The sequence below is a fragment of the Drosophila biarmipes genome, unplaced genomic scaffold (genome assembly GCF_025231255.1).
Source record: "Drosophila biarmipes strain raj3 unplaced genomic scaffold, RU_DBia_V1.1 ptg000017l, whole genome shotgun sequence".
In the NCBI taxonomy this organism is placed as follows: Eukaryota; Metazoa; Arthropoda; class Insecta; order Diptera; family Drosophilidae; genus Drosophila; species Drosophila biarmipes.
Window position 1 is genome coordinate 3,597,955 of NW_026114535.1, and position 288,358 is coordinate 3,886,312.

A 288,358-nucleotide genomic window follows, 5' to 3' on the forward strand; every position below is an offset into this window, starting at 1 on the left:
CAAGCGCCAACGACCTTAATTTAAACTCGAAATAAACAGTCACAAGTTTATTTTCTAGTTATTTGTTATTTTTCATTCTTTTTTCCGGGTTATAGTATATTTTCATAATATTGAGCGCCTCATTTTTGTAATCCGAAATTCGATTGCATACACAAGTATCGATTCCTTCGGTGGCTGCATCACTGCTCCACGCACAGTTGTCTATATGATTTCCATGAATATATGTTTTCATATTATCTCCATTACATTCAAAGAGTTTTGATTTGATTTTTAGAAAGTTATTTATTTTAAGTGAATGCATGATGTCTCTCTAACTTAACAATCTTGACTTGTCCTTTAAAATATTCTTACTTAACTTATAAAGAAAATTGAATATAGGTTCCCGTATTCTTCTTTTACCTCAAGCTGTACATATGTATATCTTTGATTTTCCCAAAGTCAAAATGTTTTTTTTTCAAACTGTCCTTTATTAGGTACCTGAGTATGACGATATTTATAAAAAATGATCTTTCCTTTCCTTCAAGCTAAGTATGCGCGCTCTCTTCTAACCAACCTACTCTTTTGTTCTACAATTTCTCCTTTATCTCCTTGATCGATTGATGGTATACTATTGGTTACACTTGTATCAAACATGTTTCAAAACTTATACTTCTCATCTCTTGTAACCAATGAATAGTCGATGTACCAGTTAGAACTTCCTGTTTTGTTTTCGAATTTACAAAATCTCAATCGAACCTTCTCCTTTGCTCTATGTTTCTCTGTCTGATCTCTGATCGATTCGATGGTGTCCTATTGGTTACACTTGTATCAAATATTTTCAAAATCAACACTTCTTATCTCTTCTAACCAAGGAATAGTCAATGTGCCCTGCTGGAACTATCTATATTGTTTTTAAATTTACAAAATTCTAAATACTCGTATGCACCTCTCATTTTCAATATTATTGTACACGCCCACTTCAAACACTATAAATGACCGAGGACAATAGTTAGTCTTCTAAAAAGAGTATTGAAGTGGGTTAGTCTGCTGCGTCAAGCACAAGTGAAAAAGTGATCGTGAAAAATAATTAAATAAAAGCAAAAAATGAATTCCCAAAATCAGTTTTGTCAATTCTGCAAGTGTGATGTGCAAAAAAATCGCTGGTCAAACCATGTCCGCTCCGAGTTTCATAAGCGAAATGCAAGTCAACCCCTTGATGGAAGAGTCAAGAAAATTTCTGATAGATTCAGGGGAAGAATATTGCATTACATGTATGTAAACGATGGATCAGACTTGATCCTACCTGAACATTTCTTGAGTGAAGCTCAGTATATTATTGGAAAGTTATACTTCAGCAAAAGTAAACTTTGAACTGTTTGCAGAGTATATTCTTTAAAAAGACGAATCTGAACAGATTGAAATGAAAAGCTTTCAAAGTAAAATATCGATCATGAATAAAGATTCTGGCTTAGAATGTATCTTTCATAAGCATACCATGGAAATAATTGCAAGAACTCAATAATTTGTGAGGTGTTGAATAACTCCCCACAAATCCCAGCAGCAGATGGCCGGCCGCTCACCAGGTACGCGGCAAATTTGCGTAGTGGCGGCGCGGCGAAGAGCGAGGACGGAGAACGAGAGAGTTTGGAGATCGAGGACGGAGAACGAGAGAGTTTGGAGATCGAGGACGGAGAACGTGAGAGTTTGGAGAACGTGAGAGTTTGGAGAGGAAGAGAGTTTGGAGAGGAAGAGAGTTTGGAGAGGAAGAGAGTTTGGAGACAAGGGAATTTGGAGAGCGAGAGAGTTTGAAGAGCAATAGGGTTCGGAGACCAAGAGAGTTTGGAGACCAACAATGGAGAAGGAGAGAGCGGAGACTTGGCGGGCGGAGCGAGAGTGCCGTGTGCAAAAAGGAGTAACGAGACGCCACCGGACTTTGGACTTTGGAAAGAAGGTGCCACATCTCAGCAGCGGTGCGGCACACAAACATGCCGCATGCGTCTCCGGGATCAGCGGGACGGCAGCATCAGGCTGGACGGCGGCGGGAGGCAGTGCGTCAAGGACAAGAGGGTCAAACAGAAACCATGGACTTTGAACCCGATGTGGAGAGTTTTGGCGGGCCGTGTGCAAAAGGGAAATAACGGTTCCCAGAGGCCCTATATAAACCCGCAGGGCGCTGGCAGCGGGAGCAATCATTCAGTCGAGAGCATTCAGTCGAAATCAGTCAGTCAAGAGCGAGCAGTCAGTCGAGAGCAAGGAGTCGAACGAAATCCAACCAAGCAAGCTACGAGGGAGCCACACCAGGGCGAGTCGTCGGAAGCAGCGCCGTGGGAGCCTACGAGGAGCAAGATCGTCACGTCGAGACGTTCGGGATTGGGATTACTAGGAATCTCCGAACTGTGACACAGGTGGCTGAGGTCTAAGGCGGCACCACACGGCTAAGTTCTGTTCTGTCCTGCCGACGAAGTCCTGGCGTTACGCCTGGAGGGTCTACTAGACTTAGATTTGAAATCGAGAGTAGCAAGCCAGAAGGGAGAGAAGTCCCGGAGCGGCGTAACAGAACCCCTAGAGTAGCGAGCCAGAAGGGAGAGAAGTCCCGGAGCGGCGCAACGGAACCCCTAGAGTAGCGAGCCAGAAGGGAGAGAAGTCCCGGAACGGCGCAACGGAACCCCTAGAGTAGCGAGCCAGAAGGGAGAGAAGTCCCGGAGCGGCGCAACAGAACCCTGAGAGTCACGAGCCAGAAGAGAGAGAAGTCCCGGATCGGCGTATGCCCTTGAACCCAGCACAGAAGTCAAGACCTACAGCCACCTGTCAGGAGCAGATCGCAGGACATCGCCACCAGCAAGCAGGACACCACACCGCAACGGCCACGCAAGGAGGATCGAGCCCGCAGGAACGGCACGGACAGTACGCGGAAGGGTGAGGCTAGGGTGGAACGTTCGTTTACACGAGGCACAGAAGCGAAGTGAAAAGCGAGGCAGCTTCCTGGCGTTCTGCCTTGACTGTCCGCACGATCTGAGCGGAAGCCCGTGGGACCATCCGGGACAGAGCAAGAAACAGGAGGTCGGGTATCGAGAGAAGTGATCCTGGAGAGCTCGTCAGTCTGTTCACCCTAGTCTGAGAACGGTGACGCTTCCCTAAGCCCGCACGGCTGACCCCATAGCGAGTCTGAATCGTGGCCGAGCAGTCACCGAGCCAGCCACGTCACGAGCAATCAGCGGTCAAGGATCTTCGAGGAGCGACAAGACAACCCACACCGTCGGAGACAGCGAGACGAGCAAGTTATAAAGCCGACTGCAGTTATACCCGCAATAAACCCACTCCGAACCCGAGAATTCAGTGCTTTTTCACTGAACTACTGGGCGGTCACGTTTATATAAATTTGGTGGGACGAACACACACAATCTACTGAGCTAGCCGCACAAATACCGTAGCGAGCAGAAACCAAAGAAATCAGTTCGTTACATCTGGCGCCCAAAACGTGATTGTCCCAGCAGTGAAAGCAAATAAAAACAGAATGGGAAAAAAATGGATTTACCGCCTTAAGAAGGAAGACTTCGCCCATGTCGCACAAAGGCTTAATGTCCTGGACGGCAGATTAGAGGACACGAGGAGGACATTGTCGGAGTATTACTCCGAATCAGAGAACGACCCACAACTTGCCGACATCTGGGCTGAGCTGGAAGCCATGTATTACGACATAACCGGCCCGAGTATCACGCTAACTAACGCTGAAGGGGATAACCTAGTAGCAAGCTTGAGCGTCGACAACATGCAAAGGGAGGCTCACAGGAGAGAGTCAAGCCAGGACAGGAAGACAACGGTGCTGACCTCTAGACACAGCCAGGAGGATTATGCAAGGGTCGCTAAATAAGTCCGCGAGTGGTCATTTAGGTTCGACGGGGCGGAGAAACCGTTCGAGTTCCTGGAACAAGTCGAATGGTCCGCCAACACCTACGGTTTAGACCTAGACATGATCCCCCGAGCAATGCCGGAGTTGCTGAAAGGAAGGGCGTTGAAGTGGTTTATCGCCAACAATAAACAATGGAAAACCTGGGCCGAGTTCATTGAGAGCTTCCATCTCTACTTTCTGCCGAGAGATTTCTTTACAAGGCTGTCGGATCAGGTCAGACAACGAAAGCAGGGTTTCAGTGAGTCATTTAAAGACTACATGATCGACATGCAGACGATGTCGACGCCACTAAACTATTCTGCGAAAGACACCTTAAAGATCATAAAGAAAAACTGCACCCCAAGCCTAAGGATCTTCTTAAGGGCGTACAAAGGGCCGAACCTGGACACGTTGATGCTATTAGCCGATGAATACGAAGAACTGGAAAAGGAGCGGGAAGCGTTCGCCCAAGAAAACAAGTTCTCAAAGGCAAAGTCGTCACCACCAACACAGGTCACGTGCAGAAGATGCGAGGAGACAGATAGCCAGGAGACACGGAGAGATGGCCAATTTTCACCGCCGCAACGAGTCCCACGACAGCAGGCAACAGGAGCACCACGAGGAGGCCAATGGACGCCACCACAGCAGCAACAGATACAACCAGCGAACACGGTGTGGAGACCGCCAAACACAACACAGAGGCCGCGGGGCACGACACACATTGCAGATCCCCACGAGGCCTGCCGAAGGTGCGGCGGCCACGGACACTGGGCACGAGGATGTCGACTCCAACTCCTGCTGTTCTGCTGGGTGTGCGGGAGAGTAGGTGTCAGGAGCGTCGAGTGCTGCCAGCAGGCGGGAAATGCCCAGCGACCTCAGCCGCAGAGAGGCGAGCGGGGGTCGCAAGATGCTACCTCTCCAAACTAACGGGCAAGCTAATCGAGGAGGAGCAGCAGTTGTCCGCAGCGGTGACGATTGGGGGAGGCACGTACATGGCCACGATCGACACCGGGGCAACAGCGAGCTTTATAAGCAAGGAACTGGCGGACAACCTGGCTGCCCTCGGGAGGATTACGAGGACACGGCGGCAAGTTAGGTTGGCAGACGGAAGGTGCGGCGGAATCGATGAACAGCTGGAGGTGGAGATCGCATTCGGGAACAAGCGACTAACCATGAACCTGTTGATACTACCAGGGGTAGTGGATTCATTGGTGTTAGGATGGGACTTTCTAACTCAAGTCGGAACCGAGATAAGGTGCGCTGGTACGAGGTGAGAATACCGGCCAGGAACCGACACAGTGGGTGGTTTGAGGAGAGGCTATCGGTAGCAGTCGTACAGCAGGAAGCAGAGTATGACGACACAGCGAAGTTCCTGGAGGCAGAGCTAGCCAGTTTTAAAACCATGACAGGAACATCGAACATGGCAGAAGGACGACAAGCCAATAAAACAGCGATACTACCCGAAGAATCCGAAAGATCAAGGGGAGATCAATGCGAAGGTGGGCGAGCTACTCCAAATGGGATGCATAGAGCACTCAACCAGCCCATACAGTTCTCCCATCGTGATGGTTAGGAAGAAGACGGGCAAGTGGAGACTGTGCGTCGACTTCAGGCAGATCAACGCCAAATCGATAAAGGACGCCTACCCGATGCCTCGAATAAATTATATCCTTGACCAGCTGAGAGAGGCACGGTACATAAGCAGCTTGGACCTAAAGGATGGCTACTGGCAAATTCCGCTGAAAGAAAGCAGCAGGCAGTACACTGCATTTATTCCAGTGGAGAGTAATGCCATTCGGACTCCATTCGGCATCTGCGACCTTCCAGCGGGTGTTGGATCGGGTAATTGGTCCCGAGATGTCGCCGCACGCATTTGCGTACCAGGACGATATCATAGTGATCGGACGCACACTAGAAGAGCAGAAGGCAAACTTGAAAGAGGTATTCCGGCGACTGAAAGAGGCTAATCTGAGATTAAACCCGGAAAAATGTCAATTTTTCAAGAAGGAGCTGCTGTATTTGGGTCATAGAGTGACTAGCGACGGGATAGGCACGGATCCGGAAAAGGTAGCAGCCATTGCCGAATTAGAGCCGCCGTCAACAGTAAGAGAGCTCCGACAGTACCTGGGAGTATCTTCATGGTATCGGCGATTTGTACCTGACTTCGCAAAAATAGTCAAACCGATCAACGATCTGCTGCGCAAGGGCAACAAGTGGGTGTGAACACAGGAACATCAGTCGGCATTCGAAGAGGTAAAGGCACGGCTGGTGGCAGACCCTGTACTGGCGTGCCCGGATTTTGAAAAACCATTTGTCCTGCAGACGGACGCAAGTGATTACGGTATTGGGGCCATTTTGACCCAGGAAACCGAACGTGGCGAAAAGTTGATCTCTTACTCAAGCCGAACGCTTAACGGGGCTGAGAAAAACTACTCCACGACCGAGAAGGAGTGTTTGGCAATAGTCTGGGCGATACGGAAACTGAAGGAAGGGTACCACTTCAAGGTGGTAACCGACCACATGGCGCTGAAGTGGCTCAACAGCATCGAGAGCCCTTCAGGAAGGATCGCCAGATGGGCCTTGGAGTTGCAGCAGTATGACTTCGAAATAGCGTACAGGAAAGGACAACTCAATGTGGTGGCAGACGCATTATCAAGGCAGCCACAACCAGTAACACTTCGAGGGATTAAGGAGACATCGGCGACGGAAGCCTCCGCAGCATGCAGCTGGATTCAGGACATGCGCGAAAAGATTAGGACGCAGTCACAAAAGTACCCGGACTACGTAATGGAGGGAGACACCTTGTACAGGAACATTCCACACAGACCAGGCAGTGAGGATGTCGCGACGTGGAAGATGTGCGTCCCGAAAGCTCTGCGAGAAGCGGTGCTGAAAAAGAACCACGACTCACCGGCAGCTGGCCATGTAGGAAGCAGAAGGACAATAGCACGTCTGGCAGCCCGGTACTACTGGCCAGGCATGCACCGAGACGCTCGAGCCCACGTAAGAGGATGCGAGACATGTATCAGATTCAAGCCAAATCAGAGTCAGGCAGCTGGGAAAATGCTAACGCAGGTGCCAGAGGGTCGTCGGACCCCTGCCGCGTTCAAAACACGGCAACCAAATGCTGCTGGTGCTGATAGACAGGTTCTCCAAGTGGACTGAATTGGTGCCGCTGCGGAGCACGACAGCCGAGTCCCTAAAGAAAGCGTTCAGGGAGCGCATCATCGCAAGGTTTGGGGTCCCTAAGGTAGTCATAACGGACATCGGAGTACAGTTCAACAGCAAAATCTTCAAGAGTTTCCTGGCCGAGATGGGAGCCAAGCAACAGTTCACGGCTCCATATACCACGCAAGAGAACCGGACAGAAAGAGCAAACAGGACCGTGAAGACGATGATAGCGCAGTTCACAGGGCAGGATCAGAGAAACTGGGACCAGAAATGGCCTGAGATCATGCTGGCAGTAAATACGAGTGTTTTGGAATCCACAGGATACACGCCAGCGTTTATTACTCAAGGCAGAGAACCGAGATTGCCGAGCGCCCTATACGACAGAGAGACCTTGGGAACAGGACGACCCACTGAGACCCCAGGGGAGAAGGCAAACAAACTCGGGGAAATCTTCGAGATTGTAAGGCGGAATCTGGAGAGAGCCTCCCAGGATCAGGCATTACAACCTGAGGAGGAGACAATGGACACCAGCGGTGGGAGACGTCGTGTGGGCCAAGGAACATCATTTGTCGAAGGCGGCCGAGGGGTTCGCAGCAAAGTTGGCCCCAAGATACGACGGACCTTACCAGGTCACGGATTTTGCGTCACCAGTAATCTGCAAAATACGGCACGTGAACACAAAAAAAGAGAGGACCATCCACGTGAGCGAGCTGAAACAACAACAAACACAGAACACCAGCGAGCAGCTACAAGCAGATACGGTAGACAAAAGGCAACAGTAAAGTTTCAAAGAGTCTCGAAGGATACGAGGAAAGGGGTCCAAGGATAGCTCCAAGGATACCCGAAGGACACGAGGGAAGTGGTCCAAGGATAGCTCCAAGGATACCCGGAGGACACAAGGAAAGGGGTCCAAGGATAGCTCCAAGGATACCCGAGGACACAAGGAAAGGGGTCCAAGGATAGCTCCAAGGATACCCGAAGGACATGAGGAAAGGGGTTCAAGGGTAGCTCCAAGGATACCCAAAGGACGCGAGGAAAGGGGTCCAAGGATAGCTCCAAGGATACCCAAAGGACGCGAGGAGAAGGGTCCAAGGATAGCTCCAAGGATGCCCAAAGGATACAAAGAAAAGAGCCCGAGGATAATTCCAAGGATGCTCAGGAATGAGGAGAGACTCCGAGGATCACTCCTAGGATTCTTAAAGGATACTCATCGCGGGCCGGAACATCGCGGCTCGCAAGTGGCAACGCCGCACCTGCGATATCGATACCGTGAGCAGGCCCTCTGGGTATCGATAGCTGATTAATATCGGTGCCCAGTGGGAACAGATGGAGGATCGAGGACGGAGAACGTGAGAGTTTGGAGAGGAAGAGAGTTTGGAGGCAAGGGAATTTGGAGACAATAGGCAATAGGGTTCGGAGAATGGAGAAGGAGAGAGCGGAGACTTGGCGGGCGGAGCGAGAGTGCCGTGTGCAAAAAGGAGTAACGAGACGCCACCGGACTTTGGACTTTGGAAAGAAGGTGCCACATCTCAGCAGCGGTGCGGCACACAAACATGCCGCATGCGTCTCCGGGATAAGCGGGACGGCAGCATCAGGCTGGACGGCGGCTGGAGGCAGTGCGTCAAGGACAAGAGGGTCAAACAGAAACCATGGACTTTGGACCCGCTGTGGAGAGTTTTGGCGGGCCGTGTGCAAAAGGGAAATAACGGTTCCCAGAGGCCCTATATAAACCCGCAGGGCGCTGGCAGCGGGAGCAATCATTCAGTCGAGAGCATTCAGTCGAAATCAGTCAGTCAAGAGCGAGCAGTCAGTCGAGAGCAAGGAGTCGAACGAAATCCAACCAAGCAAGCTACGAGGAAGCCACACCAGGGCGAGTCGTCGGAAGCAGCGCCGTGGGAGCCTACGAGGAGCAAGATCGTCACGTCGAGACGTTCGGGATTGGGATTACTAGGAATCTCCGAACTGTGACACAGGTGGCTGAGGTCTAAGGCGGCACCACACGGCTAAGTTCTGTTCTGTCCTGCCGACGAAGTCCTGGCGTTACGCCTGGAGGATCTACTAGACTTAGATTTGAAATCGAGAGTAGCAAGCCAGAAGGGAGAGAAGTCCCGGAGCGGCGCAACGGAACCCCTAGAGTAGCGAGTCAGAAGGGAGAGAAGTCCCGGAGCGGCGCAACAGAACCCTGAGAGTCACGAGCCAGAAGGGAGAGAAGTCCCGGATCGGCGTATGCCCTTGAACCCAGCACAGAAGTCAAGACCTACAGCCACCTATCAGGAGCAGATCGCAGGACATCGCCACCAGCAAGCAGGACACCACACCGCAACGGCCACGCAAGGAGGATCGAGCCCGCAGGAACGGCACGGACAGTACGCGGAAGGGTGAGGCTAGGGTGGAACGTTCGTTTACACGAGGCACAGAAGCGAAGTGAAAAGCGAGGCAGCTTCCTGGCGTTCTGCCTTGACTGTCCGCACGATCTGAGCGGAAGCCCGTGGGACCATCCGGGACAGAGTAAGAAACAGGAGGTCGGGTATCGAGAGAAGTGATCCTGGAGAGCTCGTCAGTCTGTTCACCCTAGTCTGAGAACGGTGACGCTTCCCTAAGCCCGCACGGCTGACCCCATAGCGAGTCTGAATCGTGGCCGAGCAGTCACCGAGCCAGCCACGTCACGAGCAATCAGCGGTCAAGGATCTTCGAGGAGCGACAAGACAACCCACACTGTCGGAGACAGCGAGACGAGCAAGTTATAAAGCCGACTGCAGTTATACCCGCAATAAACCCACTCCGAACCCGAGAATTCAGTGCTTTTTCACTGAACTACTGGGCGGTCACGTTTATATAAATTTGGTGGGACGAACACACACAATCTACTGAGCTAGCCGCACAAATACCGTAGCGAGCAGAAACCAAAGAAATCAGTTCGTTACATCTGGCGCCCAAAACGTGATTGTCCCAGCAGTGAAAGCAAATAAAAACAGAATGGGAAAAAAATGGATTTACCGCCTTAAGAAGGAAGACTTCGCCCATGTCGCACAAAGGCTTAATGTCGTCCTGGACGGTAGATTGTTAGTTGGAAGGGCGTTGAAAGGAAGGGCGTTGAAGTGGTTTATCGCCAACAATAAACAATGGAAAACCTGGGCCGAGTTCATTGAGAGCTTCCATCTCTACTTTCTGCCGAGAGATTTCTTCACAAGGCTGTCGGATCAGGTCAGACAACGAAAGCAGGGTTTCAGTGAGTCATTTAAAGACTACATTATCGACATGCAGATGATGTCGACGCCACTAATCTATTCTGCGAAAGACACCTTAAAGATCATAATGGAAAACTGCACCCCAAGCCTAAGGATCTTCTTAAGGGCGTACAAAGTGCCGAACCTGGACACGTTGATGCTATTAGCCGATGAATACGAAGAACTGGAAAAGGAGCGGGAAGCGTTCGCCCAAGAAAAATAGTTCTCAAAGGCAAAGTCGTCACCACCAACACAGGTCACGTGCAGAAGATGCGAGGAGACAGATAGCCAGGAGACACGGAGAGATGACCAATTTTCACCGCCGCAACGAGTCCCACGACAGCAGGCAACAGGAGCACCGCGAGGAGGCCAATGGACGCCACCACAGCAGCAACACATACAACCAGCGAACACGGTGTGGAGACCGCCAATCACAACACAGAGGCCGCGGGGCACGACACACATTGCAGATCCCCATGAGGCCTGCCGAAGGTGAGGCGGCCACGGACACTGGGCACGAGGATGTCGACTCCAACTCCTGCTGTTCTGCTGGGTGTGCGGGAGAGTAGGTGTCAGGAGCGTCGAGTGCTGCCAGCAGGCGGGAAATGCCCAGCGACCTCAGCCTCAGCAAGTTAGGTTGGCAGACGGAAGGTGCGGCGGAATCGATGAACAGCTGGAGGTGGAGATCGCATTCGGGAACAAGCGACTAACCATGAACCTGTTGATACTAGCAGGGGTAGTGGATTCATTGGTGTTAGGATGGGACTTTCTAACTCAAGTCGGAACCGAGATAAGGTGCGCTGGACACGAGGTGAGAATACCGGCCAGGAACCGACACAGTGGGTGGTTTGAGGAGAGGCTATCGGTAGCAGTCGTACAGCAGGAAGCAGAGTATAACGACACAGCGAAATTCCTGGAGGCAGAGCTAGCCAGTTTTAAAACCATGACAGGAACATCGAACATGGCAGAGCATCAAATAACGATGAAGGACGACAAGCCAATAAAACAGAGATACTACCCGAAGAATCCGAAAGTTCAAGGGGAGATCAATGCGAAGGTGGGCGAGCTACTACAAATGGGATGCATAGAGCACTCAACCAGCCCATACAGTTCTCCCATCGTGATGGTTAGGAAGAAGACGGGCAAGTGGAGACTGTGCGTCGACTTCAGGCAGATCAACGCCAAATCGATAAAGGACGCCTACCCGATGCCTCGAATAAATGATATCCTCGACCAGCTGAGAGAGGCACGGTACATAAGCAGCTTGGACCTAAAGGATAGCTACTGGCAAATCCCGCTGAAAGAAAGCAGCAGGCAGTACACTGCATTTACATTGCCGGGAAAGGGCTTATTCCAGTGGAGAGTAATGCCATTCGGACTCCATTCGGCATCTGCGACCTTCCAGCGGGTGTTGGATCGGGTAATTGGTCCCGAGATGTCGCCGCACGCATTTGCGTACCAGGACGATATCATAGTGATCGGACGCACACTAGAAGAGCACAAGGCAAACTTGAAAGACGTATTCCGGCGACTGAAAGAGGCTAATCTGAGATGTCAGTTTTTCAAGAAGGAGCTGCTGTATTTGGGTCATAGAGTGACTAGCGACGGGATAGGCACGGATCCGAAAAAGGTAGCAGCCATTGCCGAATTAGAGCCGCCGTCAACAGTAAGAGAGCTTCGACAGTACCTGGGAGTATCTTCATGGTATCGGCGATTTGTACCTGACTTCGCAAAAATAGTCAAACCACTCAACGATCTGCTGCGCAAGGGCAACAAGTGGGTGTGGACACAGGAACATCAGTCGGCATTTGAAGAGGTAAAGGCACGGCTGGTGGCAGACCCTGTACTGGCGTGCCCGGATTTTGAAAAACCATTTGTCCTGCAGACGGACGCAAGTGATTACGGTATTGGGGCCATTTTGACCCAGGAAACCGAACGTGGCGAAAAGGTGATCTCTTACTCAAGCCGAACGCTTAACGGGGCTGAGAAAAACTACTCCACGACCGAGAAGGAGTGTTTGGCAATAGTCTGGGCGATCCGGAAACTGAAGCCGTATTTGGAAGGGTACCACTTCAAGGTGGTAACCGACCACATGGCGCTGAAGTGGCTCAACAGCATCGAGAGCCCTTCAGGAAGGATCGCCAGATGGGCCTTGGAGTTGCAGCAGTATGACTTCGAAATAGCGTACAGGAAAGGACAACTCAATGTGGTGGCAGACGCATTATCAAGGCAGCCACAACCAGTAACACTTCGAGGGATTAAGGAGACATCGGCGACGGAAGCCTCCGCAGCATGCAGCTGGATTCAGGACATGCGCGAAAAGATTAGGACGCAGTCACAAAAGTACCCGGACTACGTAATGGAGGGAGACACCTTGTACAGGAACATTCCACACAGACCAGGCAGTGAGGATGTCGCGACGTGGAAGATGTGCGTCCCGAAAGCTCTGCGAGAAGCGGTGCTGAAAAAGAACCACGACTCACCGGCAGCTGGCCATGTAGGAAGCAGAAGGACAATAGCACGTCTGGCAGCCCGGTACTACTGGCCAGGCATGCACCGAGACGCTCGAGCCCACGTAAGAGGATGCGAGACATGTATCAGATTCAAGCCAAATCAGAGTCAGGCAGCTGGGAAAATGCTAACGCAGGTGCCAGAGGGTCGTCGGACCCCTGCCGCGTTCAAAACACGGCAACCAAATGCTGCTGGTGCTGATAGACAGGTTCTCCAAGTGGACTGAATTGGTGCCGCTGCGGAGCACGACAGCCGAGTCCCTAAAGAAAGCGTTCAGGGAGCGCATCATCGCAAGGTTTGGGGTCCCTAAGGTAGTCATAACGGACATCGGAGTACAGTTCAACAGCAAAATCTTCAAGAGTTTCCTGGCCGAGATGGGAGCCAAGCAACAGTTCACGGCTCCATATACCCCGCAAGAGAACCCGACAGAAAGAGCAAACAGGACCGTGAAGACGATGATAGCGCAGTTCACAGGGCAGGATCAGAGAAACTGGGACGAGAAATGGCCTGAGATCATGCTGGCAGTAAATACGAGTGTTTCGGAATCCACAGGATACACGCCAGCGTTTATTACTCAAGGCAGAGAACCGAGATTGCCGAGCGCCCTATACGACAGAGAGACCTTGGGAACAGGACGACCCACTGAGACCCCAGGGGAGAAGGCAAACAAACTCGGGGAAATCTTCGAGATTGTAAGGCGGAATCTGGAGAGAGCCTCCCAGGATCAGGCTAGGCATTACAACCTGAGGAGGAGACAATGGACACCAGCGGTGGGAGACGTCGTGTGGGCCAAGGAACATCATTTGTCGAAGGCGGCCGAGGGGTTCGCAGCAAAGTTGGCCCCAAGATACGACGGACCTTACCAGGTCACGGATTTTGCGTCACCAGTAATCTGCAAAATACGGCACGTGAACACAAAAAAAGAGAGGACCATCCACGTGAGCGAGCTGAAACAACAACAAACACAGTAAAGTTTCAAAGAGTCTCGAAGGATACGAGGAAAGGGGTCCAAGGATAGCTCCAAGGATACCCGAGGACACAAGGGAAGGGGTCCAAGGATAGCTCCAAGGATACCCGAAGGACACAAGGAAAGGGGTCCAAGGATAGCTCCAAGGATACCCAAAGGACGCGAGGAAAGGGGTCCAAGGATAGCTCCAAGGATACCCAAAGGACGCGAGGAAAGGGGTCCAAGGATAGCTCCAAGGATACCCAAAGGATGCGAGGAAAGGGGTCCAAGGATAGCTCCACGGATACCCAAAGGACGCGAGGAGAAGGGTTCAAGGATAGCTCCAAGGATGCCCAAAGGATACAAAGAAAAGAGCCCGAGGATAATTCCAAGGATGCTCAGGAATGAGGAGAGACTCAGAGGATCACTCCTAGGATTCTTAAAGGATACTCATCGCGGGCCGGATCGGGGTCCAAACCAGGAAGCACAGCTGCTGGAGTCTGAAAGGGCACTCGTGGTCAACAAAGGCAAACTGCCAAAAGAAAAGAAGCTGATGAGCACATACAAAGAGTCGGGTGTGTGATCAGAATACTTACGTAGTGGCAAGGACAAGTGGAAACGCCGGGCTGAGGGGTACGAAAAAACTAAACTTTTGCCGACCGGTGCACGGGCATAAACAATTTGCAAAATCACCATTCAACAGGGAAGGGGGCGCCTCGATAGGCGGTCGATTGGCACTGCACGATAGTGCGATCGATGGGCACAAGAAAAAGGAAATATCGGTGATGATGAACATCGCGGCTCGCAAGTGGCAACGCCGCACCTGCGATATCGATACCGTGAGCAGGCCCTCTGGGTATCGATAGCTGATTAATATCGGTGCCCAGTGGGAACAGATGGAGGATCGGCGCGGGAGATTTGAAATTGTCCATACGGAGGACAACCGGCGCTGTGGAAAGGAACGTCGAGGGAGCAACGAGGGAACACCGACGAAACCGAAACGAGATGCGCCCTGACGCAATGGCTAGGATATACAAGTGAACGCCGGAGAGTGGGAGCGCTGAGTTTTCTTAATCCTTCCCGAAGTAAGGGGGGAATGTGAGGAGTTGAATAACTCCCCACAAATCCCAGCAGCAGATGGACGGCCGCTCACCAGGTACGCGGCAAATTTGCGTAGTGGCGGCGCGGCGAAGAGCGAGGACGGAGAACGAGAGAGTTTGGAGATCGAGGACGGAGAACGAGAGAGTTTGGAGATCGAGGACGGAGAACGAGAGAGTTTGGAGATCGAGGACGGAGAACGAGAGAGTTTGGAGATCGAGGACGGAGAACGTGAGAGTTTGGAGAACGTGAGAGTTTGGAGAGGAAGAGAGTTTGGAGACAAGGGAATTTGGAGAGCGAGAGAGTTTGAAGAGCAATAGGGTTCGGAGACCAAGAGAGTTTGGAGACCAACAATGGAGAAGGAGAGAGCGGAGACTTGGCGGGCGGAGCGAGAGTGCCGTGTGCAAAAAGGAGTAACGAGACGCCACCGGACTTTGGACTTTGGAAAGAAGGTGCCACATCTCAGCAGCGGTGCGGCACACAAACATGCCGCATGCGTCTCCGGGATCAGCGGGACGGCAGCATCAGGCTGGACGGCGGCGGGAGGCAGTGCGTCAAGGACAAGAGGGTCAAACAGAAACCATGGACTTTGAACCCGATGTGGAGAGTTTTGGCGGGCCGTGTGCAAAAGGGAAATAACGGTTCCCAGAGGCCCTATATAAACCCGCAGGGCGCTGGCAGCGGGAGCAATCATTCAGTCGAGAGCATTCAGTCGAAATCAGTCAGTCAAGAGCGAGCAGTCAGTCGAGAGCAAGGAGTCGAACGAAATCCAACCAAGCAAGCTACGAGGGAGCCACACCAGGGCGAGTCGTCGGAGCCTACGAGGAGCAAGATCGTCACGTCGAGACGTTCGGGATTGGGATTACTAGGAATCTCCGAACTGTGACACAGGTGGCTGAGGTCTAAGGCGGCACCACACGGCTAAGTTCTGTTCTGTCCTGCCGACGAAGTCCTGGCGTTACGCCTGGAGGGTCTACTAGACTTAGATTTGAAATCGAGAGTAGCAAGCCAGAAGGGAGAGAAGTCCCGGAGCGGCGTAACAGAACCCCTAGAGTAGCGAGCCAGAAGGGAGAGAAGTCCCGGAGCGGCGCAACGGAACCCCTAGAGTAGCGAGCCAGAAGGGAGAGAAGTCCCGGAACGGCGCAACAGAACCCCTAGAGTAGCAGGTCAGAAGGGAGAGAAGTCCCGGAGCGGCGCAACAGAACCCTGAGAGTCACGAGCCAGAAGGGAGAGAAGTCCCGGATCGGCGTATGCCCTTGAACCCAGCACAGAAGTCAAGACCTACAGCCGCCTGTCAGGAGCAGATCGCAGGACATCGCCACCAGCAAGCAGGACACCACACCGCAACGGCCACGCAAGGAGGATCGAGCCCGCAGGAACGGCACGGACAGTACGCGAAAGGGTGAGGCTAGGGTGGAACGTTCGTTTACACGAGGCACAGAAGCGAAGTGAAAAGCGAGGCAGCTTCCTGGCGTTCTGCCTTGACTGTCCGCACGATCTGAGTGGAAGCCCGTGGGACCATCCGGGACAGAGCAAGGAACAGATGGTCGGGTATCGAGAGGAGTGATCCTGGAGAGCTCGTCAGTCTGTTCACCCTAGTCTGAGAACGGTGACGCTTCCCTAAGCCCGCACGGCTGACCCCATAGCGAGTCTGAATCGTGGCCGAGCAGTCACCGAGCCAGCCACGTCAGGAGCAATCAGCGGTCAAGGATCTTCGAGGAGCGACAAGACAACCCACACCGTCGGAGACAGCGAGACGAGCAAGTTATAAAGCCGACTGCAGTTATACCCGCAATAAACCAACTCCGAACCCGAGAATTCTGTGCTTTTTCACTGAACTACTGGGCACGTTTATATAAATTTCGTGGGACGAACACACACAATCTACTGAGCTAGCCGCACAAATACCGTAGCGAGCAGAAACCAAAGAAATCAGTTCGTTACAAATTTCTCAAGAGAGATAGTGGATGGTCTCTTATAAAATTGATTCGCTTGGAAATGAATGTGAATCATTATACACCGATGGCTGGTTCATCATTCATACCACTACCTCGTTTCCTTTTAACGAAAAAGACGATAGCCAACGTGTGTAATGAAAATGGTCACTATTGTTTTAAATGGGCCTTGATTTCTGCCTTTAAAATTGTAAGAAATATAACATATAACATTGACATATCGCTGGAAATAATTCGTTTAAGTGATGAAATAAGATTAGATTTCACAGGGTTGACTTTTAACCTCAAAATAAAATGTATAAAACATTTTCTAAAAAAGAATACTCAAATGAGCTTAAACGTTTTCGGATATAATGAAGATACGACGGAAATAATTGGACTTTTAATCGGAAGTGGAAAAACCTCTTCACATCAATATGTTGTTTTTGGAAGACGGCGGAAATGGATATTCAAAATATTTCAAGGTAAATCCCTTTATAATTTCTTTGCCTCTTTTAAACTATTAAATAATTGATTCATACTTCGTTTCAAAGCCCAATGACTGCACAAAAAGGAAATCAAAAGAGGGCACATTTTTCTGCAATGTTTGTCTAAATTTCTCCGGAACTGAGGAAGCTGCATTGAAACACAAGACGCTATGCAGTAGGAAGGTCTTAAGATGTCACAGACCCAAAATAATATTCTGGAATTTACACAAGTTCCACATCAGCTTCAAATTCCATTCGTTGTTTACGCGGATTTTGAATGCATTCCAATATCATACGCCTATTATATAAAGTGTACTTTTGATTCTAGACTAGATAAATTTGTTTAAGAAACATGAATAAATTCAGGAACAAGTTTTGTAAATTCATTATTCGAAAATCTTACGAAATTGAGTATGGAATACTTACATAAAATAGTTCTTATTAGAATGACTTTAGACGACCAAAAGATATTTGACAATTCGGTGAACTGTTTTATTTGCCATAAAGTTTTAGGGACTGATAGGGTTAGAGATCATTGTCATTTCACAGGTATCTTTGGGGGTGCAGCTCACTCTAAATGTAACTTGGATTATAAAGTAAACAAAATCATACAAAAAAATACAAAATCATAGAAAAAAATAACAAGTTTTGGTGGAAATAGTTTTGAAATTCGTTTTCTCGGTACCTATAGGTTCATGCCCTCAAGCTTGGTTACCTTAGCATCTAATTTAATTGACGATCAAATGAATACTGTGAAGTCATTTTTCACTAATGATAAAGAATTTCAACTAATGCGCAAGAAGAGTATATTTCCGTATGAATATTAGGATTTCGTTAATAGATTTTAAGAAACTTCCCTTCCACCAAGGGAAGCATTCTCAATTTAACGGAAAGGGAATTCTCTCAGGAAGATTATGATCATGCTCTTAACGTTTGGTCACATTTTCATGTTAAACTTTAAAAGACTACTTGAAATTATATTTGAAAACTGATGTATTCTCTTTAACAGATATTTTTGAAAATTTCCGAAAAATTTGTATGCAAATTTATTCACTTGACCCAGCTCAGTATTTTACGACACCAGGTCTTTCTTGGGAGGCAATGTTGAAAACCACATATATTCAACTTGAATTGCTGACAGATATAGATATGTATAGATTTATTCAAAAAAGCATTCGAGGTGGTTTAGCAATGTTGTCAGAGATACACAAAAGCAAATAATAAATATTTGTCAGATTACGATTCCTCGAAGGAGTCTTAATTTTTAATGTATGTGGATGCGAAAAACTCGTATGGTTGGGCAATGTCACAACCTTTACCATATAAAGACTTTAAGTGGATGTCTACCACAGAGATGGAGGACCCTAAGCGCAGGGTCGATATAAAGCTTGTTAGGACTTGGGATTTTGTAATTTTAAAAATTTAAATTTAATTTACAAAATTATATCTCCATATATATTATATCTTTATATGTTTTGTATAAAATCCTCTGAATCTTCTCCTTTTTGGATAATAAAAAAAAGCAAAATTTTTAATTTTTTAAATAAAAAGAAAATCAATATTGCCTTGCATTCAACTGTTATTATAAAATATGTCTTTATTTGTTTGTTTTTAAGATATTGAATTAATAATTAATTATTGAATTACTTGTGAAAAATAATAGGAAATAATTTGAGTTTCACACGTAATTCACAGGGGACGCGTGAGAAAGCGAACTTCCCATAACCTTTTTTTGTATAGAGTGTCCCTTGTTCTTCACGCGTGCTAGCTGCGTTATTCACGAGTGAAACTTTACTTATGGAACTAAAGAGTATTTGCATCGTTCATATGTTAGTTAAAATATTATCAGTTCGATTCAAATTTCAGTACAAATAATCAGTTTTTGTATAATTTGTATTCCCTTGTAGAGGATATAATGATTTCAGTCAAAATTTTACAACGCAGTGAAGGAGACGTAATATCATAATACAATCTTGATCACTAGATGAGTCGATCTAGCCATGTTCGCCTGTGCGTCCGGGTGTCCGTCAGCCGTCCGTCTGTCCGTCCGTCCTTTTGTCCGTCTGTCTGTCCGTTTCTACGCAAACTAGTCTCTTAGTTTCAAAGTCCAAAGTATTTTTTCCAAAAGTATTTTTTTTTGTTTGCAGGTAGTATATATAAGTCGGAACCAGCTGGATCGGGCAACTATAACTTACAGCTCCCATAGGAAAATTTGAAAAAAATTTTTTTTATATCTTTGGTGTTATTAAGCTTCCTAAGCTTGAAAACAAGTTCTGATTTTTGAATTATATTTTATCAAAATCGGACGTCTGTATTATGTAGCTGCCATAGAAACAATCAGAAAATTGGTGGATAATTAAAAAAAAGTATATCTTGGGTGTTTTTTTTAATAACCTCCAACGCTTGAAAATAACATTTTTTATTTAGCTCTAAATGTCGAATTTAATTTATCAAAATAGGCCGACCATAAAATGCCATAGGAATAATCGCAAAATTGTTGGGAAAATGGTGCTTTTCTTAAATATAACCTCCGTCGCTTGGAAATATCATTTTTTAATTGACAGTAGTCAATTATTTCGACACAGGTTTCGATCTACAAAGACTCATTTGTTCCTCCTTATACAGCTACACAACTTAACAAAATGGGGCATGACAAAATCAGCGAAGCTGGCTTGCAGCTGTGTGTCATGCCACACTTTTGTAGCCCCGCATAAGCAACGGGTCGCCATCGTACTGTGTTAACGTTACCTTGCAGGGCCAGCAGAGAGAAAAATTCAAATTGAAAAAATGGGCAAGCCTAGGAATCGCGTATTCTGGCACAATGCATATGCGGGTTCTGGCACAATTACCATAATCCATAAATTAACTGATTTTAATGGTGGGTTTCGAGGTCAAAAAATTTCACGATCATGTCCATAAAGAGTATACTGATTCCCCCTTCGCCCCCACATCCCCACGTGACAATATTGATCATGTATCCTCCTCCTCATTATAAGCACTTAATAGTCAAGTGAGAAAGGTGCACGTGAAAAAGGTCGCACACCTATAGTATCCGAAGGTCGTTATCACGTACCCTTTTACCTCATTATCCCAGGTGTTGCTATGCACTTGAGAAAGGTCGCAGGCCTATAGTAACCGAAGGTCGTTATCACGTACCCTTTTACCTCATTATCCCAGGTGTTGCTTTGCATTTGAGAAAGGTCGCACACCCAAAGTATCCAAAAGTTGTCATCTCAGAGAAACATGACCGACCATGTTTAGAAATAATGTTTTCTATGATTGCAAGACAAGTTTAGAAATCAAAAGAAGCCCAATAAAATAAATCTCACAAGTTAATGATTTTCAGATGTGGGAAATTTTTTGGAACCCATATTTTCGTTCCGCCCCAGAACGTTTTATTGGTAGATTGTCAAAGATTCTCTCCTTTCCACAAAGGGCCATAAACATATCAGCCAGAGTCAGAGACCCAAACATGGGACCTGACCGCAATAAAAGGGACACACGCACAAGTCCGAGGGGCACGCTCATTAAGAAGATCACTGGGCCGCAATGAAAGGGACACGCGCCAATGACCTTAATTTAAACTCGAAATAAAAAGTCACAAGTTTATTTTCTAGCATAATAATAAATTTATTCAATTATTTTGGTATTGCGAACATGATTTGTTATTTTTCATTCTTTTTTCCGGGTTATAGTATATTTTCATAATATTGAGCGCCTCATTTTTGTAATCCGAAATTCGATTGCATACACAAGTATCGATTCCTTCGGTGGCCGCATCACTGCTTCACGCACAGTTGTCTATATGATTTCCATGAATAGATGTTTTCATATTATCTCCATTACATTCAAAGAGTTTTGATTTGATTTTTAGAAAGTTATTTATTTTAAGTGAATGCATGATGTCTCTCTAACTCAACAATCTTGACTTGCCCTTTAAAATATTCTTACACAACTTATAAATAAAATTGTATATAGGTTCCCGTATTCTTCTTTTACATCAAGCTGTACATATGTATATCTTTGATTTTCCCAAAGTCAAAATGTTTTTTTTTGTCAAACTGTCCTTTGTTAGGTACCTGAGTATGACGGTATGTATAAAAAATGATCTTTCCTTTCCTTCAAGCTAAGTATGCGCGCTCTCTTCTAACCAACCTACTCTTTTGTTCTACAATTTCTCCTTTATCTCCTTGATCGATTGATGGTATACTATTGGTTACACTTGTATCAAACATGTTTCAAAACTTATACTTCTCATCTCTTGTAACCAATGAATAGTCGATGTACCATTTAGAACTTCCTGTTTTGTTTTCGAATTTACAAAATCTCAATCGAACCTTCTCCTTTGCTCTATGTTTCTCTGTCTGATCTCTGATCGATTCGAGGGTGTCCTATTGGTTACACTTGTATCAAATATTTTCAAAATCAATACTTCTTATCTCTTCTAACCAAGGAATAGTCAATGTGCCCTGCTAGAACTATCTATATTGTTTTTAAATTTACAAAATTCTAAATACTCGTATGCACCTCTCATTTTCAATATTATTGTACACGCCCACTTCAAACACTATAAATGACCGAGGACAATAGTTAGTCTTCTAAAAAGAGTATTGAAGTGGGTTAGTCTGCTGCGTCAAGCACAAGTGAAAAAGTGATCGTGAAAAATAATTAAATAAAAGCAAAAAATGAATTCCCAAAATCAGTTTTGTCAATTCTGCAAGTGTGATGTGCAAAAAAATCGCTGATCAAACCATGTCCGCTCCGAGTTCCATAAGCGAAATGCAAGTCAACCCCTTGATGGAAGAGTCAAGAAAATTTCTGATAGATTAAGGGGAAGAATATTGCATTACATGTATGTAAACGATGGATCAGACTTGATCCTACCTGAAAATTTCTTGAGTGAAGCTCAGTATTTTATTGGAAAGTTATACTTCAGCAAAAGTAAACTTTGAACTGTTTGCAGAGTATATTCTTTTTAAAGACGAATCTGAACAGATTGAAATGAAAAGCTTTCAAAGTAAAATATCGATCATGAATAAAAATTCTGATTTAGAATGTATCTTTCATGAACATACCATGGAAATAATTTCAAGAACTCAATAATTTCTCAAGAGAGATAGTGGATGGTCTCTTATAAAATTGATTCGCTTGGAAATGAATGACTTTTGATTCTAGACTAGATAAATTTGTTTAAGAAACATGAATGATGATAATTCAGGAACCAGTTTTGTAAATTCAATATTCGAAAATCTTACGAAATTGAGTATGGAATACTTACATAAAATAGTTCCTATTAGAATGACTTTAGACGACCAAAAGATATTTGACAATTCGGTGAACTGTTTTATTTGCCATAAAGTTTTAGGGACTGATAGGGTTAGAGATCACTGTCATTTCACAGGTAACTTTGGGGGTGCAGCTCACTCTAAATGTAACTTGGATTATAAAGAAAACAAAATCATACCAGCGTTTTTTCATAATAATGAAATTTCCGTAATACCAATTAATAAGGAAAATTATATTTTTGTTTCGCAAAAAATAACAAGTTTTGGTGGAAATAGTTTTGAAATTCGTTTTCTCGATACCTATAGGTTCATGCCCTCAAGCTTGGTTACCTTAGCATCTAATTTAATTGACGATCAAATGAATACTGTGAAGTCATTTTTCACTAATGATAAAGAATTTCAACTAATGCGCAAGAAGAGTATATTTCCGTATGAATATTAGGATTTCGTTAATAGATTTTAAGAAACTTCCCTTCCACCAAGGGAAGCATTCTCAATTTAACGGAAAGGGAATGCTCTCAGGAAGATTATGATCATGCTCTTAACGTTTGGTCACATTTTCATGTTAAACTTTAAAAGACTACTTGAAATTATATTTGAAAACTGATGTATTCTCTTTAACAGATATTTTTGAAAACTTCCGAAAAATTTGTATGCAAATTTATTCACATGACCCAGCTCAGTATTTTACGACACCAGGTCTTTCTTGGGACGCAATGTTGAAAACCACATATATTCAAATTGAATTGTTGACAGATATATTTATGTATAGATTTATTCAAAAAAGCATTCGAGGTGGTTTAGCAATGTTGTCAGAGATACACAAAAGCAAATAATAAATATTTGGCAGATTACGATTCCTCGAAGGAGTCTTAATTTTTAATGTATGTGGATGCGAAAAACTCGTATGGTTGGGCAATGTCACAACCTTTACCATATAAAGACTTTAAGTGGATGTCTACCACAGAGATGGAGGACCCTAAGCGCAGGGTCGATATAAAGCTTGTTAGTACTTGGGATTTTGTAATTTTAAAAATTTAAATTTAATTTACAAAATTATATCTCCATATATATTATATCTTTATATGTTTTGTATAAAATCCTCTGAATCTTCTCCTTTTTGGATAATAAAAAAAAGCAAAATTTTTAATTTTTTAAATAAAAAGAAAATTAATATTGCCTTGCATTCAACTGTTATTATAAAATATGTCTTTATTTGTTTGTTTTTAAGATATTGAATTAATTAATAATTATTGAATTATTTGTGAAAAATAATAGGAAATAATTTGAGTTTCACACGTAATTCACAGGGGACGCGTGAAAAAGCGAACTTCCCATAACCTTTTTTTGTATAGAGTGTCCCTTGTTCTTCACGCGTGCTAGCTGCGTTATTCACGAGTGAAACTTTACTTATGGAACTAAAGAGTATTTGCATCGTTCATATGTTAGTTAAAATATTATCAGTTCGATTCAAATTTCAGTACAAATAATCAGTTTTTGTATAATTTGTATTCCCTTGTAGAGGATATAATGATTTCAGTCAAAATTTTACAACGCAGTGAAGGAGACGTAATATCATAATACAATCTTGATCACTAGATGAGTCGATCTAGCCATGTTCGCCTGTGCGTCCGGGTGTCCGTCAGCCGTCCGTCTGTCCGTCCGTCCTTTTGTCCGTCTCTCTCCGTTTCTACGCAAACTAGTCTCTTAGTTTCAAAGTCCAAAGTATTTTTTCCAAAAGTATTTTTTTTTGTTTGCAGGTAGTTGCATAAGTCGGAACCAGCTGGATCGGGCAACTATAATTTACAGCTCCCATAGGAAAATTTGAAAAAAAATTTTTTTTTTATATCTTTGGTGTTATTAAGCTTCCTAAGCTTGAAAACAAGTTCTGATTTTTGAATTATATTCTATCAAAATCGGACGTCTGTATTATGTAGCTGCCATAGGAACAATCAGAAAATTTGTGGATAATTAAAAAAAGTATATCTTGGGTGTTTTTTTTAAATAACCTCCAACGCTTGAAAATAACATTTTTTAATTAGCTCTAAATGTCGAATTTAATTTATCAAAATAGGACGACCATAAAATGCCATAGGAATAATCGGAAAATTGTTGGGTAAATGGTGCTTTTCTTAAATATAACCTCCGACGCTTGGAAATATCATTTTTTAATTGACAGTAGTCAATTATTTCGACACAGGTTTCGATCTACAAAGACTCATTTGTTCCTCCTTATACAGCTACACAACTTAACAAAATGGAGCATGACAAAATCAGCGAAGCTGGCTTGCAGCTGTGTGTCATGCCACACTTTTGTAGCCCCGCATAAGCAACGGGTCGCCATCGCCCTGTGTTAACGTTACCTTGCAGGGCCAGCAGAGAGAAAAATTCAAATTGAAAAAATTGGCAAGCCTAGGAATCGCGTATTCTGGCATAATGCATATGCGGGTTCTGGCACAATTACCATAATCCATAAATTAACTGATTTTAATAATGGGTTTCGAGGTCAAAAAATTTCACGATCATGTCCATAAAGAGTATACTGATTCCCTCTTCGCCCCCACATCCCCACGTGACAATATTGATCATGTATCCTCCTCCTCATTATAAGCACTTAATAGTCAAGTGAGAAAGGTGCACGTGAAAAAGGTCGCACACCTATAGTATCCGAAGGTCGTTATCACGTACCCTTTTACCTCATTATCCCAGGTGTTGAGAAAGGTCGCACACCCAAAGTATCCAAAAGTTGTCATCTCAGAGAAACATGACCGACCATGTTTAGAAATAATGTTTTCTATGATTGCAAGACAAGTTTAGAAATCAGAAGAAGCCCAATAAAATAAATCTCACAAGTTAATGATTTTCAGATGTGGGAAATATTTTGGAACCCATATTTTCGTTCCGCCCCAGAACGTTTTACTGGTAAATTGTCAAAGATTCTCTCCTTTCCACAAAGGGTCATAAAGATATCAGCCAGAGTCAGAGACCCGAACATGGGCCCTTGTCTATTACCTGACCGCAATAAAAGGGACACACGCACAAGTCCGAGGGGCACGCTCATTAAGAAGATCACTGGGCCGCAATGAAAGGGACACGCGCCAATGACCTTAATTTAAACTCGAAATAAAAAGTCACAAGTTTATTTTCTAGCATAATAATAAATTTATTCAATTATTTTGGTATTGCGAACATGATTTGTTATTTTTCATTCTTTTTTCCGGGTTATAGTATATTTTCATAATATTGAGCGCCTCATTTTTGTAATCCGAAATTCGATTGCATACACAAGTATCGATTCCTTCGGTGGCCGCATCACTGCTTCACGCACAGTTGTCTATATGATTTCCATGAATAGATGTTTTCATATTATCTCCATTACATTCAAAGAGTTTTGATTTGATTTTTAGAAAGTTATTTATTTTAAGTGAATGCATGATGTCTCTCTAACTCAACAATCTTGACTTGCCCTTTAAAATATTCTTACACAACTTATAAATAAAATTGTATATAGGTTCCCGTATTCTTCTTTTACCTCAAGCTGTACATATGTATATCTTTGATTTTCCCAAAGTCGAAATGTTTTTTTTTGTCAAACTGTCCTTTATTAGGTACCTGAGTATGACGGTATGTATAAAAAATGATCTTTCTTTTCCTTCAAGCTAAGTATGCTCGCTCTCTTCTAACCAACCTACTCTTTTGTTCTACAATTTCTCCTTTATCTCCTTGATCGATTGATGGTATACTATTGGTTACACTTGTATCAAACATGTTTCAAAACTTATACTTCTCATCTCTTGTAACCAATGAATAGTCGATGTACCAGTTAGAACTTCCTGTTTTGTTTTCGAATTTACAAAATCTCAATCGAACCTTCTCCTTTGCTCTATGTTTCTCTGTCTGATCTCTGATCGATTCGAGGGTGTCCTATTGGTTACACTTGTATCAAATATTTTCAAAATCAATACTTCTTATGTCTTCTAACCAAGGAATAGTCAATGTGCCCTGCTGGAACTATCTATATTGTTTTTAAATTTACAAAATTCTAAATACTCGTATGCACCTCTCATTTTCAATATTATTGTACACGCCCACTTCAAACACTATAAATGACCGAGGACAATAGTTAGTCTTCTAAAAAGAGTATTGAAGTGGGTTAGTCTGCTGCGTCAAGCACAAGTGAAAAAGTGATCGTGAAAAATAATTAAATAAAAGCAAAAAATGAATTCCCAAAATCAGTTTTGTCAATTCTGCAAGTGTGATGTGCAAAAAAATCGCTGGTCAAACCATGTCCGCTCCGAGTTCCATAAGCGAAATGCAAGTCAACCCCTTGATGGAAGAGTCAAGAAAATTTCTGATAGATTCAGGGGAAGAATATTGCATTACATGTATGTAAACGATGGATCAGACTTGATCCTACCTGAAAATTTCTTGAGTGAAGCTCAGTATTTTATTGGAAAGTTATACTTCAGCAAAAGTAAACTTTGAACTGTTTGCAGAGTATATTCTTTTTAAAGACGAATCTGAACAGATTGAAATGAAAAGCTTTCAAAGTAAAATATCGATCATGAATAAAGATTCTGATTTAGAATGTATCTTTCATGAACATACCATGGAAATAATTTCAAGAACTCAATAATTTTTCAAGAGAGATAGTGGATGGTCTCTTATAAAATTGATTCGCTTGGAAATGAATGACTTTTGATTCTAGACTAGATAAATTTGTTTAAGAAACATGAATGATGATAATTCAGGAACCAGTTTTGTAAATTCAATATTCGAAAATCTTACGAAATTGAGTATGGAATACTTACATAAAATAGTTCCTATTAGAATGACTTTAGACGACCAAAAGATATTTGACAATTCGGTGAACTGTTTTATTTGCCATAAAGTTTTAGGGACTGATAGGGTTAGAGATCACTGTCATTTCACAGGTAACTTTGGGGGTGCAGCTCACTCTAAATGTAACTTGGATTATAAAGAAAACAAAATCATACCAGCGTTTTTTCATAATAATGAAATTTCCGTAATACCAATTAATAAGGAAAATTATATTTTTGTTTCGCAAAAAATAACAAGTTTTGGTGGAAATAGTTTTGAAATTCGTTTTCTCGATACCTATAGGTTCATGCCCTCAAGCTTGGTTACCTTAGCATCTAATTTAATTGACGATCAAATGAATACTGTGAAGTCATTTTTCACTAATGATAAAGAATTTCAACTAATGCGCAAGAAGAGTATATTTCCGTATGAATATTAGGATTTCGTTAATAGATTTTAAGAAACTTCCCTTCCACCAAGGGAAGCATTCTCAATTTAACGGAAAGGGAATGCTCTCAGGAAGATTATGATCATGCTCTTAACGTTTGGTCACATTTTCATGTTAAACTTTAAAAGACTACTTGAAATTATAATTGAAAACTGATGTATTCTCTTTAACAGATATTTTTGAAAATTTCCGAAAAATTTGTATGCAAATTTATTCACTTGACCCAGTTCAAGATTTTACGACACCAGGTCTTTCTTGGGAGGCAATGTTGAAAACCACATATATTCAAATTGAATTGTTGACAGATATAGATATGTATAGATTTATTCAAAAAAGCATTCGAGGTGGTTTAGCAATGTTGTCAGAGATACACAAAAGCAAATAATAAATATTTGTCAGATTACGATTTCTCGAATGAGTCTTCAGTTTTAATGTATGTGGATGCGAATAACTCGTATGGTTGGGCAATGTCACAACCTTTACCATATAAAGACTTTCAGTGGATGTCTACCACAACGATGGAGGACCCTAAGCGCAGGGTCGATACAAAGCTTGTTAGTACTTGGGAATCTCCGGATAGCAATAAGACTGGACGAAAAGCATATTGTGCCAAACTTTAATTTCAAAATCAGATTTTCATAGTGCAATTAAAATTAATGAAAATGAAGATTGCCCGTTCTATTTAATAAGCCCATATATTTAGGATTTGCAGTATTAGACTTATCGAAATGGAAAATGTATGATTTTCATTATAAATATATGAAGCCAAAGATTCAGGAAGAGTTAGTATTGAATTATATGGATACTGATTCATTTATCTATACAATAAAAACTAAGGATTTTTATGATGATATTCGTAATGATCTTGAAGCCAAATTTGATACATCGGACTATTCAGACAAATAGATTCAACTCTATAACTTTAATAAAAAAAGTTTAGGTTCTTTAAAGATGAGCTTAACGGTATCACAAAATAAATACAGTTAAAGTTAATAAGATAACAAAAAAAAAACGTAACTTTAACGAAACACTATTTTTAGAGTTAAGTAATGAAGATAATGGTACGACATCAATAAAACATCAGAAACTAATTGAAAAAGATATTTTAAAAAATGTTGAATGGTTAGAAACTAATTCATTTTGCTTAGGTGAGATGATACATAACAATTATGTTAACGATGGAGAATCACTAGATAATCTTAAGTTGCAAAAAGAACACATTGAAAAGGAAATATTTTATAAATCAATTGAATTGGAGATGTTTTATTATGATCAAGACTTTGGAAAATATAAAAAAAAACATTTTAAGTTTGTAAAAAGTTTTTTAAATATTTTAAATTTTATTCAATTACAAATTGTACAAAAATATTATTAAACTAATTATAAGATAAGCTAAGATAAGATAAGAATATATAAAAAATGAGATTAAATAAATCACTTGTTATACTAAAAATGTCTTCCTTATTTAATCAGCTAGTCTTTGAAAACCCCATATATTAAACTAAAACTTTATTTCCTTTTCGCCTTACAACTAGGTATGAGGGAATCGTGGTTTTTGAGTTCTTTATAGAATCCGCCCTGAATCGGACTACCATCTAAATCTTCAAGTAAGTATGTTTTAGGGTAGGTATTGTTCACTTTTCTAATATTAAAGATTTCAGTTGTATAGTTTGGTGTATACCCTTTCTCAAAAACATGTTTATATTTACTAATACGAACGTGGTCGCCCTTACTTAGAACAAATATTTTCAAGTGATTATAGGACTTTTCTAACATTTATTTTTCATTGGAACAATTGACATTACTTGGACTCATTTTAACTGTTCTGTGCACCCGATTATTATATTTATCAATTAATTGCTTAGAAATATCTATCCACTTATATTTTCCATTGAAACTAAATTTTCGCCACATTAGTTCTTTAAGAGTTCTATTAAAACGTTCAACTATAGATGCCTTTAGAGTACTGAAGGTTGAATAATGATTTATCCTATAACTTTTCATTAATACTTTAAATTTCGAATTAAAGAATTCAGTACTATCATCAGTTTGCAGGGTGTTTGGTGTGCCATGAACCGATTTTAATGTTCTTTCATGGATTGAGAAACATCATTAGCACTCTTTGACTTTATTGCCTCACCCCAACCAAATTTCGAAAATGTGTCTATAACAGTCAACAAGTATCTGTACCTATCATTTGATTTTGAAAAGGCTCCAAATTCAACCAAATTTGCTTGGCACAAATTACTTATACTCCTTGCAATCACTCGCCTTGTTGAAAGTTTTTTCGAGATGGTCCATGCAACTTATTTACAATTTCTCGCTTAATCATATTTTTCTAATAGGCTGAAAACCGACACCGTCTATCTCGATTGTGGTTTTTTTTTGGCAATGATATTAGGTTTGTTACAAATTTAAAAATGTAATCCTCAATGCTTTTAATTTTTTCTAGAATTTTGGCAAAAATTTGGTCAGCGCTGTCTGCCCTCTTATTTTACAATTCAGTTTTATTTTCTAAGCGTGACATTTTTTGTGAGTCGATGTTTAAAAATTTGAGTTATAAATTCTCTTAAATCTTCTCCCACTTTTTCGATGTTCTCATCAGTATATTGTTTCGTGATACGTTTGATACGTTAATTTTGAGCATTTAGGTTACCGTCCTCATCGATGAATAATCCTTCAGTAGACTGAACACGTCTTTTCAAATTTTCTGATCTTTCCTTATCAACAGAAAAATGTCAGAACTTGTCGACAGACATGTTGTTTATAATTGTAAAACATTTGTGCTTTTGCTATTTATACCCATTAAAATATAATCCTTTCCTCACGCAACTCCTGTAGTATGGAAAAAATTTAATTATTGTAACTATTGTTACCCGCTATTTTCGATGCCACCAAAATTTCCAATCTTTCAACTAACTCATTAACATCATTCCAGTATACATAGTTTGGATTTGACTTCTGAAGGGTCATGTAACTAAAACCTGTTTTTGAGCGAAGTAAAGTAGACGTTGTAGGATTGAAAGTATTGTCTATCAACTTATTAATGCCCTTGATTCGGTTCTTAGGATTAAAGCCTACTCTATGTATATTCGTTTCTAATATAATTTTTTTTATACACCTGTGATAATAATCCCGCTCCGCCAATAAAGAAGATAGGTTCATCGTTTTAATTGTTCTCATTCTTTATTTAATTGTTGTTCATTCAAATGTATTGCTGTTTTTGGAGCAGCCGTTGTTGTCGCTCCGAGCTCGAAGGAGGTTCATGTTGATACCCAATTTGCTTAGAAGCTAAAAGGTCTAAGTCTCGTAGAGGTGCAGGCAACAGCGGCAGCGGAGAGACGGCCTATGTATTCTTAAGTATATAGCTATGCTCACTTAGTCTGGAGCGCGGAGGTATATGCACATACATGAGGTCCGCTCGTGTTGCAATTATACTGACACTTGCACTTTCAGCCTGCGGGCCAAGGCACAGCGAGCGGATCGTATTTCGGGCGCTTAGGTTTGACCGAGACTCTGAATTGTACAAACACTGCGACAAAGTGTTACAGTGCGTGCCCATTTTAGTACTCTTGGTACAGTGGGTAGTCGATACATGTATTTTATATGTGTGCGTACTACATCTTCCTCCTTTTGAAAAATAACGTAATATAATGGATACAAAAAATGATATTACTTATAGCAATAATATTTAATTTTTGTTGTTGTTTTTTTTTAAATTTGTTTTTCTATTTTTATACCCTTGCAGAGGGTATAATTATTTCAGTCAGAAGTTTGCAACGCAGTGAAGGAGACGTTTCCGACTCCATAAAGTATATATATTCTTGATCAGCGTCACAAGGCGAGTCGATCTAGCCATGTCCGTCTGTTTCTACGCAAACTAGTTTTAAAGCTATCGGGCTTCCCAAAAGACTTCTTTCTACTGCAGGTAGTATATAAGTCGGAACCAGCCGGATCGGACAACTATATCTTATAGCTCCCATAGGAACAATCGGAAAAGAAATTTAAAAAACATTAAATCTTTCGTGTTTTTTAACATATACCTTTGTTAGCTTGTATATAACATTTTTAAATTAGTTCTGAATTTCGAATTAAATTTTATCAAAATCGGGCGACTATATCATATAGCTGTCATAGGAACGATCGGAAAATTAGTCGGAAAACTTTATCTTTGGTGTTTTGTAACATCCCTGAAAGCATTTTCTATCGCGGATGACACTTCTAAGTGACTTCTAGAAGATGAAAACTATCGTCCGCGATATCGCATTCGGATCGCGTATGTCACACTCCCGTCGGGAAGAAATGTGCCACTTCGGCGGCACTTCTTGGAGTCACTTCGGCGACACTTCGGGAAGTCACTTTGGCGACTCTTCTTAAAGCGTCTTCGGCGTCACTTCCAGGGTGACTTCGGCGATACTTCTGGAAGTGACTTCAAGAAGTGCCGCCGAAGTGGCACATTTCTTCCCGACAGGAGTGACTTCCGCGATCCGAATGCGATATCGCCAAAGTGACTTCTGGAAGTGTCGCCAAGGTAACTTCTGGAAGTGTCGCCGAAGTGACTTCGAGAAGTGCCGCCGAAGTGGCACATTTCTTCCCGACAGGAGTGACTTCCGCGATCCGAATGCGATATCGCCAAAGTGACTTCTGGAAGTGTCGCCAAGGTAACTTCTGAAAGTGTCGCCGAAGTGACTTCGAGAAGTGCCGCCGAAGTGGCACATTTCTTCCCGACAGGAGTGACTTCCGCGATCCGAATGCGATATCGCCAAAGTGACTTCTGGAAGTGTCGCCAAGTTAACTTCTGGAAGTGTCGCCGAAGTGACTCCGAGAAGTGCCGCCGAAGTGGCACACTTCTTCCCGACAGGAGTGACTTCCGCGATCCGAATGCGATATCGCCGAAGTCACTTCTGGAGGTTACTTAGAAGTGACTTAACAGACGCTTGTAGAAGATACCAGAAGGGCCTTTCCCCATTGGAAATCTTAAATAAAAAAACTTGTTTTTACATGTTAGGCAATATTTTGCATTTATTTTTTCCATAAGGTCTTTGAGCGCTTGTAGACACGGTCCTTGGCATATCGGAAACGCTGCTTAATAATACTATTTATGCTCAGCTCCGTTCACATGAGAAATTTAATAATAACCATTTCTTAAATAAACAAAAGCAACATTTTTTTTATATTTAAAATAAAAATAAATTTGGAGGAATTACATTTTATAACTAGGTAAAGAATGTTGGAATGCGTATTTCACTGCAATCGCGCCAGGTAATGTAAAAATATACAGCTACACGCTCTTCCTTGAGTTGGTCATTTTAATGTGTAATACAATTTTAAAAATTCCGATTAACAAAGCAACACACAAATTTTATACAAAACTGAACAGATCACAAGCAAAGTGCGAAATAAACTGACGCTCCGTCGAAAAAGAACAGCGTAGGTAAAAAGGGAGTGGAATTTTCAGAAATAAAGGGTAACGTTTCTTCCTTTTCCCTGTAACTTTGGTTTTTGTATCAGAAGTGTCTCAGAAGATACTTCTTCGAGATCGCGACCTTTATTGTTTTTGTAAAATGTGTGCTATCGTCTAACTATCGTCCAGAAGTGTCTCAGAAGTTACTTCTTCGCGATCGCGACCGTTTTTGTTTTTGTAAAATGTGTGCTATCGTCTAACTATTTATCGTCCAGAAGTGTCTTAGACGTTACCTCTTGCGATCGAAATACGTGCTACCGCCTTTCTATCTCCCAGAAGTGACTTAGAAGTTACTTCTACGCGATATATGTATATTTTGTTTCTGTAAAATGTGTACTATCGTCTTTCTATCTTCCAGACTTAAAAGTGACTTTTGGACGATAGGCGATAGAATTATCGCCTTTTTGCTTGCAGGGATAAAACCTTATAAGCTCGAAAATAACATTTTTTATTTAGATCTGAATTTCGAATTAAATTTTATTAAAATCGGACGACTATAACATAAAGCTGTCATAGGAACGATCGGATAATAGGTCGGAAATAATTTGAAATAAATTATAGCTTTGGGGCTTTTTGACATATTATCTTATAATATTGGGAAAATACATTTTTATATTTTTAAGAATTTCGAATTCAATTCAATAAAATTATTGACTATTTTTTTTAACTGCAAGGGTATACAAACTTCGGTTTGCCTAAGTTAACTTCCTTTCTTGTTTTTCTAAGCTGTTTACTACCGTTAAGCTTTCTAGCTAAAATCCAAATGAGCTAGCTAATTCTAACTACAGCTTCGCGTTCTATAGCCTTCTAGTATGCCCGTAGCTTCGAATTGTTACGCTATTTTTGCGACATTTTATTTAGTTCTGAATTTCGAATTAAATTTTATAAAAATCGGACGACTATAACATAAAGCTGTCATAGGAATGATCGGATAATTGGTCGGAAATAATTTGAAACAAATTATAGCTTTGGGGCTTTTTGACATATTATCTTATAATATTGGGAATATACATTTTTATATTTTTAAGAATTTCGAATTCAATTTAATAAAATTATTGACTATTTTTTTTAACTGCAAGGGTATACAAACTTCGGCTTGCCGAAGTTAACTTTCTTTCTTGTTTTATTTTTTTTTGTTGTTTTTAATTTGTTTTTTTTTTTTGTATATTCTTATTTTAGGTATGGTTATCCTATGTGCTCTTATATTATGTATGGCCATACGTGACATATTTATGAAATAAAAATTGATTATGAAATCTATCTTTATGTGCTACTTGCTTTTATGTTATGTTATCTCTATCTCCAATTTGTTCTACCTTATAAAAACGTGTATATTTAAAATCTAACTTATGTCCTGTTTCATTTTTCAATAAAACATGATCTCCCTTTTTTTTTAATCGAAATCTAAACTAGTTTTGTCGTAACTGATTTTTTGTTTTAGCTTATGAGATTCTAGCATTAGTCTAGCTCTTGAAATTTTACCAAAAACTACATACATCCCAATCAACTGAGATGCATGAACGAATGAACTCATTGAGTGTTCTGTGGCTTCGCTCCACGGTACCTACTGTCTGGTGGTGGTGTGCAGTTGAAGTTATGTTTTCAATATGTAAATATTTACATTATTGAATTCATTTCAGAATTGTATTTTTTGTTTGTATATTTTTTAATCTGTGATGGTTATTCTAGAGAGCGCATTGGCTACATAGTTATCATTACCCTTTAGATACTCTGCCGTAAAATTATATTCCTCCAATTCAAGTCTCATTCGTGTTAGTTTGGAACTGGGATTTACCATTGAAAATAGGTATGTAAGTGCTCTGTGGTCTGTTTTGACAGTGAAGTATCTACCATAAATATATGGTCTGAAGTGTGTTATTGCCCAATGAATAGCTGCTGATTCTTGTTCTGTAGTGCTCTTGTTCCTTTCACCTTTCGTAAAGGATCTTGAAGCGTATGCAACTGGAAGCTGTAGTCGATTTTTGTTTTGAGTTAGCACTGCTCCACAAGCGTATTTGCTAGCATCTGTTACATTGAAAAGGAAATATTTTATAAATCAATTGAATTGGAGATGTTTTATTATGATCAAGACTTTGGAAAATATAAAAAAAAATATTTTAAGTTTGTAAAAAGTTTTTTAAATATTTTAAATTTTATTCAATTACAAATTGTACAAAAATATTATTAAACTAATTATAAGATAAGCTAAGATAAGATAAGAATATATAAAAAATGAGATTAAATAAATCACTTGTTATACTAAAAATGTCTTCCTTATTTAATCAGCTAGTCTTTGAAAACCCCATATATTAAACTAAAACTTTATTTCCTTTTCGCCTTACAACTAGATATGAGGGAATCGTGGTTTTTGAGTTCTTTATAGAATCCGCCCTGAATCGGACTACCATCTAAATCTTCAAGTAAGTATGTTATAGGGTAGGTATTGTTCACTTTTCTAATATTAAAGATTTCAGTTGTATAGTTTGGTGTATACCCTTTCTCAAAAACATGTTTATATTTACTAATACAAACGTGGTCGCCCTTACTTAGAACAAATATTTTCAAGTGATTATAGGACTTTTCTAATATTTATTTTTCATTGGAACAATTGACATTACTTGGACTCATTTTAACTGTTCTGTGCACCCGATTATTATATTTATCAATTAATTGCTTAGAAATATCTATCCACTTATATTTTCCATTGAAACTAAATTTTCGCCACATTAGTTCTTTAAGAGTTCTATTAAAACGTTCAACTATAGATGCCTTTAGAGTACTGGAGGTTGAATAATGATTTATCCTATAACTTTTCATTAATACTTTAAATTTCGAATTAAAGAATTCAGTACTATCATCAGTTTGCAGGGTGTTTGGTGTGCCATGAACCGATTTTAATGTTCTTTCATTGATTGAGAAACATCATTAGCACTCTTTGACTTTATTGCCTCACCCCAACCAAATTTCGAAAATGTGTCTATAACAGTCAACAAGTATCTGTACCTATCGTTTGATTTTGAAAAGGCTCCAAATTCAACCAAATTTGCTTGGCACAAATCATTCATACCCCTTGCAATCACTCGCCTTGTTGAAAGTTTTTTCGAGATGGTCCATGCAACTCATTTACAATTTCTCGCTTAATCATATTTTTCTAATAGGCTGAAAACCGACACCGTCTATCTCGATTGTGGTTTTTTTTTGGCAATGATATTAGGTTTGTTACAAATTTAAAAATGTAATCCTCAATGCTTTTAATTTTTTCTAGAATTTTGGCAAAAATTTGGTCAGCGCTGTCTGCCCTCTTATTTTACAATTCAGTTTTATTTTCTAAGCGTGACATTTTTTGTGAGTCGATGTTTAAAAATTTGAGTTATAAATTCTCTTAAATCTTCTCCCACTTTTTCGATGTTCTCATCAGTATATTGTTTCGTGATACGTTTGATACGTTAATTTTGAGCATTTAGGTTACCGTCCTCATCGATGAATAATCCTTCAGTAGACTGAACACGTCTTTTCAAATTTTCTGATCTTTCCTTATCAACAGAAAAATGTCAGAACTTGTCGACAGACATGTTGTTTATAATTGTAAAACATTTGTGCTTTTGCTATTTATACCCATTAAAATATAATCCTTTCCTCACGCAACTCCTCTAGTATGGAAAAAATTTAATTATTGTAACTATTGTTACCCGCTATTTTCGATGCCACCAAAATTTCCAATCTTTCAACTAACTCATTAACATCATTCCAGTATACATAGTTTGGATTTGACTTCTGAAGGGTCATGTAACTAAAACCTGTTTTTGAGCGAAGTAAAGTAGACGTTGTAGGATTGAAAGTATTGTCTATCAACTTCTTAATGCCCTTGATTCGGTTCTTAGGATTAAAGCCTACTCTATGTATATTCGTTTCTAATATAATTTTTTTTATACACCTGTGATAATAATCCCGCTCCGCCAATGAAGAAGATAGGTTCATCGTTTTAATTGTTCTCATTCTTTATTTAATTGTTGTTCATTCAAATGTATTGCTGTTTTTGGAGCAGCCGTTGTTGTCGCTCCGAGCTCGAAGGAGGTTCTTGTTGTTACCCAATTTGCTTAGAAGCTAAAAGGTCTAAGTCTCGTAGAGGTGCAGGCAACAGCGGCAGCGGAGAGACGGCCTATGTATTCTTAAGTATATAGCTATGCTCACTTAGTCTGGAGCGCGGAGGTATATGCACATACATGAGGTCCGCTCGTGTTGCAATTATACTGACACTTGCACTTTCAGCCTGCGGGCCAAGGCACAGCGAGCGGATCGTATTTCGGGCGCTTAGGTTTGACCGAGACTCTGAATTGTACAAACACTGCGACAAAGTGTTACAGTGCGTGCCCATTTTAGTACTTTTGGTACAGTGGGTAGTCGATACATGTATTCTATATGTGTGCGTACTACATCTTCCTCCTTTTGAAAAATAACGTAATATAATGGATACAAAAAATGATATTACTTATAGCAATAATATTTAATTTTTGTTGTTGTTTTTTTCTAATTTGTTTTTCTATTTTTATACCCTTGCAGAGGGTATAATTATTTCAGTCAGAAGTTTGCAACGCAGTGAAGGAGACGTTTCCGACTCCATAAAGTATATATATTCTTGATCAGCGTCACAAGGCGAGTCGATCTAGCCATGTCCGTCTGTTTCTACGCAAACTAGTTTTAAAGCTATCGGGCTTCCCAAAAGTCTTCTTTCTACTGCAGGTAGTATATAAGTCGGAACCAGCCGGATCGGACAACTATATCTTATAGCTCCCATAGGAACAATCGGAAAAGAAATTTAAAAAACATTAAATCTTTCGTGTTTTTTAACATATACCTTTATAAGCTTGTATATAACATTTTTAAATTAGTTCTGAATTTCGAATTAAATTTTATCAAAATCGGGCGACTATATCATATAGCTGTCATAGGAACGATCGGAAAATTAGTCGGAAAACTTTATCTTTGGTGTTTTGTAACATCCCTGAAAGCATTTTCTATCGCGGATGACACTTCTAAGTGACTTCTAGAAGATGAAAACTATCGTCCGCGATATCGCATTCGGATCGCGTATGTCACACTCCCGTCGGGAAGAAATGTGCCACTTCGGCGGCACTTCTTGGAGTCACTTCGGCGACACTTCGGGAAGTCACTTTGACGACTCTTCTTGAAGCGTCTTCGGCGTCACTTCCAGGGTGACTTCGGCGATACTTCTGGAAGTGACTTCGAGAAGTGCCGCCGAAGTGGCACATTTCTTCCCGACAGGAGTGACTTCCGCGATCCGAATGCGATATCGCCAAAGTGACTTCTGGAAGTGTCGCCAAGGTAACTTCTGGAAGTGTCGCCGAAGTGACTTCGAGAAGTGCCGCCGAAGTGGCACATTTCATCCCGACAGGAGTGACTTCCGCGATCCGAATGCGATATCGCCAAAGTGACTTCTGGAAGTGTCGCCAAGGTAACTTCTGGAAGTGTCGCCGAAGTGACTCCGAGAAGTGCCGCCGAAGTGGCACACTTCTTCCCGACAGGAGTGACTTCCGCGATCCGAATGCGATATCGCCGAAGTCACTTCTGGAGGTTACTTAGAAGTGACTTAACAGACGCTTGTAGAAGATACCAGAAGGGCCTTTCCCCATTGGAAATCTTAAATAAAAAAACTTGTTTTTACATGTTAGGCAATATTTTGCATTTATTTTTTCCATAAGGTCTTTGAGCGCTTGTAGACACGGTCCTTGGCATATCGGAAACGCTGCTTAATAATACTATTTATGCTCAGCTCCGTTCACATGAGAAATTTAATAATAACCATTTCTTAAATAAACAAAAGCAACATTTTTTTTATATTTAAAATAAAAATAAATTTGGAGGAATTACATTTTATAACTAGGTAAAGAATGTTGGAATGCGTATTTCACTGCAATCGCGCCAGGTAATGTAAAAATATACAGCTACACGCTCTTCCTTGAGTTGGTCATTTTAATGTGTAATACAATTTTAAAAATTCCGAAAAACAAAGCAACACACAAATTTTATACAAAACTGAACAGATCACAAGCAAAGTGCGAAATAAACTGACGCTCCGTCGAAAAAGAACAGCGTAGGTAAAAAGGGAGTGGAATTTTCAGAAATAAAGGGTAACGTTTCTTCCTTTTCCCTGTAACTTTGGTTTTTGTATCATCTATCTATCGTCCAGAAGTGTCTCAGAAGATACTTCTTCGAGATCGCGACCTTTATTGTTTTTGTAAAATGTGTGCTATCGTCTAACTATCGTCCAGAAGTGTCTCAGAAGTTACTTCTTCGCGATCGCGACCGTTTTTGTTTTTGTAAAATGTGTGCTATCGTCTAACTATTTATCGTCCAGAAGTGTCTTAGACGTTACCTCTTGCGATCGAAATACGTGCTACCGCCTTTCTATCTCCCAGAAGTGACTTAGAAGTTACTTCTACGCGATATATGTATATTTTGTTTCTGTAAAATGTGTACTATCGTCTTTCTATCTTCCAGACTTAAAAGTGACTTTTGGACGATAGGCGATAGAATTATCGCCTTTTTGCTTGCAGGGATAAAACCTTATAAGCTCGAAAATAACATTTTTTATTTAGATCTGAATTTCGAATTAAATTTTATTAAAATCGGACGACTATAACATAAAGCTGTCATAGGAACGATCGGATAATAGGTCGGAAATAATTTGAAACAAATTATAGCTTTGGGGCTTTTTGACATATTATCTTATAATATTGGGAAAATACATTTTTATATTTTTAAGAATTTCGAATTCAATTCAATAAAATTATTGACTATTTTTTTTAACTGCAAGGGTATACAAACTTCGGTTTGCCTAAGTTAACTTCCTTTCTTGTTTTTCTAAGCTGTTTACTACCGTTAAGCTTTCTAGCTAAAATCCAAATGAGCTAGCTAATTCTAACTACAGCTTCGCGTTCTATAGCCTTCTAGTATGCCCGTAGCTTCGAATTGTTACGCTATTTTTGCGACATTTTATTTAGTTCTGAATTTCGAATTAAATTTTATAAAAATCGGACGACTATAACATAAAGCTGTCATAGGAATGATCGGATAATTGGTCGGAAATAATTTGAAACAAATTATAGCTTTGGGGCTTTTTGACATATTATCTTATAATATTGGGAATATACATTTTTATATTTTTAAGAATTTCGAATTCAATTTAATAAAATTATTGACTATTTTTTTTAACTGCAAGGGTATACAAACTTCGGCTTGCCGAAGTTAACTTTCTTTCTTGTTTTATTTTTTTTTGTTGTTTTTAATTTGTTTTTTTTTTTTGTATATTCTTATTTTAGGTATGGTTATCCTATGTGCTCTTATATTATGTATGGCCATACGTGACATATTTATGAAATAAAAATTGATTATGAAATCTATCTTTATGTGCTACTTGCTTTTATGTTATGTTATCTCTATCTCCAATTTGTTCTACCTTATAAAAACGTGTATATTTAAAATCTAACTTATGTCCTGTTTCATTTTTCAATAAAACATGATCTCCCTTTTTTTTTAATCGAAATCTAAACTAGTTTTGTCGTAACTGATTTTTTGTTTTAGCTTATGAGATTCTAGCATTAGTCTAGCTCTTGAAATTTTACCAAAAACTACATACATCCCAATCAACTGAGATGCATGAACGAATGAACTCATTGAGTGTTCTGTGGCTTCGCTCCACGGTACCTACTGTCTGGTGGTGGTGTGCAGTTGAAGTTATGTTTTCAATATGTAAATATTTACATTATTGAATTCATTTCAGAATTGTATTTTTTGTTTGTATATTTTTTAATCTGTGATGGTTATTCTAGAGAGCGCATTGGCTACATAGTTATCATTACCCTTTAGATACTCTGCCGTAAAATTATATTCCTCCAATTCAAGTCTCATTCGTGTTAGTTTGGAACTGGGATTTACCATTGAAAATAGGTATGTAAGTGCTCTGTGGTCTGTTTTGACAGTGAAGTATCTACCATAAATATATGGTCTGAAGTGTGTTATTGCCCAATGAATAGCTGCTGATTCTTGTTCTGTAGTGCTCTTGTTCCTTTCACCTTTCGTAAAGGATCTTGAAGCGTATGCAACTGGAAGCTGTAGTCGATTTTTGTTTTGAGTTAGCACTGCTCCACAAGCGTATTTGCTAGCATCTGTTACATTGAAAAGGAAATATTTTATAAATCAATTGAATTGGAGATGTTTTATTATGATCAAGACTTTGGAAAATATAAAAAAAAATATTTTAAGTTTGTAAAAAGTTTTTTAAATATTTTAAATTTTATTCAATTACAAATTGTACAAAAATATTATTAAACTAATTATAAGATAAGCTAAGATAAGATAAGAATATATAAAAAATGAGATTAAATAAATCACTTGTTATACTAAAAATGTCTTCCTTATTTAATCAGCTAGTCTTTGAAAACCCCATATATTAAACTAAAACTTTATTTCCTTTTCGCCTTACAACTAGATATGAGGGAATCGTGGTTTTTGAGTTCTTTATAGAATCCGCCCTGAATCGGACTACCATCTAAATCTTCAAGTAAGTATGTTATAGGGTAGGTATTGTTCACTTTTCTAATATTAAAGATTTCAGTTGTATAGTTTGGTGTATACCCTTTCTCAAAAACATGTTTATATTTACTAATACGAACGTGGTCGCCCTTACTTAGAACAAATATTTTCAAGTGATTATAGGACTTTTCTAATATTTATTTTTCATTGGAACAATTGACATTACTTGGACTCATTTTAACTGTTCTGTGCACCCGATTATTATATTTATCAATTAATTGCTTAGAAATATCTATCCACTTATATTTTCCATTGAAACTAAATTTTCGCCACATTAGTTCTTTAAGAGTTCTATTAAAACGTTCAACTATAGATGCCTTTAGAGTACTGGAGGTTGAATAATGATTTATCCTATAACTTTTCATTAATACTTTAAATTTCGAATTAAAGAATTCAGTACTATCATCAGTTTGCAGGGTGTTTGGTGTGCCATGAACCGATTTTAATGTTCTTTCATTGATTGAGAAACATCATTAGCACTCTTTGACTTTATTGCCTCACCCCAACCAAATTTCGAAAATGTGTCTATAACAGTCAACAAGTATCTGTACCTATCGTTTGATTTTGAAAAGGCTCCAAATTCAACCAAATTTGCTTGGCACAAATCATTCATACCCCTTGCAATCACTCGCCTTGTTGAAAGTTTTTTCGAGATGGTCCATGCAACTCATTTACAATTTCTCGCTTAATCATATTTTTCTAATAGGCTGAAAACCGACACCGTCTATCTCGATTGTGGTTTTTTTTTTGGCAATGATATTAGGTTTGTTACAAATTTAAAAATGTAATCCTCAATGCTTTAAATTTTTTCTAGAATTTTGTCAAAAATTTGGTCAGCGCTGTCTGCCCTCTTATTTTACAATTCAGTTTTATTTTCTAAGCGTGACATTTTTTGTGAGTCGATGTTTAAAAATTTGAGTTATAAATTCTCTTAAATCTTCTCCCACTTTTTCGATGTTCTCATCAGTATATTGTTTCGTGATACGTTTGATACGTTAATTTTGAGCATTTAGGTTACCGTCCTCATCGATGAATAATCCTTCAGTAGACTGAACACGTCTTTTCAAATTTTCTGATCTTTCCTTATCAACAGAAAAATGTCAGAACTTGTCGACAGACATGTTGTTTATAATTGTAAAACATTTGTGCTTTTGCTATTTATACCCATTAAAATATAATCCTTTCCTCACGCAACTCCTCTAGTATGGAAAAAATTTAATTATTGTAACTATTGTTACCCGCTATTTTCGATGCCACCAAAATTTCCAATCTTTCAACTAACTCATTAACATCATTCCAGTATACATAGTTTGGATTTGACTTCTGAAGGGTCATGTAACTAAAACCTGTTTTTGAGCGAAGTAAAGTAGACGTTGTAGGATTGAAAGTATTGTCTATCAACTTATTAATGCCCTTGATTCGGTTCTTAGGATTAAAGCCTACTCTATGTATATTCGTTTCTAATATAATTTTTTTTATACACCTGTGATAATAATCCCGCTCCGCCAATGAAGAAGATAGGTTCATCGTTTTAATTGTTCTCATTCTTTATTTAATTGTTGTTCATTCAAATGTATTGCTGTTTTTGGAGCAGCCGTTGTTGTCGCTCCGAGCTCGAAGGAGGTTCTTGTTGATACCCAATTTGCTTAGAAGCTAAAAGGTCTAAGTCTCGTAGAGGTGCAGGCAACAGCGGCAGCGGAGAGACGGCCTATGTATTCTTAAGTATATAGCTATGCTCACTTAGTCTGGAGCGCGGAGGTATATGCACATACATGAGGTCCGCTCGTGTTGCAATTATACTGACACTTGCACTTTCAGCCTGCGGGCCAAGGCACAGCGAGCGGATCGTATTTCGGGCGCTTAGGTTTGACCGAGACTCTGAATTGTACAAACACTGCGACAAAGTGTTACAGTGCGTGCCCATTTTAGTACTTTTGGTACATTGGGTAGTCGATACATGTATTCTATATGTGTGCGTACTACATCTTCCTCCTTTTGAAAAATAACGTAATATAATGGATACAAAAAATGATATTACTTATAGCAATAATATTTAATTTTTGTTGTTGTTTTTTTCTAATTTGTTTTTCTATTTTTATACCCTTGCAGAGGGTATAATTATTTCAGTCAGAAGTTTGCAACGCAGTGAAGGAGACGTTTCCGACTCCATAAAGTATATATATTCTTGATCAGCGTCACAAGGCGAGTCGATCTAGCCATGTCCGTCTGTTTCTACGCAAACTAGTTTTAAAGCTATCGGGCTTCCCAAAAGTCTTCTTTCTACTGCAGGTAGTATATAAGTCGGAACCAGCCGGATCGGACAACTATATCTTATAGCTCCCATAGGAACAATCGGAAAAGAAATTTAAAAAACATTAAATCTTTCGTGTTTTTTAACATATACCTTTATAAGCTTGTATATAACATTTTTAAATTAGTTCTGAATTTCGAATTAAATTTTATCAAAATCGGGCGACTATATCATATAGCTGTCATAGGAACGATCGGAAAATTAGTCGGAAAACTTTATCTTTGGTGTTTTGTAACATCCCTGAAAGCATTTTCTATCGCGGATGACACTTCTAAGTGACTTCTAGAAGATGAAAACTATCGTCCGCGATATCGCATTCGGATCGCGTATGTCACACTCCCGTCGGGAAGAAATGTGCCACTTCGGCGGCACTTCTTGGAGTCACTTCGGCGACACTTCGGGAAGTCACTTTGACGACTCTTCTTGAAGCGTCTTCGGCGTCACTTCCAGGGTGACTTCGGCGATACTTCTGGAAGTGACTTCGAGAAGTGCCGCCGAAGTGGCACATTTCTTCCCGACAGGAGTGACTTCCGCGATCCGAATGCGATATCGCCAAAGTGACTTCTGGAAGTGTCGCCAAGGTAACTTCTGGAAGTGTCGCCGAAGTGACTTCGAGAAGTGCCGCCGAAGTGGCACATTTCATCCCGACAGGAGTGACTTCCGCGATCCGAATGCGATATCGCCAAAGTGACTTCTGGAAGTGTCGCCAAGGTAACTTCTGGAAGTGTCGCCGAAGTGACTCCGAGAAGTGCCGCCGAAGTGGCACACTTCTTCCCGACAGGAGTGACTTCCGCGATCCGAATGCGATATCGCCGAAGTCACTTCTGGAGGTTACTTAAAAGTGACTTAACAGACGCTTGTAGAAGATACCAGAAGGGCCTTTCCCCATTGGAAATCTTAAATAAAAAAACTTGTTTTTACATGTTAGGCAATATTTTGCATTTATTTTTTCCATAAGGTCTTTGAGCGCTTGTAGACACGGTCCTTGGCATATCGGAAACGCTGCTTAATAATACTATTTATGCTCAGCTCCGTTCACATGAGAAATTTAATAATAACCATTTCTTAAATAAACAAAAGCAACATTTTTTTTATATTTAAAATAAAAATAAATTTGGAGGAATTACATTTTATAACTAGGTAAAGAATGTTGGAATGCGTATTTCACTGCAATCGCGCCAGGTAATGTAAAAATATACAGCTACACGCTCTTCCTTGAGTTGGACATTTTAATGTGTAATACAATTTTAAAAATTCCGAAAAACAAAGCAACACACAAATTTTATACAAAACTGAACAGATCACAAGCAAAGTGCGAAATAAACTGACGCTCCGTCGAAAAAGAACAGCGTAGGTAAAAAGGGAGTGGAATTTTCAGAAATAAAGGGTAACGTTTCTTCCTTTTCCCTGTAACTTTGGTTTTTGTATCATCTATCTATCGTCCAGAAGTGTCTCAGAAGATACTTCTTCGAGATCGCGACCTTTATTGTTTTTGTAAAATGTGTGCTATCGTCTAACTATCGTCCAGAAGTGTCTCAGAAGTTACTTCTTCGCGATCGCGACCGTTTTTGTTTTTGTAAAATGTGTGCTATCGTCTAACTATTTATCGTCCAGAAGTGTCTTAGACGTTACCTCTTGCGATCGAAATACGTGCTACCGCCTTTCTATCTCCCAGAAGTGACTTAGAAGTTACTTCTACGCGATATATGTATATTTTGTTTCTGTAAAATGTGTACTATCGTCTTTCTATCTTCCAGACTTAAAAGTGACTTTTGGACGATAGGCGATAGAATTATCGCCTTTTTGCTTGCAGGGATAAAACCTTATAAGCTCGAAAATAACATTTTTTATTTAGATCTGAATTTCGAATTAAATTTTATTAAAATCGGACGACTATAACATAAAGCTGTCATAGGAACGATCGGATAATAGGTCGGAAATAATTTGAAACAAATTATAGCTTTGGGGCTTTTTGACATATTATGTTATAATATTGGGAAAATACATTTTTATATTTTTAAGAATTTCGAATTCAATTCAATAAAATTATTGACTATTTTTTTTAACTGCAAGGGTATATAAACTTCGGTTTGCCCAAGTTAACTTCCTTTCTTGTTTTATTTTTTTATCTGTGATGGTTATTCTAAAGAGCGCATTGGCTACATAGTTATCATTACCCTTTAGATACTCTGCCGTAAAATTATATTCCTCCAATTCAAGTCTCATTCGTGTTAGTTTGGAACTGGGATTTATCTACCAGTAGAAGTATCTACCATAAATATATGGTCTGAAGTGTGTTATTGCCCAATGAATAGCTGTTGATTCTTGTTCTGTAGTGCTCTTGTTCCTTTCACCTTTCGTAAAGGATCTTGAAGCGTATGCAACTGGAAGCTGTAGTCGATTTTTGTTTTGAGTTAGCACTGCTCCACAAGCGTATTTGCTAGCATATGTTATTATGCAAAATTCGATGCTAAAATATCGGTATTGCAACAGAGTAGGGTTTATTAATGGTGATTTAAGATGTTCGAAGGCGTTTTGACGTTGTGTTGTCCATTCGAATTTTACATATTTCTTACATAATCTTGTTATGTGACGGGAGTATTCAGCAAAATTCTTTATAATGCATCTGTAATAATTGAAAAATGCTAATGGTATTTGCGATATAGATACCATGCTGAATTTCTGGATTCGGAATTAATACACTGTCTTCTTCTGAATTTATTTCGATTTTTCGGACGACTTGGGATCTTGCTGGCAGAATTAGGGAGTTGTTGCCAAAACTGTATGCTATTGGATAAAATTGGATATTGGATTAATCGGATATTTGAGGTTATTTGGTCTTAGCCAGTCCTCAGACTGCTTGGAGTCTAATTGACAGTTGTATCTTTTAATAAAATCGATTCCTAGTATTCCATCGCATGGAATATGGAAATCATGTGGAATTATGTACTTAGAAGTTTGAATTTCAATAGAAGTTAAGCATTTTGATTTGGTAATTTCATGACTTATAGCCTGTATGTTTATGAAATGATTATCTTGAATGCTTGAAAATGATGCTTTGATGTTGTTTATTGTCGTGTATCTAAAGGTGTTTGGGAGTTTCCCGAATTTGATTGGGCTACCCTAACGTTGTTATTGTGGTTGTTGTTGTTACTACCATTACCGTTGTTGTGTTCCCCATGGATGTTTCCGCCGTGGCTGTTTCCACCACGGTTGTTGTTTCTGTAATAATCGTTATTTTGGTTATTGTTATTTCTGTTATAACCATTGTTTTGATTAAATCCGTTATTCTGATAATATCTGGTATTGTTATAATTACCTCTATCGCGATAATTGTTTTTAAAATTATTGCCGCGATAATTATTCCCTCGTTGGGTGTACAATATGGAATTGGCATTGCCTGTCATTTCAGTACTACTTTGTATGTACTTGGCGACGGCTTCATTTATGGTTGCAAAATTGCCTGCTTCCAATATTGTTTTGAGCTCACAATGGCCATGCTCACAAAATTGTAAATTTCTGTGGTGAATTTGTCCGCAGTTTTACCTTTTTGGCTTATTTTTGCCATTTTGGCCTTAACTACGTCGTATGTTTCTCCGACTATAGTATCTTGCAGTTTTTTAATTATTGCTTCTATTGTTGTTTCGTTTTGGACTCTATATAATGTCGATCCAATTATTTTGGATTTGATGACTTCTACAGCCAAAACCTCGAATGTACCTTAAGCAACTTCAAAGCTGTTATGAATCTTTGAAGGTGTATCCTTTGCCCGTTAAACTCGGGGATGGCATTCGATATTTATTTAATGTATGCCCTTTGGGCAATTATCTCCTCAGCCATTGTGGTTGGTTTTATTTCTACAATGCTGTTGTTAGAATCCGAGTCGGTCAAGTCTAGGTCTGATAATTCAGATTGAATAAGGACTGCCGCAATAGTTAGGTTGTTTATATCTTTTTCCTCTATATCGGGGTCTGCAGAGATAGGGTCGTCAGCCTCAGCTTGTACTGGTAGATCTGATGATTCTAACTCTTCTCTAGTTTCTATCTTCAACGGTGTGTTTAGGATAGTTGGTACTGAAATTGTTAAGTCGTACCTTTGCTTTATAGCTATTAGGTTATCCCGTAATTTCTTTAAATATTTTGATAATTGAGAGCAATGGGCTTTGTTTAGTCTGTCTCTCTAATCGTGTATTAGTATCCGTCCTGTATTGAAGCGGTTTACTAATATTTCGGCATGCTTGTTTACAGTGTTTTGCTGTGCTGGACGGGGTCTTGATAATGACTTCTAAGATCTGTCAAAAACAATTTTTATATTATTTTATTCTTTATATAATTCGTCCCATTTCATTATTTAATGGAATATTTTCTAGATTCTTGAAACCATCAATGAAAGTTGTCATCCAAGTATCTTGTTATTGTTAATAACTGATTTAATTTTTAGGGTCGGGACGGTGCTCAATACTATCGCCCTCTGGGTACTTGAGCAATGTATCAATGGGGAAAAGCTTAAGTTGCACCTATTCATGTACTCATATTCGATTTCATTGATTAGTAGAAGCTCAGCTCCTTTTTCGATCATTGATAATACCCTGTTCTGAAAGTCCGGTTCCTTATCAAGAGTGATTCTAACACACTCTGTAGTAATCATATTTTATATATATTTTTTTTTATTTATTTATTTTTATTGTACATTGCATAAAATAACATCTATTTTTTCTATTACTATTATTATTTATTACTTTATTTATTTTATTATTTCTTCTTTTATATTGAACATTTTTTTTTATAATTATTGTTTGCGCTTTATATATTTTATTTGTTTGTCCAGATCATCAGTCTGGCTTTTATTTATGGCTCTCTTTGATATAAATTTATTATGAAAGATATATGCGCTCATAATAAAGACAATGATTGATAATGAAATGTTTGTTAGATCTGAATTGTTGTTTTGGACTCGATTTTATTTATAAAGTTTGCTGTGGAGTCCACTTCTTTTACGTCTACTAAACCCATTATTCGTGTTTTTCTATGAGCTGCTATAGGATTTTTTAATTTAAAAGTGTAATTTAATTTTTAATTTATTTGCCATTTAGCTTGGATCATGTAATTAAAAATTTTCCTTATTGGGACGTAGGTATTGTGAGAACATTTTTTTTAACAATGGAAAACCCTGCCTTGTTTTTGTATGGTTTTCAGGCCACACGCCAATTGGGCAACTTTAATTTCGCTCAGTGTTACATTAGTTTTTATATGATAAAAAAACAATATGCATCGCAGTGCAATGAAAAAAATTATGCAACGCAGTGCATGTTGAAAAAATATGCGCTCTATGAAGCTCTGTCGGCTCACTTCTCCTTGGTCTCGCTTGATTGGCAAGACGTGGCCGGTGCTGGCTGCAGAGGTGTACTCGCAATGGGGCGAGCACAGTGGTCCCTCGCAGCCATTTGGGCACTTCTTCATTAACTTGGGTATTCCCTTCTTCTGTGGCGGAGGTAATTTTAGATTAGCTTTAGCGAGACTTTTAATTGCAGGGTAGGTAGATGTGTTTGTGACTGTGGTTTGATTTTTTCTTTCACTTTATAAATTTTTTATACGTTCAAGTTCGGCATGTAGCTTTACCGAATTGTTCCAATCTAATTTACTTCCGCTATTTAGTAGCTTCAGTAATTCAGCCCTTCTGGCTTTTAATCTTTTTACCACACCACAGCGTTTAGCACACATCACACTCTACTCACTGCGATTTTTATTTTTCGTTGTCTGCTGACAATCGACCTCTTCTGTATACATTGGTGTTGCCCCTTCTTCTTCAATCTTTTCCGTCTCCTTTTTCTCTTTTTCAACATCTTCCTCTTTATTCGTCTGTGAAAAGAAATCGTTTTAGATTACTTTCATCGGAAGACCTTCGTGAAATTATATTTCGATTAGATTGGAGGTCTTTCTCATTAGTTGTAAAGTATAAATCGTCCAACCCCTTCTCATCATCATCGTATTTTGAATATTTATTCAATTCATTTTTTTCTTTTATACTGTCTTTTACATTAGATGTCTTTTGTTTTTTATTTTCCTTAACAAGTGCATGTAAGGGCTCGATAATGGTTTTAGAAGTTTCCTCCAATTGTAAATTCGTCTGTTTTCAGACTTGTTTGAGATTATCGAATTTTCGCTTCAATGCGAACCTAGCTTTGGTTAACTGAGACAAAATATTCATCGTAGTATATTTTACAAACTTTATAGTAACTTTAGTTACTAAACAAATACTGTTTGGGAAACGCCATTATCTGTAATATTTATATACCATTTCCCAATAACAAAGATTCGATATATTTTCTTCATAATATTTAAAAAAAGTGCATTTATTGTTTTATTTTTAAAATATCACCTTTTTAATTATTATTGGCTTATTTCTAAATATAAATGGTCATTACTTTTATGAATATTAAATTTTCCATCAACCATCTGATTGATGATATTTTCCTGAAGAGAGGTGTACCTTTCCGTCTTGTAGAGGATGTGTTCCTCCAACTCGAGAGCAATAGATTTTCCAACCTTTGTTGTTTTGCGCTCCGCCTTGAGGATCGGGAATCTTACATTTCCAGGCATCCTTGTCTTTAAAATCAGCGTCCTTTTATTAAATTTATTGAACTCTTTGATTACAATATTCATCTGGTTTTCATGGTTCATGATGGTGATTGAGCTTTTTGAACGTGCTACGGTTGTTACCTTGATGGTTTAGACTTGGTCTTGGATGGTAATTACTTGAGCAGAGGTGTACTGTAGCTGTACTATAGCTGTACTACAGCTGTACTATAGCTGTACTGTAGCTGTATTGTATCTGTACTGTAAAAATACTGTATCTGTTTATTTCTCAACCTTTACCAGCTTTTCTAGTCTATTGTTAAGAATAATCAAAGTTCTTGTTCACTAGATGACGATCGATGTAAAGTAAGGACTTAGACTGTGATTTTCAACGCGTGCGAGTCCACTTTTTATACCATACAAAGCTCACACGTACACGTACCCACACATTGATTTTCAACCCCCCAAATGTAAATCAACTAACCAAAAATACCTGTTATGACTCCACATCTTCTACGAAAGAAAGTAGAAAAGCGAGGCACAGGTGTCCACAGTTGTACGTATCAAAGTCTTGAACTATATCGTAATTGTATTGTATTCTATAACCCAAGTATTTCACAAAGCTTGTTTCTTAGCAAAACATGTAATGTCGATATTTGATAGTGGTCTCTTGGGTAGCAGACAAATTAGTTTTTTCGCTTCTTAACTCCTTTCCCCTTACTAATAGGATTTAAGATATAGTCCTTCCCCTACAGCAACACCTTCAATTTTCCTGTTGTGACGTTTCTTCTCCTTCATATCTTATTTAGCCATTCTTGTATTGTTAATTGTCTTTGCAATTGCGGCACTACCGCTTGCTAAGCTACCAAGAGCGCTGAAGGCCGTCAAGATGGGCATGATTGGTAGTAAACCTTAAATTTTGAGTTCATTAATTACATGAGGTAATTAAACATTTTTTCTTGGAACCCATTGATTGATTAATTGATTTACGTGCTACTTTAATTGCACTCATAATGTCTAATGGTTTTTGTTTTTGTAATGTCATTGTATTTTTCTATATCATTTTCCTCCCCTTCTTTTCCGTCTTATAAAATCCCATTCCAATTTTTTTTTTCGCTTTCATTATATTTTTAACAAAGTAACAAAGTATGCTGCTGCCTTTTCACCAAGAGTGCTGGCTTCATCCAATGGGTTTATTCCTTGATCACCACATTCCAAACGTTTCTGTAACTTTGTACCCGGTCCACAAAAATTATATCCTGGAATATGGGCTTCAAACTTATTGATTAGGCTATCGACAAGACCACCACCGTGTTTACAATTAAAAATTACGACTGAAGCGATTATAAAAACGTTTTCCCATTTATTGATGCTTAATCATCAAAGATTTCTCATTGAATGAAGTACATTAGATTGAAAGATGCGTTTAATAAGCCAACAACAAAGTATTGTAGTTAGAAATATTAACGATGAAAACGAGAAAAATTTACCGCCACGACATAGTATCCTCTTACCGAATGCAATCAGAGCTCTAATTGTCGGTACTTCCTAATAATAATACTAATATTATGCTAAGTTTAATAGAAAGTCCCAATGGACTAAAATTCCAAAAGTTGATATAAACCTAAATATGAGTACTTGGAGAAGTTTATCAAACCGATAAAAGGAATGGGGTATCATACATTCTCCCATAATGACGGTGTACTATACCCCAGTTAAGCCAAAAATAATTCCATTACGGCATATATATCGGAATCATATTAACACTGATATAAATTATGAAACATTTGTAAAAATGTGTCAAAAGTGTTGGGAGGATAACCACGGATTCCTCTTGATTATTAAGGATGATGAAATTGATAATGGAAGGTACAGAAAAGGATTTGATCAATTTATTATGATTTAAGGAGTGATATCAATAAAAGCTAGTTACCAACAGTCCCACAATTTATCAAAAGATTTCAATATGTCTAGATCACTTATATTATCTTTGATTGGAAATAGTTCCATTATAAGTACATAAGTACAAACTTTTTTCCACCTATCGAATTGAATGGGCAATATGAATGCGCTCTTATTGACTTTAATATGTATAATTCGATTCCAAATATTGACGAAAAAATAATTGGTGACAATGTTATTACGATTCCTACTGGATCATACGAATTAAATGACATCACCGATTTCATTTACAATAAACTAAAAGACTATAACCTTGAAATGAGTTTGGCATTAAAGTTCCACCTGGGTATAAAATGACAGTGACACCACATAATCTAATTTATTTACCAATCAACTGTGATGAAATAAGCACACTATCTATACGCATTGTTGACCAAAACGGTGATTTTGTGGTGAAAACGTTTCGATTCGGAAGCACATTCGGCTGATAGAATAATTAATTATAATAAAAGACGTAACCTTAGTCCTCAGCTAAGCATTACTAATTGTAAAGCTATAGAAAGAGGACCATCAGAAAAAAGAAGATCTATCACTTTGAAAAATAAATTATTTTTAAAGTCGTTAGGATTGAAGCTTCGAGTATAATATTAAAAGTTAAAAGGAAAACAATGAACGAAATTTTAAATGCTCGAGAAAAGTTTTACTCAGATGAGAGTATTTCGAAGAGTTTCATACTTATTCATCGTATAATCAAACATATAAGCCAAACGATGAAATTCGAATTACTATCCAAAATCAAAACTTGTACGTGCTTCCTCACGAAAGTTACCTTTATTTTCAAGGAATTTTTTTTTTTTAATAATTGTATGGTTTACTTTTTGGATAAAATTAGGTACGAAATAAATGGATGTGAGATTGATAGAACACGATTTGTTGGCATGACTACCACCCTAACGAAATTTATATCTCTGGATAATCTTCAAAGTCAAATGTAATGAAATGAAATGTATACAAGATTTAAATCTAGAACTTAAATAGAAGGCCCCCATTGTTGTAGTTGATCTTTCATATCAAAACAAATCAGTGAAAACTTTTGATGTGAGAATTTCAATAGAACTCAGGACACCAAGTCATGAAAATACCCAAGCTTATTGTCTCTTTATACATGATCGTTTAGTTGAAGTACAACGAGTTGTATAAAGTTAAGAAAATGAAGAAAGAAACGGTTTCGGTTTATGTTCAAGGATTGTTCGATAATAATAATAAATTTTTTCTAAAGGAAATTGGAATTGTATTCAAAGAAAATCCTAGCTTGAATAATAGTTTTTAATAGAACCACCATATGATTTTACTTTGCTAAATACAAAATCTAGAAAAACTGCAATTTGGTTAACCAATAAACATCACAACATTTTTTGGAACGATGGAGAAAATAGTTTTCCAAAATCTCGAAGATTTTTGAGGACAATTACAAACGGAAAACTGATTATTTGTAAGGGTACTCAAAAGAAGCGATTTCTAGAGAATTTTTTTTGGGAAACGTCAGCTTGTCAATATCGAGGAAGTGGGCTGTACCTCATTAAACAGGTTTAAAGGAACCTGGTTTCCATATTGTAGGCGGGGTTTGTGCTCTAAACAATGCATACAATATTTTTTAAGTGTAGCGTCAAAACAAGAAAATAATTTTATATACATCATTTTTAAGTTGAGGCTAGATGTGTAAAGAACTACAAGAAAACAAGATTGATATAATGAAATTTCATGAAGAAATTTACCAATTTATCGAGCAATTTAAAGGATGAAATGGGTCAGCACATTCAATACCTTCTAAAAACAAAAACTATGTTTATGAATCAAGGTGGGCATGATCTAAAAACTACAAACTATGGTTAACACTTTACATTTTGTAATCCTCATTTAACATCGGCAACGTGCGCATGCGTCTTCTATGCAACTCGCCAGAACGGAGCCAGAAAATTAATATCAATAACAATAACAAATCATGTTCGCAATACCAAAATAATTGAATAAATGTATTTATTATGCTAGAAAATAAACTTGTGACTTTTTATTTCGAGTTTAAATTACAGGTATACTTGTGCATTGCATCCTTTTGGGAACGTGTCAGAGATACATAGGTAGTCGATGACAGTGCCCCTCGCACGCGCGTGTCCCTTTTATTGCGACCCAGTGAGTCCCTTTTATTGCGCTCAGGTAATAGACAAGGGCCCATGTTCGGGTCTATGACTCTGGCTGATATCTTTATGACCCTTTGTGGATAGGAGAGAATCTTTGACAATTTACCAGTAAAACGTTCTGGGGCGGAAACGAAAATATGGGTTCCAAAATATTTTCCACATCTGAAAAAAATTAACTTCTGAGATTTATTTTATTGGGGTTCTTTTGATTTCTAAACTTGTCTTGCAATCATAGAAACATGATCGGTGATGTTTCTCTAAGATAACAACCTTTGGATACTTTTGGTGTGCGACTTTTCTCAAGTGCATAGCAACACCTGGGATAATGAGGGAAAAGGTAATGAGGTACGTGATAACAACCTTCGGATATTATAGGTGTGCGACCTTTTTCACGTGCACCTTTCCCACGTGACTATTAATGCTTATAATGAGGAGGAGGATACATGATCAATATTGTTACGTGGGGATGAGGGGGTAAAGGGGGGATCAGTACACTCTTTATGGACATGATCGTGACATTTTTATGACCTCAAAACCCTTTAAAATCAGTTAATTTATGGATTATGGTAATTGTGCCAGAACCCGCATATGCAAATGAACGTTTATACTGAGATATCCCAGGCGTAAGTTTGGGAACCTATTCAAACAAAACATGTAAGAACGCTATAGTCGAGTGCCTCGACTAAGCTTATGGGACCAAAGGGGAAATGGAGATATATATGCCAAGTCTGACAGTGCTAGGTCTCAGCGTTCATACGGAAAGATGGAAGGAAGGACGGACGGTCAGACAAAAGGAATAACGGACAGACGTAGATGGCTAGATCGACACGGCTAGTGATTCTGATAAAAAATGATCGGTAACGCTTTCTTCTACCTATTACATACTTTGTGACGAATCTAGTATACCATTTTACTCTACGAGTAACGAGTATAAAAATATTTCTGACATTTTTGCTGGCATTTCATCATGGAAAAACATATGCTGGAATGCAGACATTTACGACTGGAATAACCAAACAAATATACATTGCCGAAAAGAGATTGTTTTTGTTTGCTTAAAATACTTGGTCAAAAAGCTAATCTTAAGATTTATTAATAAAATAAAAACGAAGTAACAAAATTAAACGTCAAAAAATCACCTTGAACAGCGGCCTTCGTCTTCAAAATGAAAATGTATATTTTAAACTTGTATCCAAATTATGGGAAATTTTAAAATTCCTTTCGGTTTATAATTTGACCATTTTAAATACAATTTATCAACTTAATCTGCCCCACCCTTTCATACCAGTTCTTTCGCCCATGCTCTCTCGGCCTTTGCTTCTGCAACATAATGCGGCGAACATACTCTCAGAAACCAACAAAAAATTTAAACTGTTTAAAAAAATTGTTAAAAAATAAAAACAATAAAGGAAGTTACCCTTGCCGTTATGTTACTGTCGTAACACTTTATCATAAATTGTTTCCTGTTTCTAAATCAAATTTATCTAGTCTAGAATCAAATTCACCTTTTATATAATATGCATTTGATAATAAATAAAGCTGTGAACCAATTAATTCTACCTAGGAATTGAAGATACAGTAGTTCCTGAACTTACTCGTCGAAACATTCAGTGGCATTTCAATCCTCCAACGTTAAAGCTGTTAAACCCATCTTCATCGATCGTTGAAGGGTAACCCAAGCCGTGAAACCAGACCGCTTATGGCTTTTATAAACAATAATTTCAATCTCTGCATTTGCCTTCGTCTTTGCCTTTGGCCTTGAGGTCCGATCTTGTTTCCCCAGCTAAGTTAAACAAATCAAAATTAAAGTAAACATCAGCTTCCGTTCGAAGCCCAATCAATTGAGCCTTTTGCATCATAAAATATTTGAAAATAAAAAATATATTTTTTTCTTAAAAATTTCCGGAAGAAAATAATTCGGGCAGCGTTATATATATATTATGTATATTAAGAAATAATAAATAACAAAGTTCACCGGGGAACAAGTACAATATAGGTTGTAGGGAAGCTGCAGAAACTTTTATAAGTCTTTATAAAATTCAAAGTGAACACTACTTTATCGCTTTAACAATTTTACGAAATAAAATTATGGGAGCTTCCCATGATGCTCTTACCAATCATGGCACCGTTTTAAACTTTCAAGCAATCTTATCTAGATTGGATTTTATATAGAACTAAGAATTCTCAAGCAGGGACGAATGACAGTTACTGAATACTATAACAAAGTTATACTATACTATAATGAAACACGGAAAGGACAGCGTAATTACCCAGGAAATTCGAATATTTATATCCGGATTAAATTGATCTATCTCAGAAACTCTTTTCTTATTAAATTCCCCAGATTTGCCCAATGCTTTGGCAAAGGTCAGGGAATTAGAATCAATTTCCGTGCTTAATTTGCAAACCGGTTTAATGGATTTTAAAATGAAAATAAGTATCAGGGAAACAACTTACGATTTGTTAAAGTACGACAAATTAATAATAATAAAACGGGCAATCATTGGAGTAATAACCGAAATTATAACTGGCCACAAAAGGGAAATTTTTTGGCAAAACAATAACCAAAATAACATTCAAAAGCAACAAGCTGTCGAGCCAATGGATGTTGATCCATCTATTCAACTCCAGAATAAACCTAATAACAATCGGCAGTCGAATAGTAATTGGCAGGCAAATAATAATCGAGGGAGATATAGAAATATTTATTATCCAAATAATAATTGTTCAAAGCACTATCGCCCAAATTAAAATAGAGATCAAACTCAAGCTCAAAAAAGGGAACCAGATGGAACTGTAAATCAGCCAGGAAATAAAGTATTGGAGTATTGGAATATAATGGAGAAAAATTAAAATATTATAATAATGAGGAAAAAGAGCTTTTAAGTTTAATTGAAGAAAAAATATTCCTCCGTTAAAAGAATTTATTATTAAAAAAAAATTTTGAAGATAAAAGTTGTAACGATACAGATTCATTATTTGTGAATAATAAAAATAAAAATATCTTAGGACTTAAAAATACAAATATATTGGGCATTAAAAATCCTGAGAGTGCCGACGAAGAAAATACCGTAAAAAAATAAAAAACGTTTGAAATGTAAAAATTTTAAGCCCGCCGTCATTGAGTTATCCGACAAACAACAGATAAATAATATAGGTATAGATAAATTAGAAGGACTAAAGGAAAAAATAGTTCACTATATTGAAAAAACCATTCAAAGATTGATTTAGAGTTTCCTAGGCCTTGCGGGCTATTATGGAATATTTGTTTTAAAGTACGCCTTTATAGCCATTCCTCTAACAAAATATATTGGAGGTCATAATGGCAAAATATTAAAAAGAATGTCGACGAAAATGTTAATTCAGCTGGATGACCCAGGTATTAAAGCTTTTAACGATCTGAAAGAAAATCTCATTACTTAAGTAAAACTAGTTCAACCGGACTATAATAAAAAATTTACCCTGACCACCGACGCTTCGGACGTCGCAATTAGTATAGTTTTATCTCAAGAAGGTACACCAATTACTTTTATTTCAAAACTAATAAGAAAGAACTTTGAGCTATAGTATGGGCTCTTAAAAATGTAAGAAATTACTTATACGGAGTGATTGGAATGAAATTCAAACCGATCATCAACCATTATCTTTCGCAGTCTCTGATAAAAAAGAAATGAAACGCTGGTATTTCTTCACAGAAAGTTTCCAAAAGTCATTTATAAACAAGGTACAACTAATGTAGTTGGAGACGCCTTATCAAGGATTCAGATTAACAACCTAACTGACAATAACAAATCGGTCTCAGATCAAAACACTCAGAAATCAGCAGAGAATTGTTTTAAGAATATTATACAAGAAACCCGTAAACCTTTAAACCAGTTTAAGCACCAATTGATATTAGCAACGGGGAGGTATACAATACATGAGTCGATTAATACATTCCAGAATACTAGTTATGTAGTAGAATTTGACACTCCCGAAAATTTGATATCAATCTTAAGAGAATACATTCCCCCTAATATAACAGAATTTATTCATTCCACTGAGAGTACTTTTATAGAATTCAAAAAACTTACTCACAAAATTAAAAGAATATATAAAAAATTGTACAATTTGCAATGAAAGCAAATATAACAGACATCCAATTAAAATTCCAATTGGAGAAGCCCCAACCCCAAGTAAAAAAGAAAAATTTACACATTGACATATATTACGGGCACAGTCTCAATTTCATAACTTGCATTGACGTTTTTTCAAATTTCTAGTAGTAAAAGAATTCCAAAATAAATTAAATAACGAAAACAAAGTAATGGAGTTACTTCAACAACTTCCACAAGCCAAAATAATAGACCCGAGGCACAGTACCTTAAACGGAAAAGTTGAAAGGGCACATTCAACATTAACAGAATTAGCAGAATTATTATGCATTGAGCATTAAAGAAGAATTTAATTTACCCGAATATTCCGAAATAGTAATTAGAGCCGCTCAAGAATATAATCAGAGCATTCATTCATCAACGAACCAAAAACCGTTTGACACACTATTATATATTATATAATAGAGCACGATAATATTCGTCACATTTTGAAAAATACACAAGGGAAAATGTTAGAAATACATAATTACAACAAAAAAGAAAAACAATATCATGTAGGACATGTGGCTTATGAAAAGAAAGACGGGGATATAAACTTAAAACTAGATATAAAAAGCAATTAGTTAAGGGAAATTTACTTAACAAAATAATAATCAACAGTAGAAATATAATTATTCACAAAGATAATATAAAATTCTAAATAATTTTATATAACTTTTTTCCCCTTTTCCAGAAAATGTTTTATCAGGTGCTTATACTACACCTTATTTTAAAAAATAATAGAGAAACTACAGAGAGACAACATACAAGATGGTGCCATTCATATAAATGGTAACAATATTTTTAAGAGTTTCCATTTAAACGGGTCATATTTAATGACATTTAATGGTACAACCAAAATTAATAAAATGTCATATACCAATTTGGAAAACAAAATACATAACTACGAACCACTTAAAAAATTATGAAATATGCATTTTATCAAAAACTCGGAACTCTCTAATAAAAAAATTTAATATCCTTTCATTAAAATAAATAATACCAATATATCACTTACATTGATATAATTTTAGTCATTATATATTGGAGTATTCTACTTATTATAAAATACAAAAATGCTATATTATTTGTAACTAAAAACAAAGTCCAGAACCAGAAATGTATTACATATTGAATCGGAACAATTCATTTTAGAAGGAGGAGAGTTATCCAAGCTGGAATGCAGACATTTACGACTGGAATAACCAAACAAATATACATTGCCGAAAAGAGATTGTTTTGTTTGCTTAAAATACTTGGTCAAAAAGCTAAAATTGAGATTTATTAATAAAATAAAAACGAAGTAACAAAATTAAACGTCAAAAAATCACCTCGAGCATCGGCCTTCGTCTTCAAAATCAAAATGTATATTTTAAACTTGTATCCAAAATTATGGGAAATTTTAAAATTCCTTTCGGTTTATAATTTGACCATTTTAAATACAATTTATCAATTTAATCTTTCCCACCCTTTCATACCAGTTCTTTCGCCCATGCTCTCTCGGCCTTTGCTTCTGCAACATAATGCGGCGAACATACTCTCGGAAACCAACAAAAGATTTAAACTGTTTAAAAAAATTGTTAAAAAATAAAAACAATAAAGGAAGTTAACCCTTGCCGTTATAAAAATTAATGAATGTTAGTAACACTTTGTTAAATTTTTATAAATTTTGCTAGCTTTATTGATATAAAAAATGTTTATTAATTATTTCATTATTTCTCTGACTGTTTCTTTGACACCTATATGTTAGTGAACGGGTGTTTCTGTCGATGTCGGTCAGTACTTATAACTTTCTGACAAATAGAATGTTTTTTATGAATTATCAAATATTATTTGGTCTCCTAGAGTCATACAAATTGTAAATTTGTTGATATTTGTAAATTTATTGAAAGAAAACCCCTAGTTTCCATTTAAATGACTGTCGTAACACTTTATCATAAATTGTTTCCTGTTTCTAAATCAAATTTATCTAGTCTAGAATCAAATGCACCTTTTATATAATATGCATTTGATAATAAATAAAGCTGTGAACCAATTAATTCTACCTAGGAATTGAAGATACAGTAGTTCCTGAACTTACTCGTCGAAACATTCAGTGGCATTTCAATCCTCCACGTAGTCCAAACTTTGGAGAACTCTGGGAATCCAACGTTAAAGCTGTTAAACCCATCTTCATCGATCGTTGAAGGGTAACCCAAGCCGTGAAACCAGACCGCTTATGGCTTTTATAAACAATAATTTCAATCTCTGCATTTGCCTTCGTCTTTGCCTTTGGCCTTGAGGTCCGATCTTGTTTCCCCAGCTAAGTTAAACAAATCAAAATTAAAGTAAACATCAGCTTCCGTTCGAAGCCCAATCAATTGAGCCTTTTGCATCATAAAATATTTGAAAATAAAAAATATATTTTTTTCTTAAAAATTTCCGGAAGAAAATAATTCGGGCAGCGTTATATATATATATTATGTATATTAAGAAATAATAAATAACAAAGTTCACCGGGGAACAAGTACAATATAGGTTGTAGGGAAGCTGCAGAAACTTTTATAAGTCTTTATAAAATTCAAAGTGAACACTACTTTATCGCTTTAACAATTTTACGAAATAAAATTATGGGAGCTTCCCATGATGCTCTTACCAATCATGGCACCGTTTTAAACTTTCAAGCAATCTTATCTAGATTGGATTTTATATAGAACTAAGAATTCTCAAGCAGGGACGAATGACAGTTACTGAATACTATAACAAAGTTATACTATACTATAATGAAACACGGAAAGGACAGCGTAATTACCCAGGAAATTCGAATATTTATATCCGGATTAAATTGATCTATCTCAGAAACTCTTTTCTTATTAAATTCCCCAGATTTGCCCAATGCTTTGGCAAAGGTCAGGGAATTAGAATCAATTTCCGTGCTTAATTTGCAAACCGGTTTAATGGATTTTAAAATGAAAATAAGTATCAGGGAAACAACTTACGATTTGTTAAAGTACGACAAATTAATAATAATAAAACGGGCAATCATTGGAGTAATAACCGAAATTATAACTGGCCACAAAAGGGAAATTTTTTGGCAAAACAATAACCAAAATAACATTCAAAAGCAACAAGCTGTCGAGCCAATGGATGTTGATCCATCTATTCAACTCCAGAATAAACCTAATAACAATCGGCAGTCGAATAGTAATTGGCAGGCAAATAATAATCGAGGGAGATATAGAAATATTTATTATCCAAATAATAATTGTTCAAAGCACTATCGCCCAAATTAAAATAGAGATCAAACTCAAGCTCAAAAAAGGGAACCAGATGGAACTGTAAATCAGCCAGGAAATAAAGTATTGGAGTATTGGAATATAATGGAGAAAAATTAAAATATTATAATAATGAGGAAAAAGAGCTTTTAAGTTTAATTGAAGAAAAAATATTCCTCCGTTAAAAGAATTTATTATTAAAAAAAAATTTTGAAGATAAAAGTTGTAACGATACAGATTCATTATTTGTGAATAATAAAAATAAAAATATCTCAGGACTTAAAAATACAAATATATTGGGCATTAAAAATCCTGAGAGTGCCGACGAAGAAAATACCGTAAAAAAAATAAAAAACGTTTGAAATGTAAAAATTTTAAGCCCGCCGTCATTGAGTTACCCGACAAACAACAGATAAATAGTATAGGTATAGATAAATTAGAAGGACTAAAGGAAAAAATAGTTCACTATATTGAAAAAACCATTCAAAGATTGATTTAGAGTTTCCTAGGCCTTGCGGGCTATTATGGAATATTTGTTTTAAAGTACGCCTTTATAGCCATTCCTCTAACAAAATATATTGGAGGTCATAATGGCAAAATATTAAAAAAAATGTCGACGAAAATGTTAATTCAGCTGGATGACCCAGGTATTAAAGCTTTTAACGATCTGAAAGAAAATCTCATTACTTAAGTAAAACTAGTTCAACCGGACTATAATAAAAAATTTACCCTGACCACCGACGGTTCGGACGTCGCAATTAGTATAGTTTTATCTCAAGAAGGTACACCAATTACTTTTATTTCAAAACTAATAAGAAAGAACTTTGAGCTATAGTATGGGCTCTTAAAAATCTAAGAAATTACTTCTACGGAGTGATTGGAATGAAATTCAAACCGATCATCAACCATTATCTTTCGCAGTCTCTGATAAAAAAGAAATGAAACGCTGGTATTTCTTCACAGAAAGTTTCCAAAAGTCATTTATAAACAAGGTACAAATAATGTAGTTGGAGACGCCTTATCAAGAATTCAGATTAACAACCTAACTGACAATAACGAATCGGTCTCAGATCAAAACACTCAGAATTCAGCAGAGAATTGTTTTAAGAATATTATACAAGAAACCCGTAAACCTTTAAACCAGTTTAAGCACCAATTGATATTAGCAACGGGGAGGTATACAATACATGAGTCGATTAATACATTCCAGAATACTAGTTATGTAGTAGAATTTGACACTCCCGAAAATTTGATATCAATCTTAAGAGAATACATTCCCCCTAATATAACAGAATTTATTCATTCCACTGAGAGTACTTTTATAGAATTCAAAAAACTTACTCACAAAATTAAAAGAATATATAAAAAATTGTACAATTTGCAATGAAAGCAAATATAACAGACATCCAATTAAAATTCCAATTGGAGAAGCCCCAACCCCAAGTAAAAAAGAAAAATTTACACATTGACATATATTACGGGCACAGTCTCAATTTCATAACTTGCATTGACGTTTTTTCAAATTTCTAGTAGTAAAAGAATTCCAAAATAAATTAAATAACGAAAACAAAGTAATGGAGTTACTTCAACAACTTCCACAAGCCAAAATAATAGACCCGAGGCACAGTACCTTAAACGGAAAAGTTGAAAGGGCACATTCAACATTAACAGAATTAGCAGAATTATTATGCATTGAGCATTAAAGAAGAATTTAATTTACCCGAATATTCCGAAATAGTAATTAGAGCCGCTCAAGAATATAATCAGAGCATTCATTCATCAACGAACCAAAAACCGTTTGACACACTATTATATATTATATAATAGAGCACGATAATATTCGTCACATTTTGAAAAATACACAAGGGAAAATGTTAGAAATACATAATTACAACAAAAAAGAAAAACAATATCATGTAGGACATGTGGCTTATGAAAAGAAAGACGGGGATATAAACTTAAAACTAGATATAAAAAGCAATTAGTTAAGGGAAATTTACTTAACAAAATAATAATCAACAGTAGAAATATAATTATTCACAAAGATAATACAAAATTCTAAATAATTTTATATAACTTTTTTCCCCTTTTCCAGAAAATGTTTTATCAGGTGCTTATACTACACCTTATTTAAAAAAATAATAGAGAAACTACAGAGAGACAACATACAAGATGGTGCCATTCATATAAATGGTAACAATATTTTTAAGAGTTTCCATTTAAACGGGTCATATTTAATGCCATTTAATGGTACAACCAAAATTAATAAAATGTCATATACCAATTTGGAAAACAAAATACATAACTACGAACCACTTAAAAAATTATGAAATATGCATTTTATCAAAAACTCGGAACTCTCTAATAAAAAAATTTAATATCCTTTCATTAAAATAAATAATACCAATATATCACTTACATTGATATAATTTTAGTCATTATATATTGGAGTATTCTACTTATTATAAAATACAAAAATGCTATATTATTTGTAACTAAAAACAAAGTCCAGAACCAGAAATGTATTACATATTGAATCGGAACAATTCATTTTAGAAGGAGGAGAGTTATCCAAGCTGGAATGCAGACATTTACGACTGGAATAACCAAACAAATATACATTGCCGAAAAGAGATTGTTTTGTTTGCTTAAAATACTTGGTCAAAAAGCTAAAATTGAGATTTATTAATAAAATAAAAACGAAGTAACAAAATTAAACGTCAAAAAATCACCTCGAGCATCGGCCTTCGTCTTAAAAATCAAAATGTATATTTTAAACTTGTATCCAAAATTATGGGAAATTTTAAAATTCCTTTCGGTTTATAATTTGACCATTTTAAATACAATTTATCAATTTAATCTTTCCCACCCTTTCATACCAGTTCTTTCGCCCATGCTCTCTCGGCCTTTGCTTCTGCAACATAATGCGGCGAACATACTCTCGGAAACCAACAAAAGATTTAAACTGTTTAAAAAAATTGTTAAAAAATAAAAACAATAAAGGAAGTTAACCCTTGCCGTTATAAAAATTAATGAATGTTAGTAACACTTTGTTAAATTTTTATAAATTTTGCTAGCTTTATTGATATAAAAAATGTTTATTAATTATTTCATTATTTCTCTGACTGTTTCTTTGACACCTATATGTTAGTGAACGGGTGTTTCTGTCGATGTCGGTCAGTACTTATAACTTTCTGACAAATAGAATGTTTTTTATGAATTATCAAATATTATTTGGTCTCCTAGAGTCATACAAATTGTAAATTTGTTGATATTTGTAAATTTATTGAAAGAAAACCCCTAGTTTCCATTTAAATGACTGTCGTAACACTTTATCATAAATTGTTTCCTGTTTCTAAATCAAATTTATCTAGTCTAGAATCAAATGCACCTTTTATATAATATGCATTTGATAATAAATAAAGCTGTGAACCAATTAATTCTACCTAGGAATTGAAGATACAGTAGTTCCTGAACTTACTCGTCGAAACATTCAGTGGCATTTCAATCCTCCACGTAGTCCAAACTTTGGAGAACTCTGGGAATCCAACGTTAAAGCTGTTAAACCCATCTTCATCGATCGTTGAAGGGTAACCCAAGCCGTGAAACCAGACCGCTTATGGCTTTTATAAACAATAATTTCAATCTCTGCATTTGCCTTCGTCTTTGCCTTTGGCCTTGAGGTCCGATCTTGTTTCCCCAGCTAAGTTAAACAAATCAAAATTAAAGTAAACATCAGCTTCCGTTCGAAGCCCAATCAATTGAGCCTTTTGCATCATAAAATATTTGAAAATAAAAAATATATTTTTTTCTTAAAAATTTCCGGAAGAAAATAATTCGGGCAGCGTTATATATATATATTATGTATATTAAGAAATAATAAATAACAAAGTTCACCGGGGAACAAGTACAATATAGGTTGTAGGGAAGCTGCAAAAACTTTTATAAGTCTTTATAAAATTCAAAGTGAACACTACTTTATCGCTTTAACAATTTTACGAAATAAAATTATGGGAGCTTCCCATGATGCTCTTACCAATCATGGCACCGTTTTAAACTTTCAAGCAATCTTATCTAGATTGGATTTTATATAGAACTAAGAATTCTCAAGCAGGGACGAATGACAGTTACTGAATACTATAACAAAGTTATACTATACTATAATGAAACACGGAAAGGACAGCGTAATTACCCAGGAAATTCGAATATTTATATCCGGATTAAATTGATCTATCTCAGAAACTCTTTTCTTATTAAATTCCCCAGATTTGCCCAATGCTTTGGCAAAGGTCAGGGAATTAGAATCAATTTCCGTGCTTAATTTGCAAACCGGTTTAATGGATTTTAAAATGAAAATAAGTATCAGGGAAACAACTTACGATTTGTTAAAGTACGACAAATTAATAATAATAAAACGGGCAATCATTGGAGTAATAACCGAAATTATAACTGGCCACAAAAGGGAAATTTTTTGGCAAAACAATAACCAAAATAACATTCAAAAGCAACAAGCTGTCGAGCCAATGGATGTTGATCCATCTATTCAACTCCAGAATAAACCTAATAACAATCGGCAGTCGAATAGTAATTGGCAGGCAAATAATAATCGAGGGAGATATAGAAATATTTATTATCCAAATAATAATTGTTCAAAGCACTATCGCCCAAATTAAAATAGAGATCAAACTCAAGCTCAAAAAAGGGAACCAGATGGAACTGTAAATCAGCCAGGAAATAAAGTATTGGAGTATTGGAATATAATGGAGAAAAATTAAAATATTATAATAATGAGGAAAAAGAGCTTTTAAGTTTAATTGAAGAAAAAATATTCCTCCGTTAAAAGAATTTATTATTAAAAAAAAATTTTGAAGATAAAAGTTGTAACGATACAGATTCATTATTTGTGAATAATAAAAATAAAAATATCTCAGGACTTAAAAATACAAATATATTGGGCATTAAAAATCCTGAGAGTGCCGACGAAGAAAATACCGTAAAAAAAATAAAAAACGTTTGAAATGTAAAAATTTTAAGCCCGCCGTCATTGAGTTACCCGACAAACAACAGATAAATAGTATAGGTATAGATAAATTAGAAGGACTAAAGGAAAAAATAGTTCACTATATTGAAAAAACCATTCAAAGATTGATTTAGAGTTTCCTAGGCCTTGCGGGCTATTATGGAATATTTGTTTTAAAGTACGCCTTTATAGCCATTCCTCTAACAAAATATATTGGAGGTCATAATGGCAAAATATTAAAAAAAATGTCGACGAAAATGTTAATTCAGCTGGATGACCCAGGTATTAAAGCTTTTAACGATCTGAAAGAAAATCTCATTACTTAAGTAAAACTAGTTCAACCGGATTATAATAAAAAATTTACCCTGACCACCGACGGTTCGGACGTCGCAATTAGTATAGTTTTATCTCAAGAAGGTACACCAATTACTTTTATTTCAAAACTAATAAGAAAGAACTTTGAGCTATAGTATGGGCTCTTAAAAATCTAAGAAATTACTTCTACGGAGTGATTGGAATGAAATTCAAACCGATCATCAACCATTATCTTTCGCAGTCTCTGATAAAAAAGAAATGAAACGCTGGTATTTCTTCACAGAAAGTTTCCAAAAGTCATTTATAAACAAGGTACAAATAATGTAGTTGGAGACGCCTTATCAAGAATTCAGATTAACAACCTAACTGACAATAACGAATCGGTCTCAGATCAAAACACTCAGAATTCAGCAGAGAATTGTTTTAAGAATATTATACAAGAAACCCGTAAACCTTTAAACCAGTTTAAGCACCAATTGATATTAGCAACGGGGAGGTATACAATACATGAGTCGATTAATACATTCCAGAATACTAGTTATGTAGTAGAATTTGACACTCCCGAAAATTTGATATCAATCTTAAGAGAATACATTCCCCCTAATATAACAGAATTTATTCATTCCACTGAGAGTACTTTTATAGAATTCAAAAAACTTACTCACAAAATTAAAAGAATATATAAAAAATTGTACAATTTGCAATGAAAGCAAATATAACAGACATCCAATTAAAATTCCAATTGGAGAAGCCCCAACCCCAAGTAAAAAAGAAAAATTTACACATTGACATATATTACGGGCACAGTCTCAATTTCATAACTTGCATTGACGTTTTTTCAAATTTCTAGTAGTAAAAGAATTCCAAAATAAATTAAATAACGAAAACAAAGTAATGGAGTTACTTCAACAACTTCCACAAGCCAAAATAATAGACCCGAGGCACAGTACCTTAAACGGAAAAGTTGAAAGGGCACATTCAACATTAACAGAATTAGCAGAATTATTATGCATTGAGCATTAAAGAAGAATTTAATTTACCCGAATATTCCGAAATAGTAATTAGAGCCGCTCAAGAATATAATCAGAGCATTCATTCATCAACGAACCAAAAACCGTTTGACACACTATTATATATTATATAATAGAGCACGATAATATTCGTCACATTTTGAAAAATACACAAGGGAAAATGTTAGAAATACATAATTACAACAAAAAAGAAAAACAATATCATGTAGGACATGTGGCTTATGAAAAGAAAGACGGGGATATAAACTTAAAACTAGATATAAAAAGCAATTAGTTAAGGGAAATTTACTTAACAAAATAATAATCAACAGTAGAAATATAATTATTCACAAAGATAATACAAAATTCTAAATAATTTTATATAACTTTTTTCCCCTTTTCCAGAAAATGTTTTATCAGGTGCTTATACTACACCTTATTTAAAAAAATAATAGAGAAACTACAGAGAGACAACATACAAGATGGTGCCATTCATATAAATGGTAACAATATTTTTAAGAGTTTCCATTTAAACGGGTCATATTTAATGCCATTTAATGGTACAACCAAAATTAATAAAATCTCATATACCAATTTGGAAAACAAAATACATAACTACGAACCACTTAAAAAATTATGAAATATGCATTTTATCAAAAAACTCGGAACTCTCTAATAAAAAAATGGAATATCCTTTCATTAAAATAAATAATACCAATATATCACTTACATTGATATTATTAATTTTAGTCATTATATATTGGAGTATTCTACTTGTTATAAAATACAAAAATGCTATATTATTTGTAACCAAAAACAAAGTCCAGAACCAGAAAAAAACATTAACCAATACATTTTTTTAACAGAATTAAGAGATTAATTAAATGTATTACATATTGAATCGGAACAATTCATTTTAGAAGGAGGAGAGTTATCCAAGCCGTGGAACCAGGCCCCTTATGGCTTTTGTAAACAATAGTTTCAATCTCTGCATTCGCTTTTGTCTTTGCCTTTGGCTTTGAGGTCCGATCTTGGTTCCCCAACTACTACAGTACTCGTTAAGTAAATGGATATAGTAAATTCGTGGAAAAGTATTTAACAGGTAGAAGGAAGCGTTTTCGACCTCTTCTTGACGTGTTCGTCTTTATGGAAAACTGTATTATGGAAGCTTTAAAGTCTAGACAGGTAAAATTCTACAGACCAAACTATGGCAGCCACATTTTTAAATTGAAATGTTTAAATACATTTAAACGAGAGAGGAAGTTAACTTTGGCAAGCCGAAGTTTGCATACCCTTGCAGTTAAAAGAAATAATCAACTTTAGTAAATAATTTTTTCATATTATGTTCCCACTAGTTTCCCGATTGTTCCTATGACAGCTATTTGATATGGTCGTCTGATTTTAATAAAATTTTATTCGAAGCTTAGTAGGTTATATGTCAAAAACCACCAAAGCTATAATTTGTTATATATTATTTTCCCACCAATTTTCCGATCGATCCTATGACAGCTATATGATATAGTCGTCCGATTTTGATAAAATTTAATTTGAAATTCAGAGTTAATTGAAAAATGTTATTTTCAAGCGTAGAAGGTTATACTCATATGTTAAAAAACACCGAAGATATAATTGTTTTTAAATTTTTTCCGCGATAGTTCCTATGGGAGCTATAAGATATAGTTGTCCGATCCGGCTGGTTCCGACTTATATACTACCTGCAATAGAAAGAAGACTTTTGAGAAAGTTTCAGCCCGATAGCTTCAAATCTGAGAGGCTAGATCGACTCGTATATACTTTATGGGGTCGGAAACGTTTCCTTCACTGCGTTGCAAACTTCTGACTGAAATCATTATACCCTCTGCAAGGGTATAAAAACGCACACAGAACACAACGAGAGTTTAAATTTCTTTTAGTGTTTGGGACGGCGGCTAATAAGCGCTTGTCGTTTTTCACTCCGGAAATCTAATATTTTTCCGGTAATTTTTTAGCTTATTTGATTATTTTATTACTGTACTAGACGCTGGACACCTTCTAGCCTCTCGCTCGCTTTTACAGTTGGTAGTTGGTAGTAGTTTTTCGTCAAAGTGTATACTAGAAATGGTTTCGTTCTTGGATATTGAACAAAGTTTATTCCTATAAATAAAAACCAAAAGCGGTCCAAAATTTAAATTAGCTTTTTATTATGTTTAACAGAAAATTAGCTTTTAATATTGTGTTAAACAGAAAACCGACTATTCATTACATGTTATGGGTAGTTTACTTTCGACTAAAAACTGGAACAGGCCGGAAGCAAATAATATTTTAACTCATACCAAATAAGTTTGCTTTGCTTCGTTCTATTTTTTTAATCAATAAAAAGGTCTGGACAATATATTATACAAATCCAATAACGCTTTTTTTAACAATACAACTACTGCTACTTCGCATAGGAAAGATGTGGTGCTTATTCAATTACTAGGTGTTCCTAAGTATGACTTAAAAGTTTCCACGCTGTCAACTTCCTCCGTTTTTCTGCGATTTATATTAAGAGTACTTTTAAAAATGCTGCAATCCAAGATAGTTGGATATTGTCAACCAGGATACATGCATCCACAGTGTGGACCAGCATGCAAAAATATGCTTTCTCAAATTACATCTAGGCTTGTTGGTATGAAAATAAATCTTAATGATAAGGCATGGACGATAATTTTATTATTATTATAGCCAAGACTGTCATACTAGAGGAGAATATCTTCTTCGCGATAGGAACACGTAACCACTTCACCTGGTTAAGGTAAAAGTTATACAACTAGAAGCTCACTCGCCAATCAGAAAAAGAGAACGCGCATGCAATAAAAGCTGACAATCCGCGTAACCATCTTGACAAAAAAAAATATATATGAAACAAGGGTCCATAATAACTATTATACTATTATACCTACCACACGTAAGCACTGCTGAAGTCGAACAGACACTATAAGATAAAGGTTTTAACCTTAAAACCGTTTCAAGTATACGTAAGCAAACAACCGCAACCTCTCTTTAAAGTAGAACTTGTACCTGACTTTAAGGATAAACGAAGTTATGCGAGTACTGCGTACAATGTCCAATCACCACCTAAAGTCTCTTACCAACCTGTAGAACACACAGAAAATAAAATGGAAACGATGATACTCACATTGCAGCACAGTGTGGATGGATTCATTTCTTTTATGCGAAAGACCATGAAAAATATGTTGACAGATCAGAATATTTTGATTCAGATGCTCCAGACCACCTTATTTAAATAAGCAGTGGCTCCCTGCGCATTGCACTGTAGAGTGCCAACGGCGTTTCACGGCATAAACTAGAGCTAGTACAATTTATGAATGACAATAAAATCGACGAAATGTTTCTCGCAGAAACCCAACGAACCAACAAATACAATTTCCAAGCGAGTATATGTATATGTATATGTATATGTATATATAAAGTAAACACAGCTGTTCACAAGCGACGCTAAATCGTAATACAAATTTTTTTTTTCCACGATATTTCCTATGGGAGCTATAAGGTATAATTGTCCGATTCGGCTGGTTCCGACTTAAATACTAAATACTACTAAAACTGAGAGACTAGTTTGCGTAGAAACGGACGGACAGACAAACATGGCTAGATCGACTCGTCTATCTGACAAAGAATATGCATACTTTATGGAGTCGGAAACGTCTTCTTCTTCTGCGTTGCAAACTTCTGACTGAAATCATAATACCCTCTGCAAGGGTAAAATAAGGTCATGGAACAACAAAAAACATGCAGCTGATGATGGTACTGAATTCGTTAATTCAAAATTTAAAGTATTAGTGAAAAGTTATTGGATAAATATCGGGTGTTTTTTTCTTCAAAACATGATGTCCAGAACGTTACAGTCAATGGTGATTACTAATTTTTTCATTCCTAAATTGAACAGCCATGATGACCAGGAGCTCTGGTTCCAACAAGACGGCGCAACATGTCACCAAATAGTCAAGCGTGCCACAATCGATTTATTGAAAGACACGTTTGGTGACAACCTAATTTCACGTTTTGGACCTGTAAATTGGCATCCAAGATCTTGTGATTTAACACCGCTAGACTACTTTCTGTGGGGCTATGTATGGTCACTGGTGTATGCGGATAAGCCACAAACGCTTGACTATTTGGAGGACAACATTCGCCGTGTTATTGACGACATACGGCCGCAAATGTTGGGAAAAGTCATCGAAAATTGGACGTCCAGATTGGACTGCATCCGGGCCAGCCGTGGCGGTCATATGCCAGAAATCATAAATAAAATGTAATGCCACAAGATTATCTTTCGAATAAAAAAAATGCACGTCAAATCGAATAATCCATCGTTGTTTTATTGCAACTTAAAGATCTATACTTCTAAAAAAAAACAGCCGTTAGTTATTCAACCTTCGGTATTCTAAGTTTTAGTAGAACTCTTAAAGAATTAATGTGAATTAAATTTATTTTCAATGGAAAATATAAGTTGTATAAGTAATTAATTAATTAATTCAACTGAATTATAATTGTATTATGTATTATCTCACCCAAGCAAAATGAATTACATTCTAACCATACAACATTTTCTAAAAAATATTTTCAATTAGTCTTTGATGTTTTATTGATGTCGTGCCATGGTCTTTAGTACCTAACTCTAAAAATTGCGTTTCGTTAACATCTCCTTTTCTTTGTCACAAAGAATTTTTTTGTTAAGAACTGTATTTTTTGTGAGCATTTGATCTAAACATTGTCCTATTCAAGTTGATCTATTCTTTAGCAATAAGCCTTTGAGCACAGACCTACAAAGATTTTTCTTCAATATTATAACAAATACCTATATAAAAATCCTCAATTTTTACTGTGTAGATAAATGAATCACTATCCATATAGTTTTATAGGAACTTTTCCTAAAACTTTAGCTTCATATATTGATAGTGAAAGAACACACTTTCCATTTCGATAAGTTTTGTACAACAAGTCCAAAGTACATCGGCTTATTAAACAGGACGGACAATATTTCCATTTGAATTGCATGGAAATTATCATTGCTTTAAGTTGCAATATGAAAATCCGATTTTGAATGAAAAGTTTTTGCACTATGTGCTTTTCGTCCAGTCTTGGTGCTATCCGGATCTTCACATGTTCTAACAAACTTTATATCGCCTCTGCCTTCGGTGTCCTCCATTCTTTTTTTATAAACTAAATTATTCATTTTGCCTACGTAAAGTATTTAGATCAATGTAATTCTTAAAAAAAGCTTTTGTAAGAATTGAACTCTTTTGTGGATCTTTTTTAGTAATAAGCCATTCTGTAAATTCCGATGTAATATATATATGTATATGTTTTACAATTCCAATCATCCTGATAAAAAGACCCTGGAATCACTGGAATCCGATTAAAAACCGCAACAAGCAACACTTCCACTTCTGATATTCCCACGAGTTAACAACTGACTTTGTCTACGTTTGGCGACGACACCCCGATCCTCATTCAAGTTACATGTCCACAACAAGCTTCATCGCAACTTGCCGCCCATCTAGATGTTTTAGAGAAATGGCTCTCAGACTGGCGTATACAAGTAAATGAGCGAATATGTAAGTAAGACCCCTTCACCATAAATAGACGAAATTGCCCAAAACCTTACACAAACAACACCGTGCTTCCTCAGTCAGATGAAGTAACACATGGAAAATTACTATAGAAAGCTGTCCACCCATCCAAACCACTTTGCTAGAGCATTAACGTTGGTATGTAGACCGCCTTCGTCGTAACGTCCCACAGAACGGCAGTTATTAGGATACTCTAACATAAATACAGTTTAACAGACTGTTAGAATAATCTAGTACTTTAAGATTTTAACACATTTTGTTAGTCTCGTAAGCGAATATTCAAAATAAACAACTAACTCTAACTCAACTCTAACATAAATACAGTTCAACAGACTTTTAGAATAATCTAGTACTTTAAGATTTTAACACATTTTGTTAGTCTCGTAAGCGAATATTCAAAATAAACAACTAAGGTAGAAAAAAAAATATATGCACACAGACAATCAAGCTCTGATCTGAAGATCAAGTGTGAGCGAATCGGGCATCAAGCTGCTGATTGCTTATGAAGCAATCGTTAAAATTTGTGTATATTAAAAAAAATCCTGCATGAATCAACAGCCAGTTTTATGAAAACTGTATATTGCTTTTGAAACCTATCGGCGTATCGATAAGATGAGCTGGGTAAGGCCTGGTCCGATGACGACATATTGCAACAACAAAAGTTCGCACCATATTGGTCGAAACTCTATCAAGCATCTAGATTTCAAATACCACTATGAAAAAGAGAAAGTTGAAAGTAATAAAATTGACTTAAATAGGTTCCCTCTGGGGATGATGTTACCGACGTACCAACCAAAATCTTAAGTAAGCAAAGCCACGAAAATTTTGTAATGATGTAAGGATGATGACCCAAGCGATCTTTTGACATATGTATCTACTGTATCCTCAGCTATCTTGCCTATCTTCAATCGGCAGTCGAGATCGCGGGTTTTTGTCACGTTATCCTCCGTGGTAGCCGGGGCACCTGGGCGTGGCTTTACGTTGAAACGTGATCTAGGTGTGTTACCAGGAACTATGTTGTAATTGGTGTCGAAAATGAGAGCTGCTCTATCGATAAGTTAGGACGATAGTGCTGATGGTTGCAGCTGGAGGAATCTGGATTTGGATTGATACCGTTTCGCTCAGGGATCACCTTAAATGACATTCATGTGTCTAATGACACAATTTCTGGATGATGATAGCTGGAGTTTGCAAAATAAGAAGTTTCGACTAACACTACAAAGAAGTGAGTTGTAAAAAATGTTGCATTTTATGTTTAATAGCATATTCTTTTATTTAAAAATCATCCGTAGGAATTTCGAGCCTGTTAGAGCTTGGACCAGCTAACATCGCCTTTCTCAGACTTCGCCAACAACAATTAACATTCCCCGGAGAGTCCGGTCCGGACTATTATGTCCAATTCACTTTGGAAATATCAGGCCATTAAATCGGTCAGCGTTGAGGGGTACCGGCCTAATTAGAAGTTCTAAAAATATGAATGTTTATAGAGCAATACATTCATATTTTTAGAAGTTCTTATTTATCCGGAATTAGACCCGAGAGCCTTAATGTCCTCATCGTTTGTTTAAAGGAAAGGTATAGATTGTTAGTGGGATTCAGTGGGATAGTTTACTTGTTTTTTAGTGTGCGGTGTTTCCTTGCTTGCTTTATCAATACATGACAGGTAGATCTTTTCGCGGCACCTGATCTCGTAAAATGAAGACGGCGGCCAAGTGTTGGTCTTGAAGGCTGAGGAAAGATCAGTAGATGGGAAGGCAAGATTTAATGCTTATACTTACTGCTATTACAAAATGTTTGAAGAAAAGAGAGGAGTGCGTGTGAGTTCTCAATTCGGGTGAGACGGAGCTCCACCCTGGGGTAAAATGAGTTAACGGCAGTTCTTAACATCTACCATTTCCTTTCCCACAGCATTTTGACTGAAGTATAGTGTAAGCTGAGGCTAACGCCGGTGGAAAAATTGTTCCACCGTTTCTTTTCAACCCTTACAAACGATGGCTTTCGCTTAGCTTCTGAAAACTTCAAAGCATCATCCGGAGTTCCCCGCTACCCTAAAAATGTTGGAAATCAAATTTAAAATATCTGATTACCTCTTTGCTTAACAAAACTCCCAAAGCTAACGCTTTCATTACTTGGAAATAGCTGAATGCATTCACCGGAGACTAGAAGGCGTAGATGTCGTGACATCGTCTCAAAGAATAAATTATTATCTATATACACAAGAAGAAAATAACTTTTGCCCTCGCAATAACAATTGATCCGCCGCGGTCACTTATACACCTGTTATCGCGGCTACCAATGGCTCTGGTTTCACTGAGCAACTTTTTTTTGCGATGTGATCTAAATTTGTCTTGTTGGGTACATCCATATTCAAAATTTCTCAACTTTTATTACTTAAGCCCTTTAAGTGACAGCGTCTTGCTCTAGTTAAAGAACCTACCGCCCGTGGATAAACTTCCTTAAAATGATTAAACCAAAACACCTAACGAGGGCATTAATTCCTTATAATATATCCAAAACTTAGCCTGCGTTACTCCTTTGGCCACAAACACGCAGGCAATATAAATTTACCGGGACGTAACTGAAAATTATCGGACAGCGGACAGCTAGTCCGAATTTTTAGTTAACGGGCAAAACATTTCAAAATTGTAATATTTAAATACATTTTTATTTTGAAAAACAAGGTTTGTGATTGCAGACAATTATGTGCCAATTTTTTCAATGTCATCGGCACTATCCGTATTCAAAATTTCTATTTTTTTTTAAAGTGTTTTTCGATATCCGAGCATACTTTCATAGATTTCTCATCCGTTACAAGATTTATGGCAATACCAGACTTTCCTGAAAGAAAATAAAAATATAAAAAAGGTTAGAATTTTTATTGGATTTAGGGAAGAAGAGGGCAATGGGGCGTATGTTTGGGACGTAGATACGTAGCCGTTTTTTATTGAAACCAAATACTAGCTTATACCGATGTATAAGATTTTTCTTCAATATTATAACAAATACCTATATAAAAATCCTCAATTTTTACTGTGTAGATAAATGAATCACTATCCATATAGTTTTATAGGAACTTTTCCTAAAACTTTAGCTTCATATATTGATAGTGAAAGAACACACTTTCCATTTCGATAAGTTTTGTACAACAAGTCCAAAGTACATCGGCTTATTAAACAGGACGGACAATATTTCCATTTGAATTGCATGGAAATTATCATTGCTTTAAGTTGCAATATGAAAATCCGATTTTGAATGAAAAGTTTTTGCACTATGTGCTTTTCGTCCAGTCTTGGTGCTATCCGGATCTTCACATGTTCTAACAAACTTTATATCGCCTCTGCCTTCGGTGTCCTCCATTCTTTTTTTATAAACTAAATTATTCATTTTGCCTACGTAAAGTATTTAGATCAATGTAATTCTTAAAAAAAGCTTTTGTAAGAATTGAACTCTTTTGTGGATCTTTTTTAGTAATAAGCCATTCTGTAAATTCCGATGTAATATATATATGTATATGTTTTACAATTCCAATCATCCTGATAAAAAGACCCTGGAATCACTGGAATCCGATTAAAAACCGCAACAAGCAACACTTCCACTTCTGATATTCCCACGAGTTAACAACTGACTTTGTCTACGTTTGGCGACGACACCCCGATCCTCATTCAAGTTACATGTCCACAACAAGCTTCATCGCAACTTGCCGCCCATCTAGATGTTTTAGAGAAATGGCTCTCAGACTGGCGTATACAAGTAAATGAGCGAATATGTAAACAAGACCCCTTCACCATAAATAGACGAAATTGCCCAAAACCTTACACAAACAACACCGTGCTTCCTCAGTCAAATGAAGTAACATATCTTGGCGGACATCTCAACAGACGGCTTACCTGGCGCACGCTTATTGAATCACCTAAGGCTGAAGGCAAACAGTCTGCATACAGTATAAACTCCTGATCCCACCTCAGTCTGGACTACAAGGTCCTTTTCTTTAACTCCATTTTGAAGCCAATCTGCACTTATGAGTATATCTCCCAATTGTGGAGGAGCGCAAGCAACAGCAACGTAGAAATCCTACAGAGAGCCCAAGAAAAGATCCTGAGAACTATGACCGGTGAATATTCAGAGAAACTTGAATATACTATGCGTCCGAGATTTAATAGCGCGACACATGGAAAATTACTATAGAAAGCTGTCCACCCATCCAAACCACTTTGCTAGAGCATTAACGTTGGTATGTAGACCGCCTTCGTCGTAACGTCCCACAGAGCGGCAGTTATTAGGATACTCTAACATAAATACAGTTTAACAGACTGTTAGAATAATCTAGTACTTTAAGATTTTAACACATTTTGTTAGTCTCGTAAGCGAATATTCAAAATAAACAACTAACTCTAACTCAACTCTAACATAAATACAGTTCAACAGACTTTTAGAATAATCTAGTACTTTAAGATTTTAACACATTTTGTTAGTCTCGTAAGCGAATATTCAAAATAAACAACTAAGGTAGAAAAAAAAATATATGCACACAGACAATCAAGCTCTGATCTGAAGATCAAGTGTGAGCGAATCGGGCATCAAGCTGCTGATTGCTTATGAAGCAATCGTTAAAATTTGTGTATATTAAAAAAAATCCTGCATGAATCAACAGCCAGTTCTATGAAAACTGTATATTTCTTTCGAAACCTATCGGCGTATCGATAAGATGAGCTGGGTAAGGCCTGGTCCGATGACGACATATTGCAACAACAAAAGTTCGCACCATATTGGTCGAAACTCTATCAAGCATCTAGATTTCAAATACCACTATGAAAAAGAGAAAGTTGAAAGTAATAAAATTGACTTAAATAGGTTCCCTCTGGGGATGATGTTACCGACGTACCAACCAAAATCTTAAGTAAGCAAAGCCACGAAAATTTTGTAATGATGTAAGGATGATGACCCAAGCGATCTTTTGACATATGTATCTACTGTATCCTCAGCTATCTTGCCTATCTTCAATCGGCAGTCGAGATCGCGGGTTTTTGTCACGTTATCCTCCGTGGTAGCCGGGGCACCTGGGCGTGGCTTAACGTTGAAACGTGATCTAGGTGTGTTACCAGGAACTATGTTGTAATTGGTGTCGAAAATGAGAGCTGCTCTATCGATAAGTTAGGACGATAGTGCAATGGTTGCAGCTGGAGGAATCTGGATTTGGATTGATACCGTTTCGCTCAGGGATCACCTTAAATGACATTCATGTGTCTAATGACACAATTTCTGGATGATGATAGCTGGAGTTTACAAAATAAGAAGTTTCGACTAAAACTACAAAGAAGTGAGTTGTAAAAAATGTTGCATTTTATGTTTAATAGCATATTCTTTTATTTAAAAATCATCCGTAGGAATTTCGAGCCTGTTAGAGCTTGGACCAGCTAAAATCGCCTTTCTCAGACTTCGCCAACAACAATTAACATTCCCCGGAGAGTCCGGTCCGGACTATTATGTCCAATTCACTTTGGAAATATCAGGCCATTAAATCGGTCAGCGTTTAGGGGTACCGGCCTAATTAGAAGTTCTAAAAATATGAATGTTTATAAAGCAATACATTCATATTTTTAGAAGTTCTTATTTATCCGGAATTAGACCCGAGAGCCTTAATGTCCTCATCGTTTGTTTAAAGGAAAGGTATAGATTGTTAGTGGGATTCAGTGGGATAGTTTACTTGTTTTTTAGTGTGCGGTGTTTCCTTGCTTGCTTTATCAATACATGACAGGTAGATCTTTTCGCGGCACCTGATCTCGTAAAATGAAGACGGCGGCCAAGTGTTGGTCTTGAAGGCTGAGGAAAGATCAGTAGATGGGAAGGCAAGATTTAATGCTTATACTTACTGCTATTACAAAATGCATCATCCGGAGTTCCCCGCTACGCTAAAAATGTTGGAAATCAAATTTAAAATATCTGATTACCTCTTTGCCTAACAAAACTCCCAAAGCTAACGCTTTCATTACTTGGAAATAGCTGAATGCACCGGAGACTAGAAGGCGTAGATGTCGTGACATCGTCTCAAAGAATAAATTATTATCTATATACACAAGAAGAAAACAACTTTTGCCCTCGCAATAACAATTGATCCGCCGCGGTCACTTATACACCTGTTATCGCGGCTACCAATGGCTCTGGTTTCACTGAGCAACTTTTTTTTGCGATGTGATCTAAATTTGTCTTGTTGGGTACATCCATATTCAAAATTTCTCAACTTTTATTACTTAAGCCCTTTAAGTGACAGCGTCTTGCTCTAGTTAAAGAACCTACCGCCCGTGGATAAACTTCCTTAAAATAATTAAGCCAAAACACCTAACGAGGGCATTAATTCCTTATAATATATCCAAAACTTAGCCTGCGTTACTCCTTTGGCCACAAACACGCAGGCAATATAAATTTACTGAAAATTATCGGACAGCGGAAAGCTAGTCCGAATTTTTAGTTAACGGGCAAAACATTTCAAAATTGTAATATTTAAATACATTTTTATTTTGAAAAACAAGGTTTGTGATTGCAGACAATTATGTGCCAATTTTTTCAATGTCATCGGCACTATCCGTATTCAAAATTTCTATTTTTTTTTTAAAGTGTTTTTCGATATCCGAGCATACTTTCATAGATTTCTCATCCGTTATAAGATTTATGGCAATACCAGACTTTCCTGAAAGAAAATATAAATATAAAAAAGGTTAGAATTTTTATTGGATTTAGGGAAGAAGAGGGCAATGGGGCGTATGTTTGGGACGTTGATACGTAGCCGTTTTTTATTGAAACCAAATACTAGCTACAGAATGAATAAATGGCATAAAGTCTATGTGAAACTTTTTCTTCAAAGGTAAAAATGTTTATTATACTCCTTTATCAAAAATACTAATAAAGGGACATGATAGAATCGACGTAAGCAATGCTCCATATCAATCAGGCCACCCTCATTTTTTATTTTTAAAGTGCCCAGTTACACATTGAGATCAAAGCACATCGTGTTCAAGATTTATCTTCATACCCATTTTGCCAGTATTACGATTCTTTCCACGAGAATACACGTAAGATAATTTATACTTAAATTATAAAATCTGGCGAACGGAAGACATGATTTTTATGAACGCTGAGATGTAGGAAACAATAAAAGCTAGAATATTTAGACTTGGAATGCAGAAATTTTTGTATTTATCTCATAAATACCTATCGATTGACCCAAAAAATTTGCCACGCACACTCTAACGCCCACAAACCGACCAAAACTGTGGTGGCCACAGTTGTCATGCTAGAAAGATTTTTTTTTGATAATATTAATTTGATCTTGATCTTGATCTAAAAAGATGTTTGCCACGCCCACTCTAACCGCCCCAAACGGCTGAAACGCTCAAAACTGTCTGACAACCAAATAAAATATACCGAAATAGCCGGAAGATGGCGCTTTACAATATTTCTTGGCTGCGTGTATATCTCCATTTTCATTTTGCTCCCTCAAGCTGAGTAATGGGTATCTGATAGTCGAGGAACTAGACTTTAGCGTTCTTCCTTGTTTTTATATATTGTCCTAGGCTTCCTAACGCTAGAAAATGTTCATTTCATGTTATATTCTGATTTAAAAAGAACGTCTTATTCGAATTCAAATGATATTCTTTTACTTAGTAGATCTATAGAATTGTAGTTTCACAAAATATGAATGCTAGTGCTGATAACTTTGGCTAAAAATATTATTGTTCTACTATTTTTCAAATACACAAGGTGAAGTTAAATATTATGTAAGCAAAATGAGTTACATGCAAATATCGAAAATGAAATACATATTTGGCGCTACACTATTGTAATCTACTTTTAGTTTATGTTGCTTTAATGCAAGACAATTTGCATAAATTTTCAGTATATAGAAGAGTGTCTTATTAGATTCCTGATGATCCAGCACCGAGTTATAACAACTGTGTTGTCAGGAAAAAAATCTCAATAACATTGAATTGTTCGTATGGTTTGACCTAACGCCCCCATTTGTTTACTAACTGCATTAAAAAAAACTTTTGGCTTAGCTATAAAACTGAGAGACGTATATGGCTAGATGGAATTGCTTAGTAATGGAATTCAATTATATACGGTAAATTCGGAAAAAAATGTGCCACTGAAAGTGGCTTAGCTTCCCATTTCTAGGAAGCGCTTACGGTGTCACTTATTCTCTGGGTGGTTAAGTGTAAGACGTTGGTGTTTATATGGATTCTACGCTTATTTGCTGACCACTTTACTTGAGCTACTACTGCACTTTATTGTGCCAAATATATTAACTCTATTTCACTAGTTGTAAATCAGTATAGGGCTAATTACGCCATGCATGAACCTTTTTATGTTATTTTTAACCTGTCAGTTGCAGCATCATTGATCTATTGTCTATCGTCTATTGTTTCACCTTGTCAACATGGCTTCACTAAATTGAATTTTCGTCTTAATTTAACAGAGGTTTTCTGATTTCTTAAAAGCTTTTGGCTTAGTGAACCATAGGCTTCTTATTTATAAAGTGTCCCTCCTAGGTTTGCTTCCCAACCTACTAGAGTGGATATATCTATTTAGTAGAATTCAAATGGTCTGTATTAATATTAAAATTTCCAAAATAATTAATGTTGCTTCTGGAGTGAACGTAATTTTCCAGTTCAGTATCTTGACTTTTTTTTTATCATAAACTTAGTTTTAAATACCATATACATAGTATATCTAACAGAGCCAGAAGTCTCCTTGAGTTTATGAAGTGTTGGGTCGAGGTTTGATGATACGTTTTCTCTTTTTTTATACGTTTCTCTTGTTTGTCCGTCTATGGAATATTGCTCGTGTATATAGTGTCCTCAAATTAGCTGTTACCAAAATAAGCTAGAGTCCGTTAAAAAACAATTCTTTTTATTTGCTTTGAGAGCATTAAACTAGTTTACAAGAAGTCGATTGCCCTTTTATCAATGCGAGATTGCGCCTGCTGGACTTATCAACCCTGAACCATTGAATAAAGTGTCATGAAGGTATGTTTTTGCATAAACAAATTAATGGGCTGCACTATTGTGGTGTAAGGTCCGAATCCACACCAAGAGTAATATTGGCTGGCGGTACGAACATAACAAGACGGCAACGCTGAACAATAGTGCCAGGGCCAGCACCATCACGAGAATCCAGAAGGGGCCCCAGGGGATGTCAGGTGGAACAAAGCCAGCAGCCAACGTTTCCACTTCGTGGGCGACAAAGCCAGGCATAACTAAGGCGATCGTACCTCCCACCGCCGAATGTGAACTCGCATACCGCGTATGCGAACTGTCAAATAAACTCCAGAAGCTGCATAGACATTTTCAGCTGAATGGCTTAAGGTAAAGTGGGCAAGGTTCGTGTTCCCAAGCTACGACGTAAAGTGATGGTCTGTGATAGTCAGAGACGGGCTGACCTTTGTTAGGTTGTTATTGATATTTTTATTGAAGTTTCAATTATTCGTAAAATAGGTTACAATAATGCGATTCATGTCAGTTTTGTTCGAAGACGTGTTCCCAACGAGATGTCAAGTTCATTAAGTTCACTCTCTGGTGCGCTTCGACACTACATGTACTGCCGTCCACAGTGATTGACTGCATTTGTGGTCTTCCCCTTACAAATTTATATATATATTTTTTGTTTTTAAGATATTAAATTGTTTCTATAAATTCCTTTGATTAGTGCTTCTTGCTCGCTCGGGTGAGATGCGTTAGTGTTGCTGCATCATTTAACATTCTTTCTCGCTCACTTTTTTTAGATGCTTAGCTTGAAGACATTCGGACAACTACAGCTGCAGAATTAGACTTTAAATAAGATAAACTTTTTGAAACTTGGCCATTTTTTTTAATTTAAAAAAAGTATGAGACACAAATATTAAATAATTAAAAAATAAATACTTATATAAAGACATTACAGAACAAAAACCATTTTTTAAGTTACATTATACGATCTACTAAATAAACAAATTTTATTAATTTTTTTACATTCGGTACGCTCAGCCAGTGTTATAGGTTCTAAACTAGTACATGAAACCACTTTTTTAAACAAAAATTTTAAAAGATTTTACTTTAAAACCAATGTGTTGCATGTAAAACATAAGAAAATGTCAATAAATATAACCCATCTAAGGCTAAGCCCTAGAAAACAGTTTTACAAATATTAGAACAAAAAAACTGTTGGTCATGATCTTTAAACGATAGTATTTTGATAAATCATGTTAGGAAATCGAACAAAGTATTTTAAAATACATTTCTAGCTCAAGCCTGTAGCTTTAGTAGTTCACAAGTTAGGGTGTATAAAATTTTGCTATTTTGTTTTCTCACTAAACTATATGGTTTTTCAAAAAGTGGTAGACGTAACGTTTCTCCTATTAAGCTGTTTAACATCATCTTAAATTTTCAGGATCTTCAAATACAGTTTGAATACGCACAAAAAAAGATCAATGCAAGGTTAGATGCCCTGAACTGATAAATGTGGTCATTTTTGTTGCTCATAAACTTTGACACGGATATTTTTACATGAACGTGTCGTATGCCGAAAATTTAGGAATCTCAATGACAATACACAATAAAATTGTATTTTAAATCGTTAGAGCCCTTTTTGAGCAACCAGAAAAAAACCCAAGAAAAATCGAAAAACAGAGAAATCTTTCAACCATATTTTTAAAACGGTGGTACTAAGGCAAATAGCCTTTAAACAGCGTACATAGAAATATTTCAAAATACCATTCTAAAGACGTAAAGCACAAGCCTGTAGCTCGTGTACAAAATGTACCTATTTATAACTGTTTTCTCTCCAAACTAGCTAGTTTTTGGTGCGCTTCGTCACTACATGGACTGCTGTACACAGTGATATCTATCAAGTGATAGTCGAGACACTCAACTATAGCTTTCTTCCTTGTTTTAGCTTAGTTTTATTAAATCTATTATATTTACCAAACCTTCCGGTGCGGCCAATTCTATGTAAGTAAGTTTCACAGTCAGCGTTGCCTCTAACGTCCACTGGCAAATCAAAATTAACGACAATTGTAACTTGCTCAATGTCAATGCCTAAAAAGAAATAGAAATTCTAATATTTACATCTGAGAAATGTCAAACAAATACCTCTTGATAAAACATTTGTAGTTATTAGTACTTTTTCAAGTCCAGAACGAAAACGATCTAAAACAGCAAGTCTCTGCTCAACTGTCAAATCACCAGAAAGTACAGCAACAGAATGCCCGTCCGATGTCATTTTCCCTGCAAGCCATGCTGCAGTTCTACGTGTCTAAAATATATTCGAAAATTGGTTATTGAATTATTAACATTATTAACAAAAAAATTATTAACAAAATTAAAAACTTTACTTAAAATTTTGTTAATAAAAAAGAATAGGATGTTTTCTTAATATGGTCATATTTGACAATCTCAAAAAATAAATACCAATCAATGTCAATGAAAAGGTATTTTCGCACGAAATCAGTTTTATATACTCAAACGAAAAAAATTGTTCTATAACCCAATAAAATGGTTTGTCCAATTGCATTTAGGACAAAAAAACACAGAAAAAACACACAGTCTTGACCAAATTGTTTTTTATATACTAATTTTTTGGCGACATGGCCGTGAATAAAAAATAATCTATGAAAGTTTCTTATCACTCAAAAGTGCCTTATTGTAGATCATTAAAGGTTGAAAAGGAAGAAAAAGGCCTTATAGTGCAAGAAAGACAGGTATATACAAGCAGAGCAGCAACAACTCTCATGATTGCCCCTAAGCTACTTAGAATCGATTTTTATACCCTTGCGGAGGATTTAATGATTTCAATCAGAAGTTTGCAACGCAGTGAGGGAGACGTTTCCGACCCCATAAAGTATATGTATTCTTAATCAGCGTCACTAGACGAGTCGATCTAGCCATGTCCGTCTGTCTGTCCGTTTCTACGCAAACTAGTCTCTCCGTTCTAAAGCTGTCAGGCTGAAACTTTACCAAAAGTCTTCTCTCTATTGCAGGTAGTAACGGGTGTTTTTTTTAAAGCTATAGAACTTTAAGTTTCAATAAAACAACGATGGATTATTCGATTGACATGAATTTTTTTTATTCGAAAGATAATCTTGTGGCATTTCATTTTATATATGATTTCTGGCATATGACTGCCACGGCTGGGTCGGATGTAGTCCAATCTGGACGTCCAATTTTCGATGACTTTTCCCAACATTTGCGGCCGTATGTCGTCAATAACACGGCGAATGTTGTCCTTCAAATAGTCAAGCGTTTGTGGCTAATCCGCATACACCAGTGACCATACATAGCCCCACAGAAAGTAGTCTAGCGGTGTTAAATCACAAGATCTTGGATGCCAATTTACACGTCCAAAACGTGAAATTAGGTTGTCACCAAACATGTTTTTCAATAAATCGATTGTCGCACGAGCTGTGTGACATGTTGCGCCGTCTTGTTGGACCAATATTTCCACCAGACCATAAAGCGCACCAAACAGTCAGTTTTTCTGGATGTAACGGTGTTTCGACATACACAAAATTCGACTATGAAAATCGGGAACAACGGCAATCTCGTTTTGGGCCCATTCGACGAATCTACGCCTTGCTTGATGATCGTTTGGCTTCAATTCTTGCACGAGTTGGATTTTGTAAGCACGCAAGCGAAGATCCTTTCGCAAAATCTTCCATAAAGGGGATGGACACAGATCCAATTCCTGTGCACGATAGCGGATGGACTCATTCGGGTCTTCCTCAATGCTACGCTCTACAGTAGCAATAGCTTCTTCTGTAAACGTGGTGCGAAAACGTTCCATGGTTAATCGAATTAACTGCTCTGATGGACGATTTTGTCGACGATAAAATGGACGTAGTGCGCGATACGTATTCCGCACTGAACCATTACTTTATATTATATTATATTACATTACAAGCGAAGATCCTTTCGCAAAATCTTCCATAAAGGGGATGGACACAGATCCAATTCCTGTGCACGATAGCGGATGGACTCATTCGGGTCTTCCTCAATGCTACGCTCTACAGTAGCAATAGCTTCTTCTGTAAACGTGGTGCGAAAACGTTCCATGGTTAATCGAATTAACTGCTCTGCAATACGTACTCCGCACTGAACCATTACTTTCGAAATAAAATTGCACTATTTGCAAGCGTTGTTCAGACGTGAGTCTATTCATGATGAATTGCCAAACCAAACTGAGAATAAATCACTTGACAGCTGTTAAATCGGTCGCCATCTTGAACAGTGATGCCAACTTAAAGTTCTATACCTCTAAAAAAACATCCGATATATAAGTCGGAACCAGCCGGATCGGACAACTATATCTTATAGCACCCATAGGAACTATCGCGGAAAAAATTGCAAAACAATTATATCTTCGGTTTTTGCTGCTAAGTTTGGAAATAACATTTTTTAATTAGTTCGGAATTTCGAATTAAATTTTATTAAAATCGGACGACTCTATCATAAGCTATCATAGAAACTATCTCACAATTGATCGGCAAACTTGAAAAATTTTTTTAACAACCCCAAAATTAGTCGCAAAATATAAAAAATTATATCTGTTGTTTTTTTCACATATAACCTTCTAAGGTTGGAAATAACATTTTTTAAATTTTTAAGAAAAAAAAAATGGTCTAAAAAAATAATTAAATCATTTTTTTTTTTAATATCACTGCAGTCAGCAAGATGGTGTTACTAAAGTTGATTATTTGGTATAACTGCAAGGGTATAAAAACTTGGGCTTGCCGAAGTTAAATTCCTTTCTTGCTTTCATTAGCTTTTAATTTTTAAATTCATTGTCTGATTTAACATTACATGGATATTACTTTTTCAACATCTTTGAAAATATTGGAAATAGACGGGATTTAGCGTAATTTTCAATATTTTACCTAATTGGCGGGATAAATATGAAAAAAGTATAAAAATCTCTTCTAGTTAAACTTTAAAAAATTTAGAAAGTAGTTAGTAATTGAATTCGAACCTCTTAAAAATATAAAAATTTATATTCCCAATACTATAAGATAATATATTAAAAAGCCCCAAAGCTATAATTTGTTTCATATTATTTCCCATCAATTATCCGATCGTTTCTATGATAGCTATCAGCTATAGTCGATATAGTCGTCCGATTTTAATAAAATTTAATTCGAAAATCAGAACTAATTATAAAATGTTATTTTTAAGCTAATAAAGTTATATGTTGAAAAACACAAAAAATATAATTTTTATTTCATGTTTTCCGAATAGTTTTCCGATCGTTCCTATGGCAACTAAATAATATAGTCATCCGATTTTGATAATATCTGATATCTTTTTTTTTTAATTTGTTCCCCGATAGTTCCTATGGGAGCTATAAGATATAGTTGTCCGATCCGGCTGGTTCCGACTTATACACTACCTGCAATAGAAAGAATACTTTTGGGAAAGTTTCAGCCCGATAGCTTTAAAACTGAGAGACTAGTTTGCGTAGAAACGGACGGACAGACGGAAAGACGGACGGACAGACGGACATGGCTAGATCGACTCGTCTTGTGACGCTGATCAAGAATATATATTTATGGGGTCGGAAACGTCTCCTTCACTGCGTTGCAAACTTCTGAATGAAATTATTATACCCTCTGCAAGGGTATAAAAATATAACTTTTTTTTGTGTTGTTTGTCTCGGATGGAAATTGCGATCTGCCTCTTACCCGCCGCAGGACAAGTGCTCCCTTGGCGAAATGCTTGTACCAGGCATAATACAACTTCATAAATTTCTTCGAAAGTTTCTAATGATTGAACTGCTTCTAAAAGACCACGATCGTTGCGGCGTTGAAGTGCTTTGGGCCGAGCAGGTTTACCTGCGTCTACCCTGTACTGACTTTTAAAAGCCGGCTGTGCTTTCCCAACTTCGGTCGGACGTAACGGTAAGCGCAACTACCGACCAAATCCCTCGTTAAAATGCTTTGCCTTCGATACTGCCCTCAAAATCACGTCAGGATCCACAGGATATGTCGGTACAATATTCTGTCGAGTAACGAGTGTAGTAGTTTGTTGCGTACGTCCTCACCATACAAAAAGGCCGCTAATGACTAACCAGACTCAGACTGATACGGACAGACAAGCAATAAAAATTCGAAAAATCGCGGGTGTCGCATGGCCAGAACAACGGCAACGATCGCTCTACTGGTAAACATACCACGGCAAGTGGCAATGTGCATCAGCCGGAGTCAGTGCCATTGATGGGGAAAATAGTAATAGGTGGGAACACTGTATGGGGGACTAGCAAAAGCTCTAGTTCGGTAAAAAAAAAAGACCTCAGCCAAATAACGCAGATAGACAGACGGCCATTGACTCCTAAGATATGGGAAATAGAGAAATTGATACAAAATGAGAGGCTAGCGAAAGCTCTAGTTCGGTATAAAAGACCCCAGCAAAAACGAGAAGATAGACAGAATTCTTATCTACCTGACACTGGTCTAAAACTGCATCTTCCGCCCTGGAGTAAGTAGTAAGCCACATCGGAGCTTAAACAGAGCAACAAAGTGCCCACAAAAGACAAAAAAAAGGTGAATAAAAACAAAACATTTAAAAACATATTGCTGGTGCACTCATTTCTAAATGCAATTGAACCGACCAGCCGAAGTCGATAATTGAAACTAAAACTCCCGTAAAATGCGTTCAACGTAATTGTTTGTGTTTTTGTGTATATATAAACCAATTGTAAAGTACCCAAAACCCAGAATATTAATCGTATCCGTTATGAAACGTCACTCTTACTCTTAAACAAATTATCATAATAAATACCCAGTTGGAATCGATGCTAACTACCTTGGCTCCCAAGCAGCACACTTGAAACTTTAAACGCGACAAGCTTATAAAGTTATAAAAGTAACTCGTTATGATATGATGGTCAATTTGATGAAATCCAGTAGCAATTCGGCCCTGATATGTCACATATCAATTTGATATGATCGAAATGTTAAAAACGATATTTCGGTAATATCATTTTTACATTAACGGTATCACTTTTTTCTAGAAAAAAGCTTTGACAAAGCATTTTAGTCACTATCAAGCGTTGGCTCAGAGGGCTAGCGCTTCGTTTTTGATACACAAGCCAGAGGGTTAGTGGTTCGAGTCCTCCCCGAGACAAATTTATTTTTATTTTTTTTATTAAAATCTGAAATTATTTAAATGCAACTTTGTTATAACAATAATAAGGCATTTCAGATATTATTCTGAAACACTTAAAGCATACTCTGCCTTGGGGAGTATTTAAACCTGGTACCTTCAGCATCAGAGACAGACACCTTAGCATCTGGTCTATCGCAGGGCGTTAAGTTTAAAAGCCATGAAAACCATGTTAGTGCAAGCGAGACAACATGTTTGAAGTAAACCAAGTCGAATTTCGAATAGGTCTATTTCGCTTCCACTCACGTAATTAACGCCGCCATATTGCTTTATCCCCTCTTTTTCGATGTCAAGAAATTTTCGAAAAGAGAGAATTCGTGAAATTTACATTTTTGGTATCAATTTGACATTATTTAATGGTAAAATTGATATTTGTCTAAAAAACACAAACTTACTATGCGCATATCAAATTGATCTTGACGCATTTTTTCTAGCTCTTAAGTAGTTCCTAAAATTGAAACATTTTAGGTTTACCATGATAATCTAACTCAAAATAAAATATACTTACTTTTTCTTTTTATTTTTTTAGCAAACATTGCCCTTATTTTAAAAAAATTTTAAATATGAGTGCTTTTTTAAATCAAAGTTGACCATAAGTTAATAAACTTAAATTTAATTAGCCAAAAAATGTTCACGCCAAATTACAGTTTAATTTTTTGTGGCAGTGTATAGCAGCAGTTTAAAAACGGGGTTCACTATATTTCAGTTCAGTTCGTTTAGTCAAAGTCTTACAAAATTAATCAAAAATAATTTTTCGAAATTCTAATTTTTTTTAAACAGGTAAGGTAATAAAGGTTTCTAAGTGCGGAAAGCGAGAGTTTTTGAAAATTGTGAAAATATTTTAATGCTCTAGTAATTGTTGGGTTACTTAATTCTACGCCGTGTAATTTAAGAAGGAACACCATATAAGTATGTAGGAGTTAGGTGCCTGGCTGAGAATGACAACTGTGATTCTTTCTAAATATAAATTGCTTACCGTTTGTATTTTTAGGCGATTTTGCTTCACGTGATACATTTGTTCAGTTGAATGGTGTTTTTATGAATTTAATAAAAAATACATTATGAAAGTATCTATGAAAAATTTAGGTAATATAACGAATGAAAAAGGTCACGAAGTATATAAGTATCCCATTACTAACATGATAACGTTTTGACGATGGCATCGACTATTAAATACCCGTTACTTTGCTAAGTCATGTGCAAGGGAGATAGAGACATGCAAGTACCAAATCATCTGTTTCGTAATGAATGCTCAGAATTGAACTATTTTTGTCTTGATAATCAACAAATTATGATAATAAAAAAAATCATTTAACTTTAACATTTTTTTAAACGTGTCTTTGCCTTATGGACGTCTGTGAGCGTGCTGACCTAACCTTGCACTGCGTACTAAATCTTTTTAGCTTTTATAGACTCCGAGATCTCAGCGTTCCTACGGACGGGCATGACTTATCAAAAATATATTACATTTATATTTTCCGACAAATCTATTTTACCCTTTTAATTTAAAACTCTTTCGCGGCCTTGGCAACTCTTTAGTGTAGTAATTTATAATACTTTATATAAGTTTTCCAAGTGTTATACTCCCTATTTTAAGTCAGAAGCAGAAAAAACATACAAATTCTATTGTGGGAGTGGAATCTTGCTTAAATGAACTCGGGCTACTCAAGACAATTCAGATTAGTCCTGCTTAATCATAAAATTCGAAGATATCCGTAGATCTTCATATAATGTTTTCTTCGACTTTTATTTTCTATTTTATTAATTTATATTTTGTCTCTTGGTAATGCGTCAGCTACATCAACGGATACTTAAAGGTACTTATAAGGCTTGGATCCTCATCATTAATTTGGATTGAAGTAGATTGATAGTAGTTGTAGAATTTATTTATTTTACTTCTTTATTTATTCTTTATTTGAATATGGCAATTTATGGCCGTTTTCATTCATTATATTATTTATCGACCCTGCATTCGACGTGGCTTTGACAAGTTTTCCTTTTATCATTACTCTGACATAAGACGTGTGTTAAAAAAGTATGGTGACTTTTCTTGGCTCATCTTGGTTCATCCATTGTAAAGATAGAGCTTTGGTTTTGACATCATAATACAATCTATATATATAATCATATGTATATAATCATACCAGTCACCAGTTACGGCCCTTTTGAGGAAATCTGGATCGACTATTCAACAATTGTTGAGCGGTGCCTATGCGACGGCCCTTTTGGTCAAAATTGAGCAATTTCACAGCGTTGGCATCTTTCGACCATCTTGGAAGAGTGTAACACTGGTACACTTTTTTTTACATAGAAGAGTTTTACCATATGCCACTGTCAACATTTAAAGTATATCGCAGCACTTACTTTCATTTTTACTTTAATTTTATAATTGTAACGCTTCTAACAAGCAAACAAAGAATGATATCCACTTGCAACTTGGTATCGATAATCGAACAAACGTAGACCCCGAAATTAAAAGAGTCACTTTACTTTTGAACACACCTCGTATGGGAATCCTTTTCCGAGTGATTTCTGGCACTTTCTGTGCATTCCGAGAATTGTTAGAGGCTGACACCTGGCACTTTAATCGATTGGGTCCTAACTTGCACTAAAAAATTGTTAATTAATTATAGTTTTACTGATTTTTTTTTTTAATTACGATTTTGATACTTTTAACTCTGAGAAATTACTGAGTTGCTTATATTTAAATTAAAAATTTTATTATGAGGCGGGATCCGGTTTTTATTTCACTTTTGCGTTTTGCATTTTTGTTTTTACGTCCGTCACTATTTGGAAAAGAATGCTTTATCCTTTGACGAAAATGTTTGTTGCTAAGGACTATATTATATTTATGGGTAAAATTTGAAGTAGGGTCAGAAAATATTTAGTTATAAACCAAATATAGCAACAATTGCTTCTGTGATGGTGGCAAATTATTGTTACATTTTTCTTAAGCAACTAAAACCGATTTTAAGTTAAAACAAGGTAGACTAGTCGACTATGATATACCCGTTACTCAGATTTAGATAGCAAATGGGAAATGGAGATATACTATATAGCCAGAAAAGCCATATTTTAGGGCGCCACCTACTGGCTATTTCAGTAGATGTTATGTGGGCGGCAGACAGATTTAAGCGTTTAATCTGTTTGTGGGCGTTAGAGGGGCGTGGCCCATTTTTTTGGGTCAGTCGATAAGTATTGATGAGACAAACGCATTTCAGTTAAAACAGACGGCCATGGCTAAATCGACTCGGCTAGTGATCCTAATCAAGAATATATGTATATATTGTATGGAATCGGAAACGTACGTGTACTAGAGAAAATAGTATAGTTATGTGATTCTATGATTAAAATGATAATTCATTTTATTTTTACATTAGTCAGTAGAGTATCGGGGTAGTCGATTAAATTTTAAATCTTTTTTACTCAAGCATCAAGTTTATTACTACATACATACATGGCAAAATATAATGGCTTGGCCAATGCTTATGCATCCGTAGATATTTTGGATTGCATTATATTTGTTATCCTCATTCTTGCATTTTACATAATATTGTTTTATATTATCCAGGGATTCTTCCTCTCTCATTAACCTGCAAAATACGTAAATATTTAATGGTTAAATTTGTACATAAGTAAATAAATCTAAATATAATTTACTAATATTTCCGACGCGGAAGAACTCTAAATCAGACTCACTTAACCCAGCTAAAAGAAGCAAAAGGGAAACGGAGACATACAAACAGCGATTTCCATATAAGGTTATTTGTGCGAAAAATGAAAAATTATAAAACAATACTTATATACTCGTATATATAAATTAACCGATCGTTTCTATGGCAGCAATTTGATAAGTCGTCAGATTTTACGAAAAAATCTGTGAATAGAAATAGAATTAATACAAACCGCCTTCACAGTCTTACGTTGGTCAAGCGAAACATTCCCCAAATGACCAGTTTCCCTAAGAAACAGCACTTTTAAGTGCTTCTTCCACAAACACAACCCGTCCTCAAAGAATCAAACGGTCAAATGTTCATAATCATAGATCCACAATTTGTCCCCTGTGACGATCTTAAAAATGTCTTTTGAAACACCATTGTTATATATATTATTTAAAATTTATTTGTAACAATCCTTACTAGCCCCCTTTTTTACAGATTGTCAAATTGTGTGGCCAGGTGTTCATGCAATATCAACTGTATGGTGATGAAATGATATATCACAACGAATCTGTAAGGAAGAATTTAACAACCTTCGTCTTCGAGCAAGCGTCGGTTTAGTTATTACCAGTTTTCCATTACTATAGGATGGTGCCAAATCGCCTTATGAATATTTAAGTTCAGTTCGTAACAGTTCACGTCGTTTTTATTAATAAATGTTCAAAATTTTTCGGAAAAAGCAAAAAGGTTTTAATAACTTAAATAGTTTTAATAACTTAACGGCGAAAGAGCGCGTATAGTGATCGAAAGAATAATGGAACCCCCACGCAATCTTGACCCTGGTGAGGTGCCGAAAAAAGAAGAAACTGAGGTCCCAGCGCATAAAGCGGGATCAGTCATCGAAAATCAAAACACGAGTGAAGAACGTCAATCAAATCAAATTAAATATACAGCCGTAAAAGTCAGAAAGGATACTTTGAGTGCGGTATGGAAAGCACATACAGAATATCGCCGAGCAGCGCAGGCAGATTCACAAGGAACAACAGCCCTGAGGGAACACTGTCAATAGGCGTTCGCTTTAGGGACTCCTGCCAAACAGCTTTACCCTAAGCAGCGGGGACCATCAAAAACGGAAGACTGCTGGAGGCAAGAATCGACATCGCAAGAACTTGGCGGGAAAAATTAACTGAAAAATTAGCTAGAAAACATAGAAAAAAAGTTCGTAACAGCTTGAAATATTCTTGCGCAGCGCATGAAGAAAATTTTACACAAGCACATTTAAAAAAAAACAAGAAAGGAATTTAACTTCGGCAAGCCACAAATTTTTAATTTAAAATTTAAATTAATTTAAAATTTTGAAGGATCCTTTTTTGACCATTTTTTTTACTTCTATATGTAAGAGTAGTCCAATTTGTATTAAATTGAATTTGAAACTCTTAAAAATTTAAGAAATGTTATTTCCAAGCTTAGAAGGTTATATGTGAAAAAATACGAAAGATATATTTTTTCTCATATTTTGCGACTAATATTGCGGTTTTTTCAATGGCAGCTATATGATATAGACGTCCGATTTTTATAAAATTTAGTTCGAAATTCAAAACTAATTAAAAAATGTTATTTCCAAGCGTAGGAGGTTATATGTTAAAAAACACCAAAGATATAATTTTTTCATATTTACCGGCTAATTTTCAATCGTTTCTATGCCAGCAATATGATATAGTCATCCTTTTATGATAAAATTTAATTTGAAATTCCGAACTAATTAAAAAATGTTATTTCCAATGTTATATGTTAAAAAACAACGAATATAGTTCCTATGAGAGGTATAAGATATAGTTGTCTGATACAGCTGGTTCCGACTGATAACTAGCTGCAATAGAAAGACGACTTTTGGGAATGTTTTAGTCCGATAGCTTCAAAACTGAGAGGCTAGATCGACTCGCGACTAGTGACGCTGATCAAGAATATACATACTTTATGGGGTCGGAAACGTCTCCTTCACTGCGTTGCAAACTTCTGACTAAAATCAATATACCCTCTGCAAGGCACAACAAAATAAAGCAAAAAAACGTTATTTTAGAATTTATAAATTGAAACACGTAAAAAATCTTTATTTTTCAGTTTATTACAAAATCTTTTCTACGGACCATATCCGCGCACTCACACATTAAAATGATTTTTTGAGTTATGTAGTTTATAACATTCTTTTTGCTGGAATCCTGATAGCCAGGGAAAACTTTTTTTAAAACTAATCGTATAAATTGAAAAAAAATAGTAAGACACGTCCCCGTTATTCCACAAAAGGCTGTGAAAGCGACTGTCCAGAATTTTAAAGGTATTTCTAAATTGTGATCAATTCCTTAAACATACGAGGTGTGTTCAAAAAGTGAGGTGAATATGGTGGCTGAGGCATTATTGTGTTGTTTTTAGCCAAAAAATCTCTCACAAGCAAAGATGAATGGGCAGGGGCATTATCGTTTCTGTATTGCTTCTCGCAAACGGCGCATAACTTCCACATAATACTGGAATACCATATGGTAAGAACTCCTGATGCACCACGCCATGGTAATCGAAGAATACAGTGATCAAAACTTTGACATTTGATCGAACTTGGCGTGCTTTTTTCGGTCTTGGCTCACCTGGGCTCTTTCATTGTGACGATTGGGCTTTGGTTTCGATATCATAACCATATACCCATGATTCGTCACCAGTTATGACCCTTTTGAGTAAATCTGAGTCGTCGTTGACGTTATCCAACAGCTCTTGAGCGATGCTCATGCGACGGTTCTTTTGGCCAAAACTCCGCAATTTTTAAACAAACTTCGCTGACACACGACTCATGCCCAAAACGTTTGAAAAAATTTCATGGCACGAGCCAAGCGATATACCGACATCTTCAGCAACCTCTCTGATAGTGATTCGACGATTTTCCAAAACAATTTTCTTCACTGCTTGAACGTTTTCATCAGTTGTTGAGTGCTTGGGCGTCCAGAGCGAGGCTCGTCATTGGCATCTTCCCGGCCATCTTGGAAGAGTTTATAACACTGGTAAACATTTTTTTACTCAGAACAGTTTCACCGTATGCTACTGTCAACATTTCAAGTGTTTCGGAGCACTTTTATTTTTTACACAAAATTTGATGCAAATCCTTTGATCCATATTTTTCGATAGCAAAAAATCGCTGAGCACGCAAAACAACTTGTTACCTTTACGCCTCTCACAACTAAACAAAAAAGGGGATTCAATTGAAACTTGGTACAGATGTTAGGGAAGAGTGTACCAACATAACAAAACAAAAAAATCGATAATCGAAAATATGTTGCCCGCGAAGTTTGAAAAGTCACCTTACTTTTTGAACACACCTCGTATGAATGCTTTATTGCATTTCATTTTCACATTTGTGCTCCTTGGTTATATCACCGTGTCAACAGGGTTTTGTTCAGCGAAGGTTGACTAGACTAAACTGCTAAAATTGACTAATAGTGACATAAATAAATTTAGCAAACAGACTTTATATATATACCAATATTCTTTAATTCGAATTATATCAGCTTTGGTTTTTATGGTAAAGCTTAGGTACTATACACCATGTCAAAGCCATGGCACATATCGGATATGTTAAACCTTTTATATAATTTAGTTAGTCACAGCGTGCCAAACAACAAGTTGATTGGAACAATTCTCAGCACTCAGATAGGTATTAATCAATAAAATCAATTTCAACTTTTACTTTTATAAATTATCCACATCTGTAGACCCTTTACAGGTTTAAGTGTTAGGGAAGTTGTGGGTGTTAAAGTGGGCGTGTAACTCTTCTGCGAAAGATCTAAAATCTACATGCCCAATCCCAACTCCACATCTCGGACTATTTTTAAACTTATATATTAAAAGGTATGCTTATAGCTGTAAATACAAGTACCCTTTACCTGTACCCTTTACCTGTTTACCCTTTACTCTGTATGTGTTTCTATAATTTCTTTTGTTTGATAACACAGGTACACAGTCGAGATTTTCCAGGAATCAATTCTAGTTTTCCATAATATCTTCATAATTTTTCTGACTAAAAGTTCCGTACAAACTTTTGTTCCATCAGCCAGAGGATCCGTTAAAAACCGATGTTTCCCCACATGTTAAATTATGTTGCCCACGTTAGTGGACTTATCTTTAATATTTTCAATGAAACACACACTCAATACATGATGGCATTGCTAATAACCAGTCCCTGTCTTAAACCATTGTCCTCGTATTTGGTATTTGACGTCGAAGTTGTTATTGTTTTATACAAATATGTTTGTTGTGTGATGAGTTGTAAAACTGCTCTCACAAGACCCATATTAAACATATTTGTAGCGATGTAAGAAACATATTTCTAGCCACGTAAGATAATGAAAATATTAGCCCTATAAACCCCAGCCACGAAGACCAAAGTATTTGAAAAGAAAACGCAGCGCCGCAGCCTGGAAATGATCACCTGCATCCCACGCCCGAGGGCTCTACTGCTGCCAACGTCACCTGAACGCCCGAGAGCATGCCATAGCATCGAACGCCCGAGAGCGAGCCATGCCATCGGACGCAATTGAAACGGGAGGGCCCAGCATAGGGCAACTCCTTTCCCACCGCTGTTAGATTTTCCACCCGAGCAGTGGAGGTAACTATTTTCGCCTTCGGTTTTGGCTGGGATTTCTGGACAGTGGGGTCAGCGTAGTTTGGCAGGGGTCCCGTGTATATATATAGTTTGGAGCCAATAAAATTTAGACTTTATATTTTTGAATCATGTTTTTCTGTGCTTCATGTTGGTCGCCTTCGGTGTGTTGGTCGGGGGTTTTATCTCTCTTTTCTCCTTTTGGCCTAGTACTCTGAATATAAGTATATTTGTGAGTGATCCTGGGAGACTGAGTCCTACCCCAGCCTAGAAAACATCCTTACAGTTGCTATGTCTACAGGTGATCATCGCAAATAAATTATTTTAAATAGTACTAGATTACATAAAAATAGTTAATACCAATGCCATATGGAAGAAGATCTAAAGAGAGTTGGTAACATAGAATAAATCTAATGTTTTCGGGAAGTGGCATATTAACTCCAGCTCCCTAAGCAACCATTGTCGCCCCGAGTGGACCCACTGGTTCAAAGCCGCCATCTAAACTTCGGATTTGCAGATTGTTACAAGTTCGCAAATCACAAACAGTTACATTAATCAATTGTATACGCACGGGACATGGAGTCTTAATATAATTTGTTGTAGATTTTGGACATACAGTTATACATCGCTATACCTCGACCTCCCAAGCATCCCTTATAAATTTATCACCGTCGACTTCTGACAATCAGGTAACCCAACAGTAAACTAGTGCCTCGCTCAGTCAACCTTTATTTCAAAGAATCGATCACGTCTTACTCGCAAGGGCCCTCGTCGAGATTCAGATTTACAGAGCGATGAGTGAACATAAAAATTGAGAACATATAGTGCGAAATGATTCACGTAATTCTAAAATAGTTTTACAAATATTTAGGGCAACACCTATTGTGACAAGTTGAGCTTACAGGGATGAAGAACTGTATTTGACCAAGAAGTTAGATCTAATTTACAAGTCCAGTAATTAGTGTGTTAAGAAACATAACAATGTGGCAGGTCCGACGATCTTTGAGGGAGGGCAGGTTCTGGAGACCCATTCTATCCGCGTAAGATTGTAAGTTACGATTGGTTTCACAGTTTAAACCACGACCGATACGCTTAGGTCCTGATACTTGGCATATCGAGGTAATCAAATACACGAACAGTATTCCAGGATTGAACGAACCAAGGATATGTACGGGTATAACCCATGTTGTTTTACTAAATATAATGTCATTGTGATCCGTGAAGCTTAATTTGTGGTTGAATGAGACTCCGAGGTCTGTAGCAAATTGTTCAGACCGGCTTGCAAAAGGGCATGGAGATCGGGACTCGTTAACGGAAAGTAAAGTTTTACATCGTTAGCGTAAGTCAGAACATGAGAGGAGAGAAGTAAGAATTCATTAATAAAAATACCAAAAAGAAGAGGCCCTAGGTGGCGGAACACCAGAACATTATGTTGAATTTGACCCGCTTCCGTGACAAAAACTAATTTTTTGCGAGTATGCAAAGTGCCGTTTTTTTCAATGTTACAATGTTGAGAAATGATTAAAATACTATGTTACGTACCTAAAATGTTAACCTAACAGTTTAGTTCTAAAATACCATCTGTTGAAGTCAGCTGTTGCAAGCGAACAACACATGCTGCCTTAAAGGTTAACTCTCTGAGAAAAAATTATTAAATAATCAAATTCAAAAATAATATAATTCTTCAGGTTAGTACTATATTAATATTAATATGTTGGGTGTTTCGTTCGTATTTTTCTAATAATTTGTATATTTAGCAAGTAGTGTCCCCTTGACACTTTTGGAATGAAAGTTGAAGTTCCAAAGGGTTTAAAAACCAATTTCAAATTATTTCAGTGAGTGTCTATATACATGTTGTAGAGTTATCAATTCTAAATTCAGAACTAGTAAGCACATTGCGCGCTTTTTGCGCCTTTTTACATTATTCGATTTACTAGGAAGCAACATCTTAATCAGAAATGCAGATCTACCAAAGCTTGGAAATAACATTTTTAAATAGTTCTGAATTTCGAATTAAATTTTATCAAAAAAATATTATGAATCAAATTATAGCTTTGGGGCTTTTTAACATATTATCTTAATATTCCCATATAATTTTTTATATTTTTAGGAACTTCGAATTCAATTTAATAAAAATCGGACAACTCTAACATATAGATGTCAAAAAAATGGTCTAAAAAAATAATGAAATATTTTTTTTTATATCACTGAAGTCAGCAACAATTCTAAAAATTTTACATGTTGTTACTAAAGTTAATTATTTCTTATAACTGCAAACTTCCTTGTTTTTCATAATAATAATGAAATTGATGACATTGATGAAGTTGAAAATGAATACAAAATCTAATACAAACAAAAAACAAAGTTTTATTTTATAACTTCTATTATTTTTTTGCGATCTGTACCAAATTTGCAGGACACATTTGAAATAGGACATTCATCCTGTTTTCCAATGTTTTTTCCGATTTTTTTTGGGCGGACACACCCACATTTCTAAAATGCCTTCCAATAGTCATAACCATCATTATAAAAAAACCTGCATTAAAATAACTTGTTAATTTTAAAAATATTATTTTGGCCACGGAAACGGGTCAAATCCAACATAGTGCAGAGGTCGCATGGACAAGGTTAGAGATTGAGCTTTTAAAAGCTTCTCTCTGATTCCGGTTCGATAAATATGTTGAAAACCGTGATGGGGAATCCAAGCAAGTTTTTTTTATTAATAACCGATGGTTCACGAAATCAAAAGTCTTTCTGAAGTCTGTACTAATTTCATTGGTTTGATAATTATTTTTAAAAGAGTTTCTGATGATTGAAAAAAATTCCAGAAGATTCGTAGTCGTTGACTTTCGTTTCATAAAGCAATGCTGAGACGGGGACATTGTTGAGTTGCGTGGGTGCTGTAACTGAGCGCTAATTAACTGTTCAATCGTTTTTAGTTTTGCATTACTACCGTTGTGGTATTTAATAACCGTTTTGAAAAAGTTTAGCTAACGGTTTTAACAAGGCATCAGCACATTTTTGTATAACACAGATCGGTACAAGATCAGGTGCCGAAGAGAAAGACAACTTGACTGTTTAAAGGGTTTGAAAAACGTCATCCTCACTAATAAATGGGATAAAAATACAATTGGAGTGAGGAAGAGGGTATGGATAGATGAATGAATATCGGAATCATAAGAGGCGGATGAAGTGTCAAAGTGAAAACAAGAAATTCTTGTGATTTTCGTTTCGAACTAACAAAAGCATAGAGCTGTTTGGGGTTATCTTGTAATTCGGTTCTACAATGGTTTAGGTAACTACTGTAGCATTCGGAATTACGGAATGAGAGAAAAGAGAATTGATGAGGGAACCAGGGCGGCTTAGAAAATTCGTATGCAGAAGGAACTGACGGGACAAACATAACGAAACCTGAATATAGTGTTTAAGGTATTCAATATAAAAGGGATCGTCAATGAAATTTCTGAAGGACCAATCGATTTCGGATAAATGCCTATTCATTTCAGTGAACTTAGCTCTACGAAATCAACGAAAGGAAGCTGGTTCTGTTTCGGGACATGGCAGTACTAAAACTGATGCTTCTAAGGTTACCTTAAGTGTAAGATGGTACCCTTCTTTAGTTTTCGAGAAAGGACTAGTTTATTTTAGATTATCAGAAGAGGAAACCGCCGCCAAGGCGAACGAGCGGTCACATCTAAAGATGTGCAAATATTTTGCAATCAGACACACAGGAATTAACACACGTTTCAGTAAAAGCAATTACATTAGCATCAATTGACACCGTTGACGTGCATTTTATTAAATTTTCCCAATAAACTGCATACATTTTGGAAGTGTAGGGAAAAATTATTGCTTATCATGTTTGATTCGTAGGGCCAACTATAAAGCCAAATTTGCCGAAGTAAATAGTGCACATGGAAAATTTCAGTTGACTATATGGCGAGAAAACCCTCAACCCCGACTACAAATTTATCGTCTAACCACAGTCAAAGGTATCAATTCGTCCGTTGGTTTGAAGGCCCTAAGTCTATGTCAATGAATCGACCAATAGTCTATTGAATCACCACTGCAATATTCTTCGAAAGTCAACTAAAAATGATACCGACAGTATGCGCTCAGATGGTTGCAGTGGTTTCTTATCATCCATTCCTACAGCGACTCGTGCCAATCGAGAGTCATGCTTTTTCGATTATAATTTATCAATAAGTGAATTTTCAAAATTGTATATTTATATAACGATTGGCATAGCGAACATGTCGATAAATACACTGCTTTCATGTGCAACGGACGACAACCGGGACATGCCAATAAAACAGAACAAAAACGTTATTGTTGTCTTTCTGAAAGGTAAGCGCCTTTTTTCGTCTTTTTCAATTGAAGGAATTAGACAGAAACTTGCCAAACAAATGTTTTTTAAATTGATGAAACAAAAAAACAAATACAGGTAAGTCTCTCACACCATTTATTAAAAAAGTGGAACTAACATCAAGTTAGTTTATACTAACATTATCAAAAATAAATAAATAAATTATCAAAAAATCAAAAGTTTCTCAAGAAACACAGAACCGGAAAAAAAGCAGTAAAATCTGTGAAAGAATATTCAAAATTTTGTTGACTGCAAATTTGCTAGTGATCAAAAATAAGAAAAGTTTGTTCATAAAATTTTATGACTTTTATATAAAAGTATCAAACCTATTTAATATTCAGTACCTGGGAAGAAGCTAAGGCCCTACCTAAATTTTGTCGCGATCTTACTTAGTATTGTTTTATTGATAAAAAATTAAATTATTTATTATTTGTAAGATTCGTTTTAAAATGACGTATAAGATTTTGTACTAAAATGTCAAAAATTAAATTTCCTTTACTAAAAAATAAAACTTACAAATTTATTCGTGTCTCATTCTATTTAAAAAATTGTTTCCCTAATTATAGGTGCAATCTCTCAGATAGAGCCATCCGAGCGTCCGGAGAAAGCGCTGCATAAGGCAATGAGGTGTATTAAGAACTTGAGCTGCCTTAAGCTGAAGGTACCCAGGACCTCAACGACCCCAAAAGGGAATGGAGATACATAAGCAGCAAAGCGATATTGTATAAACCGTTTGTGGGCGTTAGAGTGAGCGTCGATAGGTATTGATGAGACAAACACATTTCAGTTAAAATTTGGTTTCTATCATAAAAACACACAATTTTTGCGAATTGTGAGCGTTAGAGTGGGCGTGGCACCCCGCTGAAACAAACTTGCGCTAAACAGGAAGCCCAGGAATCTGCATGCCAAGTCTTAATGTTCTAGCTCTTAAAGTTTCTGAGATCTCAGCGTACATACAGACAGACAGACGGACATGGCTAGTGATCCTGATCAAGAGTATATATACTTATTGGGTCGAACACGCTTCCTTCTATCTGTTACACATTTTCCGACGAATCTAGTATACCCATTTACTCTACGAGTATTTCATTTTATGTATCTGCTAAGTGCTCAACCTGTGCTGAATCGGTGATTTTTTTCTGCTTAATTAAGCGCAAAAAAAGGGTGCTTTAAGAAGCACTAAATCTGTGCTCATTTTGACCACTGCACTATGGTCCAAAAGCCCAAATTTTTGGCATAAATGATATTTTTTTTTTGTGAAATAATTTATTTTTGTTTTGGTTTCTATAATACTGAAATGATATAAAAAAATTTTGGAAAGATTTTTTCGGAATGCCCCTAATTTTCTGCGCGCTTTTAAAGTCAGCTGTTCAGTGTCGTTATGTTTTGGCTAAAAAGCGCGGGAAAATTTTCATAACTTGCAGCTAGTGAATCAATTAAAGCGAACATTCAAAGCTAAAAGTTTCTTAATGGAAAATAAAGGTCAAGGTATGTAAATTTATAATTTCTAAACTTTTTACTATATTTATACATGTTTGTGTTGTTTTGTCCAATGTGTTGCAAGTGTGTTGTTCTAGGTTATTCTAACAAAAGTACACGTGTTCTGTTAAAGTTTTTTTTTAAGTGCCTCCAAGTGCCTTGAAAGTAATATATTAATGTTTTTAACAAATTACTATAAAATCAATTTTAAGTAATGGTTTTTGCCCGTTTTTGCCCCTTTTCGAAAAAACAATACATGTTGCAGGTGTTTATGAGTTTTCTCATGCAGCGCTCCTCGAAGTTTGGGAGGAGAGCAACCGGAAAGACGATGCTGTTAGAGGTTTTTTATAAAACGAATAACAGAAAGCGACAGGATTGACCTTTCTGAAGAGCATATGGGGGAAATACTAAATAAAGTTAAGTATTTCATTAACTATGTTAAGAGAAACTTACCGAAATGCAATCGTATGTTAGGGCGTTTTAAATCAGTTCACTCACGATGGCTTGGTTCAAAAATGGTTATACGCATTGACAAGCAACCAGTCACTTTGAAAACTGGGAGAAAAAAGTCGAATTATGAAGATGCAGGACCTCGCCTTAAAAGAAAATTAGCATCTGAGCTGGCTTCAGAAGAAGCTCATTCAACTTCTCTCCTTTTACACGCTGCCTCAGTTTCAGCAGAAAAGTCTAAGGAACCAGAAATCGCCTTTTTATTAAAGAAAGCTAAAAGCAGTGAAGACATAAATGATTTTTAAAAAAAACTTAATATGAATGAGCCGATTCCAATAAGTCCTGATAGTGCACTGGTATTTTTTATTGAAAATGGATTTACAAAGCAGCAATATTTGAATATAAGAGCACTAAATAAGCAACAAGGATGTGATATTTTCCCTTCATGTAATCAAATCGCCGAATCCAAATTGAAATGCAGACCACTGGAAATTAAAAATGTGAAACGAAAGCGGAAGTCTCATTCCAAAATTTGCTAGATCATACAGCTCACCGCATACTTGAAATGCAACAGGAAGTTTTTGATATTTTTTTTTTGTCACCACTGTTATACCGTTAAAGCTAATAGAACAGCATCATCGGGTTATTTGGATTAATAGGACTCCACAGTCAGTGAGATTTTGTCGACCTTTGAAAATTGAGTTCGTGAAGGAAAGTACTGCACTGATTTTAAAAGAGAAAAAAAATCTGGACGTGGAAATAGAAAACCTAAACGTATTATCTTATAGCTACAAAAGCAATATAATAACTGTAAAATACCAAACTCATATGACTTTAATCGATGGTAAGGTCTTAAACATTGTAACCGGAACCAATTCGTGCCAATCATATCCGTTATGTGGAGCAAAGCCTACTCAATTGCTTAAAACAACTGATCTAACTCGCAGATTTTTAATGTGAAATCAGAAATATGGAGTGAGTCCGCTACATGCATGGATACCGTTTATGGAGTTTGCTCTGCGAATTTCCTATAGAATTGAAGTAAAGAAATGGCACGTCAAAGGAGATGGAGAGCTTAAAGTATCCTTGCGTAAAAAAAGTATTCAAAAGAAGTTGTGGGTTGAGCTTGGCCTTAATGTAGATACACCAAAACAAAATGGAAGCGGTAAAGCAATGACGGAAATACCGCAAGACGGGCATTCTCAAATAGTCTAAAATTTTCGGCTATCTTGGATTTGGATTATAAACTCATCTATAATTTTTATATTATTTTAAAAGCTATTTCTTCTGAGCATATTATTGACTCCGAAAAATTTAAATATTTGTATATACTTTTAATTTATATATGAAACTGTATTCTTGGTATCCAATGTCCCCAACCGTACATAAAATATTGGTACATGGACACCAAATTATAACCCATTTTATTGTTCCAGTTGGTGTGCTTGGAGAAAATGCATCTGAAGCGCGAAACAAATTATACAAGAGCGATCGAAAGTCTCATGCCAGAAAATGCAGCCGATTAGCAAATATTGAAGACGTCTTTCATCGAGCACTGGACTCTTCCGACCCATTTCTCTCTACAATTTGTTTGAAAGAAAGGGGAAAAAAAAATCCAAAAAGGTCCTTCCCAAAGAAGTCATTGATCTACTCGATGTTCCTGATCCAGAGCTATATATGACCGGAAAGTCGGATGGAGAAACAGACGAAGATTTTTTTGTTTAGATAATATTATTTTGGATTCAGAAATTGAAAATGAAAATTAGTTTAATAATATAATGATAAAAATATATTTTATAAATGTATTACCGTTTTCATTTGTGTTGATTTTGGGGTTGTATTTATACCAATAAATACGACATATGTGTAATTTTGTTTATATCGGTTGTATGGGGGCGGGGGAAGGCGTGGTCAGAATAACACAAAATTTTTTTCGAAATTCTATTTTATCCTCCCTGATATTCGTGCAAATTTTCAGAATCTTACGATCATTTTTAGAGTTTATGCCATAGTGCACTGCTGAATGTTAGAACATGCCTATGTTAATTTAAGCAGTAAATTTAAAAAAATTGAGCACTGAATGAGTGCTCAGTGATGATTGCGCGACGACGGGACCAATACATTTCCATTACCTTTTTTTGTCTAGCACTTATGTAAATTGTAGAATTCACATTTTGGGTGGTTTGTGGGAGTGGGCCGCGTATATTAATGTTTTTATTCTGGTGCTATTTTTGAAATCCAGAAATCCAGCCATATCGTATATGTCGATAGAAGTAATAATAGTAGTAATTGATGTTAAATAAAACCAATGTAACTGAGAGAAATCTGTCATTTCAAATAAAGAGTTGAGAGAAAGAAGTATGACTTTCTGAGACCGTTTAAGGGTTTTGAGAGCGTGGCTAGGTGGGAACTGACCTTAGCCGAGTCTGGCGCAATTGTTTTGCAATGAGGAGAGTGAGATTAAAGGTATTTGAGAATAAATCAAAAATGATAACTGGCTTCAAAATGACAAGAGCACGATAGAGTTGTGCAAAGTGGTAGACTTTTCAGGATGGATTCTTTCGAAAACCTTCGAACTGGCAACACGAACAATTGCGACTCGCTGCGCTGAAAACCTAAGTGAAAATAAAGTCATGACGGACAAACGGACTCGCGAAGCGGCTAAAATACCCCTATCTCCGACATATACAATTAGAGAAAACAGCAGAAATACTTTGAGAAGTAAGTTTCAACGTCTTGCGCTGGAAAAGCGCACATAAGTTTCGCGAGGATACAGGGATTGACGTCACAAGTGCGAAATGAGTTATGCAATAAGACGGGAATTTGGTGAACAGTATTCCCAAAACATGGAAATCAGAGCAGGTTCAGTTAAAAGCACAGGATGCAGTTGCTCTGGGCCAATTAGAGGTTTTGAAGACGAAAATTCTTCCGGACAAACCGTGATACATTCAAAACAGTTTGTGTTGCTTGCAAATGCGATCTCTCCAACCAATTTGAAAAATGCCGATTAGCACACTCCGCAACAAGTGAACACAGGCAACATGAATTTGTACCGAACTCTTTATCACATGCTAGTCTCAAGGGAAACATCGCAGGTCAGTTTATACCGACAAATATCGCATTGCGCCAAGTACCGCTCTAAAACACTGTCGGATTCATGCCATCAAACAATACACCAATATTTGTAAAGCAAAAAAGAGCGCAGCCGTGTTCGTTTTGTCAGTCCATGACCAGGAGGACATGCTCCACAGTTTGCCAGCACACAGCTCATCGGGACCCACCAGCTCCAAGAACATCGCGATGGGTCAAGATGCCATTCGGGGAAAGCTTATGATCCCAGCCATGGTACCTTTTGCAATTGGAACGTTAAGGATGTTATATGGGCGTTCAGAAATAGTGCACGTCGAGGTTTTCACCGCCTAGAGTAGTTTATATGTAATTAAATGCAAGCCCGCACACCGACGCTGCACGTCTCGGTGCGACGTAACGCTTCACTCTGTGAATACTTGAAAAAGCATTTAAGCGGTACCTTTATAAAAAAAGAAACCACTAAAAACTACTTAGTCTGATGAGCTGAATATTTTTCAAATGTAGAGCTTGCACAGTAGAATGGAATTGACAATTAGTGTTTAACGAATCAAATAAAACACTTAAAACAAAAATTAATTCCAAGAAAAATTCCAGCTGCCTCATAAGCCTCAGCGATATCTAAATGGTCGTTAACCTACACACTAAGATTGGAAACCTACGGAAGTGAGCAGAGCCAGCAGCTTCAGCAGAACAGAGTCAGCCGCCTCAGCAGAAAACGGAGTCAGCAGCCTCAGCAGTAAACGAAGCAAGCTACACAAAATCTGCCGACTATAGAGATTTTCATTCCCCACTCTAATTTGCCAGCAATGCAGTTCCCCCATCCCAATCCATTTCATTCTCTTACATTCCACTTGGTTCCATAAGTAAGATCTTAATTTACATAAGAATAAATGGACATTATAATTTTTTACGTTCAACAAAGAAGTTTTCCTTCTCTTTATTCAAAACGGAAATTATTCACTTTTAATCAAAAACCACATTCTGGACTCTGAGTCTTTTTACTTGGATACTGGAATCGCACATTGGACCCTCCAACAGTATACCCACCTTGATTCTTGAATTGATTCTTCTCTGTTAAATGATTTGGTTACTAAGTTTGAATGGGAACATCACTTAGCAGCTGGTGACGCCTATTTGTCCACCTTTGATGATAATTGATAATTGACTTTTTGGTATAACCATGTGTGGACCAATGGTTACGCCTTATGAATTTCACTCATTAGAGAAAGATGAAATTGGAAGGTATTAAAAAAAACGCTTGCTAGTACACGACATGCTAGGAAACAAGGACATCAGCGAACCGAAGCCACACGCCCCAAAAGACTTCCGACCATATGAAGATATGAATATATTAGCATAGATGATTGTGCTACTCGACAAAGGTGCCTACTGCACGCTTATAGAACGATCATAAGCTAATTACCTAGGACTTGACCGACCTAAAGTGCATCTTTGCCTAAAGTGGTCCAGCGTCGTGACCCAGAGAGAGTCAAAATTGGAAGTCGCATCGATGAACAGACTCCCAAACTCTTTCGGCATGAGCATTCCTATAAAAACTACCTACTACTCCTATAAAACTACATATCCAACGATAGTCGCTGGGAGACTGCGTAGTTATGGATGTACGACAAAGCAAACATTCGCGATTAGTACTCCACGGCTCAAGTCCCTTCAGGCAAAAATGATAAAAGATCCAATGCTAAAAACGTTTTTGAATTATTTCATGCACCACTACGAGGAGGAGAGACACATTCGTAATCAATTTGCCAAAAATCTTTCGTTGATGATTATTTTAAAATTAAAAATTGGCTATGAAACTCCAGGCGCGTTATACACTCTCTGAATGACATTTATGAAACACCACCTAAGTATCTTGTATCAAAGGACGAAATGCAGTAGAAAGTTTTAGGAATGTGGCGTCTCGCTAGTAGGTTGTCACCACCGGTAGTACCATTATCTGCATGTAAAACGAAATACGACAAAACTATTGGATACGAGGCCTACGAGCCCTTATAAAGGAAATTATCAAAAACTGCCCCGTGAAGGGCGCAACTTATGCCACGGACGATGGGAGATTTACCAAAGGATCGTCTGTGCCACATACCCCCATTTACGATTACTGGAGTAGGCTATTTTTAACAATTTAAAGTTGCTGGAGAAAGGCGTTGCGAAAAAAGATGGGATGTTTTATTTACCTGCTGGCTCTTCTACTCCTTACTGCTCGCAGAGGTGTACCTCTTAAGTTTGTAACGAACAGATTTCTTTGGTTTCTGCTCGCTACGGTATTTGTGCGGCTAGCTCAGTAGATTGTGTGTGTTCGTCCCACCAAATTTATATAAACGTGACCGTCCAGTAGTTTAGTGAAAAAGCACAGAATTCTCGGGTTCGGAGTGGGTTTATTGCGGGTATAACTGCAGTCGGCTTTCTAACTTGCTCGTCTCGCTGTCTCCGACGGTGTGGGTTGTCTTGTCGCTCCTCGAAGATCCTTGACCGCTGATTGCTCCTGACGTGGCTGGCTCGGTGACTGCTTGGCCACGATTCAGACTCGCTATGGGGTCAGCCGTGCGGGCTTAAGGAAGCGTCACCGTTCTCAGACTAGGGTGAACAGACTGACGAGCTCTCCAGGATCACTCCTCTCGATACCCGACCTCCTGTTCCTTGCTCTGTTCCGGATGGTCCCACGGGCATCCGCTCAGATCGTGCGGACAGTCAAGGCAGAACGCCAGGAAGCTGCCTCGCTTTTCACTTCGCTTCTGTGCCTCGTGTAAACGAACGTTCCACCCTAGCCTCACCCTTCCGCGTACTGTCCGTGCCGTTCCTGCGGGCTCGATCCTCCTTGCGTGGCCGTTGCGGTGGCGTCCTGCTTGCTGGTGGCGATATCCTGCGAACTACTCCTGACAGGTGGCTGTAGGTCTTGACTTCTGTGCTGGGTTCGAGGGTATACGCCGATCCGGGATTTCTCTCCCTTCTGGCTCGTGACTCTCAGGGTCCTGTTGCGCCGCTCCGGGACTTCTCTCCTTTCTGGCTCGCTACTCTAGGGGTTCTGTTGCGCCGTTCCGGGACTTCTCTCCCTTCCGGCCCGCTACTCTAGGGGTTCTGTTACGCCGCTCCGAGACTTCTCTCCCTTCTGGCTTGCTACTCTCGATTTCAAATCTCAGTCTAGTAGACCCTCCAGGCGTACCGCCAGGACTTCGTCGGCAGGACAGAAACAGAACTTAGCCGTGTGGCGCCTCCTTAGACCTCAGCCACCTGTGTCTCAGTTCGGAGATTCCTAGTAATCCCAATCCCGAACGTCTCGACGTGACGATCTTGCTCCTCGTAGGCTCCCACGGCGCTGCTTCCGACGACTCCTTGCTCTCGACTGACTGCTCGCTCTTGACTGAATGCTCTCCGCTGGATCACTGATCTCAATGCTCTCGACCGAATGACTGATGCTGAATGACTGATCTTGACTGACTCTTCTCAATGACTGATCTCGACTGAAAGCTCTCGACTGAATGCTCTCCACTCGATGACTGATCTCAATGCTCTCGACCGAATGACTGATCTCGACTGATACTGAATGACTGATGCCGAATGACTCCTCTCGCTGCCAGCGCCCTGCGGGTTTATATAGGGCCTCTGGGACCCGTTATTTCCCTTTTGCACACGGCCCGCCAAAACTCTCCACACCGGGTCCAAAGTCCATGGTTTCTGTTTGACCCTCTTGTCCTTGACGCACTGCCTCCCGCCGCCGTCCAGCCTGATGCCGCCGTCCCGCTGATCCCGGAGACGCATGCGACATGTTTGTGTGCCGCACCGCTGCTGAGATGTGGCACCTTCTTTCCAAAGTCCAAAGTCCGGCGGCGTCCCGCTACTCCTTTTTGCACACTCTCGCTCCGCCCGCCAAGTCTCCGCTCTCTCCGTCTCCATTGTTGGTCTCCAAACTCTCTTGGTCTCCGAACCTTCTTGCTCTCCAAACTCTCTCGCTCTCCAAACTCTTGTCTCCAACCTCTCTTCCTCTCCAAACTCTCTCGCTCTCCAAACTCTTGTCCCCAAACTCTCTTCCTCTCCAAACTCTCCCGTTCTCCGTCCTCGATCTCCAAACTCTCTCGTTTTCCGTCCTCGATCTCCAAACTCTCTCGTTCTACGTCCTCGCTCTTCGACGTCAACTGGTCACTCCACAAAATGGTTTCGGCCGAACCCAACTACAATTTCCGTGTATGACGTGGTTCTTATTGTTGATGAAAGAAGCAAGCGAAACTCCTGACTAAAAGAAATCGTTGTGGGCGTCCATCGGTCGGTGTTGTGCGTACACCGGGTGGACACGTTACTAGCAGTGAAACTGGCCAAATTGAACATCATAGGGGTTCGTAATACTCAGCGTAGTCACGCAGAAGAATTACTAGGAATTTTTCATGGCTAATAAGAATGCTTGGGCGCGCGCTAACTGTCCAAATTAAATAGTCAAACTACTGGAATTTAAAAATGTAATGTTGTTCAACACTGTTCGTCAATGTCATCCCTAGTTTATAATATTGAAAACCTTGATAATGTCAGAAAAAGAAAATCCAAAATTATGAGTTAAAAAGCGGCAAACCCAAAGTGTAAGAATTTTTTTTATGTATTCTAATCTATGTAACTCATAAAGATTGCAGCTATCTTTATTTTAAACTGCTCGAAGTGGAAAATATTTTTTGAACATGAATGCCCCAACACTATCATGACTCACCTCTGTTTTTGAGAAAATTGTGTCTGGGCTCGCGTGTGTTGCCAGTGAAGTTATATAAGTTATATCTTATAGCTCCCTTAGGAACTATCGGCGAAAAAATTAAAAAAATTATATCTTTGGTGTTTTTTAACATATTCCTTTCTAAGCTTGGGTATAACATTTTTAAACTAATTCTGAATTTCGAATTAAATTTTATCAAAATCGGAAGACTATATCATATAACTCCCATAGGAACAATCGGAAAATTATTGGTACAATAGTGTTTTTTAACATATAACCTGCTACGCTTGGCAATACCGTTTTTTATTTGGTTTTGAATTTCGAATAAAATTTTGTCAAAATCGGATGACTATATCACATAGTTGCCATAGGAACGATCGGAAAATTAGTCAACATATAGCCTTCTAAGCTTGGAGATAACATTTTTAAATTATTTCTGATTTAAATTTCGAATTAAATTTTATAAAAATCGGACGACTATATCATATTGCTGTCATAGGAACGATTGGATAATTGATGGGAAATAATATAAAAAAAATAATAGCTTTAGGGCTTTTTAACATATTATCTTATAATATTGGGAATATACATTTTTATATTTTTAAGAATATCGAATTCAATTAAATAAAATGATTGATTATTTTGTACAACTGCAAGGGTATATAAGCTTCGGCTTACCGAAGTTAAGTTCTTTTTTTTGTTTTTCAAAGCTGTTTACTACCGTTCTAGCTAAAATCCAAATGAGCTTCTAACTACAGCTTCGCGTTCTATAGCCTTCTAGTATGCACATAGCTTCCAATTGTTACGCTATTCTTGATATAAATATAAAGATCAATTTTAATATTTAATATTTAAATAAGTAAAAACAAAAAAAAACGTAGTGGTGTTTGAAATAGCGATAATATGATCGTCAAAGACGACGAGACAACACACCAATCGACGTGTGGTCTTGGAAAATAAGTGAAATCCAACAAAAGTTTTTTGGATGAAGTTTTTCGAAGAAAATCTCCAGCTGTTTCTTCGTCAAAAGTGGTCATGTGGTGACTTTTTCTCTTGAGCAACAAAGGACTATCAATTATGAGTGGTATACCTAAGAAATAAGAAAAACGAGGCAGAGAACATTATACACATCGGTTAAAGTCCTCGTCTTTTCGAACGGCCATCAATTCAGATGGCACCCTATGACTTTTTTTTGTTCCCGAGTTTCAAGAGAAAAATACGTAGTCAACGACTTTCGTTACCAGAAGCTTCTGTTCAGAAACTATGTTTTAAGGGGACTCAATCAAAGTGAAAAATGATTTGACAATTGGTTTAAGCGCATACAAAATCTACGAAGCTGTCCCTATTGAAATTTTTAAAAGGTGTAAGAATCAAAAGAATTTTAAAAATCGAAAAATGATTTGTATAAAAATTTCCATCGGAGTCCAGCTTTATATAATAAATTAAATTAAATCTGTTTTATCGGATTTATGTTTTTCATTTAAGGATTTACTTTAGTATGCGCCAAAATTAAAGGGTGGCATTATATTTGGAATGGTTTTCACATTCACGCTTTATTCGTTTTACACTAAAACAAGAAAAGAAGTTAAAGAAGTTCGGCAAGTTTGTTTTATACTCTTGCCGTTATAAGAAATAATCAACTTTAGTAAAACATTGTGAAATTTGTAAGGATTGTTGCTGACTTCAGTGATATTAAAAAAAATTATGTCAAAAAGCACCAAAGCTATAATTTGTTTCATATTATTTTTTTCGTTCTTATGACAGCTATATGATATAGTCGTCCGATTTAAAAAAAAAAAAATTAATTTGAAATTCAAAACCAATTAAAAAATGTTATTTCCAAGCTTGGAAGGTAATATGTTAAAAAACACCAAAGATATAATTTTTTCATATTATTTTCCCACCAATTTTTCCTATGGCAGCTGTATTATACAGTCGCCCGATTTTGATAAAATTTAATTCGAAATTCAGAACTAATGAAAAATTGTTATTTCCATGCGAATGAGGTTATTTGTTAAAAAACACCAAAGATATAGTATAATCACATTATTTTCCCATGGCTAGATCGACTCTTCTAGTGACGCTGATCAAGAATACATACACTATATGGGGTCGGAAACGTCTCCTTCACTGCGTTGCAAACTTTCGACTGAAATCATTATACCCTCTGCAAAGGTATAATAATGAATGATTTGGTGTACACAAATCGCATTTTTTTCGTTTTTAAAACTACAAATAATGCATTGTTTTATGAAAAGTTAACGATTTTTTCTACCTAAAATCGTTCTTAGTTGACCAAGAAAAATTTATTACCATTATTTGACACCATCATAGTAGTTTGTTATATAATTATTGTTTTCTGATCCTATCTCAAATTGTACCCCTTTATATATTCATAAGCAACAAACCTTTTCGTTTGTTAAAGGTGTACTATCTAAGTAGGGAGAAACGTTAAGAAACTTTACTTTCCGAAAATCAGAGAACGTAAAAACGGGAACGAAAAGTTTTTTGATAACGCAGTGAAATTAAAACCAGAGCCAGCCTATATAAATGGTAAACCGATACATACCTTATTATTGTAGGATCTGCAACTATTAGTCGAGCAAAGTCCATAACTTCTTTGTCATAAGTTGCAGAAAAAAACAACATTTGGCACTCTGGCCTCAACATTCTGAAACAGATAGATATATAAAAATATATATTAAATAACTTTTAAGTAACTAAATTTATAATCTGCACTTTTATATATAATTTTAATAATTTTATTTTTAATAAATTTTAATTTCTTTGGGTCTTACTATCGGCATGTTAACAATCGATTGACAATTTTTAAAAACAACAAATATACCTATTTTTATTCAGAAAAAGTCAACACACTGTTTAACGAAGCAGAAGCTCATTTGGCATATCTTATTAACGGGATGCACTAAAAACCGATCAAAGATTGAAAATTGGTGCATTTAATAATGCACAATAGCGTAGGAGAAAAGATATACCATATTCTTCAAAAGCTATTTAAAATGTAGAAAAAAGCGTTTCCCCATAAAGTATATATATTCTTGATCGGGATCCCTAGACTCTTTGTCAGTCTATCCGTCCGTATGGACGCTAATATTACGGAAACTGTTAATGCTACAAATTTAAGCAAGTAGATTCTAGAGACTTTTTCGTAGCGTTAGTTTATTTCAGTAAGGGGCCACGACCACATTTTTTAAGATCGAAGTTTAAATAAATTGCTCCTTATTCCGCTTATTAATTGATTCAAGTTTTTAATTGGCTTTACATCCAGTAGATAAAATTCCTAAATAAAATACTTTCTAGCGCAGACGCAGTTAAAGTTGTTTGTAAAAAATAAGGAATAAATTTAAAAATATGTATATATTTATACCCGTTAGTCTTAGAGTAAAAGAGTATACTAGATTCGTCGGAAAGAATGTAACAGGTAGAAGGAAGCCTTTCCGTTTCCCCATAAAGTATATATATTATTGATCAGGATCACTTGCCGAGTCAATCTAGCCATGACCCTCTGTCCGTCCGCCTGTCTGTTCGTATGAACGCTATTTCGGGAACTATAGCCACATAGCATTTACTGAAATAACCGGTAGATGGCGCCGCAAAATATCGCTTTGCTGGCTATATATCTCCATTTCCCATTTGCTCCCTTAAGCTGAGTAACGGGTATCTGATAGTCGAGGCACTCGACTATAGCGTTCTTCCTTGTTTCATATAAAAAACATAGCAATCCAATATAAAAATGGGGCGATGTTAAATTAAACTAACGCTCTTATAGAATTTTAATAATATTAAATTTTTAAGCTTGAATAGTTTCCGATATCTTAGCGTTCATACGGACGGACATGGCTAGATCGACTTGGCTAGTGGCCCTTATCTGAAATCATAACTCTCTAGCTTTGATAGTTTCTAGAACTATAAGTTTTTTATCATTAATCCTACCCAAAATAATATAGAATTAACAGGATTATTTGATATTTTCTACGAACTCTGCTAATATGCAAGAATTTGTCAACGCCGCTGCCAACAACGCCAGTACCGAAGTCGCCCAACCTATAGCTTAGATAAGGGTATCGATAAGTAGAGTAGAATCAGTTCAGATTTGGATCTCGAATAAATAAGACATCCTAATTTTAAATTTTAAGTTTTAGTTATTTTCAAATTAACTGGAGCCCGTACAGGGACCAGCTCAAGTAAATCAGAATAAGTTTGATCATTGTTAATAAAGTATTCCGTGAAACTTCGTTGACTTTTCCTTAATGTTAAACGCAGAGACATCTGGTTAAGTTCGATTCGTGCAAAAAGTTGGCAAAAGCAACTCCGCTGGGCCAACACAGGTTAGACTCAGATGAACTCCTTCATAATAAAATTATAGCTGAAAACGACAACTGGTCGGCAAAATAATTGCTGATCCATCGGTGGACTACAAGTACTGTCAAGGGCATCGAAGGATCGAATCAAAGTAAAAATTTGTTGCAAAAATTACAACTTCGAGAGCCAAAAAATAATATTTCCGAAGCGTAAAGTTTAATTTTAAAATTTAAATCTAAAAAGTTAGTCTATCAAACTAAAATTATGAACTAATTTTACAATTTAATATACAATAAAATAAAAAATAAATATTATCGATATTATTATACGATTAAAATTTCATTTTTTTTCAATGCTTTGCTATTTTTAAATTGTATTTTCTCTCTATGGATAACAATAGGTGTATCAAAACTATATTTAATCTTACTAACAGTCAAATGACTGGTATTGGATAAATGAGGCCGAAAGTTATTGCTGGCTTGGCGGGTCGTTGCGTTGTAGGCGGGTTCGGCTGGAAACCCAAGTCAAGTCTCCCAGGAGGCGAGAGTTTTTCATTGAAGGAGGCTCTTTGTTTTTCTATATCATCTTTTACGGTAAAAATGTTTGGACCCTGTGGAAGTTTTGGTTTGGAAGTTGGTGGCCCAGTGATAGTTCGCCAGATTTTCGATTCAGCGCGCTATTTAATATCTATGTTCCTGCTGCTTACGTTCCATAATAATTGGGAGCCATATGTCCAGATGGGCTTGAGAGTGGAGTTGTACAGAAAAACCTTGTAGTCGAGACGCAGTGGCGAACGAGCGTTAAGAATCCAGTGGAAGCTGATGGTGTTTAATTGTAGGTCTTCTCTAGGTTAGTCGTCTGTCAAGGTGGACGCCGAGATACGTTACTTCGTTGTCTTGGGGAATCTGTGTACAATTCAGTGATAGCGGAGGGCGTGTTTGCCTGTTGAAAGTAAACGTTGCGTTTACATTTTTTTCATTTATTTTAATTAACCAGTCAGCTGTGTTGTGGCTCGGCCTGGCACCTCGAGCGACTTAAAATTGCAGTGTCGTCAGCGAATGTAAATGTTGTTAGCTGCTCGTTCGTAGAAATATCCGCTGTGTATAGGAGGAATTGGAGCGGAGGATTTTGTGTATAAGGCCATCTAGCCAAACTCGATTGATGGCTTGATTACATCGAGGAATCTTGCGTTGCAGTATTCCCGGTGCTAAAAGACTGTGCGTATTTTTGATGTTACTCTGTTGACTTGTTTGTTGGTTTTTACCTTGGTTTTTACGAAAATCAAATTGATCAGCCGGCATAATATGGTGTTCTCTTAGATATGGTATTATGCGGGTTAGATGTCATTTTCGAAAAAATTTTGATAATAGATTTTTTCCATGTGTCGGACAGTAGCCGAGTCTTATGATCCCATTGAATAGCTTGTAAACAACCTCAATGACAAATTTTAAAAGATCAATTAACATTTTTTGGGTTATTTGGCCACAGTCAGGGGTCTTTTTCGGTTTCAGTTCCCCAATGACTTTCGCGATCTCCTTTGGCTAAAACAATGTTGGTATGAAAAAAATTTCAGATTGGATTTGTGGTAGGACAAATGAACCAATTGCAGGGTTCGGCTGAAGGCTGATTCGAAGACGTAAACAAAAGTTTTGGCTATATCTTCGTCGCTGCGAACCCAGCTGCCTGATGAATTTCTTATCGGAGTGACTGTTTCGATTAGAGAGATTTGTACTGGTTAGCGAAAGTTTTTTAATGTAACGCAGTTGTGCATTTTCTGCTTCTTGCTTTAGAGCTTGGTTTACTATGCTCCTCCTTTCTAGGGCTAGCCGTTGAATTTGGATATTAGTTTTGAAGTGGTTGGTTTGCGCGTCCCTGCCTTTTGGTGTCCATCGTGAGGTTTCCGTAACCCGGCTGTTCGGCTGCAAGTAGCTGTAACTCCATGTTCTGGTTTTGAACCAGTGTTTGCACAGTCGCTTTCATGAATGACATGAATTCCATCATACTTTGTTGCATGGTGACCATCATAGATTCCAGAGTGCTTTGTGACTGCTGAGCGTTTCCTGGTTTATATTATTATATTAATTAATAATTAATTAATTATTAATTAATTAATTATTAATTAATTAATTTTAATAATTAATTAATTAATTAATTAATTATTAATTAATTAATTAATATAATAATATAAACCAGGAAACGCTCAGCAGTCACAAAGCACTCTGGAATCTATGATGGTCACCATGCAACAAAGTATGATGGAATCAATTAATAATTAATTAATTAATAATTAATTAATTAAAATTAATTAATTAATAATTAATTAATTAATAATTAATTAATTATTAATTAATATAATAATATAAACCAGGAAACGCTCAGCAATCACAAAGCACTCTGGAATCTATGATGGTCACCATGCAACAAAGTATGATGGAATTCATGTCATTCATGAAAGCGACTGTGCAAACACTGGTTCAAAACCAGAACATGGAGTTACAGCTACTTGCAGCCGAACAGCCGGGTTACGGAAACCTCACGATGGACACCAAAAGGCAGGGACGCGCAAACCAACCACTTCAAAACTAATATCCAAATTCAACGGCTAGCCCTAGAAAGGAGGAGCATAGTAAACCAAGCTCTAAAGCAAGAAGCAGAAAATGCACAACTGCGTTACATTAAAAAACTTTCGCTAACCAGTACAAATCTCTCTAATCGAAACAGTCACTCCGATAAGAAATTCATCAGGCAGCTGGGTTCGCAGCGACGAAGATATAGCCAAAACTTTTGTTTACGTCTTCGAATCAGCCTTCAGCCGAACCCTGCAATTGGTTCATTTGTCCTACCACAAATCCAATCTGAAATTTTTTTCATACCAACATTGTTTTAGCCAAAGGAGATCGCGAAAGTCATTGGGGAACTGAAACCGAAAAAGACCCCTGACTGTGGCCAAATAACCCAAAAAATGTTAATTGATCTTTTAAAATTTGTCATTGAGGTTGTTTACAAGCTATTCAATGGGATCATAAGACTCGGCTACTGTCCGACACATGGAAAAAATCTATTATCAAAATTTTTTCGAAAATGACATCTAACCCGCATAATACCATATCTAAGAGAACACCATATTATGCCGGCTGATCAATTTGATTTTCGTAAAAACCAAGGTAAAAACCAACAAACAAGTCAACAGAGTAACATCAAAAATACGCACAGTCTTTTAGCACCGGGAATACTGCAACGCAAGATTCCTCGATGTAATCAAGCCATCAATCGAGTTTGGCTAGATGGCCTTATACACAAAATCCTCCGCTCCAATTCCTCCTATACACAGCGGATATTTCTACGAACGAGCAGCTAACAACATTTACATTCGCTGACGACACTGCAATTTTAAGTCGCTCGAGGTGCCAGGCCGAGCCACAACACAGCTGACTGGTTAATTAAAATAAATGAAAAAAATGTAAACGCAACGTTTACTTTCAACAGGCAAACACGCCCTCCGCTATCACTGAATTGTACACAGATTCCCCAAGACAACGAAGTAACGTATCTCGGCGTCCACCTTGACAGACGACTAACCTAGAGAAGACCTACAATTAAACACCATCAGCTTCCACTGGATTCTTAACGCTCGTTCGCCACTGCGTCTCGACTACAAGGTTTTTCTGTACAACTCCACTCTCAAGCCCATCTGGACATATGGCTCCCAATTATTATGGAACGTAAGCAGCAGGAACATAGATATTAAATAGCGCGCTGAATCGAAAATCTGGCGAACTATCACTGGGCCACCAACTTCCAAACCAAAACTTCCACAGGGTCCAAACATTTTTACCGTAAAAGATGATATAGAAAAACAAAGAGCCTCCTTCAATGAAAAACTCTCGCCTCCTGGGAGACTTGACTTGGGTTTCCAGCCGAACCCGCCTACAACGCAACGACCCGCCAAGCCAGCAATAACTTTCGGCCTCATTTATCCAATACCAGTCATTTGACTGTTAGTAAGATTAAATATAGTTTTGATACACCTATTGTTATCCATAGAGAGAAAATACAATTTAAAAATAGCAAAGCATTGAAAAAAAATGAAATTTTAATCGTATAATAATATCGATAATATTTATTTTTTATTTTATTGTATATTAAATTGTAAAATTAGTTCATAATTTTAGTTTGATAGACTAACTTTTTAGATTTAAATTTTAAAATTAAACTTTACGCTTCGGAAATATTATTTTTTGGCTCTCGAAGTTGTATCGATCCTTCGATGCCCTTGACAGTACTTGTAGTCCACCGATGGATCAGCAATTATTTTGCCGACCAGTTGTCGTTTTCAGCTATAATTTTATTATGAAGGAGTTCATCTGAGTCTAACCTGTGTTGGCCCAGCGGAGTTGCTTTTGCCAACTTTTTGCACGAATCGAACTTAACCAGATGTCTCTGCGTTTAACATTAAGGAAAAGTCAACGAAGTTTCACGGAATACTTTATTAACAATGATCAAACTTATTCTGATTTACTTGAGCTGGTCCCTGTACGGGCTCCAGTTAATTTGAAAATAACTAAAACTTAAAATTTAAAATTAGGATGTCTTATTTATTCGAGATCCAAATCTGAACTGATTCTACTCTACTTATCGATACCCTTATCTAAGCTATAGGTTGGGCGACTTCGGTACTGGCGTTGTTGGCAGCGGCGTTGACAAATTCTTGCATATTAGCAGAGTTCGTAGAAAATATCAAATAATCCTGTTAATTCTATATTATTTTGGGTAGGATTAATGATAAAAAACTTATAGTTCTAGAAACTATCAAAGCTAGAGAGTTATGATTTCAGATAAGGGCCACTAGCCAAGTCGATCTAGCCATGTCCGTCCGTATGAACGCTAAGATATCGGAAACTATTCAAGCTTAAAAATTTAATATTATTAAAATTCTATAAGAGCGTTAGTTTAATTTAACATCGCCCCATTTTTATATTGGATTGCTATGTTTTTTATATGAAACAAGGAAGAACGCTATAGTCGAGTGCCTCGACTATCAGATACCCGTTACTCAGCTTAAGGGAGCAAATGGGAAATGGAGATATATAGCCAGCAAAGCGATATTTTGCGGCGCCATCTACCGGTTATTTCAGTAAATGCTATGTGGCTATAGTTCCCGAAATAGCGTTCATACGAACAGACAGGCGGACGGACAGAGGGTCATGGCTAGATTGACTCGGCAAGTGATCCTGATCAATAATATATATACTTTATGGGGAAACGGAAAGGCTTCCTTCTACCTGTTACATTCTTTCCGACGAATCTAGTATACTCTTTTACTCTAAGACTAACGGGTATAAATATATACATATTTTTAAATTTATTCCTTATTTTTTACAAACAACTTTAATAATTAATTAATTAAAATTAATTAATTAATAATTAATTAATTAATAATTAATTAATTAAAATTAATTAATTAATAATTAATTAATTAATAATATTATTGTATTAATTAATAATTAATTAATTAATAATTAATTAATTAATAATTAATTAATTAATAATTAATTAATTAATAATTAATTAATTAATAATTAATTAATTAATAATTAATTAATTAATAATTAATTAATTAATAATTAATTAATAATTTAATGAGTATTGCAGGTTATAAAAGCGGTGTATTTAATTTTTCTTTAAGACTCTGCTGTTTGGATCCAGCTCGACCGTGAAGGGAGGTTTGCGGACATTTTTCTTGTTGAGGATGTTACTGACGTTCTTTACAGAAAACCCTTTTTCCTTGAGAGCATCATTAACTTCCGTGGCGGTTACATCGGGCTCGATTCCTTTTAGTACCATCTGCAGGGCCATGCTGCTTTTTAGTTGGCACGTGTAGTAGCTTTTCCTGGCTTCCGCCTTGGCTTTCAAAATTTTCTGCGTAATGTAGGCTTACAGTTTGATCTCCCGGGTAATTTATTTTCTATTTGGACACGGTTTATTTTTGACTTTCTAGTTCTGCAGGCTAAGCGTAACCATCTTATGGATGTACCAATCTAATCCGGTCTGTATACCCGACCCACTTGCTGCATTTTATTTTGGTTTTAATACGTTGGAATGGTTTATGTTGCAGTTGTATTTAGCGCTGTAGTAGCATTTGATTCCAAAGTAGTACCCTTCGCTGGGTTTATTGTTGGTTTTATTGCCGTAGCTGTATTGGTTGGTAAAAGATTTACTAGTAGTAGTAAATAGAATATTAGTGCGGATGCAGAGGTTTTACCGTTGCATGTTGTTGGTCCGCCAGGGGTCAAAACTAATGTTGGGTGGTTTTTGCATTGTTATCTCCACGCCGTTGGAGTAGGGGTAGCCGTATGTAAGCATGTTGGGCAAGATCGTGCTCTTTGGCTATCGACTGTCAGTAGGGTCGTTTAACGAGTTGAGACATACGATAAGTAACCTTCTTTTCGGCTCGCGGAGCTTAGTCGCTCTTTATTTTGTTCGTAGCTCATTGAGCTTATATTACCGTGGCACATACAAGGGTGGTCAAAAGTATCTTCACAAAATAAAAGTGAAATATACTCGAAACTTAAACTTTCTTCGTTTAACTTTTGGCATCAATGGAAAGATAATTTAAATGCCGTTTGACTGTAACCTGATCTCTATGCACCCGCTGAATTTCTAGTAGACTTTTTTCGGTGCTATTTTCTGCAACTCTCTCTCTCTCTCTCTCTCTCTCTCTCTCTCTCTCTCTCTCTCTCTCTCTCTTGCTTGATTTACTTTGTATTTGTTCGTACTGAAAGTGGTTAGTGTCGCACAATAGATAGAATATTTTTTTTCTCTTGTGCTCTCTTACGTTTTGATAAATTTTCGCGATCTCGCGAGTGCCTTTGTGGTTTTTGAATTCGATTTGTGGTGATTGAATTTACTTTGAGGTATTTTTGATATTTTATTTTATTTGTTTGTCTTATATTGGCCCTTTATTTTTTGCTGGCTCTCCGTTTCGAAGATGCACGTCAAATGCGCAGGATTCACCGGCAGAGTTAAAGATTTTATTGATCTTATCTCTGGTCTTATGTGGTCATGTGGTTCCTGCAAGGAAATGGTGGTTGAGATGAGCGGCTTTATGAAGCAACTCAATGAGGGGTTTAATACCGTCTGTGCCCAGTTTAATAATAAAAAATTATTAACAGAGTCGCCTAAACGCAAAAAGGCCAGCTAAACCGCCGTTAATACCACCAATCCAAATCCGAACTTGGTAACAGCAGTTCCTGTCGACACAGGATTAAGCGAACCAACTGTGCGTATGGATACAGCTAGCTCGAGTGTAGTCCATGTTTCCGGAGTAAAAGCTTCTGTACTGGCTAAGTCAAAGAAATCGGTGCCGACCGTTCCTTTAAGTACTTAGGCACCGTTCCTAGATCTCAGCCTAGTGAGGTTCAGACTGCTGCTGGGGAGCGTAAGAGACTTTCAGTTGTTCCACAAAGGAAGCAATTATTTGTTTCTAGATTCACCCCAGATACCACATCTGAGGATGTTCTGGAATTTATACGTGAAAAATTCCGACCCGAAGATATTGCCGTTGAACAATTTCGATTTTCATATGCTCGTAGGATATCTTCTTTTAAAATATTTGCCCCGCCTGACTTTTTTAATGTTTTACTTTCTGAAAGCTTTTGGCTTAATGATGGTTTAGTAATTAAAGAATTTGTCCCAAACAAACCGAGAACAAATAACAGGCCCTCCACTGTGTCAAAAAACTAAAAAGTTTAATGTTGGCAGATCAAAATGTTAGGGGATTAAATATGAAGCTAACTCAAGCTTTATGCTGACTCCTCTGCATTTACAGAAGATATTTTAGCTTTTACGGAAACTTGGCTGAAACCAGGGATATCCGACTCTGAAGTACTGGCTCATAACTTTAATACTTATAGGACCGATCGCCACTCACGTAGGGGGGGCGGTGTCCTGATTGCCGTTACCTCTAGCCTAACATCTGAAAGAATTCTCATTCATATACCCAATGAAATTGAATTTCTAAGTGTAAAAATTTCTTTGCAATCGTTATCTGTTTTTGTTACATGTTCTTATATTCCACCTGGCTCTGACCTAATAACTAATGAGCACCATCTGTCTGCAATAAAATCTGTTTTATACCTTCTTTCTAACAGAGACCTTTTGATTGTTTTAGGCGACTTTAACCTACCTTGGTCTTGGTCTTATCCTACTGACTCATTTGTCGCTATGCCGTTATCCATCCATGATTTTGTAGATGGTCTTTTAGAATTATTGTTACAGCAAGTAAGCTTTATAAAAAATTCCTTAAAAAAACAATTAGATCTTGTGTTTGTTTCAGACCCGTCTGAAATCACAGTATGTAGAATTGACGCTCTTGTTTTACCTGAAGACCCATATCATCCAACTATGGAACTGACAATTTGCCTCCCCTACTCTGATACCCTCTCTCCTTTAGTTTCTCCAACTAAAATGAGATGTTTTCGTCAATGTAACTATAATAAACTTAACGATATGATTCCTCAATATAATTGGATAGACATTGGTAAACCAAGGAGGTCTGTTTAGGTTTGAAAGAAACCCATCAGGTACGCATTCATTAAAAAACCTATTTAAGACTGTATAGAATAGTTCAGTGGCACTTTCAATGTCTGTACAATTGTACATTAAGAAACCTACTTAAGACTGTATAGAATAGGTTTTTAATGAATGCGTACCTGATGGGTTTCTTTCAAACATAAACAGACCCTAAAGACCCTAAATCTAACACTTATAAAAAGTATAAAAAATCGGGTAGACCAGCAGATTTTTCGAAATATGTTGTGGCTGGCACAGATTTTAATGTTCTCAACAGTCATTGCTACTCTATGTATCTAAGTCGATGTAAATTTGAATTTTCAAACGATCCGAAACAGTTTTACAACTTTGTTAATGCCAAGCGTAAGGCATCGGCATTGCCTTCATCGGTACGTCTAAACTCAATGAAGGCCTCGACGGATTCTGAAATTGCTGATTTATTTGCTGAGTTTTTCCAAATTACTTATTGTTCGACAGCTTGGTCAAATTCTAACTACTCTATTCCCTTAAATAGGGAAAATTGTATTTTCTACCCTGTAATCACCGAAAGCTCTCTCGTAAGAGATTTAGCAACAACAACGCCAACATGTTCTCCCGGCCCAGATGGACTTCCTGGATGTGTGTCATCTATTGTAATAAATGGATTTAAGAAAAAAATGCAGACTGACATTGTATTTACAGATTTTAATAAGACCTTTGACTTCGTTAACCACTCACTTCTTTTATTTAAATTATATCTGCTTGGGTTTCCTGGTTATCTATTATCTTGGACTTCATGTTACTTATTGGTAGGGTTATATTCAAGAATGTTGTTTCAAAATTGATCTACGTGACATCTGGAGTGCCTCAGGGTAGTCAATTGTGCCTTCTGTTTACTTTGCTTATTAACGATCTTCCCTTAATTATAACACATTATCGTATACTAATGTATGCTGATGATGTTAAGCTAAGCGGGATTGAACTTACAGTCAGATATTGATTATTTTCATGCAATATTTTGACTTTTTATAGGGGTACTCCTACGTTTATCAGTTACTTTCTTAAAAATACGCCACTTGACCGTATATATTCAGTTAACGATTTAGGTGTTCTTCCTTACCCTAAACTTAAATTTGACTGCCACATTATGTCCACTGTTAACAAAGCCATGAGTGTTCTTGGGTTTATAAAGCGTTGGTCAAAAGAACTTGATGACCCTTATACGACCAAATTATTATTTACCTCCCTTGTCCGTCCTATTTTGGAATATTGTTCGTCGGTTTGGAGTCCACAATATCAAGTGCACATCGACCGTATTGAGTCGGTACAAAAAAAATTTCTCTTTTTTGCCCTGCGTACTTTGAACTGGGATCAAAACGTAAGGCTTCCTTCCTACGAGAGTAGATTACAATTGCTTAATTTACCTACACTTGTAAATCGTAGAACAATGCTTGGTACTATTTTTATACAAAATCTTATAAGAGGTGACATTGATTCTGCAGAACTTTTAAACCGCCTAACATTCAACGTTCCCGTTAGACTAACACGAAATTATTATCCTCTAAATTTGCCACGATGTACATCAAATTTTAGTCTGCACGAGCCCTTTCGCGTTCTATGTAATAACTATAATAAACTTTATCATTTAATTTGCATTTCAACATCTATCCCGGTATTAAAAACTAATATTCTAACGCATTTGCTTAATTCTTAGTTATGCCTTTTATTTTCATTTGTGTCCCGTCTCTATTTGTTTTATGTATGTATCTTCCTCGCGAACTCGCATTTTTTGCCCAAATTGATAAAAGGGCCCCGCGCGTACCAAGCACGTGCTTGATGTCGTTGGGCCACTTGTTTGTACTGTTCGAAGTGCATCAACGTCCATATATATATATTTAGTACTCATTAAAAATTTTGAATTTGTGTGAAAATCTACTCTTTGGGTTAGGAAAAGTAGTGCATCATTCAAACGGCATTGAAATGACCTTTCTATTGATGCCAAAAGTTAAACGTAGCAAGTTCAATTTATGAGTATACTTAACTTTTGCTTTGTCAAAATACTTATGCCGACTAGTGTACAACGATTTCTGGCAAATTTCGAAAGAAGAGTGAAGAAAATCACCCATCAACAGTGCGCACGTCTTGTGGAGTCAATGCCAAACCAATGCTCTGCTATTCTTAAGCAGAAAGGTCATGCCACTCAATATTATAGAAAAATTATTAAAAGTATAAGGAATATTGGGCAAGTTTTAACTTTTTCAAACATTTTTTTGTCAGGTGGCTTAAGTATGTGAGTAGGACATATTGCAGATGGTCTCCGATTTTTTTAGTTTTTCCTTGAATATATATATTTATAACTTCGTTATTCTTATATTAGAACACTGATAAATAGAACTTATGTGACACACAAAATTGGAGCTGTGAAATGAAAACGTTTTTTAATATTCGTTAAAAATTTTTGGTTGAAGTCTTGTGGCTTAAGTCTACGAGCACTGCATATAGATACTTCCACACGCACCACACATCCACAAAACAGTCAAAACCATCAAAAAATTCCATGTTTTTGTGTTTTTTTTTCAACGAACGGTAAAAGAAATTTTAAAAAATATGGCAATGGTAGCAATTGTTCGAAATTGTCTCGAAAACAAGTTGAACTGCGGTGCCTCTTATAACTCAGCGTTGGATCATCAGAAATCAAAAAATCCAATTTCATTCGTTAGATTATAGTTATCCTCGAATAACGCTGTCGAGATTTTTCTTTTTTTGAAATTACAATTTTTGAGTTTTTTTTTAAAGTTTGAAGTAAAAATACAATTTTTTGGGGGAAAAATCGGCATATTTTTAATTGTAAAATTAAAATTATGAACAAAAAAACTCAACAGCGTTATCTTGCAGTTGTTTTGAAATTATGATGGGTACCGACTTTGAAAACGTGAGTTGTGGAAAAGTTTAAAGTTTTTAACACAAAAAAATCCAGTATAACACGAAAATCCGGCAGGTGTAAAATACTCAAAACTTCTGCAATTTTGATTAAATTGGATTTAAATTTTGACACAATATTCTTTAAGTTATGCACTCAATTTAAAAAATAAAAAAATTGTTGTTGGAAATATTCACTGTGGACGCCCCTGTCCTTCAATATGCTTGGCGTGCCGAAACAAAATTAAGAAGATGTATTTATTTAGTAGATTGTATACACTTTTGTCACAAAAGTTGATATCACCGCTTTTGTTTGCTATAGTTGCGATTGTCACTAGATTTTTACCTCGTTAAGGTGTTTTTGTTTGATTTAATAAATTCGACATTCAAAAGCTAAATCAATATAGTTGTAAAATAAAACACATATCACCTTATTGGTTAATCACAGCAAACTTGGCATAGTGTAACACTTGGAAAAAATTTGTCTTATCACACGCAGCAATTTGCTTTATCCCCACAAAAAAAGAAAAGGAAACGACACAGTGGACTGCCTCAACATTGCTCGGCATTGTTCGGCTAGGTTATAAGAGCGTTCGTATATCGTTTTTTCTTGATTATTACTTAATGAGTAAGAATTATGTTATCGGTTATGTTTTGCTTTAGAAAGAGTATTGTGCTGCCAACAGTGAAGAGTATTATTAGTTCAAGGTGCTACTATAAGTTTAAGATTTTGTGCGTTAATCTTGATTTAAAGTACGTTTATTTTTTTCATAGGTTTTACAAAATTACATTGAAAATTCTGGTTTTGTTACCAAAAGGTGGCATGATTAAATGTTTTGTGTCAATAAACACACCGCAAAGAACGTTAAAAAGGTAAATATACAAATCAGACAAAATTTTTGTACACACATGCCCTCGTGTTTTTTCAGGAGCGTTGACTCAGAAATGGTTTTGGTTCAAGCGATAGTTACCCTACAGTTCCGCAATAGGCTCGCCCTGACATATCAGACGACAATAAGCTTTCTGTTTTTTTTGTGCCTAAAACTCTGGCCGCTGTCGACGTTAGCAGAGAAACCGGCGTAGCGTAGAAAAGTGGCGAAAAAACGGTCGTGCAGATCTTTGTAAATCCCTCTCTTTCTGTGACTTATAATCTGCCTGCCCGCGGCTCTCAGGGAGACAACCTTTGAATGGTCCTTTTGTTTTGAGCCTCTCCGTTATGTTCAGAAAGAAACCAAACGAAAAAGAGCTGATGCAATTTGTTGAGTAATTTTTATTTTTAATAAATTTTATTAATAAGTGATATTTATTGAAACAAAAATTAAGTCAGGTAGGTGCTACCATAAGTACAAGATGTTGTGCGTTGATCCACGTTTTAAGTAGGTCCCTTTTTTATATTTTTTATAGGTTTTACAACATAACCTAGAAAATTCTGGTTGCGTTACCCGAAGATGGCGTGATAAAATGTTTAAAAAGGTTAATATAAAAGTAAACAAGTAAAAAACATTTTTTTAAAAGCACGCCTTTATTTTGGCAGGCGCGTTGGACAGGGATTTCGAGGACCCGGACAAATGTTTACGAAAGACGATGACAAACATTAAAAACAAATTGACAAAACAAACAACTAGATTTACTGTAATTCAACAGAATAATTAAGTAATGCAATTTAAATAAAATGAATCACAATATAAATAAATATATATGTATTTTATATGTATTATTATAATAGGGAAAATTCATTCGAGAAATTAGGAATTTCCGAAGTGATTTCACTTGGAACGATTCACTTACAATGGATTTCACAATTAAAAACTTGTTGAAAAAATTCAGAATTTCCAAAGTGATTACAGCTGGGACGTTTCCCTTGCAGGGGACAAGGCCATACAGCAAGTGCATATAGGAAATACAAAGTGACTTCGAAAAAATGTCCTTACAGTCTTTTGCGAGTTGTGGGCATGGCACCCTCTGTATTTATTAGTAGTCATTACTAGTCATTTTACCGATTTTGTGAGTTTAAACGAAAACTTCTTTATGGTTTATTGTCTATTTGCTTATTTAAAATTCACCAATTCAACTTTCTTGCAATTTTCCCGGAGCTCGCACGAGACACGTACGCTCTCTTTAGCTATTGGTTCTCTGTCATATTTTAAACAAAATTAAAATTAAAACAATGTACTATATAAAAAAATTTCCAATCTAATTTCACCTATATAAACTTTATTTATATATATTCATAATTATTTTAAATTATTATATAAATAAATTATATTCTTATTATTTTATTTTGAAATGAAAATGGTTTTTATTTGTAAGACATACGCATGAATAATTTCCCTTCTTAGATACTTTCGTACGCGGACTTCGTGGCGACTAAGCTGGCTTACTGGTATCAAGGAACCAACTGACCTTTCTTCGGCATTCCACCTATGTTTAAAGTTGGAGAACCAAGCATTCTGCGCCAACCACGCTACCAACAGGGAGCAACAATCGTCTTTTAAGAATGTACTTTCACGGCAACCAGACGTACCAACTTGGCCACAATGATCATTCTCAATAGGGAACTCCCAGTTTCAGACTTCCTTCGCACAGCCCAACCTAAATAGATAACCCAATAAACCAAATCGACAACCATTTAATAGCAACTAGAATGTAAAGGCCCGGCATTCCTAGACCTTTGGTCGCAAAGGCCCAACCGCGACCTGAACCAATGGACATAGACAGGACTCTACAAAATAATCAGATTAATTATATGAATAAACGGACGCTTTGACGCTACAAGAGGCCATCAATGCCAATTAACGAGACTGCTAAAAAATCTAGAAACTTTAACATCCAGCCAGCTACAAGTACTTTTACGGAAGTAAAAGAACAATCACCATCATTCACAGATTACGATCAAATTTAAAATCATACGAAACCCCAACTGAATACCATGAAACTGTTTCCGATTATTTCAGAACGGAAAACCCATATGACTACACTTACCTTAATTTTTTAGAATAACAAACTCCTCATTATCATATTTTGAAAGTAGATTGAGGAGTCGAGAAACACGTAAATTCGTATTTACAAATTCATTTAAATATTAATTACCTACCTAAATTAATAAAAAAAACCCAGTAAAACCTATTTGACGACACCGATACAATAATTAAATTCTTTTTGTTACCAACATTAAATACATTCGATGCCGTATTGGGAAACGACAGTTTAAAAGAGTAAGGATCATATTCAATACTTACTTACTTACTTCAATAGTTATAGCTATAAAAGAAGAAAGAATAGAAACAGTCAACCTTTTTATTCCTCGGACTGACCAACTTAAAAAGACGCAAGAAATAGAACTAAACAAACTTTTCGGAGTGTATTTATCTCCGACGCTGAAACCCTTTCCAAAAACTTAGGGAAAATATTTGAGACCTTTGTAGTATGCACAGTGTACTTAAATAACTACAAAAGTCTCTGCCGCTAAACTCGTCCGGCCAACCGAAATATGAATGCGCCTCACAGCCCAACTTATGGGAAGTGCTAGTGTCAGCATATTCCCATGTCCTGTGTGCAGACACATACAAGGAATGCATATACAACTTCTCTCGCGCTCTCGCGGCTATCAGCCAAATACATTTGTGAGCATATACTTTGATATAGACATAACGGCCGCTGCCAATGTTTGCCGGCAGCGTAGCCGCGAATATCTTAGTTGTAAGTGATTCCGAAATTGACCAGCAAAGAATAAAGAACTTGTCGCTGGCCGATGGCTAACTTAAAAACACACATTCCTGTTTCATTCAATAACCACATAGAACAACTATACATAACATCGAGAAGATGGAGACCGTGACAGTGAAAAAAATAACAACAAGAAAAGTTAACTTCGGCAACCCGAAGTTTGTATACCCTTGCAGTTATAAAAAATAATCAATAATTTTATTAAATTGAATTCGAAATTCTTAAAAATATACAAATTTATATTCCCAATATTATAAGATAATATATATAAAAGCCCCAAAGCTATAATTTTTTTCATATTATTTCCCATCAATTATCCGATCGTTCCTATGACTGCTAGTTGATATAGTCGTCCGATTTTAATAAAATTTAATTCGAAATTCAAAACTCAATAAAAAATGTTATCTCCAAGAGTAGGAGGTTATATGTTAAAAAATACCGAAAATATAATTTTTCCATATTATTTTAGCACTAATATTCCGATTGTTCCTATGGGAGCTATATGATATGTTAATATATTAAAAAACACCGAAGATATAATTTTTTTAAATTTTTTCCAGATAGTTCCTATGGGAGCTATAAGATATAGTTGTCCGATCCGGATGGTTCCGACTTATATACTACTTGCAATAGAAAGAAGACTCTTGGGAAAGTTTCAGCCCGATAGCTTTTTAACTGAGAGACTAGTTTGCGTAGAAACGGACGGACAGACGAACATGGCTAGATCGACTCGTCTAGTGACGCTGATCAAGAATATATATACTTTATGGGATCCTTCACTGCCTTGCAAACTTCTGACTTATATCATTATACCCTCTGCAAGGGTATAAAAAGTAGACGCGATAATATAGAACAACTAAAAAAAAGCAAAAAAATTGACCTTGAAAAACAAAACATAAAAAATTATTTAAAGAAAGCAAATTTTTGTTAAACGAAGTACAAGTAATTACTGAAGCACAAAACAAGTTTTAAAGGAGATAAGGTCCATAGTGAAATTTTTTTCTACCTTTATCTGAATAAAAAAAATAAAATACCATAGCCCATAACTTTAAAGATGTATTCCGTTCGGGGTTATCAGTCCGTACGTTAGGGATCGGCCCATAACCTTAAAATATCAATGTTTAATGGCCAATTTTTTATTACAGGATGCTGTTCCAAAAATTATATTGTTACCATTGGTATCCGCCACCCCCGACATAACAAACTATAGCGACGTACATACCGTAACAATCCACAAAGGAATAGGGAAACTGCAGATATCATCAATAAAACGTATATATTTAATTAATCTAAGCCACCTCGAAAATAAATTACTTTGAATAAGGTGAAAAAAAATGTCTATCATTACCATACACCATAACACAGTAACATAATACAATCACTCAAAGCGTTAGTACACTTACAATAGAACCAAGACAACGCCAAATAAGATTCATAAATATGATCGGCTTAGCCTGAAAAAACATCGCAGGTAGCCTAGATCATAGCAATGAGCAAATGATAATTATAAACCAACTTCAGGACAGAATTAATAATTTAACTACAATTTCAAAAATGTTAGCGAATACCATCCAAAATGAAAATCGTTTTAGTAATGAAATTGCATCAAATATACAAACTAAAGTTAAACTTGTAAAAGAAGAATTAGGAAACATTAAATTCGGAAGTTAATATCACATTTTTTAGAAGAAATAAAAAGAATTTGTTAATGTGTCTGTCTTACAAAATAAAAAAACTATTATTTAGATGGTCAAAATTCCCGAACTTGAACCATGCAACTACGAAAACCTTATAATCAAACCTGTTATTAAGAATCAAGCAGTAATACGTTTAAATATTGATGAAATTTTTGTATCAAACATAAAATATTAGCCTTACCCAAAAATTATACATCATCTATAAAAATTATACATCATCACCTCATAAAAATCTGTAAAAAAGAAAAAACAATTGACCTGAGAGAATCGAAATGTATTTCTAAGTTAGATCAGAGAAATGAATCGCTGTATGACTATAGTAACATAGTGTGGCATTACATTTTATATATAGCCACGGCTAGCTCGGATGTAGTCTAATCTGGACGTCCAATTTTCAATGACTTTTTCCAACATTTGCGGCCGTATATCGGCAATAACACGGCGAATGTTGCCTTTCAAATGGTCAAGCGTTTGTGGATTATCCGCATAGACCAATGATTTTACATAGCCCCACAGAAAGTAGTCTAGCGGTGTTAAATCACAAGATCTTGGAGACCAATTTACAGGTCCAAAACGTGAAATTAGGCGGTCACCAAACGTGTTTTTCAATAAATCGATTGTGGCACGAGTTGTGTGACATGTTGCGCCGTCTTGTTGGAACCAGAGCTCCTGGACATCATGGCTGTTCAATTCAGGAATAAAAAAGTAAGTAATCATGGCTCTATACCGATCACCATTGACTGTAACGTTCTGGCCATCATCGTTTTTGAAGAAGTACGGACCAATGATTCCACAGGCCCATAAAGCTCACCAAACAGTCAGTTTTTCTGGATGTAACGGTGTTTCGACATACACTTGGGGATTATCTTCACTCCAAATGCGGCAGATTTGTTTATAGACGTAGCCATTCAACTAGAAGTGCGCTTCATCGCTAAACAAAATTCGCTTTTAAAAATCGGGAACAACGACAATCTCATTTTGGGCCCATTCGACGAATCTACGCCTTGCGTGATGATTGTTTGGCTTCAATTCTTGCACGAGTTTGGTTTTGTAAGTACGCAAGCCAAGATCCTTCCGCAAAATCTTCCATAAAGTGGATGGGCACAGATCCAATTCCTGTGCTCGATGGCGGATGGACTCATTCGGGTCTTCCTCAATGCTATGCTCTACAGTAGCAATAGCTTCTTCTGTAAACGTGATGCGAAAACGTTCCATGGTTAATCGAATTAACTGCTCTGCAATACGTACTCCGCACTGAACCATTACTTTCGAAATAAAATTGCACTATTTGCAAGCGTTGTTTAGGCGTAAGTCTATTCATGATGAATTGCCAATCCAAACTGAGAATAAATCACTTGACAGCTGATAAATCAGTCGCCATCTTGAACAGTGATGCCAACTTAAACCCCGATATAAAGTAAAGAAAATAACAAAACCTGAAATACCACGAATCCAGGTAGCACCAGTTTTTACTCGGCTTTGGCCGAGCGTCTACAAATTCTATTTTTAGAAGCATCAAAAGCCCTACACATCAAAAATAGGAGAAACCTTAAAACATCGGAAAATGGTACGACCTTACCTCAAACTACACAAACAAGGAAAACACAATAACAAAATCTGAAATACGACGAATCCAGAAAACACCAGTTAAAGTCGAGCGTCTACAAATTCTATTCTTAGAAGCATCAAAAGTCTTACATATCAAAAATGGGAGACACCTACGAATATTGGAAAACGATACGATCTTAAACCGAATACTATTATCACTTTAACATGTGTCATCTTTACAGGCCATGCTTCTTTATAACCCTGGACTAGTTATAATTAAAATTCGATCCCATAAAGAATTTGTACTCTATCTCTAGCTATGTCCGTCCACCCGTCTGACCGTTTCTACGCAAACAAATCTCAGTTCAAAAGCGATCGGGATGAAAGCTTCATAAAAGTCTTATTTCTATCTAACAACTTTACCCATAGGAATGAAAAAAATATATATTAATTCGGTGGTTTTGTTTTTACTAACTTCTACTCTTGGGAATGTCATTCTTTTTATCTTTCCGAGTTTCAGAAATACATTTTAAAAAAAATTTCTACTTTATCATACAGGTGCGAAGGAAAAAAAATACAAAGACCGATAAAATACTTTATCGGTATACATAGACGTTGGTAAATTAAAATCTTTTGTGCTCCTGTGTGGTCGAGGCACTTGACCATAGCGATCTTCTTTGTTCGTAATAGATTAAAGCCAATAAAGGATTGAGTATAATTTAAATAGGGTTTACCTTTGGTTTATTAATAATTTCAATTTTTACATAATTATGCCCAAGTTTTTTCTGTGCATCCGAAGTTAAATTTAAAATTAGATCTGCAAGTAAAATATAAATAATAAGCCCAACCTCCCCCGTCAATTCGCACAAACTCCACCTTAGCAGAGTGAAAAAACCATAACTTATAACTCTGCGGGTTTACGAGGGCTACCATTTAAGTTTCTGCTCGTACCCAAGGGAGCCTAAAACGACCAGAATCCAACTAATTAGGCAGCAGCTAAGTTGAGAACAGTACCAGGCGTTTAGTATCACTAATTGCTTATTGCTCATCAGCATATTATATTCAATGTCAACGGTCGACTCAACGTCTCACTTGCTTATCAGATAACTGACCCGCCAAAGCGGTCAGCACATTGTTGCATTGTCAGCAGAGCCAACTACGCTAGTGTTTTGCCATGTCCCAAGTAGTAAATAAGCATGCGATAACACGTGACCATCGCAGACAACCTCATATGGAGTTGCCCTTATAGGACATTGCACAAAAAAAATCTTTTTCGTCTCCCGCAGTTTATTGGATACACTTAGTAAATTGCACGTCAACAGCGTCTCCTTTGATGCCAATGTAATTGCTTTTACTGAAACGTGTTTTAATTCCTCTATGTCTGATTGCAAAATATTTGCGGGAAATTAGTTCAGTTCGCCTTGGCGGCGGTGTTCTTGCCGTCAATGCCGATCTTAAATCTCAACGTTTTCCGATAATCGGCACGGACAATAGATTAGAGTTTGTTGCTCTTCGGATACAGGTTTACGATTGTTATGATCTGTCTGATACTTGTCTCTACTTTCAGCATTTGGCTCAAATACAGAGTATTCATTCAACAGTTGGCTATAACGATCATCTTATCGTTGGGGACTTCAACGTGTCTGCCAACAGCCCATGAGTTTGTTTACGGTCTTATTGATCTTTCTTTAGGAAAACTGAACTCAGTTTTGAACTGATCTGTTAAAGTTTTAGACCTTTTTTTCCTCAGAGTTCGCAATTCCGAGTGTTGCATGTGTTACTTAGAATAGTCCTCTCTCGAATCCTAAAAAAGGGTACCATCTTACACTTAAGGTAAGCATCAGTTTCAGTACTGCCATGTCCCGAAACCGAACCAGCATCCTTTCGTTGATTACGTAGAGCTAAGTTCACTGAAATGAATAGGCATTTATCCGAAATCGATTGGTCCTTCATAAATTCCATTGACGACCCCTTTTATATTGAATACCTTGAACACTATATTCAGGTTTCGTTATGTTTGTCCCGTCAGTTCCTTCTGCATACGAATTTTGTAAGCCGCCCTGGTTCCCACATCAATTCTCTTTCCTCTCATTCCGTAATTCCGAATGCTGCAGTAATTACCTAAACCATTGTAGAACCGAATTACAAGATAACCCCAAACATCTCTATGCTTTTGTTAGTTCGAAACAAAAATCACAAGAATTTGTTGTTTTCACTTTGACACTTCATCCGCCTCTTATGATTCCGATATTCATTCATCTATCCATACCCTCTTCCTCACTCCAATTGTATTTTTATCCCATTCATTAGTGAGGATGACGTTTTTCAAACCCTTTAAACAGTCAAGTTGTCTTTCTCTTGGGCACCTGATCTTGTACCGAGCTGTGCACAATACAAAAATGTGCTGATGCCTTGTTAAAACCGTTAGCTAAACTTTTTCAAAACGGTTATTAAATACCACAACGGTAGTAATGCAAAACTAAAAGCGATTGAACAGTTAATTAGCGCTCAGTTACAGCACCCACGCAACTCAACAATGTCCCCGTCTCAGCATTGCTTTATGAAACGAAAGTCAACGACTACGAATCTTCTGGAATTTTTTTCAATCATCAGAAACTCTTTTAAAAATATTTATCAAACCAATGAAATTAGTGCAGACTTCAGAAAGACTTTTGATTTCGTGAACCATCGGTTATTAATAAAAAAACTTGCTAGGACAACATATTTATCGAACCGGAATCAGAACCGGAATCGAACCGGAATCAGAGAGTAGCTTTTAAAAGCTCAATCTCTAACCTTGTCCATCCGACCTCTGCACTATATTGGATTTGAACAGTTTCCGTGACCAAAATAATATTTTTGAAATTAACAAGATATTTTAATGCAAGTTTTTTTTATAATGATGGTTATGACTATTGGAAGGTATTTTAAAAATGTGGGCGTATCAACGCCACGCTCCGCCCACAAAAAATGGGACAAAACATGAAAATTCTAAGCAGTTATAAAGTTAGAGACCCCAAATTTGGAAATCTGGATGAATGCCCTATTTCAAATGTGTCCTGCAGATTATTTTTTGTTTGTATGACATTTTGTATTCATTTTCAACTTCATTAATGTCATCAATTTTATTATTATTATTAAAAACAAGAAAGGCAATCCGAAGTTTGTATACCCTTGCAGTTATAAGAAATAAAAAACTTTAGTAACACCATATAACATTTTTAAGAATTGCTGCTGACTTCAGTGATTTAAAAAATAAATATATCATTTTTTTTCAGACCATTTATTTGACATCTGTTGACATTATGTTAAGGTAGTCCGATTTTTATTAACCTAAATTCGAAATTCTAAAAAAAAAATTATATTCCCAATATTATAAAATAATATGTCAAATATATTTTGTTTTTGATAAAATTTAATTCGAAATTCAGAACTAATGTAAAAATGTTATTCCAAGCTTAGAAGGTTATATGTCAAAAAGCACCAAAGCTATAATTTGTTTCATATTATTTTCCCACCAATTTTCCGATCGTTCCTATGACAGCTATATGATATATCCGTCCGATTTTGATAAAATTCAATTCGAAATTCAGAACTAATTAAAAGTTTTTATTTCAAATTATTATGTTAAAAAAACACCGAAGATTTAATATTTTTATTATATTTTAACACCAATTTTCCGATAAAATTTAATATTTATAAGATAGTTTTCCGACCCGGGTGGTTCCGACTTATATACTACCTGCAATAGAACTTTTGGGAAAGTTTCAGTCTAATAGCTTTTTAACTGAGAGACTAGTTTGGGTAGAAACGGACGGACAGACAGACGGACGAACAGGCGGACGGACAGACGGACATGGCTAGATTGACTCTTCTTGTGCATTGCAAACATCTGACTCAAATCATTATACCCATTGCACGGTTATAAAGACTTTATTTAAATTTCTTCTTAAACTGGTTAAAATATTTTTAGAATGGAAGAACACCGACTTGCTATTGACAAATCTCAAACTGAACTCGCTCTCTAACTCCTAATTCATTTACTATGATACCTCGGTTTTGAACTTTAGAGCTTTTTGTGAGTGGATTTTGTTGCTATTGAGTGACTCTAACTTTAGACTTAAGACTCCACATTTGGGTCCCGAAATATGAGTGACCTGAATTGTAGGAACGTGCCGATAGTCAGAACCGCGGCTCCTTTTTGTTTAGTCTATAAGATAAGGTTTTTTGTTTCATGGTAATTTTCCTCTGGCTTGATTATAGTTTGGTATTTTTCCATTGGCTTGTTTACAATTAAATTTGGATTCTTATTTCTTAGAGGATGTCTCGAAGGTGACTGTATAATGTGAGTATGTATGTGTGGACATGTGCATAGGAGTGCGGTGCTATGGATATGTGCATAGGAGTGCGTGGTGCTACGGATATGTCACTCTTCCATCCGGTGAATTTGGCCTGTCCTCAGGTGGATTATTTCAATTCCATTGTTTATAACACCTATTATCATATTTAAATCAGTATTCTGGGCACAAGTGTCTATTAAATTATTAATTTTCTGTTCCATTTCATTCTTATCAACTTGATCTAAAGTTCCGAATAGATAAACAGATCCTACAATGTTAAATAAACCTCTTTTACTGCGTTGAGCTATTGTAATTCCATTAATTTCTCTCCTAAGTTTCTCTACTAAATATCGGATTTGAATGACATCATTGAATTCTTCGGCTTGTTTCAAAAGGTTTTCAAATGTTCAAATATTTGTTCGGTTTTCGTTCTATTTACGCTTAAAAAATGGTATTCTTAATTAGTTGGGATTTCTACTGATCCTGTTTTAAATATGAGGTATCCTTTCTTTTATAGGATTTATCTCAATACTTTGTCTGATTGTCAATTGAATTACTAATTGCTAATATAATAGAGAAAATTGTTGGTTTCATTGCCCCGTTCGTTTCCTTCCGTTGGAATTATTATCATATTTGCTTTTATTAATTTTCTTTTTAAATTTTGTTTTATAATGTACTATTTTTCTACCCCTGTTAGTTTCTTTAAAATGATTTTCGTCAACTTTCTTTAAAGTACGTATTTTTTTTAATGGGTTTGTAGTCTTAGACTTCACAAATGGTGCTTGTTTATATTTTTCAATTCTGTACTTTTCTTTATTTGTGTGTCGTAATCTGGTGTTCCTGCATACAAAATATCAGCTGGTGTCTGATTTGTAGCATAATGTTTGGTTTTAGGATTGTAAATATAAAGGATTAGTTCGAATTTTGTATATCTATTCTCAATATCTGATTCACTTCCTATGATTCTTAACTTTTCATTTACTGTTTTGTGGAATCTTTTTATATATGAAATACCGTTTTTACTAGTTGTAATTTGGATTTGAACTCCTTCTGAGTTTAACCAATTATGTAAAGCTACGCTTTAATTTCTTGGGGTTTTCCCATTTCATTGAATACTTTCATAATTGCTCTTTTGGCTCCTAACCAATCTCTACCTGTTAATTCCACTAAAGTAGCAAATTTGAAATATACGTCTATGCATGATAAAAACTGTTGGTTGGAGTAATTTCAAATGTCATTTTAGCATTTCTATGTTCTTTTTTGGCAATATTTCAAATTTTACATTCATTTATTATATTTTGAATTAATTTTTGATAGTCAGGGAAATAATATTTTTTCTCTGAACCATTTGGAAGTTTTCTCAATCCCTAAGTGTAGAAGTTTTTTGTGTCGTTTTAGAATTTTTTTTAAAGTCTGTTTACGTCAGAATATCTTCGAGTCTTGTTGTACATCTCACTAGTTTCGTTAAGTAATTTGCACTTATAATTTCTACATAAGCTTTCTGGAATATGATAAAATCTGAGTCGTCATGGAAATAAAATACACTCTTTTTGGTGAATAAATACTCTTTAATTATTTCTTTCGCTGAAGTATCTGTATTTCTTTATAAATAATTTTAAATTTTAATTTATGAAAATAGTGTGTCACTTCTGTCGTACCTTCGTTTCCTTTAATCAATTCAATCTGTCGAGAGAAATAATTCAATAGTTTCTCGGTAATAGAAATATAGTTTTGATTGTCTTGTGCACTGTGCACTGTTGCGTCTGCGTTACTATCTGTTTTGTCTTGTATGTCCTGTTCAACATAGTGCGTAAACATGATTTCTTCTATCTTGGTTCTAGATAATGCGTTAAGGGTTCAGCTGGCATAACAAACTGGTTTATGAGTGTGTGATATTACTGCTCCTATCGCCATGTTACTTGCGTCTGTTGTTAAAAAAATGGTTTGTTAAAGTCGGGATAAATTAAAATAGGGTCGGATGTAATTAAGACTTTCATTTTTTCGAATGCTTCTACGTATGGTTTGTGTTTAATATTAATTGTTGCACTCTTTTTTAATTTCATAGTCATTGGCTTTACAATATTTGCGAAATTCGGTATAAATTTCCGATAAAATCCACACAGTCCTAGAAATGATTTAATTTCTTTTGGGGTTTTTGGTATGGGGAAATTTATAATGGCACTTATTTTCTTTGGGTTTGGTTTTATACCTCTATTGGTTACTACGTGACATAGATTCGGTTTCCTTTTTCATAAATTCGCATTTATCTTATTGTAATTTAAAATTGGCATCTCGTAGTTTTTTTCCTATATACTCGATCTTCATGCTTGGTTTGAATTGAACGTTCAATAAGACTTGTAAAAGTCAAATTTTCACCTTCCTTGTACTGGATGTCATTAAATTCAAATAAAACCTTTTTTAAACTAATATTCTTTTAATTCATTATTTATGGCAAAATTAAATGACTGGTCATTTGACAAAGGTGGATTAAGGCATTCTAATGCGGTTTTATCTTTTTCAATTTTCTTGTCAAACGATGGTGGATTAAGGCATTTTACTGCGGTCTTATACTTTTCCATATCATTTTCTCCATACTTTATATAAAGTAACGTGTTTCCTAACATCACTACTTCTTCCTCACAATTTATTTTTGTTTTACTTTCTTTTAAATAATCTCTGCCTATCAAAATATGGTAATTGTCAGAAAATTTATGTAAATAAATTTCTGTTTAGTGGGACAGATTTTCCAAGGATCTAATGTTACACTTTCATTAAATTCCATTGATCCATTTATTGTATACACTTTTAGTTCTTCTTTCTCTTCTTTAGTTTCTGCGAAATTCTTTGTCATTAAATTGATAGATGACCCTGTATCTATCATAGCTCTAAGGAGTTTTCCCTTAACCCTTAATCATTACTCTGACATATGGGCAACACTTTCCGTATCCGAGGCCGTTTGCTGAAAATTTACATCCATCCTATTCTGTGCACTGTCAGTTTCCCTTTGCCTTTTAACAGGTGCACTAGGAGAATTATTCGAAGTAGATGCCTGGAAATTTAAAGGATTTTGTGCCCTGCCTTGATCTAGGTTTCTCTTAAACTCCTGATAATTACCGTGGTTCGTAGTGGGAATTTGATTTTTATTTTGTGAATTTTGTGGGTTTGATGAATTATTTGAATTATTATTATCCCTTGAATTTTTATGGTTATACCTTGGATAATTTTGAGAATTAAGCTTTTGATAATAATAATTTTGGTGAGAACCTCCCGAATACCTTCGATTGTCATGACGTCTGGGTTTATAGTTATCGAATGGGTCTGCATCCCAATGGCCTAGAATCATTGCTGCTTCTTTTAAGTTAGCAAGATTTGTGATATCTTTTTTAGATAAAGAATTATACAATCTGTCTGGAGTTTTCTCTCGATACAATTCTTAATAGTCTTATTTAATGAACTTGTGTAAAGTAATTTTTATGTTGGGTCTGACTCTAATTCTAGTTAATTTTGTACTTTTGAGGATATAAATTTGAGTTCAATCACGAAACTTATTGCTTCCTTGATATGGGGTGTAATGGTTATGCTTTTTTCTTTTCGTTACCAGGTTGGGTGTAAGAGACATCAACAACAAATTTTTTGCCATTACGTCTTCAATTTTTTTTCTATTCTTTATCGAGTCGAAACGTGATAACTAACCAAAACTCGGCTACATCTGAGCCACTTTTTCGTGATGAAACTCGGTTCCTTTCTATAATTCTCAATCGCAATTCGTTAAGCGAAAAATAGACGGCTTTAGAGCGCGGTCACAGACAACTGGGCGGTAAAACCACATGTTTGGTGGTTGCTCCTTAAGTGGAACTCAACCCTGTTGAGCTTTTAGTTGTGTGTTTGGTGATTGCAATTAAACCCCAAAAAATATTGTCCCCAATCGCTGATCTTGCTGGCTAGCGCCGTGACTTCAGATTCCTCCAGAGCCGTTCTCCACAATTTTGGCCCACAAGGCTCCAAGAATCACTGCTAGGCAACGAGTCTTGCCACATCTATGAATTTTGCGAAGCAACAATCCGCCTCAACTCTTTATTTAAAATGACAGATTTCTCTCAGTTACATTACATTACATACATTACTATTATTGCTACTTCTCTCGACACGGCTATCCTGACTATCACACGTCCTCGTGTGCATGGCTTAACACTAAATTGGCATCATATTTTGCTAATCTGAAACAAATTCGAAGTTACTCATTAACTTTAATCATGACATTTCTTTTCTTTTTTTTAAACCCTCAATACACTTTTTGTGTTTTTAAATGACAGTTTGACAGGATAATTCTTTCTCATTAGTAGATTGTAATCTTCTGCGCAAACCCGACCATTTGGCATTTACAATTTACCGCAACACAGTACAGGCTCTTGCCGCCACTTGCGACGATATGCACCTTTAGTGCCGAAATCTCTCATTAGATTAAACTTAACCTCTGTGTATGATGCCCTGTGCACCCCTCTTAGTTGTCAGATCTCAACTCATCTTCTGCGTCTGTTTCAACGCCATTCCTCTCTGGTAATTTTCGCAAGCTCTCATGTGAATACTTGTATGTTCTTTTATTAGTCAATGATTTCAACAGGTAAAGATCACCTTCTAGCAATTCTAATACAACAAACGGTCCCTTGAACTTGGGATCCAACTTCGTTTGATGCAGTTCTTCACTACTTACCAAGACATGATCGCCAATCCCATGTCTCACAATTTTTGCCTTATTTTAATCTACTCTACTCTTCTCATACTTTGCATTTTTATCCATATTCTCTTTAGCTTCTGCCCTAGCTTCCTAATCTATCCAAGGTTCAGATATTATGAGTAACATGCCCAAAGGTCTTGCCTGCTTTCCTATTAATAATTCTAAGGGGCTGAAATTAGTCACTCGATTAGTAGTACAATTCATAGCTAATTGGACATCTATCAATGCCACCTGCCAAAAGCGTTCGCTTGTCTCAACTGTTGTCAACATTCCTGTCCTTTCTATTCGCTCCACTTGGCCGTTTGCCCTGCTTGCCCCGGTTGCGATTTAATGTAACTCAATTTTATTTGATGAACAGAAATCACGCAATCGACCACTGGCATAGCTCCTACCTTGATCTGCAATAATACTGCTAGGAACCCCAAAAAGTGATATACCTGACTTTACTGCGTTGATACAATTTTCGGAATCCAAATATAAATATAAATTCAGTGTGTGATATAGGTAAACATACTTGGTGAATGCGTTTACTTGTACTATGATATACTCCTTTAAGTCATTTTTTCCGCTCAGCTTCCCACTAATATCAATATGTACGGTATGCTAGGAAATTTCTATCTTGGGAATGGGTTGCAGTTCCATTTGTACTTTGCCTGTTTGGAGTGTTTGGAGAGCTTACAGGTTATACAGTTTTCCACAAACTTACTGACATACTTCGACATACTTTCAAATCAATATTGTTCATATACCTTGTTTAGAGCCTTCTGCCATCCAAGTTGCATTATAGCCTCATGTACATGATTAATGACCGACCACCTAAAGGCTCTTGGAACCACTGGTAAGTAACGAGTCCTGCCAGTTCTCTGAATTTTGTGATACAACCGGCTCTACTTTCATAAGTTGTAGGTCTGTCAACTTGCATCTCTCCTTTATTCATTTATGTGATGATATCAACTATACCTAAGTCTCTCTGCAGTTCAGCAATTAGCCACTTATCCATTATCACTGCCAAGACAACGCGAACTAAAATTACTTTGTTTATCGTTTTCGAGGCTTCTGGTGTACCATTTGAGTCCCCTTACTATGTTCACTTTAAAATCGAATAGGTAATAACGACAATCGGTGTACAAGTGGTGTAAGTTCTGCCTTGGTACGACTCACTTTTAAGGAATTGAAGTCAGCATAGACGACGAACTTTCTACTATACAGATAATGTTGAAAATCTTTTATAGCATTAAAATATATATCACTAGTTCTCTAGTTCATATGAATGATATTTTGATTCTAAAGCCGATGTTCATTATCAATCCTGTGAAGAAGCATTGCACCATAGTCATCCGCACTGGCGTCTGTATGCAATACCATCGGAAGCTCAGGGTTGAATATGGTCCACACCGGGTCACTTGTCAAGTCACAAGTCAATAATGTTATACGAAAATTTTCATGATTCTCCCTTCAAAGAAATCCATATACTTTAGAAGCTGATACAATGGTTTCATCTGTTTAGAGAATCATGGAACAAATTGTCTGACTGAAATATGAAGCCATACATAAAAGTTGTCTTAACTTCGTGGATGTATTTGGAGGACTTAATGCGGATAGAGCATTTACTTTTTCAGGATTGGGATTAATTTCACCATCTTTAACCATTCTTTCACCGCACACTCAGTAGTTGTGATGTTAATATTGTTTGTTAGTTGAAGTGTGTTTGCTTTGCTATTTATTGCCCTGTTTTGTTCAGTTATGTCAAGACTTGTGTTAGCTAATTTAATAACAAAGGAACACAAAATTGAACCTTGTAAAATTTCCACAACCTATTATTAGTAGCAAAAGTCCAAAACCATCTTTTCCCTCACGTACAGGTTCCGCGGTATAGCTACTTAAACAAAAAACGGATATCTGCCGTCATTTTAATAGAATTGGACTGGAAGACATCGCCCTGCACTATGAAATGTAAAGTTCATATAATTATAAAATTAATAGACGCATATATGACCATGAACAGCACGTGGAAGTTTTTTTTTAAATATCTATGCTCCAATCTTCACGGGATTTTTTATTGACCGACTGTCAATTTGTGCCGGATGCAACAAGCACAAACTTTTTTGAAGGCCAGATGTTTATATTGAATATATGCTGGTGGAAGAAAAGCACAATGAAGGAATCCACGTCAAAAGCTGGGAGCTAATTCCATTTTTCTGCCGATGTAAGCTGTTAATTATTCGATTATCAATATTAATATGGGTAGAAGTGACCTAGGAAACTGAAATAGCAAACAAATAATTTTGAGGCCTTGACGTCGTAGTGAAATATCGATAATTATCCAGAAAAATCTCATCATACAACCTTTTCGCTGAACAGCGCTTTAAATATATTTTAATAAAGTGTACGTGGAAGCACTGGGTGTCTGGTCATCCAGTACTCGAAGCATTTCCTCTTTTGGCCGATGAGTGCGTTTGAATTCCAATTCTTGCAGTCACAGTCACAAGCGTGCGATACCTTGCGAGTCGTCACAGCATAAAAATCAGTCACAATAGCATAGCTTGAGAAGCAACATTAATATTTCTGAATCTGCTTCAAGTAAATAGTATATATAAAGGAAAGTCAGATTTAGTTATGTTACGTAGTTTGGGGTGTTTCGGTGAAGGATAAGGATACGCCTGCTGCATACATCCGTGTGTAATACCGTGCTGGATTTTAAAGAGGTAATACAGGTGATAGTGTCCTTAAAGTTAAAGATTGCTTTGCTTCGCATAAGAAATCTTGACTTTTTCAGAAGCTCATTCAAAGTTGCTGTCATGCTAATTTTCTTGGCGAAAATAATCTTGTAATACTGAGAATTCTGCGTTCATCAGCATCGTTTTTTTTTTATTTTTTTTTTTTTATTTGAATTTATATAGACGTTTTTGAATAGATGTTCAGATGTACTACCATATTAGTGTTTCTTAACAATTTTAGACCCAAATTTTAACATAAATCGCAACGCGGCCTTCATATCCAAAACAATCAGCCCTGTTCATAAAATATCACGTGAGGAGTTATATAACTCCACACAAATGCCAGCAGCATTAACAGCAGATGGCCGTTGGCTTACCAGGTATGTGGAGAATTTGTGGGAACCAGCGGTACGGGAACCAGCGGTACGGGAACCAGCGGTACGGGAACCAGCGGTACGGAAGCATTAGGCAGGACTCCGGTTTAAAGCTGCGCATGAAGGACAAATGGTTCAAATAGGAGCCATGGACTTTGGACCCGTAATGGAGGAATTCAGCGGACTGTGCGCAAAAGGGAAATAACGGTTCCCGGAGGCCCTATATAAATCCGCAGGACACTGGCAGCTGGAGCATCAGTCGATCACGAGGAGTAAAAGCATTAAGATCAGATATCAAAGTGAATAGTCAAACAACCAAGCAAACTACAAGGGGGCCGGAACTATTAGAGTCGTGGGAGCCTACAAGGAGCAAGATCGCTACGTCAAGACGTTAGGTATTGGGAAACTAGGAATCTCCGAATTGAGTAGTTTAGGTCCAGAGGGCATCACACGGCTAGGTCAAGGCAATATATTTATTCCTGTCAAAGAAATTCTGGCGTTACGCCTGTAGAGTTTGTCGGAGTTTGAGTAGTGAAGGCCGACGACTAAAATTCGTGAGCTCGAGGGTAAGCCTGTCTAAATCCAGTGTGACTCGCCCCAAGCATTACTTGGCGTGCCCAGGCGTGAGCCCCGTGCGTCCAGTGGAATTGAGCACGTCCTGGCTCGATCATCCAGAAGGGTAAGCGGTCATCAGTACGGTCTCGAGTGGAGCTTTCTACAAGGGCTTACGGTTCCAGCTCGTGAACTTCGATAGCGGCGTGTCCGAACCCCGAATATAACGAGCCAGAAGGGAAAGCGGTCGATCAGTACGGTCTCAAGTGTATTTTTCCAGGAGAGCGTACGGTTCCAACCCGTGAAGTCCCGGATCGGCGTTTGCCATAGACGCCGATTACCAGAAGCCACACTACGTCCACACAGCCATCAGCAAGAATGACACCACATCGCGACAACCACGCAAGACAGAGCGAGCCCCGCAGGAACATCACGGACGGTAAGCTTCAGGCTTGGGTGGAACATTCGGTTAGACTAGGCGCAGAAACGAAGTGGAGCGCGAGGCAGCTTCCTGGCGTTGGCCTTGATTGTTAGCGCGATCTGAGCAGAAACCCCATCCGGGACAGAGCAAGGGACAGGCGGTCGTTCGTCTTCCCTATCAAGCGAGCAAGTATCTTCAGGGAGCTACAGGACTGGAGCACCAACGAGGCGAGAGGAAATCGAGGCAACTAGAAACGTCGAAGACATTGAGGGCCACAAGTGGCGATATCGAGGCCACCCAAGTTACCAAGCCGCCCGTAATAATACACCCGGGTTTATTGGGTTTATTACCCATTTCGAACACGTGAATTCTGTGCTTTTTCACTGAGCTACTGGGTGGTCACGTTTATATACATTTGGTGGGACGAACTCACACAATCCACTGAGCTAGCCGCACTTATCTCTTAGCGAGCAGAACGTACAAAATCAGTTCGTTACAATCCTTCACATGGAAATAATCAAAAAAAATATTTAGTATTTCGATACATTTCGAAAACACAGATAACAATAACAATAATCTGCCATACCTAAATTCATATTTTTTCTTAAAAGTGAAGTTATGCTTTCCAACCTAAATTTTTTGCATTTTAAAATTTCTTCTTACCTTTTTTGTACCTTCTACAATTTTTTAACACAATACCCAACTAGATGCCAGAAATTGTAATATTGCTTATACGACAAACACATTAACATCTAGTGTTCTAATATGAAAGTGGAAAAAAAGTCGCATGCATTTCATTAGAAAGTTTGCGAAAATTAAAATATTTGCTCAACGCCGTTTCGTGGGATCCATCGGTCTGCAGTCCTTTTTGCTTCTTTCGCCCAAAAGTTTTAAAGAAAAAGTATTACGACTAAAAAACTTTAATTTGCTTAGTTTTTTATTGTCTAGGTGTAAATAAATAATTTAAGGAACTTGTCTTGCTTAATCACTAATTATAAATAAAATGTATACATACTTGTGTATTCGAATACATTGATCATGGTGACCTTGGGTGGCTATCATAACATCTGCTTCGTCTAATACAAAAACAGTAATTTTTTTCATCTCGAAAAGGCGAAATTTTAAGCCCCAGTCTAAAAGTTTTCCCGGGGTCCCAATGAGAATGTGTTCCTCAATTTTCTTATTGCGATCAACTAAATTTTTTTTAACAAAAGAAGACGTTTATAGAAATTCATTAAATTTATAAAAGGTACATACCTTCTTCACCTCGGACGGCAAATCTCAGCTTTATTTCCGGACAGAACTGCCCCATACGTGCAGCAACTTCACCAGTTTGAATGGCCAACTCATACGTAGGGGATAAGCAAAGCACCTAAAAAACATTTATAAATTAGAAAAATCTTGAGTAATATTGAAAGTTAGAAGTATAGATAATCTAAATGTCGAAATTAGCCACATTTTCAAGATATATTTTCTGTAAACTCACATTATATTTGTATTCCTCTGGTACGCAATAAGTTAATAACAAATTATAATTATAGTACAGCCGGATCGGACAACTATATCTTATAGCTCCCATAGGAACTATCGGGGATAAAATTAAAAAAAAAAATTATATCATTGGTGTTTTTTAACATATACCTTTCTAAGCTTGGATATAACATTTTTAAATTCGTTCTGAATTTCGAATTAAATTTTATCAAAATCGGACGACTATATCATATATCTGCCATAAAAACGATCGGAAAATTAGTCGGAAAACATGAAATAAAAATTATATCTTTGGTTTTTTTTAACATATAACTTTATTAGCTTAAAAATAACATATTATAATTAGTTCTGAATTTCGAAATAAATTTTATTAAAATCGGACGACTATATCATATAGCTGCCGTAGGAACGACCGGAAAATTGGTCAGAAAACATGAAATAAAAATTATATCTTTGATTTTTTTGACATATAACTTTATAAGCTTGAAAATTACTTTTTTAATTAGTTCTGAATTTCGAATTAAATTTTATTAAGATCGGACGACTATATTATATAGCTGTCATAGGTACGATCGGATAATTGGTGGGAAATAATATGAAACAAATTATAGCTTTGGGGCTTATGACATAATTATCTTATAATATTGGGAATAAAAATGTTTATATTTTTACGAATTTCGAATTCAATTTATTATAATTATTGAATATTTTTTATAACTGGAAGGGTATACAAACTTCGGCTTGCCGAAGTTAACTTCCTTTCTTGTCTTAGAATATTGTTATTATCATTATGCTTTATATTATAAAGCACAAAAATGGGATCGCAACAGTAGTGCTATGTAAAGCTTTCGAGTATGCCTATGATTGCAGCACGAGAAGGTGGCTTGTAGTTCGGTTATTATATTAATTGCTGCAGTTTTGCTTGTAGTTGTAGTATCCCCGAATTCTTTTTTCTGAATGGGAATTACGTAAGACTCGTCTAAGGTAGGAAATCAAGAAACAAAGCATATGCGCACAGTGCAGCTTTGCACATAATTAGAACCAATAGGTGCTGTAACGTAAATAAAAAACATTCTATCTAGAATAAAGCTCCCTGTGAAAGGGGTTGAAAAAATGCTGTTTGCATGGGCTGTATAGTAGTTTCGAAAAAATCCATTCAATTGATTTTTACGGATCGGTGCGAAAAGGGATTGGTCATATCATTGACCAATTTCAATAAGGAATTATGAGCGAAACAACGAAATAATTTAATATTTGTATATTTGTTTGTTTAATTTTTTTTTTAATTCGAAATTTAAATTTAAATTCGAAAAATTTTTACAGAGTTACGCAGGTTTTAAAGGTAGGGAAAAACAACATATTGAACAAATTACTGAATTCAATCTTGGCTCACGCTCGCTCGAAGACGAAGGTCGTGAAGGATGTCAAAAATTGTCGTTGCGCCAGAGAACCCTAATGCCCTTCGTGAACTGATCATGCAAGATCGTCATGTGACTTATTGTGAGATAAAGGCATTATTGAGCATTTCTTTCACCAGCGTACATTCAATGTACCGAGCTCCAACACATCCGCTCATCAATATTTTTAACCTGAAAATATGTCGAATTGATAGGTCAGCAATGACTACAACAATGAAATGACTACCTTTCTGTTTCACACATGTACAGAAAAAATAGTGGAGTAGAAAAAGTGGTTCGACTATTAGATGCAAAAGTGTACAAATCTTGCTAGAGAGCACCGACAAAAACACTAAAAACCATTAATGATAATATTTGAATTTGGGTAGTATAAGCCATAAAAAATTTTATTGTTTGGTTTAAAAAAAATTTTCACCATGCAACAAAAAGGTAACAAAAAAACATTTTATTTACAGTTTCGACCGAGTTTTTAATGTATTAAAGTACGCCTCAATCTTTTTTGAATTTGTTGCCAAAATAATAATATCAGATGTTGCAGCACATTGTTTCATAACCTCAAATCTATTTAACATGCGAAAGAGTTACTCTCCACTTCACCACGATTTCGAATAAACATAGTATAAAGCGTAGGTTTATTAGCCAAAAGAAGTATGACGGTGCTTGAGTATGACGGTAGTATGAATTCCAGTGAGGTCCCTGTAACGTATATATCAAGACGTTTTTCGGCACACTCCGGTCTATTCCATGTGATACACCTCAGTAACACTGATTGGAGATAAAAAAAAAATTTTTAAATCCTGCCATTCAAATATCTAGGGCTTTAATAAAATCAGCCAGTCAAAAATTTCTTGAATCCATTTCTGATAAATGAAGTAAGCTCCAAAAGGTTTGTTGTCGCTGACCTACGTTTTATAAATCCGTGTTGGAAAGAAGTATGGTGGAATGTGATCCGGAAATTCTAAACTTTTTATAGAGTCTAGACATCAACTGTTTTAGTCGTGTGAACTCTAAAACCACGGGGGTTTACCTATAATAGGTAGGAACGGATTTTAGAGCATGAGTGAAAATAATACCAATTAAAGCAAGACATAATCTTGTTTGCTATACGAATTTAAATATTCCGTTGGCTGACTTCCAACTCCGTTTTTTACTCGTGTCGTTAGTCTGCTAAAGCGTTGCGTAATGCGAGAATTCGGGAAACGTAATTGCGAAGGTTTCGACTATACAACAAAAAAATTGCCTGGAAACAAAGAAAAAATCCAGTAAACGTCTTAACATATTTTGAACAATCACGCTTTAGATATTTAACCTACACAAAATTATTAACTGATCCCTATGTGACTAGCGGACTGGTGATTCGCATATATTTAGAATGGCTCCCCAATATAGAAACATGTTATGTACGAGGTGTGTTCAAAAAGTAAGGTGACTTTTCAAATTTCGCGGGCAACATATTTTCGATTATCGATTTTTTTGTTTTGTTATGTTGGTACACTCTTCCCTAACATCTGTACCAAGTTTCAATTGAATTCCCTTTTTTGTTTAGTTGTGAGAGGCGTAAAGGTAACAAGTTGTTTTGCGTGCTCAGCGATTTTTTGCTATCGAAAAATATGGATCAAAGGATTTGCATCAAATTTTGTGTAAAAAATAAAAGTGCTTCGAAACACTTGAAATGTTGACAGTGGCATACGGTGAAACTGTTCTGAGTAAAAAAATGTTTACAAGTGGTATAAACTCTTCCAAGATGGCCGGGAAGATGCCAATGACGAGCCTCGCTCTGGACGCCCAAGCACTCAACAACTGATGAAAACGTTCAAGCAGTGAAGAAAATTGTTTTGGAAAATCGTCGAATCACTATCAGAGAGGTTGCTGAAGATGTCGGTATATCGCTTGGCTCATGCCATGAAATTCTTTCAAACATTTTGGGCATGAGCCGTGTGTCAGCGAAGTTTGTTCAAAAATTGCTGAGTTTTGGCCAAAAGAACCGTCGCATGAGCATCGCTCAAGAGCTGTTGGATGACGTCAACGACGACCCAGATTTACTCAAAAGGGTCATAACTGGTGACGAATCATGGGTATATGGTTATGATATCGAAACCAAAGCCCAATCGTCACAATGAAAGAGCCCAGGTGAGCCAAGACCGAAAAAAGCACGCCAAGTTCGATCAAATGTCAAAGTTTTGATCACTGTATTCTTTGATTACCATGGCGTGGTGCATCAGGAGTTCTTACCATATGGTCGTACGGTCAATAAACAGTATTATCTGGAAGTTATGCGCCGTTTGCGAGAAGCAATACGAAAGAAACGTCCAGAATTGTGGAAAAACAATTCATGGCTTTTGCATCAGATAATGCCCCTGCTCACTCATCTTTGCTTGTGGGAGATTTTTTGGCCAAAAACAACACCACAATAATGCCTCAGCCACCATATTCACCGGATTTGGACCCATGTGACTTTTTCTTGTTCCCAAGACTAAAGAGACCTATGAAAGGACGGAGATTTGCAACGATTGAAGAGATAAAGACTGCATCGCTGGAGGAGCTCAAGGCTATACCTAAAAGTGCTTATGGGAAGTGCTTTGAGGATTGGAAAAACCGTTGGCATAAGTGTATTGTATCTGAGGGGGATTACTTTGAAGGGGACAACATTAATATTGATAAATAAATTAATAGTTTTTCTTGAAAATACAAAGTCACCTTACTTTTTGAAAACACATCGTATATGTAAGATAGTTTACTTCCTTCCTCGAGAATTAGTACTTGAGTCGAACTTTCTTGGAAAGTATACTAAAGTCATCAACATGCGTTATCCTGTAATACTTTGCACTCAAAGCTATTTAAGTTTAATTTAATATCAGTAATGACTCTTCGTGTCGTCAATCAACTTTGGATCCACTTAAAAAGATCACATAGAAAACCTAAAAGGTCAAATTTCCGGACAAGAATCAGGTGCTTTACAGAATCAAACGAATTACTGAAATCAGTGTTAGTTATATAGGTCTGATGATTTTTTCTAAAACCACTTATTACAAATGAAGTAAATACCAAGAGGATGGTTATCGTTGATCTATGTTTTATAAATCCGTGTTAACAAGAGGTAATAAGGGACCTACAACTGCGTTGCAAATGGGGCGTAATAATGTTTTTCGGTATAACAAACGACTCCTTCCATCTGTAAAATCTGACGTTTTTCAAGAAAAAGTAAAAAGTTTGTGCAATGGTATACACAAAGTTTTAGCGTAATACCTGAGCACACCTCCAGGACCCAGAAAGTAGACTTTGCAAAACTAAAGTGAGCTTTCACTTATAACACGACAAGCAATAATGTTAGATTTAGGCACGTCATATGGGTAAGACAGATCTGGAGGACTTGATGTTAAATAGGTGGTTTGGAAAAACTGTGCAAAAAGATCGGCTATGGCCTGATCAGTGTTTGCGTCCGAATTGTCAAATTTAAGTGATAATGTACTTGTAGATTTACGCTTTGTGTTAACAAAATCATACAACTTTTTTGGATCCTTTGTAAAATGGATTTTGTAACGAGCTAAAAAGTTTTTAAAACACTGAGCGCTAGGCACGGCAAAATCAGACCGAACACTTGAGTTTCGGGAAAAGGCAGCCTGTGAACCGGAAGCTCTAAACTTTTTGTAGTCTTGACTTTACATTTATAAGGCGTGTCAACTCTTTATTAAACCACGGAGGTTGGTTTAAAGTGTTAGGAAAATACATAGGAACGCATGTATAAAAATTGCGTTTACATTTATAAGGCGTGTCAACTCTTTATTAAGCCACGGAGGTTGGTATAAAGTATTAGGAAAATTCATAGGAACGCATGTATCTAAAATTGCGTTTAACACCTTCAGTTATTTCAATACATAGGTACAGATTTGACCAATCCGAGCAACCTATAAGGTTATTAATGAGTGTAAAGTTTGCTCTACGAAAGCAGGGGATACGTTTAGATGCCTTTATCGATAGTTCATGCATTTTTTTAACCGTGTCAATAGTCAGCATTGGGTGATAAGGCTTTTCTGGTTAAGTAGTAACACAGATTATAACTAAGCAAAAACAATCCGTAGTGGAAACTAAGCACAGTCCAGTTATTATCATAATAAATTTAGAAAATGGAAAAACTTTTGAACTAAGACCATCCGGTTTTAACCAGGTTTTTGTTAATACAATAACATGGGAAGACAAAAAAAAACTATCAATTAGAAGAGCTTATTATCTCATAATTTCCGATTGTTTTTATGGCAGATTTATGATATAAAGTCGTCTGATTTTGATAAAATATAATTTGAAATTCAAAACCAATTAAAAAATGTTATTTCCAAGCGTAGGAGGTTATATGTTAAAAAACAATGAAGATATCATTTTTTCATATTATTTTACTACTAATTTTCCGATCGTTCCTATGTTAGCTACATGATAATACTCTGGGCAAAAAGTAAGGTGAATTTTTAATTTGAAATTCGCGGGCTTAGGATGGCAGACTAGTTTTTCTTTTCTTGAGTTGGTAGGACTGTTGATGACATCTGGCGGTAATATCATGTAAATGTCAGCATCAGTACTATATTTGCGCTTGTGTTTACCAAACTATCAAGAGTGCATTTGTCGATTTTTACAATGTCTGATTTAATTGAGCAGAGAAGTGCCATTAAATTTTGTTTGCGGAATGAAACGTTGCTGCGGAAACGTTGAGGATGTAGCGAAAGGCAGTGGTAAGTGGTACAAAGACTTCAATGAGGGTCGGGAACGTGTTGATGACTTGAAGCGCTCCGGACGACCATTGACGTCAACAGATGACCAACACGTCAATGATGTGAAATGGTTTTCACAGATCCTTCTGATTTTCCGAACATATAATGTAAGGTTCCTAACAGTCAACCACTGACATAGTGCTCAAAATTTCAAGCAAAAAAGTCATAGCGTTGATGTGTGTGAAACAATGCTTTCTGCTGATAGTCAGAAATGCATAATCTTGAGCGATGAGACTTAGACCTATGCTTACGAGCCTGAAACAACAACAGACCAATCAAGAGAATATTGTGCTAAAGGCGAGGCCAGACCGAAAAGAGCACGTCAAAGTAGTTCAAAAATCAAGGTTATGATTTTTTTTTAAATTCTCGTGCTGTGGTGTACTATGAATTCGTTTCACCTTGAGCGTTATGCGTCGTTTGCATAAAGCAATTTGGCGAAAAAGACCAGAGTTATGGGCCAACAACTCTTGCTTTTTGCATCACGTTCTTCGTGACCATTTCGCCAAGAAACCGACGCATATAGTTCCGCAACCACCGTATTCTGGCAATTCCCAAAACTCAAAAGACCACTCCGGGGAACGCGTTTCGAGTCGATTGAAGAGATAAAAGCGGAATCGACAAGGGCTTTACCGGAAAGGGACTATTTGAACTGTTTCGATGATTTGAAAAAACGTTAGCTAAGTGTATTTTATCGGGAGGGGATTACTTTAAAGGGGATGAAATTGATTCAAGAGAATAAATAAAGAATTTTCACTTTACAAACAAATTCACCTTACTTTTTGCCCACAGTAGTATAGTCGTCCCATTTTCATAAAATTTGATTCGAAATTTTAACCAATATGTTAAAAAACACCAAAGATATAATTTTTTTTTAATTTTTTCTTCGATAGTTCCTATATTATATAGTTGTCCGATCCGGCTGGTTCCGACATATATACTACCTACAATAGAAAGAGGACTTAGGAAAGTTTCAGCCCGGTAGCTTTAAAACTGAGAGACTAGTTTACGTAGAAACGGACGGACATACGGCTATGGCTAGATCGACTCGTCTAGTAACGCTGATAAAGAATATATGTACTATTTGGGGTCGGAAACGTCTCCTTCACTGCGATGCAAACTTCTGAATGAAATCATTGTACCCTCTCCAAGGGTATAAAAATCAGACCACTATATCATATAGCTGCCAAAGCAAAGATCGTATAATTAATGTCAAAATAATAATTTTCAGTAAACATAACAACAAATCGTTTTTCAGTTCTGTATACAGTATCTTAACAAGGAAAGGGGCCCGCTTCAGCCAATTATTTCAGGTTCTCGCTTTCAAGAATATTTAATTGTATGTAAACTAAACTTCAGAAAGTGTTTATATTTAGTCAAATAAACAAGCATTATACGTCACAAAAGTCGATTTAAAAACTTTTGTATACCTCGTTAAGAGGTGTTTTTGATCGATAACGGAAGTTTTTTGTATACCCTTGCATAATAGCAATTAGATGTGAGGTTGGAAAAAATACCCATGTGCTTTTTCTTCTTCACCAACAGACAGAGTTATTATACCCTTGCAGAGGGTATATTGATTTCAGTCAGAAGTTTGCAACGCAGTGAAAGAGATGTTTCGGAACCCATAAAGTATATATACATATTATTGATAAGTATCGCCAGACTAGTCGATCTAGCCAAGTCCGTCTGTCCGTTTCGACGCAAACTAGGCTGTAGGTTTTGAAACTTTCTGGATGAACCTTCGTAAAGGTCATATTTATATTGCAGTTTATACGACATGTCGAAAAGAGCCAAATCAAACAACTATATCGCATTTTAAAAAATATTTAAAAAATTTTAAAAATATATAATGTTGGTGTTCCTTTAAATATTAACCTCTACTCTTATATTGTTTTAGAATGTTGAAAAAATTATTTAATAAAATGAGACAGCTGGCATAGAAACGATCGAATAATTAATGTCAAAATATTACAAATTCCTTTCTTTTCCGGCAAACATATACATAGGTAGTAAATTTTAATGAGCCTTAATATTTTTTATTTAAATTTTTAAGTTTTCTGAAAATTGGAAGGTATAGAGAATTCAGCTTGTGCAGTTAGTTTCCATCATTGATTTGATAATCAATTTAAAAGTGTGATTTCCATTTGTTCCATTAGTCGATGAAAAACTTATAAATGCTTCCTCTTTTATTAAAATTACTGTTGCACAGTTTTGGGCATTCAAGTAAGTAATGAAATGCTTTTCATATTGAGGAGAAAGGGGTTGTTTTTTCTATTGCCTAATATCTTCCAAACCGTAATTTTTATGACAAAAAGTGTTATATTATTAGTTGACTAAACACAGATATTTAAAAAGAAATCGTTTGATTCAATTTTGAGGAAATAAACAAACAATTATTAAAAAAAATTTTTTTTATAAATCTTTTAAAATCAGAAAATTGTTTTAAGAAGAGTATTTAGCAAATTCAATTATTCAAAAGTTTTTGATTTCGAGCTACTTTTGAAGCATAAGACCCTAAAACAAAACGAGATGCATACAAACCCACAAACAAAGGGACAAACTCTTGTAGTTGGGGAAAAAATCTTATATTCCCAACGATTCCAGCTCCAGTTTTCAAATTTTCACTCTCACTCCTTTACCGCGTTTTCTTCCAAATAAATTGTTATATCTAACGTCTTGTCATGGAATCTTTTTCTGCAGTTATATATAGTAGTTGTCTTCGCACACTCTCTGGTGCGCTTTGCCCCTACGTGTATTGCCGTCCACAGTGATTGTATCTACTGGAACGACTTGAAAATATAAACTTTCTTGTTATATTAGTTTTTTGATAACCATACGAGACCCTATACAACTTTATGATATAGTCCGATTTTGATCAAATTTAATTCGAAATTTAAAACCAGACAAAAAATGTTATTTCCAGCTTAGGAGGTTATATGTTAAAAAAAAACCAAAGATATAATTTTTCCATATTCTTTTAGCATTAATATTCCGACTGTTAATATATTAAAATACACCGAAAATATAATTTTTTTTAAATTTTTTCCCCGATAGTTCCTATGGCAGCTATAAGTTATAGTTGTCCGATCCGGATGTTTCCGACTTATATACTACTTGCAACAGAAAGAAGACTCTTGGGAAAGTTTCAGCCCGATAGCTTTTTAACTGAGAGACTAGTTTGCGTAGAAACGGACGGACAGACGAACATGGCTAGATCGACTCGTCTAGTGACGCTGATCAAGAATATATATTCTTTATGGGGTCGGAAACGTCTCCCTCAATGCGTTGCAAACTTCTGATTGAAATCATTAAATCCTCCGCAAGGGTATAAAAATCGATTCTAAGTAGCTTAGGGGCAATCTTGAGAGTTGTTGCTGCTCTGCTTGTATATACCTGTCTTTCTTGCACTATAAGGCCTTAAATCATTAAATCATTTTTTTTTTAATATCACTGCAGTCAGCAAGATGGTGTTACTAAAGTTGATTATTTGGTATAACTGCAAGGGTATAAAAACTTGGGCTTGCCGAAGTTAAATTCCTTTCTTGCTTTCATTAGCTTTTAATTTTTAAATTCATTGTCTGATTTAACATTACATGGATATTAATTTTTCAACATCTTTGAAAATATTGGAAATAGACGGGTTTTAGCGTAATTTTCAATATTTTACCTAATTGGCGGGATAAATATGAAAAAAGTATAAAAATCTCTTCTAGTTAAACTTTAAAAAATTTAGAAAGTAGTTATGGTCAACTAACTTTTTTCTAAAGTGATTTAACAAAATAAATTTTTTTTTAAGCTACACTATTAACAAGAAAGGAAGTTAACTTCGGTAAGCCGAAATTTATATACCCTTGCAGTTGTAAAAAATAATCAATAATTTTATTAAATTGAATTCGAACTTCTTAAAAATATAAAAATTTATATTCCCAATACTATAAGATAATATATTAAAAAGCCCCAAAGCTATAATTTGTTTCATATTATTTCCCATCAATTATACGATCGTTTCTATGATAGCTATAGTCTATATAGTCGTCCGATTTTAATAAAATTTCATTAGAAATTCAGAACTAATTAAAAAATTTTATTTTCAAGCTTTTAAGGTTATATGTTAAAAAACACAAAAGATAAAATTTGTATTTCATGTTTTTCGACTAAATTTTCGGACGTTCCTATGGCAGCTTTATGATATAGTCGTCCGATTTTGATAAAATTTAATTCGAAATTCAAAACTAATAAAAAATGCTATATCCAAGCTTAGAAAGGTATATGTTAAAAAACACCAAAGATTTAATTATTTTTAAATTTTATTATATATAGTTCCTATGGGAGCTATAAGATATAGTTGTCCGATCCGGCTGGTTCCGACTTATATACCACCGCAATAGAAAGAAGACTTTTGGGAAAGTTTCAGCCCGATAGCTTTAAAGCTGAGAGACTAGTTTGCGTAGAAACGGACGGAGAGACGGACAGACGTCTAGTGACGATGATCAAGAATATATATACTTTATGGGGTCGGAAACGTTTCCTTTACTGCGTTGCAAACTTCTGACTAAAATCTTTATACCCTATGCAAGGGTATTTTTATATACAACTTTCCAGAAATATTTTTTCACAACCTACAATAAAAATTCAAAAAATATTTTGCTTTTGCAAATAAATATTTTATCAAAATACGTTATTCCGAAGTATTCTGGAAAAAAGTTCGGATAACATTTACAGAGATCGACAAATTTTTAATTACATTTTTATAGTCAAGAGCATCCGAAAATATAAAAAGTCGATTATCGAAACATGTTGGAATGAAATTAGGCTTAGCAGCAAAAAGCTCGTGCTAGAAGATTAGCTTTAAATATCAGTACACTTCACTGCCTCGTTTGAATCAACGAGCAATTGACAAAATTTTTGTGATTTTTATCAACTCTATTTGAAATTGTATAGTGTCTTAAAAAAGACAAAAGGACATGACAATTAGGGAATAAAATAATAGCTGTGAGACTGGTTTGCGTAGATCGGACAGACAGACAGATAACGCTAACGCTAATACCCGTCACTCAGCATTATGATAAAAAATTATTAAACGTTAAGTTAAAATGTTAAGATGACTGCTTTAAAATTGGAAAAGTTAGTCGAAAACTAACGGACAAACTGAATGACATGCAGCGTTGTAAATTTATTGCCCGAGTTTCGGTCCTTTTACTAACTTTTTATGCTTTTCAACACTAGGTAGCGATCTTCCTTCTTCTTTTTTTTCACCATGTAAATAGTCTGATTGGAGAGAGTGTATATGTCTTCATAAAAAAGATTGTAACAGCTTTTTAGTTGCGAAAAAAGTTTCCCTTGAGAATCTCTTTTGGATTCCGGAGAGACATGTCAGCTTGCACGGAGAAAAACAAGGGACGCCCCATATAAAAAATTGTATAGGATGTCCGCTTTTTCCCTTGGGGAAATGCAAAGGGAACTTTTTTGAAGTGCTTTCGCATTTCCCTGCTCCTTAAACTCTTTTGCTGTATGGCCTGCTCCCTGCAAGGAAAACGTCCCAGGAAATTTCGGAATTTCGGAAATTTTCGAATAAATTTTCTCCTATTAAAATATTGAAGTAAAAATACATACATACTTGTTTGGATTTACATTTTGCTTTATTCATTTAAATTGTTTAATTTAATTTTTCTGTCGAATTACAGTTATTGTTCGCAAATCTAGTTTTTTGTTTTGTCAATTTGTTTTATACTTCCGTCATCGCCTTTCTTAAACATTGGCCCAGGTGCTTCGAATCCAACGCTTCTGAAAAAATGTGTTTTACTTGTATATTTACCTTTTCGAACTGCGCAAAGCCCTTTCCGGGATTTGTATTGGCACAAAAAATTTCATCATGACATCTCGGGTAACGTCTACAGAATTTTCTAGATTGTGTTGTAAAACCTATAAAACATCTTAAAAAGGGACGTACTTTAAAGTTTATAGGTAGCACTTACCTGACTTTAATGTTTTCAAAAAATATCACAATTATTTATAAACCAAAATGTGTCGCAGCGCACAATTTAAAGACCCTGCTGCTTCTTCTTGCATAACTCAAACAGAATACACCAGGTCTTCATCTTCTTTTGGTTTCTTTCTGAACATAATGGGGAGACGTAAGAAAAAAGGCCGGTCGAAAATCGTTTAAACACGGCTGCAAAGATTATTTTCTTATGGTGCTTTTTTGCGCCACTTCCCCTGGAAATCTTTGGCTTTAGGTGATCGCCGCTTCTCCGAGCATCTTTGCCGTCACTTCCGCCAGATGACGAAGAGTTGGTCTGTTGGATTTTGGGAAGCGCGACCGTTCTCAGATAGACTAAACAAGCCATCACTCCCTGCAGTGAACGCCCAGTTAAAGTCGAATGTTCCACCGGATCCGCTTGGCGCTGCCCTTGCTCGGTGATATCTTGCCTAACTGGGTCTTGGGATTTCAGGTTTCCGGTCCAATTCCTGTTTGATTATTGGGCAAACTGTCCGACGTAACCAGTTTAGTCCTCGCAAAAGTCACAGGGGTCTCGTCAATCGGGCACAACAACTAATCGAGACCACGTCAGGACTAGTGGGATATGCCGATACAGGACTCAAAGTATCTAATGGCTGCGCTTTCCAGACAACTGTCGGGAAATGAAAGCCACGTCAGGACCGGCAGAATACTCTTTACGATTTCTGGTGGAGATGGATCGCCTCTGATTGACCCAAGGTCAATCAGTAGTATCGGTTAACTCCACGTCAGGATCGACAGGATTCTCCTACTCAACTATTTGGCCAACCGTTCGACAAAGATAAAACGTCATTTGGCCGTAGTTCAGACTGCAAATATTTACACAAACACATGCATAAATACATTTTTCATTGTCTGGCTCCGTTGTCATTGCTTTTCTTCTAAGAAGGTTTTTGGGCGTTAGAGTAGGCGTGGCACACTAGCAATTTTTTGTCATTTAGGCGCTATGATCAGAGCAAAGAAGTGGCCCTGCGATATGAATTAATGCTTGTTGTTAATTTTAAAACAGGCAGGATCTTGTAGTAGGAGTTAGGTGATATAATCTATTATACTGTACTAAGAAACTCGGGTCTCTATACTTTACCATGAATACGATTCTGAATGAATGTCGCATCTAGCATAGTTCTACGGTTGGCTTATGAGAGTATTTTCAATTTAAAAAAGTAAGACAGTAAGACGGCAGTATTCGGATTAAATTGTTTGTTCCATTTCTATTTTAATTTTGAATAAACTAAAAATACTGGCTCTAAACGGTTAATGGGCTCCGCGCGTAACAAGCATTGCTTGGTGTCGTAAGGGCCACTTTTTGTACTGTCCTTAGTGCATTAACAATAAAAAAGGAAAAATTATACCAAACGAGCCTAACGCTTAGCAACCAGGCAAAGTACTTAGGTGTCATCCTTGATAAAAAATTCTACTGGACAGACAACATCATAGAATGCCCACGTAAAGTGGAGTTTCTCCCCCGTAAAAGTTAACTAAACACTGCATACATAGTCAGGCCCATTCTTCTCTACGGAAACATCGTGGCCTTCCCCAGAAAAGAATTGTAACCTTAAGATCCTTCACAAGGTCCATGGTCCAAGTATTGAATACAATCCTTGACCTGAAATTTTGGCCGCAAACACTGATCATAGCCATTCTTTTTGCACAGTTTTTTCAAACCATCTATTCAACATCAAGTCCTCCAGATCTGTGTTACCCATATGACATCTACATCCAACTTTATTGTTTGTCCTGTTATAAGTTAAAGCTCATTTCTTTTAGATTTGCAAAGGGTCAAACCAGTCTAAACCGGGTTCTGACGGAGTTCCTGGAAGTGTGCTAAGATATTGCGCTAAGACTTTGTGTAGACCATTGCAAAAACTTTTTACATTGTATTAAGAGGCGCTTCATAAAAAGGGGAGTCAATTGAACGCATGTAATAACAGAGTTATTTCAAAGCTTTCAGCTATACCGAAGCTCTTTGAGAACATGTTTACGCCCTTATCTCCTCTTGTCAACGCGGATTTATAAAACGTAGATCAACGCGAACCAACCTTTTAGAATTTACTTCATTTGTAATGCCTGTTTTTTAAAATCGTCAGACTTATGTAATTTACACTGATTTCAGTAAAACGTTCGATTTTGTAAAGCACCTGATTCTAGTCCGGAAATGGGACCTTTTATGTTTTCCAGGTGACATTCTTAGGTGGATCTTAAGTTATTTGAATGGCAGGACTCGAAGGTTTATTTTCAGAACCTCTTTTTCATCCATAATCCGAGCTACGTCCGGTGTACCACAACGAAGTCATATTGGCCCGCTCTAGTTTTAACGAAGTCACGTGCACTTATGTACGCAGATGACCTTGAGTTGTGTCTCCAATGTAATGATCCGCACAATGTTTAGCTTTAAAATCTGATCTCAATGCATTTCAAACATGGTGTATGGATAATGAATTAAATTTAAGTGGATCTAAGTGTAAACTAGTGACTTTATTTCGTGTCAGCCTTCACTATTCAATTTATACTTTGAGTGGATGTATGTTAGATAGGATAACGCATATTGATCCTAAACTTAAATTTTGTGATCACATTACTACCAAAGTAAATTCAACCAGAGGCGTGCTTGCATTTATCAAAAGGTGGTCGAAGGAATTCGATGATCCCTATGTCACAAAGGCCTTGTTTATTTCATTAGTCCGACCAATTCTTAAGTACTGCGCTCCTGTTTTGAGTTCCCAAAATGTGAAAAAAAAACTTAATATCTGCCTTACGAAGACTTACCTCGGAGAGAAGACGAGGACTACTATCCTACTCTAGTAGATTACTTTTTATTAACTTACCATCATTAGCTAACACTAGAACTATGCTTGTTATTTTGTTTATTAGAAATCTTATTTATGGTAATGTGGATAGTCCCGAGTTACTGGGTCGTCTGCATTTTAACGTGCCAAACAGATTCACCATAAACTATATTCCGCTAATATTAAATCATTGTATTTTCAATTATGGAATGCATGAACCTTTTAGAGTACTTTGCAATGATTATAATAATATCTTATACCGACTTACTGTCCTTAAATCAATAATACTAGCCTATTTAGCAACTAACTAGTTTTACTTTATGTATCTTGTCTATGCGTATTTTGACGCGTATTTTTAATTGTCTATTGTTATTGCCCTTTTCTTTGTCCGTGATTTCGTTTACTCGCCCTGAACTGTGAAGGGTTTCTCGCGTAACAAGCATTGCTTGGTGTCGTAAGAGCCACTTGTTTGTGCTGACCATAGTGCATTAACGTCCCATCCTTTTTCTACAAGAAACTTCAATTTTGATACTTATATTTACAAAACTTTGTACCTGAGGATGATTTAAACCAATGTTTACTCGGCTAAGCATAGCCAAGACAAACGCAGCTGTTTTGCCTGTTCCAGACTGACTCTGTGCTATCATATTTTGTGGAGGATCCGCAAGAAGAGTTGGTAAGGCAGTTTCTTGAATTTTCGATGGAGTATTAAATCCCATTGCATAAATTCCTTTTAAAAGGGAAGCTTTTCTATAAAATAATTATGGTTAAAGGGTGTAGACAAATATTTGTATTTGTACTTACAGATGAAGGGCCTCAAACGTTTTAATAGAGTGCAATGGTGAATTCGGATTTTTTTGTTGTATGTCGAGCGACAATTTGGTGTTTACCAGGCCCTTTCCTAAAATCTTTATTAAAAGACTTGTTTCAGCCGGACTAGAAAAAAGAAAGCAAATGATTTATTTCAAACGGAATCACTACAATTAAAATATAATAAATAAAACAATATCATCAATTAAAAGCATACGTATAATACGGAAACCGTACTGATAAATCCTAAATCTAAACTCAAATTTAACGATGGGTGTTGTAAACTGCAGCCTTTCGCTTTCCCGCTCTTGTTGTTTTTTTTTATACCCTAGCAGAGGGTATAATGATTTTAGTCAGAAGTTTGCAACGCAGTGAAAGCAACGTTTCCGACTTGTCTGTCCGTCTGTCTGTCCGTTTCTACGCAATCTAGTCTCGCAGTTTTTAAGCTATCGGGCAGCTGAAACTTTCCCAAAAGTCTTCTTTTTATTACAGGTGGTATACGAGGTATTTTCAAAAAGTAAGGTGACTTTGTATTTTCAAGAAAAACTATTAATTTATTTATCAATATTAATGTTGTCCCCTTCAAAGTAATCCCCCTCAGATACAATACACTTATGCCAACGGTTTTTCAAATCCTCAAAGCACTTCCCATAAGCACTTTTCGGTATAGCCTTGAGCTCTTTCAGCGATGCAGTCTTTATCTCTTCAATCGTTGCAAATCTCCGTCCTTTTATAGGTCTCTTTAGTCTTGGGAACAAAAAAAAGTCACATGGGGCCACATCCGGTGAATATGGTGGCTGAGGCATTATTGTGGTGTTGTTTTTGGCCAAAAAATCTCCCACAAGCAAAGATGAGTGAGCACGGGCATTATCTGATGCAAAAGCCATGAATTGTTTTTCCACAATTCTGGACGTTTCTTTCGTATTGCTTCTCGCAAACGGCGCATAACTTCCAGATAATACTGTTTATTGACCGTACGACCATATGGTAAGAACTCCTGATGCACCACGCCATGGTAATCGAAGAATACAGTGATCAAAACTTTGACATTTGATCGAACTTGGCGTGCTTTTTTCGGTCTTGGCTCATCTGGGCTCTTCTATTGTGACGATTGGGCTTTGGTTTCGATATCATAACCATATACCAATGATTCGTCACCAGTTATGAACCATTTGAGTAAATCTGGGTCGTCGTTGACGTCATCCAACAGCTCTTGAGCGATGCTCATGCGACGGTTCTTTTGGCCAAAATTCAGCAATTTTTGAACAAACTTCGCGATTGATGGCATGAGCCAAGCGATATACCGACATCTTCAGCAACTTCTCTGATAGTGACTCGACGATTTTCTAAAACAATTTTCTTCACTGCTTGAACTTTTCATCAGTTGTTGACGTGCTTGGGCGTCCAGAGCGAGGCTTGTCATTGGCATCTTCCCGGCCATCTTGGAAGAGTTTATACCACTTGTAAACATTTTTTTACTCAGAACAGTTTCACCGTATGCCACTGTCAACATTTCAAGTGTTTCGGAGCACTTAATTTTATTTTTTACAAAAATTTGATGCAAATCCTTTGATCTATATTTTTCGATAGCAAAAAATCGCTAAGCACGCAAAACAACTTGTTACCTTTACGCCTCTCACAACTAATCAAAAAAGGGGATTCAATTGAAACTTGGTATAGATGTTAAGGAAGAGTGTACCAACATGACAAAACAAAAAAATCGATAATCGAAAATATGTTGCCCGCGAAATTTTAAAACTCACCTTACATTTGAACACACCTCGTATAAGTCGGAACCAGACGGTTCGGACAACTATATCTTAAAGCTCCCATAGGAACTATCGGGAAAAAAATTGTTTAAAAATTATATCTTCGGTGTTTTTTAACGTATAACCTTTTAAGCTTTGAGCATAACATTTTTTAATTAGTTCTGAGTTCCGAAATAAATTTTATCAAAATCGGACGACTATATCATATAGCTGTCATAGGAACAACCGGGAAATTAGTGGGAAAATAATATGAAAAAATTATTTACTAAAGTTGATTATTTCTTATAACTGCAAGGGTATACCAACTTCGGCTTGCCGAACGTAACTTCCTTTCTTGTTTCTCTTTTTTCAGCCGACGGCAAACTTTTTTTTGGTTGCTTAATGGTCTTAATAGAGAGCTTTCACATACATTGACCGCTATCGTTATTTTCCTGCAGTGAGACAAAGATGCCCATCAATAGAAACAGCTGTACTTTGGTGCACTCTTGCATTTTATATAATCCGATGTATTTCCTAATTGATATATTTAAATATTTTTTGTTGGGTCTAAAATATTTACATTTATTAGAAAACTTGGAGTTTAATATTTTTATTTATTATTATGTGAACTTTCAAGATTATATTTTTTTGCAAAGGTTTTTTATACTTGGATATGTGTATAACTCCATAGACTCTTTTCACTTGCGTTTACTTAGTAAAGAATAAAAGAAAGTGTAATTATAAAAATAAATACATATATTCCCAGCTAAATACCTCGCAGATCAAAATTTTGTTTTCTGATTAAAAAAGAGCTCATTTAAGTGTTAAGCTACGTTTTTTTTTTTGGGCTTGTCCATATGTGGTGGTGTTAGTGCAGTGGGAAGGCGGGAAAACCCAAAAGCAAAGAGCCGAGCATGCGGTAATTCCGCGATCGGAGTTTAAACCAGTCCTTAGTTTTTTTTTTTAATTTTATTGGCTTTGTTGTGATAGTGCTTCACTTTTTTTTGCTTTTTCTTTTTGCCATTTTTTTCCACTTTTCAGCCGCAGCAGGACTCCGAGGAAGGCGCTTTCGTCTTTGGAGTTGATGCAGCAGTGAGTGGAAAATTTCTATATTACCTTAATATCCATGAAAAAATAATTAAAGTAAAAGGGAAGGTTGAGAAGAGAGTAATGAGAAAATAGAAGAAACGGCCGAGAGAGGACGAAAGAAAAAGTTACAACACAACTTATGAGCGAACCGGGAGAGCATGTTCTAAAAGCTAGATCGTGTGGATCGCAAGGTCTTGGTTATGTTCTGTATTCCATCTTGTTTAACAGTCGACGGAATTTGTCTGACTTTTATTATTGAAATTTAAATTTTAAATGTCCAACCTCAAATGTAGCCCCAATATCGGCAAGCACTTCAATTTATGAAGTATTTAGTTGTGGCAAATCCGCAAATGAGTACCGTAAAATTTATAGTTCATTTATATTTTTTTTTTTTTTTTGTTTAAATATTTTTGGATTTGTAATTTGGAGTTTGTCATCTAAATGTATGAAATTTTTTATCTTGTATCATAGGTTAAGTTTAAGTTTTGTATTTTTATTTGAGTAAAGTGTTTGTAATGTGGTAAATGAGATTTGTGTTGGCCGGGGCTAGCATCGGCATGCATAAAATAGTGCAATTGGGCAAATGAAGGGGTCGCTCACGCTATTAAACCTGGTAGGGTGGGCAAGACAAAAGGCCTCCAAACCATCGAAGGAGGTGAGAAGGGCTGATCACGTAGAAAGGGAAAAGGTCTAGCAGCGATGTTATGTGTGTGTTCTCTATACCGGTTAGTTTTCGTGAAGCACGCGAATATCGGGATTTTTATTTAAAAAAGGCACTCCGAGAGGCTGACAAGATCATCAGACCCGTAGCAGTTCGTTACATGGATTAGCGTTCGATGATGGTTGGAGTAAAGACTGCGACAGTGTGTGGGAACACTTATTTCGAGCTTTTGTTGAACTTACAGAAAGCTTAAATATTTATTTAAATTTAATGAATTACAAAGAACAAAATTAATAACCTTTTTAGTGTAAGAAAGTGGTTTGCTGCTCTTTACCTTAAAATAACTTCATTTTTCTTATTTTTACATCAAGTTCTTTAATATATACTTTATAACATACTTTTAACCTGTTACACTAACGGAGACTATACTAAGTATGTACTTCAGTATGTTTTTAACTTCAAGATTTCTGTGATCAAATAAATCAGCTTTTTAATATGGACAGTTACCGCGCAGCTTAGCATTCTTTTCTGTAATAGCGTCAGATTTTGTATGATGAAGGCGGGTCTAAACACCCTGAAGTTCCACTCAGAGCTCTTAAGGACTCAATCAGTCAATCACACCACGGGGTGGCCTTAGGCCTGTCTCGGCGCCAACGCTGAATTAGAAGGCGTTCACCCTCGCGAAAATTTCTAACTCCTCAAAATTTTCCGCGGAGGAGCGCGACGGGACCGACTAGCTCCGTTTAATTCCCGCGTATGACTGAAAGCTCCCGCCTCTCTTTGCCTTCAGCGCCGATTGCGCTGCTCTCAGGACTAAACTGAAGTTCTGTTGTCGTAGGTCGGGACTTTTACTTTTTAAAACTTAAAGTAAGAGCTACGAATATACTAATATATATATCCCGCTGCATAGGCTTTGGGGTCACCAAATTTAAGAAGATCGGTTAAGGCAGCTGACACTGCAGCGAAATTACTTATAAATTTCCGATACCAACCAACCATGCCAAGGAATCCCCTTCAGAGTCTTTGGGACTGGAAATTTGGTCATCGCCGAAAGGTCAGGAACTGTGCGCACTACGCCTACTAAGTATTCCACGTTTAAGGTCACACCTGCCGCTCGAATGCTGCTTGCCACAGATCTCATAACCTTTGACTCTCGAAACTATCTGAGACAATAAGCAGATAAACAAAAACTTAATTTCTTAGCTCAGCAGGTATTACCTTATCCATCAGCCTAGTCATCGTTTGCAAGCATTCGTAAACCCAAATGACATTATTGTGTATTGATATAACAGCTTACCAGATATGGAGAATGCAGTTTCATCGCGTGACTGAGGATCTATGGGGATTTGCCAATAGACAACTTTAAGGTCAAGGCTAGAGATCATTTTGCATCATTGGATATGCATCCTTTCTAGTTACTGCATTACCTTTTCGGCTGTCAAGACACAGACGCACCTTTCCTGGCTTCTGAACCAGCACGACCGGTGAAGACCAAGGACTTTCGGATTCCTCACTTACCTCAAGTTTAAGCATACGGTTTACCTCTTCATATAGCAATTTCTCGATCGCTGGCGAAATTTGAAAATGTGTTTGCTTTACGGGTTTCGCTTATCCCACATCGATAGAATGCGACAGAAGACTTGTTTTTCCTAGACCAGAGACCGCGAAGGAAGGGAACTTGTCAATCACGGCTTGCAACTGGATTCTTTGCCCATCAGTTAGGATGTGAGAATCACAAGACGATTCCTCAATCCGCATAGCCGGTAACAATAGCTCAAAAGAGGACCGAAATTCAATGCCCAAATATAGGTCTTGACTAAGCGAGGGAACTATGTCGTTCCGAAATCCTCTTTCTTTCCTTCGTACTGTAATGGTGTTTTTAAACGCCTTTTTGTTTGCCCATCTGCTGTGTTAACTGTACTTGCACCCATCTTGAACGGAATTTGACCTTTAAATATTTGCTCGGCCAACTTTCCGCCTATAGCGCTTATGAATGCCCCCGTACTTAACAGTCCTAATACAACTCTATGTAACAAACGAACCTCTTCATAAGGTTGTCTGTCAAAGCTCTTATGGCGGATTGCATATATGCCTTTAGGTGACTGCCAATACCCTTTAATTCTTTTCGCATTTCGAGAAAGATCCTTTTTAGGTCTAATTTTATTACTTGGTTTATTGCGAAGAACACACGGCAGTTGTTGGGGTCGGAACTCGAAAATGCTGAAATCGGACGGTCTGGAATTTCATTATCTCCCATCTCTGACGACGCTCTAAAATATTGGATGGATTCGGCTGGCCTGAGCGGTTCTTGCATGTGCGCCGCCACATTTGTTTGGATCATCGCCCCCATCCATTCAGTTAATTGGGTTAACAGGTCATTCTGCATTGCCTTTAACTGCTGTGCAACAAGATTAGCGATCACCTCAGCATACGAGGTGTGTTCAAAAAGTAAGGTGACTTTTCAAATTTCGCGGGCAACATATTTTCGATTATCGATTTTTTTGTTTTGTTATGTTGGTACACTCTTCCCTAACATCTGTACCAAGTTTCAATTGAATTCCCTTTTTTGTTTAGTTGTGAGAGGCGTAAAGGTAACAAGTTGTTTTGCGTGCTCAGCGATTTTTTGCTATCGAAAATATGAATCAAAGGATTTGCATCAAATTTTGTGTAAAAAATAAAAGTGCTTCGAAACACTTGAAATGTTGACAGTGGCATATGGTGAAACTGTTCTGAGTAAAAAAATGTTTACAAGTGGTATAAACTCTTCCAAGATGGCCGGGAAGATGCCAATGACAAGCCTCGCTCTGGACGCCCAAGCACGTCAACAACTGATGAAAAGTTCAAGCAGTGAAGAAAATTGTTTTAGAAAATCGTCGAATCACTATCAGAGAAGGTGCTGAAGATGTCGGTATATCGCTTGTCTCGTGCCATGAAATTCTTTCCAACGTTTTGGGCATGAGTCGTGTGTCAGCGAAGTTTGTTCAAAAATTGCTGAGTTTTGGCCAAAAGAACCGTCGCATGAGCATCGCTCAAGAGCTGTTGGATAACGTCAACGACGACTCAGATTACTCAAAACGGTCATAACTGGTGACGAAACATGGGTACATGGTTATGATATCGAAACCAAAGCCCAATCGTCACAATGGAAGAGCCCAGATGAGCCAAGTTCTTACCATATGGTCGTACGGTCAATAAACAGTATTATCTGGAAGTTATGCGCCGTTTGCAAGAAGCAACACGAAAGAAACGTCCAGAATTGTGGAAAAACAATTCATGGCTTTTGCATCACGATAATGCCCCTGCTCACTCATCTTTACTTGTGAGAGATTTTTCGGCCAAAAACAACACCACAATAATGCCTCAGCCACCATATTCACCGGATTTGGCCCCATGTGACTTTTTCTTGTTCCCAAAACTAAAGAGACCAATGAAAGGAAGGAGATTTGCAACGATTGAAGAGATAAAGACTGCATCGCTGGAAGAGCTCAAGGCTATACCGAAAAGTGCTAATGGGAACAGCTTTGAGGATTTGAAAAACCGTTGGCATAAGTGTATTGTATCTGAGGGGTATTACTTTGAAGGGGACAACATTAATGTTGATAAATAAATTAATAGTTTTTCTTGAAAATACAAAGTCACCTTACTTTTTAAACACACCTCGTATATACTTTATGGGGTCGGAAACGTCTCCTTCACTGCGTTGAAAAGGTTTGACTGAAATCATTATACCCTTTGCAAGAATAAAATTACAAGTAGGAATTCGGTGGAATTCGGTATTACGGTCTGCTCAAATATTTAAGCCACCTTGAGCTAAGATCGTCAAACTTGTGTTTTTGCCGGGAAAGTTGTGCTAGTTATTTTACTAAACTAAAATATTGAGTATTAAATACGTTTCCCAAAACAATTTGACCGCTATGGCCACAAATAATAATACCAATCCGGCCGAAAGAAAGCTTATATGGGAATATTACGAAAAAACACAAGTATTCTCCAAATTTTTAAGTTTTTTACGTGGCATAGTCAGAAATGCCATTATATTTTATAAGAATCATAAAACTTCGGAAAATATTTCACGTGTAAGGCTCAGAAAAACAACTTTAAACGACCAAGAACAGATTGCTAAAATCAATAAAGCCGATCCGTTCTTGACTTCGAAGCATATCAGAGGTCAAGTGGTGGCATATTATTGCGTGAATTTGTCAGCTTAGACCGTTATATAGACGCATTGTCAAAAAAAAAAAACATTTATGTCCTTTAAAAATGTAGAAAAACGCCATTAGTTCGCCAGAGATCATATTCATAATGGTTCCAATTTTTGGAACATGATTGTTTGGAGCAACGAATCTAGGTTTAATGTATTTCTGAGTGATGGTAAACCGCATGTGCGACGAAAAACTTTTTTTTTAGTTACTGCAACAGTCAAATCCATCAAAAAATTCCATCTTTTTGTGTTTCTTTTTCAACGAATGGTACATTAAAATATCAAATTTTTACTAAGAAATATTAAAAAATATTGCAATGGTAGCAATTGTCCTTAATTGTCTCGAAAACAAGTTGAACAACTCAGCGTTGCATCATCAGAAATCAAAAAATCCAATTTCATTCGTTAGATTATAGTTATCCTCGGATAACGCTGTCGAGATTTTTCTTTTTTTGAAATTACAATTTTTGAGTTTTTTTTAAGATTTTGAAGTAAAAAATACATTTTTTTGGGGGAAAAATCGGCATATTTTTAATTGTAAAATTAAAATTATGAACAAAAAAACTCAACAGCGTTATCTTGCAGTTGTTTTGAAATTATGATGGGTACCGACTTTGAAAACGTGAGTTGTGGAAAAGTTTAAAAGTTTAAAGTTTTTAACACAAAAAAATCCAGTTTAACACGAAAATCCTGCAGGTGTAAAATACTCAAAACTTCTGCAATTTTGATTAAATTGGATTTAAATTTTGACACAATATTCTTTAAGTTATGCATTCAATTTAAAAAATAAAAAAATTGTTGTTGGAAATATTCACTATGGACGCCCCTGTCCTTCAATATTGCTTGGCGTGCCGAAACAAAATTAAGAAAATGTATTTATTTAGTAGATTGTATACACTTTTGTCACAAAAGTTGATATCACCGCTTTTGTTTGCTATAGGTGCGATTGTCACTAGATTTTTACATCGTTAAGGTGTTTTGTCTTGCAGATCTTTGTAAATCCCTCTCTTTCTGTGACTTATAATCTGCCTGCCCGCGGCTCTCAGGGAGACAACCTTTGAATGGTCCTTTTGTTTTGAGCCTCTCCGTTATGTTCAGAAAGAAACCAAACGAAAAAGAGCTGATGCAATTTGTTGAGTAATTTTTATTTTTAATAAATTTTATTAATAAGTGATATTTATTGAAACAAAAATTAAGTCAGGTAGGTGCTACCATAAGTACAAGATGCTGTGCGTTGATCCACGTTTTAAGTAGGTCCCTTTTTTATATTTTTTATAGGTTTTAAAACATAACCTAGAAAATTCTGGTTGCGTTACCCGAAGATGTCGTGATAAAATGTTTGTGCCAATAAAAATTTCGCAAGGGTTTCACACAGTTTAAAAAGGTTAATATAAAAGTAAACAAGTAAAAAACATTTTTTTAAAAGCACGCCCTTATTTTGGCAGGCGCGTTGGACAGGGATTTCGAGGACCCGGACAAATGTTTACGAAAGACGATGACAAACATTAAAAACAAATTGACAAAACAAACAACTAGATTTACTGTAATTCAACAGAATAATTAAGTATTCATTCAAAATTCATTCGAGAAATTAGGAATTTCCGAAGTGATTTCACTTGGAACGATTCACTTACAATGGATTTCACAATTAAAAACTTGTTGAAAAAATTCAGAATTTCCAAAGTGATTACAGCTGGGACGTTTCCCTTGCAGGGGACAAGGCCATACAGCAAATGCGTATGAGAAATCCAAAGTGACTTCGAAAAATTTCCTTTTCGTTTTCACTTATGAAAAAGCGGACATCCCATACAATTTTCTATATGGAGCGTAACATGTCACTTCGGACTCACAAGGTGATTCACAAGTAAAACTTTTTTTTCAGAACTGAAGGGTATCAACAAGACAATACATTTTACATTTTGTTTCTAGCACAAAATATGAAGGTGCTACAGTCTTTTGCGAATTGTAGGCACGGCACCCTCTGAAACAAACTTGCGCAAAGCCCACCAATCTGCATCAGAGAACTTCAAGAGTCCACCGCACACAAGGTGATTCGGGTAACTGTAGGGTGATTCTGACACCCTGGTGTTATTTGCTACCAGACAACTGAGTATAATTGACAGCCTTGCAATAATACTTAAGTGTGTGCCCCACCAAGCATTGTTATAGAGCAGGTAGTTTTTTTTTTTGAAGAAGCGTTTGAGTTGTTATAGAGCAGGTAGTTTTTTTTAAGAAGCGTGTGAGCGGATGGCGTTGCGTTAGCGTCGCGAGGAAGGATGGGTGAAAAGAAGAACGATCGGAGTTTAAACCAGTCCTTAGTTTTTTTTTTAATTTTATTGGCTTTGTTGTGATAGTGCTTCACTTTTTTTTGCTTTTTCTTTTTGCCATTTTTTTCCACTTTTCAGCCGCAGCAGGACTCCGAGGAAGGCGCTTTCGTCTTTGGAGTTGATGCAGCAGTGAGTGGAAAATTTCTATATTACCTTAATATCCATGAAAAAATAATTAAAGTAAAAGGGAAGGTTGAGAAGAGAGTAATGAGAAAATAGAAGAAACGGCCGAGAGAGGACGAAAGAAAAAGTTACAACACAACTTATGAGCGAACCGGGAGAGCATGTTCTAAAAGCTAGATCGTGTGGATCGCAAGGTCTTGGTTATGTTCTGTATTCCATCTTGTTTAACAGTCGACGGAATTTGTCTGACTTTTATTATTGAAATTTAAATTTTAAATGTCCAACCTCAAATGTAGCCCCAATATCGGCAAGCACTTCAATTTATGAAGTATTTAGTTGTGGCAAATCCGCAAATGAGTACCGTAAAATTTATAGTTCATTTATATTTTTTTTTTTTTTGTTTAAATATTTTTGGATTTGTAATTTGGAGTTTGTCATCTAAATGTATGAAATTTTTTATCTTGTATCATAGGTTAAGTTTAAGTTTTGTATTTTTATTTGAGTAAAGTGTTTGTAATGTGGTAAATGAGATTTGTGTTGGCCGGGGCTAGCATCGGCATGCATAAAATAGTGCAATTGGGCAAATGAAGGGGTCGCTCACGCTATTAAACCTGGTAGGGTGGGCAAGACAAAAGGCCTCCAAACCATCGAAGGAGGTGAGAAGGGCTGATCACGTAGAAAGGGAAAAGGTCTAGCAGCGATGTTATGTGTGTGTTCTCTATACCGGTTAGTTTTCGTGAAGCACGCGAATATCGGGATTTTTATTTAAAAAAGGCACTCCGAGAGGCTGACAAGATCATCAGACCCGTAGCAGTTCGTTACATGGATTAGCGTTCGATGATGGTTGGAGTAAAGACTGCGACAGTGTGTGGGAACACTTATTTCGAGCTTTTGTTGAACTTACAGAAAGCTTAAATATTTATTTAAATTTAATGAATTACAAAGAACAAAATTAATAACCTTTTTAGTGTAAGAAAGTGGTTTGCTGCTCTTTACCTTAAAATAACTTCATTTTTCTTATTTTTACATCAAGTTCTTTAATATATACTTTATAACATACTTTTAACCTGTTACACTAACGGAGACTATACTAAGTATGTACTTCAGTATGTTTTTAACTTCAAGATTTCTGTGATCAAATAAATCAGCTTTTTAATATGGACAGTTACCGCGCAGCTTAGCATTCTTTTCTGTAATAGCGTCAGATTTTGTATGATGAAGGCGGGTCTAAACACCCTGAAGTTCCACTCAGAGCTCTTAAGGACTCAATCAGTCAATCACACCACGGGGTGGCCTTAGGCCTGTCTCGGCGCCAACGCTGAATTAGAAGGCGTTCACCCTCGCGAAAATTTCTAACTCCTCAAAATTTTCCGCGGAGAAGCGCGACGGGACCGACTAGCTCCGTTTAATTCCCGCGTATGACTGAAAGCTCCCGCCTCTCTTTGCCTTCAGCGCCGATTGCGCTGCTCTCAGGACTAAACTGAAGTTCTGTTGTCGTAGGTCGGGACTTTTACTTTTTAAAACTTAAAGTAAGAGCTACGAATATACTAATATATATATCCCGCTGCATAGGCTTTGGGGTCACCAAATTTAAGAAGATCGGTTAAGGCAGCTGACACTGCAGCGAAATTACTTATAAATTTCCGATACCAACCAACCATGCCAAGGAATCCCCTTCAGAGTCTTTGGGACTGGAAATTTGGTCATCGCCGAAAGGTCAGGAACTGTGCGCACTACGCCTACTAAGTATTCCACGTTTAAGGTCACACCTGCCGCTCGAATGCTGCTTGCCACAGATCTCATAACCTTTGACTCTCGAAACTATCTGAGACAATAAGCAGATAAACAAAAACTTAATTTCTTAGCTCAGCAGGTATTACCTTATCCATCAGCCTAGTCATCGTTTGCAAGCATTCGTAAACCCAAATGACATTATTGTGTATTGATATAACAGCTTACCAGATATGGAGAATGCAGTTTCATCGCGTGACTGAGGATCTATGGGGATTTGCCAATAGACAACTTTAAGGTCAAGGCTAGAGATCATTTTGCATCATTGGATATGCATCCTTTCTAGTTACTGCATTACCTTTTCGGCTGTCAAGACACAGACGCACCTTTCCTGGCTTCTGAACCAGCACGACCGGTGAAGACCAAGGACTTTCGGATTCCTCACTTACCTCAAGTTTAAGCATACGGTTTACCTCTTCATATAGCAATTTCTCGATCGCTGGCGAAATTTGAAAATGTGTTTGCTTTACGGGTTTCGCTTCTCCCACATCGATAGAATGCGACAGAAGACTTGTTTTTCCTAGACCAGAGACCGCGAAGGAAGGGAACTTGTCAATCACGGCTTGCAACTGGATTCTTTGCCCATCAGTTAGGATGTGAGAATCACAAGACGATTCCTCAATCCGCATAGCCGGTAACAATAGCTCAAAAGAGGACCGAAATTCAATGCCCAAATATAGGTCTTGACTAAGCGAGGGAACTATGTCGTTCCGAAATCCTCTTTCTTTCCTTCGTACTGTAATGGTGTTTTTAAACGCCTTTTTGTTTGCCCATCTGCTGTGTTAACTGTACTTGCACCCATCTTGAACGGAATTTGACCTTTAAATATTTGCTCGGCCAACTTTCCGCCTATAGCGCTTATGAATGCCCCCGTACTTAACAGTCCTAATACAACTCTATGTAACAAACGAACCTCTTCATAAGGTTGTCTGTCAAAGCTCTTATGGCGGATTGCATATATGCCTTTAGGTGACTGCCAATACCCTTTAATTCTTTTCGCATTTCGAGAAAGATCCTTTTTAGGTCTAATTTTATTACTTGGTTTATTGCGAAGAACACACGGCAGTTGTTGGGGTCGGAACTCGAAAATGCTGAAATCGGACGGTCTGGAATTTCATTATCTCCCATCTCTGACGACGCTCTAAAATATTGGATGGATTCGGCTGGCCTGAGCGGTTCTTGCATGTGCGCCGCCACATTTGTTTGGATCATCGCCCCCATCCATTCAGTTAATTGGGTTAACAGGTCATTCTGCATTGCCTTTAACTGCTGTGCAACAAGATTAGCGATCACCTCAGCATACGAGGTGTGTTCAAAAAGTAAGGTGACTTTTCAAATTTCGCGGGCAACATATTTTCGATTATCGATTTTTTTGTTTTGTTATGTTGGTACACTCTTCCCTAACATCTGTACCAAGTTTCAATTGAATTCCCTTTTTTGTTTAGTTGTGAGAGGCGTAAAGGTAACAAGTTGTTTTGCGTGCTCAGCGATTTTTTGCTATCGAAAATATGAATCAAAGGATTTGCATCAAATTTTGTGTAAAAAATAAAAGTGCTTCGAAACACTTGAAATGTTGACAGTGGCATATGGTGAAACTGTTCTGAGTAAAAAAATGTTTACAAGTGGTATAAACTCTTCCAAGATGGCCGGGAAGATGCCAATGACAAGCCTCGCTCTGGACGCCCAAGCACGTCAACAACTGATGAAAAGTTCAAGCAGTGAAGAAAATTGTTTTAGAAAATCGTCGAATCACTATCAGAGAAGGTGCTGAAGATGTCGGTATATCGCTTGTCTCGTGCCATGAAATTCTTTCCAACGTTTTGGGCATGAGTCGTGTGTCAGCGAAGTTTGTTCAAAAATTGCTGAGTTTTGGCCAAAAGAACCGTCGCATGAGCATCGCTCAAGAGCTGTTGGATAACGTCAACGACGACTCAGATTACTCAAAACGGTCATAACTGGTGACGAAACATGGGTACATGGTTATGATATCGAAACCAAAGCCCAATCGTCACAATGGAAGAGCCCAGATGAGCCAAGTTCTTACCATATGGTCGTACGGTCAATAAACAGTATTATCTGGAAGTTATGCGCCGTTTGCAAGAAGCAACACGAAAGAAACGTCCAGAATTGTGGAAAAACAATTCATGGCTTTTGCATCACGATAATGCCCCTGCTCACTCATCTTTACTTGTGAGAGATTTTTCGGCCAAAAACAACACCACAATAATGCCTCAGCCACCATATTCACCGGATTTGGCCCCATGTGACTTTTTCTTGTTCCCAAAACTAAAGAGACCAATGAAAGGAAGGAGATTTGCAACGATTGAAGAGATAAAGACTGCATCGCTGGAAGAGCTCAAGGCTATACCGAAAAGTGCTAATGGGAACAGCTTTGAGGATTTGAAAAACCGTTGGCATAAGTGTATTGTATCTGAGGGGTATTACTTTGAAGGGGACAACATTAATGTTGATAAATAAATTAATAGTTTTTCTTGAAAATACAAAGTCACCTTACTTTTTAAACACACCTCGTATATACTTTATGGGGTCGGAAACGTCTCCTTCACTGCGTTGAAAAGGTTTGACTGAAATCATTATACCCTTTGCAAGAATAAAATTACAAGTAGGAATTCGGTGGAATTCGGTATTACGGTCTGCTCAAATATTTAAGCCACCTTGAGCTAAGATCGTCAAACTTGTGTTTTTGCCGGGAAAGTTGTGCTAGTTATTTTACTAAACTAAAATATTGAGTATTAAATACGTTTCCCAAAACAATTTGACCGCTATGGCCACAAATAATAATACCAATCCGGCCGAAAGAAAGCTTATATGGGAATATTACGAAAAAACACAAGTATTCTCCAAATTTTTAAGTTTTTTACGTGGCATAGTCAGAAATGCCATTATATTTTATAAGAATCATAAAACTTCGGAAAATATTTCACGTGTAAGGCTCAGAAAAACAACTTTAAACGACCAAGAACAGATTGCTAAAATCAATAAAGCCGATCCGTTCTTGACTTCGAAGCATATCAGAGGTCAAGTGGTGGCATATTATTGCGTGAATTTGTCAGCTTAGACCGTTATATAGACGCATTGTCAAAAAAAAAAAACATTTATGTCCTTTAAAAATGTAGAAAAACGCCATTAGTTCGCCAGAGATCATATTCATAATGGTTCCAATTTTTGGAACATGATTGTTTGGAGCAACGAATCTAGGTTTAATGTATTTCTGAGTGATGGTAAACCGCATGTGCGACGAAAAACTTTTTTTTTAGTTACTGCAACAGTCAAATCCATCAAAAAATTCCATCTTTTTGTGTTTCTTTTTCAACGAATGGTACATTAAAATATCAAATTTTTACTAAGAAATATTAAAAAATATGGCAATGGTAGCAATTGTCCTTAATTGTCTCGAAAACAAGTTGAACAACTCAGCGTTGCATCATCAGAAATCAAAAAATCCAATTTCATTCGTTAGATTATAGTTATCCTCGGATAACGCTGTCGAGATTTTTCTTTTTTTGAAATTACAATTTTTGAGTTTTTTTAAGATTTTGAAGTAAAAAATACATTTTTTTGGGGGAAAAATCGGCATATTTTTAATTGTAAAATTAAAATTATGAACAAAAAAACTCAACAGCGTTATCTTGCAGTTGTTTTGAAATTATGATGGGTACCGACTTTGAAAACGTGAGTTGTGGAAAAGTTTAAAAGTTTAAAGTTTTTAACACAAAAAAATCCAGTTTAACACGAAAATCCTGCAGGTGTAAAATACTCAAAACTTCTGCAATTTTGATTAAATTGGATTTAAATTTTGACACAATATTCTTTAAGTTATGCATTCAATTTAAAAAATAAAAAAATTGTTGTTGGAAATATTCACTATGGACGCCCCTGTCCTTCAATATTGCTTGGCGTGCCGAAACAAAATTAAGAAGATGTATTTATTTAGTAGATTGTATACACTTTTGTCACAAAAGTTGATATCACCGCTTTTGTTTGCTATAGGTGCGATTGTCACTAGATTTTTACATCGTTAAGGTGTTTTGTCTTGCAGATCTTTGTAAATCCCTCTCTTTCTGTGACTTATAATCTGCCTGCCCGCGGCTCTCAGGGAGACAACCTTTGAATGGTCCTTTTGTTTTGAGCCTCTCCGTTATGTTCAGAAAGAAACCAAACGAAAAAGAGCTGATGCAATTTGTTGAGTAATTTTTATTTTTAATAAATTTTATTAATAAGTGATATTTATTGAAACAAAAATTAAGTCAGGTAGGTGCTACCATAAGTACAAGATGCTGTGCGTTGATCCACGTTTTAAGTAGGTCCCTTTTTTATATTTTTTATAGGTTTTAAAACATAACCTAGAAAATTCTGGTTGCGTTACCCGAAGATGTCGTGATAAAATGTTTGTGCCAATAAAAATTTCGCAAGGGTTTCACACAGTTTAAAAAGGTTAATATAAAAGTAAACAAGTAAAAAACATTTTTTTAAAAGCACGCCCTTATTTTGGCAGGCGCGTTGGACAGGGATTTCGAGGACCCGGACAAATGTTTACGAAAAACGATGACAAACATTAAAAACAAATTGACAAAACAAACAACTAGATTTACTGTAATTCAACAGAATAATTAAGTATTCATTCAAAATTCATTCGAGAAATTAGGAATTTCCGAAGTGATTTCACTTGGAACGATTCACTTACAATGGATTTCACAATTAAAAACTTGTTGAAAAAATTCAGAATTTCCAAAGTGATTACAGCTGGGACGTTTCCCTTGCAGGGGACAAGGCCATACAGCAAATGCGTATGAGAAATCCAAAGTGACTTCGAAAAATTTCCTTTTCGTTTTCACTTATGAAAAAGCGGACATCCCATACAATTTTCTATATGGAGCGTAACATGTCACTTCGGACTCACAAGGTGATTCACAAGTAAAACTTTTTTTTCAGAACTGAAGGGTATCAACAAGACAATACATTTTACATTTTGTTTCTAGCACAAAATATGAAGGTGCTACAGTCTTTTGCGAATTGTAGGCACGGCACCCTCTGAAACAAACTTGCGCAAAGCCCACCAATCTGCATCAGAGAACTTCAAGAGTCCACCGCACACAAGGTGATTCGGGTAACTGTAGGGTGATTCTGACACCCTGGTGTTATTTGCTACCAGACAACTGAGTATAATTGACAGCCTTGCAATAATACTTAAGTGTGTGCCCCACCAAGCATTGTTATAGAGCAGGTAGTTTTTTTTTTTGAAGAAGCGTTTGAGTTGTTATAGAGCAGGTAGTTTTTTTTAAGAAGCGTGTGAGCGGATGGCGTTGCGTTAGCGTCGCGAGGAAGGATGGGTGAAAAGAAGAACAAAAAAATAAAAACAAAATTTTTTTTGAGTGTGTTGAGTATTAGGGTTTCTTTTTTTGCAAGCGTTCTCTTGAGTTGTTTTTTTTTACTACATGCTGCTCCAAATACGTTGCTAAATGAAACAAATTATTTCTATTGATCTATCATTTTATTTAACATAATTTTGATTCATTGCCTATCACTTGCTTTTAATTATTAATAAAATTTATTAGTTAACATATATATTTTTTTGCTTCATTGCATATTACTTAATTTATATAAAAAAAAATAAATTTTATATTTTATACATATACGTATACATATTTATATACATACACATATACATATACATATAGTGACATATCCATAGTTCAACCTTCTCCTATGCACATGTCTACACCGCCACACATACACACAGTCACCCTCGAGACACCCTTTAAGAAATAATAATCAAGTCACTCTCTAAGAAAGAAGAATCCAAATTTAATTGTAAACAAGCCAATGGAAAATTACCAAGCTATAAACAAGCCACAGGAAAATTAACATGAAACAAAAACCTCAGCTTGTAGACTAAACAATTAGAACGAGCCGCTGTTCAGACTATCGGCACGTCCCCACAATTCAGAATACTCAGATTTCGGGACCCAAGTCTGGAGTCTAAATTCCAAAGTTAGAGAGTCACTCAATAGCAACAAAATCCACTCCCAAAAATCTCTAATGCTCAAAACAGAGGTATGTTCGTAAATTAAGTAGAAGTTAGAGAGCGAGTTCAGTTTGAGATTTGTCAAAAGCAAGTCGGTGTTCTTCAAATATAAAAATTGTAACCAGTTTAAGAATAAGAAATTAAATAAAGTTTTTTTTTAACTTAAACTTATGGTGCAAGAATTTAGTTGGCGCAGACGGTAGGATCTCAAAAAATCCTTTAAAAGTCACCGGTACTGATCAAAAAGAAGTATAATACTATACGACTAGTTTATCCTAATCAGAGTAAATTCCGTGAACAAGCAAAAACAATGAAAAGAGATCCGCAAAAGAATCTATGTGTAAATCATTCGCCCGCAGAATTTAAATAAAATCCTAATCGGTCAATACGCGCTTAATATAAAAAAATTATAAGTGACTATATAGAAAACAGAAATAAATTAAAAATCAAAAATCCAAATCGGTCAATACGCACTTAATCTAAAATTAAAAGTGCCTATAATGAAAACAAAAAGAAAACGACAAAATGGCTAATCCATCAGCGCTACCACAGCTGTCCGAGATTCATTTGAATCAACATCATCCAGCACATCCGTGACACCCCATACCAACGAAGCATCAGTAAGTTCGTAAATGAACTTAAGCTTAGATCTTCAAAAGTACATAATAAATTAGAATAAGAGTCGGACCCAACAGAAAGATTGCTTTATACAAGCTCATTAAATAAAACTATTAAGGATTGTATCGAGAGAAAACTTCCTGACAGATTGTATAATTGTTTATCCAAAAAAGATATCCCAACTCTTGCTAACTTAAAAAAATTAAAAATTAAAATTATTTATAAAGAAATACAGATACTTCAGCGAAAGAAATAATTAAAGAGTATTTATTTACCAAAAAGAGTGAATTTTATTTCCATGACGACTCAGATTTGATCATATTCCAGAAAGCTTATGTAGAAATTATAAGTGCAAATTACTTAACGAAACTAGTGAGATGTACAACAAGACTCGAAGATATTCTGACGTAAACAGAATTTAAAAAAAAATTCTAAAACGACACAAAAAACTTCTACACTTAGGGATTGAGAAAACTTCCAAATGGTTCAGAGAAAAATATTATTTCCCTGACTATCAAAAATTAATTCAAAATATAATAAATGAATGTGAAATTTGAAATATTGCCAAAACAGAACATAGAAATGCTAAAATGACATTTGAAATTACTCCAACCAACAGTTTTTATCATGCATAGACGTATATTTCAAATTTGCTACTTTAGTGGAATTAACAGGTAGAGATTGGTTAGGAGCCAAAAGAGCAATTATGAAAGTATTCAATGAAATGGGAAAACCCCAAGAAATTAAAGCGTAGCTTTACATAAACTCAGAAGGAGTTCAAATCCAAATTACAACTAGTAAAAACTGTATTTCATATATAAAAAGATTCCACAAAACAGTAAATGAAAAGTTAAGAATCATAGGAAGTGAATCAGATATTGAGAATAGATATACAAAATTCGAACTAATCCTTTATATTTACAATCCTAAAACCAAACATTATGCTACAAATCAGACACCAGCTGATATTTTGTATGCAGGAACACCAGATTACGACACACAAATAAAGAAAAGTACAGAATTGAAAAATATAAACAAGCACCATTTGTGAAGTCTAAGACTACAAACCCATTAAAAAAAATACGTACTTTAAAGAAAGTTGACGAAAAACATTTTAAAGAAACTAACAGGGGTAGAAAAATAGTACATTATAAAACAAAATTTAAAAAGAAAATTAATAAAAGCAAATATGATAATAATTCCAACGGAAGGAAACGAACGGAGCAATGAAACCAATAATTTTCTCTATTATATTAGCAATTAGTAATTCAATTGACAATCAGACAAAGTATTGAGATAAATCCTATAAAAGAATGGATACCTCATATTTAAAACAGGATCAGTAGAAATCCCAACTAATTAAGAATACCATTTTTTAAGCGTAAATAGAACGAAAACCGAACAAATATTTGAACATTTGAAAACCTTTTGAAACAAGCCGAAGAATTCAATGATGTCATTCAAATCCGATATTTAGTAGAGAAACTTAGGAGAGAAATTAATGGAATTACAATAGCTCAACGTAGTAAAAGAGGTTTATTTAACATTGTAGGATCTGTTTATCTATTCGGAACTTTAGATCAAGTTGATAAGAATGAAATGGAACAGAAAATTAATAATAAGTGTCTATTGTGCCCAGAATACTGATTTAAATATGATAATAGATGTTATAAACAATGGAATTGAAATAATTAACAACCTTAAAGAAAAAAGAGAAAGAGATCAACAGGCCAGCGTATTAATATTCAATTTACAACATTTCAGCGAAAGGGTTATTCAATCCAAAATTGCTAAAATATGATTATTTGAAAAATATTAACCTTGAAAAATTGTTAAAAATAAAAACCAAGTAAAACTTGGCTCAAAACTGACACAAATGAAATTTTAATTATTTCCCATATCCCTTCAGAGATAATCAAATCTCCTGTTTTTGAAATTATTCCTTTTTCTGACGAAAATAATAATATTCTAACAGAAAATATATTTGAAAAATATTTCCTTTATAAAGACAAAGTATTTAATAAAGAAACAGAAAAAATAGTAACTGACGAATGCATAAACGGAATAATTAGACAAGAAAATAACGAATGTAAATTCACTAAAACTTATAAAAATTTCTAAATTAATTATGTTGAACCCAATATTTTATTGACATGAAACATCCCTGAAACATTGCTAAATCAAAATTGCGTTAATAAAGAAATTTCTATTGTCGGAAGTAATATCGTTAAAATCCTTAATGGTTCAATACAATTAAATGAATACACTCTTTCAAACTCAATGTTAGATTACACACAGAGCGTTTATATAAGTAATAATATTACAAAATTGAAACCATTGTCATGTATACAAACAAAAGAAATAATTGAATCACATACAAGATATTATAATGTATTTCAAATACTTACTTTAACAACTTTTTTAATTATTATTATAAGCATTTTATTGTATTTATGGTATAAATTTAAGAACGTACCAAGAAAACTTATTGTAAAATATGTAAAATCAAAAGAAGAAACACCACAGAATACAGAAGTTGTAAACGATCTACCTAATCAAATTAACGTAGAAGAAAACATTATATTATACCCAAGATTATCCACCTGAGGACAGGCCAAATTCAACGGACGGGGGAGTGACATATCCATAGTTCAACGTACTCCTATGCACATGTCTACACACCCACACATACACACAGTTACCCTCGAGACACCCTTTAAGAAATAATAATCAAGTCACTCTCTAAGAATTAACATGAAACAAAAACCTCAGCTTGTAGACTAAACAATTAGAACGAGCCGCTGTTCAGACTATCGGCACGTCCCCACAATTCAGAATACTCAGATTTCGGGACCCAAGTCTGGAGTCAAAATTCCAAAGTTAGAGAGTCACTCAATAGCAACAAAATCCACTCACAAAAGGCTCTAATGCTCAAAACCGAGGTATGATCGTAAATGAAATAGGAGTTAGAGAGCGAGATCAGATCAAATATAAAAATTAACCAGTAACCAGTTTAAGAATAAGAAGTTAAATAAAGATTTTTTAACTTAAACTTATGGTGCAAGAATTTAATTATATACATATACTTATACATACATATACATATACTTATACAGATACATATACTTGTACATATATATATTTTATATAAATTTATTATAATACGAATGCAGAAAAAGTAAATTATCAACAGATTTAGTTCCTAATCATTATGTTTGCCTCCGCAACAAGTTGTTCAACGATGCACTGAATTTGAACCCAACGAACAGATAATGCAAAAGCACCATGGTGTGTCTTTTACCTAATTCTATTAATTCCGCATTGCCTTTTTTGTTGCTTGTGATTGTTTCTTTATTCGTTTTGAGTGCAAGAGCGACCGGCACGCGTTGTTCCAAAAATGAATGTGTACAAGCACAAAAAACTAACGGCACCTTATATGAGCGAGAGCGTAATAATGCAGGGACTCATAGGACATATGAAATTTTTAATAAGTGTATGTCTTTGCCTTTCCTAGCCGGGTGTGAGTGGTATTGATTATTAGATCTTGTAGTTCTCTAATCTACATGCCAAGTCCGACTCCTCTAGCATTTGTACAGTGGCGGACAAAAGTCTACGGACGACCCCCTTTTTTTGCAGTTTACCGACTACTATAGTTTTTACAGGAAAAGTAAGGATGTAGTTGTATTTTATATGGTATTAATATACCAAAACGAAAATGTTTTTTTTTTCATAAACAACTTTTAAAGTTAAAAACTAAAAACTTAAAAAAGGTTGTCAGTGCCTTTTTAGTGTACGTACGATTTTTTTTTGGCCGTTATATACGAAACAAAGTTAATATTTTGTTGGACCACCATAGGCATCAATAGCTGGCTGTAATCGTCTGGGGATTTAAGCAGCCAAATTTTCCAGCTCTTCACTTGTTATTTTGACCGACTCCTCTTGGAGCCTCTCCTTAAGCATTGAAGCACTACTTATCATGGTACTTTTCGAAATTTTCGTTCCAATATTTCCCATACGTGCTCTATAATATTAATATCCGGGCTTTGTGGTGGTAAATATAAATGCCGGGGAGCATAATAGAGCATCCAATCCTTTACAATCTTCGCCGTGTGCTTAGGATCATTATCCTGTTGAAAGATCCACCTCGCACCGAGGCTTAATTTGTCCACAGAGGCCTTTAAATTATTTTCTAATATGGTCTTTACTGAAAGCGATTCATAATACCCTCTACGAAGACCAAATGTGCAACTCCCGAGGCTTTCACTGCTCCCACACCATGCCACTTCTTCATGCTTTACAGTCGGAATGAAATGCATGGAATCCATGGCTGTATTGGGATTCCTCCAAACTTTAACTTTTCCATCGTATCCAAATATATTGTATATAAATAAAACCTTTTCCAGAATTCTATATCTTTGTTTACATGCCTTTTAGCGAATTCAAAACGAAGCGTACAATTTTTCTCGCTTTTGAGAGGTTTCATTGATTCTTTGAAATTTTTCCAATTTGTATGCACCGTCGATTTGCTTAAATCTAACAATTTAGCTATTTCGGCGAAAGATTTATTTTCTTTCCTGATTTCAGAAGACGTTTCCGACCCTATAAAGTATATATTCTTGATCAGTGTCACTAGACGAGTCTATCTAGCCATGTCCGTCTGGCCTCTCTCAGTTTTAAAACTATCAATAAAAGCCTTCTTCCTATTGCAGGTAGTATATAAGTCAGTACCAGCCGTATCGGAAAACTAACTCTTATAGCGCTCTTAGGAACTATCGGGGAAAAAATTAAAAAAATATATATCTTTGGTGTTTTTTAACATATAACCTCCTACGCTTGGAAATACAATTTTCTAATTGGTTTTGAATTTCGAGTTAAATTTTATCAAAATCCGACGACTATATCATATAGCTGGCATAGAAATTAGTCGGAAAATATAAAAAATTATATTTTTGTGGTTTTTTAACATATTACCTTCTAAGCTTGGAAATAACATTTTTTAATTGGTTCTGAATTTCTAATTAAATTTTATTAAGACCGGACGACTATATCATATAGCTGTCAAAGGAACGAACGGAAAATTGGTGGTAAAATAATATGAAACAAATTATAGCTTTGTGGCTTTTTGATATATTATCTTATTATATTGGGAATATAATTTTTTATATTTTTAAGAATTTCGAATTAAATTTAAAAAAAACCGGATTACTCTAACATATAGATGTCAAAAAAATGGTCTGAAAAAAGAATGAAATAGTTTTTTTTTTAATTGGGAATATAATTTTTTATATTTTTAAGAATTTTGAATTAAATTTAAAAAATCGGACTACTCTAACATATAGATGTCAAAAAAATGGTCTGAAAAAAGAATGAAATAGTTTTTTTTTAATATCACTGAAGTCAGCCACAATTCTTAAAAATTGCAATTGCAATGGTTACAAACAAATGAAATTCACTAGAAAGATATAATTTTTAAACTTTAGTCTTTCCTTTAGCTTAACTGATTGTTTATTTTTGGCACGAAATCAAGGAAGAGAGCTATAGTGGAGTACAGTAGTAGGATAGTAGTACTCGACTATCAGATACCCGTTACTCAGCTTAAGGGAGCAAAAGGGAAATGGATGGATTGTGTGCGTGGCAAACATTAGGTTAATCCATAAATATCGATTAATTTTATTTAAAAATGGAACACGAAAGGAAGTTTACTTTGGCAAGCCGTTGTTTGTATACCCTTGACGTTGTAACAATTATCCCGCTCCGCCAATGAAGAAGATAGGTTAATTTTTGTTCATTTAAATGTATTTATGTTTTTGGAGCAGCCGTTGTTGCCGCTACGAGCTCGAAGGAGGTTCTTGTTGATCCCCACTTTGCCTAGGAGCTAAAAGATCTTAGTCTCGTATCGGCGCTGCCAACAACGGCATCGTAGAGACGGCCTATGTATTCTTAAGTATATATCTATGCTCACTTAGTCTGGAGCGCGGAGGTATATGTACATACATGAGGTCCGCTCTTGTTGCAATTATGCTGACACTTGTACTTTCAGTTGCGGGCCAAGGCACAGCGAGCGGTTCTTATTCCGGGCACTTAGGCTCATGACCGAGACTCTGAATTGTATAAACACTGCGACAAATTGTTACAGTGCGTGCACCTTTTAGTACTCTTGGTACAGTGGGTGGTCGATAAATATATTTTATATGTGTGCATACTACACTACTACCGTTTTAATTTAAAAATTTTTAAAAGTAGAAAAAATGATATTCCCAATATTATATGATAATATGTCAAAAAACACCGAAGCTATAATTTGTTTCATATTACTTTTTTTAGCCATTTTCCGATCTTTTCTATAGCAGCTATACGCTTGGAAATTATATTTTTATTTAGTTTTGAATTTCGAATTAAATTTTATCAAAATCGGACGACTATATCATATAGCTGCCATAGGAACAATCGGAAAATTAGTCGGAAATCATGAAATAAAAATTTTATCTTTGGTGTTTTTTATTATATAACCTTATAAGCTTGAAAATAACATTTTTAAATTAGTTCTGAATTTCAAATTAAATTTTATTTACGACTATATCATATAGCTGTCATAGGAACGATCGAATAATTGGTCGGAAATAATTTGAAACAAATTATAGCTTTTGGGGTTTTTTGACATATTATCTTATAATATTGGGAAAATACATTTTTTTTAAAGAATTTCAAATTTAATTTAATAAAACTATTGATTATTTTTTATAACTGCAAGGGTATAAAAACTTCGGCTCGTCGAAGTTAACTTCCTTTCTTATTCATAACTTACTTTCGCACAGAAAGAGAAATTTCCTTTCGGGGAGACATTTTCGCGATTGCATTGGGCTTCAAGTGATGAAATGAAATACGACCAACGCCAAATACTAAGCAAAGCATAAAACAAAAGTAAACGCCTGCCATTAGGTTTTAGCTGGAAAAACAGAGTAACAACTGACCAACAAAGTGAAACTATTTTTCCAAATTGTAGCCGAAAGGAGCCGGATCGGACTTATGTCCCAATCCCGAACATCTCGTCCTAGCGATCTTGCTTCTTGTAAGCTTCCCACGGTTTACTGTTGGATCAGTTATCAATGCGCCCATATATATTCTACCTATGCGTACCATGACAACCGTCTCCCGTTTTGAATAAATTCGAGCGAACTTTAAAGCTGGCATAATATATTACTTCCACGTTTAGCTATCGCAAAGTATTTTTGAACAATTCATTTACGTACATGCTGGCCGATTCAAATTCGACAGTTAAATGTTCGTTTAAGTTTCAGAAGTTACCAGAGTAAGGACATACAGAAATCGAATCTGTGTAATTCTTTCGAAAGTGAGTCCTAAGAAAGGTCTAAAAAATATGAACCTGTTGAATTTTTTGTGAAGTGAAAACTGTAACATGGGTAAAAAACATGAGCGCATTTAAACAAAATGTAACAGCTTAAAAAAAAAAAATGACTATTTTTAATTTTATTTCTAAAGGAGAAAGGTAACTTATTAATATGTACATATTGAATATATATTCATAAAATAAAGGTATTTCATTTCTTACTTACTCAGCGACATCGGGTTCGCCTTCCTCACTACTGTTCGGAACCAGTAAATAACTATCTGATGGTTTGTTGTTCTGACTGTAAGAACTATCCGAATCAATATTAAGCTTGTTTACCTAAAGTATCCAAAATAAGTTTCATCTACATAAAATCCTTTAGCAAAAAACCTAATACCAGTTTGGAGACTTCCTGGTCTTCTGCTTTTTTAGCCCAATCACCCATTTTAACAAAAAGTTACCAAATATATAAACTTATTAACCGGCTTAAAGTGTGACCATTGAAATTTTTTTGTGGTTACTTGGAGTTTTTGGAATAGAGGAAAGTTATATTTGTATCGATAAATCTAAATATTGTAAGGCACAACTTCCACTGCGCGGTATTTTTCGTGTGTAGCCCTAGTATGTTATGCGTTTCCACAGGCAGCGGAAACCAGCAGAAAAATTAAAGTTCCATTATTTTTGCCGATAGAATCGCCGTCGCTTTCGTTGAGATGAGCAACTGCATTGGCGGAAACTGTAAGGAATAAAAGTTTAACAAATTTTTTTAAATTAAAAATTTTATTATTAATATAAAAGAACTTTGAGACAATAATAACTTTATATATTTTTATAAATTAATAATAAAAAAAGTAAACGGAGGTCACATCGACGCCCTCAATATCGATAAGCGCCGTTGGCTACCGCGCAAACAATAAGTATTTTAATCTTCGGCTGGGCTTTAGAAAAAGCGCTGGGAAACCCAAATTGAAAAAATGAATGAAGAAATACAAAAATACAGTGTAGATTTAAAAGAGGACTTGTATAACAGGTAGCAATATTACAAAAGATCGAATCTGCAGAATAGTGGAAATCCTTGAAATAATCCAATCCAGTAGTCAATTGGGAAGGGTAATGAACAGTAAGATTTCGCTTTCACAGAAAAAGAAAGAAAACAATTCTAACCCAACACATCCTTACATAAGCATATTTCAGCAGAACCAACACTAACAACCACTTGACAGCTAATGCGGAGCTGAAGGACTTTTGGATTCCATAGTGGTGAAGGAAATAGGATAGCTGCACTGTAGGTGGAACGGAGAAGGTGTCAAATCATCTATTTTTTTAAATGGTTTCCATTTTTTGTTTGTTTACAAATTAATGCCAGCTGTTTAAAAGTAAGACTATGCTAAATGTATTGGGGCTGAAAAGTTATTTTATTTTTATTTAAAAGATTTTCAGAATTTTTATGGTTCAATTCTGTTATCTGTTTTATAAGTCCGGTCTGTCTCGGGTTTTCGGTAACTAATTTACCCCTTTTATTGATGGCCCATCACTACAGATGTAAGTAAAGTAGTAAATATTAATTAATTACTGTGGACGAGAGATGGGCACGTGTGTAACACGTAGAAGGAAGTGTTTCCGATCCCATTAAGCTTATATACATACATATTCTTAATTTGGATCAGAGAACGGCACGCCGAGGCTCAATTTGCTCACACTGCTCAAACCATTATCTTTTTTCGGAGGCGCCACTGTCTTTTGGGGTAGGTAGCAAGCACATCGCCGCGAGTTTCCAACAACACAAACCAAGCGACCGAACATCAATTTTAAAGAGAACTGTGCGGCTGGAGTTGACTTTTGCACTAAAAAAAAACGTTTTGATTTCTTTTGCTGTCGTTTTTCTTAGGCGGACATAAATACACGCAAAAATGGCTGAAGATACTGAAAGCTCCCCACTTAAGATAAGATATTTCTTTAAAGAAATGAATAATTTGGATCTGATGCAGTGCTTGATTTGTGGAGCGACAAGTGCATAAAGAAGTTACGATATTCGTACGGCCAATAATAAAAAAATATAATTAATTCTACTCAAAAAGTTTTTTTCAGAGTATTTTCACTGCTCGCACATTCTGTGTGACGCGTCGCTGCGACGCTGGGGGTTGTTGTTGTTTTTTTTTTTTCTGGCCGAGCTGCTACCCAAACCGTTAGATCTCGTGCCCGTCTCTGCTGTGGACGGCTGGAGTTTTTAGTAACTATAATTGGGTCCGTGTCGGGTTTTCGGTATTTAAAGTAATTTCCCTCATGTATTGATGGCCCTTCACTACAGATGTAAGTAAAGTACTAAATATTAATCACTGTGGACGGCTGGAGTTATTAGCTTGTAATAAAGGACGGTGAAAATATAAAAGTGACAATGCAGAAAAGAATAGCTATTGAGGCTGGTTGATAGAAATGCCCAGGTTGTAAGCCTAGATTTATTTATACGTTAAAAATTTATTAAAAAAGAACATTTTTGTAGACTTAGCAAAATACAGTTTTTGTTTCTTTGTATGTGGATTTTTATACCCTTGCAGAGGGTATTATGATTTCAGACAGAAGTTTGCAACGCAAAGAAGACGTTTCAGTCCACATAAAGAATATATTTTCTTGATCAGCATTATTAGACGAGTCGATCTAGCCATGTCCGTCAGTCTGTCCGTCCATTTCTACGCAAAATAGTCTTTCAGTTTTAAGGTTTGCGCACACTGTGGCGGTGCGGTGTGGTGTGGCTCCTCGCTGTTTTTACCGCGTAGAGAAGTTTGCGACACAACTCCATTACCAAACTCCCAAAGCCTATGTTGGCATATTAAGAAACGGAACGTCACTGCAAATGGCACGGAAAAGATGGCAAGGCATCTGCGAAACTTAAAGGAAGCCCTAAAATACTTGTTAACATTTATAAAGACATTTATTTATACATTCCATTTATTTTAATTTTTTTATACAACATAACTATTTCGAAGGGAACACTTGAAAAATACACGTATTAGGTCCTTACATATACATATACATATATAATCGCTACATATATATATATATATATATATATATATTTCAAATTAGGAACACATATTTGCTCTCTATACAGCCGCTTAAAACCGTTGTTGTTGTTTTAGGCGGATTCTTGCTCACATGGAGAATCGCTACATAATATATATGGGTTCCAAATTTGAAAATACCGAAAAGTGGAAACTGAGTTTTGGGTGTATCCATGGGAAAAGCTTATTAATTCTTTTTAGACACTTAAGGTAGTTTGCTGGTATGTAACCGATTGGTAAATCATAATACAAGTTAATTGCCGACCATGAGTTTTGCTTTAAAATTGGGTTTCTCATTGGGATGTATAAGCCGCACGAATCTGGCACGTAAATGTATTCAAAGAGAAAGTCATGTGTAAGATTTATTTAACAATCCAACTTTTATTTTATTATGAACTTACATAAGATTTTTAGTGTGTCTTACCGTAATGCCCCTCCGCTCCATTCGATGGCAACCAAAATCGGTGCTGTGACTGTTGGTGGAGCTATGTGGTGGTGGGTAATTTGGCACCTATGGCATGAGCCCGACCATATAACGGTATGATCTTAATTTTACTGTCGCTCAATTAGTGAAAAAGTGATACACTCTAAAACAATTTAATATTGTAAAAACATATAAGGTTTATATTAAAGAAAGAAATTATTAGAAAAAATGTCTTCATCTATATATCGAAAATATTGTTTTTCATACAAATAAGTCACTTTTCCATTAATAAGCATTATTTAAACACATGGATTTAGCGTTATATTAATACCATATTTTACAGGGGGAATTCGATTATCCTAACCCAAAGCAATGGAGCAATTCTGAGTTGGGTATTCCTAAAGAAGATTCGTAAAAATTGGATATATGCAATTCAAGGCTTCCCCATAAATATTGAATACAATATATTATTTACATATATGTTGAAATCTTATCGGCATTATTTAGTTGGCCGTGATCGAAATTCGATTTTATGGGTTATAGAACTCAGCCCAACAATAAACATATTATCAAATTACTAAACTCAACAACAATAAAAAAATCTAACCATAAAGTGTACATTGGGACGGGACAAATTGGCTGCCTAAAAATCTTATCGGCATGTCTGAACTGAAAGGTAGAACTTTTTATAGCTCAATATCTTCCAAACCATAATTTTAATGACAAAAAGCATACGTATCAAAAGTTTCTCAACTTTAACTTTAAGAAAAAATTGTTACATTCGAGTTTGAGAAAATAGTCAAAAAGGGGTTAAAAAAAACTATTTGTGTTAGGTAGAATGTTTTGCGAATTGAAATTCATTTTTAAAGTCAAAGCATGATTCTGTAGTGTTCGTTGTTCAGAAAATTTAAGCCGATCTGGCTTTGTTTTGGATTTTCCGCCAAACTTTTTTCAGAAGTCGTAGAGCAAATGTTTTCTATCTCGAGCTAATTAATACACCTGTATGTTCAGTAAGACCTTAAAATCAAAAAGGGATTCATATTAACCCACAAACAAAGGGACAATTTATGCTAACCCACAAAGGGACAAACATTTTCATTTCGGGAGAAAGAAAATCTGGTTTTTAGTATTACTTTTATTAAAATTACTTTTACTTTAATAAAAAATACTGAATATGTTGACACTGACGTGGTGAACTGTTCTAAGTAAAGTACAAGTTGGTGCTAACTGTTTCAAGGTGGCCGAGAAGATGGCAACGAATGTTCATATGATGAAAACGTAAAGAAAATTCTGTTGAAAAATCGACGCATCACTATCAGAGAAGTTCCTGAGGATGTCAATATGTACATATGTATGTATATTCCCTGCAAGCATTTTCTATCGCGGAAGACACTTCTAAGTGACTTCTAGAAGATGAAAACTATCGTCCGCGATATCACATTCGGATCGCAGAAGTCACTCCCGTCGGGAAGAAATGTGCCACTTCGGAAAGTCACTTCGGCGACTCTTCTTCGCTACCGCGACCCTTTTTGTTTTTCTAAAATGTGCGCTATCGCCATTCTATCGCTCAGAAGTGACTTAGAAGTTACTTCTACACGATATATGTATATTTTGTTTTTGTAAAATGTGTACTATCGTCTTTCTATCTTCCAGAAGTGACTTAGAAGTGACTTCTGGACGATAGGCGATAGAATTATCGCCTTTTTGCTTGCAGGGTTATATCGTTTGGCCGAGCAATGAAATTTTTTTTTTTCAGGCTCCTTGGGTATTAGTCATATGATAGCGAACCCATCTAGACTTACTCAACAGGGGAATAATTGGTGACAAACCATGGGTATATAGATGAGCCAAGTCCGAAAAAAGCAATATCGCCGAGTACGCAATATAGTACACTTATAACCTTTACGCCTTTAATAACTAAACAAAGGTTGATGTATAATTTTCAGTCAGGTTGGTCTAAAATTGCATTGCCTGCCCGCGGCTCTCAGAGAGACAATCTTCGACGGTCCTTTTGTTTTGCGTCTGTGTGTTATGTTCAGCTAGCGACCGAAGTTTTTGTGGCGCAACGACAATTTAATTTAAAATCATTCGGGTATTTAAAATAAAATACAACTAATTTAATAAGAAATGAATTATTTCATTAAATTAAAATTAAGTAATCTGAATAAACATATAATGTTAAATTTAATAAAATGCATATTGTATATTTTACTCAAGAAGTACAAGTTCTATAGCCGGATATGATTCGTCTAAGAAAGTGTATAGTATAGGTACAGTTGCGCGCCAATAGCGATGATAAAATAAAAGGAGAAAGAACATGTGCATTCTGTTTGGGTTATTAAAGGAGTACTTATTAAATTGTGCGCTGCAAAACATATTTTATTTATTAATAAAAGTGATAATTTTTGCTAATAATAAAGTCATGTAAGTGAAAGATGTTGTACGTTGATATACCGTTAAATTACGCCCATTTCTAAGAAGTTTTATAAGTTATACAACATAACATTGAAAATTAAAAACTTGTATCTGAGGTTGGTTAGAATTAGCTTCAGGACGGAAAAAGAATTTTTCCAACGAGTTTCGTTTGCGAAATCCCTTGCAAAGGAAACGACCCAATGAAATCACTTCGGAAATTCTTTATTTATGGATTAAGTTTTTATCTTTCCAAATATTGAATTTAAAATACATACATATTCTTTTATATTTTACTATACTTTATTAAAATTGTATCATTTAAGTGAAATTAGATTTATTGTAAGGAAATATATGGTTTTGTATATTCATTGAATTAATTTTCTGCGATTATCAGTTTGAACCATTTTGACAGCGGTTCTTTTCCGATCGTTTTGATAATTTTTGTTGTCTGCAAGTATAAATAGAAAGAAAGGTAAAACAAGACAGGAACTTGGAAACGCAATGTTAAATTTTTAGAGATTGTTGCTGCATCAATGATGTTTAAAAATAATTTATTTATTTTTTCTCTGACCGTTTCTTTTATGTCTGTATGTTAAGGGCATGCGATTTTTATTAAATTTAATTCGGAATTCTTAAAAATTTTAAAAATGATATTATAAATACTATCTTATCTTAAAACACTGAAGCTATAATTTGTTTCATATTATTTTCTTAATAGGTCTCTGTGGCGGCGACAACCTCCTCATTCGACGCAAATTTCTGACCAGCAAGTGACTTTTTTAAGTTTGGAAACAAAAAGTAGTCACACGGTCCAAATCTGGAAATATAGTGGATGGGGTAGCAGTTCGTAGCCCAGTTTTATGGTTTTGTAGCCCAGTTCGACCAATTTGGCCGTGGCGAGGGAGGAAGTGTGGGCCAGTGCAATTCTGCAATTCGGCGACGAATCGGCCCAATAATTTGGCATAGATTAGCCCTGTGACTTTTGCTTTTCTCCAGGTAGTCGACGTAGAACACACCTTGTGAATCCCAAAAAACGGTGGTCATCACCTTTCCGGCCGATTGGACAGTGTTCGCCTTCTTCGGAGCAGGTTCGGCGGGTGAAGTCCACTGTTTTGACTGTTCCTTGGACTCTGATGTGTACCAGTGGATATGTGTTTCGTCGACGGTCATAACACGCCGATACTCCTTCGGATTGCTCTTAAACAGCGTCAAACACTGCTTTGATGTGGTCTCACGGTTGCGTTTGTTGTCCAAAGGGAGCAAACGCGGCACCCATCGCGCCGACAGCTTTCTATAGAACAAAATTTCATGCAGGTTACGAATGTCACGATAGTAAATTTCTCTTGCAATAGTGACGCCATCGGGCGGTGAAGCAAAGTACTTATCGGACTGCCCTCGTATGTATATTTCAATTTCTTTTTCTTATATCCTCATCAATTTGGACTCGGTGAATTTGTATGAGGTTGAGACAGACGGACGGTCTAGAGATGTTAATCAAGAATATATGGGGTCGGAAACGTCTCCTTCACTGCGTTGCTAAGTTAATAATAAATAAATAAATAAATAAACACTAATTTAAAATGTTTGTAAAAAAATTATAATAAATTAAATTATAAAAAATAAAAAAATAACGGTAAAAAATAAAAAGTAAACAAACAAGAATTCGCAATAAAAAAATAATAAATAAAATAATACAAATTTATTTTTTGCTTTTGTTTTCGAAGCAAGGTAGGAGAATCAATAAATATGCCCAATTCGTATACAACTCCTTCAAAAATATTTAAAAAATTGCAAACAGAAACTATTACGTCTTTTCAAAATAAGAAACCCCTTTATTGAAAATCTTTTATACCTAGGCCAAAAAAATTGCTCTTTTACGTACGCCCTCCATACAGAAAGATACGACGACGAACCTTAATTCGGAGGGAGGGGTGCATTGGCTAACCACACTCCGGCTAATAAAGTTAAAAGAAATGGCAATTCGGCAAATTACTGGTGTCGCGTGGCTAGAACAACGGCCACGATCGACCTACTGGTAACCCTACCCCGGTAACTGGCAAGGTACAACAGCCGGCCGTTGACTCGAAAGATATCGAATACCGAGATTTACTAACCCAAGGTGGGAACACCCAGTTTATCTGCTTTAAACTGGCGGCTTTGTAAAAGCTCAACTAGGGTTTAAAAGACCTTAGACAATTAGAAAAAGGGAGGAGAATCCATTCTGGTGTCTTGCTGGCGGAAGACGCCGACTCCGAGGAAAGGCGACCTTTCCAGGGGCAGTCGTTCACGTAGTCCTCTTCCAGGATCAGCCACCAGAATCCAGCAGCCCTTGAGGAGGACACCAATAGCTTAAAAGATTTTCATGTCTCGGACCATCGCCGCCATTATAATCAAAGAAGGAGGGAATATCAACCACAAGGACAACATTCGACATACTGGGATGCTAGCCGCAGTACTCGAAATCCTCATACTTCGGAAGATTGTTCAGCTTTAGGACCACCCGGTCAGAGGCTTAGTGACCAGCAGCATACTTCGAAAAAGTGGTGGTGCAATGTAAATGTGTCCATCGAATCCTTCTAAGCTAAACTGGGGGGTGTGCTGATCTAATAAGTGGAGTAGGTCAAGAACAATGACATAATTTTCGACGGACAACCTTGACGATAGGGGATCATACTGCGCGGCCCGCGACGATCCATTGGCACACTAATGCGTGAAGAGGATGGAATACAGCTGAGCCTGTGGGGCAGTGTGGACTGACGACTGACGAACTTTACACCGTAATATTATTTTTCCAGGCACTTTAAATATTTATTCTTGTTATGTTGGAGAGGAGAGAGGCTTACCAAGATTCCACGACCCGAATTCGACGTAGCTGATGCCGGCAAAAATGGTGCCTGAACATCGGACGCCTCTCCCTTGGCCCGAGACCTTTCAGGACTCAGGCACTAATATGCCCACGTAACAGCTCAATAAACTCTCACTTTGTTGCAATTTCCTTCCCTTTATAAAAATTTCCCCTTCTTCTTCTTCAAACAATTTTATTTGTATTGGAACCTCAACTCCTACAAAACAAAAATTATTTGGTTTCCTATTACTAAGTGTGCAGTCGTTCATTTTAAGACTCCGTGAACATTGTTAATCCCACTGTTTGCTCCAAAAGCAATGGGAAATTTAGTAGGAAGTTTAATAGATTTAATATTTGTTGTGCATTTTCCATATTAGTTTTCCGTTGCTTTTGAGAACAGGACAGCTATATGAGCAGTGTAATAAAAGAAATAAATAAAACTCGTCATTTAATATTGAAACTTTAAGAGCTACAAAAATGTGTATAATAAGAACTTCCAAAGCTCAGTTCTTTTTCAGTAAGGCAGCTCTAACAATGTCCGTGGCCTTCTTTCAAATTCCTTAGGTACATTAATTAGCGGAAATACTGTTTTGGTTTTGTTAGCCCCAACTCAATAAGGTTCATACAATTTAAACGAACTTGGCTTATCATACGAACACCAAGCGTTTCAAAAGCGAACGGACTATGCAAATATTTTCTGCTGTGAAGGTTTGGATAAATTCTATTCGCAAAATCTTTATCGGTAATTAATGCACCATCAAAAGTACTGTATGTTAATGTACCATCTACTTTGCGACCAACTTGAGTACATTTGGTTCAGCCGTGAGTGGATGTATGTCTTCCTGTAACAAATGCACTTGCAGGTGCATCACAAACCACCGCCCTGAGCTCTAAATTTACTTTTTGTTTGTAATTGTGAGTCCGTTTATAAAAGATAGGACAATTCACAAATAAATTTTGACATGTATTATACACAATTTGATGGTTAATTTTTAGCTGAAAAAACATCTACTGGAAACTACTAACACAAACTAAATAGGCCAAAATTGGGCACGACAGCTTTTAGTTAAGGGAAGAATAAAATATTTTATATTATATAAAATAATCAATATTTTACTTTTTTTTTCAGAATGAGTTTTATTTCGATGAAAAAATATAAATCAAAAAATAGTTTAAATAAGTTTTATTTTAATTGAAAAAAGTGAAATTAAAAAATAATGACAATTTTTAAAGGTTATTGCTAATTTTAAAGTCGTTATGAAAGTGGTTAGACATACGAAAGAGAATTATCATGGAATTGTCCTATTTCGCGTTGGTCAATCGTAACTTTTTATTTAAATAATAATAATAAGCATTATGAGTAGTCCCTTAAATACTTTAATTCCTTTAATTTATTTATTGTTCTTTAAATATTTATATCAAAAATGTGATCAAATATTTTATATTTGTTCGTGATCGGTTGCAGTCTCTAATAACTTATCATCTTAAGGAGCATAATGCTATCACTATCCTATATATTCAACCTATGTAAAAGAAAACCGCTATATATCTATATACATATATCTTTTTTCGCCTCTGGCATTGCTGCTATGGCGTCTCTTGCTGAAATTCAACTTAGTATCAAATAGGCTTCGAAACTGGCAAGAATAAAAATTAATACAGTTCACACAACAAAATCTTATATATTTCTAACCATATTGCTGGTCCATCGTTCCGGATTCTTGGACTGTTTTTGAAGTGCTTTGATTGTCAGGATAATTGTTTGCTATGGAACAATTAAAATCACTCAAGGCCAATATAACACGTGTCTTGGCACGGGCTGAACAAACGGCACATTGTAAACTCATTTTTGAAGCAGTTTATGAGCCTGCCAACAACTACAAACAAAATGGTTCGTGGTTTGGATGCAGTCAATCAAACGGGACGCGACTGTTGGATCATCTACCTAGCCTTAGAGAAACTCGATCCTGACACACGGCGCAGGTGGACCCTGACACACCGCAGATTCACCCACCCTGGAGGAGTTCTTCAAATTTCTGGATTCTCGCTGCGAAAAACTGGAGCTGAGGAAGAGGGATCTTGCGACTGGAAGCAAGACAACAACACATCCTGAAAAGCATAAAAGGGTCACACAATCGATGGTTGCGGTTGAAAGCAGTGGCTGCACCAAATGTAGTTCTACAGAACATACTCTGAGCAGAGCAGAGCAAAGACGAGCACAACATAAGCGCGTCTAACAGCAACACAGGGACACTCAATTATCTTGCCCAAGGACAGGACACACAAAAGGTTGTATGTGCGCAAGGCACTGTAAAATCAACACATTTAACTGAATTAAAACGGAGCATATTACCAACTGCAATGGTTTTTGTTAAAAATGCAAAAGGTGACCTCGTAACATGTCGTCTTCTACTGGATACAGGATCAGAGCTGTCTTACGTATCCGAGCGTTGCATTCAAGTTCTCGGATTGACACGATCGGCATTACGCATCTTGGTTACGGGAATATCTTCCGTAAAAGCAGACACAACAAGGGGATGCACCACGCTGAATATCAAGTCTTGCATATCCGATGATCGTTTGATTGTCTATGCTCACGTGCTGCATCGACGCATCAACACTCGAGGTGTTTAAGGATCTGCAGTTGGCGGATACACAATTCAACACAATAAAACGAAGATATGCGTGTGTATGTACTATGTGGGGTGCGAAAAGCGGAATAATATTTATGGACATTGATGCACTTCGAACAGTACAAACAAGTGGCCCAACGACACCAAGCACGTGCTTGTTCGCGAGGAAGATACATACATAAAACAAATAGAGACGGGACACAAATGAAAATAAAAGTCACAACTAAGAATCAAGCAAATGAGTTAAAATATTAGATTTTAATACCGGGATAGATGTTGAAATGCAAATTAAATTATAAAGTTTATTATAGTTATTACATAGAACGCGAAAGGGCTCGTACAGACAAAAAAAATTTGATGTACATCGTGGCAAATTTAGAGGATAATAATTTCGTGTTAGTCGAAGAGGAACGTTGAATGTTAGGCGGTTTAAAAGATCTTCAGAATCAATGTCACCTCTTATTAGATTTTGTATAAAAATAGTACCATGCATTGTTCTACGATTTACAAGTGTAGGTAAATTAAGCAATTGTAATCCACTCTCGTTGGAAGGTAGCCTTACGTTTTGATTCCAGTTCAAACTACGCAGGGCAAATAAAATAAATTTTTTTTTGTACCTACTCAATACGGTTGATGTGCACTTGATATTGTGGACTCCAAACCGACGAAGAATATTCCAAAGCAGGACGGACAAGGGAGGTAAATAATAATTTGGTCGTATAAGGGTCCTCAAATTCTTTTAACCAACGCTTTATAAACCCAAGAACACTCATGGCTTTGTTAACAGTGGACATAGTGTGGCAGTCAAATTTTAGGGTAAAGAAGAACACCTAAATCGTTAACTTAATATATACGGTCAAGTGGCGTATTTTTAAGAAAGTAACTGATAAACGTAGGAGTACCCCTATAGAAAGTCATATCGTTGCATCACACCATCCATGAAAACAATCAATATCCGACTGTAAGTTAAATCCAGACGCTGTTTCATTATATGATAAACAAAGCTTAACATTAGTGCATGGGAATGTGTTATGATTGAGGAAAGATCGTTAATAAACAAAGTAAACAGCAAAGGGCCCAAATGTCTACCCTGAGGCACTCCAGCTGTCACGTAGATCAATTTTGAAACAGCATTCTTGAATATAACCCTCTGAGTCCTACCATTCAAGTAACATGAAATCCAAGATAATAGATTACCAGGAAACCCAAGCTGATCTAATTTATATAAAAGAAGAGAGTGGTTAATGGAGTCAATGGCTTTACTAAAATCTGTATATACAATGTCAGTCTGCATTTTTTTCTTAAACCCATTTATTTCAATAGATGACAATTCAAGTAGGTTGGTGGTGGTCGATCTTCGCTTAACAAAACCATGCTGACACGGTGATATAAGCGAGGAACATAAATGTTGCAAATGAGAAGTGATAATACGTTGAAATGCTTTAGGAATTGCCAACAATTTAGAAATACCTTTATGGAGTGGAATAATAAAAGAGTGCTTCCAGATAGAAGGAAAAACTGATGATGAAATAGACAAATTAAAAAGTTTAAGAATCGGTTTACAAATGGTTGACGCACAAAACTTAAGCACACATCCATGAAGTCCATCTGGGCCGGGAGAACATGTTGGCGTTGTTGTTGCTAAATCTCTTACGAGAGAGCTTTCGGTGATTACAGAGGAAGAAATACAATTTTCCCTATTTAAGGGATTAGGGTAGTTCGAATTTGACCAAGCTGTCGAACTATGAGTAGTTTGGAAAAACTCAGCAAATAAATCAGCGATTTCAGAATCCGTCGATGCCTCCATTGAGTATAGACGTACCGATGAAGGCAATGCCGATGACTTACGCTTGGCATTAAGAAAGTAGTAAAACTGTTTCGGATCGTTTGAAAATTCAAATTTGCATCGACTTAAATACATAGAATAGCAATGACTGTTGAGAACATAAAATCTGTTCAAGCCACCACCGGTGGTTTCTGTCCGGATTCTGTTAGGTTGTTGTTGGTGTTGTTGTTGTTGGTGATGTTGCTGTAGCTGTTGGTGTTATTGTTGGTGTTTTGTCTCTTCATTATTTCTTTGACTTCAATTACTTTCTGTGGTTTTAGTTCTCGGAGGATTGTTTCTTCGTCTATGTATCTAAGGTCATTACAGTAGATAACACCTTTTAAAAGTATTTAAAAATTAAGTATCTTGTGTTTGGTGGCTGTTATTTCTATATCTGCGATTTTGGTAAGCTTTAGAAGTTTTGTAGCTTGTTTGTTGTGTTTTGTTTTTATCAAAAGTCCGCCGTCTTTGGTTTTTTTCACAGAATAAACTCTTTCTCCAGGCAAAGTCCACAGATTTCTCGATGATGAAAGGTAAAACGGTTTTAAATGAGGATTCATTTTTACTTTTAATAACAATAAATTTGGGTTCTTCTAGTTGATACGATCTCGTAGTGTATTTAGCTATGTCTGGCGGCTCGTGCATGGTTGCTTGTAAAGGGCTTGCACTCGAGTGGTAAGAAATGGTGTGTTTTTTGTTATTGTTTTTTTGTTTTGTTATGTGCTTAATATTTGTTTTTAATTTGCTGATAAGCTCAATGGGTTTTTTGCGAACGCGGGATCGATGCTGTTCTAATACCACTTGTCTCTCCGGAGGTTGAAGTGGTACTGAAAATCCCTAACTTAAAGAAAGAGATTAATCTTGGGATATTGCACACCATAATTAACGAATGTGATACCGGATGCAACATTTCTAGCAACAAAAACTTAAAGTTTCACGCTCTGCCTTCTGCTCAAAAGAAAAGGTTACATAGCGTGATAAAGATGTTTCCTAACTATGAACAAGACGGATTAAGAAAGACCAGGGTCATTTCGCACGCCGCACGCCCGGTTAAACAACGACATTGGCCAGTATCACCGGCAACAAAGAAAATAATATTTTCCGAAATAGATCTAGATATTATCGAAGAAACGACAAGTCTGTGCAGTATCATCGTTGATTTAGTAAGGAAAGGAGATAATTGCATAATTTGTCTGGACTCACGCGTGCTGAGCAGCGTTACTCTCAAAAACGCTTATCCCCTACCCAACATAAAGTCATGCCGTTTGGATTATGAAACGCGCTCCAAGCCCTGTGTAGATCAGAATCAGGTAAAGACTCTTTCAGAATCTGGACTGATTGGGGCCATATCCTAGATCTAATACCGGTAACATAGGCTTCTTAATTATTGTAGACCGTAATACGAAGTTCCATTTTCTCCATCCTTTAAAAAAGTTCATTGCCAATAAGATTTGCGAGTTTTTGCAGAACCAGATTTTTTTTACCTTCGGTGTTCCTGAAGTATTTAAACTGATAATGGTTCGCAGTTCGTCTTAGCCTATTCCGAGCCTTTTTGACTAGATTCGGTGTTTCCCATAAGTGCAACGCCGTGTACTCTCCGCAAGCAAACGCCAGCGAAAGCTTAAATCGCTCAGTTCCAGCAGTGACTAGAGCGTATTAAGGAGTCGATCACACAAACTGGGATACAAATCTAAACAAAATCAATGGGGCGCATCGTGCAATACACCGTGGTACAGGCTAGTGACCCTATTTTTTAGTTTTTGGCCAAAACATGTTGCTCGAGATTAAGAAATTCTGAGAAAAAAGGGTCTGCCAGGTGACGGCACGCATATTGACGATCGAGATGCTTTTGAAAATTGCCGGAATCAAAGCTAAAGAATCGGTGGCGCGGTCGCAAACTTTGTTCATAGAAACGCGGCTAAGTAGTTTAGTGCAAAACTTGCAAAAGTATTAATCAAATCAAAAGACAAACGTAAACTCGTTATCATATATCATTTAAAGAATCTGAAAATTCAAAAAGAAGATGGCTCAAGCGCTGCATTTACTGTGGTGTAGTATCCAGCCTTTTAGCAAGCAACTTTAAGCAAGCATTATTTCTTCGTAAGATAACATTTCTACTTATCTTCCTTTCCTTGGCCTATCGTCTTTGTCGTCCGGAACATTCGAGATCTCGCTGCTTACACGCATGACCCCCGCAAGCAAAAGGGCGATAATTCTATCGCTCATCGTCCATAAGTCACTTCTAAGTCACTTCCGGAAGATAGAAAGACGAATGTACACATTTTACAAAAACAAAATATGCATATATCGCGTAGAAGTAACTTCTAAGTCACTTCTGAGCGATAGAAAGGCGATAGCACACATTTCGATCGCGAAGAAGTAACTTCTGAGACGCTTCTGGACGATAGATGGACGATAGCACACATTTTACATAAACTAAAAGGGTCGCGATCGCGAAAAAGTATCTTCTGAGACACTTCTGGATGAAAGTTAGACGATAGCACACATTTTACATAATCTAAAAGGGTCGCGATCGCGAAAAAGTATCTTCTGAGACACTTCTGGACGATAGATAGATGATACAAAAACAAAGTAACTTGGAAAAATAATTGCATTTATTCTGAAAATTCCTCTTCCTTTCTACCTACGCTGTTGTTTTTCGACCGAGTGTCAGTTTATTTCGCAATTTGCTTCTGATCAGTCCAGTTTTGTTTAAAATTTGTGTGTTGCTTTGTTTTTCGGAATTTTTTTAATTGTATTACATGGCTCGATTATAGTGAAATAAGCATTCAAAGATTCTTCACCTAATTAAAAAAGGTAATTCCTTCAAATTTATTTGTATTTTAAATATAAAAAAAATTTTTTTTTTTTTTATTTTAGGAAAAGTTATTATTAAATTTCTCTTGTGAACGGAGCTGGACATAAATAAAATTTTTTAGCAGCATTTCCGACATGCCAAAGACCGTGTCTACAAGCGCTCAAAGACCTTTTAGAAAATAAATTCAAAATATTTCCGAACATGTAAAAAAAGTTTTTTATTCAAGATTTCCAAGACTTCCAATGGGCCCTTCTTGTTTCTTCTACAAGCATCTGTTATGTCACTTCTAAGTAACTTCCAGAAAGCACTTCGACGATATAGGATTCGGATCGCGGAAGTCATTCCTTCGGGAAGAAATGTGTCACTTTGGCGGCACTTCTCGGAGTCACTTCGGCGACACTTCCAGACCACATGATTAAATGGAAGGTTAATAAACTGTAATCTGTCAAAAGTACATCATGCCATAAAAATTACATCCCAACCAATAGTCGGAAAGGGAATTCCTTTGGGCCATTCCGAATATACTCCAATGTTGCGAATGCAACATCTAATTCACATACATAACGGTCTGTTCTACATAGCAATCTCTAGAGACCCACCATATTTTTTTTTGTTTAGTCCACCAATGGTACGATGGGCACTTACCCTATTATGCAATCGTGATAGGATAGCTCCTTAAACCTCATATCAAACATCGAAATGTGTTCGAAAAAAATGTATGACCTTGCTTTTGAAGTTATAATTGAAGATAATTTCAAAATTTTAATTACTTTTCGAAAATTTGAATATGACTGATTGATGACCACTTTTGGTATTTTATTTTCTCTTTGTATGTATATCGCCGTGAAGAGGTCCCGCAAAAGCTCTTTTATGATAGGAGGGAGCCGACATCCGAAGAACGTGGAATTTCGTATATTTTGCGGTGCGAAAAGCGGAATATATATATGGACGTTGATGCACTTCGAACAGTACAAACAAGTGGCCCAACGACACCAAGCACGTGCTTGTTACGCGCGGGTCCCTTTTATCAATTTGGGCAAAAAATGCGAGTTCGCGAGGAAGATACATACATAAAACAAATAGAGACGGGACAAATGAAAATAAAAGGCACAACTAAGAATCAAGCAAATGATAAATTGTAAAGTTTATTATAGTTATTACATAGAACGCGAAAGGGATCGTGCAGACAAAAAAAATTGATGTACATCGTGGCAAATTTGGAGGATAATAATTTCGTGTTAGTCGAACAGGAACGTTGAATGTTAGGCGGTTTAAAAGATTTTCAGAATCAATGTCACCTCTTATTAGATTTTGTATAAAAATAGTACAAAGCATTGTTCTACGATTTACAAGTGTAGGTAAATTAAGCAATTGTAATCTACTCTCGTAGGAAGGTAGCCTTACGTTTTGATTCCAGTTCAAACTACGCAGGGCAAATAAAAGAAATTTTTTTTTGTACCGACTCAATACGGTCGATGTGCACTTGATATTGTGGACTCCAAACCGACGAACAATATTCCAAAACAGGACGGACAAGGGGTAAATAATAATTTGTTCGTATAAGGGTCATCAAATTCTTTTAACCAACGCTTTATAAACCCAAGAACACTCATGGCTTTGTTAACAGTGGACATAGTGTGGCAGTCAAATTTAAGTTTAGGGTAAAGAAGAACACCTAAATCGTTAACTTAATATATACGGTCAAGTGGCGTATTTTTAAGAAAGTAACTGATAAACGTAGGAGTACCCCTATAGAAAGTCATATCGTTGCATCACACCATCCATGAAAACAATCAATATCCGACTGTAAGTTAAATCCAGACGCTGTTTCATTATATGATAAACAAAGCTTAACATTAGTGCATGGGAATGTGTTATGATTGAGGAAAGATCGTTAATAAACAAAGTAAACAGCAAAGGGCCCAAATGACTACCCTGAGGCACTCCAGCTGTCACGTAGATCAATTTTGAAACAGCATTCTTGAATATAACCCTCTGAGTCCTACCATTCAAGTAACATGAAATCCAAGATAATAGATTACCAGGAAACCCAAGCTGATCTAATTTATATAAAAGAAGAGAGTGGTTAATGGAGTCAATGGCTTTACTAAAATCTGTATATACAATGTCAGTCTGCATTTTTTTCTTAAACCCATTTATTTCAATAGATGACAATTCAAGTAGGTTGGTGGTGGTCGATCTTCGCTTAACAAAACCATGCTGACACGGTGATATAAGCGAGGAACATAAATGTTGCAAATGCGAAGTGATAATACGTTGAAATGCTTTAGGAATTGCCGACAATTTAGAAATACCTTTATGGAGTGGAATAATAAAAGAGTGCTTCCAGATAGAAGGAAAAACTGATGATGAAATAGACAAATTAAAAAGTTTAAGAATCGGTTTACAAATGGTTGACGCACAAAACTTAAGCACACATCCATGAAGTCCATCTGGGCCGGGAGAACATGTTGGCGTTGTTGTTGCTAAATCTCTTACGAGAGAGCTTTCGGTGATTACAGAGGAAGAAATACAATTTTCCCTATTTAAGGGATTAGGGTAGTTCGAATTTGACCAAGCTGTCGAACTATGAGTAGTTTGGAAAAACTCAGCAAATAAATCAGCGATTTCAGAATCCGTCGATGCCTCCATTGAGTATAGACGTACCGATGAAGGCAATGCCGATGACTTACGCTTGGCATTAAGAAAGTTGTAAAACTGTTTCGGATCGTTTAAAAATTCAAATTTGCATCGACTTAAATACATAGAATAGCAATGACTGTTGAGAACATTAAAATCTGTTCAAGCCACCACCGGTGGTTTCTGTCCGGATTCTGTTAGGTTGTTGTTGGTGTTGTTGTTGTTGGTGATGTTGCTGTAGCTGTTGGTGTTATTGTTGGTGTTTTGTCTCTTCATTATTTCTTTGACTTCAATTACTTTCTGTGGTTTTAGTTCTCGGAGGATTGTTTCTTCGTCTATGTATCTAAGGTCATTACAGTAGATAACACCTTTTAAAAGTATTTAAAAATTAAGTATCTTGTGTTTGGTGGCTGTTATTTCCATATCTGCGATTTTGATAAGCTTTAGAAGTTTTGTAGCTTGTTTGTTGTGTTTTGTTTTTATCAAAAGTCCGCCGTCTTTGGTTTTTTTCACAGAATAAACTCTTTCTCCAGGCAAAGTCCACAGATTTCTCGATGATGAAAGGTAAAACGGTTTTAAATGAGGATTCATTTTTACTTTTAATAACAATAAATTTGGGTTCTTCTAGTTGATACGATCTCGTAGTGTATTTAGCTATGTCTGGTGGCTCGTGCATGGTTGCTTGTAAAGGGCTTGCACTCGAGTGGTAAGAAATGATGTGTTTTTTGTTATTGTTTTTTTGTTTTGTTTTGTGCTTAATATTTGTTTATTTGCTGATAAGCTCAATGGGTTTTTTGCGAACGCGGGATCGATGCTGTTCTAATACCACTTGTCTCTTCGGAGGTTGAAAATCCCTAACTTAAAGAAAGAGATTAATCTTGGGATATTGAACCCCATAATTAACGAATGTGATACCGGATGCAACATTTCTAGCAACAAAAACTTAAAGTTTCACGCTCTGCCTTCTGCTCAAAAGAAAAGGTTACATAGCGTGATAAAGATGTTTCCTGACTATGAGCAAGACGGATTAAGAAAGACCAGGGTCATTTCGCACGCCGCACGCCCGGTTAAACAACGACATTGGCCAGTATCGCCGGCAACAAAGAAAATAATATTTTCCGAAATAGATCTAGATATTATCGAAGAAACGACAAGTCTGTGCAGTATCATCGTTGATTTAGTAAGGAAAGGAGATAATTGCATAATTTGTCTGGACTCACGCGTGGTGAGCAGCGTTACTCTCAAAGACGCTTATCCCCTACCCAACATAAATTCATGCCGTTTGGATTGTGAAACGCGCTCCAAGCCCTGTGTAGATCAGAATCAGGTAAAGACTCTTTCAGAATCTGGACTGATTGGGGCCATATCCTAGATCTAATACCGGTAACATAGGCTTCTTAATTATTGTAGACCGTAATACGAAGTTCCATTTTTTCCATCCTTTAAAAAAGTTAATCGCCAATAAGATTTGCGAGTTTTTGCAGAACCAGATTTTCTTTACCTTCGGTGTTCCTGAAGTATTTAAACTGATAATGGTTCGCAGTTCGTCTTAGCTTATTCCGAGCCTTTTTGACTAGATTCGGTGTTTCCCATAAGTGCAACGTCGTTTACTCTCCGCAAGCAAACGCCAGCGAAAGCTTAAATCGCTCAGTTCCAGCAGTGACTAGAGCGTATTAAGGAGTCGATCACACAAACTGGGATACAAATCTAAACAAAATCAATGGAGCGCATCGTGCAATACACCGTGGTACAGGCTAGTGACCCTATTTTTTAGTTTTTGGCCAAAACATGTTGCTCAAGATTACGAAATTCTGAGAAAAAAGGGTCTGTCAGGTGACGGCACACAAGCGTATTAAGGAGTCGATCACACAAACTGGGATACAAATCTAAACAAAATCAATGGAGCGCATCGTGCAATACACCGTGGTACAGGCTAGTGACCCTATTTTTTAGTTTTTGGCCAAAACATGTTGCTCAAGATTACGAAATTCTGAGAAAAAAGGGTCTGTCAGGTGACGGCACGCATATTGACGATCGAGATGCTTTTGAAAATTGCCGGAATCAAAGCTAAAGAATCGGTGGCGCGGTCGCAAACGTTGTTCATAGAAACGCGGCTAAGTAGTTTAGTGCAAAACTTGCAAAAGTATTAATCAAATCAAAAGACAAACGTAAACTCGTTATCATATATCATTTAAAGAATCTGAAAATTCAAAAAGAAGATGGCTCAAGCGCTGCATTTACTGTGGTGTAGTATCCAGCCTTTTAGCAAGCAACTTTAAGCAAGCATTATTTCTTCGTAAGATAACATTTCTACTTATCTTCCTTTCCTTGGCCTATCGTCTTTGTCGTCCGGAACATTCGAGATCTCGCTGCTTACACGCATGACCCCCGCAAGCAAAAGGGCGATAATTCTATCGCTCATCGTCCATAAGTCACTTCTAAGTCACTTCCGGAAGATAGAAAGACGAATGTACACATTTTACAAAAACAAAATATACATATATCGCGTAGAAGTAACTTCTAAGTCACTTCTGAGCGATAGAAAGGCGATTGCACACATTTCGATCGCAAAGAAGTAACTTCTGAGACACTTCTGGACGATAGATGGACGATAGCACACATTTTACATAAACTAAAAGGGTCGCGATCGCGAAAAAGTATCTTCTGAGACACTTCTGGATGATAGTTAGACGATAGCACACATTTTACATAATCTAAAAGGGTCGCGATCGCGAAAAAGTATCTTCTGAGACACTTCTGGACGATAGATAGATGATACAAAAACAAAGTAACTTGGACAAATAATTGCATTTATTCTGAAAATTCCTCTTCCTTTCTACCTACGCTGTTGTTTTTCGACCGAGTGTCAGTTTATTTCGCAATTTGCTTCTGATCAGTCCAGTTTTGTTTAAAATTTGTGTGTTGCTTTGTTTTTCGGAATTTTTTTAATTGTATTACATGGCTCGATTATAGTGAAATAAGCATTCAAAGATTCTTCACCTAATTAAAAAAGGTAATTCCTTCAAATTTATTTGTATTTTAAATATAAAAAAAATGTTGCTTCTGTTTATTTTAGAAATTGTTATTATTAAATTTCTCTTGTGAACGGAGCTGGACATAAATAAAATTTTTTAGCAGCATTTCCGACATGCCAAAGACCGTGTCTACAAGCGCTCAAAGACCTTTTAGAAAATAAATTCAAAATATTTCCGAACATGTAAAAAAAGTTTTTTATTCAAGATTTCCAAGACTTCCAATGGGCCCTTCTTGTTTCTTCTACAAGCATCTGTTATGTCACTTCTAAGTAACTTCCAGAAATCACTTCGACGATATAGGATTCGGATCGCGGAAGTCATTCCTTCGGGAAGAAATGTGTCACTTTGGCGGCACTTCTCGGAGTCACTTCGGCGACACTTCCAGAAGTTACTTCGGCGACACTTCCAGAAGTCACTTAGGCGATATCACCGAAGACACTTCAAGACTCCCACCATACTGCGAAACCTCAAATCGGAAGACCACATGATTAAATGGAAGGTTAATAAATTGTAATCTGTCAATAGTACATCATGCCATAAAAAGTGCATCCCAACCAATAGTCGGAAAGGGAATTCCTTTGGGCCATTACGAATATACTCCAATGTTGCGAATGCAACATCTAATTCACATACATAACGGTCTGTTCTACATAGCAATCTCTAGAGACCCACCATATTTTTTTTTGTTTAGTCCACCAATGGTACGATGGGCACTTACCCTATTATGCAATCGTGATAGGATAGCTCCTTAAACCTCATATCAAACATCGAAATGTGTTCGAAAAAAATGTATGACCTTGCTTTTGAAGTTATAATTGAAGATAATTTCAAAATTTTAATTACTTTTCGAAAATTTGAATATTACTGATTGATGACCACATTTGGTATTTTATTTTCTCTTTGTATGTATATCGCCGTGAAGAGGTCCCGCAAAAGCTCTTTTATGATAGGAGGGAGCCGACATCCGAAGAACGTGGAATTTCGTATATTTTGCGGTGCGAAAAGCGGAATATATATATGGACGTTGATGCACTTCGAACAGTACAAACAAGTGGCCCAACGACACGAAGCACGTGCTTGTTACGCGCGGGTCCCTTTTATCAATTTGGGCAAAAAATGCGAGTTCGCGAGGAAGATACATACATAAAACAAATAGCGACGGGACAAATGAAAATAAAAGGCACAACTAAGAATCAAGCAAATGATAAATTGTAAAGTTTATTATAGTTATTACATAGAACGCGAAAGGGATCGTGCAGACAAAAAAAATTGATGTACATCGTGGCAAATTTGGAGGATAATAATTTCGTGTTAGTCGAACAGGAACGTTGAATGTTAGGCGGTTTAAAAGATTTTCAGAATCAATGTCACCTCTTATTAGATTTTGTATAAAAATAGTACAAAGCATTGTTCTACGATTTACAAGTGTAGGTAAATTAAGCAATTGTAATCTACTCTCGTAGGAAGGTAGCCTTACGTTTTGATTCCAGTTCAAACTACGCAGGGCAAATAAAAGAAATTTTTTTTGTACCGACTCAATACGGTCGATGTGCACTTGATATTGTGGACTCCAAACCGACGAACAATATTCCAAAACAGGACGGACAAGGGGTAAATAATAATTTGGTCGTATAAGGGTCATCAAATTCTTTTGACCAACGCCTTATAAACCCAAAAACACTCATGGCTTTGTTAACAGTGGACATAATGTGGCAGTCAAAGAAGAACACCTAAATCGTAAACTGAATATATACGGTCAAGTGGCGCATTTGGCGAAAGTAACTGATAAACGTAGGAGTACCCTAATAGAAAGTCATATCGTTGCATTTAAGCCAGTTCAAATTTAAAAGGTTGTACTCACACCATCCATGAAAACAATCAATATCCGACTGTAAGTTAAATCCAGACGCTGTATCATTATATGATAAACAAAGCTTAACATCATCAGCATACATTAGTACACGGGAATATGTTATGATTGAGGGAAGATCGTTAATAAACAAAATAAACAGCAAAGGGCCCAAATGTCTACCCTGAGGCACTCCAGCTGTCACGTAGATCAATTTTGAAACAGCATTCTTGAAAATAACCCTCTGAGTGCTACTATTCAAGTAACATGAAATCCAAGATAATAGATTACCAGGAAACCCAAGCTGATCTAATTTATATAAAAGAAGAGAGTGGTTAATGGAGTCAATGGCTTTACTAAAATCTGTATATACAATGTCAGTCTGCATTTTTTTCTTAAACCCATTTATTTCAATAGATGACAATTCAAGTAGGTTGGTGGTGGTCGATCTTCGCTTAACAAAACCATGCTGACACGGTGATATAAGCGAGGAACATAAATGTAGCAAATGAGAAGTGATAATACGTTCAAATGCTTTAGGAATTGCCGACAATTTAGAAATACCTCAATAATTTTGGTCATCTGCCTTTGCACCTTTTTTATGGAGTGGAATAATAAAAGAGTCCTTCCAGATAGAAGGAAAAACTGATGATGAAATAGACAAATTAAAAAGTTTAAGAATCGGTTAACAAATGGTTGACGCACAAAACTTAAGCACACATCCAGGAAGTCCATCTGGACCGGGAGAATAAGTTAGCGTTGTTGTTGCTAAATCTCTTACGAGAGAGCTTTCGGTGATTACAGAGGAAGAAATACAATTTTACCTATTTAAGGGATTAGGGTAGTTCGAATTTTTTAGTTCTCTAAGGATTGTTTCATTGTCTATGTATCTAAGGTCATTACAGTAGATAACACCTTTTAAAAGTATTTAAAAAATTAAGTATCTTGTGTTTGTTAGCTGTTATTTCCATATCTGCGTTTTTGGTAAGTTTTTGAAGTTTTGTGGCTTGTTTGTTGTGTTTTGTTTTTATCAAAAGTCCGCCGTCTGTGGTTTTTTTTCACAAAATAAACTCTTTCTCCGCAGGCAAAGTCCACAGATTTCTCGATGATGAAAGGTAAACGGTTTTAAATGAGGATTCATTTTTACTTTTAATAACAATAAATTTGGGTCCTTCTAGTTGATACGACCTCGTAGTGTATTTAGCTATGTCTGGTGGCTCGTGCATGGTTGGTAAGAAATGGTGTGTTTTTTGTTATTGTTTTTTTGTTTTGTTTTGTGCTCAATATTTGTTTATTTGCTGATAAGCTCAATGGGTTTTTTGCGAACGCGGGATCGATGCTGTTCTAATACCACTTGTCTCTTCGGAGGTTGAAAATCCCTAACTTAAAGAAAGAGATTAATCTTGGGATATTGAACCCCATAATTAACGAATGTGATACCGGATGCAACATTTCTAGCAACAAAAACTTAAAGTTTCACGCTCTGCCTTCTGCTCAAAAGAAAAGGTTACATAGCGTGATAAAGATGTTTCCTAACTATGAGCAAGACGGATTAAGAAAGACCAGGGTCATTTCGCACGCCGCACGCCCGGTTAAACAACGACATTGGCCAGTATCGCCGGCAACAAAGAAAATAATATTTTCCGAAATAGATCTAGATATTATCGAAGAAACGACAAGTCTGTGCAGTATCATCGTTGTAAGGAAAGGAGATAATTGCATAATTTGTCTGGACTCACGCGTGGTGAGCAGCGTTACTCTCAAAGACGCTTATCCCCTACCCAACAAAAATTCATGCCGTTTGGATTGTGAAACGCGCTCCAAGCCCTGTGTAGATCAGAATCAGGTAAAGACTCTTTCAGAATCTGGACTGATTGGGGCCATATCCTAGATCTAATACCGGTAACATAGGCTTCTTAATTATTGTAGACCGTAATACGAAGTTCCATTTTTTCCATCCTTTAAAAAAGTTAATCGCCAATAAGATTTGCGAGTTTTTGCAGAACCAGATTTTCTTTACCTTCGGTGTTCCTGAAGTATTTAAACTGATAATGGTTCGCAGTTCGTCTTAGCTTATTCCGAGCCTTTTTGACTAGATTCGGTGTTTCCCATAAGTGCAACGTCGTTTACTCTCCGCAAGCAAACGCCAGCGAAAGCTTAAATCGCTCAGTTCCAGCAGTGACTAGAGCGTATTAAGGAGTCGATCACACAAACTGGGATACAAATCTAAACAAAATCAATGGAGCGCATCGTGCAATACACCGTGGTACAGGCTAGTGACCCTATTTTTTAGTTTTTGGCCAAAACATGTTGCTCAAGATTACGAAATTCTGAGAAAAAAGGGTCTGTCAGGTGACGGCACGCATATTGACGATCGAGATGCTTTTGAAAATTGCCGGAATCAAAGCTAAAGAATCGGTGGCGCGGTCGCAAACGTTGTTCATAGAAACGCGGCTAAGTAGTTTAGTGCAAAACTTGCAAAAGTATTAATCAAATCAAAAGACAAACGTAAACTCGTTATCATATATCATTTAAAGAATCTGAAAATTCAAAAAGAAGATGGCTCAAGCGCTGCATTTACTGTGGTGTAGTATCCAGCCTTTTAGCAAGCAACTTTAAGCAAGCATTATTTCTTCGTAAGATAACATTTCTACTTATCTTCCTTTCCTTGGCCTATCGTCTTTGTCGTCCGGAACATTCGAGATCTCGCTGCTTACACGCATGACCCCCGCAAGCAAAAGGGCGATAATTCTATCGCTCATCGTCCATAAGTCACTTCTAAGTCACTTCCGGAAGATAGAAAGACGAATGTACACATTTTACAAAAACAAAATATACATATATCGCGTAGAAGTAACTTCTAAGTCACTTCTGAGCGATAGAAAGGCGATAGCACACATTTCGATCGCAAAGAAGTAACTTCTGAGACGCTTCTGGACGATAGATGGACGATAGCACACATTTTACATAAACTAAAAGGGTCGCGATCGCGAAAAAGTATCTTCTGAGACACTTCTGGATGATAGTTAGACGATAGCACACATTTTACATAATCTAAAAGGGTCGCGATCGCGAAAAAGTATCTTCTGAGACACTTCTGGACGATAGATAGATGATACAAAAACAAAGTAACTTGGACAAATAATTGCATTTATTCTGAAAATTCCTCTTCCTTTCTACCTACGCTGTTGTTTTTCGACCGAGTGTCAGTTTATTTCGCAATTTGCTTCTGATCAGTCCAGTTTTGTTTAAAATTTGTGTGTTGCTTTGTTTTTCGGAATTTTTTTAATTGTATTACATGGCTCGATTATAGTGAAATAAGCATTCAAAGATTCTTCACCTAATTAAAAAAGGTAATTCCTTCAAATTTATTTGTATTTTAAATATAAAAAAAATGTTGCTTCTGTTTATTTTAGAAATTGTTATTATTAAATTTCTCTTGTGAACGGAGCTGGACATAAATAAAATTTTTTAGCAGCATTTCCGACATGCCAAAGACCGTGTCTACAAGCGCTCAAAGACCTTATGGAAAAAATAAATGCAAAATATTGCCTAACATGTAAAAACAAGTTTTTTTATTTAAGATTTCCAATGGGGAAAGGCCCTTCTGGTATCTTCTACAAGCGTCTGTTAAGTCACTTCTAAGTAACCTCCAGAAGTGACTTCGGCGATATCGCATTCGGATCGCGGAAGTCACTCCTGTCGGGAAGAAGTGTGCCACTTCGGCGGCACTTCTCGGAGTCACTTCGGCGACACTTCCAGAAGTTACTTCGGCGACACTTCCAGAAGTCACTTAGGCGATATCACCGAAGACACTTCAAGACTCCCACCATACTGCGAAACCTCAAATCGGAAGACCACATGATTAAATGGAAGGTTAATAAATTGTAATCTGTCAATAGTACATCATGCCATAAAAAGTGCATCCCAACCAATAGTCGGAAAGGGAATTCCTTTGGGCCATTACGAATATACTCCAATGTTGCGAATGCAACATCTAATTCACATACATAACGGTCTGTTCTACATAGCAATCTCTAGAGACCCACCATATTTTTATTTGTTTAGTCCACCAATGGTACGATGGGCACTTACCCTATTATGCAATCGTGATAGGATAGCTCCTTAAACCTCATATCAAACATCGAAATGTGTTCGAAAAAAATGTATGACCTTGCTTTTGAAGTTATAATTGAAGATAATTTCAAAATTTTAATTACTTTTCGAAAATTTGAATATTACTGATTGATGACCACATTTGGTATTTTATTTTCTCTTTGTATGTATATCGCCGTGAAGAGGTCCCGCAAAAGCTCTTTTATGATAGGGGGGAGCCGACATCCGAAGAACGTGGAATTTCGTATATTTTGCGGTGCGAAAAGCGGAATATATATATGGACGTTGATGCACTTCGAACAGTACATACAAGTGGCCCAACGACACGAAGCACGTGCTTGTTACGCGCGGGTCCCTTTTATCAATTTGGGCAAAAAATGCGAGTTCGCGAGGAAGATACATACATAAAACAAATAGCGACGGGACAAATGAAAATAAAAGGCACAACTAAGAATCAAGCAAATGATAAATTGTAAAGTTTATTATAGTATTACATAGAACGCGAAAGGGATCGTACAAACAAAAAAAATTGATGTACATCGTGGCAAATTTGGAGGATAATAATTTCGTGTTAGTCGAACAGGAACGTTGAATGTTAGGCGGTTTAAAAGATTTTCAGAATCAATGTCACCTCTTATTAGATTTTGTATAAAAATAGTACAAAGCATTGTTCTACGATTTACAAGTGTAGGTAAATTAAGCAATTGTAATCTACTCTCGTAGGAAGGTAGCCTTACGTTTTGATTCCAGTTCAAACTACGCAGGGCAAATAAAAGAAATTTTTTTTTGTACCGACTCAATACGGTCGATGTGCACTTGATATTGTGGACTCCAAACCGACGAACAATATTCCAAAACAGGACGGACAAGGGGTAAATAATAATTTGGTCGTATAAGGGTCATCAAATTCTTTTGACCAACGCTTTATAAACCCAAGAACACTCATGGCTTTGTTAACAGTGGACATAATGTGGCAGTCAAATTTAAGTTTAGAGTCAAGAAGAACACCTAAATCGTCAACTGAATATATACGGTCAAGTGGCGCATTTGGCGAAAGTAACTGATAAACGTAGGAGTACCCTTATAGAAAGTCATATCGTTGCATTTAAGCCAGTTCAAATTTAAAAGGTTATACTCACACCATCCATGAAAACAATCAATATCCGACTGTAAGTTAAATACAGACGCTGTATCATTATATGATAAACAAAGCTTAACATCATCAACATACATTAGTACACGGGAATATGTTATGATTGAGGGAAGATCGTTAATAAACAAAGTAAACAGCAAAGGGCCCAAATGTCTACCCTGAGGCACTCCAGCTGTCACGTAGATCAATTTTGAAACAGCATTCTTGAATATAACCCTCTGAGTGCTACTATTCAAGTAACATGAAATCCAAGTTAATAGATTACCAGGAAACCCAAGCTGATCTAATTTAAGTAAAAGAAGAGAGTGGTTAACGGAGTCAATGGCATTACTAAAATCTGTATATACAATGTCAGTCTGCATTTTTTTCTTAAACCCATTTATTTCAATAGATGACAATTCAAGTAGGTTGGTGGTGGTAGATCTTCGCTTAACAAAACCATGCTGACACGGTGATATAAGCGAGGAACATAAATGTTGCAAATGAGAAGTCATAATACGTTGAAATGCTTTAGGAATTGCCGACAATTTAGAAATACCTCAATAATTTTGGTCATCTGCCTTTGCACCTTTTTTATGGAGTGGAATAATAAAAGAGTCCTTCCAGATAGAAGGAAAAACTGATGATGAAATAGACAAATTAAAAAGTTTAAGAATCGGTTTACAAATGGTTGACGCACAAAACTTAAGCACACATCCAGGAAGTCCATCTGGACCGGGAGCATAAGTTGGCGTTGTTGTTGCTAAATCTCTTACGAGAGAACTTGCGGTGATTACAGGGTAGAAAATACAATTTTCCCTATTTAAGGGATTAGAGTAGTTAGAATTTGACCAAGCTGTCGAACTATGAGTAGTTTGGAAAAACTCAGCAAATAAATCAGCGATTTCAGAATCCGTCGATGCCTCCATTGAGTATAGACGTACCGATGAAGGCAATGCCGATGATTTACGCTTGGCATTAACAAAGTTGTAAAACTGTTTCGGATCGTTTGAAAATTCAAATTTGCATCGACTTAAATACATAGAATAGCAATGACTGTTGAGAACATTAAAATCTGTTCAAGCCACCACCGGTGGTTTCTGTCCGGATTATGTTAGGTTGTTGTTGGTGATGTTGCTGTAGCTGTTGGTGTTATTGTTGGTGTTTTGTCTCTTCATTATTTCTTTGACTTCAATTACTTTCTGTGGTTTTAGTTCTCGGAGGATTGTTTCTTCGTCTATGTATCTAAGGTCATTACAGTAGATAACGCCTTTTAAAAGTATTTAAAAAATTAAGGATCTTGTGTTTGGTAGCTGTTATTTCTATATCTGCGTTTTTGGTAAGTTATAGAAGTTTTGTGGCTTGTTTGTTCTGTTTTGTTTTTATTAAAAGTCCGCCGTCTTTGGTTTTTTTTTCACAGAATAAACTCTTTCTCCGCAGGCAAAGTCCTCAGATTTCTCGATGATGAAAGGTAAACTGTTTTAAAAGAGAATTCATTTTAACTTTTAATAACAATAAATTTGGGTCCTTCTAGTTGATACGACGTCGTAGTGTATTTAGCTATGTCTGGTGGCTCGTGCATGGTTGCTTGTAAAGGGCTTGCACTCGAGTGGTAAGAAATGATGTGTTTTTTGTTATTGTTTTTTTGTTTTGTTTTGTGCTTAATATTTGTTTATTTGCTGATAAGCTCAATGGGTTTTTTGCGAACGCGGGATCGATGCTGTTCTAATACCACTTGTCTCTTCGGAGGTTGAAAATCCCTAACTTAAAGAAAGAGATTAATCTTGGGATATTGAACCCCATAATTAACGAATGTGATACCGGATGCAACATTTCTAGCAACAAAAACTTAAAGTTTCACGCTCTGCCTTCTGCTCAAAAGAAAAGGTTACATAGCGTGATAAAGATGTTTCCTAACTATGAGCAAGACGGATTAAGAAAGACCAGGGTCATTTCGCACGCCGCACGCCCGGTTAAACAACGACATTGGCCAGTATCGCCGGCAACAAAGAAAATAATATTTTCCGAAATAGATCTAGATATTATCGAAGAAACGACAAGTCTGTGCAGTATCATCGTTGATTTAGTAAGGAAAGGAGATAATTGCATAATTTGTCTGGACTCACGCGTGGTGAGCAGCGTTACTCTCAAAGACGCTTATCCCCTACCCAACATAAATTCATGCCGTTTGGATTATGAAACGCGCTCCAAGCCCTGTGTAGATCAGAATCAGGTAAAGACTCTTTCAGAATCTGGACTGATTGGGGCCATATCCTAGATCTAATACCGGTAACATAGGCTTCTTAATTATTGTAGACCGTAATACGAAGTTCCATTTTCTCCATCCTTTAAAAAAGTTAATCGCCAATAAGATTTGCGAGTTTTTGCAGAACCAGATTTTCTTTACCTTCGGTGTTCCTGAAGTATTTAAACTGATAATGGTTCGCAGTTCGTCTTAGCTTATTCCGAGCCTTTTTGACTAGATTCGGTGTTTCCCATAAGTGCAACGTCGTTTACTCTCCGCAAGCAAACGCCAGCGAAAGCTTAAATCGCTCAGTTCCAGCAGTGACTAGAGCGTATTAAGGAGTCGATCACACAAACTGGGATACAAATCTAAACAAAATCAATGGAGCGCATCGTGCAATACACCGTGGTACAGGCTAGTGACCCTATTTTTTAGTTTTTGGCCAAAACATGTTGCTCAAGATTACGAAATTCTGAGAAAAAAGGGTCTGTTAGGTGACGGCACGCATATTGACGATCGAGATGCTTTTGAAAATTGCCGGAATCAAAGCTAAAGAATCGGTGGCGCGGTCGCAAACGTTGTTCATAGAAACGCGGCTAAGTAGTTTAGTGCAAAACTTGCAAAAGTATTAATCAAATCAAAAGACAAACGTAAACTCGTTATCATATATCATTTAAAGAATCTGAAAATTCAAAAAGAAGATGGCTCAAGCGCTGCATTTACTGTGGTGTAGTATCCAGCCTTTTAGCAAGCAACTTTAAGCAAGCATTATTTCTTCGTAAGATAACATTTCTACTTATCTTCCTTTCCTTGGCCTATCGTCTTTGTCGTCCGGAACATTCGAGATCTCGCTGCTTACACGCATGACCCCCGCAAGCAAAAGGGCGATAATTCTATCGCTCATCTTCCATAAGTCACTTCTAAGTCACTTCTGGAAGATAGAAAGACGAATGTACACATTTTACAAAAACAAAATATACATATATCGCGTAGAAGTAACTTCTAAGTCACTTCTGAGCGACAGAAAGGCGATAGCACACATTTCGATCGCGAAGAAGTAACTTCTGAGACGCTTCTGGACAATAGATGGACGATAGCACACATTTTACATAAACTAAAAGGGTCGCGATCGCGAAGAAGTATCTTCTGAGACACTTCTGGATGATAGTTAGACGATAGCACACATTTTACATAATCTAAAAGGGTCGCGATCGCGAAAAAGTATCTTCTGAGACACTTCTGGACGATAGATAGATGATACAAAAACAAAGTTACTGGGAAAAATAATTGCATTTATTCTGAAAATAACTCTTCCTTTCAACCTACGCTGTTGATTTTCGACCGAGCGTCAGTTTATTTCGCAATTTGCTTGGGATCAGTCCAGTTTTGTTTAAAATTTGTGTGTTGCTTTGTTTTTCGGAATTTTTTTAATTGTATAACACATTAAAATGTCCAACTCGACGAACAAAGCGAATTTACGTGAAGCTGTACGTTTACATCGAGATATTTTCACATTACCTGGCTCGATTAAGTGAAATAAGTATTCAAAGATTCTTCACCTAATTAAAAAAGGTAATTCCTTCAAATTTATTTGTATTTTAAATATAAAAAAATGTTGCTTCTGTTTATTTTAGAAATGGTTATTATTAAATTTATCTTGTGAACGGAGCTGGACATAAATAAAATTTTTTAGCAGCATTTCCGACATGCCAAAGACTGTGTCTACAAGCGCTCAAAGACCTTATAGAAAATAAATTCAAAATATTTCCGAACATGTAAAAAAAGTTTTTTATTCAAGATTTCCAAGGCTTCCAATGGGCCCTTCTTGTATCTTCTACAAGCATTTGTTATGTCACTTCTAAGTAACTTCCAGAAGTCACTTCGGCGATATAGGATTCGGATCGCGGAAGTCATCCCGTCGGGAAGAAATGTGTCACTTTGGCGGCACTTCTCGGAGTCACTTCGGCGACACTTCTAGAAGTTACTTCGGCGACACTTCCAGAAGTCACTTCGGCGATATCACCGAAGACACTTCAAGACTCCCACCATACTGCGGAACCTCAAATCGGAAGACCGCATGATTAAATGGAAGATTAATAAATTTTAATCTGTCAAAAGTATATCATGCCATAAAAAGTACATCCCAACCAATAGTTGGAAAGGGAATTCCTTTGGGGCATTACGAATATACTCCAATGTTGCGAATGCAACATCTAATTCACATACATAACGGTCTGTTCTACATAGCAATCTCTAGAGACCCATCATATTTTTTTTTGTTTAGTGTACGATGTGCACTTACCTTACCACTGCAATCGTGCTAAAGGCGACAGCCGAAGAACGTGGAATTTCGTATATTTTGGCTTGAAATCTATGATGTCTGCTGGACTCTCGCATGCTGCCTTAACCGTTTGCCACATGGATTCGAAATGATCGCGACGAATTTCACAAGCGGTTGGGGTGGAGCCCCTGGAGCCAGCGTTCACCTGTGGCCATAAATGTGGCTAACGCTGATTTTGCTGACGAAAAATAATTTCTAATTTTAATTTCGCGGTAAGGAAACAGAATCGGACTAGAAACTAATTGGAATTAGAAAACAATTAAAATCCGTAAAAATATACGGTCACACTTGCTTACTACTTAGATCGCATGATCGGACTATTGAGAAAAAGTACGTAGTTTAATTTTTTTCTATTTGTTACGAACATTTATTGTGCGCTGGAATAAAACATAGATATGCGTGTGTATGTACTACGTGGGGTGCGAAAAGCGGAATATATATATGGACGTTAATGCACTTTGAACAGTACAAACAAGTGGCCCAACGACACCAAGCACGTGCTTGTTACGCGCGGGGCCCTTTTATTAATTTGGGCAAAAATGCGAGTTCGCGAGGAAGATACATAGACACAAATGAAAAAAAAGGCACAACTAAGAATCAAGCAAATGATAAATTGTAAAGTTTATTATAGTTATTACATAGAACGCGAAAGGGATCGTGCAGACAAAAAAAATTGATGTACATCGTGGCAAATTTGGAGGATAATAATTTCGTGTTAGTCGAACAGGAACGTTGAATGTTAGGCGGTTTAAAAGATCTTTAGAATCAATGTCACCTCTTATTAGATTTTGTATAAAAATATTACCAAGCATTGTTCTGCGATTTACAAGTGTAGGTAAATTAAGCAATTGTAATCTACTCTCGTAGGAAGGTAGCATTACGTTTTGATTCCAGTTCAAACTACGCAGGGCAAATAAAATAAATTTTTTTGGTACCGACTCAACACAGTCGATGTGCACTTGATATTGTGGACTCCAAACCGACGAAGAATATTCCAAAATAGGACGGACAAGGGAGGTAAATAATAATTTGGTCGTATAAGGGTCATCAAATTCTTTTGACCAACGCTTTATAAACCCAAGAACACTCATGGCTTTGTTAACAGTGGACATAATGTGGCAGTCAAATTTAAGTTTAGAGTCAAGAAGAACACCTAAATCGTAAACTGAATATATACGGTCAAGTGGCGTATTTGGCGAAAGTAACTGATAAACGTAGGAGTACCCTAATAGAAAGTCATATCGTTGCATTTAAGCCAGTTCAAATTTAAAAGGTTGTACTCACACCATCCATGAAAACAATCAATATCCGACTGTAAGTTAAATCCATACGCTGTATCATTATATGATAAACAAAGCTTAACATCATCAACATACATTAGTACACGGGAATATGTTATGATTGAGGGAAGATCGTTAATAAACAAAGTAAAAAGCAAAGGGCCCAAATGTCTACCCTGAGGCACTCCAGCTGTCACGTAGATCAATTTTGAAACAGCATTCTTGAATATAACCCTCTGAGTGCTACTATTCAAGTAACATGAAATCCAAGATAATAGGTTACCAGGAAACCCAAGCTGATCTAATTTAAATAAAAGAAGAGAGTCGTTAACGGAGTCAATGGCATTACTAAAATCTGTATATACAATGTCAGTCTGCATTTTTTTCTTAAACCCATTTATTTCAATAGATGACAATTCAAGTAGGTTGGTGGTGGTCGATCTTCGCTTAACAAAACCATGCTGACACGGTGATATAAGCGAGGAACATAAATGTTGCAAATGAGAAGTGATAATACGTTGAAATGCTTTAGGAATTGCCGACAATTTAGAAATACCTCAATAATTTTGGTCATCTGCCTTTGCACCTTTTTTATGGAGTGGAATAATAAAAGAGTCCTTCCAGATAGAAGGAAAAACTGATGATGAAATAGACAAATTAAAAAGTTTAAGAATCGGTTAACAAATGGTTGACGCACAAAACTTAAGCACACATCCAGGATGTCCATCTGGGCCGGGAGAACATGTTGGCGTTGTTGTTGCTAAATCTCTTACGAGAGAGCTTTCGGTGATTACAGGGTAGAAAATACAATTTTCCCTATTTAAGGGATTAGAGTAGTTAGAATTTGACCAAGCTGTCGAACTATGAGTAGTTTGGAAAAACTCAGCAAATAAATCAGCGATTTCAGAATCCGTCGATGCCTCCATTAAGTATAGACGTACCGATGAAGGCAATGCCGATGACTTACGCTTGGCATTAACAAAGTAGTAAAACTGTTTCGGATCGTTTGAAAATTCAAATTTGCATCGACTTAAATACATAGAATAGCAATGACTGTTGAGAACATTAAAATCTGTTCAAGCCACCACCGGTGGTTTCTGTCCGGATTATGTTAGGTTGTTGTTGGTGTTGTTGTTGTTGGTGATGTTGCTGTAGCTGTTGGTGTTATTGTTGGTGTTTTGTCTCTTCATTATTTCTTTGACTTCAATTACTTTCTGTGGTTTTAGTTCTCGGAGGATTTTTTCTTCGTCTATGTATCTAAGGTCATTACAGCAGATAACGCCTTTTAAAAGTATTTAAAAAATTAGTATCTTGTGTTTGGTAGCTGTTATTTCTATATCTGCGTTTTTGGTAAGTTATAGAAGTTTTGTGGCTTGTTTGTTCTGTTTTGTTTTTATTAAAAGTCCGCCGTCTTTGGTTTTTTTTTTCACAGAATAAACTCTTTCTCCGCAGGCAAAGTCCTCAGATTTCTCGATGATGAAAGGTAAACTGTTTTAAATGAGAATTCATTTTAACTTTTAATAACAATAAATTTGGGTTCTTCTAGTTGATACGATCTCGTACTGTATTTAGCTATGTCTGGCGGCTCGTGCATGGTGGCTTGTAAAGGGCTTGCACTCGAGTGGTAAGAAATGGTGTGTTTTTTGTTATTGTTTTTTTTTGTTTTGTTATGTGCTTAATATTTGTTTTTAATTTGCTGATAAGCTCAATGGGTTTTTTGCGAACGCGGGATCGATGCTGTTCTAATACCACTTGTCTCTCCGGAGGTTGAAGTGGTACTGAAAATCCCTAACTTAAAGAAAGAGATTTATCTTGGGATATTGAACCCCATAATTAACGAATGTGAACAGGATGCAAGATTTCTAGCAACAAAAACTTAAAGTTTCACGCTCTGCCTTCTGCTGAAAAGAAAAGGTTACATAGCGTGATAAAGATGTTTCCTAACTATGAGCAAGACGGATTAAGAAAGACCAGGGTCATTTCGCACGCCGCACGCCCGGTTAAACAACGACATTGGCCAGTATCACCGGCAAAAAAGAAAATAATATTTTCCGAAATAGATCTAGATATTATCGAAGAAAGGACAAGTCTGTGCAGTATCATCGTTGATTTAGTAAGGAAAGGAGATAATTGCATAATTTGTCTGGACTCACGCGTGGTGAGCAGCGTTACTCTCAAAGACGCTTATCCCCTACCCAACATCAACGGAATCTTAAGTAGACTACCTCTAGCTCGCTTCATAACCGGATTGGATATAAAACATCCTATTTGGCAGATTCCATTAGAAGAAAAATCCCGGCGTTTATATTCCAAGTCGAACTTCATATTAGTATAAAGTCATGCCGTTTGGATTATGAAACGCGCTCCAAGCCCTGTGTAGATCAGGATCAGGTAAAGACTCTTTCAGAATCTGGACTGATTGGGGCCATATCCTAGATCCAAAACCGGTAACATAGGCTTCTTAATTATTGTAGATCATAATACAAGGTCCATTTTCTCCATCCTTTAAAAAAGTCCATCGCCAATAAGATTTGCGAGTTTTTGCAGAACCAGAATCGGTGGCGCGGTCGCACACTTTAATCAAAGAAACGCGGCTTAGTAGTTTAGTGCAAAACTTGCAAAAGTATTAATCAAATCAAAAGACAAACGTAAACTCGTCTCATCTTATTACGAGATCGCCGATGAATCAGGGAATATATTGGGTAAATATCATTTAAAGAATCTGAAAATTCAAAAAGAAGATGGCTCAAGCGCTGCATTTACTGTGGTGTAGCAAGCTAACAAAGTAAACAGCAAAGGGCCCAAATGACTACCCTGAGGCACTCCAGCTGTCACGTAGATCAATTTTGAAACAGCATTCTTGAATATAACCCTCTGAGTCCTACCATTCAAGTAACATGAAATCCAAGATAATAGATTACCAGGAAACCCAAGCTGATCTAATTTATATAAAAGAAGAGAGTGGTTAATGGAGTCAATGGCTTTACTAAAATCTGTATATACAATGTCAGTCTGCATTTTTTTTCTTAAACCCATTTATTTCAATAGATGACAATTCAAGTAGGTTGGTGGTGGTCGATCTTCGCTTAACAAAACCATGCTGACACGGTGATATAAGCGAGGAACATAAATGTTGCAAATGAGAAGTGATAATACGTTGAAATAATTTAGGAATTGCCGACAATTTAGAAATACCTCAATAATTTTGAGCATCTGCCTTCGCACCTTTTTTATGGAGTGGAATAATAAAAGAGTCCTTCCAGATAGAAGGAAAAACTGATGATGAAATAGACAAATTAAAAAGTTTAAGAATCGGTTTACAAATGGTTGACGCACAAAACTTAAGCACACATCCAGGAAGTCCATCTGGGCCGGGAGAACATGTTGGCGTTGTTGTTGCTAAATCTCTTACGAGAGAGCTTTCGGTGATTACAGGGTAGAAAATACAATTTTCCCTATTTAAGGGATTAGAGTAGTTAGAATTTGACCAAGCTGTCGAACTATGAGTAGTTTGGAAAAACTCAGCAAATAAATCAGCGATTTCAGAATCCGTCGATGCCTCCATTGAGTATAGACGTACCGATGAAGGCAATGCCGATGATTTACGCTTGGCATTAACAAAGTTGTAAAACTGTTTCGGATCGTTTGAAAATTCAAATTTGCATCGACTTAAATACATAGAATAGCAATGACTGTTGAGAACATTAAAATCTGTTCAAGCCACCACCGGTGGTTTCTGTCCGGATTATGTTAGGTTGTTGTTGGTGTTGTTGTTGTTGGTGGTGTTGCTGTAGCTGTTGGTGTTATTGTTGGTGTTTTGTCTCTTCATTATTTCTTTGACTTCAATTACTTTCTGTGGTTTTAGTTCTCGGAGGATTGTTTCTTCGTCTATGTATCTAAGGTCATTACAGTAGATAACGCCTTTTAAAAGTATTTAAAAAATTAAGGATCTTGTGTTTGGTAGCTGTTATTTCCATATCTGCGATTTTGGTAAGTTTTATAAGTTTTGTAGCTTGTTTGTTGTGTTTTGTTTTTATCAAAAGTCCGCCGTCTTTATTTTTTTCACAGAATAAACTCTTTCTCCGCAGGCAAAGTCCTCAGATTTCTCGATGATGAAAGGTAAAACGGTTTTAAATGATTAATTAATTTTTACTTTTAATAACAATAAATTTGGGTTCTTCTAGTTGATACGATCTCGTAGTGTATTTAGCTATGTCTGGTGGCTCGTGCATGGTTGCTTGTAAAGGGCTTGCACTCGAGTGGTAAGAAATGGTGTGTTTTTTGTTATTGTTTTTTTGTTTTGTTTTGTGCTTAATATTTGTTTATTTGCTGATAAGCTCAATGGGTTTTTTGCGAACGCGGGATCGATGCCGTTCTAATACCACTTGTCTCTCCGGAGGTTGAAGTGGTACTGAAAATCCCTAACATAAAGAAAAAGATTAATCTTGGGATATTGAACCCCATAATTAACGAATGTGAACCGGATGCAACATTTCTATCAACAAAAACTTAAAGTTTCACGCTCTGCCTTCTGCTCAAAAGAAAAGGTTACATAGCGTGATACAGATGTTTCCTAACTATGAGAAAGACGGATTAAGAAAGACCAGGGTCATTTCGCACGCCGCTCGCCCGGTTAAACAACGACATTGACCAGTATCACCGGCAACAAAGAAAATAATATTTTCCGAAATAGATCTAGATATTATCGAATAAACGACAAGTCTGTGCAGTATCATCGTTGTAAGGAAAGGAGATAATTGCATAATTTGTCTGGACTCACGCGTGGTAAGCAACGTTACTCAGAAAGACGCTTATCCCCTACCCAACATAAAGTCATGCCGTTTGGATTATGAAATGCGCTGCAAGCCCTGTGTAGATCAGAATCAGGTAAAGACTCTTTCAGAATCTAGACTGATTGGGGCCATATCCTAGATCTAATACCGGTAACATAGGCTTCTTAATTATTGTAGACCGTATTACGAAGTTCCATTTTCTCCATCCTTTAAAAAAGTTCATCGCCAATAAGATTTGCGAGTTTTTGCAGAACCAGATTTTCTTTACCTTCGGTGTTCCTGAAGTACTTAAACTGATAAAGGCTCGTAGTTCGTCTTAGCCTATTCCGAGCCTTTTTGACTAGATTCGGTGTTTCCCATAAGTGCAACGCCGTTTACTCTCCGTAAGCAAACGCCAGCGAAAGATTAAATCGCTCAGTTCCAGTAGCGATTAGAGCGTATTTAGGAGTCGATCACACAAACTGGGATACAAATCTAAACAAAATCAATGGGGCGCATCGTGCAATACACCGTGGTACAGGCTAGTGATCCTATTTTTTAGTTTTTGGCCAAAACATGTTGCTCGAGATTAAGAAATTCTGAGAAAAAAGGGACTGTTCGGTGACGGCACGCATATTGACGATCGAGATGTTTTTGAAAATTGCCGGAATCAAAGCTAAAGAATCGGTGGCGCGGTCGCAAACTTTGTTCATAGAAACGCGGCTAAGTAGTTTAGTGCAAAACTTGCAAAAGTATTAATCAAATCAAAAGACAAACGTAAACTCGTTATCATATATAATTTAAAGAATCTGAAAATTCAAAAAGAAGATGGCTCAAGCGCTGCATTTACTGTGGTGTAGTATCTTTTTAGCAAGCAACTTTAAGCAAGCATTATTTCTTCTTAAGATAACATTTCTACTTATCTTCCTTTCCTTGGCCTATCGTCTTTGTCGTCCGGAACATTCGAGATCTCGCTGCTTACACGCATGACCCCCGCAAGCAAAAGGGCGATAATTCTATCGCTCATCGTCCATAAGTCACTTCTAAGTCACTTCTGGAAGATAGAAAGACGAATGTACACATTTTACAAAAACAAAATATACATATATCGCGTAGAAGTAACTTCTAAGTCACTTCTGAGCGACAGAAAGGCGATAGCACACATTTCGATCGCGAAGAAGTAACTTCTGAGACGCTTCTGGACAATAGATGGACGATAGCACACATTTTACATAAACTAAAAGGGTCGCGATCGCGAAAAAGTATCTTCTGAGACACTTCTGGACGATAGTTAGACGATAGCACACATTTTACATAATCTAAAAGGGTCGCGATCGCGAAAAAGTATCTTCTGAGACACTTCTGGACGATAGATAGATGATACAAAAACAAAGTTACTGGGAAAAATAATTGCATTTATTCTGAAAATAACTCTTCCTTTCAACCTACGCTGTTGATTTTCGACCGAGCGTCAGTTTATTTTGCAATTTGCTTGGGATCAGTCCAGTTTTGTTTAAAATTTGTGTGTTGCTTTGTTTTTCGGAATTTTTTTTAAATGTATAACACATTAAAATGTGCAACTCGACGAACAAAGCGAATTTACGTGAAGCTGTACGTTTACATCGAGATATTTTCACATTACCTGGCTCGATTATAGTGAAATAAGTATTCAAAGATTCTTCACCTAATTAAAAAAGGTAATTCCTTCAAATTTATTTGTATTTTAAATATAAAAAAATGTTGCTTCTGTTTATTTTAGAAATGGTTATTATTAAATTTATCTTGTGAACGGAGCTTGACATAAATAAAATTTTTTAGCAGTATTTCCGACATGCCAAAGACTGTGTCTACAAGCGCTCAAAGACCTTATAGAAAATAAATTCAAAATATTTCCGAACATGTAAAAAAAGTTTTTTATTAAAGATTTCCAAGGCTTCCAATGGGCCCTTCTTGTATCTTCTACAAGCATTTGTTATGTCACTTCTAAGTAACTTCCAGAAGTCACTTTGGCGATATAGGATTCGGATCGCGGAAGTCATCCCGTCTGGAAGAAATGTGCCACTTTGGCGGCACTTCTCGGAGTCACTTCGGCGACACTTCCAGAAGTCACTTCGGCGATATTACCGAAGCCACTTCAAGACTCCCACCATACTGCGGAACCTCAAATCGGAAGAGCACATGATTAAATGGAAGGTTAATAAATTGTAATCTGTCAAAAGGACATCATGCCATAAAAAGTACTTCCCAACCAATATTCGGAAAGGGAATTCCTTTGGGGCTTTACGAATATACTCCAATGTTGCGAATGCAACATCTAATTCACATACATAACGGTCTGTTCTACATAGCAATCTCTAGAGACCCACCATATTTTTTTTTGTTTAGTCCACCAATGGTACGATGGGCACTTACCTTATTATGCAATCGTGCTAAGGGAATAAAGAGATAGAATAGCTCCTTAAACCTCATATCAAACATCGAAATGTGTTCGAAAAAAATGTATGACCTTGCTTTTGAAGTTATAATTGAAGATAATTTCAAAATTTTAATTACTTTTCGAAAATTTGAATATGACTGATTGATGACCACTTTTGGTATTTTATTTTCTCTTTGTATGTATATCGCCGTGAAGAGGTCCCGCAAAAGCTCTTTTATGATAGGAGGGAGCCGACATCCGAAGAACGTGGAATTTCGTATATTTTGGCTTGAAATCTATGATGTCTGCGGGACTCTCGTATGCTACCTTAACCGTTTGGATTCGAAATGATCGCGACGAATTTCACAAGCGGTTGGGGTGGAGCCCCTGGAGCCAGCGTTCACCTGTGGCCATAAATGTGGCCAACGCTGATTTTGCTGACGAAAAATAATTTCTAATTTTAATTTCGCGGAAAGGAAACGGAATCGGACTAGAAACTAATTGGAATTAGAAAACAATTAAAATCCGTAATAATATACGGATGATCGGACTATTGAGAAAAAATACGGAGTTTAATTTTTTTTTTATTTGTTACGAACATTTATTGTGCGCTGTAATAAAACATAGATATGCGTGTGTATGTCCTATGTGGGGCGCGAAAAGCGGAATATATATATGGACGTTGATGCACTTCGAACAGTACAAACAAGTGGCCCAACGACACCAAGCACGTGCTTGTTACGCGCGGGGCCCTTTTATCAATTTGGGCAAAAATGCGAGTTCGCGAGGAAGATACATACATAAAACAAATAGAGACGGGACACAAATGAAAAAAAAGGCACAACTAAGAATCAAGCAAATGATAAATTGTAAAGTTTATTATAGTTATTACATAGAACGCGAAAGGGATCGTGCAGACAAAAAAAATTGATGTACATCGTGGCAAATTTGGAGGATAATAATTTCGTGTTAGTCGAACAGGAACGTTGAATGTTAGGCGGTTTAAAAGATCTTTAGAATCAATGTCACCTCTTATTAGATTTTGTATAAAAATATTACCAAGCATTGTTCTGCGATTTACAAGTGTAGGTAAATTAAGCAATTGTAATCTACTCTCGTAGGAAGGTAGCATTACGTTTTGATTCCAGTTCAAACTACGCAGGGCAAATAATATAAATTTTTTTGGTACCGACTCAACACAGTCGATGTGCACTTGATATTGTGGCCTCCAAACCGACGAAGAATATTCCAAAATAGGACGGACAAGGGAGGTAAATAGTAATTTGGTCGTATAAGGGTCATCAAATTCTTTTGACCAACGCTTTATAAGCCCAAGAACACTCATGGCTTTGTTAACAGTGGACATAATGTGGCAGTCAAATTTAAGTTTAGAGTCAAGAAGAACACCTAAATCGTAAACTGAATATATACGGTCAAGTGGCGCATTTGGCGAAAGTAACTGATAAACGTAGGAGTACCCTAATAGAAAGTCATATCGTTGCATTTAAGCCAGTTCAAATTTAAAAGGTTGTACTCACACCATCCATGAAAACAATCAATATCCGACTGTAAGTTAAATCCAGACGCTGTATCATTATATGATAAACAAAGCTTAACATCATCAGCATACATTAGTACACGGGAATATGTTATGATTGAGGGAAGATCGTTAATAAACAAAGTAAACAGCAAAGGGCCCAAATGTCTACCCTGAGGCACTCCAGCTGTCACGTAGATCAATTTTGAAACAGCATTCTTGAATATAACCCTCTGAGTCCTACCATTCACGTAACATGAAATCCAAGATAATAGATTACCAGGAAACCCAAGCTGATCTAATTTAAATAAAAGAAGAGAGTCCTTAACGGAGTCAATGGCATTACTAAAATTTGTATATACAATGTCAGTCTGCATTTTTTTCTTAAACCCATTTATTTCAATAGATGACAATTCAAGTAGGTTGGTGGTGGTCGATCTTCGCTTAACAAAACCATGCTGACACGGTGATATAAGCGAGGAACATAAATGTTGCAAATGAGAAGTGATAATACGTTGAAATGCTTTAGGAATTGCCGACAATTTAGAAATACCTCAATAATTTTGAGCATCTGCCTTCGCAACTTTTTTATGCAGTGGAATAATAAAAGAGTCCTTCCAGATAAAAGGAAAAATTGATGATGAAATAGACAAATTAAAAAGTTTAAGAATCGGTTTACAAATGGTTGACGCACAAAACTTAAGCACACATCCAGGAAGTCCATCTGGGCCGGGAGAACATGTTGGCGTTGTTGTTGCTAAATCTCTTACGAGAGAGCTTTCGGTGATTACAGGGTAGAAAATACAATTTTCCCTATTTAAGGGATTAGAGTAGTTAGAATGTGACCAAGCTGTCGAACAATGAGTAGTTTGGAAAAACTCAGCAAATAAATCAGCGATTTCAGAATCCGTCGATGCCTCCATTGAGTATAGACGTACCGATGAAGGCAATGCCGATGACTTACGCTTGGCATTAACAAAGTTGTAAAACTGTTTCGGATCGTTTGAAAATTCAAATTTGCATCGACTTAAATACATAGAATAGCAATGACTGTTGAGAACATTAAAATCTGTTCAAGCCACCACCGGTGGTTTCTGTCCGGATTCTGTTAGGTTGTTGTTGGTGTTGTTGTTGGTGGTGTTGCTGTAGCTGTTGGTGTTATTGTTGGTGTTTTGTCTCTTCATTAATTCCTTGACTTCAATTACTTTCTGTGGTTTTAGTTCTCGGAGGATTGTTTCTTCGTCTATGTATCTAAGGTCATTACAGTAGATAACGCCTTTTAAAAGTATTTAAAAAATTAAGGATCTTGGTTTGGTAGCTGTTATTTCCATATCTGCGATTTTGGTAAGTTTTATAAGTTTTGTAGCTTGTTTGTTGTGTTTTGTTTTTATCAAAAGTCCGCCGTCTTTGGTTTTTTTCGCAGAATAAACTCTTTCTCCGCAGGCAAAGTCCACAGATTTCTCGATGATGAAAGGTAAAACGGTTTTAAATGAGGATTCATTTTTACTTTTAATAACAATATTATTTAATATTTGTTTTTAATTTGCTGATAAGCTCAATGGGTTTTTTGCGAACGCGGGATCGATGCTGTTCTAATACCACTTGTCTCTCCGGAGGTTGAAGTGGTACTGAAAATCCCTAACTTAAAGAAAGAGATTAATCTTGGGATATTGAACCCCATAATTAACGAATGTGATACCGGATGCAACATTTCTAGCAACAAAAACTTAAAGTTTTACGCTCTGCCTTCTGCTCAAAAGAAAAGGTTACATAGCGTGATAAAGATGTTTCCTAACTATGAGCAAGACGGATTAAGAAAGACCAGGGTCATTTCGCACGCCGCACGCCCGGTTAAACAACGACATTGGCCAGTATCACCGGCAACAAAGAAAATAATATATTCCGAAATAGATCTAGATATTATCGAAGAAAGGACAAGTCTGTGCAGTATCATCGTTGATTTAGTAAAGAAAGGAGATAATTGCATAATTTGTCTGGACTCACGCGTGGTGAGCAGCGTTACTCTCAAAGACGCTTATCCCCTACCCAACATCAACGGAATCTTAAGTAGACTACCTCTAGCTCGCTTCATAACCGGATTGGATATAAAACATCCTATTTGGCAGATTCCATTAGAAGAAAAATCCCGGCGTTTATATTCCAAGTCGAACTTCATATTAGTATAAAGTCATGCCGTTTGGATTATGAAACGCGCTCCAAGCCCTGTGTAGATCAGGATCAGGTAAAGACTCTTTCAGAATCTGGACTGATTGGGGCCATATCCTAGATCCAAAACCGGTAACATAGGCTTCTTAATTATTGTAGATCATAATACAAGGTCCATTTTCTCCATCCTTTAAAAAAGTCCATCGCCAATAAGATTTGCGAGTTTTTGCAGAACCAGAATCGGTGGCGCGGTCGCACACTTTAATCAAAGAAACGCGGCTTAGTAGTTTAGTGCAAAACTTGCAAAAGTATTAATCAAATCAAAAGACAAACGTAAACTCGTCTCATCTTATTACGAGATCGCCGATGAATCAGGGAATATATTGGGTAAATATCATTTAAAGAATCTGCAAATTCAAAAAGAAGATGGCTCAAGCGCTGCATTTACTGTGGTGTAGCAAGCTAACAAAGTAAACAGCAAAGGGCCCAAATGACTACCCTGAGGCACTCCAGCTGTCACGTAGATCAATTTTGAAACAGCATTCTTGAATATAACCCTCTGAGTCCTACCATTCAAGTAACATGAAATCCAAGATAATAGATTACCAGGAAACCCAAGCTGATCTAATTTATATAAAAGAAGAGAGTGATTAATGGAGTCAATGGCTTTACTAAAATCTGTATATACAATGTCAGTCTGCATTTTTTTCTTAAACCCATTTATTTCAATAGATGACAATTCAAGTAGGTTGGTGGTGGTCGATCTTCGCTTAACAAAACCATGCTGACACGGTAATATAAGCGAGGAACATAAATGTTGCAAATGAGAAGTGATAATACGTTGAAATGCTTTAGGAATTGCCGACAATTTAGAAATACTTCAATAATTTTGAGCATCTGCCTTCGCAACTTTTTTATGCAGTGGAATAATAAAAGAGTCCTTCCAGATAAAAGGAAAAATTGATGATGAAATAGACAAATTAAAAAGTTTAAGAATCGGTTTACAAATGGTTGACGCACAAAACTTAAGCACACATCCAGGAAGTCCATCTGGGCCGGGAGAACATGTTGGCGTTGTTGTTGCTAAATCTCTTACGAGAGAGCTTTCGGTGATTACAGGGTAGAAAATACAATTTTCCCTATTTAAGGGATTAGAGTAGTTAGAATGTGACCAAGCTGTCGAACAATGAGTAGTTTGGAAAAACTCAGCAAATAAATCAGCGATTTCAGAATCCGTCGATGCCTCCATTGAGTATAGACGTACCGATGAAGGCAATGCCGATGACTTACGCTTGGCATTAACAAAGTTTTAAAACTGTTTCGGATCGTTTGAAAATTCAAATTTGCATCGACTTAAATACATAGAATAGCAATGACTGTTGAGAACATTAAAATCTGTTCAAGCCACCACCGGTGGTTTCTGTCCGGATTCTGTTAGGTTGTTGTTGGTGTTGTTGTTGTTGGTGGTGTTGCTGTAGCTGTTGATGTTATTGTTGGTGTTTTGTCTCTTCATTAATTCCTTGCCTTCAATTACTTTCTGTGGTTTTAGTTCTCGGAGGATTGTTTCTTCGTCTATGTATCTAAGGTCATTACAGTAGATAACACTTTTTAAAAGTATTTAAAAAATTAAGGATCTTGTGTTTGGTAGCTGTTATTTCCATATCTGCGATTTTGGTAAGTTTTAGAAGTTTTGTAGCTTGTTTGTTGTGTTTTGTTTTTATCAAAAGTCCGCCGTCTTTGGTTTTTTTCGCAGAATGAACTCTTTCTCCGCAGGCAAAGTCCACAGATTTCCTTTTAGCAAGCAACTTTAAGCAAGCATTATTTCTTGTTAAGATAACATTTCTACTTATCTTCCTTTCCTTGGCCTATCGTCTTTGTCGTCCGGAACATTCGAGATCACGCTGCTTACACGCATGACCCCCGCAAGCAAAAGGGCGATAATTCTATCGCTCATCGTCCATAAGTCACTTCTAAGTCACTTCTGGAAGATAGAAAGACGAATGTACACATTTTACAAAAACAAAATATACATATATCGCGTAGAAGTAACTTCTAAGTCACTTCTGAGCGACAGAAAGGCGATAGCACACATTTCGATCGCGAAGAAGTAACTTTTGAGACGCTTCTGGACGATAGATGGACGATAGCACACATTTTACATAAACTTAAAGGGTTGCGATCTCAAAGAAGTATTTTCTGAGACACTTCTGGACGATAATTAGACGATAGCACACATTTTACATAATCTAAAAGGGTCGCGATCGCGAAAAAGTATCTTCTGAGACACTTCTGGACGATCGATAGATAGATGATTCAAAAACAAAGTAACTGGGAAAAATAATTGCATTTATTCTGAAAATTCCTCTTCCTTTTGCTTCTGATCAGTCCAGGAATTTTTTTAATTGTATAACACATTAAAATGTCCAACTCGACGAACAAAGCGAATTTACGTGAAGCTGTACGTTTACATCGAGATATTTTCACATTACCTGGCTCGATTATAGTGAAATAAGTATTCAAAGATTCTTCACCTAATTAAAAAAGGTAATTCCTTCAAATTTATTTGTATTTTAAATATAAAAAAATGTTGCTTCTGTTTATTTTAGAAATGGTTATTATTAAATTTCTCTTGTGAACGGAGCTGGACATAAATAACATTTTTTAGCAGCATTTCCGACATGCCAAAGACTGTGTCTACAAGCGCTCAAAGACCTTATAGAAAATAAATTCAAATTATTTCCGAACATGTAAAAAAAGTTTTTTATTCAAGATTTCCAAGGCTTCCAATGGGCCCTTCTTGTATCTTCTACAAGCATTTGTTATGTCACTTCTAAGTAACTTCCAGAAGTCACTTTGGCGATATAGGATTCGGATCGCGGAAGTCATCCCGTCGGGAAGAAATGTGCCACTTTGGCGGCACTTCTCGGAGTCACTTTGGCGGCACTTCTCGGAGTCACTTCGGCGACACTTCCAGAAGTCACTTCGGCGATATTACCGAAGCCACTTCAAGACTCCCACCATACTGCGGAACCTCAAATCGGAAGACCACATGATTAAATGGAAGGTTAATAAATTGTAATCTGTCAAAAGTACATCATGCCATAAAAAGTACTTCCCAACCAATAGTTGGAAAGGGAATTCCTTTGGGGCATTACGAATATACTCCAATGTTGCGAATGCAACATCTAATTCACATACATAACGGTCTGTTCTACATAGCAATCTCTAGAGACCCACCATATTTTTTTTTGTTTAGTCCACCAATGGTACGATGGGCACTTACCTTATTATGCAATCGTGCTAAAGCCGACAGCCGAAGAACGTGGAATTTCGTATATTTTGGTTTGAAATCTATGATGTCTGCTGGACTCTCGCATGCTGTCATAACCGTTTGCCACATGGATTCGAAATGATCGCGACGAATTTCACAAGCGGTTGGGGTGGAGCCCCTGGAGCCAGCGTTCACCTGTGGCCATAAATGTGGCTAACGCTGATTTTGCTGACGAAAAATAATTTCTAATTTTAATTTCGCGGTAAGGAAACAGAATCGGACTAGAAACTAATTGGAATTAGAAAACAATTAAAATCCGTAAAAATATACGGTCACACTTGCTTATTACCTATACCAGATGATCGGACTATTGAGAAAAAATACGGATACGATTTTTCTTTCATTTGTTACGAACATTTATTAAGCGCTGGAATAAAACGAAGATATGCGTGTGTATGTACTATGCGGAATATATTTATGGACGTTGATGCACTTCGAACAGTACAAACAAGTGGCCCAAGGACACCAAGCACGTGCTTGTTACGCGCGGGCCCCTTTTATCAATTTGGGCAAAAAATGCGAGTTCGCGAGGAAGATACATACATAAAACAAATAGCGACGGGACAAATGAAAATAAAAGGCACAACTAAGAATCAAGCAAATGATAAATTGTAAAGTTTATTATAGTTATTACATAGAACGCGAAAGGGATCGTGCAGACAAAAAAAATTGATGTACATCGTGGCAAATTTGGAGGATAATAATTTCGTGTTAGTCGAACAGGAACGTTGAATGTTAGGCGGTTTAAAAGATCTTTAGAATCAATGTCACCTCTTATTAGATTTTGTATAAAAATATTACCAAGCATTGTTCTGCGATTTACAAGTGTAGGTAAATTAAGCAATTGTAATCTACTCTCGTAGGAAGGTAGCATTACGTTTTGATTCCAGTTCAAACTACGCAGGGCAAATAATATAAATTTTTTTGGTACCGACTCAACACAGTCGATGTGCACTTGATATTGTGGCCTCCAAACCGACGAAGAATATTCCAAAATAGGACGGACAAGGGAGGTAAATAGTAATTTGGTCGTATAAGGGTCATCAAATTCTTTTGACCAACGCTTTATAAGCCCAAGAACACTCATGGCTTTGTTAACAGTGGACATAATGTGGCAGTCAAATTTAAGTTTAGAGTCAAGAAGAACACCTAAATCGTAAACTGAATATATACGGTCAAGTGGCGCATTTGGCGAAAGTAACTGATAAACGTAGGAGTACCCTAATAGAAAGTCATATCGTTGCATTTAAGCCAGTTCAAATTTAAAAGGTTGTACTCACACCATCCATACTCAAACAATCAATATCCGACTGTAAGTTAAATCCAGACGCTGTATCATTATATGATAAACAAAGCTTAACATCATCAGCATACATTAGTACACGGGAATATGTTATGATTGAGGGAAGATCGTTAATAAACAAAGTAAACAGCAAAGGGCCCAAATGTCTACCCTGAGGCACTCCAGCTGTCACGTAGATCAATTTTGAAACAGCATTCTTGAATATAACCCTCTGAGTCTTACCATTCAAGTAACATGAAATCCAAGATAATGGATTACCAGGAAACCCAAGCTGATCTAATTTAAATAAAAGAAGTGAGTGGTTAACGGAGTCAATGGCTTTACTAAAATCAGTATATACAATGTGAGTCTGCATTTTTTTCTTAAACCCATTTATTTCAATAGATGACAATTCAAGAAGATTGGTGGTGGTCGATCTTCGCTTAACAAAACCATGCTGACACGGTGATATAAGCGAGGAACATAAATGTTGCAAATGAGAAGTGATAATACGTTGAAATCCTTTAGGAATTGCCGACAATTTAGAAATACCTCAATAATTTTAGGCATCTGCCTCCGCACCTTTTTTATGAAGTGGAATAATAAAAGAGTCCTTCCAGATAGAAGGAAAAACTGATGATGAAATAGACAAATTAAAAAGTTTAAGAATCGGTTTACAAATGGTTGACGCACAAAACTTAAGCACACATCCAGGAAGTCCATCTGGGCCGGGAAAACATGTTGGCGTTGTTGTTGCTAAATCTCTTACGAGAGAGCTTTCGGTGATTACAGGGTAGAAAATACAATTTTCCCTATTTAAGGGATTAGAGTAGTTAGAATTTGACCAAGCTGTCGAACTATGAGTAGTTTGGAAAAACTCAGCAAATAAATCAGCGATTTCAGAATCCGTCGATGCCTCCATTGAGTATAGACGTACCGATGAAGGCAATGCCGATGACTTACGCTTGGCATTAACAAAGTTGTAAAACTGTTTCGGATCGTTTGAAAATTCAAATTTGCATCGACTTAAATACATAGAATAGCAATGACTGTTGAGAACATTAAAATCTGTTCAAGCCACCACCGGTGGTTTCTGTCCGGATTCTGTTAGGTTGTTGTTGGTGTTGTTGTTGGTGGTGTTGCTGTAGCTGTTGGTGTTATTGTTGGTGTTTTGTCTCTTCATTATTTTTTTGATTTCAATTACATTCTGTGGTTTTAGTTCTCGGAGGATTGTTTCTTCGTCTATGTATCTTAGGTCATTACAGTAGATAACGCATTTTAAAAGATATTTAAAAAATTAAGTATCTTGTGTTTGGTAGCTGTTATTTCCATATCTGCGTTTTTGGTAAGTTTTAGAAGTTTTGTGGCTTGTTTGTTCTGTTTTGTTTTTATCAAAAGTCCGCCGTCTGTGGTTTCTTTTCACAGAATCAACTCTTTCTCCGCAGGCAAAGTCCACAGATTTCCTTTTAGCAAGCAACTTTAAGCAAGCATTATTTCTTGTTAAGATAACATTTCTACTTATCTTCCTTTCCTTGGCCTATCGTCTTTGTCGTCCGGAACATTCGAGATCTCGCTGCTTAAAGGCATGACCCCCACAAGCAAAAGGGCGATATTTCTATCGCTCATCGTCCATAAGTCACTTCTAAGTCACTTCTTGAAGATAGAAAGACGAATGTACACATTTTACAAAAACAAAATATACATATATCGCGTAGAAGTAACTTCTAAGTCACTTCTGAGTGACAGTGGCTATAACACACATTTCGATCTCGAAGAAGTATTTTCTGAGACACTTGTGGACGATAGTTAGACGATAGCACACATTTTACATAATCTAAAAGGGTCGCGATCGCGAAAAAGTATCTTCTGAGACACTTCTGGACGATAGATAGATGATACAAGAACAAAGTAACTGGGAAAAATAATTGCATTTATTCTGAAAATTCCTCTTCCTTTTGCTTCTGATCAGTCCAGTTTTGTTTAAAATTTGTGTGTTGCTTTGTTTTTCGGAATTTTTTTAATTGTATAACACATTAAAATGTCCAACTCGACGAACAAAGCGAATTTACGTGAAGCTGTACGTTTACATCGAGATATTTTCACATTACCTGGCTCGATTATAGTGAAATAAGTATTCAAAGATTCTTCACCTAATTAAAAAAGGTAATTCCTTCAAATTTATTTGTATTTTAAATATAAAAAAATGTTGCTTCTGTTTATTTAAGAAATGGTTATTATTAAATTTCTCTTGTGAACGGAGCTGGACATAAATAAAATTTTTTAGCAGCATTTCCGACATGCCAAAGACTGTGTCTACAAGCGCTCAAAGACCTTATAGAAAATAAATTCAAAATATTTCCGAACATGTAAAAAAAGTTTTTTATTCAAGATTTCCAAGGCTTCCAATGGGCCCTTCTTGTATCTTCTACAAGCATTTGTTATGTCACTTCTAAGTAACTTCCAGAAGTCACTTTGGCGATATAGGATTCGGATCGCGGAAGTCATCCCGTCTGGAAGAAATGTGCCACTTTGGCGGCACTTCTCGGAGTCACTTCGGCGACACTTCCAGAAGTCACTTCGGCGATATTACCGAAGCCACTTCAAGACTCCCACCATACTGCGGAACCTCAAATCGGAAGACCACATGATTAAATGGAAGGTTAATAAATTGTAATCTGTCAAAAGGACATCATGCCATAAAAAGTACTTCCCAACCAATATTCGGAAAGGGAATTCCTTTGGGGCTTTACGAATATACTCCAATGTTGCGAATGCAACATCTAATTCACATACATAACGGTCTGTTCTACATAGCAATCTCTAGAGACCCACCATATTTTTTTTTGTTTAGTCCACCAATGGTACGATGGGCACTTACCCTATTATGCAATCGTGATAGGATAGCTCCTTAAACCTCATATCAAACATCGAAATGTGTTCGAAAAAAATGTATGACCTTGCTTTTGAAGTTATAATTGAAGATAATTTCAAAATTTTAATTACTTTTCGAAAATTTGAATATGACTGATTGATGACCACATTTGGTATTTTATTTTCTCTTTGTATGTATATCGCCGTGAAGAGGTCCCGCAAAAGCTCTTTTATGATAGGAGGGAGCCGACATCCGAAGAACGTGGAATTTCGTATATTTTGCGGTGCGAAAAGCGGAATATATATATGGACGTTGATGCACTTCGAACAGTACAAACAAGTGGCCCAACGACACGAAGCACGTGCTTGTTACGCGGGGGTCCCTTTTATCAATTTGGGCAAAAAATGCGAGTTCGCGAGGAAGATACATACATAAAACAAATAGCGACGGGACAAATGAAAATAAAAGGCACAACTAAGAATCAAGCAAATGATAAATTGTAAAGTTTATTATAGTTATTACATAGAACGCGAAAGGGATCGTGCAGACAAAAAAAATTGATGTACATCGTGGCAAATTTGGAGGATAATAATTTCGTGTTAGTCGAACAGGAACGTTGAATGTTAGGCGGTTTAAAAGATCTTTAGAATCAATGTCACCTCTTATTAGATTTTGTATAAAAATATTACCAAGCATTGTTCTGCGATTTACAAGTGTAGGTAAATTAAGCAATTGTAATCTACTCTCGTAGGAAGGTAGCATTATGTTTTGATTCCAGTTCAAACTACGCAGGGCAAATAATATAAATTTTTTTGGTACCGACTCAACACAGTCGATGTGCACTTGATATTGTGGCCTCCAAACCGACGAAGAATATTCCAAAATAGGACGGACAAGGGAGGTAAATAGTAATTTGGTCGTATAAGGGTCATCAAATTCTTTTGACCAACGCTTTATAAACCCAAGAACACTCATGGCTTTGTTAACAGTGGACATAATGTGGCAGTCAAATTTAAGCTTAGGGTCAAGAAGAACACCTAAATCGTTAACTTAATATATACGGTCAAGTGGCGTATTTTTAAGAAAGTAACTGATAAACGTAGGAGTACCCCTATAGAAAGTCATATCGTTGCATTTAAGCCAGTTCAAATTTAAAAGGTTGTACTCACACCATCCATACTCAAACAATCAATATCCGACTGTAAGTTAAATCCAGACGCTGTATCATTATATGATAAACAAAGCTTAACATTAGTGCACGGGAATGTGTTATGATTGAGGAAAGATCGTTAATAAGCAAAGTAAACAGCAAAGGGCCCAAATGACTACCCTGAGGCACTCCAGCTGTCAAGTAGATCACTTTTGAAACAGCATTCTTGAATATAACCCTCTGAGTCTTACCATTCAAGTAACATGAAATCCAAGATAATGGATTACAAGGAAACCCAAGCTGATCTAATTTAAATAAAAGAAGTGAGTGGTTAACAGAGTCAATGGCTTTACTAAAATCAGTATATACAATGTCAGTCTGCATTTTTTTCTTAAACCCATTTATTTCAATAGATGACAATTCAAGAAGATTGGTGGTGGTCGATCTTCGCTTAACAAAACCATGCTGACACGGTGATATAAGCGAGGAACATAAATGTTGCAAATGAGAAGTGATAATACGTTGAAATCCTTTAGGAATTGCCGACAATTTAGAAATACCTCAATAATTTTTGGCATCTGCCTCCGCACCTTTTTTATGAAGTGGAATAATAAAAGAGTCCTTCCAGATAGAAGGAAAAACTAATGATGAAATAGACAAATTAAAAAGTTTAAGAATCGGTTTACAAATGGTTGACGCACAAAACTTAAGCACACATCCAGGAAGTCCATCTGGGCCGGGAAAACATGTTAACGTTGTTGTTGCTAAATCTCTTACGAGAGAGCTTTCGGTGATTACAGGGTAGAAAATACAATTTTCCCTATTTAAGGGATTAGAGTAGTTAGAATTTGACGAAGCTGTCGAACTATGAGTAGTTTGGAAAAACTCAGCAAATAAATCAGCGATTTCAGAATCCGTCGATGCCTCCATTGAGTATAGACGTACCGATGAAGGCAATGCCGATGACTTACGCTTGGCATTAACAAAGTTGTAAAACTGTTTCGGATCGTTTGCAAATTCAAATTTGCATCGACTTAAATACATAGAATAGCAATGACTGTTGAGAACATTAAAATCTGTTCAAGCCACCACCGGTGGTTTCTGTCCGGATTCTGTTAGGTTGTTGTTGGTGTTGTTGTTGGTGGTGTTGCTGTAGCTGTTGGTGTTATTGTTGGTGTTTTGTCTCTTCATTATTTTTTTGATTTCAATTACTTTCTGTGGTTTTAGTTCTCGGAGGATTGTTTCTTCGTCTATGTATCTTAGGTCATTACAGTAGATAACGCATTTTAAAAGATATTTAAAAAATTAAGTATCTTGTGTTTGGTAGCTGTTATTTCCATATCTGCGTTTTTGGTAAGTTTTAGAAGTTTTGTGGCTTGTTTGTTCTGTTTTGTTTTTATCAAAAGTCCGCCGTCTGTGGTTTCTTTTCACAGAATCAACTCTTTCTCCGCAGGCAAAGTCCACAGATTTCCTTTTAGCAAGCAACTTTAAGCAAGCATTATTTCTTGTTAAGATAACATTTCTACTTATCTTCCTTTCCTTGGCCTATCGTCTTTGTCGTCCGGAACATTCGAGATCTCGCTGCTTAAAGGCATGACCCCCACAAGCAAAAGGGCGATATTTCTATCGCTCATCGTCCATAAGTCACTTCTAAGTCACTTCTGGAAGATAGAAAGACGAATGTACACATTTTACAAAAACAAAATATACATATATCGCGTAGAAGTAACTTCTAAGTCACTTCTGAGCGATAGAAAGGCGAAAGCACACATTTTACATAATCTAAAAGGGTCGCGATCGCGAAAAAGTATCTCTGAGACACTTCTGGACGATAGAAAGATGATACAAAAACAAAGTAACTGGGAAAAATAATTGCATTTATTCTGAAAATTCCTCTTCCTTTCTACCTACGCTGTTGTTTTTCGACCGATTGTCAGTTTATTTCGCAATTTGCTTCTGATCAGTCCAGTTTTGTTTAAAATTTGTGTGTTGCTTTGTTTTTCGGAATTTTTTTTTAATTGTATAACACATAAAAATGTCCAACTCGACGAACAAAGCGAATTTACGTGAAGCTGTACGTTTACATCGAGATATTTTCACATTACCTGGCTCGATTACAGTGAAATAAGCATTCAAAGATTCTTCACCTAATTAAAAAGGTAATTCCTTCAAATTTATTTGTATTATCAATATAAAAAAATGTTGCTTCTGTTTATTTTAGAAATGGTTATTATTAAATTTCTCTTGTGAACGGAGCTGGACATAAATAAAATTTTTTAGCAGCATTTCCGACATGCCAAAGACTGTGTCTACAAGCGCCCTTAGAAAATAAATTCAAAATATTTCCGAACATGTAAAAAAAGTTTTTTATTCAAGATTTCCAAGGCTTCCAATGGGCCCTTCTTTTATCTTCTACAAGCATTTGTTATGTCACTTCTAAGTAACTTCCAGAAGTCACTTCGGCGATATAGGATTCGGATCGCGGAAGTCATCCCGTCGGGAAGAAATGTGCCACTTTGGCGGCACTTCTCGGAGTCACTTCGGCAACACTTCCAGAAGTCACTTGGGCGATATTACCAAAGCCACTTCAAGACTCCCACCATACTGCGGAACCTCAAATCGGAAGACCACATGATTAAATGGAAGGTTAATAAATTGTAATCTGTCAATAGTACATCATGCCATAAAAAGTGCGTCCCAACCAATAGTCGGAAAGGGAATTCCTTTGGGCCATTACGAATATACTCCAATGTTGCGAGTGCAACATCTAATTCACATACATAACGGTCTGTTCTACATAGCAATCTCTAGACCCCCCACCATATTTTTTTTTGTTTAGTCCACCAATGGTACGATGGGCACTTACCTTATTATGCAATCGTGCTAAGGGAATAAAGAGATAGGATAGCTCCTTAAACCTCATATCAAACATCGAAATGTGTTCGAAAAAAATGTATGACCTTGCTTTTGAAGTTATAATTGAAGATAATTTCAAAATTTTAATTACTTTTCGAAAATTTGAATATGACTGATTGATGACCACTTTTGGTATTTTATTTTCTCTTTGTATGTATATCGCCGTGAAGAGGTTCCGCAAAAGCTCTTTTATGATAGGAGGGAGCCGACATCCGAAGAACGTGGAATTTCGTATATTTTGGCTTGAAATCTATGATGTCTGCTGGAATCTCGCATGCTGCCTTAACCGTTTGCCACATGGATTCGAAATGATCGCGACGAATTTCACAAGCGGTTGGGGTGGAGCCCCTGGAGCCAGCGTTCACCTGTGGCCATAAATGTGGCTAACGCTGATTTTGCTGACGAAAAATAATTTCTAATTTTAATTTCGCGGTATGGAAACAGAATCGGACTAGAAACTAATTGGAATTAGAAAACAATTAAAATCCGTAAAAATGTACGGTCACACTTGCTAATTACTTAGATCGGATGATCGGACTATTGAGAAAAAATACGGATACGATTTTTCTTTTATTTGTTACGAACATTTATTGTGCGCTGGAATAAAACGAAGATATGCGTGTGTATGTACTATGCGGAATATATTTATGGACGTTGATGCACTTCGAACAGTACAAACAAGTGGCCCAAGGACACCAAGCACGTGCTTGTTACGCGCGGGTCCCTTTTATCAATTTGGGCAAAAAATGCGAGTTCGCGAGGAAGATACATACATAAAACAAATAAAGACGGGACACAAATGAAAATAAAAGGCACAACTAAGAATCAAGCAAATGAGTTAAAATATTAGATTTTAATACCGGGATAGATGTTGAAATGCAAATTAAATTATAAAGTTTATTATAATTATTACATAGAACGCGAAAGGGCTCGTACAGACAAAAATTTTATGTACATCGTGGCAAATGTAGAGAATAATATTTTTGTGTTAGTCGAACAGGAACGTTTAATGTTAGGCGGTTTAAAAGATCCAAACCGACGAACAATATTCCAAAACAGGACGGACAAGGGAGGTAAATAATAATTTGGTCGTATAAGGGTAGTCACACCATCCATACTCAAATAATCAATATCCGACTGTAAGTTAAATCTAGACGCTGTATCATTATATGATAAACAAAGCTTAACATTAGTGCACGGGAATGTGTTATGATTGAGGAAAGATCGTTAATAAACAAAGTAAACATCAAAGGGCCCAAATGACTACCCTGAGGCACTCCAGCTGTCAAGTAGATCACTTTTGAAACAGCATTCTTGAATATAACCCTCTGAGTCTTACCATTCAAGTAACATGAAATCCAAGATAATGGATTACCAGGAAACCCAAGCTGATCTAATTTAAATAAAATAAGTGAGTGGTTAACGGATTCAATGGCTTTACTAAAATCTGTATATACAATGTGAGTCTGCATTTTTTTCTTAAACCCATTTATTTCAATAGATGACAATTCAAGAAGATTGGTGGTGGTCGATCTTCGCTTAACAAAACCATGCTGACACGGTGATATAAGCGAGGAACATAAATGTTGCAACTGAGAAGTGATAATACGTTGAAATGCTTTAGGAATTGCCGACAATTTAGAAATACCTCAATAATTTTGGGCATCTGCCTCCGCACCTTTTTTATGGAGTGGAATAATAAAAGAGTCCTTCCAGATAGAAGGAAAAACTGATGATGAAATAGACAAATTAAAAAGTTTAAGAATCGGTTTACAAATGGTTGACGCACAAAACTTAAGCACACATCCAGGAAGTCCATCTGGGCCGGGAAAACATGTTGGCGTTGTTGTTGCTAAATCTCTTACGAGAGAGCTTTCGGTGATTACAGGGTAGAAAATACCATTTTCCCTATTTAAGGGATTAGAGTAGTTAGAATTTGACCAAGCTGTCGAACTATGAGTAGTTTGGAAAAACTCAGCAAATAAATCAGCGATTTCAGAATCCGTCGATGCCTCCATTGAGTATAGACGTACCGATAAAGGCAATGCCGATGACTTACGCTTGGCATTAACAAAGTTGTAAAACTGTTTCGGATCGTTTGAAAATTCAAATTTGCATCGACTTAAATACATAGAATAGCAATGACTGTTGAGAACATTAAAATCTGTTCAAGCCACCACCGGTGGTTTCTGTCCGGATTCTGTTAGGTTGTTGTTGGTGTTGTTGTTGGTGGTGTTGCTGTAGCTGTTGGTGTTATTGTTGGTGTTTTGTCTCTTCATTATTTTTTTGATTTCAATTACTTTCTGTGGTTTTAGTTCTCGGAGGATTGTTTCTTCGTCTATGTATCTTAGGTCATTACAGTAGATAACGCATTTTAAAAGATATTTAAAAAATTAAGTATCTTGTGTTTGGTAGCTGTTATTTCCATATCTGCGTTTTTGGTAAGTTTTAGAAGTTTTGTGGCTTGTTTGTTCTGTTTTGTTTTTATCAAAAGTCCGCCGTCCGTGGTTTCTTTTCACAGAATCAACTCCTTCTCCGCAGGCAAAGTCCACAGATTTCCTTTTAGCAAGCAACTTTAAGCAAGCATTATTTCTTGTTAAGATAACATTTCTACTTATCTTCCTTTCCTTGGCCTATCGTCTTTGTCGTCCGGAACATTCGAGATCTCGCTGCTTAAACGCATGACCCCCACAAGCAAAAGGGCGACATTTCTATCGCTCATCGTCCATAAGTCACTTCTAAGTCACTTCTGGAAGATAGAAAGACGAATGTACACCTTTTTCAAAAACAAAATATACATATATCGCGTAGAAGTAACTTCTAAGTCACTTCTGAGTGACAGAAAGGCTATAACACACATTTCGATCTCGAAGAAGTATTTTCTGAGACACTTGTGGACGATAGTTAGACGATAGCACACATTTTACATAATCTAAAAGGGTCGCGATCGCGAAAAAGTATCTTCTGAGACACTTCTGGACGATAGATAGATGATACAAAAACAAAGTAACTGGGAAAAATAATTGCATTTATTCTGAAAATTCCTCTTCCTTTTGCTTCTGATCAGTCCAGTTTTGTTTAAAATTTGTGTGTTGCTTTGTTTTTCGGAATTTTTTTAATTGTATAACACATTAAAATGTCCAACTCGACGAACAAAGCGAATTTACGTGAAGCTGTACGTTTACATCGAGATATTTTCACATTACCTGGCTCGATTATAGTGAAATAAGTATTCAAAGATTCTTCACCTAATTAAAAAAGGTAATTCCTTCAAATTTATTTGTATTTTAAATATAAAAAAATGTTGCTTCTGTTTATTTAAGAAATGGTTATTATTAAATTTCTCTTGTGAACGGAGCTGGACATAAATAAAATTTTTTAGCAGCATTTCCGACATGCCAAAGACTGTGTCTACAAGCGCTCAAAGACCTTATAGAAAATAAATTCAAAATATTTCCGAACATGTAAAAAAAGTTTTTTATTCAAGATTTCCAAGGCTTCCAATGGGCCCTTCTTGTATCTTCTACAAGCATTTGTTATGTCACTTCTAAGTAACTTCCAGAAGTCACTTTGGCGATATAGGATTCGGATCGCGGAAGTCATCCCGTCTGGAAGAAATGTGCCACTTTGGCGGCACTTCTCGGAGTCACTTCGGCGACACTTCCAGAAGTCACTTCGGCGATATTACCGAAGCCACTTCAAGACTCCCACCATACTGCGGAACCTCAAATCGGAAGAGCACATGATTAAATGGAAGGTTAATAAATTGTAATCTGACAAAAGTACATCATGCCATAAAAAGTACATCCCAACCAATAGTTGGAAAGGGAATTTCTTTGGGGCATTACGAATATACTCCAATGTTGCGAATGCAACATCTATTTCACATACATAACGGTCTGTTCTACATAGCAATCTCTAGAGACCCACCATATTTTTTTTTGTTTAGTCCACCAATGGTACGATGGGCACTTACCTTATTATGCAATCGTGCTAAAGCCGACAGCCGAAGAACGTGGAATTTCGTATATTTTGGTTTGAAATCTATGATGTCTGCTGGACTCTCGCATGCTGCCATAACCGTTTGCCACATGGATTCGAAATGATCGCGACGAATTTCACAAGCGGTTGGGGTGGAGCCCCTGGAGCCAGCGTTCACCTGTGGCCATAAATGTGGCTAACGCTGATTTTGCTGACGAAAAATAATTTCTAATTTTAATTTCGCGGTAAGGAAACAGAATCGGACTAGAAACTAATTGGAATTAGAAAACAATTAAAATCCGTAAAAAAATACGGTCACACTTGCTTATTACTTATACCGAATGATCGGACTATTGAGAAAAAATACGGATACGATTTTTCTTTTATTTGTTACGAACATTTATTGTGCGCTGGAATAAAACGAAGATATGCGTGTGTATGTACTATGCGGAATATATTTATGGACGTTGATGCACTTCGAACAGTACAAACAAGTGGCCCAAGGACACCAAGCACGTGCTTGTTACGCGCGGGCCCCTTTTATCAATTTGGGCAAAAAATGCGAGTTCGCGAGGAAGATACATACATAAAACAAATAAAGACGGGACACAAATGAAAATAAAAGGCACAACTAAGAATCAAGCAAATGAGTTAAAATATTAGATTTTAATACCGGGATAGATGTTGAAATGCTAATTAAATTATAAAGTTTATTATAGTTATTACATAGAACGCGAAAGGGCTCGTACAGACAAAAATTTTATGTACATCGTGGCAAATGTAGAGAATAATATTTTCGTGTTAGTCGAACAGGAACGTTGAATGTTAGGCGGTTTAAAAGATCCAAACCGACGAACAATATTCCAAAACAGGACGGACAAGGGAGGTAAATAATAATTTGGTCGTATAAGGGTCATCAAATTCTTTTGACCAACGCTTTATAAACCCAAGAACACTCATGGCTTTGTTAACAGTGGACATAATGTGGCAGTCAAATTTAAGCTTAGGGTCAAGAAGAACACCTAAATCGTTAACTTAATATATACGGTCAAGTGGCGTATTTTTAAGAAAGTAACTGATAAACGTAGGAGTACCCCTATAGAAAGTCATATCGTTGCATTTAAGCCAGTTCAAATTTAAAAGGTTGTACTCACACCATCCATACTCAAACAATCAATATCCGACTGTAAGTTAAATCCAGACGCTGTATCATTATATGATAAACAAAGCTTAACATTAGTGCACGGGAATGTGTTATGATTGAGGAAAGATCGTTAATAAGCAAAGTAAACAGCAAAGGGCCCAAATGACTACCCTGAGGCACTCCAGCTGTCAAGTAGATCACTTTTGAAACAGCATTCTTGAATATAACCCTCTGAGTCTTACCATTCAAGTAACATGAAATCCAAGATAATGGATTACCAGGAAACCCAAGCTGATCTAATTTAAATAAAATAAGTGAGTGGTTAACGGAGTCAATGGCTTTACTAAAATCTGTATATACAATGTGAGTCTGCATTTTTTTCTTAAACCCATTTATTTCAATAGATGACAATTCAAGAAGATTGGTGGTGGTCGATCTTCGCTTAACAAAACCATGCTGACACGGTGATATAAGCGAGGAACATAAATGTTGCAAATGAGAAGTGATAATACGTTGAAATCCTTTAGGAATTGCCGACAATTTAGAAATACCTCAATAATTTTAGGCATCTGCCTCCGCACCTTTTTTATGAAGTGGAATAATAAAAGAGTCCTTCCAGATAGAAGGAAAAACTGATGATGAAATAGACAAATTAAAAAGTTTAAGAATCGGTTTACAAATGGTTGACGCACAAAACTTAAGCACACATCCAGGAAGTCCATCTGGGCCGGGAAAACATGTTAACGTTGTTGTTGCTAAATCTCTTACGAGAGAGCTTTCGGTGATTACAGGGTAGAAAATACAATTTTCCCTATTTAAGGGATTAGAGTAGTTAGAATTTGACCAAGCTGTCGAACTATGAGTAGTTTGGAAAAACTCAGCAAATAAATCAGCGATTTCAGAATCCGTCGATGCCTCCATTGAGTATAGACGTACCGATGAAGGCAATGCCGATGACTTACGCTTGGCATTAACAAAGTTGTAAAACTGTTTCGGATCGTTTGAAAATTCAAATTTGCATCGACTTAAATACATAGAATAGCAATGACTGTTGAGAACATTAAAATCTGTTCAAGCCACCACCGGTGGTTTCTGTCCGGATTCTGTTAGGTTGTTGTTGGTGTTGTTGTTGGTGGTGTTGCTGTAGCTGTTGGTGTTATTGTTGGTGTTTTGTCTCTTCATTATTTTTTTGATTTCAATTACATTCTGTGGTTTTAGTTCTCGGAGGATTGTTTCTTCGTCTATGTATCTTAGGTCATTACAGTAGATAACGCATTTTAAAAGATATTTAAAAAATTAAGTATCTTGTGTTTGGTAGCTGTTATTTCCATATCTGCGTTTTTGGTAAGTTTTAGAAGTTTTGTGGCTTGTTTGTTCTGTTTTGTTTTTATCAAAAGTCCGCCGTCTGTGGTTTCTTTTCACAGAATCAACTCTTTCTCCGCAGGCAAAGTCCACAGATTTCCTTTTAGCAAGCAACTTTAAGCAAGCATTATTTCTTGTTAAGATAACATTTCTACTTATCTTCCTTTCCTTGGCCTATCGTCTTTGTCGTCCGGAACATTCGAGATCTCGCTGCTTAAAGGCATGACCCCCACAAGCAAAAGGGCGATATTTCTATCGCTCATCGTCCATAAGTCACTTCTAAGTCACTTCTTGAAGATAGAAAGACGAATGTACACATTTTACAAAAACAAAATATACATATATCGCGTAGAAGTAACTTCTAAGTCACTTCTGAGTGACAGTGGCTATAACACACATTTCGATCTCGAAGAAGTATTTTCTGAGACACTTGTGGACGATAGTTAGACGATAGCACACATTTTACATAATCTAAAAGGGTCGCGATCGCGAAAAAGTATCTTCTGAGACACTTCTGGACGATAGATAGATGATACAAGAACAAAGTAACTGGGAAAAATAATTGCATTTATTCTGAAAATTCCTCTTCCTTTTGCTTCTGATCAGTCCAGTTTTGTTTAAAATTTGTGTGTTGCTTTGTTTTTCGGAATTTTTTTAATTGTATAACACATTAAAATCGACGAACAAAGCGAATTTACGTGAAGCTGTACGTTTACATCGAGATATTTTCACATTACCTGGCTCGATTATAGTGAAATAAGTATTCAAAGATTCTTCACCTAATTAAAAAAGGTAATTCCTTCAAATTTATTTGTATTTTAAATATAAAAAAATGTTGCTTCTGTTTATTTAAGAAATGGTTATTATTAAATTTCTCTTGTGAACGGAGCTGGACATAAATAAAATTTTTTAGCAGCATTTCCGACATGCCAAAGACTGTGTCTACAAGCGCTCAAAGACCTTATAGAAAATAAATTCAAAATATTTCCGAACATGTAAAAAAAGTTTTTTATTCAAGATTTCCAAGGCTTCCAATGGGCCCTTCTTGTATCTTCTACAAGCATTTGTTATGTCACTTCTAAGTAACTTCCAGAAGTCACTTTGGCGATATAGGATTCGGATCGCGGAAGTCATCCCGTCTGGAAGAAATGTGCCACTTTGGCGGCACTTCTCGGAGTCACTTCGGCGACACTTCCAGAAGTCACTTCGGCGATATTACCGAAGCCACTTCAAGACTCCCACCATACTGCGGAACCTCAAATCGGAAGAGCACATGATTAAATGGAAGGTTAATAAATTGTAATCTGACAAAAGTACATCATGCCATAAAAAGTACATCCCAACCAATAGTTGGAAAGGGAATTTCTTTGGGGCATTACGAATATACTCCAATGTTGCGAATGCAACATCTATTTCACATACATAACGGTCTGTTCTACATAGCAATCTCTAGAGACCCACCATATTTTTTTTTGTTTAGTCCACCAATGGTACGATGGGCACTTACCTTATTATGCAATCGTGCTAAAGCCGACAGCCGAAGAACGTGGAATTTCGTATATTTTGGTTTGAAATCTATGATGTCTGCTGGACTCTCGCATGCTGCCATAACCGTTTGCCACATGGATTCGAAATGATCGCGACGAATTTCACAAGCGGTTGGGGTGGAGCCCCTGGAGCCAGCGTTCACCTGTGGCCATAAATGTGGCTAACGCTGATTTTGCTGACGAAAAATAATTTCTAATTTTAATTTCGCGGTAAGGAAACAGAATCGGACTAGAAACTAATTGGAATTAGAAAACAATTAAAATCCGTAAAAATATACGGTCACACTTGCTTATTACTTATACCGAATGATCGGACTATTGAGAAAAAATACGGATACGATTTTTCTTTTATTTGTTACGAACATTTATTGTGCGCTGGAATAAAACGAAGATATGCGTGTGTATGTACTATGCGGAATATATTTATGGACGTTGATGCACTTCGAACAGTACAAACAAGTGGCCCAAGGACACCAAGCACGTGCTTGTTACGCGCGGGCCCCTTTTATCAATTTGGGCAAAAAATGCGAGTTCGCGAGGAAGATACATACATAAAACAAATAAAGACGGGACACAAATGAAAATAAAAGGCACAACTAAGAATCAAGCAAATGAGTTAAAATATTAGATTTTAATACCGGGATAGATGTTGAAATGCTAATTAAATTATAAAGTTTATTATAGTTATTACATAGAACGCGAAAGGGCTCGTACAGACAAAAATTTTATGTACATCGTGGCAAATGTAGAGAATAATATTTTCGTGTTAGTCGAACAGGAACGTTGAATGTTAGGCGGTTTAAAAGATCCAAACCGACGAACAATATTCCAAAACAGGACGGACAAGGGAGGTAAATAATAATTTGGTCGTATAAGGGTCATCAAATTCTTTTGACCAACGCTTTATAAACCCAAGAACACTCATGGCTTTGTTAACAGTGGACATAATGTGGCAGTCAAATTTAAGCTTAGGGTCAAGAAGAACACCTAAATCGTTAACTTAATATATACGGTCAAGTGGCGTATTTTTAAGAAAGTAACTGATAAACGTAGGAGTACCCCTATAGAAAGTCATATCGTTGCATTTAAGCCAGTTCAAATTTAAAAGGTTGTACTCACACCATCCATACTCAAACAATCAATATCCGACTGTAAGTTAAATCCAGACGCTGTATCATTATATGATAAACAAAGCTTAACATTAGTGCACGGGAATGTGTTATGATTGAGGAAAGATCGTTAATAAGCAAAGTAAACAGCAAAGGGCCCAAATGACTACCCTGAGGCACTCCAGCTGTCAAGTAGATCACTTTTGAAACAGCATTCTTGAATATAACCCTCTGAGTCTTACCATTCAAGTAACATGAAATCCAAGATAATGGATTACAAGGAAACCCAAGCTGATCTAATTTAAATAAAAGAAGTGAGTGGTTAACAGAGTCAATGGCTTTACTAAAATCAGTATATACAATGTCAGTCTGCATTTTTTTCTTAAACCCATTTATTTCAATAGATGACAATTCAAGAAGATTGGTGGTGGTCGATCTTCGCTTAACAAAACCATGCTGACACGGTGATATAATCGAGGAACATAAATGTTGCAAATGAGAAGTGATAATACGTTGAAATCCTTTAGGAATTGCCGACAATTTAGAAATACCTCAATAATTTTAGGCATCTGCCTCCGCACCTTTTTTATGAAGTGGAATAATAAAAGAGTCCTTCCAGATAGAAGGAAAAACTGATGATGAAATAGACAAATTAAAAAGTTTAAGAATCGGTTTACAAATGGTTGACGCACAAAACTTAAGCACACATCCAGGAAGTCCATCTGGGCCGGGAAAACATGTTAACGTTGTTGTTGCTAAATCTCTTACGAGAGAGCTTTCGGTGATTACAGGGTAGAAAATACAATTTTCCCTATTTAAGGGATTAGAGTAGTTAGAATTTGACCAAGCTGTCGAACTATGAGTAGTTTGGAAAAACTCAGCAAATAAATCAGCGATTTCAGAATCCGTCGATGCCTCCATTGAGTATAGACGTACCGATGAAGGCAATGCCGATGACTTACGCTTGGCATTAACAAAGTTGTAAAACTGTTTCGGATCGTTTGAAAATTCAAATTTGCATCGACTTAAATACATAGAATAGCAATGACTGTTGAGAACATTAAAATCTGTTCAAGCCACCACCGGTGGTTTCTGTCCGGATTCTGTTAGGTTGTTGTTGGTGTTGTTGTTGGTGGTGTTGCTGTAGCTGTTGGTGTTATTGTTGGTGTTTTGTCTCTTCATTATTTTTTTGATTTCAATTACATTCTGTGGTTTTAGTTCTCGGAGGATTGTTTCTTCGTCTATGTATCTTAGGTCATTACAGTAGATAACGCATTTTAAAAGATATTTAAAAAATTAAGTATCTTGTGTTTGGTAGCTGTTATTTCCATATCTGCGTTTTTGGTAAGTTTTAGAAGTTTTGTGGCTTGTTTGTTCTGTTTTGTTTTTATCAAAAGTCCGCCGTCTGTGGTTTCTTTTCACAGAATCAACTCTTTCTCCGCAGGCAAAGTCCACAGATTTCCTTTTAGCAAGCAACTTTAAGCAAGCATTATTTCTTGTTAAGATAACATTTCTACTTATCTTCCTTTCCTTGGCCTATCGTCTTTGTCGTCCGGAACATTCGAGATCTCGCTGCTTAAAGGCATGACCCCCACAAGCAAAAGGGCGATATTTCTATCGCTCATCGTCCATAAGTCACTTCTAAGTCACTTCTTGAAGATAGAAAGACGAATGTACACATTTTACAAAAACAAAATATACATATATCGCGTAGAAGTAACTTCTAAGTCACTTCTGAGTGACAGTGGCTATAACACACATTTCGATCTCGAAGAAGTATTTTCTGAGACACTTGTGGACGATAGTTAGACGATAGCACACATTTTACATAATCTAAAAGGGTCGCGATCGCGAAAAAGTATCTTCTGAGACACTTCTGGACGATAGATAGATGATACAAGAACAAAGTAACTGGGAAAAATAATTGCATTTATTCTGAAAATTCCTTTTCCTTTTGCTTCTGATCAGTCCAGTTTTGTTTAAAATTTGTGTGTTGCTTTGTTTTTCGGAATTTTTTTAATTGTATAACACATTAAAATGTCCAACTCGACGAACAAAGCGAATTTACGTGAAGCTGTACGTTTACATCGAGATATTTTCACATTACCTGGCTCGATTATAGTGAAATAAGTATTCAAAGATTCTTCACCTAATTAAAAAAGGTAATTCCTTCAAATTTATTTGTATTTTAAATATAAAAAAATGTTGCTTCTGTTTATTTAAGAAATGGTTATTATTAAATTTCTCTTGTGAACGGAGCTGGACATAAATAAAATTTTTTAGCAGCATTTCCGACATGCCAAAGACTGTGTCTACAAGCGCTCAAAGACCTTATAGAAAATAAATTCAAAATATTTCCGAACATGTAAAAAAAGTTTTTTATTCAAGATTTCCAAGGCTTCCAATGGGCCCTTCTTGTATCTTCTACAAGCATTTGTTATGTCACTTCTAAGTAACTTCCAGAAGTCACTTTGGCGATATAGGATTCGGATCGCGGAAGTCATCCCGTCTGGAAGAAATGTGCCACTTTGGCGGCACTTCTCGGAGTCACTTCGGCGACACTTCCAGAAGTCACTTCGGCGATATTACCGAAGCCACTTCAAGACTCCCACCATACTGCGGAACCTCAAATCGGAAGAGCACATGATTAAATGGAAGGTTAATAAATTGTAATCTGACAAAAGTACATCATGCCATAAAAAGTACATCCCAACCAATAGTTGGAAAGGGAATTTCTTTGGGGCATTACGAATATACTCCAATGTTGCGAATGCAACATCTATTTCACATACATAACGGTCTGTTCTACATAGCAATCTCTAGAGACCCACCATATTTTTTTTTGTTTAGTCCACCAATGGTACGATGGGCACTTACCTTATTATGCAATCGTGCTAAAGCCGACAGCCGAAGAACGTGGAATTTCGTATATTTTGGTTTGAAATCTATGATGTCTGCTGGACTCTCGCATGCTGCCATAACCGTTTGCCACATGGATTCGAAATGATCGCGACGAATTTCACAAGCGGTTGGGGTGGAGCCCCTGGAGCCAGCGTTCACCTGTGGCCATAAATGTGGCTAACGCTGATTTTGCTGACGAAAAATAATTTCTAATTTTAATTTCGCGGTAAGGAAACAGAATCGGACTAGAAACTAATTGGAATTAGAAAACAATTAAAATCCGTAAAAATATACGGTCACACTTGCTTATTACTTATACCGAATGATCGGACTATTGAGAAAAAATACGGATACGATTTTTCTTTTATTTGTTACGAACATTTATTGTGCGCTGGAATAAAACGAAGATATGCGTGTGTATGTACTATGCGGAATATATTTATGGACGTTGATGCACTTCGAACAGTACAAACAAGTGGCCCAAGGACACCAAGCACGTGCTTGTTACGCGCGGGCCCCTTTTATCAATTTGGGCAAAAAATGCGAGTTCGCGAGGAAGATACATACATAAAACAAATAAAGACGGGACACAAATGAAAATAAAAGGCACAACTAAGAATCAAGCAAATGAGTTAAAATATTAGATTTTAATACCGGGATAGATGTTGAAATGCTAATTAAATTATAAAGTTTATTATAGTTATTACATAGAACGCGAAAGGGCTCGTACAGACAAAAATTTTATGTACATCGTGGCAAATGTAGAGAATAATATTTTCGTGTTAGTCGAACAGGAACGTTGAATGTTAGGCGGTTTAAAAGATCCAAACCGACGAACAATATTCCAAAACAGGACGGACAAGGGAGGTAAATAATAATTTGGTCGTATAAGGGTCATCAAATTCTTTTGACCAACGCTTTATAAACCCAAGAACACTCATGGCTTTGTTAACAGTGGACATAATGTGGCAGTCAAATTTAAGCTTAGGGTCAAGAAGAACACCTAAATCGTTAACTTAATATATACGGTCAAGTGGCGTATTTTTAAGAAAGTAACTGATAAACGTAGGAGTACCCCTATAGAAAGTCATATCGTTGCATTTAAGCCAGTTCAAATTTAAAAGGTTGTACTCACACCATCCATACTCAAACAATCAATATCCGACTGTAAGTTAAATCCAGACGCTGTATCATTATATGATAAACAAAGCTTAACATTAGTGCACGGGAATGTGTTATGATTGAGGAAAGATCGTTAATAAGCAAAGTAAACAGCAAAGGGCCCAAATGACTACCCTGAGGCACTCCAGCTGTCAAGTAGATCACTTTTGAAACAGCATTCTTGAATATAACCCTCTGAGTCTTACCATTCAAGTAACATGAAATCCAAGATAATGGATTACAAGGAAACCCAAGCTGATCTAATTTAAATAAAAGAAGTGAGTGGTTAACAGAGTCAATGGCTTTACTAAAATCAGTATATACAATGTCAGTCTGCATTTTTTTCTTAAACCCATTTATTTCAATAGATGACAATTCAAGAAGATTGGTGGTGGTCGATCTTCGCTTAACAAAACCATGCTGACACGGTGATATAAGCGAGGAACATAAATGTTGCAAATGAGAAGTGATAATACGTTGAAATCCTTTAGGAATTGCCGACAATTTAGAAATACCTCAATAATTTTAGGCATCTGCCTCCGCACCTTTTTTATGAAGTGGAATAATAAAAGAGTCCTTCCAGATAGAAGGAAAAACTGATGATGAAATAGACAAATTAAAAAGTTTAAGAATCGGTTTACAAATGGTTGACGCACAAAACTTAAGCACACATCCAGGAAGTCCATCTGGGCCGGGAAAACATGTTGGCGTTGTTGTTGCTAAATCTCTTACGAGAGAGCTTTCGGTGATTACAGGGTAGAAAATACAATTTTCCCTATTTAAGGGATTAGAGTAGTTAGAATTTGACCAAGCTGTCGAACTATGAGTAGTTTGGAAAAACTCAGCAAATAAATCAGCGATTTCAGAATCCGTCGATGCCTCCATTGAGTATAGACGTACCGATGAAGGCAATGCCGATGACTTACGCTTGGCATTAACAAAGTTGTAAAACTGTTTCGGATCGTTTGAAAATTCAAATTTGCATCGACTTAAATACATAGAATAGCAATGACTGTTGAGAACATTAAAATCTGTTCAAGCCACCACCGGTGGTTTCTGTCCGGATTCTGTTAGGTTGTTGTTGGTGTTGTTGTTGGTGGTGTTGCTGTAGCTGTTGGTGTTATTGTTGGTGTTTTGTCTCTTCATTATTTTTTTGATTTCAATTACTTTCTGTGGTTTTAGTTCTCGGAGGATTGTTTCTTCGTCTATGTATCTTAGGTCATTACAGTAGATAACGCATTTTAAAAGATATTTAAAAAATTAAGTATCTTGTGTTTGGTAGCTGTTATTTCCATATCTGCGTTTTTGGTAAGTTTTAGAAGTTTTGTGGCTTGTTTGTTCTGTTTTGTTTTTATCAAAAGTCCGCCGTCTGTGGTTTCTTTTCACAGAATCAACTCTTTCTCCGCAGGCAAAGTCCACAGATTTCCTTTTAGCAAGCAACTTTAAGCAAGCATTATTTCTTGTTAAGATAACATTTCTACTTATCTTCCTTTCCTTGGCCTATCGTCTTTGTCGTCCGGAACATTCGAGATCTCGCTGCTTAAAGGCATGACCCCCACAAGCAAAAGGGCGATATTTCTATCGCTCATCGTCCATAAGTCTCTTCTAAGTCACTTCTGGAAGATAGAAAGACGAATGTACACATTTTACAAAAACAAAATATACATATATCGCGTAGAAGTAACTTCTAAGTCACTTCTGAGCGATAGAAAGGCGAAAGCACACATTTCGATCGCGAAGAAGTAACTTCTGAGACGCTGCTGGACGATAGATGGACGATAGCACACATTTTACATAATCTAAAAGGGTCGCGATCGCGAAAAAGTATCTCTGAGACACTTCTGGACGATAGAAAGTTGATACAAAAACAAAGTAACTGGGAAAAATAATTGCATTTATTCTGAAAATTCCTCTTCCTTTCTACCTACGCTGTTGTTTTTCGACCGATTGTCAGTTTATTTCGCAATTTGCTTCTGATCAGTCCAGTTTTGTTTAAAATTTGTGTGTTGCTTTGTTTTTCGGAATTTTTTTAATTGTATAACACATAAAAATGTCCAACTCGACGAACAAAGCGAATTTACGTGAAGCTGTACGTTTACATCGAGATATTTTCACATTACCTGGCTCGATTACAGTGAAATAAGCATTCAAAGATTCTTCACCTAATTAAAAAGGTAATTCCTTCAAATTTATTTGTATTATCAATATAAAAAAATGTTGCTTCTGTTTATTTTAGAAATGGTTATTATTAAATTTCTCTTGTGAACGGAGCTGGACATAAATAAAATTTTTTAGCAGCATTTCCGACATGCCAAAGACTGTGTCTACAAGCGCCCTTAGAAAATAAATTCAAAATATTTCCGAACATGTAAAAAAAGTTTTTTATTCAAGATTTCCAAGGCTTCCAATGGGCCCTTCTTGTATCTTCTACAAGCATTTGTTATGTCACTTCTAAGTAACTTCCAGAAGTCACTTCGGCGATATAGGATTCGGATCGCGGAAGTCATCCCGTCGGGAAGAAATGTGCCACTTTGGCGGCACTTCTCGGAGTCACTTCGGCGACACTTCCAGAAGTCACTTGGGCGATATTACCAAAGCCACTTCAAGACTCCCACCATACTGCGGAACCTCAAATCGGAAGACCACATGATTAAATGGAAGGTTAATAAATTGTAATCTGTCAATAGTACATCATGCCATAAAAAGTGCGTCCCAACCAATAGTCGGAAAGGGAATTCCTTTGGGCCATTACGAATATACTCCAATGTTGCGAGTGCAACATCTAATTCACATACATAACGGTCTGTTCTACATAGCAATCTCTAGACCCCCCACCATATTTTTTTTTTTGTTTAGTCCACCAATGGTACGATGGGCACTTACCTTATTATGCAATCGTGCTAAGGGAATAAAGAGATAGGATAGCTCCTTAAACCTCATATCAAACATCGAAATGTGTTCGAAAAAAATGTATGACCTTGCTTTTGAAGTTATAATTGAAGATAATTTCAAAATTTTAATTACTTTTCGAAAATTTGAATATGACTGATTGATGACCACTTTTGGTATTTTATTTTCTCTTTGTATGTATATCGCCGTGAAGAGGTTCCGCAAAAGCTCTTTTATGATAGGGGGGAGCCGACATCCGAAGAACGTGGAATTTCGTATATTTTGGCTTGAAATCTATGATGTCTGCTGGAATCTCGCATGCTGCCTTAACCGTTTGCCACATGGATTCGAAATGATCGCGACGAATTTCACAAGCGGTTGGGGTGGAGCCCCTGGAGCCAGCGTTCACCTGTGGCCATAAATGTGGCTAACGCTGATTTTGCTGACGAAAAATAATTTCTAATTTTAATTTCGCGGTATGGAAACAGAATCGGACTAGAAACTAATTGGAATTAGAAAACAATTAAAATCCGTAAAAATGTACGGTCACACTTGCTAATTACTTAGATCGGATGATCGGACTATTGAGAAAAAATACGGATACGATTTTTCTTTTATTTGTTACGAACATTTATTGTGCGCTGGAATAAAACGAAGATATGCGTGTGTATGTACTATGCGGAATATATTTATGGACGTTGATGCACTTCGAACAGTACAAACAAGTGGCCCAAGGACACCAAGCACGTGCTTGTTACGCGCGGGTCCCTTTTATCAATTTGGGCAAAAAATGCGAGTTCGCGAGGAAGATACATACATAAAACAAATAAAGACGGGACACAAATGAAAATAAAAGGCACAACTAAGAATCAAGCAAATGAGTTAAAATATTAGATTTTAATACCGGGATAGATGTTGAAATGCTAATTAAATTATAAAGTTTATTATAGTTATTACATAGAACGCGAAAGGGCTCGTACAGACAAAAATTTTATGTACATCGTGGCAAATGTAGAGAATAATATTTTCGTGTTAGTCGAACAGGAACGTTGAATGTTAGGCGGTTTAAAAGATCCAAACCGACGAACAATATTCCAAAACAGGACGGACAAGGGAGGTAAATAATAATTTGGTCGTATAAGGGTACTCACACCATCCATACTCAAACAATCAATATCCGACTGTAAGTTAAATCTAGACGCTGTATCATTATATGATAAACAAAGCTTAACATTAGAGCACGGGAATGTGTTATGATTGAGGAAAGATCGTTAATAAACAAAGTAAACAGCAAAGGGCCCAAATGACTACCCTGAGGCACTCCAGCTGTCAAGTAGATCACTTTTGAAACAGCATTCTTGAATATAACCCTCTGAGTCTTACCATTCAAGTAACATGAAATCCAAGATAATGGATTACCAGGAAACCCAAGCTGATCTAATTTAAATAAAATAAGTGAGTGGTTAACGGAGTCAATGGCTTTACTAAAATCTGTATATACAATGTGAGTCTGCATTTTTTTCTTAAACCCATTTATTTCAATAGATGACAATTCAAGAAGATTGGTGGTGGTCGATCTTCGCTTAACAAAACCATGCTGACACGGTGATATAAGCGAGGAACATAAATGTTGCAACTGAGAAGTGATAATACGTTGAAATGCTTTAGGAATTGCCGACAATTTAGAAATACCTCAATAATTTTGGGCATCTGCCTCCGCACCTTTTTTATGGAGTGGAATAATAAAAGAGTCCTTCCAGATAGAAGGAAAAACTGATGATGAAATAGACAAATTAAAAAGTTTAAGAATCGGTTTACAAATGGTTGACGCACAAAACTTAAGCACACATCCAGGAAGTCCATCTGGGCCGGGAAAACATGTTGGCGTTGTTGTTGCTAAATCTCTTACGAGAGAGCTTTCGGTGATTACAGGGTAGAAAATACCATTTTCCCTATTTAAGGGATTAGAGTAGTTAGAATTTGACCAAGCTGTCGAACTATGAGTAGTTTGGAAAAACTCAGCAAATAAATCAGCGATTTCAGAATCCGACGATGCCTCCATTGAGTATAGACGTACCGATGAAGGCAATGCCGATGACTTACGCTTGGCATTAACAAAGTTGTAAAACTGTTTCGGATCGTTTGAAAATTCAAATTTGCATCGACTTAAATACATAGAATAGCAATGACTGTTGAGAACATTAAAATCTGTTCAAGCCACCACCGGTGGTTTCTGTCCGGATTCTGTTAGGTTGTTGTTGGTGTTGTTGTTGGTGGTGTTGCTGTAGCTGTTGGTGTTATTGTTGGTGTTTTGTCTCTTCATTATTTTTTTGATTTCAATTACTTTCTGTGGTTTTAGTTCTCTGAGGATTGTTTCTTCGTCTATGTATCTTAGGTCATTACAGTAGATAACGCATTTTAAAAGATATTTAAAAAATTAAGTATCTTGTGTTTGGTAGCTGTTATTTCCATATCTGCGTTTTTGATAAGTTTTAGAAGTTTTGTGGCTTGTTTGTTCTGTTTTGTTTTTATCAAAAGTCCGCCGTCTGTGGTTTCTTTTCACAGAATCAACTCTTTCTCCGCAGGCAAAGTCCACAGATTTCCTTTTAGCAAGCAACTTTAAGCAAGCATTATTTCTTGTTAAGATAACATTTCTACTTATCTTCCTTTCCTTGGCCTATCGTCTTTGTCGTCCGGAACATTCGAGATCTCGCTGCTTAAACGCATGACCCCCACAAGCAAAAGGGCGATATTTCTATCGCTCATCGTCCATAAGTCACTTCTAAGTCACTTCTGGAAGATAGAAAGACGAATGTACACATTTTACAAAAACAAAATATACATATATCGCGTAGAAGTAACTTCTAAGTCACTTCTGAGTGACAGAAAGGCTATAACACACATTTCGATCTCGAAGAAGTATTTTCTGAGACACTTGTGGACGATAGTTAGACGATAGCACACATTTTACATAATCTAAAAGGGTCGCGATCGCGAAAAAGTATCTTCTGAGACACTGCTGGACGATAGATAGATGATATAAAAACAAAGTAACTGGGAAAAATAATTGCATTTATTCTGAAAATTCCTCTTCCTTTTGCTTCTGATCAGTCCAGTTTTGTTTAAAATTTGTGTGTTGCTTTGTTTTTCGGAATTTTTTTAATTGTATAACACATTAAAATGTCCAACTCGACGAACAAAGCGAATTTACGTGAAGCTGTACGTTTACATCGAGATATTTTCACATTACCTGGCTCGATTATAGTGAAATAAGTATTCAAAGATTCTTCACCTAATTAAAAAAGGTAATTCCTTCAAATTTATTTGTATTTTAAATATAAAAAAATGTTGCTTCTGTTTATTTTAGAAATGGTTATTATTAAATTTCTCTTGTGAACGGAGCTGGACATAAATAAAATTTTTTAGCAGCATTTCCGACATGGCAAAGACTGTGTCTACAAGCGCTCAAAGACCTTATAGAAAATAAATTCAAAATATTTCCGAACATGTAAAAAAAGTTTTTTATTCAAGATTTCCAAGGCTTCCAATGGGCCCTTCTTGTATCTTCTACAAGCATTTGTTATGTCACTTCTAAGTAACTTCCAGAAGTCACTTTGGCGATATAGGATTCGGATCGCGGAAGTCATCCCGTCTGGAAGAAATGTGCCACTTTGGCGGCACTTCTCGGAGTCACTTCGGCGACACTTCCAGAAGTCACTTCGGCGATATTACCGAAGCCACTTCAAGACTCCCACCATACTGCGGAACCTCAAATCGGAAGAGCACATGATTAAATGGAAGGTTAATAAATTGTAATCTGACAAAAGTACATCATGCCATAAAAAGTACATCCCAACCAATAGTTGGAAAGGGAATTTCTTTGGGGCATTACGAATATACTCCAATGTTGCGAATGCAACATCTATTTCACATACATAACGGTCTGTTCTACATAGCAATCTCTAGAGACCGACCATATTTTTTTTTGTTTAGTCCACCAATGGTACGATGGGCACTTACCTTATTATGCAATCGTGCTAAAGCCGACAGCCGAAGAACGTGGAATTTCGTATATTTTGGTTTGAAATCTATGATGTCTGCTGGACTCTTGCATGCTGCCATAACCGTTTGCCACATGGATTCGAAATGATCGCGACGAATTTCACAAGCGGTTGGGGTGGAGCCCCTGGAGCCAGCGTTCACCTGTGGCCATAAATGTGGCTAACGCTGATTTTGCTGACGAAAAATAATTTCTAATTTTAATTTCGCGGTAAGGAAACAGAATCGGACTAGAAACTAATTGGAATTAGAAAACAATTAAAATCCGTAAAAATATACGGTCACACTTGCTTATTACTTATACCGAATGATCGGACTATTGAGAAAAAATACGGATACGATTTTGCTTTTATTTGTTACGAACATTTATTGTGCGCTGGAATAAAACGAAGATATGCGTGTGTATGTACTATGCGGAATATATTTATGGACGTTGATACACTTCGAACAGTACAAACAAGTGGCCCAAGGACACCAAGCACGTGCTTGTTACGCGCGGGCCCCTTTTATCAATTTGGGCAAAAAATGCGAGTTCGCGAGGATGATACATACATAAAACAAATAAAGACGGGACACAAATGAAAATAAAAGGCACAACTAAGAATCAAGCAAATGAGTTAAAATATTAGATTTTAATACCGGAATAGATGTTGAAATGCTAATTAAATTATAAAGTTTATTATAGTTATTACATAGAACGCGAAAGGGCTCGTACAGACAAAAATTTTATGTACATCGTGGCAAATGTAGAGAATAATATTTTCGTGTTAGTCGAACAGGAACGTTGAATGTTAGGCGGTTTAAAAGATCCAAACCGACGAACAATATTCCAAAACAGGACGGACAAGGGAGGTAAATAATAATTTGGTCGTATAAGGGTCATCAAATTCTTTTGACCAACGCTTTATAAACCCAAGAACACTCATGGCTTTGTTAACAGTGGACATAATGTGGCAGTCAAATTTAAGCTTAGGGTCAAGAAGAACACCTAAATCGTTAACTTAATATATACGGTCAAGTGGCGTATTTTTAAGAAAGTAACTGATAAACGTAGGAGTACCCCTATAGAAAGTCATATCGTTGCATTTAAGCCAGTTCAAATTTAAAAGGTTGTACTCACACCATCCATACTCAAACAATCAATATCCGACTGTAAGTTAAATCCAGACGCTGTATCATTATATGATAAACAAAGCTTAACATTAGTGCACGGGAATGTGTTATGATTGAGGAAAGATCGTTAATAAGCAAAGTAAACAGCAAAGGGCCCAAATGACTACCCTGAGGCACTCCAGCTGTCACGTAGATCACTTTTGAAACAGCATTCTTGAATATAACCCTCTGAGTCTTACCATTCAAGTAACATGAAATCCAAGATAATGGATTACCAGGAAACCCAAGCTGATCTAATTTAAATAAAAGAAGTGAGTGGTTAACGGAGTCAATGGCTTTACTAAAATCAGTATATACAATGTCAGTCTGCATTTTTTTCTTAAACCCATTTATTTCAATAGATGACAATTCAAGAAGATTGGTGGTGGTCGATCTTCGCTTAACAAAACCATGCTGACACGGTGATATAAGCGAGGAACATAAATGTTGCAAATGAGAAGTGATAATACGTTGAAATTCTTTAGGAATTGCCGACAATTTAGAAATACCTCAATAATTTTAGGCATCTGCCTCCGCACCTTTTTTATGAAGTGGAATAATAAAAGAGTCCTTCCAGATAGAAGGAAAAACTGATGATGAAATAGACAAATTAAAAAGTTTAAGAATCGGTTTACAAATGGTTGACGCACAAAACTTAAGCACACATCCAGGAAGTCCATCTGGGCCGGGAAAACATGTTAACGTTGTTGTTGCTAAATCTCTTACGAGAGAGCTTTCGGTGATTACAGGGTAGAAAATACAATTTTCCCTATTTAAGGGATTAGAGTAGTTAGAATTTGACCAAGCTGTCGAACTATGAGTAGTTTGGAAAAACTCAGCAAATAAATCAGCGATTTCAGAATCCGTCGATGCCTCCATTGAGTATAGACGTACCGATGAAGGCAATGCCGATGACTTACGCTTGGCATTAACAAAGTTGTAAAACTGTTTCGGATCGTTTGAAAATTCAAATTTGCATCGACTTAAATACATAGAATAGCAATGACTGTTGAGAACATTAAAATCTGTTCAAGCCACCACCGGTGGTTTCTGTCCGGATTCTGTTAGGTTGTTGTTGGTGTTGTTGTTGGTGGTGTTGCTGTAGCTGTTGGTGTTATTGTTGGTGTTTTGTCTCTTCATTATTTTTTTGATTTCAATTACATTCTGTGGTTTTAGTTCTCGGAGGATTGTTTCTTCGTCTATGTATCTTTGGTCATTAAAGTAGATAACGCATTTTAAAAGATATTTAAAAAATTAAGTATCTTGTGTTTGGTAGCTGTTATTTCCATATCTGCGTTTTTGGTAAGTTTTAGAAGTTTTGTGGCTTGTTTGTTCTGTTTTGTTTTTATCAAAAGTCCGCCGTCTGTGGTTTCTTTTCACAGAATCAACTCTTTCTCCGCAGGCAAAGTCCACAGATTTCCTTTTAGCAAGCAACTTTAAGCAAGCATTATTTCTTGTTAAGATAACATTTCTACTTATCTTCCTTTCCTTGGCCTATCGTCTTTGTTGTCCGGAACATTCGAGATCTCGCTGCTTAAAGGCATGACCCCCACAAGCAAAAGGGCGATATTTCTATCGCTCATCGTCCATAAGTCACTTCTAAGTCACTTCTGGAAGATAGAAAGACGAATGTACACATTTTACAAAAACAAAATATACATATATCGCGTAGAAGTAACTTCTAAGTCACTTCTGAGCGATAGAAAGGCGAAAGCACACATTTCGATCGCGAAGAAGTAACTTCTGAGACGCTGCTGGACGATAGATGGACGATAGCACACATTTTACATAATCTAAAAGGGTCGCGATCGCGAAAAAGTATCTCTGAGACACTTCTGGACGATAGAAAGATGATACAAAAACAAAGTAACTGGGAAAAATAATTGCATTTATTCTGAAAATTCCTCTTCATTTCTACCTACGCTGTTGTTTTTCGACCGATTGTCAGTTTATTTCGCAATTTGCTTCTGATCAGTCCAGTTTTGTTTAAAATTTGTGTGTTGCTTTGTTTTTCGGAATTTTTTTTTAATTGTATAATACATAAAAATGTCCAACTCGACGAACAAAGCGAATTTACGTGAAGCTGTACGTTTACATCGAGATATTTTCACATTACCTGGCTCGATTACAGTGAAATAAGCATTCAAAGATTCTTCACCTAATTAAAAAGGTAATTCCTTCAAATTTATTTGTATTTTCAATATAAAAAAATGTTGCTTCTGTTTATTTTAGAAATGGTTATTATTAAATTTCTCTTGTGAACGGAGCTGGACATAAATAAAATTTTTTAGCAGCATTTCCGACATGCCAAAGACTGTGTCTACAAGCGCCCTTAGAAAATAAATTCAAAATATTTCCGAACATGTAAAAAAAGTTTTTTATTCAAGATTTCCAAGGCTTCCAATGGGCCCTTCTTTTATCTTCTACAAGCATTTGTTATGTCACTTCTAAGTAACTTCCAGAAGTCACTTCGGCGATATAGGATTCGGATCGCGGAAGTCATCCCGTCGGGAAGAAATGTGCCACTTTGGCGGCACTTCTCGGAGTCACTTCGGCGACACTTCCAGAAGTCACTTGGGCGATATTACCAAAGCCACTTCAAGACTCCCACCATACTGCGGAACCTCAAATCGGAAGACCATATGATTAAATGGAAGGTTAATAAATTGTAATCTGTCAATAGTACATCATGCCATAAAAAGTGCATCCCAACCAATAGTCGGAAAGGGAATTCCTTTGGGCCATTACGAATATACTCCAATGTTGCGAGTGCAACATCTAATTCACATACATAACGGTCTGTTCTACATAGCAATCTCTAGACCCCCCACCATATTTTTTTTTGTTTAGTCCACCAATGGTACGATGGGCACTTACCTTATTATGCAACTGTGCTAAGGGAATAAAGAGATAGGATAGCTCCTTAAACCTCATATCAAACATCGAAATGTGTTCGAAAAAAATGTATGACCTTGCTTTTGAAGTTATAATTGAAGATAATTTCAAAATTTTAATTACTTTTCGAAAATTTGAATATGACTGATTGATGACCACTTTTGGTATTTTATTTTCTCTTTGTATGTATATCGCCGTGAAGAGGTTCCGCAAAAGCTCTTTTATGATAGGAGGGAGCCGACATCCGAAGAACGTGGAATTTCGTATATTTTGGCTTGAAATCTATGATGTCTGCTGGACTCTCGCATGCTGCCTTAACCGTTTGCCACATGGATTCGAAATGATCGCGACGAACTTTACAAGCGGTTGGGGTGGAGCCCCTGGAGCCAGCGTTCACCTGTGGCCATAAATGTGGCTAACGCTGATTTTACTGACGAAAAATAATTTCTAATTTTAATTTCGCGGTAAGGAAACAGAATCGGACTAGAAACTAATTGGAATTAAAAAACAATTAAAATCCGTAAAAATATACGGTCACACTTGCTTATTACTTATACCAGATGATCGGACTATTGAGAAAAAATACGGATACGATTTTTCTTTTATTTGTTACGAACATTTATTAAGCGCTGGAATAAAACGAAGATATGCGTGTGTATGTACTATGTGGGGTGCGAAAAGCGGAATATATTTATGGACGTTGATGCACTTCGAACAGTACAAACAAGTGGCCCAAGGACACCAAGCACGTGCTTGTTACGCGCGGGGCCCTTTTATCAATTTGGGCAAAAAATGCGAGTTCGCGAGGAAGATACATACATAAACAAATAAAGACGGGACACAAATGAAAATAAAAGGCACAACTAAGAATCAAGCAAATGAGTTAAAATATTAGATTTTAATACCGGGATAGATGTTGAAATGCAAATTAAATTATAAAGTTTATTATAGTTATTACATAGAACGCGAAAGGGCTCGTACAGACAAAAAAAATTTTATGTACATCGTGGCAAATTTAGAGCATAATAATTTCGTGTTAGTGGAACAGGAACGTTGAATGTTAGGCGGTTTAAAAGATTTTCAAAATCAATGTCACCTCTTATTAGATTTTGTATAAAAATAGTACAAAGCATTGTTCTACGATTTACAAGTGTAGGTAAATTAAGCAATTGTAATCTACTCTCGTTGGAAGGTAGCCTTACGTTTTGATTCCAGTTCAAACTACGCAGGGCAAATAAAAGAAATTTTTTTTTTGTAACGACTCAATACGGTCGATGTGCCCTTGATATTGTGGACTCCAAACCGACGAACAATATTCCAAAACAGGACGGACAAGGGGTAAATAATAATTTGGTCGTATAAGGGTCATCAAATTCTTGTGACCAACGCTTTATAAACCCAAGAACACTCATGGCTTTGTTAACAGTGGTCATAATGTGGCAGTCAAATGTAAGTTTAGGTTCAAGAAGAACACCTAAATCGTTAACTGAATATATACGGTCGAGTGGCGTATTTGGCGAAAGTAACTGATAAACGTAGGAGTACCCCTATAGAAAGTCATATCGTTGCATTTAAGCCAGTTCAAATTTAAAAGGTTGTACTCACACCATCCATGAAAACAATCAATATCCGACTGTAAGTTAAATCCAGACGCTGTATCATTATATGATAAACAAAGCTCAACATCATCAGCATACATTAGTACACGGGAATATGTTATGATTGAGGGAAGATCGTTAATAAACAAAGTAAACAGCAAAGGGCCCAAATGTCTACCCTGAGGCACTCCAGCTGTCACGTAGATCAATTTTGAAACAGCATTCTTGAATATAACCCTCTCAGTCCTACCATTCAAGTAACATGAAATGCAAGATAATAGATTACCAGGAAACCCAAACTGATCTAATTTAAATAAAAGAAGTGAGTGGTTAACGTAGTCAATGCCTTTATTAAAATCTGTATATACAATGTCAGTCTGCTTTTATTTTATAAACCCATTTATTTCAATAGATGACAGTTCAAGAAGGTATCAGGGCAGGCGAGGCAAATTGTCAGTTCCATAGTTGGATGAAATCGGTCTTCAGGTACAACAAGAGCGTCAATTCTACATACTGTAATTTCAGACGGGTCTGAAATCCAAGATCTAATTCTCTACTTATGGAATTTTTTATAAAGCTTACTTGCTGTAACGATAATTCTAAAAGGCCATCCACAAAATCATGGGCGGATAACGGCATAGCGATAAATGAGTCAGTAGGAGGAGACCAAGAAATATCAGGTAGATTAAAGTCACCTAAATCAATCAAAAGGTCTCTGTTAGAAAGAAAGGATAAAACAGATATTATGGCAGACAGATGGTGCTCATAAATTAAGGTCAGAGCCAGGTGGAATATAAGAACATGTAACAAAAACAGATAAATATTGCAAAGAAACTTTTACACTTAGAAATTCAATTTCGTTGGGAATATGAATGAGAATTCTTTCAGATGTTAGGCTAGAGGTAACGGAAATCAGGACACCGCCCCTCCTACGTGAGTGGCGAACGCTCCTATAAGTATTAAAATTATTAGCCAGAACTTCAGACTCGGATATCTCTGGTTTCAGCCAAGTTTCCGTAAAAGCTAAAATATCTTTAGTAAATTCAGAGGAGTCAGCATAAAGCTTGGGTAGCTTCATATATAATCGCATAACATTTTGATACGCCAAAATTAAACTTTTTAGTTCTTTGGCACAGTGGAGGGCCTTTTATTTGTTCTCGGTTTATTTGGAACAATTTCTTTAATTACTAAATCATCATTAAGTTAAAAGCGTATAAATTCCAGAACATCCTCAGATGTGGTATCTGGTGTGAATCTAGAAACAAATAATTACTTCCTTTGTGGAACAACTTAAAGTTTCTTACGCTCCCCAGTAGCAGTCTGAACCTCACTAGGCTAAGATCAAGGAACGGTGCCTACTGTACCTATAGGTAAGGTCGGCACCGATTTCTTGGGCTTAGCCAGTATAGAAACTGTTATTCCGGAAACATGGACTTCACTCGAGCTAGCTTTATCAATACGCACAGTTGGACACAGTTGGACAGACAGGAACTGCTGCTACCAAGTTTGGATTTGGGTTGGATTCCATGGTGGTATTAACGGCGGCTAAGCCTTGCATTTAGGAGACTCGGTTAATAATTTTTTACTATTAAACTGGGCACAGACGGTATTGAACCCCTCATTGAGTTGCCTAAAAGCACCCGAGATATTCAACAGGCTGTCTCGAGTCTGCTTCATAAAGCCGCTCAACCACCATTTCCTTGCAGGAACCACATGACCACATAAGACCAGAGATAAGATCAATAAAATCTTTTACTCTGCCGGTGAATCCTGCACATTTGACGTGCATCATCGAATCGCAGAGCCAGCAAAAAATAAAGGGGTCTTTCGTTGAAAACGCAAGTGTGCAGTTTTTCTTGGAACAGACAAGGGCCATTATAAGACACACAAATGAAAAATGAAATAAAATATCAAAAATACTTCAAAGTAAATTTGGCACTGAGATCAAATTCAAAAATCACAAAGGCACAAAACACAAAAAAAAAATAAGAGCGCGAGATGGCGAAAATTTATCAAAACGTTTCGACTGAGCGTGTCTCAAGCAAGAGAGAGAGAGAGAGTTGCAGAAAATAGCACCGAAAAAGTCTACCAGAAATTCAGCGGGTACATAGAGAGCAGGTTACAGTTATAAAATAGAGCGAGGGAGATTGAGAGGGAGTAAAAGAGTTTTAGCAAGGTTATCAGTGTAAGTTATACAAAGAAAGCTATGGGATTAAACAAATCTAATAGAAATGCTAAAATAACTATTAACACGTACCCGTTTACTGTAAGATCTATTTAAAATTACTAGCGCAATTGTTAGGCTAATCTTTAAATAAATACACACAGAACACTCGCACAAAATCACTGAAAAAGACAAAAACTCGGAGCACAAAAGTAAACACAGAGGAGGAATTGTATTGTAACAGTATATTTTGTTTGTGTATTTAATGTAGCGAAACATATAGAAATGAAACTCAACAGTCTACACCATTTAATCCCTTGTAATCAAATAACCAACAATTTATCAGTACATTTGCCAATGCGACTGTAAAAAACGGAAACACCCGATTCCGAATCCGCCCATATAACATATAACTTCCTACGCTTGGAAATAACATTTTTTAATTAATTCTGAATTTCAAATTAAATTTTATGGAAATCGGACGACTATATCACATAGTTTCCATACGAACGATCAGAAAATTGGTGGGAAAATAATATGAAAAATTGTATCTTTGATACCCTTGCAGAGGGTATAACAATTTCAGTCAGAAGTTTGCAACGCAGTGAAGGAAACGTTTCCGACCCCATAAAGTATATATATTCTTGATCAGCATCACTAGACGAGTCGATTTAGTCATGTCCGTATGGCCGTGTGTCCGTCTGTCCGTCCGTCTGTCTCAGTTTTAAAGCTATCGGGCTGAAACTTTCCCAAAAGTCTTCTTTCTATTGCAGGTAGCATATACGTCGGAACCAGCCGAATCTGACAACCTTATACGCTTGGAATTAACATTTGTAAATTAGTTCTGAATTTCGAATTATATTTGATCAAAATCGGTGTTTTTTAACATATTATTTTTCCGCTTGGAAATAACATTTTTTATTTGGGTTTGAATTTCGCTTTAAATTTTATCAAAATCGGACGACTGTATCATATAGCTGCCATAAAAAGAATCGGAAAATAGTCGGAAAATATGAAAATATTATATCTTTAATGTTTTTTAACATTTAAGCTTCTAAGCTTGGAAATAACATTTTTTAATTAGTGCTGAATTGAATTTCAGATTTTTAGTAATTTGCAGTCCGTCACTCAAGACTAGGATCACCAATACATGAACTTCAAAGCACTATCTATTCAAATTGAAAATGGGTATTGCGATCGTACACTAGCCTAGAGGCACTGGATAATGTACGATCTTCAGGTTTAAGTCCATCTTATCCTCAATCAACCGCCTCCAATGCAGTGTCTCGAAGGACGGTTTCTTACGATACAAAGGGTACCACTCAATTGCTTCCCATGCCATGACCATTTCCATGGACTCTACAATCCAAAATTATGTTGCCATAGCTGACACCTGTCACCAGGGTTCGAATTTGAAAGCTTTTGCTTACTGAATGGTTCTTAAAACCAATAAATTGCACCACCAATTTTGTCAGGCTTAAAACAGATAGTATTAGCTGATTCCAAAAAGATCGGCCAATTTATCTTTTGTTCTCTGAATAGATTTCGTTTGCAGGTAAACATTACTACCTATGCTTTTCCGCAAAAATCTGTGGCAGCTGCCTTATCACTCGGTCCTTCTGCTCATCTTCATCTGACTTAGATTATGCAAATTCGGCGTCGTTATCTTCTATGGACCGCCAGAGCTTCATGTTGTTGCAGCTGGTGCTTTTAATGTTAAGTCTTTCCACTTGCCGCCATACTTTGCAGACGTTGTATCGCCCGTTTTGTTTAATTTTGACGACCTCGTATGGTCCCAAGATGGACTCGCCTGCGTCTTCCTGCGAAAAATTGGATCCTTTTGATAGCAACCAGATTATCCAACTTATAGATCTGCGATGCGTGCTTGTGTCGCTTGTCATAGTTGCGTTTGTATACTTGTTGAGCTGCTTCAATATTCTTTCGAGCTTTTTCTCGCATTTGTTTTCGCTCAACGTTAAACTAAGAAACAGACTCTTCGGTTTAAATCTCCTGAAAACGCTCCTTTTTGGGTGTACATTTTCTGGGAGCCAGATAACAGCTCAAACGGTGGAAGCTTTGTTGAGCTGTTCATTTATGATTTTTTTTTATATCCTTTTGCAGCTGAGGTACATATTTAAACCACTTGCTTGCTTCTTTTGTAGAGTTTTGGCGATGACAGCATGAATCGATCGGTTAATTAGCTCGACTTGACCTTTTCCACGAGCATCTCCAGTAGTTGAGCAGACGTGATCGATTTTGCTGACGCTTAGCCACTCTTCAAATGCGCCAGACTGAGACTGAGACTGTCGAATGACTTTTTTCTCCATGGACTTTTGCACAACTATAAGATCACTGTCTTCTACGGTTCGGTGGAGTTTATCTCTTTTACTATTAAGGTTTTGGTATGGGCTCTGGAGAATAACTCCAATAGCTTTAATGTAGTCATAATTTTCCAACGCCATCGTGCTACTTTTGCTGCGTCAATCCAGACCGACTGTGGATGCAGGCTCAAGTGATTCACGTGTTTCATCTTTTCCTTTCGCGTATTTTCTAGTGGTGTCTTAAACGCGGAGAAATTCGTTACAAGATTAAATTGAGATAGTCTCGAAATAAGTGTAGAACTGATTCACAGGCCTTATGTTGTAACATAAAAGAGATTTATAAAGCACAATTTTTATGAATGAGAATATTTAATATTTTTAAATAAAAAAATACGAAAAATATTAAATGAAATTAAAAATTCATATCTTCTACTTATTAAACATTTTTAATCTGTCTTCATGCACTGCCAATCTGTTTGTTCTTAATGTTTTTTATTTTAATATTGTAATTTTTAATGTTTATCTAACTAATGACCTATTTCATTTTTTAATAGAACTTTATCTGATATTTTTTATTTTAAAATCTTTTGAGTTTTTGTAATCCTACTGTGGGCAAAAAGTAAGCTGAATTTGTTTGTAAAGTGAAATTTCTTTATTTATTCTCCTGAATCAAATTCATTCCCTTAAATTTTTGGGCCATAATTCTAGTCTTTTTCGATGAATTGCTTCACGCAAAACCCTCAAATAATAATTCTTATTATAATTAGTTTGGCCAAAAAAAAATGGTCAAATGGTCTTTTAAATTGGTTTTCACAGATCCTTCTGATATTCCGATCATTGTAAGGGGTTTAACAGTCAACCGCCGATTTTTGACCACTAATTCCTTCACTTCATTGATGTGTTGGTCATCTGTTGACGTCGTTGGTCGTCCGGAGCGCTCCAAGTCATCAACACGTTCCCGCCCCTTTTTGAAGTCTTTGTACCACTTATCAACATTTTTCTGAGACATGTTAGCATCAACAAAAAACATTCCGCAAACAAAATTTGATGGCACTTCTCTGCTCAATTAAATCAGACATTGTAAAAATAGATAAATGCACTCTTTATAGTTTGGTAAGCACAAGTGTAAATATAGTACGCATACTGCCAGATGTCATTAACAGTCCTACCAACTCAAGAAAAAAAGAAACTAGTCCGCCATCTTAAGCCCGCGAATTTCAAATTCAAAAATTCACCTTACTTTTTGCCAACAGAATTATATTTCTTTTTAAAGTTTTTTATTTTGTTTTAATTCATTGTTCTTAAACCTTTATATGCATTTTCTAGTATGTACTTTGATTCTTTGGGATCTACATTTTATAAAGGTGTAATATTATCATTACTGTTAAATTAAACGTTTAATTTGGAAGATATACCAAAATTAAGCTCGTATAGTAATAGTATAGTAATCTTGTACCATCGAAGGTGTAGTGTTAAAACAATTTGTAAAGTTAAAATCCAAACATCCCAATCTGTTTTGTCGGATGAGATGTACGATCTAACATATTCTTTAAACGTTCTGTGGCTTTTTTCTATTCTACCTAAGGTCTGGTGGTGGTGTGCTGTAGATGTTATGTTTTTAATATTTAGATATTTACTGAATCTGTGATTACTGATTCTGTTTTCATGATTCTTTTCTCATGTCCGTAATGAATGTATTCATTATACAGTAGATTCGAATATAGCTTTTGATACGGTTTTTGGGATGGCAACAAGGTATTTTGTTAAGTCACAGATTAGTGTGACATCATATCGTTTTTGTAATTCCTGTATTTCAACTTTGTATTGGATCATTATGTAGTCTAGACAGTATAGCTTCTTTTTCTTTTTTATTATTTATTGTGGTCACCGGCTTGAGTAGCGCTACTCTTACATTCATTAATATTTTATTGCCCATATTTTTGAATATATCTATTGAAATAATTTCAAAGATTTTCTCGCTCGGTGCCATCTTAAGTTGTCTAATCTTATTTATACCGGCCGTTCTCTCTAGCCTTTTGGAAAATTGATCCACAAATTGATACTTATTCTTGAACATATTTTTTTTCCTTTTTTAAGAGAACAATTGGATGCTGTTAAATGCAAGGTCATTACTTTTTTAACGACCTCATTGCGAGTGACGTCAAATATTTTGGGCTTAGAAGCTGTCGGTTGCTTTTGCATATCCGAACCTAATTTTGAAACTGCGCAATTTGTATTATTCTGTCTATTTTGTAATCTTGAAGTGACTTTTAAAATTTGTTTGTTTATGTCCTTGGATTCTTCGATAATTCGGGGCATCATCCCCGAAATTATTTTTTTAGGTACTCTACAGTGAATTGACATTTTAAGTCTATATGTGAATTCGTGTATAAAAAATGAACATTTTCCTGGATGCAGCTTAAGATTGTGTTTTCGACATAGGTTATATAGGTTAATTAACTTTGTAATCGTATGATTTTCGGAACAACCTATTACTATAACTATAACTATTAGATCGTCTATGAAAAGGAAAGCTTGTGATGGTTCTAGTCCCGAAAAGCTAGTGTGATCATTCGTGAATGAATTAGGTAATACTTTTACACCGTAAGGTCATTCTTTCAAGCGGTATAAGCCAGAGCTTTTTGAAAATGATGTTATATCTCTGGATTCCTTTCCTAAAGTAATTTGGTGGAAACCAGAAAACAAATCCAAACAGGAATTTCGCTTTTATTTATTTCAGTAAATTCGGTGCATAGTTTAACGAGAGTACTTTTAAACATTTCAGAAAAATTCTTTGATCATTTAGATAGCACCTCATTGTATCTTATATTACAATCTCTACTTTGTGGGTTTTGATAGTTATCTAATGGTTCATGTTGGAAATGTTTATAATTTTATTGGTATCAGTTGTGTTAAAAGTGCGGACAAAAATATTATTAGAATTAGCTAAAGTGCTTACGCCTTCAGATATATATTGATTTTTAATAAGTAAGTTTTTCTTTGTAAAACGTGTTTACATAAATTTGTCTTACAACTTCGGACCTCGCAGGAATTATAAGGTTGTTATATGTTAAATGTAAAATCGGAATGTTGATCTCTTGATCGAAGTTTTCGGGTCCAGCTATTAACCAGACAGATGAAAGTAAATTTTTCAATTGGATTTTTAGGAAGTCCATTCCTATTATACAATCTTAGGGTTTCGGAAAGATAACATTAACAATTTGAATGTTGAAAGGGATTATACATTTTCCTGTTTGCATTTTCATACCCTTGCAGAGGGTATAATGATTTCAGTCAGAAGTTTGAAACGCAGTAAAGAAAACGTTTCCGACCCCATAAAGCATATATATTCCTGATCAGTAACACTAGACGATTCGATCTAGCCATGTCCGTCCGTCTGTCCGCCAGTCGGTCCGCTTCTACGCAAATTTGTTTGTTTTCCTGTTTAGTTCCAATAGCTCTGACTTGAGCATTCGGGCTTCCTCTATTGATGGAGTTATTTTGAGAGCTGACACTTTGACCATTTGAGTTTCCTCAATTGTTGTATTAATTTCTGTCATAACATGTATTTTGGTTTCTGTAATAATTTTGGTTTTGGTAATAATTATTATGTTGGTAATATTGGCCTCTGCGGTAATAATTTGTATACATTACACTGTGGTTATTTGCTTGTTGATTAAATTTATTATAAAATGAGCTAGCTTCCAAAATTGTTTTAGTTTTTCCGCTATCGCAATTCTTTATGAAAGTAGATAAAGCATCTTTTATGCTGAATTAGTCAGCATGTTCAGCATTTTGTCCTTAGTCGATATATAAAGCTTCTCGTAATTTACGCAAGTTGTCAAGTTCGTTTGTTAATTTATTTGTGGCTTTTCCTCTTTAGTAAATATTTACCATTTTTGCTTTGATTTCATCTGAAGTTTCGCATACAATTGTGCTTTGTAGTTTATTAATGATAGCATCAATTGTCCAATTATTTTTGATTTAATCACCTCTATGGCTATTTCTTCATATGGCCCTTGTATTGACTAATTTTATTGCCGTGATGAATCGTTGGAGATGCGTTTTCTTCCCATCGAATTCTGGCACGGCACTTGATTCGGAATATTCGTCTACCATTGAATCTATTTCTGCCTGTTCTGTTAACTACAGGGCGGCTGTGCTGAATATTTATATAGACACTATTTATATAGACTACTTCATGCCCTTTTCTTTTAAGCGAATATAATAATATTCACTATTTAACCTAAAACGGGTATGCAGTCCGCTCGACATTTTAATCGCATTCAAGTAAGTCGAGCTGTGTGGGAAACATGTTAACACAGCGACAGTTGTCTGCTGGGTGATCATATTACCAATGCACTCTGCTGGCTTTTGAACTTGTATATATTTATAATTTAATGTTAATGTACAGTGCCTACTGGATATGTGCTTATACTACATCTCCCTCTTTATCAAAAATAATATAATAAACCTGAGTTATTTTCTAGAGATTATATATATTAAAGATTATGTTTTTTTGTATATAAAATGATTTATGATTAAAAATATAAAGAAATTGGAAAATATATTGTTTTTATATATACATTTTTTTTATTTTTTATATGAATATTATTAACATTTTTTTGAGTATGGCCCTACCGTATGATATATATGTAGTAAAATAAAAGAGATTTTTAAAGAAGATTTCTTATGAATGATAATACTTAATGAAATTGTAAGGATTTTATTTAAAAAATACAAAAATTAATTAATGAAATTTAAAAATTTATATTTTCTACGTATCAAACATTTTTAATCTGTCTTTACCTTTTTTTTTATCTGTCATAGCAAGCTTTTCTCTAAGTTTTAAAGCTATCGGACTGAAACGTCCCCAAAAGTCTTCTTTCTACTGCAGGTAGTATATAAGTCGGAACCAGCCGATTCGGACAACTATATCTTACAGCTCCCAGCTATAACTATCGGTAAAAACTTAAAAAACGTATATTTTTAGTGTTTATAAGTTCTGAATTTCGAATTAAACTTTATCAAAATCGGACGAATATATCATATAGCTGCCATACGAACGATCGGAAAATTTAAATTCGTTCTAAATTTCGAATTTAATTTGATCAAAATCGGACGACATATAATCTAGCTGTCATAGGAAAGATACGAAATTGGGTGGAAAAAAAAGCATCGTTGTTATTTGGCTTATTCTATTGATAATATAATTTTATATTTTTTTAAGAATATTAAATTGAAATAAAATAGCACTGAAGCTAGCATTAATCCTTAAAAATGTAACATGGTGTTACTACCGTTGATTATACAAACTTGGAATTGCCGAAACTAACTTTATTCTTGTTTTATTTGAAAACCTTTTATGTTTTTATCATATATTTCTTTTTGCCGTTTTGTATTTTCTTTAATCCATGTTCGTGTCCCTTTATATGCATTTTTGAGTATGAACTTTGATTCTTTTTGATAATAATCTATATTATATAAAAGTGTTATATTATCATTACTGTTAATTAAATGTTTTATTTGGGAGATTTACTAAAATCAAGTACGCAAAGTACCATCGAGGGTGCAGTGTTAAAAGAACTTGTGAAGAAAAAAAGCCAAATATCTCAATCTATTTTGTCAGATCAGATGTACGATCTAACATATTCGTTAAACGTTCTGTGGCTTTTTTCTATTGTACCTAAGGTCTGGTGGTGTGCAGTAGATGTTATGTTTTCAATATTTAGATATTTATATCTCTGATTTCTGTATTCTGTTCTTGTATTCTGTTCCCATTTCCGTAATTAATGTATTCATTGGACCGCACTTTAGAATATAAGATTCGAATATAGCTTTTGCTTCGGTTTTTGTACTCTTATCTATTAAGTCATAAATTAGAGTAACTGCGTATTCATTTCCTTATCTGATTTAATAGTCACGGGAGTTTTCGTATGTTTTGTTGTTTGAGCCTGTTATTATTTAACGGTTTGCTTGCCTCTTTCACTGGAACGCAAAAAACCATTCTCCAGATTGAGCGTTGAAAAATATGTGGCTTCTTGAAACTTTTCTAATACTTCTTCCATTAACGGCACTGTCAAACGATCAAGTAATACCATGAGGTTCAGTTTTCCGTAGTCCACGCAAACTCATGGAGTACACTCAAACTCGACTACTTCGATTTTAAAAACTACAAGGCGACCGAGAATTTGGTCCAACTGGGCTTTGAATTGGCGCAGTAAGCAATGGCAACAACGTCTGCAACGCCTATAACACGAACAATAACAAGAAACGCAGTGAGTGCGATGTGTGCCAAACTTAGTGGCTTAGTGAAAACATTAAAAGCCAGAAAGGCAGAACTACTGAAGCTGCTGAACAGCGGCAATGCAATTAGTTGGAACCACTCGGTAACATTTTCTAACAGTACGTAAAAATCAAATCGCAGCCACACTCACATCCACCTAGCTAAAAATAGCTAAATTTTGTACACTTGTGAAACTACTAAAGCAACAGGCTTGCGCTACATGTCGTTAGCAGGACAGTCAAGGGCGGCAAAGGCAGAATCTTAAACAAATATAAGGGCAATATCACTAAATGCAAAGGCGTTATTCTCCAAAATTGAATTTAAGAATTGTTTTTACCCGTTGCACGGGTTGTTTAACTCTCCCTTTTTAAAATGGTGTAACGAACTGATTTGTTTGGTTTCTGCTCGCTACGGTATTTGTGCGGCTAGCTCAGTAGATTGTGTGTGTTCGTCCCACCAAATTTATATAAACGTGACCGCCCAGTAGTTCAGTGAAAGAGCACAGAATTCTCGAGTTCGGAGTGGGTTTATTGCGGGTATAACTGCAGTCGGCTTTATAACTTGCTCGTCTCGCTGTCTCCGACGGTGTGGGTCGTCTCATCGCTCCTTGAAGATCCTTGACCGCTGATTGCTCCTGACGTGGCTGGTTGTCTTGTCGCTCCTCGAAGATCCTCGACCGCTGATTGCTCCTGACGTCGCTGGCTCGGTGACTGCTCGGCCACGGTTCAGACTCGCTATGGGGTCAGCCGTGCGGGCTTAGGGAAGCGTCACCGTTCTCAGACTAGGGTGAACAGACCAACGAGCTCTCCAGGATCACTCCTCTCGATACCCGACCGCCTGTCCCTTGCTCTGTCCCGGATGGTCCCACGGGCTTCCCCTCAGATCGTGCGGACAGTCAAGGCAGAACGCCAGGAAGCTGCCTCGCCTTTCACTTCGCTTCCGTACCTCGTGTAAACGAACGTTCCACCCTAGCCTCACCCTTCCGCGTACTGTCCGTGCCGTTTCTGCGGGCTCGATCCTCCTTGCGTGGCCGTTGCGGTGTGGTGTCCTGCTTGCTGGTGGCGATGTCCTGCGAACTACTCCTGACAGGTGGCTGTAGGTCTTGACTTCTGTGCTGTGTTCGAGGGTATACGCCGATCCGGAACTTCTCTCCCTTCTGGCCCGTGACTCTCAGGGTTCTGTTGCGCCGCTCCGGGACTTCTCTCCCTTCTGGCTCGCTACTCTAGGGGTTCTGTTGCGCCGCTCCGGGATTTCTCTCCCTTCTGGCCCGCTACTCTAGGGGTTCCGTTGCGCCGCTCCGGGACTTCTCTCCCTTCTGACTCGCTACTCTAAGGGTTCTGTTACGCCGCTCCGGGACTTCTCTCCCTTCTGGTTTGCTACTCTCGATTTCAAATCTCAGTCTAGTGGACCTTCCAGGCGTACCGCCAGGACTTCGTCGGCAGGACAGAACAGAACTTGGCCGTGTGGCGCCTCCTTAGACCTCAGCCACCTGTGTCTCAGTTCGGAGATTCCTAGTAATTCCAATCCCGAACGTCTCGACGTGACGATCTTGCTCCTCGTAGGCTCCCACGGCGCTGCTTCCGACGACTCCTTGCTCTCGACTGACTGCTCGCTCTTGACTGACTGATCTCGACTGACTGCTCTCGACTGAATGCTCTTCACTTGACTGACTCTTCTCAATGAATGCTCTTGACCGACTGATCTCAACGACTGATCCCGAATGATTGATCCCGCTGCCAGCGCCCTGCGGGTTTATATAGGGCCTCTGGGAACCGTTATTTCCCTTTTGCACACGGCCCGCCAAAACTCTCCACATCGGGTCCAAAGTCCATGGTCCCTTTTTGACCCTCTTGTCCTTGACGCACTGCTTCCCGCCGCCGTCCAGCCTGATGCTGCCGTCCCGCTGATCCTGGGGACGCATGCGACATGTTTGTGTGCCGCACCGCTGCTGAGATGTGGCACCCTCTTTCCAAAGTCCAAAGTCCGGCGGCGTCCCGTTACTCCTTTTTGCACACGGCACTCTCGCTCCGCCCGTTGGTCTTTAAACTCTCTTGGTCTCCGAACCCTTTTGCTCTCCAAACTCTCTCGCTCTCCAAACTCCCTTGTCTCCAAACTCTCTTTCTCTCCAAACTCTTTCTCTCTCCAAACTCTCTTCCTCTCCAAACTCTCACGTTCTCCGTCCTCGATCTCCAAACTCTCTCGTTCTCCGTCTCCGATCTCCAAACTCTCTCGTTCTCCGTCCTCGATCTCCAAACTCTCTCGTTCTCCGTCCTCGATCTCCAAACTCTCTCGTTCTCCGTCCTCGATCTCCGCCGCGCCGCCACTACGCGAATTCGCCGCGTACCTGGTGAGCGGCCGGCCATCTGCTGCTGGGATTTGTGGGGAGTTATTCAACTCCTCACATTCCCCCCTTACTTCGGGAAAGGTTAAGAAAACTCAGCGCTCCCACTCTCCGGCGTTCCCTTGTATATCCTAGCCATTGAGTCAGGGCGCATCTCGTTCCGGTTCCTTCGGTGCTCCCTCGTTGCTCCCTCGACGTTCCCTCGACGCTTTCCATCTTATTTCCTTTCCACAGCGCCGGTCGTCCTCCGTATAGCAATTTCGAATCTCCTGCGCCGATCCTCCATCTGTTCCCACTGGGCACCGATATTAATCAGCTATCGATACCCAGAGGGCCTGCTCACGATATCGATATCGCAGGTGCGGCGTTGCCACTTGCGAGCCGCGATGTTCATCATCACCGATATTTCCATTTTCTTGTGCCCAT

General features: G+C 36.7%; 8 protein-coding genes and 1 long non-coding RNA gene across 19 annotated transcripts in view; 7 read left to right on the forward strand and 2 right to left on the reverse strand.

Annotated features, from left to right (window-relative positions):
* Positions 1 to 49,415: 49,415 nt before the first annotated feature.
* LOC127012050 (uncharacterized) lies at positions 49,416 to 71,903 on the reverse strand. 5 transcript variants are annotated; one of them, XM_050890226.1, is made up of 3 exons: positions 71,750 to 71,903; positions 49,920 to 50,043; positions 49,416 to 49,665 (listed from the first exon to the last, which is right to left on the reverse strand). In XM_050890226.1, the coding sequence occupies exons 1-3, from the start codon at positions 71,795 to 71,797 to the stop codon at positions 49,424 to 49,426; spliced, it is 414 nt and encodes a 137-aa protein (XP_050746183.1). In that variant the 5' UTR covers positions 71,798 to 71,903; the 3' UTR covers positions 49,416 to 49,423. The 5 variants fall into 5 exon arrangements, with proteins under 5 accessions (XP_050746183.1, XP_050746186.1, XP_050746185.1 ...); XM_050890229.1 differs by lacking the exon at positions 71,750 to 71,903 and adding an exon at positions 65,729 to 65,756; XM_050890228.1 differs by lacking the exon at positions 71,750 to 71,903 and adding an exon at positions 61,074 to 61,101.
* A 4,947-nt stretch (positions 71,904 to 76,850) lies between these two features.
* LOC108026757 (DEAD-box helicase Dbp80) lies at positions 76,851 to 192,472 on the reverse strand. 4 transcript variants are annotated; one of them, XM_050890219.1, is made up of 11 exons: positions 192,321 to 192,472; positions 192,150 to 192,262; positions 165,966 to 166,097; positions 165,716 to 165,911; positions 149,945 to 150,059; positions 149,703 to 149,880; positions 115,355 to 115,456; positions 93,846 to 93,981; positions 85,328 to 85,490; positions 85,160 to 85,273; positions 76,851 to 77,045 (listed from the first exon to the last, which is right to left on the reverse strand). In XM_050890219.1, the coding sequence occupies exons 1-11, from the start codon at positions 192,366 to 192,368 to the stop codon at positions 76,957 to 76,959; spliced, it is 1,386 nt and encodes a 461-aa protein (XP_050746176.1). In that variant the 5' UTR covers positions 192,369 to 192,472; the 3' UTR covers positions 76,851 to 76,956. The 4 variants fall into 4 exon arrangements, with proteins under 4 accessions (XP_050746176.1, XP_043948694.1, XP_050746177.1 ...); XM_044092759.2 differs by lacking the exon at positions 76,851 to 77,045 and adding an exon at positions 80,697 to 80,892; XM_050890220.1 differs by lacking the exons at positions 76,851 to 77,045; positions 85,160 to 85,273; positions 85,328 to 85,490 and adding an exon at positions 80,697 to 80,892.
* On the forward strand, positions 129,047 to 131,163 carry LOC108036871 (uncharacterized). 2 transcript variants are annotated; one of them, XR_007765504.1, is made up of 4 exons: positions 129,047 to 129,168; positions 129,241 to 129,285; positions 129,352 to 129,450; positions 129,507 to 129,833. XR_007765504.1 is itself a non-coding variant. In XM_050890231.1 (3 exons), the coding sequence occupies exons 1-3, from the start codon at positions 129,215 to 129,217 to the stop codon at positions 131,116 to 131,118; spliced, it is 372 nt and encodes a 123-aa protein (XP_050746188.1). In that variant the 5' UTR covers positions 129,077 to 129,214; the 3' UTR covers positions 131,119 to 131,163. The 2 variants fall into 2 exon arrangements, 1 of the variants encoding a protein (XP_050746188.1); XM_050890231.1 differs by lacking the exon at positions 129,507 to 129,833 and adding an exon at positions 130,917 to 131,163 and having other exon boundaries at positions 129,077 to 129,285.
* LOC122818546 (uncharacterized) lies at positions 147,603 to 149,055 on the forward strand. The gene is made up of 2 exons (XR_006368047.2): positions 147,603 to 148,393; positions 148,452 to 149,055. It is a non-coding gene; the product is annotated as an uncharacterized LOC122818546 (long non-coding RNA).
* A 2,701-nt stretch (positions 192,473 to 195,173) lies between the features above and the next one.
* On the forward strand, positions 195,174 to 195,988 carry LOC108036875 (NADH dehydrogenase [ubiquinone] 1 beta subcomplex subunit 2, mitochondrial). Its single transcript, XM_017113251.3, has 3 exons — positions 195,174 to 195,337; positions 195,397 to 195,520; positions 195,750 to 195,988. Exons 1-3 carry the CDS (start codon positions 195,249 to 195,251, stop codon positions 195,819 to 195,821), a joined length of 285 nt encoding a protein of 94 aa, XP_016968740.1. The 5' UTR covers positions 195,174 to 195,248; the 3' UTR covers positions 195,822 to 195,988.
* Positions 195,989 to 196,108: 120 nt separating this feature from the next.
* Positions 196,109 to 199,482, forward strand: LOC127012049 (uncharacterized). The gene is made up of 4 exons (XM_050890222.1): positions 196,109 to 197,281; positions 197,353 to 197,498; positions 198,540 to 198,664; positions 198,818 to 199,482. The coding sequence occupies exons 1-4, from the start codon at positions 197,249 to 197,251 to the stop codon at positions 198,991 to 198,993; spliced, it is 480 nt and encodes a 159-aa protein (XP_050746179.1). The 5' UTR covers positions 196,109 to 197,248; the 3' UTR covers positions 198,994 to 199,482.
* A 48,904-nt stretch (positions 199,483 to 248,386) lies between these two features.
* LOC122818545 (uncharacterized) lies at positions 248,387 to 249,648 on the forward strand. Its single transcript, XM_044092758.2, has 2 exons — positions 248,387 to 248,752; positions 249,193 to 249,648. The coding sequence occupies exons 1-2, from the start codon at positions 248,534 to 248,536 to the stop codon at positions 249,397 to 249,399; spliced, it is 426 nt and encodes a 141-aa protein (XP_043948693.1). The 5' UTR covers positions 248,387 to 248,533; the 3' UTR covers positions 249,400 to 249,648.
* Positions 249,649 to 264,510: 14,862 nt separating this feature from the next.
* LOC108035834 (uncharacterized) lies at positions 264,511 to 273,880 on the forward strand. Of its 3 annotated transcripts, none has more exons than XM_050890225.1 (2): positions 264,511 to 264,888; positions 273,425 to 273,880. In XM_050890225.1, exons 1-2 carry the CDS (start codon positions 264,670 to 264,672, stop codon positions 273,629 to 273,631), a joined length of 426 nt encoding a protein of 141 aa, XP_050746182.1. In that variant the 5' UTR covers positions 264,511 to 264,669; the 3' UTR covers positions 273,632 to 273,880. The 3 variants fall into 3 exon arrangements, with proteins under 3 accessions (XP_050746182.1, XP_050746181.1, XP_016967068.1); XM_050890224.1 differs by lacking the exon at positions 273,425 to 273,880 and adding an exon at positions 265,331 to 265,786 and having other exon boundaries at positions 264,514 to 264,888; XM_017111579.3 differs by lacking the exon at positions 264,511 to 264,888 and adding an exon at positions 272,616 to 272,984.
* A 14,207-nt stretch (positions 273,881 to 288,087) lies between these two features.
* LOC127012043 (uncharacterized) overlaps positions 288,088 to 288,358 on the forward strand; it is a 719-nt gene continuing 448 nt past the window's right edge. The window contains exon 1 of the mRNA XM_050890161.1: positions 288,088 to 288,358. This exon is cut by the window's right edge and continues 161 nt beyond it. Within this exon, the coding sequence (XP_050746118.1) occupies positions 288,319 to 288,358 (40 nt within the window). The 5' untranslated portion in view covers positions 288,088 to 288,318.

What these genes read in the sequence shown, in the direction of transcription:
- LOC122818545 (XM_044092758.2), top strand. Translation starts at nt 248,534, where the DNA reads ATGTCACTTCTAAGTAACTTCCAGAAGTCACTTCGGCGATATAGGATT. An exon ending in ACCACATGATTAAATGGAAG is followed by an intron (nt 248,753 to 249,192) that starts GTTAATAAATTG and finishes ATCGCCGTGAAG; the next exon opens with AGGTTCCGCAAAAGCTCTTT.
- LOC108026757 (XM_044092759.2), bottom strand. Translation starts at nt 192,368, where the DNA reads ATGGGTGATTGGGCTAAAAAAGCAGAAGACCAGGAAGTCTCCAAACTG. An exon ending in ACGTTTGAGGCCCTTCATCT is followed by an intron (nt 165,912 to 165,965) that starts GTAAGTACAAAT and finishes ATTATTTTATAG; the next exon opens with AAAAGCTTCCCTTTTAAAAG. An exon ending in GCAGATCCTACAATAATAAG is followed by an intron (nt 93,982 to 115,354) that starts GTATGTATCGGT and finishes CGTATTTTGCAG; the next exon opens with GTTAATGAGAGAGGAAGAAT.
- LOC108035834 (XM_050890225.1), top strand. Translation starts at nt 264,670, where the DNA reads ATGTCACTTCTAAGTAACTTCCAGAAGTCACTTCGGCGATATAGGATT. An exon ending in ACCACATGATTAAATGGAAG is followed by an intron (nt 264,889 to 273,424) that starts GTTAATAAATTG and finishes ATCGCCGTGAAG; the next exon opens with AGGTTCCGCAAAAGCTCTTT.
- LOC127012050 (XM_050890226.1), bottom strand. Translation starts at nt 71,797, where the DNA reads ATGGTCTTTCGCATAAAAGAAATGAATCCATCCACACTGTGCTGCAAT. An exon ending in CATCCACACTGTGCTGCAAT is followed by an intron (nt 50,044 to 71,749) that starts GTGAGTATCATC and finishes TTCTTTTCACAG; the next exon opens with ACGAATAAAGAGGAAGATGT. An exon ending in AACGAAAAATAAAAATCGCA is followed by an intron (nt 49,666 to 49,919) that starts GTGAGTAGAGTG and finishes CCTCCGCCACAG; the next exon opens with AAGAAGGGAATACCCAAGTT.
- LOC127012049 (XM_050890222.1), top strand. Translation starts at nt 197,249, where the DNA reads ATGAGCCAAGTCCGAAAAAAGCAATATCGCCGA. An exon ending in GAAAAAAGCAATATCGCCGA is followed by an intron (nt 197,282 to 197,352) that starts GTACGCAATATA and finishes TATAATTTTCAG; the next exon opens with TCAGGTTGGTCTAAAATTGC. An exon ending in TTTAATTTAAAATCATTCGG is followed by an intron (nt 197,499 to 198,539) that starts GTATTTAAAATA and finishes TTTTCTTAATAG; the next exon opens with GTCTCTGTGGCGGCGACAAC.
- LOC108036871 (XM_050890231.1), top strand. Translation starts at nt 129,215, where the DNA reads ATGTTATCGGTTATGTTTTGCTTTAGAAAGAGTATTGTGCTGCCAACA. An exon ending in AAGAGTATTATTAGTTCAAG is followed by an intron (nt 129,286 to 129,351) that starts GTGCTACTATAA and finishes TTTTTTTCATAG; the next exon opens with GTTTTACAAAATTACATTGA. An exon ending in CCGCAAAGAACGTTAAAAAG is followed by an intron (nt 129,451 to 130,916) that starts GTAAATATACAA and finishes TTCCCTTCTTAG; the next exon opens with ATACTTTCGTACGCGGACTT.
- LOC108036875 (XM_017113251.3), top strand. Translation starts at nt 195,249, where the DNA reads ATGAGTTTTGCTTTAAAATTGGGTTTCTCATTGGGATGTATAAGCCGC. An exon ending in ATTCAAAGAGAAAGTCATGT is followed by an intron (nt 195,338 to 195,396) that starts GTAAGATTTATT and finishes TAAGATTTTTAG; the next exon opens with TGTGTCTTACCGTAATGCCC. An exon ending in ATGAGCCCGACCATATAACG is followed by an intron (nt 195,521 to 195,749) that starts GTATGATCTTAA and finishes CATATTTTACAG; the next exon opens with GGGGAATTCGATTATCCTAA.